At 41.0% G+C, this 230,137-nt stretch overlaps 1 protein-coding gene across 2 annotated transcripts; it reads right to left on the bottom strand.

The window, feature by feature from the left end:
• Positions 1–43,418: 43,418 nt before the first annotated feature.
• On the bottom strand, positions 43,419–229,778 carry eml6 (EMAP like 6). Of its 2 annotated transcripts, XM_060940412.1 has the most exons (42): positions 229,582–229,778; positions 185,400–185,559; positions 185,123–185,221; positions 174,088–174,156; positions 173,491–173,676; positions 168,812–168,947; positions 162,650–162,851; positions 153,969–154,106; positions 148,987–149,249; positions 137,769–137,975; positions 137,496–137,663; positions 137,133–137,239; positions 136,771–136,871; positions 133,981–134,167; positions 133,753–133,858; positions 133,548–133,641; positions 133,296–133,396; positions 127,202–127,404; positions 126,986–127,097; positions 125,112–125,239; positions 123,564–123,705; positions 123,313–123,465; positions 121,810–121,941; positions 114,423–114,511; positions 112,595–112,762; positions 112,297–112,498; positions 110,512–110,638; positions 108,313–108,391; positions 102,771–102,900; positions 94,741–94,839; positions 94,499–94,519; positions 91,680–91,853; positions 84,129–84,337; positions 79,667–79,824; positions 79,297–79,411; positions 72,901–73,089; positions 72,640–72,812; positions 69,426–69,588; positions 64,686–64,789; positions 64,277–64,430; positions 51,734–51,834; positions 43,419–43,547 (listed from the first exon to the last, which is right to left on the bottom strand). In XM_060940412.1, exons 1-42 carry the CDS (start codon positions 229,776–229,778, stop codon positions 43,523–43,525), a joined length of 5,871 nt encoding a protein of 1,956 aa, XP_060796395.1. In that variant the 3' UTR covers positions 43,419–43,522. The 2 variants fall into 2 exon arrangements, with proteins under 2 accessions (XP_060796395.1, XP_060796396.1); XM_060940413.1 differs by lacking the exon at positions 94,499–94,519 and having other exon boundaries at positions 137,769–137,978; positions 148,993–149,249.
• Between the last annotated feature and the right edge of the window lie 359 nt (positions 229,779–230,137).

Here is a 230,137-nt window from a genome sequence, read left to right as displayed (position 1 = left end):
CCTTGAATTCCTACCATATCAGTAGGATGGTATGTGTTGACTTTTCTTTGGCCTTTCTTTTCATTGAGGTGCACACATGGATACTGTATATACATAAACATGTACACACACACACACACACACACACACACACACACACACGCAGTGGCGGCAACGTGGCGGCATATAATTACACAATATCACAAGAGCAAGAGTGCAGTTATACTGAATATTAACAAAGCTGTGATTTGACTGTAAGCAGAATATTCAGATATTCAGTAGAACAGCACAATTGTGTGATATTGCTACAATACAGTTTTATATATACAGTGTCCCCCACGATTGTTGTCCCTCCTTGTAAAGATTAGTAGAAAGGGTTAGAAAAAAATCCATCTTTTGGTGAAGTCGCTTCATCTCACACTAAAAAAATGAGAAAACTCCAATTACCATGAACTGAAACATGTTTCCCATTTAAATTGGACATGTTTGAGGTTATTGGAGGGTGTAGGAGCTTTCAAGCTGTAATGCGTGACTTCTTGCTTAACTGGGGAACAAATATGACGTGACACAGAAGCCAAATTCCCTCAATATCAACATGGGAAAGATAACAGAACATACAAACCAAAGGAAGGCGAAGTGTGTTGACCTTCATAAGTCAGGGAATGGTTATAAAAAAATAGCGACTCGCCTGAAAATGTCCATTTCTACTGTTAGGGCAAAAATAAAAAAGTGGACACCAACTGGAACCGTTACAAACTCACCTGGAACAGGAGCCAAGTTTATTTTTCCCCCCATGTACAGTAAGGAGGAGAGTAAGAGAGACAAAAAAATATATCCAAGGATTTTCAGTGTTGGTGAATTACAAGAAAAAGTAAAATCTTGGGGTTTCCGAGTCTCCAAAACCACCATCAGACTCCACCTCCATGCCAACAGGTTATTTGGAAGGTTCCAGAAAAAAGTCCTTTCTGTCAGTTAACCACAAACGTAAGTGCCTGAAGTTTGTGAAACACGACTACAACTTTGACTGGAACTATGTTCTGTGGTCTGATGGAACAAAAACGGAGCTTTATGGCAATAAACACTCACAGTGGGTTTGGTGTAAAAAGAAGGATGGCTATAATGACCAGAACCCAATCCCAACTGTAAAATATGATGGAAGTTCTGTGATGTTTTGGGGCTGTTTTTCCTCCAAAGGCCTGGAAACCTTGTTCAGATCCATGGCATCATGGACTCCATGAAACACCAGGACATTTTAAATCAGAATCTGGCTCCTCTGAGAGGAAACTAAAACTGGGTCGTCATTGGATCTTCCAGCAAGACAATGATCCGATGTCCAAATCAACACAAAAATGGTTCGCTGAGCACAGAATCAAGCTTCTGCCCTGGCCATCTCAGTCCCCTGACCTGAACCCCAGCGAAAACCTGAAGAGGAGAGAGCACAAGAAAGGGCCGAGGACCCTGGATAATGTGGAGAGATTGTGGAAAGAGGAATGGTCTCAGATACCCTGATCTGTATCTCCAACCTTATAAAATGTTATAGGAGAGACTCAGTGCTGTTTTACTGGCAAAGGGAGAGTGTACAAAGTGTTAAATGCAGGGATGTCAATAATAGTGACACATTTATTTTTATTGAAAATAATTATTTCTGGGCGGCACGGTGGTGTAGTGGTTAGCGCTGTCGCCTCACAGCAAGAAGGTCCTGGGTTCGAGCCCCGGGGCTGGCGAGGGCCTTTCTGTGCGGAGTTTGCATGTTCTCCCCGTGTCCGCGTGGGTTTCCTCCGGGTGCTCCGGTTTCCCCCACAGTCCAAAGACATGCAGGTTAGGTTAACTGGTGACTCTAAATTGACCGTAGGTGTGAATGTGAGTGTGAATGGTTGTCTGTGTCTATGTGTCAGCCCTGTGATGAACTGGCGACTTGTCCAGGGTGTACCCCGCCTTTCGCCCGTAGTCAGCTGGGATAGGCTCCAGCTTGCCTGCGACCCTGTAGAAGGATAAAGCGGCTAGAGATAATGAGATGAGATGAGATAATTATTTCTTGATGAGGGATTTGTTTTACTCTGAATGAAATGATTTCAATTAAAGGTAGGATTTTTTTTTTCATTCTTTCAGTGTGACATGAAGCGACTTCACCAAAAGGTGGATTTTTTTCTAACCCTATTTACTAATCTTTACGGGGGGATAATAATTGTCGAGGGCACTGTAAGAAAATCTCATCTCATCTCATTATCTCTAGCCGCTTTATCCTGTTCTACAGGGTCGCAGGCAAGCTGGAGCCTATCCCAGCTGACTACGGGCGAAAGGCGGGGTACACCCTGGACAAGTTGCCAGGTCATCACAGGGCTGACACATAGACACAGACAACCATTCACACTCACATTCACACCTACGGTCAATTTAGAGTCACCAGTTAACCTAACCTGCATGTCTTTGGACTGTGGGGGAAACCGGAGCACCCGGAGGAAACCCATGCGGACATGGGGAGAACATGCAAACTCCACACAGAAAGGCCCTCGCCGGCCCCGGGGCTCGAACCCGGACCTTCTTGCTGTGAGGCGACAGCGCTAACCACTACACCACCGTGCCACCCACTGTAAGAAAATATTAACAGATATTTGAACATACAGTGGTGCTTGAAAGTTTGTGAACCCTTTAGAATTTTCTATATTTTTGTATAAATATGACCTAAAACATCATCAGATTTTCACACAAGTCCTAAAAGTAGATAAAGAGAACCCAGTTAAACAAATGAGACAAAAAATATTATACTTGGTCATTTATTTATTGAGGAAAATGATCCAATATTACATATCTGTGAGTAGCAAAAGTATGTGAACCTTTGCTTTCAGTATCTGGTGTGACCCCCTTGTGCAGCAATAACTGCAACTCAATGTTTCCAGTAACTGTTGATCAGTCCTGCGCACCGGCTTGGAGGAATTTTAGCCCATTCCTCCATACAGAACAGCTTCAACTCTGGGATGTTGGTAGGTTTCCTCACATGAACTGCTCGCTTCAGGTCCTTCCACAACATTTGGATTGGATTAAGGTCAGGACTTTGACTTGGCCATTCCAAAACATTAACTTTATTCTTCTTTAACCATTCTTTGGTAGACCAACTTGTGTGCTTAGGGTTGTTGTCTTGCTGCATGACCCACCTTCTCTTGAGATTCAGTTCATGGACAGATGTCCTGACATTTTCCTTTAGAATTCTCTGGCATAATTCAGAATTCATTGTTCCATCAATGATGGCAAGCCGTCCTGGCCCAGATGCAGCAAAACAGGCCCAAACCATGACACTACCACCACCATGTTTCACAGATGGGATAAGGTTCTTATGCTGGAATGCAGTGTTTTCCTTTCTCCAAACATAACGCTTCTCATTTAAACCAAAAAGTTATATTTTGGTCTCATCCATCCACAAAATATTTTTCCAATAGCCTTCTGGCTTGTCCACGTGATCTTTAGCAAACTGCAGATGAGCAGCAATGTTCTTTTTGGAGAGCAGTGGCTTTCTCCTTGCAACCCTGCCATGCACACCATTGTTGTTCAGTGTTCTCCTGATGGTGGCCTCATGAACATTAGCCAATGTGAGAGAGGCCTTCAGTTGCTTAGAAGTTACCCTGGGATTCTTTGTGACTTCGCCGACTATTACACGCCTTGCTCTTGGAGTGATCTTTGTTGGTCGACCACTCTTGGGGAGGGTAACAATAGTCTTGAATTTCCTCCATTTGTACACAATCTGTCTGACTGTGGATTGGTGGAGTCCAAACTCATCAACAACACTTTTTCTGAGGTCCTCAGAAATCTCATTTGTTCGTGCCATGATACACTTCCACAAACGTGTTGTGAAGATCAGACTTTGATAGATCCCTGTTCTTTAAATAAAACAGGGTGCCCACTCACACCTGATTGTCATCCCATTGATTGAAAACACCTGACTCTAATTTCACCTTCAAATTAACTGCTAATCCTAGAGGTTCACATACTTTTGCCACTCAGTAATATTGGATCATTTTCCTCAATAAATAAATGACCACATATAATATTTTTGTCTCATTTGTTTAACTGGGTTCTCTTTATCTACTTTTAGGACTTGTTGTATAATTATGTACAGGACATGGTTGCATCTGTAGAAAGAAAAATAAATAAATAGATAAATAAATTAACATTACACAGAAATTAAGAATTTAAAGGTCAAGAAAGAAAGACTGCGGCCACTCTTTTTCACCATTTCTTTCATTTTACGTGATTTTCTTCACAGCACATTTATTTTACACATTATTTATTTATTTTTCATATGATTCAACCTATGGTCCTTATTTATATGATGGCATGTGTGTGCTTTTTTAAAATATAAATTTATATGTGTAATCAAAATGTATAAATACACTTTCATGTGTGATCATATAGGCATTCTTACTCAAATATGCACAAGTAATATCACATACTGTATGATCACATGAGACACGTATGTGATTTTTCCATAAGGGATGCTTATCAGATTTATTGGAATTGGAATTTACAAACATATTTTGATTATGCAATTCCAGATGTTACGGTATGTGGCATGGCTGGGTTGCAGGATACCGTACATCTCTAGGATGCACTGGGATGCATCATCAGGGATGGTCCTGTGGTCATCAGGAGTTTCGGGTCTTTCAACATCAAACCTTCTCACTCAGGTGACCCGACTGGGCTTGATCAGATTCTGGCTTGCACCAATCCAGCAGCACCAATTCACAGGCTTGCCCTCTTCATCCAAAGCCACCTGGTGGCTTTCTCTGTGGCTTCAGTGATTGCTTGTATGGCCTTCTTCTTTGCAGCTCCAGTTACTCCAAGCCCTTCCAGAGCTTTGCAGGTTGAGCATCCAGCAAGCCCCCGGCAGTCCACTTCAATCGGCTCACAAAGAGCCCGCCAGCCTCGGCTTCTGCATTGCTCCACCAGCTCCTGATATCTGGCATGAAGCTTATCAGACTAATTTAAGTCACAGACACAAACACGCATAATGAGGTGATACTGAGAATAAGACAAGATTGTTTCTTTTGTATAAATGGGGCGTTCAGGCTACACAAGTCTTAACTAAACTACCTACCTCAGTCACACGGATTATATGTATGATCTACCATGCAAACAACCACATAGTTTCACTCAGTGCCTACAGGGTTTCGTTCCACCTACTTCTTGTAATACATTCCTGAGAAGGGTTTAATAGAGTAGCATGTACTATATATTAAAAAAAAACAAAAACAAAACAGCACTATAGTTTAGGAATGGCAACACACTGAAGCAGAACAACTCATTCTTCTGTTTACCCCTCTCGTCCTGGCTCTGTACACAATCAAATACATTGTTTTTATTATTTTTATATGAGCCATCAATTAAACCTTATTCAATTTTATTTAAACAGTGCATTTAAAATTAAGCCTTGTCACAAAGCAGCTTTACAGACATCCAGATGTAGATTTCGAGTCCGAATGAACAAGATTCCTAATAAGGTGACAGTGGTGAAGAAAAACTCCCCGAGACGACATGAGAAAGAAACCTGTAGAGGAACCAGAGTCAAAACCCATGAATATAAAAAACATGGATGGTGAGGGTCCATGCCTTTTTATTTCGAAAGAAGTGAAACCAAAATTCCTGCCAAATTTGGAATCAGAGTCTGCGCAGAGTCTAGAGATGAGACTCGAATTCAGGTACTCATTTGGTAGGCCCGCCCCCTTCTCCCCCTTCTCCCAATACCAAGGTCCAGTGTGTAACCGAGACTGTCAATCACTTCATTGCCAAGTATATCCATGCTTTATTTGGCTGTGTAGTGGTTCTCAAAGTACCAGATGGCTTGCTGGAAGTTCTTGATGCCTATAGCAATGACCAGCTAGTCCTAGCCTTCTTAACAGGAGTTAATGGTCCCTGGAGGAGTACCATTTTACTGGTGGCCTTCATGGCATACTCCATGGCATCTTCCAATACCCAGGATCATGTGAAGCGTAACCTATGGTCACTCAAGAGCTGACCACCCCAGACTCTCCATGGTGAAGACCATTTGTTGTACCACCCACCATTTTTACCATCATGGTGGAATGGCATTGAGGCCTTGCAACCCTGCTGCTTATCATTTGTTGTTTAGCATTGCAAAATTATACAGCATGGATAGTACAATGACAGATATACACTCACTGGTCACTTTAATAGGAACTTGTTGTTGATTCTAAGATTCCTGTTCTTGGCTGGCAGGAGTGGAACCCAATGTGGTCTTCTGCTGTTGCATGCTGAGATGTTTTTCTGCTCACCACGGTTGTAAAGAGTTGCTATGAGTTGCTATATCCTTCCTGGCAGCTCGAACCAATCTGGCCATTTTCCTCTGCCCTCTCTTATGAACAAGGTGTTTGTTTCCACCCACTGAACTGTCGCCCACTCACTCAATGTTTTTTGGTTTTCACACCATTCTGTGTAGAGACTGTTGTGTGAGAAAACCCCAAGAGATCAGCCATTTCTGAAATACTCAAACCAGTCTATCTGGCTCAAACCAACACCCATGCCACAGTGAAAGAAAGTCACACGTTGAGATCACAGTTTTTCCCCTTCTGATGTTTGAAGTGAACATTAACTGAAGATTTGTATCTGCATGATTTTATGCATCGTGCTGCTGCCAAGGGATCGGCTGATTAGTCTAAGTCAAGTTTGTTTGTATAGCGCTTTTAACAATAGACATTGTCCCAAAGCAGCTTTACAGAATCTGAATGACCCAAGACATAGAAAACTGCATCAAACAGCAGGTGGACGTATGGGTGTTTCTAATAAAGTGACAGGTGAGTGTAATTGTTTATATGGTAAATTGTATTGGAAGGACGCATTTATTTAACATTTATGAAAGATGAAAGGCGTCTCCAGTTTCAGACCACATCATACACCATAGTTGATATTTTCCTATAACAGCACACCCTGAGTGTTTGGGTTTAAGAAGAGCATGGAACCTTCTTTTTTTTTTCTTAGATTGGGATGCATCCATTGGCACTGTGCAGGAAAAGTGGATTAATAATAAATAGCCACAAGAGGAAATGACTAAATAAAAGTTTAAAAAGTACTTGTGTTGGATGAATAATTTAAACCTGATCTTCGCAGATATGCTGCGTGACGACCCACAGCCTCGACCCCCCCTGCGGACCATCAGACCATCAGACTAATTAGATCACTGGGTTCAGGTAACAGGGTTCAACTACAGGGAAACAGGGCAGAAAAGCCCCATACTCATCCTCTCTCTCTCTCTCTCTCTCTCTGTACAGGGAATTGTTTCAGCCCCTTGTTCATTTTGAAGCAGATCTGTTTCACAGCCACTTTTTCAGACAAAAGGACAGAAAGTTCCAGATCAGCGTTTCTCCACTCACATCCGATATCCCGAAAGGACCCGTGTTTTGTATGATATGATTCTACAGGAATCTAAAACTAAAACCTTTTCGTTACCATTAGTGGTGGCACGGTGGTGTAGTAGTTAGTGCTGTCGCCTCACAGCAAGAAGGTCCGGGTTCGAGCCCCGTGGCCGGCGAGGGCCTTTCTGTGTGGAGTTTGCATGTTCTCCCCGTGTCCGCGTGGGTTTCCTCCGGGTGCTCCGGTTTCCCCCACAGTCCAAAGACATGTAGGTTAGGTTAACTCATTCATCTCATTATCTCTAGCCGCTTTATCCTTCTACAGGGTCGCAGGCAAGCTGGAGCCTATCCCAGCTGAATACGGGCGAAAGGCGGGGTACACCCTGGACAAGTCGCCAGGTCATCACAGGGCTGACACATAGACACAGACAACCATTCACACTCACATTCACACCTACGCTCAATTTAGAGTCACCAGTTAACCTAACCTGCATGTCTTTGGACTGTGGGGGAAACCGGAGCACCCGGAGGAAACCCACGCGGACACGGGGAGAACATGCAAACTCCACACAGAAAGGCCCTCGCCGGCCCCGGGGCTCGAACCCAGGACCTTCTTGCTGTGAGGCGACAGCGCTAACCACTACACCACCGTGCCGCCCAGTTAGGTTAACTGGTGACTCTAAATTGACCGTAGGTGTGAATGTGAGTGTGAATGGTTGTCTGTGTCTATGTGTCAGCCCTGTGATGACCTGGCAACTTGTCCAGGGTGTACCCCGCCTTTCGCCCGTAGTCAGCTGGGATAGGCTCCAGCTTGCCTGCGACCCTGTAGAAGGATAAAGCAGCTAGAGATAATGAGATGAGAATGAGATAAGAATAAATAAATATTCTAAGGAAATTTATTGAAAGAACTTATCAAAACCTAATAAAAGTAAACTGTAAGTGCTAATGAAGGCAACTGGACTCGCTTGAAATTCTTGAATATGTTTCATCTCTCATCTGAAAGACTTCTTCAGTTCTGTCTGACTAGTGGGGAGTTCCAGGTATTTATCCTCTAGTGGACCAAAAGCAACCCTAAGGAGAGTCATTGAGGTCACATAGGTCATGGACCCTCTTGGTTATCCTGTAGGTTGTCAACCTGGAACCCTGCTTGACCTCTGCCTGACCACCACCTATTTCCAGTTCAACAAATGTCTCTACAGACAGAAGCATGGATGCGCCATGGGCTCACCAATGTCCCCTATAGTGGCCAATCTATACATGGAGGAAGTGGAAAACAAAGCCTTGACCACTTTTTCAGGAGTCGGTCCCAGCCACTGGTTCAGGTATGTGGATGACACCTGGGTAAAAATCAAAACCCATGAGGTGGAAGCCTTCACTAAGGAGGATGTCAGTGGAAACAACCTAGCCTTTTTGGACTACAACATGCACATCAAACAAGACAAAACCTTTAGCTCTTTAGAGATCTACCAGGACCCCACACTCACAGACCAGTACCTACTGTTTGACTCTCACCACCCACTGGAACACAAATTGGGGGTCATTAGGACCTTACTGTACATCATAGGGCTTAGAACATTCCTACAATGGTAGAAGGAAAAGATAAGGAGCAAAAACACATCAAAAAAGCACTTCAAAAGTGTGGGTATCCCAACTGTGCTTTCGTCAACACCAGAAAAAGAAACACAACGGGCAGGGAAGAAAACAGCAACAAATGCAAGAATATTGTCATTCCCTACATTTCTGGACTATCTGAGAAACTCAGGAGGATCTTCTACAACACAACATACCTGTACACTTCAGACCCAGTAATGTTCTGAGGCAGAAATTGGTCCACCCTAAGGACAGAATACCCAGACACAAACAGGATAACATAGTGTATGCAATTCAATGCAGGGAGGAATGCACAAACTGGTACATTGCGGAAATGAAACAACCGCTTCACAAGTGCATGGCTCAACACAGGAGAACCAGTTCCTCAGGCTAGGACTCTGCAGTCTATCTTCATCTCAATAACAAATGACACTCATTTCAGGACTACAATGTACACATTTTAGCCAGAGAGGACCAGTGGTTTGAAAGAGGAGTAAAAGAAGTCATGTTCATCAACCTGGAATGACCATCACTGAACAGAGGAGGTGGTCTGAGACACCACTTATCAGCCATCTACAATATAGTCCTTGGCACACTTCCCAGAAAACTGAATATACATCCACACCAAGACTCAGCTGACTTCAATGTCACATGATGGCAGAGAGAACTAATGACCCACAGATCACCCTACTGACCCTCTAGGCTGCTAACACCATTCACACCCAGCCTCCAGTGACCCTAACACCTACAGGATGACTGAGAAGAAGAAACCTTTATTTGTCACATGCACACTTCAAGCACAGTGAAATTCATCCTCTGCATTTAACCCATCTGAAGCAGTGAACACACGCACACACTCAGAGCAGTGGACAGCCACACCAGAGCGCCCGGGGAGCAGTCAGGGGTCAAGTACCTTTCTCAAGGGCAACTCAGCCCAAGGCCACCCCACGTCAACCTAACTGCATGTCTTTGGATTGTGGGGGAAACTGAAGCAGACACGGGGAGAACATGCAAATTCCACAAAGAAAGGCCCTCAATGGCCGCTAGGTTCGAACCCGGAACCTTCTTGTTGTGAGGCGACCGTGCTAACCACTACACCACCGTGCCGCCCGTGAGAGGGTCAATGACCCACATGTCCTTAATGAATCTCCTTAGGTTTGCTTTTGGTCCACTAGAGGATAAATACCTGAAACTCCCCACTTGTCAGACTGAACTGAAGAAGCCTTTCAGATGAGAGGTGAAATATCTTCAAAGAATTCAAGCAAGTTCAGTTGCTTTCTTTAGCACCGACAGTTTATGATGACCTGGATGACTGAGAACCTTCACAGAGCAATAAGAGTACTATTTACAAATGTTATCATCAAACTTATCAGAACTAGGTGTACAACCACCTCTCAAAATAATGCAACTTTAAGTTATGTTTAAAAATGGATACTGACACAGACTTGGAAATTGCCTCAGGGAGTGAATTCCAGACAGAAACCCGTCTATAAAGAGAAGAGTTCTGTGCCTTGGCAGGGAAAAGAGAAGGAACAAAAACACATCAAAAAAACACTTCAGAAGTGCGAGTATCCCAACTGGGCTTTCCTCAAGACCAGAAAAAGAAACAACGGACAGGGAAGAAAACAGCAACAAATGCAAGAATATTGTCATTCCCTGTACACAGCAAGAAGGTTCTTGGTTTGAACCCAGTGGCTGACCGGGGCCTTTCTGTGTGGAGTTTGCATTTTCTCCCCATGTCTGCATGGGTTTCCTCTGGATTCTCTGGTTTCCCCCACAGTCCAAAGACATGCAGGTTAGGGTTAATTGGTGGCTCTAAATTGACTGTAGCTGTGAATGTGTGTGTGAATGGTTGTTTGTCTCTATGTGTCAGACCTGCGATGATCTGGCGACTTGTCCAGGGTGTACCCCACCTCTCACCCATAGTCAGCTGGGACAGGCTCCAGCTCACCTGCACAGGATAAGCGGTTACAGATAATGGATGGATAATGGGTGGGTGGATGGATGATTGTAAAGAGTGTCTATTGATCAAAAAGGTGACAAATCCTACTTATCATTACTAGTTTGCTTATTAGATGTGTAGCTAGAGTTCTGATATGGTCATTGAATGACGAGTTCTTATCGACTATAATGCTGAGGTCTCTAACTGAGTGAACGATGGGTAGCTCCTTCCCCAGGAACGTAATAGATGGAATAAGTATCTGACTAAGCATCTTGCTTGATCCAAGCACACAGAACTTGGTTTTGTCAGGATTAATCAGCAAACTCTTCTCACAACACCAAGCAGCCACCCACAGTAGATCTTGCTTGAGGTCATTAAGCCCTCTGTTGATCTCTTTGTTGGTAAAGCTTGATATCATCAACATATGACTCAACATTACATGTCTTGCAAACTGATGGTAGATCATTAATATACAGGTTAGGTCCATATATATTTGGACACTGACACAAATTTTGTTTTTTTACCTGTTTACTGAAACATATTCAAGTTATAGTTATATAATGGACATGGACATAAAGTCTAGACTTTCAGCTTTCATTTGAGGGTATCCACATTAAAATTGGATGAAGGGTTTAGGAGTTTCAGCTCCTTAACATGTGCCACCCTGTTTTTAAAGGGACCAAAAGTAATTGGACAATTAACTCCAAGGCTATTTCATGGGCAGGTGTGGGCAATTCCTTCGTTATGTCATTCTCAATTAAGCAGATTAAAGGCCTGGAGTTGATTTGAGGTGTGGTGCTTGCATTTGGAAGATTTTGCTGTGAAGAAAACATGCGGTCAAAGGAGCTCTCCATGCAGATGAAACAAGCCATCCTTAAGCTGCGAAAACAGAAAAAACCCATCCGAGAAATTGCTACAATATTAAGAGTGGCAAAATCTACAGTTTGGTACATCCTGAGAAAGAAAGAAAGCACTGGTGAACTCATCAATGCAAAAAGACCTAGACACCCACAGAAGACAACAGTGGTGGATGATCGCAGAATAATTTCCATGGTAAAGAGAAACCTCTTCACAACAGCCAACCAAGTGAACAACACTCTCCAGGAGGTAGGCGTATCAATATCCAAATCTACCATAAAGAGAAGACTGCATGAAAGTAAATACAGAGGGTTCACTGCATGGCGCAAGCCACTCATAAGCCTCAAGAATAAAAAGTCTAGATTGGACTTTGCTAAAAAACATCTAAAAAAGCCAGCACAGTTCTGAAAGAACATTTTTTGGACAGATGAAACCAAGATCAACCTCTACCAGAATGATGGAAAGAAAAAAGTATGGTGAAGGCGTGGTACAGCTCATGATCCAAAGCATACCACATCATCTGTAAAACACGGTGGAGGCAGTGTGATGGCTTGGGCATGCATGGCTGCCAGTGGCACTGGGTCACTAGTGTTTATTGATGATGTGTCACAGGACAGAAGCAGCCAGATGAATTCTGAGGTATTCAGAGACATACTGTGTGCTCAAATCTAGCCAAATGCAGCCAAACTGATTGGTCGGCGTTTCATAATACAGATGGACAATGACCCAAAACATAAAGCCAAAGCAACCCAGAAGTTTATTAAAGCAAAGAAGTGGAATATTCTTGAATGACTAAGTCAGTCACCTGATCTCAACCCAATTGAGCATGCATTTCACTTGTTAAAGACTAAACTTCAGACAGAAAGGCCCACAAACAAACAACAACTGAAAACCGGTGCAGTAAAGGCCTGGCAGAGCATTAAAAATGAGGAAACACAGCATCTGGTGATGTCCATGAGTTCAAGACTTCAGGCAGTCATTGCCAACAAAGGGTTTTCAACCAAGTATTAGAAATGAACATCTCATCTCATCTCATCTCATCTCATCTCATCTCATCTCATCTCATTATCTCTAGCTGCTTTATCCTGTTCTACAGGGTTGCAGGCAAGCTGGAGCCTATCCCAGCTGACTACGGGCGAAAGGCGGGGTACACCCTGGACAAGTCGCCAGGTCATCACAGGGCTGACACATAGACACAGACAACCAGTCACACTCACATTCACAACTACGGTCAATTTAGAGTCACCAATTAACCTAACCTGCATGTCTTTGGACTGTGGGGGAAACTGGAGCACCCGGAGGAAACCCACGCAGAAATGAACATTTTATTTACAATTATTTAATTTGTCCAATTACTTTTGAGCCCCTGAAATGAAGGGATTGTGTTTAAAAATGCTTTAGTTCCTCACATTTTTATGCAATCATTTTGTTCAACCCACTGAATTAAAGCTGAAAGTCTGAACTTCAACTGCATCTGAATTGTTTTGTTCAAAATTCATTGTGGTAATGTACAGAACCAAAATTAGAAAAATGTTGTCTCTGTCCAAATATTTATGGACCTAACTGTACAGGTTGAAGAACAAGGGACCGAGAACGGACCCTTGCGGAACACCCTGCTTTAGACCCACGGGACTTGAGAGGGAACTATTTATGTATACTTGTTAGTTCATCCGGCGATGAACTTATATCATCGTGTGTTGTCTGTCAGATGGATATCTGGTGTCGTCCACATTTCACGAAAATTGCTTCTTCTCTCTCAATTCTTCACTGATTTTGATTCTTTTTGGCAAGAAAGTAGGTCTGCCTGGGGTGCATATAGCTTCTACTCAAATTTGCATAATTGCAATTAATAATGAAGATATAGAGTAATTAAGCCCTAATGAGCAGTTTCCACACAAATCATTTCTTCTCCGTCAATTCTTCACCGATTTCGATTCTTTCTGGCATGAAGGTAGGGGTAACTAGGGTGCATATAAAGTCTACCCAGATTTGCTTAATTACAATTATTAATGAAGCTATGGGCTAATTAATCCTTAATGAGCAGTTCAACAAAAATCACTTCTTCTTGGTTAATTCCTCGCCGTTTTGGATTCTTTCTGGCAAATAGGTTGGTATTCCTAGGGTGGATATAGCTTCTATATATAGCTTGTATATAGTGTATATAGCTTGCAACGTTTATGGCACAAGGTGGCCCACTTTAGATCGTTCCTTCTGGACTAGACGGCGCCGGAGTAAGCTACACCATCATTGATGGTCTCATTGCTTCCGACTCATCAAAGTCCATGTTTCTGTCATATTGTGCATAATTTATCTGTAAATTCCTGTTTTATTTTCTCATAATATAATGCATTGACATGATAGTTAATGTCAGAAAAATGTTATCTATGATTTTGAATTTTTTTGAACATGACCAAGTCAAGTCCCTCTCACGCAAGAATCTGATCTTCCCAGGCAGTCTCCTGTCCCGGTCCTAACCAACTCTTTAAGGCATATGGGTGCAGCGCCCATCTCCGTTTCGATAGCTCTCGGCTATACAGCTAGGGTTACAGTGGGGGACACTAGTCCTCTGTTAACCATAAGAGTTTGACTTCCCAACTCGCATCTGTATTGCAGTGTGCCTTGCCAGATGGTAGTAGGTACCATTTTTATGATGGTCTTTGGTATGACCTGACTGCAAGTAGAACTCACGATCTCCTGGTCGAGAGGTGGACACGCTAACCACTAGGCCAACTTGTGGTCAAACATGACCATGTATGTCACGAAAAGTTTTTAAATACTTCGCAAAACATTTGAGTCTTGTATTGAGATGAAGAGGAATTGTAGCTTATTTTTCACCAGTGAAGTAACTAATGAAGTTCTACTGCAATAAATAAAGTTCACTTGAATAAAGTTGAATCACTAGACCACCTGAATACAGCATTATAATCTTATTTCACCAAATACATCTGGGTGCAAGGTTGCAAGGTTCATTATTCATGAATTGCAAAAGAAAGCCACATCAGCACTAGATAATAAAACCCCACAGCAGCTACATGGTGATATGGAGCCAGAAAATGGAGTTAGCTTTAATGCTAGTGGTTGCTGATTACAGTTTGAACAGGTGTTCTACAGCCACATATTTATTTGAGGAGCTGTCTGGCTGTGTTATGGGCTTTTCTCAGGTCTGTAGAATGCGAGCATGCTGCGAGGACGTGAGGAGAACGCATTATGTGGTAGCAATTTCATGACACTGGAGGCTGTGGTAATCTCACTGCAGATCTGAGGCCATATGTCCCATCACTCCAGGCAGAGGTTTTAATCAAAGGACCACTAAGCCATGATGAGAGCTGGACATGAGAGAGGAGTGTGTGAGGAGTATGAGGAATGAAAAAGAAGTAAAGAAAGAGAAGAAGGACTGTTTTTTTTTTAAATTAAAGCAAGCCAGAACTGGCTAACAAGAACATATTCAAAATGTACTAGATGAAAAAAATATGATTTGTCATTTTTGCAACCTGTAGAGTCATGACTCACAAAGGAAAGCATAGTTAAGTTGGTGGTTATCTTCTAATTTTGTTGCAGTGGCGGAAATTACACCTAAATCTGGAACTATCTAAAACAATTAACATGAAAAAAAGAAAAGAAAACCCCCTCAAAGAACAACATGGCTTCATGGACCAAAACAACAATAGACCAACACGTTCAATGAAACTTGCCAGTTAATGATTTAAGAAACACCAACAAACAACAAGATTGGAACCTGATGCGGTCTTTTTGTGTTGTAGCCCATCCTCCTCAAGATCGTGAGATGCTTTTCTGCTCACCATGGTTGTAAACAGTGGTTATTTGAGTTACCATAACCTTTCTGTGGGTGGTGTAGTGGTTAGCACTGTTGCCTCACAGCAAGAAGGTTTTGGGTTCAAGCCCAGTGGCCGACGGGGGCCTTTTTGTGTGAAGTTTGCATGTTCTCCCCATGTCTGCGTGGGTTTCTGCCACAGTCCAAAGACATGCAGTTAGGCTAACTGGCTATTCTAAATTGTCCATTGATCAAGCTTGGAGAAGGATGGATTCTGCTAAGTTTAAATGCCCTAGACACACCAATGATGGACTGTTAAAATGTCATCAGTGGTGCCCCTGCTAGGCTTGCTGGCTATGGGATGAAGAAAAATAACCTTTCTGTCATTTTGAGCCAATTTTCTGACCGCTCTCATCAAGAAGGATGTTTTTTGTTTTTTGCACCATTCTGGGTAAACTCTAGGCGGGCTTGTGCATGAAAATTCCATGTGGTCAGCAGTTTCTGAAATACTCAAACCAGCCTGTCTGGTACGTTCAAAGCCACAGAGATCACATTTCCCCCCATTCTGACATTTGATGTGAATATTAATGACTCCTTATTAACTTTGCTTGCTCAGTCTTTACGGCTCGGTACGTACTGTCAAGACCTCGGGCTGATATTTTCCCATAAAGACTGAGCAAGTGAGGTTAATAAGGAGTTTATTATATTGCTTTTTTATTTCTAAGATGAGAATAAATGGTCATTATAACAAGGCGTGATCCTGCTTTCAGTCACGTCATATTTGTAACGTAGTTGAATCATGCATGCAGAATAAATGGCTAGTGGTTTCAAAACTGAATTTTTGTTAGTGGTTTCTGAATGCTCATTGTTGCTCATTTCTTGAATAACTTGTTTGTCTTTTGTGTTTGGGTTGTTTTTGATTCTGTTTTGATTTCCAGTTAATCTTTTGTTTTGTTTTTATTTGTTTTTTTGCAACATTGAAAGCCGGTACCTTGGAAAGAAAGTCTGTAATTGCCCATGGACATTACGGGAAAATACTGCCTGCCAAGGAACCAATCAGAGTGCATGATTTTATCGGAACTAGCTCGTTCCATCGGTGGTGTAGTGGTGAGCACTGTTGCCTCACAGCAAGAAGGTCCGGGTTCAAGCCCAGTGGCCGACGGGGGTCTTTCTGTGTGGAGTTTGCATGTTCTCCCCGTGTCTGCATGGGTTTCCTCCGGGTGCTCCGGTTTCCCCCACAGTCCAAAGACATGCAGGTTGGGCTAATTGGTGGCTCTAAATTGACCGTAGGTGTGAATGTGAAGGTGTGTGAATGGTTGTTTGTCTCTGTGTCAGTCCTGCAATGATTTAGCGACTTGTCCAAGGTGTACCCCGCCTCTCGCCCATAGTCAGCTGGGATAGGCTCCAGCTTGCCCGTGACCCTGCACAGGATAAGTGGTTACGGATAATGGATGGAGCTCGTGCCATATAATAACTGAAGGTACTGACCAGGATCTGCGTGAGTTTATGTACAGTGGTGCTTGTAAGTTTGTGAACCCTTTATAATGTTCTATATTTCTGCATAAATATGACCTAAAACATCATCAGATTTTCACACAAGTCCTAAAAGTAGATAAAGAGAACCCAGTTAAACAAATGAGACAAAAATATTATACTTGGTCATTTATTTATTGAGGAAAATGATCCAATATTACATATCTGCGAGTGGCAAAAGTATGTGAACCTTTGCTTTCAGTATCTGGTGTGACCCCCTTGTGCAGCAATAACTGCAACTAAACGTTTCCGGTAACTGTTGATCAGTCCTGCACACCGGCTTAAAGGAATTTTAGCCCATTCCTCCATGCAGAACAGCTTCAACTCTGGGATGTTGGTGGGTTTCCTCACATGAACTGCTCGCTTCAGGCCCTTCCACAACATTTCGATTGGATTAAGGTCAGGACTTTGACTTGGTCATTCCAAAACATTAACTTTGTTCTTCTTTAACCATTCTTTGGTAGAATTACTTGTGTGCTTAGGGTCATTGTCTTGCTGCATGACCCACCTTCTCTTGAGATTCAGTTCATGGACAGATGTCCTGACATTTTCCTTTAGAATTCGCTGGTATAATTCAGAATTCATTGTTCCATCGATGATGGCAAGCTGTCCTGGCCCAGATGCAGCAAAACAGGCCCAAACCATGATACTATCACCACCATGTTTCACAGATGGGATAAGGTTCTTATGCTGGAATGCAGTGTTTTCCTTTCTCCAAACATAACACTTCTCATTTAAACCAAAAAGTTCTATTGTGGTCTCATCTGTCCACAAAACATTTTTCCAATAGCCCTCTGGCTTGTCCATGTGATCTTTAGCAAACTGCAGATGAGCAGCAATGTTCTTTTTGGAGAGCAGTGGCTTTCTCCTTGCAACCGTGCCATGCACACCATTGTTGTTCAGTGGTCTCCTGATGATGGGCTCATGAACATTAACCTTAGCCGTTGTGAGAGAGGCCTTCAGTTGCTTAGAAGTTACCCTGGGCTCCTTTGTGACCTCACCGACTATTACACGCCTTGCTCTTGGAGTGATCTTTGTTGGTCGACTACTCCTGGGGAGGGTAACAGTGGTCTTGAATTCCCTCCATTTGTACACAATCCGTCTGACTGTGGATTGGTGGAGTCCAAACTCTTTAGAGATGGTTTTGTAACCTTTTCCAGCCTGATGAGCATCGACAACGCTTTTTCTGAGGTCCTCAGAAATCTCCTTTGTTCGTGCCATTATACACTTCCACAAACATTTGTTGTGAAGATCAGACTTTGATAGATCCCTGTTCTTTAAATAAAACAGGGTGCCCACTCACACCTGATTGTCATCCCATTGATTGAAAACACCTGACTCTAATTTCACCTTCAAATTAACTGCTAATCCTAGAGGTTCACATACTTTTGCCACTCACAGATATGTAATATTGGATCATTTTCCTCAATAAATAAATGACCAAGTCTAATATTTTTGTCTCATTTGTTTAGCTGGGTTCTCTTTATCTACTTTTAGGACTTGTGTGAAAATCTGATGATGTTTTAGGTCATATTTATGCAGAAATATAGAAAATTCTAAAGGGTTCACAAACTTTCAAGCACCACTGTATTGTGCTGCTGGCACGATTGGCTGATAGGATATTTGCAGGGAAACTCCTGTCTCCAAGTAATGCTCATTCCTTGGGATCCAAGAATATAGCTCTAAAAAACATGCATCAAACATTCACCATCACAGTTTTAATAAATACTTCATAGGAAAAAAACCATGACACACTCACTCCCTCACAGACAATTCAAACTTTTCTTTTCCCTACTTTTTCCTTTTTTCCAATATTTTCAGACACAGCTGTTCATTTTGTGCATTGACAATCACCACAGCAGAGATTTCTGTTTGCTGAATAAATATCTCACAACTCTTTCATGCATCTAAAGCAGGTCGAGACAGGTGGGAGAGAAGCACTCGAGCACCCTGTCCTTGGAAACCATGTTCCAGATACCTCGCTCAGCATTTTCGCTTTGACTGGCCAGATGGGACTTGAGCTCAAAGCACAGGGTTAAGGATAGGATGGAGTTAATTAAGCTTTTATTTTCATAAATAATGCTGTGTTATTTTGGTGCAGTCTTCCTCTTGTTGTTAAAATAGCCAACATACGGGCATAAAGTTGCTCCGTTAAAGGAAAGGTCCACACTTAAACACATTAACTATGGTTCCATTGAAATTCTGGTGATTCTGATGTTAATTTGTTGGTTTTCCATGAGAAATTAGCAGTTGTGCGCTGCATTGATGGCACGTGAGGATTTTGTTATTGCCAGCACTATTAGCATGGCATTTAATAGGAGAAAAACAGTAAACAATCTCAAAAATAAGGGACGGCAATCAGGTTTAGCATTCATGTTAGCTCCTAGAAGAGCAAGAGTCTTTAATCACTCACCATTTTCCAGCAAAGTTTAACATAATATTGGTGAGAAATTTAAAGTGATATTGCAACGTAGCACATCCAATTTCACTGAGGCTGAAAATGACCCTAAAAACATTTTCATTGAAATTTTTCATAAATACCTGCCCAATCCTGAATTATGCCCCTAGCAATGACCTTAGCAAACAAGATGCAAATCTTCGGCAACCTCCAGTAATCTTCGGTCATGGCATCATTTCAAGAACCATCTTTGTAATCAAGAGCCATTGTGTGTAAATGAAGCTGATTATCGCTATTATCCTGTTCATCTAGCATTCATTTCACATTTAAAAGATGCCACATCATTGAGTCGAGATGGTTTGTTTGCATTCAGCACAACAAATATTCTTGGGTTTCACGTGACGTCACATCCGCCTCATTAGTTATTCAGAACATTAGCTGGTGGTCTACCAAAGCTCAGTTGACAAAGCGTTTGTACGGAGAAGGTGCATTGCTCGCATGAAAAATGCCTTACGCTAGTGTTGTTTTAGGTTGTTCGAATCGATCAAACCGTGAAACTGATAAAAGTTTCTTCAGGGTTCCCCGTGAACTAATAAAAAAGGGTGAACGAACACAGGATTTCACAAAAAGACGTCGAGAAAGGTGGCTTTTGAACCTCTCAGTGAAATCGAAGGGAGTCGAGTCGAAGCATGCTCGAGTTTGCAGTGATCACTTGGTGAAAGGTTTGTATTTCCCTCTCAGCTATGGCCTTAGTGTTTTCCAAGTACTTTTCTTGCTATGTGTCATTATTTTACGGTAATTTTTTTAGTCACGAAGCGCTAAAGTCCCCAGCTGTTTCTTTGTTTACTCCTCACTCCTCACAAAGTCCATATGCATGAAGGTCATGACAAAATTCTTACCCAGCCGTACAGTTACAATGCGCCGTGATCACTTCTCCGTCTTGTGTAACTAAGATCCAGGTCTTTAAAGGGGTTTCTGATGATCTTTGTGAATGATTTACCTGAGCGATAAGAGCCAACACAAGCCAACTGTTGTTTGTTTACACTTCAACTTGCAGCACTTCGTTGTAAAGACACAAACGAAAAGCTTAAAAAAACCCAAACATACTTACATGGGCAAAAACAATCCAGGATTCATTGGGCAGCGACTTGATACCGAGGTCCTTTACCCAGCCACATACAGAAAAGTTGTAAGCCTCCATACTCTTTCACGCTTTCATCTGTTTTGCGGTGTAGAAGGACGTCTGCAACACCAGATAGTTCGAGATGTTGGGGAACTCGACTGAAGGGTAGTTTTCGAGATCGTATGACAAATCCTTCTTTCCCAGATTGTAGGGGTCGATTCCATTGCATATAGCAATCTTCTGAATATACAGTGCCTTGAAAAAGTATTCATACCCCTTGAACTTTTTCACATTTTTCCACCTTACAACCACGAACTTAAAAGGTTTTTATTGAGATTTTATGTGATAGACCAACACAGAGTTGGTCTATCTATTGGTCATAATTGTGAAGTGAAACGAAAATTATAAATGGTCTTCAAAATTTTAAACAAATTAAAATCTGAAAAATGTGGTGTGCGTTAGTATTCAGCCCCCTGTCCTCTGATACCTCTAAATACAATCCAGTGCAATCAATTGCCTTCAGAAGTCATCTAATTAGTTAGAGTCCTACTGTGTGTAATTTACTCTCAGCATAAATACACTTGTTCTGTGAAGGCCTCAGTGGTTTGTTAGAGAACAATGAAGAACAAACAGCATCATGAAGACCAAAGAACTCACCAGACAGGTCAGGGATAAAGTTCTGGAGAAGTTTAAAGCAGGGTTAGGTTATAAAAAAAATATCCCAAGCTCTGAACATCTCAAGAAGCACTGTTCAATCCATCATTCAAAAATGGAAAAAGTATGGCACAACTGCAAACCTACCAAGACATGGCCGTCCACCTAAACTGACAGAGCGAGCAAGGAGAGCACTGGTCGGAGAAGCAGCCAAGAGGCCCATGATCACTCTGGAGGAGCTGCAGAAATCCACAGCTCAGGTGGGAGAATCTGTGCACAGGACAACTATAAGTCGTACACTCCACAAATCTGGCCTTTTTGGAAGAGTGGCAAGAAGAAAGCCATTGTTGAAAGACAGGCATAAGAAGCCATGTAGGGGACACAGCAAACATGTGGAAGAAGGTGCTTTGGTGAGATGAGACCAAAGTTGAGCTTTTTGGCCTAAATGCAAAGCGCTATGTGTGGTGGAAAACTAACACTGCTCATCACCTTGCACACACCATCCCCACTGTGAAACATGGTGGTGGCAGCATCATGCTATGGGGATGCTTTTCTTCAGCAGGGACAGGGAAGCTGGTCAGAGTTGATGGGAAGATGGATGGAGCTAAATACAGGGCAATCCTGGAAGAAAACCTGTTGGAGGCTGCAAAAGACTTGAGACTGGGAAGGAGATTCACCTTCCAGCAAGACAATGACCCTAAACATACAGCCAGAGCTACAATGGAATGGTTTAGATCAAAGAATATTCATGTGTTAGAATGGCCCAGTCAAAGTCCAGACCTAAATCCCATTGAGCATCTGTGGCGAGACTTGAAAATTGCTGTTCACAGACGCTCTCCATCCAATCTGGCTGAGCTTGAGCTATTTGGCAAAGAAGAATGGGCAAAAATTTCAGTGTCTAGATGTGCAAAGCTGGTAGAGACATACCACAAAAGACTTGCAGCTGTAATTGCAGCAAAAGGTGGCTCTACAAAGTATTGACGCGGGGGGGCTGAATACTAATGCACACCACATTTTTCAGATTTTTATTTGTTTAAAATTTTGAAGACCATTTATCATTTTCGTTTCACTTCACAATTATGTGCTACTCTGTGTTGGTCTACCACATAAAATCTCGATAAAAACCTTTTAAGTTCTGGGTTGTAAGGTGGAAAAATGTGAAAAAGTTCAAGGGGTATGAATATTTTTTCAAGGCACTGTATCTAAAGCCAGCAGTGGCTTCTAGATTACGAGCATACTCTGATAAGTTATCGCTAGTTGTTTGCACTATGACAGCCGTTTTGGTTTGCTTGACCATCAGCAGTTTTACCGGAAGTGAAATCGCTAAGAAAAGTCACATGACTAAAACCCAAGAATTTTAATGGGCCAAAGACCGAAATTGAGAATGAAAATGGACAAGTTTTGTTTGAGCTAAATGAGCCCATTTCAACCCCATTAGGACTTGTGTACTATGTTTCAAGCACTTTATGATTGCTTTGCCGGTTGGATGGCATATGACAGTGGATTTGCAATGAGTCATGTCTAATTTACACAATATAAAGTAACCATTTTTATTCTATCCACATTCACTGGATATGATCAATCGTGCACTCTGATTGGCTACTCTACTACTAGGATATCAGCTCATATACCGTGAGTGGAGAAAAACAAAATGGTGGAGCGAGTTCCTGAACCAACCGAGGACGAAATAAAAACTCGACTTGAAAAGAAAACCAGAAAAAATGCAAAAAAAAGTGGAAAGAAACCTGGAATGAAAGTATTTGATGGTAAGAATGTCTCTTTTTTATTTTTCAATAATTATTATTATAGCATTTTTCACAAATTGCTCCTGTCATTTCGCCGGTTTGTTTAGATTCTAAGCGGAAATGATTTTGTCGGACATTTTGTATAAAGTTTTTATTTATCGAATTTGCAAAAAATAAAAATGTTCTCTTTCTCAAAATGGTGGCATGGCGGTGTAGTGGTTAGCACTGTTGCCTTACAGCAAGAAGATTCTGGGTTCAAGCCCAGTGGCTGATGGGGGCCTTTCTGTGTGGAGTTTGCATGTTCTCTATGTATCTGCATGGGTTTCCTCCGGGTGCTCCGGTTTCTCCCACAGTCCAAAGACATGCAGGTTAGGCTAATTGATGGCTCTAAATTGACCATAGGTGTGAATGTGAGTGTGAATGGTTGTTTGTCTCTGTGTTAGCCCTGAGATGATCTGGTGACTTGTCCAGGGTGTACCCCGCCTCTTGCCCATAGTCAGCTGGGATAGGCTCCAGCTTGCCCGCGACCCTGTACAGGATAAGCGGTTACGGATAATGGATGGATGGATGTTTCTCAAAATCCAGTGAATGTCAATAGAATAAAACAGCTATTTCACTCAGTCTCATCGTACATGGATTATAGCCAACTCAGTGCTACGCGCCTCGTCGGCGATCAGCTCATGTACGACTTGATTTCGTGGAAAGACTGTTAAATATCTTAAATCCGATGTCAACCTATTGGGTTGAAGAATAAAGTCAAGAAATGGGTTTGCAATTGACCCTGAGGCTGATTATTGGCTATCGTTTTTTTATTATACCATTTTTGTAGAGTGAGTGCCATACATAGCCGAATACATATGTATTATAATGACTTTATGTGATTGACCTTAATCATTGATTCGTTGTATGTATTATGATGTAAGCTATTCTTAATTATGCACATACGCTTCACTAGATCCAACAGTTAATTTGCTGTACTGGTGGATTTGCATTGGTTTTCTTAAAGTCTTAAAGGCTTAAAGTCTTAAAGTCTGACTGAGAGGGAGACTGGCCTGTCTGTATTGGTGTCGTGGGCTTTGAAAATCAAACACATGCATGCCTGCACTATTCACCCATATAGTCATGATACTGAACATGGATCCAGGGATATAGATGAGAGCTAAAGACAGTATGGGCCGACCATTTGCCTAATCTCAATGGGTTATTTCGCTATTCTATATCCAGCTGTTCAGGCACCACATTTTTGGTCTCTTTTTGCATCTGGCTCATACATATACAGTCCTGTGCAAAAGTCTGAGGCACATGTAAAGAAATGCTGTCAATCAAAAATGGCTTAAAAATAATGAAATGAAATGTTTTTAAGCCATTTTTGATTGACAGCATTTCTTTACATGTGCCTCATGGCCCGTGGCCGACGAGGGCCTTTCTGTGTGGAGTTTGCATGTTCTCCCCGTGTCCGCGTGGGTTTCCTCCGGGTGCTCCGGTTTCCCCCAAAGTCCAAAGACATGCAGGTTAGGTTAACTGGTGACTCTAAATTGACCGTAGGTGTGAATGTGAGTGTGAATGGTTGTCTGTGTCTATGTGTCAGCCCTGTGATGACCTGGCGACTTGTCCAGGGTGTACCCCGCCTTTCGCCCGTAGTCAGCTGGGATAGGCTCCAGCTTGCCTGCAACCCTGTAGAACAGGATAAAGTGGCTGGAGATGATGAGATGAGACTATAAACAGCAGTAAGCCGTAATAAATCAATATAACAAAGTCAATATTTGGTGTGAGACGACCCTTTGGTTTTTAAAAAAAGTAATCTCAGGTCCAATGAGTGCAGTTTGATAAGGAACTGAGCTGTAGGTTTTACTGAGCATCTTACAGAACCAGCCACAGTTCTTCTGGACACTTTGACTGCCACACTCGCGTCTTCATTTTGCACCAAAACCCAGCAGCCTTCATTATGTTTTCTTTTTTAATCTGAAAAGTGCTCTTTTTAACAATTATTCCACGAAATCGAATCGTACGTCAAGTCAAGTTTATTTGTATCGCGCTTTTAACAATAAACATTGTCACAAAGCAGCTTTACAGAATTTGAACGACTTAAAACATGAGCTAATTTTGTCCCTAATCTATCCCCAATGAGCAAGCCTGTGGCGATGGTGGCAAGGAAAAACTCCCTCAGACGACATGAGGAAGAAACCTCGAGAGGAACCAGACTCAAAAGGGAACCCATCCTCATCTGGGCAACAACAGACAGCATGACTATAACATTAACAGTTTTAACATGAAGTCAGTTTCGTTGATGTTATAAACTCTTCATTGATGGAAACTTGAGTGCAAAATTGTTCATGACAACTGCAGTCCTAAAGTTAGCACGTGTAGGTACGTGAGCTGATAGCCGATGAGGCACGTAGCACCAACTTGGCTATAAGCCATGGGTGATGAGATTGAGTGGAATAACTGTTTTATTCTATCGACATTCACTGGATTTTGAGAAACAGAGCATTTTTATTTTTATTTTTTGCAAATTTGATAATTAAAAACTTTATACAAAACGTATGACAAAATCATTTCTGTTTAGCCAGACTTCTTAAAAACCTATCAATCGTTGCACGAATTGACTTTAGTGTTGTTGTTTTTTTTTTGTAGAAAGTGCCGTCTTGCTGTTGTGCCGAGGTATAGAATAGCTTTAGATATTTATTTAATTCTTCCTTGGACATTTCAGTTTTGTAATTTTCAAACTTCTTTGAGCTTTTGAACCAGTCTAAAAAAATTCATAAAATTTTAATGCTTAAAGGTGAAGAATATAAACAAACCAACGAAATGACAGGAGCAATTTGTGAAAAATGTGATAATAATAATTCTTGAAAAATAAAAAAAGATACGTTCTTACCATCAAATAGTTTCATTCCATATTTTGTTGCTTTTTTGTATTTTTTGGGGTTTTGTTTTTGAGTAGAATTTTTATTTTGTCCTTGGTTGGTTCAGCATCATGCTCCGCCATTTTGTTTTTCTCTACTCACTGTATATGAGCTGATATCCTAGTAGTAGTGTAACCAATCAGAGCACGTGATTGCTCATATCCAGTGAATGTGGATAGAATAATATGTAATACGCTGCTCTGATACATTTTTTTTCCTGTAGCATTTAATTTTGCGCTGGAAAATGATGTTTGGAACTCTAAAATGTTTTTGTACTGACTCGATAATGTACAAGTCACAAAATAGAAATCTATAACAAAGCTTGTATTAAAAAAAAATACACCAAAACAAAACACAATGTCTAAGACTTTTGCATGGTTCTGTAGGGGTCAACATAAAGGACCTCATCAATCGCTTTCTGCTCTTCTAAGTCCTTAATCACTTGTACCAATTATTCTTTAAATAGTGTTCTCTATCACATCCATTGTTGTTCATGAGATGACATCACACTTCCAAGCAGGCATACCAGATGCTCGCCGGCTGCGCTGTGGAAATTGTCCATGCAGACGCTTATCCAAGTTTCCAAATCTGTCATTGTTCAACTCTTGAATACTTTCTATCATGAATATCTCATCTCATCTCATTATCTCTAGCCGCTTTATCCTTCTACAGGGTCGCAGGCAAGCTGGAGCCTATCCCAGCTGACTACGGGCGAAAGGCGGGGTACACCCTGGACAAGTCGCCAGGTCATCACAGGGCTGACACATAGACACAGACAACCATTCACACTCACATTCACACCTACGCTCAATTTAGAGTCACCAGTTAACCTAACCTGCATGTCTTTGGACTGTGGGGGAAACCGGAGCACCCGGAGGAAACCCACGCGGACACGGGGAGAACATGCAAACTCCACACAGAAAGGCCCTCGCCGGCCCCGGGGCTCGAACCCAGGACCTTCTTGCTGTGAGGCGACAGCGCTAACCACTACACCACCGTGCCGCCCTCTATCATGAATATGATCATTAAAAAGCTTGTAATTTCTGCTTTCCAAAGAAATGTATCTGGTTAAGATCTGTTCAGTACTTTGGGAGTAACGGCAGGTTGAAGTCGGTACAACAGAGTAAAAATTCTGCTCACGTGATGTTGGCAAACTGCCAGTGATTTTCTTTGTGAGTCACGGGAAAGCAGTCAGGCTCTCTCTCTCTCTCTCTCTCTCTCTCTCTCCCCTGATCGGTTTCCGACTGGATTACTCATCAATATCAATCAGATAACTTTTATAGTGATGTTCTCTCGCTCTCACTGTTTCTGATGAAGGATTCAGCAAAATTTTCCGTCTGCTAGTTTTGATGTTCTGATTCACAGGAGACTTTGAAGTGAGTTTTCATAGCTTTACCTACTTATTTTTTCAAATCAAACTGATTCATGAAAGTAATTAACTATTTTAGAATATAACTGGAGTTGTTGTGACGAAAAATATTGAGATCTTAGTGGTCAGAATGATATTAAAAAAAACAGAAGTCAGAAACGCGAGTGTCAATTTCAGTTGAGTTAATGTGAATTGTTTATTGGATGTGGATCAGGCAATTTTTTCGAGGTTCGCCTTGAAAGCTGTGATTATTAATCAAAATAATCATTTATATTCTTTCATATAAACACTAGTAGGCCCTACTTTTGACAAATGCAAAGGCCTACAGAGCACAACGAGGGGAATATCGATTAGGTTAACCTAATTATCATAATTAATACTAATTAAATACTAATTTGCATCATTGTTTTTACAAATTTTTCAAACTTTGTGTTCAGTATACAACCATCTATTTGCTGCCAATTTCCATGTAAAATATCTTGAAAAATAGAAAAGTTATTAATAAAAAACATTTGATCTCATTGGTTAATGAGGCCCATTTTGGACCATGTGACCTTCATACAGAATATTACGGCAGTTTAATAAAAATTAAGCTGTTTTTTTCAATCTTTGATTTGCAATATCTCAAGAACGGATAAACATATTTTAATTCTGTAAAAAGTATTTTGTTCTGCATTCAATTCTCAATTCAGTGAGAGCAGTTTCAAGCGATTTGGATTGAATTTGAATTGAATTTGAATTTTTTCCAGGTTCACAGATTTTCACAGGAAAATATGACAAATATTGAAGAATTCTTTTTCATTTTCTCTTTGATATACTATTGTTAAACTGATTGGTTATTTTTATTTGAAATGAAGAAGATTAAACCAGAAGCATGGAGTGTAAGCAGTTAAAGAAAACCCTAATTAGTGACGGCACTGTAAGCAACCATGAGCGGGTATTACAGCAGGTCCTGTCACAACTGCGCTTGTTTACACAGGGAAACAGAACCTGCTCAGCCTGTTGCAGCCTTGGCTCTAGAGCTGCCATAACTCTGCCATAACGCCTGTCTTGTTTCCCATCAGATCGTGCCAAATTGGCTGATGTTATTTTTGGTTCACAGGCTGGGTACTTGCCTGGGTCACTCTTCTCCCATTCTTGGCAAGTTAGCCCAACTTATTTCTTCTGTGGTTTGTACTCACAGGCATCCCGTCCTGTTAAGGGGACAGTTGGGTTGGCCTTGTATCACTAGAGGTAGCTCACTGGGTAGAGTTCCTGCTTCTGATCCCTGGAGACTATGGCCCAAACCCCTCATGGGGTAGCCTTCCATTACAATCTCAAAGTCCCAGAATGATGATGGTGTTGACCATGGATGGTATTTGCATAAAAGTTTGCATGAAAGGGCAACATGATGGTGTAGTGGTTAGCACTGTTGCTTCACAGCAAGAAGGTTCTGGGTTCGAGCCCAGCAGCCGACAGGGGCCTTTCTGTGTGGAGTTTGCATGTTGTCTGTGTGGGTTTCCTCCGGGTGCTCTGGTTTCCCCTACAGTCCAAAGTCATATGGTTAGGTTAACATGGGGTGGCCTTAGGCTGAGGTGCCCTTGAGCAAGGCACCTAACCCCTAACTGCTCCCCGGGCACTGTAGTGCGGCTGCCCACTGCTCTGGGCATGTGTGTGTGTTCACTGCTTCAGATGGGTTAAATGCAGAGAGGAATTTCACAAGTGTACATGTGATGAATAAAGTTCTTCTTCTTCTTCTAAAAGTTGAAGTTTTACAGGCAGATCTGTTTGAGCAGAGTGTACAAATGAAGAGGCGAGATAGTTTGACAGGCTTAAGTGCTGCTGCGATGCTCTCTTTAGGTTAAGATGAAGTAGAACAACTTTCACCAAAGTATCTGTCGAGTTACATGTCAATCCTGACACACTAGTAATGCGGACCTCTTCTGCTCTTCAGACCTGCCTGATCCATCCTGATGCCCTACTTCTGGTTGGAGTCTCATTACTTTGCTCCTATGGAGGACGATCTCATATGGAGGACAGTCAACAGTCGGACTTGGAAGACGGCTTGGACACTTACAGTTTTGCTATGATGGCTAAGGACTACAATTACCACGATAACTTTAGGACTGCAGTTCTCATGAACAGTTTTGCTCTCAAGTCTCCATCAATTCTTATTTATCTCCATCAGTTCTTATTTACTTAACAGGAAACAAAGTGTACTTACTGGCAATACTCATTCCACTTATCAAAACTGTAATATAGGAGTGCCACAGGGATCAGTGTTGGGACCTATCTTGTTTAGTCTGTACATTAATGATCTGCCATCAGTATGTCCATCTGTCAACATACAGATGTATGCTGATGACACAGTTCTTTATGTACATGCAAAAAACAAACAACAAGCTGCAAGCAAGTTAACTGCAGCCTTGGTTCATGTTTCTGAGTGGTTAAGAAACTCATGCTTACATTTAAACATAAATAAAACAGTTTGTATGTTCTTTTCACAGAAACATGTTAAGACACATCAACCCGATGTTTTAATTGGTGGAGAAAAGCTCGTGGTTGTATCTGATTTTAAATATCTTGGAATCATTTTAGACTCTAACCTAACATTCAAAAAGCATGTTAAAAAGCTGATCAACACCATTAAATTCAACCTGGCAAATTTTTAGACACATACGACCATATTTAACAATAGAGGCAGCTAACCTCTTTATGCATGCCATGATCTTTTCTTACATTTCATATTGTTTCATAAGTTGGTCTCAAGCTAATAAGACAACTTTGAAACCAATAAAGGTCCTATATAAGCAAACTTTAAAAGTTCTTGACAAAAAAACAATCAGCTATCACCACTGTCATATTGTTAAGAAGTACAATTTATTTAATTTTGATAGTTTTTTACATTTTTTTAGATGCTTGCCTAATTTTTAAGATATTACATGGGCTTGCACCTCCCCCATTGAGTGAATTTGTGAAGCAGATGGATGGTAGTGGCAGGGTAACTAGGGCAACCACCCGAGGAGGCAGAAGAACGAAGAACAACAGACTCAGGAAGAAGACCTCCAGAAGACTTTTTTCCTTTTTTATCTTTAGTTTCCTGATGGGTTCGGTGGTCCTGTTTTCACAGCTTTGATTCTTAGAAGATTAGGTCTCATTGTATTTAGTATGGAGGATACGCACCAGGTCCTAGGGCCCGTGATTAGTTGACCGGAGTACCTAATCTGCTTTTTGTTGCTACAGTAATGCTTTTATGGCTGAGGACTACAGTTGACTTGCTAACTTTAGGACTGCACTCAAGTTTCCATCAATGAAACTGTCTTCATGTTAAACTGTTAATGTTATAATCATGCTGTCTGTTGTTGCCCAGATGAGGATGGGTTCCCTTTTGAGTCTGGTTCCTCTCGAGGTTTCTTCCTCATGTCGTCTGAGGGAGTTTTTCCTTGCCACCGTCGCCACAGGCTTGCTCATTGGGGATAGATTAGGGATAAAATTAGCTCATGTTTTAAAGGACATGGGACATGAAACATGAATGCACGCTATATCAGTTTCTTTCCATTAAAAATATGAAATAATTGCATCAACAAATACAAAATTATCTATTAAATTCAGCAAAATCGTTACATTCGTGATGATTATATGGCATTTCTGCTCGAGCTCCGATATGCATATTTTACAACCGGAAGAGCCGCTGTCACGTGATCATACGTCACAAAAACTTTCGGGTACAGCACAAGCGGGTAGATGAATATGGAGAAGTGTGAATCGTGATGATGACGAATGCGACAAAATAGTTTTTGTGTCTTGGATGACAAGAAAATTGTTTCGTTTTTAGAGTGTTTAACGTACATTGAACATCATGGTGTACTGCGACCTCCCAGTCAGTCAGACGTGCTGTTACTCCTGTTAGCAATATAGCTAGGCTCAGCATGGCCAATGGTATTTTTTGGGGCTGTAGTTAGATGCGACCAAACTCTTCCGCGTTTTTCCTGTTTACATAGGTTTATATGACCAGTGACATGAAACAAAGTTCAGTTACACAAATTGAAACGTGGCGATTTTCTATGCTATGGAAAGTCCGCACTATAATGACAGGCGTACTAACACCTTCTGCGCGCTTCGACAGCGCATTGATACCTTCACTCGGAGTTGTACCATTATTTTTTAGACAGGGTGGACGGACCAGGGCATTCGCCCGCCTGGCCGTGCCCGACGAGGAGCGCTCTCGGCCGGCTTGGGAGGCAGATGGCAGCCCCTCCTGGAAGTGTGGTTTTACCATGGGCCTCATGCGGTAAGGATTAGTATTATAATTTTGGGTGTATCAATCAGGGCTTTGAACCAGAATTTTTTTCCTATTGGTTCGTTCCGAACAGAAACAGAATTTTAACGTTTCCGGTTTTGGGTTCCACCATTAAATAGACATTCCTGAACCGGTTAGAACAAAAAAAATTTCGTTCCTGGAACGGTTAATTACGTTCCCTGTCAGCTGTTTAACAAATGGCTATAAAATTATGTCTCTGTCTCATCCAGCTTAAGCCAAATGTAGGCTAATTCTATTACAACCTTCATTAAATAAGACAAGAAATAATTCAAAACAATTATTATTTCAAATGTTGGCGATTTGGATTCTCAGTATGTCTTCCCATCTACACAAACAGAAAAATTGCCAAAAATGAAAGATAATTCGTTTAGTGTGTTACCAAAGGCTAGTCAGGCCCTATACATTGATAGGCTAACAGAGGTTAACGTCATTTAATGTTCGCAAGCCTCTCATTAACGTGGACAAATATATTGATATCATGTTTGAAATTGATGTTTTTGAATAATGATAGACTGCAATATTTACCTCTTATTTAAGATGTGGAGACGTGATAGTAGTCCACCCTCCCGCTCTCTCCATTCAGTCAGCGAACGTCACACAGGAAGTGAACCCCAGCGGGTCATAGACACTTGCGCAGGAGAAGAATGACTTTTATTTGTAGGCTACGGAAACTTTGAGGAACGAAATAAAAACCGGTATTAACCGGTTACCATTATTTTTAATAAGCGTTTCTGTTCCGGAACATAAAAAATAATAAAGTTTCTGGTTTCGTTTCTGTTCCATGTGAAATAGAAAAAGTTCCCGGTTTTCGTTTTCATTCCTTGAACCGGTTCAAAGCCCTGGTATCAATTATTGATTATCATAATTCTGACTCGTTTCGCCATTTTGAATGTTTTCATCTCGGACTCTGGAAGCATTGTATCTCAATCAATCTCGAAAAATATCAGCAAAAAAAACTAGCTTGCAACGGACTTTAGCTAGATCTATGATGAACTTTCAATGTCTCATCTCATCTCATTATCTCTAGCCGCTTTATCCTTCTACAGGGTCGCAGGCAAGCTGGAGCCTATCCCAGCTGACTACGGGCGAAAGGCGGGGTACACCCTGGACAAGTCGCCAGGTCATCACAGGGCTGACACATAGACACAGACAACCATTCACACTCACATTCACACCCACGGTCAATTTAGAGTCACCAGTTAACCTAACCTGCATGTCTTTGGACTGTGGGGGAAACCGGAGCACCCGGAGGAAACCCACGCGGACACGGGGAGAACATGCAAACTCCGCACAGAAAGGCCCTCGCCGGCCCCAGGGCTCGAACCCAGGACCTTCTTGCTGTGAGGCGACAGCGCTAACCACTACACCACCGTGCCGCCCAACTTTCAATGTATGATACAAAAATAATACTTCTTTCAACAGATCATTAGCCTTTGAGCAGAATTGTTTTTAACTTACCAGGATGTGTTCTCGAGCCGACCGCTTTCAGTTTCATGGGGACTGAATGAACTCTCACTCTCAGAATCATCTGACCCGTCAGAGTAAAGACAAGATCCATGTTCATGTGAATTTCCAGCTATCGGTTCGAATTGATAGGGTCTAACTTCACATCTCTGTGAAACATCGGGAATGTCACTGTCGATGGTGTCCATTTCGGTAACCTGTTTACATTAGATTCCCAAGCGCTGGCTCCTTGAAAAGTTTTTGTGACATCACGGGTCACCAGTGTTGGGGAGTAACGAATTACATGTAACGACGTTACGTAATTTAATTACAAAAAAATTGTAACTGTAATTCGTTACAGTTACAACAGGAAAATATGTAATTCAGTTACAGTTACTTATGGAAATATTGAGAATTACAATTTTAGTTACATTTGAAAAACAAAAACCTTTGCGACATGAGCAAGGATATTTTTATTGCTTTGCGCATAATTTTGCCGTTTCCCACCACGGCTCCTTGTCTGTCCTGGGTTTTCCTATCATGTTTGCCAACAGCAGCGCCACTCTGTTTCTGTGCTTGAGCACTAGAGCAGCAAGAAGCGCGCGGTTCGGTTCAGTTCAGCTCAAGCAGCAGTCATGTCAGACGCCTTCAAGCATTGGAAATTTAAGAAGCATTTCATCTACATCACTGAAAATGGCTAAAATTTAACTGTCCAATGCAAGCAGTGTTTGCCGGCCATCAAGAAGTTGTCCACGTCGAAGCAGTCTATGTCAAACCTAAGCAGTGGCGGAACAAGTCAGAGCCGGGCCGGGGGCGGGGCAAATGACCGGGCCCTTTATTAAAGCTTATCATAACATCATTTTAGGCTACAAAATATCCGCAACTGCGGTGTTTACCAATTTCAACACTACCGGGTGCAACTATGTTATTTAGTACATCAAGTCCTTCAAACGAACATGTAACTCAGAAACAAAAAACATTAGGATACTGTACATGGCTCATAATAAAACATCAATAGCCTATACTGCGCACATTATTTGAAGGGCATACGAATGAGCGCTCAGAGGTTGCAACGGTGACAGGAAGAGTCAGAAATAAAAGGAGGGCGGTGCATGTTTTCAGCAAAATTGGCCTGATCAGTCGGAAAACACTCTAGAGGAGGGTTTTCACCATCCACAGTCTGCGTATCAGCTGTAGTGTGAGGAGACCGGCTGCTTTCATTTCCAGTGTCCAGCGCGGGTCGGGTGGGGAGGGAGGCTGTCAAGCACCAGGTCTGGCTCTACCCTGGAGCAGCTCGCAACTGCTGAGTCCCTAACATCACTATACAGCGGAGAGAGAAAAAAGTGGATGAATGTAGCAACTCGTCTAATATCAGGAAAGTAGCCTATATAATTCAGAAAGGAAAAATGGTGGCGTATAAGCTCTAAGGGGCTGGGCTAACCAGATTAAAGCCAACGTTATAAGCACATTAAAGCTAACATCTTCTGATTGTTTGAAATTCTAGGCTACCTGTCAGTCTGGCTCCCTGCTAGCAGTATTGGTGGGCCTGAATTGCTGCCAACATTGTCGGATTCATTTCCATGACCATGAGGACGAACTAAATATGTGTCCAGTTTAAGTAATTTAGCCTTTCCCTGCTCCCTTTTTTCCCTTTCTTTTCGCTTCGTCGCTCCACTTTTATGTTTATATGAACTCATGTTAACTATCGTAGTAAAAATGCTTGTAGCATAGCCAACTCTGTTGACAAGTGACTGATGACGTTGTGGAGAGTGATGACGATTTTACCCAAAATACACTTGGAGACAATATCTTATTAAATTTGCACGCTGTAAAGCAAAACGCGAGAGTGAAAAGCAGGACAGTTATACAAAACATTTTATTCTATATTTTACAGCTGTTAAATCTTGAGTTCAGTTTTTAGCAACTATGAGGCATAACTCACCCTGACTGTGTCAAGCTATAAGCCCTAACACAACCCCTGAGCTACGGCAACATACATTATCTTACAACATTATACACGCTCGCGCGCTCGACTATTTGCAACACATTGCAATGATTTTAAGGGGTGCATCAGATAACTTTCTGGGCCCTCACACAGGCCCGGGCATGAGCACGACGAATGTAATCTCGAAGGACTGAGTGTAAGCGATATATCGGGCTTATCTCCGGGCCCTCCCACGGGCCCGGGCCGGGGGCGGTTCGCCCCAGAACCTAAGGAAACATTTAGAGGTAAGTGCAACTCACTGGTTTATTTCCGATCAGAAGGCATTCATTTTGAGGTTGTAAGCACATTAACAGCAAGGTAGGCTATGCTGATGAAATATGTTGAACTACCAGCTCTAGAACAACTGACACCCACCTACATACCATCGTTGTTATTAATCCCAGTGGGCAACATAATATAATGATGTACGATTGATTCAATGTCATATATCACAACAACGGTTAAGCACACATGTCGTTTCCCTAGTTAGCTACGTGCTAGGCTACTACCATTCACTTGAAATTGTTTATTGTATTTTTTTGTAATCAACATTCCATTGACTCTTAAATGTTCAATGACTGACTACCCATCGTCAGTCTTAATTCTTGATGGACTGTATTGTGCCATGTTTCATTTTACAAGCAAAGAGAAAAACAAGAAAAATAAAATGTGATGTAAAAGTCTCACTTTGGTTATTTATTACTAGATTAAAGTAGAACACTTCATTGTCATTGCACATGTATGAAGTAATGAAATGCAGTTTGGCATCTAATCAAGTGCAACACGTGCAGACTGCACATAATGCAGTATTTAGAGACAAAATGCCGTTATTTACAGCTAGTGTAAGTAAAGATGGTTATATGTGCAGAGCATGTATGCGCAGAGTATGTACAATGTAGTTATGGCAGTACAATGCACAGGGCAATGAAAAATAGCATGGTATAAATAAATGTGATGAATACAGATGGAATCATTATACAGGTAATCCTATACCACTGTAGATAGGGCTATACAGATGTGAATTGAAGAGGAACACTATATGGATGGTAAGGTGTGGATAGAGGGGAACGAAAGACTGGTCTTTGGGAAGAGTTCAATAAGGTGACCGCTGTGGGAAAGAAGTGGTTTCTGAACCTGCTTGTGTAGTCTGCAAACTGTGAAAACGGTAGAGCCTAGGGGAGGAACAGAAGAGTATGGCCCCTATGACAGGAGTCTGAGAATCACATGCACGGTGCAAGCATCTCTTATGGACCTCCTGTGATTGCTTGTCAGCAATTCCCTCTCAGCTTAGTACTGCTTTAAGGTTCACACTGTCGGTTTTCAAAAATTAAATGGTGAACATGGGTCAATATTCATTAAAACCTTAAAGTAATTAAAAAGTAATCCAAAAGTAACTAGTTACATTACTTTTTAAAAGTAATTGAAAAAGTTACACTACAATTACATTTTAAACAAGGTAACTTGTAACTGTAACGAATTACATTTTTAAAGTAACTTACCCAACACTGCGGGTCACGTGACCGCTTAGCTAATTAATGAATCATTGTTTTACGCTGATGTATAAAAAAGTTGAATAATGTGATGATTTTCACATTTTTGACGCCCTGCAGTGATTTAGATGGCATTTCTTATGTCCTTTATACATAATCATACCCAGAAAAAAATCCATGTCCCATGTCCTTTAAGTCGTTCAAATTCTGTAAAGCTGCTTTGCGACAATGTTTGTTAAAAACGCTGTACAAATAGACTTGACTTGACTGTATGATACAACGCAGATATAGTAAACTTGGGCATACAGTCTTCTCAGTAAGGGCCTCTAAGTACTGGAATAGTCTTCCTTGTGAGGTAAGGGAAAGTTCAAATTATACAACTTTTAAAACCAGGCTTAAGAGATGGATCAGAATTAACCAGTCTTGTAACCATGAATAGCCCTCAGGCCACACATCACTCTTATACAAAATTACTCATTCTTGTGCTGGGCGCTTGTATTGTTTTTTGTTGTTGAGGTTGTTTTGTTGTTTTATGTTGCTGTACTGACCTGCCAAGGGACTACAGATGAAAATTAGCTAATTTGCTAACTCTGGCACATTTACATTTTTAATTCAGATAGAGATGTTGATTAATGTGCATTGTCCCTTTTAAATAAATGAAATAAACAGTCGATAACTTCAACAAAACAGATTTCATGTTAAAACTATAATGATTTTCCTGGTTACACAGTTGCACTTTGTGACGACTATATATAGGACACAGTTATAGAAGCGAGTTATTTATAATCACGCTTACTATCTGTTATCACCCAGATGAGGATGGGTTCCCTTTTGAGTCTGGTTCCTCTCAAGGTTTCTTCCTCATGTCTTCTCAAGGAGTTTTTCCTTGCCAGTGTCACCACAGGCTTGCTCATCATCTTTTATTTTAATAAAAATACATTTATTAGGGATAAAATTAGCTCACTTTTAAAGTCCTTAATTTTCTGTAAAACTGCTTTGCGAAAATGTGTGTTGTTAAAAGCGCTATACAAATAAACTGACTTGACTTGGCCAAAGTGAAAGTAGGCCAACATATTGCTGACAGAAGTTCATTGATCAAATATCAAGAAAAATATCACAGTTTGATTATAAAGATTTGCTATGCAAATTATCTGGAGTGATTTTTTTTTTTCATTAACACCACGAGAAAATGTGGAATGCCGGTGATCGAAAGTGTTTATGATTAATAATACAAAAAAATTTTTGAAAAGGAGCACACAAACACGCGTATTTGGGTGTGTATGGGATTATTGAGTGCGGTGTGGTGTGGCGTAATCCTCACTCTTTGTGTAGGTGAATATGATATGTCCTGAGAACAGTGTGTAACTCAAATGTGACTCATAGAGCTTGAACAGCAGCGAAGTGTCACGCAACGTTCAGGAGCTGCTTCTGTGAACTTTTACACTGCGCTAATGAGCTTTGGCCTTGAGCCACATACCAAGTCATGCCTTTAACAGCTTGAATTCATACTATTACCCTGTTTAACCCACAGTCGCTACATGCCACAATACACAGTCCTCCTCTGTCTTTTTTTCCTATAAGTTATGACACGGAAAAATCCCCAAAGCTGTAATTCATGAACAGCCCACTCCACATACAATCTGTCGGTCTCCGTTTGATCACAAAACAATAAAGGTTTATAAAAAAAATAATAATAATCAGTTCAATTGATATAGCACCTTTCTTACACCCAAGGTTGCTTTACAATTGAGGGAAAAAAAGAGGGTCAGGATGTAATTCCAATGGCGTAGCTAAAACAGTCCCACAAGGTGCACGAAGATAAGTCTCACACCAACTGTACAACCGCCGCGATGCTATCTTGGAACGCCATGCCATGGATCTACAAAGTGAGCACAGAAGCACTGCCACACAGAGCGCTGGTACGTCCCAAACCACCTGCACAGCCACTGCGACGCCACCGGGCAACATCGCTTGGGGCACTGCACCAAGCACAAAAGCACCACCACACAGAGCACTGGACAAACCCGATGTTAAAAAGAGCAGCGAGCTCACTGCAGTCCATAGCCAGGTGCACAGGCATCACCAATGGCACACCAAGGCCTGAAGGTAATCTGTGGTTGGTTGAAGAGAGCAACTGGACTTGCTTGACGATTCTTGAAAACGTTTCGCCTCTCCTCCGAAAGGCATCCTCAGTTCTGTCTGACTACTAGGGAGTATCCAGTATATATTCTCTCATGGATCATCATAGAATCCGAATCAGAATGCTGATGGCTGCATTGTGGGCGGCTGATAAGATGTCATAGACACCCACCTCTGTTCAATGATGGTCGTTCCAGGTTGACAAAAATGAACGATCCACTCTAGCTAAGATGTCTGCCAGTTTTCTGGAAGTCCTCTCATACTCCCGCACCAGTCGAAGGGAACTCATCCCAAAGTGCGTAGAAACATATCTGTGAAGAAACTCAGCCGTCCAGGTACATAGTAATCTGTGGTTGGTTGAGGGAGTATGAGAGGACTTCCAGAAAACTGGCAGACATCTTAGCCAGAGTGGATCGTTCATTTTTGTCAACCTGGAACGACCATCATTGAACAGAGGTGGGTGTCTATGACATCTTATCAGCCGCCCACAATGCAGCCATCAGCATTCTGATTTGGATTCTATGATGATGGGCGGCACGGTGGTGTAGTGGTTAGCGCTGTCGCCTCACAGCAAGAAGGTCCGGGTTCGAGCCCCGTGGCCAGCGAGGGCCTTTCTGTGCGGAGTTTGCATGTTCTCCCCGTGTCCGCGTGGGTTTCCTCCGGGTGCTCCGGTTTCCCCCACAGTCCAAAGACATGCAGGTTAGGTTAACTGGCGACTCTAAATTGACCGTAGGTGTGAATGTGAGTGTGAATGGTTGTCTGTGTCTATGTGTCAGCCCTGTGATGATCTGGCGACTTGTCCAGGGTGTACCCCGCCTCTCGCCCGTAGTCAGCTGGGATAGGCTCCAGCTTGCCCATGACCCTGCACAGGATAAGCGGTTATGGATAATGAATGAATGGATGGATGGATAATTTGTAGGAAAAGACGACCGAGGAGGATTGTGTATTGGGGCATGTAGTGATTGTGAGTTAACCTGTATGAAGTGGAAAACCTACTCCACTGATTTACAGGACGTCATGGGAGGTAGAATAGTGTAGTGGTTAGTACTGTCCAGTGTTGTAGTCGAGATACTAAACCTCGAGTCCAAGTCCAGTTTCGAGTCCCCAGTGTTCAAGTCCAAGTCATTAAAAAAATTGAGTCGAGTCTGAGTCGAGTCCACTATTGATCCAAGTCGGGTCCGAGAACAAGACTCCACCCACACCATTTGACGGTGGCTGTTTTAGCGCCATTAACATTAGTTTGTTCCTGAACAGGTGAATGTGCTTCTCTTTATCAGGGAGTGTGAAGTATTCTGTCAGAGATGGTTGGGAGATGGATGTAAGTGCAGAAGTTGTGTTTATTAATACAAGTGAAGACGGTAAACAATCCAGAATGGCAGGCAAAATCTTAAAACAGTGAAACAGGCAATAGGTCGAGCAAGGCACAAACAGGCTATCGTAGACTCAGCAGAATCAAAGACGAGAAACAGGAAATCAGGGATCAGGAACCCAAACAAGGAAATAAGGCTCGGTAATGTATCAGCAACGCAACTCAATACTTCGCAAAGTAAGTGCGTTTTCACAGTTTTTATATAGGCATGCTGATTGCACCTTAATTCTGTGCAGGTGCGAGTTGTGTACGGCCAGAGCGCACCCGAGAGTCTATCCAATGCACGCGCCAAGGCGTGCAGGTGTGAGACTCTTGCACGAAATTAGTACAAAAATTAATGTACACTACCGTTCAAAAGTTTGGGGTCACCCAGACAATTTTCTGTTTTCCATGAAAAGTCACACTTTTATTTCCCACCATAAGTTGTAAAATGAATAGAAAATATAGTCAAGACATTTTTCTGGCCATTTTGAGCATTTAATCGACCCCACAAATGTGATGCTCCAGAAACTCAATCTGCTCAAAGGAAGGTCAGTTTTATAGCTTCTCTAAAGAGTTAAACTGTTTTCAGCTGTGCTAACATGATTGTACAAGGGTTTTCTAATCATCCATTAGCCTTCTGAGGCAATGAGCAAACACATTGTACCATTAGAACACTGGAGTGAGAGTTGCTGGAAATGGGCCTCTATACACCTATGGAGATATTGCACCAAAAACCAGACATTTGCAGCTAGAATAGTCATTTACCACATTAGCAATGTATAGAGTGGATTTCTGATTAGTTTAAAGTGATCTTCATTGAAAAGAACAGTGCTTTTCTTTCAAAAATAAGGAAATTTCAAAGTGACCCCAAACTTTTGAACGGTAGTGTAGCTATAAATATCTTATGCCAAATTATTATGGCATGTTACAAAAAATAAAGAAAAAATCAGAGTCCTCGTCTCCAATTTACGAGTCTGAACGCAGTTAATGCACGAGTTTGAGTCCAAGTCCGAGTCATCAGTGCTCAAGTCCAAGTCGAGTCACGAGTCATTAAAATTAGGGCACGAGTCGGACTCAAATACTACAAGTCTGGTAAAGTCACTTCACAGCGAGAAGGTTCCGGGTTTGAACCTCATGGTCGACGGAAGCCTTTCTGTGTGGAGTTTGCATGTTCTCCGGGTGCTCCGGTTTCCTCCACCATCCACAGAGGTTAACTGGCTACTCTAACTTGCCCGTGTGTGCGTGAATGATTGGGTGGGAACTGCGCTACTTCCTTAACGTCCACCCTGAGTATCTCTCCTGAGCTAGCTGACAAATTTGCAGTAAAAGTAAAAACACTCAACTACGGCTGACATACAAGAAGAAGACAGAAAATAATCAAGATTTGGTTCTCACATGGGAGTTTGACACAACCCCTTGATTTATTTATTTATTTATTTATTTAATTCTTCCACATGATTTTTTTTAAACAAATGATTCATTTGATTTTTCATGTTAATTTTTCGTGTCTTTTTTTCCCCCCAGATGTTATTTTCTCAGACAAATAATTCATTTCCACATGATGCTGTGTGTCATTAGGGTATAACATAAAAAAAATAAGTGCACCTTGATGGTTTTTTGAACACAGGAGCACATATTCACAATCACATGGGTAAAAAACATAAACACACAAAACTGAAAGGGTGAAAAAAATCGGTTCTAATAACTAACTCCTAACAAGAGTCCAAGTCTTCATTTTCAATTCTAGTCAGTAAAGAACATAAGACAGGATGGAGTAAATTCTCCGAGTAAGTATAGCTTATAAAATGGAAACCTCAAGGGGAAGTCATCAAGGATGTGTTAAAAACAGAAATAAAATAAAACAGGCCCGAGAAAAATCCCAGTGATCAAATCGAGCTTTTTTTTATTTTTATACACCTCCATCTATAGGCAGCACACGGAGCTGCACATATCTGCCTTTTAGACTGGTTTCTAATGCAGTAAAATATGACACATTATGGGGTTTAGTAAATCTTATTCATTTAATTGTATAATAAATAAATATATAGTTTCCATTAATACCATTCACTCATCTATAACATTAGAACATGACACAATGTCAAAATCATGCATTTTATAGCTTTCCGGGACATTTAGCTCTATCTTGACATACAATACAAAAACAGACACATTACAGATATTATTTAGGATATCTGTACACAACAGACACGTTTGCCATCACACCATTGGCTACAAACTGTGCATCGCAAAACACACAACATTGTTACACCAATTTCCTACGACGTTTGGAGTTTTTTGCTTTTTTTTTTTTTGAGCTGACCAATCGAGTTGCATACTTCATACGTTAATACGTACACACGTAAAAATAAATCGGATCTTTTAACAAAAATAGCACACGTCGAAAAACATCTACAAATATTCCGTTACAGTGCTTATGCCATAACAGGCTCCTGAGTCCCGAGGTTTTTTTTTTTTTTCTCTTCTTTCTTTCTTTTTTTGGATTAATGTTACATAAGAGGAAGAGCTAGAGAGTGTAACTAGATACAGTAATGTACAAAATATAATGTAAAAAAAGAAATTAACAGTTTGCATAATGGGATGAAGTTTTACAGACTATTCAAAGCCCTAAAATTGAACATGTCCCATATAGCACCAGATATGCATCATTAAATCATGTGAGTGGGTGAAACTCAGCAACAGTGTGTTTAAGGCACTCAATGTTTAAAACAAACAAAAAAATTAATACATTTATCTATTTTAAATATTGGCATGATGTTTTTTTTTAAACTCCATGTTTATGAAAGGACATGAGCACGTAAACATTGCACTTTATTTACATACAGTATATATATATATCACACTCACTGGCCACTTTATTAGGAACACCCATACATCCACCCGCTGTTTGATGCGGTTCTCTAATCAGCCGATCGCTTGACAGCAGCACGATGCATCAAATCATGCGGGGACAAATCTTTAGTTAGTGTTCAAACATCAGAAAGGGAAAAATTGTGATCTCAGAGTGTGACTTTCTTTCTTTCACTGTGGCATGGGGGTTGGTTTGAGTATTTCAGAAACTGCTGATCTCCTGGGGTTTTCACACACAACAGTCTCTAGAGTTTACACAGAATGGTGCGAAAAACAAAAAACACTGAGTTCTGTCGGTGGAAACAAACGCCTTGTTGATAAGAGAGGGTCAGAGGAAAACGGCCAGATTGGTTCGAGCTGCCAGGAAGGAACTCATATAAATCACTCTTTACAACCGTGCTGAGCAGAAAAGCATCTCAGCATGCAACAGCAGAAGAACACATTGGGTTCCACCTCTGCAGCCAAGAACAGGAATCTTAGAATCAACAACAAGGTCCTATTAAAGTGATCAGTGAGAATGTGCATATATAAAAACACAGAATGGTGATGAAATGTTATTTCTGGTTCAGAATGACAGCAAAATCATCCAAAGTTCCAGTCCGAGTTCATAATCTTCATTGATCAGATGCAGCATTAGAAGGTGTGCAGCATTTAGTTACGAGAGGTACAGAAGAGGAGAAGCTCCGGAAAAGTTTCCCCTCTGCTGTTGGTCAGATCTCATCACAGGCATTGCCATACAAACACACTGAAAAGGAAAAAGACAGAGAGAGAGAGAGAGAGAGAGAGAATATCAGACCACATTTTAAGGTCCCACACACACCTGAATTAAAGACGTACACTACCGTTCAAAAGTTTGGGGTCACTTTGAAATGTCCTTATTTTTGAAAGAAAAGCACTGTTCTTTTCAATGAAGATCACTTTAAACTAATCAGAAATCCACTCTATACATTGCTAATGTGGTAAATGACTATTCTAGCTGCAAATGTCTGGTTTTTGGTGCAATATCTCCATAGGTGTATAGAGGCCCATTTCCAGCAACTCTCACTCCAGTGTTCTAATGGTACAATGTGTTTGCTCATTGCCTCAGAAGGCTAATGGATGATTAGAAAACCCTTGTACAATCATGTTAGCACAGCTGAAAACAGTTGAGCTCTTTAGAGAAGCTATAAAACTGACCTTCCTTTGAGCAGATTGAGTTTCTGGAGCATCACATTTGCGGGGTCGATTAAATGCTCAAAATGGCCAGAAAAAAGTCTTGACTATATTTTCTATTCATTTTACAACTTATGGTGGGAAATAAAAGTGTGACTTTTCATGGAAAACACAAAATTGTCTGGGTGACCCCAAACTTTTGAACGGTAGTGTACCTCTTTCAAAGCTCATGGTGGATTAATTAAGGAATGAAACACTAGGGGTGTGCTGTCAAATAGTAAAATAATCAAAAATGGGTTGTTTGAAGTGAAGCAGAGTTACTATCTTGACCATGAAGCTGATTAATCCAAAAACAAGTCCTAAACCACAACAATGTTTCAAATTATTGAAAAAAACAAAAACAAAACAAGATCAACTGTGAGCTCCTGCTCATTTACGTATCCCTCCGCTCTCGCTTATATCAGAATGCAAGCAATCGAAGGAATAGGACACTTATTATTATGAATATTGACTTCAACAAATAATTAACCCTGAAACAAGCAGTATTCTCCGCAGGGATTTCATATAGCATCCTGGTAAACTGAAATAGCATTTTGCTTTTTGAAAATAGCGCCAAAATCCACCCTATATGTTTCGTAAATACATTCAGTTGGTAAACAGGAAATTGATGTGAGACGGACCTGAAAACGGTATACACGGTATAGAACCCCAAGCTGAAACTTGGTACCAAATATCAAGCATGTGTGATTTGTAGTTGCTGAGAAAAATGTTACGAAAATTGTGTAAATCCACGCTATATATTCCGTAAATACATTCAGTCGGTAAACAGGAAGTCGATGTGGGACAGACCTGAAAACGGTATACATGGTATAGAACCCCAAGCTGAAGCTCAGTACCAAATATCAAGCATGTGTGATTTGTAGTTGCTGAGAAAAATGTTACGAAAATTTTGTAAATCCATGCTATATGTTTCGTAAATACATTCAGTCAGTAAACAGGAAGTCGATGTGTGACAGACCTGAAAATGGTATACATGGTATAGAACCCCAGGCTGAAGCTCAGTACCAAGTAGCACTGATTTGTGGTTGCTGAGAAAAAGGGTGTTTCGGACGGACGGAGATACGGACGGATGGACAGAGGTAAACAAGTATATGCCCCCCCCCCCCCCTCCCCCTCGGAGCTGGGGAATAAAAACCCACAACACATTATACTTTTAAAACATTTATAGTTACATATAATGTTGTGGAACATGCATGAAACAAGTTAGGTCCTGTTATAACTTGTTTTATAGCAGCTATAAACAGTGGTTCCGTCAGCAGAAAGACCTCCGACGTTAACAAGACAAAACTCACAGCTTGTCATGTTCAAAAGCAACCGAAAAGCAAGGCAGTGATTAGCTACAGCACTCATCCTACAGCCTTATGCTTACGTCTGAATCACAACCGTGCTGATATTCAGTACAACACCACTCCCTTTCGTGTGATCTTGCTTAATTATACAGTTTTCCTTTGTTCCACGTCAAGTCAGTTTATATGTATAATGCTTTTAACAACAGACATTGTGGGAAAAAAAAGATTTTAAAAGATAGACTGCCTTTCAGCTTCTTCGAATAGGTCATAAAAAGAATTTTCCCCGACACCCAATTATTTTTGCTTAGTGACCGAAAGCTACTGAATTCGAATCACAGACTTCCAATTTTATTAGTTTTTTAAATATAGAACAATTAATGAATTTAGGGCCAGGTGACCCTAAATTCTCCGTTATTTTTTTCCGCTTCACCCAATTCAAGATACTACGTCATGCATCGTGTGGTGGGCTTTCCCCGTTCACGCAAGGCATTGTGGGATACAATTGAAACAGGAGAGAAAAATGGAGGGCGTGAGTGTGTGAATGAAACGTGAAAGACCGACTACAGTAATGGAAAGCGAGAAGAAAAGACGTTATGTTATATAAAAGCAGGACCAAACTAATAAATATCGGCGCTCAGCGAGCACCTCGGTGTGATCAGCTGTTCGTTTAGCGACAGAATGATGTAAAGGTCAGTGCATGGTCAAAGGTAAACCTGCGCATGCACACACACACACGGATTTCCTCTGTCTGCTTGACTGCGCGAAGCGAGCGATTTCATTCACATTATTTGCTTTAATCCCCTCAAATTAAATAACTTCCCAGTCACAGAATGGCCTGATATGTTTGAGATATTACAGAAATAAATATATATCACAATGACCACATTTCAGAGGGAACTAAATTTCACCGGTTTCATGAAATCGAAAGGCCGTCTCACTTTCAACATATGAACTAATAATTTTATCCCTAATACATTTATTTATCCCTGATGATTAAGCCTGTGGCGACGGTGGCAAAGAAACACTCCCTCAGACAACATGAGGAAGAAATCTTGAGAAGAACCAGACTCAAAAGAGAACCCATCCTCATCTGGGTGATAACAGATAGCATGATTATAAATAACTCACTTCTATAACTGTGTCCTATATACAGTAGTCGCAAAGTACAATTGTGTAACCAGGAAATTCATTAAAGTTTTAGCATGAAGTCTATTTTGTTGAAGTTATCAACTGTTCATTGATGGAGACTTGAGAGCAAAACTGTTCATGAGAACTGCAGTCCTGAAGTTCATCTCATCTCATTATCTCTAGCCGCTTTATCCTGTTCTACAGGGTCGCAGGCAAGCTGGAGCCTATCCCAGCTGACTACGGGCGAAAGGCGGGGTACACCCTGGACAAGTCGCCAGGTCATCACAGGGCTGACACATAGACACAGACAACCATTCACACTCACATTCACACCTACGCTCAATTTCGAGTCACCAGTTAACCTAACCTGCATGTCTTTGGACTGTGGGGGAAACCGGAGCACCCGGAGGAAACCCACGCGGACACGGGGAGAACATGCAAACTCTACACAGAAAGGCCCTCGCCGACCACGGGGCTCGAACCCGGACCTTCTTGCTGTTAGGCGACAGCGCTAACCACTACACCACCATGCCGCCCGTCATGAAGTTATCACGGTGATTGTAGTCCAAAGTATCGTTGCAAAACTGTAAGTGTCCAGAGCCGTCTTCTAAGTGTATCTTTCGACTGTCCATATGGCGCCGTCCTCCACAGGAGCAATGTGATGAGACTCCAGCCAGAAGTAGGGAAGCAGGATGGATCAGGCAGGTACTTGCACAGTTACATAACTGCAAATTTTTACAATCCATTTCAGTTATTCCACAAAATCGAGTCGTACATGAGCTGATAGCTGACGAGGAGCGTAGCACCGAGTTGGCAATAAGCCATGTACGATGAGTTTGAGTGGAATAACGGTTTTATTCTCTCCACATTCACTGGATTTTGAAAAACGGAGCATTTTTATTTTTTGCAAATTCGATAAATAAAAACTTTATACAAAAACGTCTGACAAAATAATTTCTGCTTAGAATGTAAACAAACCAGCGAAATGACAGGAGCAATTTGTGAAAAATAATAATTCTTGGAAAAAAAAAGATATGCTCTTACCATCAAATACTTTAATTTAATATTTTCTTGCTATTTTTTTGTACTTTTTTGGGTTCGAGTAGAGTTTTTATTTCGTCCTCGGCTGGTTGAGCAACACATGCTGCCATTTTGTTTTTCTCTACTCATCCTTGACTTGATGTCAAAGCAAAATAGAAACCCGGATGTCGGCCATGTTGGTGGAGATACAAATGCCGGGTCAAGTGACATTCCATACAAAACAGACACGTGTGCGCAACTCTCTTTGTTTTTCTGTTGCGTTAAGCGTTCTTTTAGCTTGGCCGTATCTTTGTGCTGTATATGGTTGTGGTCACAACAGTACTCGTGACCGTGGCACGTTCCAATTTTTTAGAATTCCGTCTGTGATTTGGAAAGAGGGCGAGGAAACTCTGAGGCTTAGTCTGGAGAGGAGACGAGCACGGCTGAACAACATCAGCAGGGCTGATCTAACAGAGGCTAAAACCAAAACAGCTCGTGTTTGCAGTGATAATTTTATCTCAGGTGGGATTCAAACGCTTTCTCGATAATATCATGGAAGAATTTTATTCCGTGTTGCTAGAATTTTGCTATAAAATGAGCGTTCTCTTGTCGTGGTACACTCGTCATTGTTATAATTTTAACACGTGTATTAGCATTTCGCTTCTAGGAGCGCTAGCAAAATTATACAATAGAAACAATCCAGACTGGGCTCCCAGTCAGAAAATGGGCTACATTTCGTCCAAGGTCGAACTTGATTCTTTGGCAGCCGAACCAGATAGAATGCGATATATCTGGGTACTCGATGGTCGGTAGAAGCGTCTTATGTTCAGAAAAGTCTGACTTTTTTAAATAATATGGGTCAAAACCACACATATCTATCTTCTCTTTGTATCGAATCTTCGCTCGACCGTTCAAATCGTGGTAATACTGAGAAAATTCAGCGTTGTTTACAGACACGTTTTCAGCGGCTGCAGTCTTAGTTGCTTTGTATATCCACCATCATGGTGGATGCTCATGACATAGCGCATTTTGATCACGTGGTTGCAAGTCATCTATACAGTGGGGCAAAAAAGTATTTAGTCAGTCACCAATTGTGCAAGTTCTCCCACTTAAAAAGATGAGAGAGGCCTGTAATTTTCATCATAGGTACACTTCAACTATGAGAGACAGAATGAGAAAAAAAACAATCCAGAAAATCACATTGTCTGATTTTTAAAGAATTTATCTGCAAATTATGGTGGAAAATAAGTATTTGGTCAATAACAAAAGTTCATCTCAATACTTTGTTATATACCCTTTGTTGGCAATGACAGAGGTCAAACATTTTCTGTAAGTCTTCACAAGGTTTTCACACACTGTTGCTGGTATTTTGGCCCATTCCTCCATGCAGATCTCCTCTAGAGCAGTGATGTTTTGGGGCTGTCGCTGGGCAACACGGACTTTCAACTCCCTCCAAAGATTTTCTATGGGGTTGAGATCTGGAGACTGGCTAGGCCACTCCAGGACCTTGAAATGCTTCTTACGAAGCCACTCCTTCGTTGCCCGGGCGGTGTGTTTGGGATCATTGTCATGCTGAAAGACCCAGCCATGTTTCATCTTCAATGCCCTCGCTGATGGAAGGAGGTTTTCACTCAAAATCTCACGATACATGGCCCCATTCATTCTTTCCTTTACACGGATCAGTCGCCCTGGTCCCTTTGCAGAAAAACAGCCCCAAAGCATGATGTTTCCACCCCCATGCTTCACAGTAGGTATGGTGTTATTTGGATGCAATTCAGCATTCTTTCTCCTCCAAACACGACAAGTTGAGTTTTTACCAAAAAGTTCTATTTTGGTTTCATCTGACCATATGACATTCTCCCAATCCTCTTCTGGATCATCCAAATGCTCTCTAGCAAACTTCAGACGGGCCTGGACATGTACTGGCTTAAGCAGGGGGACACGTCTGGCACTGCAGGATTTGAGTCCCTGGCGGTGTAGTGTGTTACTGATGGTAGCCTTTGTCACTTTGGTCCCAGCTCTCTGCAGGTCATTCACTAGGTCCCCCCGTGTGGTTCTGGGATTTTTGCTCACCGTTCTTGTGATCATTTTGACCCCACGGGGTGAGATCTTGCATGGAGCCCCAGATCGAGGGAGATTATCAGTGGTCTTGTATGTCTTCCATTTTCTAATAATTGCTCCCACAGTTGATTTCTTCACACCAAGCTGCTTACCTATTGCAGATTCAGTCTTCCCAGCCTGGTGCAGGTCTACAATTTTGTTTCTGGTGTCCTTTGACAGCTCTTTGGTCTTGGCCACAGTGGAGTTTGGAGTGTGACTGTTTGAGGTTGTGGACAGGTGTCTTTTATACTGATAACGAGTTCAAACAGGTGCCATTAATACAGGTAATGAGTGGAGGACAGAGGAGCCTCTTAAAGAAGAAGTTACAGGTCTGTGAGAGCCAGAAATCTTGCTTGTTTGTAGGTGACCAAATACTTATTTTACTGAGGAATTTACCAATTAATTCATTAAAAATCCTACAATGTGATTTCCTGGAATCTTTCCCCCCATTCTGTCTCTCATAGTTGAAGTGTACCTATGATGAAAATTACAGGCCTCTCTCATCTTTTTAAGTGGGAGAACTTGCACAATTGGTGGCTGACTAAATACTTTTTTGCCCCACTGTATGAGCTGATATCCTGGCAATAGAGTAACCAGTCAGAGCGTGTGATTGCTTATATCCAGTGAATGTGGATGGAATAATTATGATTAGCCTTAGATTATGTGGAGTCCCTGTGAATGAGCTGCTACTGTAGAAAGTATAATATACTGTATTAAAATGAGCACATTAACATAAAGGAGATGCTGTTTGTACCCAGGGTGGATAGCTAATGTGACTATTTATACCCAGGTGTATATAGCTGCGACTGAGAGACAAGACAAGCATCCACTACATTTTTATCAAGCTCCTTGTTACTCGTTACTATGAAACAGCTTAGAAAGTGGATGTTTTTTTCTTTTCCTTTCTAAAACGTGATTGGTTTTTTCGCAGGTGACACTGAGAGCCTATCAGTAAATCATTAGGGTCACGTCACGTCCATAGACTGTACAAAATCAAGTTCAATGATTTCACTGCAGCATTATTTAAACATGATCAGTTGATGGCAGAATAGAAAGAGGCGGTTCTTCTGGCGAATGCACGCACTCATGGCCCATTAACCCATGTTTCAGTTTTCTATACGGATTAAAGATTCGTTTCGTTTTAAACGTTTGCTTTGATTGCCTAAAACGAACCACATCACAGCCTGCAAAAACTCGCCATCCAACCTGCGGAAGCATATTGAGGTGTATAAATGTTTTATTCCAAGAGAAAGCTTGTAATGAAGTTGTCTGTGCTTTTAGAGCTAGCGATAACGTTGCAATAGCTGTGCAGTCTGGTTAGTCAAATGACTTTCTATGGATTTGCCCACCAAGTTGCCGTAGCCTTGTCCACGGCTAATGTTAACACATAGCTAGTTAACTTGGACACTGTTAGTTAGCATGTAAAAACGGAGTTGCGCTAACACGAATAACATTTAACTTATCTGAAGTCCTTTCAGAAATATGTTTTAGCATAATCTTGCCAAATAAACAGAATGTAGAAATGTTTCTTTTCTAGTAGCGTTAGCTACCCAATATGATTCCGAGTTTGAAAAGAGTTTGCTAGCATGTCAGGTGGAGCTTCACTGACTAGCTAGCTTCACGTTAAACCACCATGATGGCCCAGCATGCGTTCATTTTGTAAATCCAGTCGGTTGCTTCAGGGGCATTCGGTACTGTAAGTGTTGTGGCAATAATACAACAATGCATTGACAGAAAATGTACTTTTAATACTTAAGTATTTTTAAAAGCAAGTACTTCAGTACTTTAACTTAAGTAAAAATTTGACTGTATCAGAGTAACATTTGACCAGTGGGATCTGTACTTTGACTTAAGTAATGACGTTGGGTACTTTGTCCACCTCTGATGTTCTCACCCGGGTGCAAATAGACACTCCCTTCACATAAACCTGTAGTTTGATTACGGTTAGGGCTGCTGTGTCGACTCACTTTTTTTTTTAGGAATTTAAAATTTTCTTTGTAAAATATTACAAGGTCCTTTTTATTGTAAACAAATCAGACTTTGTGAATACATTTCTTACCCAATCTCTCTATATCAGCTCCTTCACTCATATTTTACTTTATTAAATCATACACTAATAGCTTACTTATAATTTACTTGTTATAATTTACTTGAGACTCCAACTCGGATATCTTCAGCTCACCTGCAGTCGTTGCCTCCAACGCTTATCACGTATTTGTCGTCATAGGAGAAGCGAATGTTGGTCACGTGAGCCGAGTGGCCAAAGTAGCGTTTGTGTTTGGCCTGGGAATCAAAGACGGAAAAAAATCAACAGTAGTCTGTCAGTTCTTAGCTACACAGTGCTAACTTCATTTAACCTTCTTAATAAAACATACTTATTCACATGAATAAATTACAGGAGTAATAAATATAATTTATTATTGACTCATAATTAGATAAGCTGTGGAAGTGGATTAATGTAGAGAACACACAAAAATATATTTATACTCAATTACTATATTGAGACATGAGGATTTTATTATTTTTCCTGTTTTTAATGTACAGTTTGTATTATACAACCCCTGGCAAAAAAAAAAAAAAAAGGAATCGCTACTCTTGGAGAATGTTCATTCAGCTGTTTTACTTTGTCGAAAAACAAGAAGACAGAGTCGTCTATATCCCCCGCCCTATATACCAAGTTTCAAGATATTATTTGTCACATTTTTCAAGTTCTGCTGGAGGAAACCAACCCGACCTCTTTACACTGACCTCAGCAGCCCATGGCATAAACCCACCGGACCTTTGGTTCAGGTGAAATAAAAATTAAAAGTTCTCACATTTCTTAGTATCAAAAGGCACATATACATTACTTAACCCTTTGATGCAAAACATATGCACACCCCTTCTAATGCACAACATGGGTCAAAAATGACCCGCATTCATTTTCCAGGTTATTTCATGCTGACTGAGTTTTTCTTTGCTCGATTTTTTGAAATCAATTTATTTTATGATTGAATATTCCAAGTATTCTTTAAATATCTTGTTTTTAATTACCACAAATCATTAATTTAATTTTTTTCTTTCCTACTTTATGAACAAAAATACTTTTTATATTACTACACATGGGTCATCCAAGTGTGATTTAAAATTAAATGTCTTAATACTATAATAATAATTTGTTTCAAGTAATTACTTTAGCAGTGAATGGGGCCAGTTATTTATTTATTAACTATGTCGTTAGCTAAGCCAACTACAATAAAATTAGCTAACTAAAGTAGAATATGTCAACAGCTCGGTAGCTAATAGTAATTACTTGTAAATTTCTGACAAGTAATCGACTCACTCTCAAGGGAACCTAAACATAATCAATTTTTTTCTAAGGTAACGTTAGAACAATTGAAAAACATTACTTGCATGTATTAGATGGGCAAAGGGCGCTGTGCTGAGCTGTGAAATGTCTGACACAAGCACAATTCACAGTTCCCACCAAACGCTGGAGTAAATGCATGCGGGTCGGTTCTGACCCATGTGTGTAGACTTGATGTAGAATTACAAAAGCTGTGCTTGTTCATAACTTAAGAAAGGAAAAATAAAAATGATGATTTGTGCTAAACAAAAACAAGATATTTACTGCATATTTGGAAAAGTAAATGACAAAATGAATTTATTTCAAAAGTATATCATAGAAACACTCAGCCATACATGAAATAACCTGGAAAATGAATGCAGGTCGTTTTTGACCCATGTTGTGCATTAGAAGGGTAGTGATACAAAAAGGGTTTTTATTCAAAAAGTAAGAAAGGAAAAAATAAAATAAGGATGTATGATGATCAAAAACAAGTTAATTGAGGAATACCTTGAATACTGAATGATGGAATTAATTTATTGCAAAGATGTAGAAGATAAAAACTCAGCCGGGTCACTTTTGACCCATGTTTTGCATCAAAGGGTTTTAATCAACACATATACCAACTTTCAACACCATACCGCTCATAGTTTTCAAGTTCTGCTCCGGAAACAAAACCTACCCCCAAGACTAACCTGAGAGACTCATCTCATCTCATTATCTCTAGCCGCTTTATCCTTCTACAGGGTCGCAGGCAAGCTGGAGCCTATCCCAGCTGACTACGGGCGAAAGGCGGGGTACACCCTGGACAAGTTGCCAGGTCATCACAGGACTGACACATAGACACAGACAACCATTCACACTCACATTCACACCTACGGTCAATTTAGAGTCACCAGTTAACCTAACCTGCATGTCTTTGGACTGTGGGGGAAACCGGAGCACCCGGAGGAAACCCACGCGGACACGGGGAGAACATGCAAACTCCACACAGAAAGGCCCTCGCCGGCCATGGGGCTCGAACCCAGGACCTTCTTGCTGTGAGGCGACAGCGCTAACCACTACACCACCGTGCCGCCACCTGAGAGACTAAGTCTGAAATTGTTTCCATGGAAACATGAAAAATTAAAATTTCTCACATTTCTTAGTATGAAAAGGCACATCTACATCACCTTGTTAACAGGTATACCAAGTTTCAAATCCGTATCATGAAGAGTTTTGGATATATGCTCCGGAAACCAAAATTGCTCTTAGAAACTCAGTCAAAATCTATTTTTATGTTAAAATTTGAAAAATACTTTTTTTTTTTCAAAAATCCAAAATGGCAAAAGGCACCGGTGCACATGTTGCTTGCTTGATATGCATACAAAGTTTCATGAAGATATCTTTCGTAGTTTTAAAGATATGGCCTGGAAACGAAAACGTGACCAGATGTACAGCCGGACGGAGGGACGGATAAACAGAACCTGTTTCTACATCCCCCACCAAACTCCGTTTGGGCGGGGGATAAAAACAAATCACAGATACAGAGACACAATTATTTTATTTAACAGCTGAACATTCTGGCTTTGTAAAATATACCTCAAAAAATTTAATGAAATTGTTGTAATTAATGGCACTTTTTTTTAAGATCAAGTAGAGGAAAAAAAAAATTATGGAGTCATGAACCAAAAAAATCACAATGAGTACTCTGTTGGACCTCCTCAGGTTCTGATGACAGCTTGAATTCTTTGAGGTGTGGACTTCACTAATGAAGAACAATATTCTTTATCAGTCAGGTTCCAACTTTCTCGTATAGCAGTTGACAGATCAGCTTTGCATGATGGAGCCGCGTCACGGACCATTTTTTTCAATTCCCACCATAAATTTTCAACTGGACGGAGATCCGGACTGTTTGTTGGCCGTGTCATGGAGTTGCTGTGCCTTTCCTGAAAAGTTTTAATGCTCTTTGCTCTGTGGCAACATACGTTATCATCCTGAAAAATGACTTCATCATCACCAAAAGTACTTTCGACAGATGGAATGAGAAAAAAAAAATGTCCAAAATTTACTGTAGAGGTCATGACTGCCATCGCCTCAGGTCCTTTAGCTGACCTGCAACCCCATATCATCAGTGACTGTGGAAATTTGCTTGTTTTCTTCAGGCAGTCATCTTTATATGTTTCATTGGAACGGCACCAAACAAAAGATCCAGCATCATCTCCTCGGCCAATGCAGATTCATGATTCATCACTGAATATCACTTTCATCCGATCGTCCACAGTTCATGACGGCTTCTCTTTAGCCCACTGTAACCTTGTTTTCTTCCGTTTAGGTGTTAATCATGGTTTACGTTTGGCTTTTCTGTATGTAAATCCCAGGCTTGTAGTACTCGAGTCCAGGACTCGGACTCGAGCCCAACTCGTGCCCCAATTTTAAGGACTCGTGACTTGACTTGGGCTTGAGCACTGAGGACTTGTGCATTAACTGCATTCAGACTTGTAAATTGGAAACGAGGACTCGGATTTTTTCTTTATTTTTTGTAACATGCCATAATAATTTGACATATGATACACTACCGTTCAAAAGTTTGGGGTCACCCAGACAATTTTGTGTTTTGTATGAAAAGTCACACTTTTATTTACCACCATAAGTTGTAAAATGAATAGAAAATATAGTCAAGACGTTTTTCTGGCCATTTTGAGCATTTAATCGACCCCACAAATGTGATGCTCCAGAAACTCAATCTGCTCAAAGGAAGGTCAGTTTTATAGCTTCTCTAAAGAGCTAAACTGTTTTCAGCTGTGCTAACATGATTGTACAAGGGTTTTCTAATCATCCATTAGCCTTCTGAGGCAATGAGCAAACACATTGTACCATTAGAACACTGGAGTGAGAGTTGCTGGAAATGGGCCTCTATACACCTATGGAGATATTGCACCAAAAACCAGACATTTGCAGCTAGAATAGTCATTTACCACATTAGCAATGTATAGAGTGGATTTCTGATTAGTTTAAAGTGATCTTCATTGAAAAGAACAGTGCTTTTCTTTCAAAAATAAGGACATTTCAAAGTGACCCCAAACTTTTGAACGGTAGTGTATTTATAGTTACATTAATTTTTGTACTAATTTCATGCAAGAATGTTACACCTGCGCGCCTTGGCGCATGCATCAGACAGACTCTTGGGCGTGCTCCGGACAGCGCACAGCAAGCGGACTCTCACGTGTGCTGTAAACGACTCGCACCTGCACAGGATTAACGCACAATCAGCGTGCCTATATAAAACTGTGAAAACACACTTACTTTGCGAAGTACTGAGTTGCGTTGCTGATACATTTCCTTGTTTGGTTTCCTGATCCCTGATTTCCTGTTTCTCATCTTTGATTCTGCCGAGTCTACGATAGCCTGTTTGTGCCTCGCTTGACCTATTGCCTGCTTCACCGTTTTACGATTTTGCCTGCCGTTCTGGATTGTTTACCCGTCTTCACTTGTATTAATAAAAACACACCTTCTGCACTTACATCCGTCTCCCAACCATCTCTGACAGAATACTTCACACTCCCTGATAAAAAGAAGCACATTCACCTGTTCATACGTCATGTTCAGGAACAAACTAATGTTAATGGCACTGAAACAGCCACCGTCAAATGGTGCGGTTGGAGTGTTGGACTCGACTCGGACTTGACTCAGTTCAATAGTGGACTTGATTCAGACTCGACTCAAATTTTTTTTAAATGACTTGGACTTGTCTCAGACACTGGGGACTCGAGACTGGACTCGGACTTGAGGTTTAGTGACTCAACTACAACACTGGTAAATCCCATTTCCTTCAGCCAATTTCTTACATTTGGTCACAAACATGGACTCCTGTTTCTGCCCATTTGTTTTTCATTTCTTTTGTTGTGCATTTTCTATTTTCAAGGCATACTGCTTTGAGTTTTCTGTCCTGACGCTTTGATGTCTTCCTTGGTCTACATTTTACAACCTTCCCATATTGTTTGTACTTGCTCCAAACTTTAGACATAGCTGACTGGGAACAACCAACATCTTTTGCCATGCTCCGTGTTGAATTACCTTCTTGAAGGAGTTTTATAATCCTTTCCATTGTTTCAACTGACAGCTCTCTTGTTGGGGCCATGTTTCCTGTCAGTCAGCCAGGTGCAACAGCTCATTAAGGTCTACGAGCACTCTCTTTTAACTGCCGACTAATTTGCATATTTAGGCTTGTGCGGGTATTTGTTTTAGAAACGCAAGTTATAGGGTGATTCCATAATATTTTCCTTATCACTGAAGGATTCCATAATTTTTTTCCCTCTTACTTTACTTAGACTTAGTTCCTCCTGCTCCCAGTGGAGCACTGGGCAGCAATAGAAGTCCTAAATTTATCTCGGTCGCTTGCCAGGATCTTAGCCTCTGCCCAGCTGATTCCCATCCCCTCCAGGTCCCTCAGTACTGTGCTTCTCCAGGTGGTCACTAGTCTTCCTCTCTTCCTCTTTCTACCCACTGGCACCCACTCAAGTGGTGTCTTTGGATGCTGTCTCTCGTCAAGTCTGAGGACGTGCCCAAGCATCCTCAGGCAACGCTCCTTGACTGTGGCGCTGAGGGGTCTTTGGGTTGTTCGTTGGTAGACTTCAGCATTTGTTACCTTGTCTCGCCATGCAATGTCTAGAATCTTGTGAAGGCATCTTTGATGGAAGACATCCAGCTTCTTCGCAGTTCCCTTAGTCATTTTCCACGTTTCACTGGTGTAGGTGGCAACCGGAATGACCCAAGAGCTGTATAGAGTGGTCTTACTTTTGAGGCTGATGCGCTTTGATGACCAGATGTTGTGGAGTCTTCGGAAGACAGAGCTTGCCTTGCCTAGTCTGCTGTTTACATCCGGGTCTACATCTCCCTTGTTAGAGATGTTGCTTCCCAGGTAGGCGAAGGTAGATACTTCCTCCACTGGCTGCTGGTTGATTTTCACAGTGATTGGGTGATCTTCCTTAACTGACATCACTTTGGTCTTTCCTACATTAATCCTCAGGCCAACCGTGGCTGCATTGCTTGCTAGGTTGTCGGTCATTACCTGTAGTGTGTTTACTGTGTCTCCCAGGGTATCTGCACATTTTTCAAGTACAAATTTAAAGACTTTTAAGACCTTTTCAAGACCTCTAAATGGAAAAATTAAGACTGCACCATGGCAAAGAAAATGATAAATACGACAACTTAAAACTGTTTTCTGCAATAGATTTTTTTTTTTACTAACTTTAAGAAGAATGCACACAATTGGTGAACAACAGGGTGCATCAATGGCAACTGTTAGACATGCAAACAGCTGAAGCAAAGTCGTGTGTTTTGGGCCTGCAGAACTACTGTAGCAGCAAGGAGACGACTGGTGTTTACTGGAGAAAACACCATGAATCATTTCAAAAACGAAAACAATAAACGGCAAGTAGAACCAGCTGAACAACCTTAGCTGGCATTATTTCAATCCCCAAAGATTATCTTTGATGTGTGATTTTGTGTCCGACAGCAAAATCAGTCTGCGTGTCGTACAGTATACAGCTGGCTGAGGAAGTTCTCGAGTATCTTCTGCATTATAGCAGGTAACAGCATAAACCTGTTTATGCAGTCATACAATCATCAGAGCGTTACATTAAACACAGAAAAACAACTGTCACCTTTCATAACCATTATCAATATTAATCAATGTGTTGTAATAACTGTAAGCTAATTATCATCAGTGCAATTGTTATATCAATGTTCATTATTCAAAAATAATTATTAATTATTATCTATAATCCATGAATAATTGTTTGTATTACTACTACTACTACTACTACTACTAATAATAATAATAATAATAATAATAATAATAACAACTACTTTTTAAATAATAATTTTTAAAAAATTAACTCAATTTTATAACATTTTAATAATCACTACTTATTAGCTATATTAATTAATAGAGTAGCAATTATTATAATTCAGTATTATTAATTACTACTTAATTAATAAGCAGTGATTATCAAAATGTAATTTAATAATAAGTAGTTATCATCAACTACTAAATTATACAAATAAATAATAAGTAGTGATGATTAAAATGCTATAAAATTGAGTTATAAGATTAGTTAAAATTATTATTAAAAAAGTAGTTATTATTATTATTAGTAGTAGTAGTGATACAAACAATTATTCATGGATTATAGATAATTTGTTTTTAATAGTGAACATTGATATAACAATTGAACTGATAATAATAATAATAATAATAATAATAATAATAATAATAATAATAACAACAAGTATTACTAGTAGTATTATTGTTTATTATTATTAGTAGTAGTAGTACAGTTATTTTATATCAATGTTCACTATTTAAAAAAATTATCTATAATCCATGAGTATTTGTTTGTATTCTACCAATTGCTACTTTTTAATAATTATTTGTGATAATTTTTAATAACTTAATTTTATAACATTTAATAATCCCTAGTACTTATTAATCACTAATTCATAAGTAGTAATGATTAATGATCAATAATAATTACTATTACTACTAATTATTATTAGTGGTTGTTAATATTCTTCTTATTATATTAAAAACACTGTTGTAGACGATAAGTAATAAAACTAAAAAACTTTTTGTACAAATTATTTATATTGTACTATATTTAGAATTACTGTATTTTCTGGAGTTCTTTTTAATTGAGTTTTGAAATAAAGGCTGTTTATATATTTATATTAAACTTAATACAATAAACAATGTTAATTATGTAAAAAAAAAAAATGCCAATCATAAGTCCCATTTTCCACCTGACTCTTGTGCGCATGCGCGAACCCCCCTGCGTTTCACTCCGGAGCGCTTGACCTCTAACACGCACATGCGCGCGCGCCTCGTGTCCGTGAAAAACCAGTTTCCCAGTCCGCCGTGTCCCCAGCGCTACGTTACCGTCTTTAAACACATTTGTGCGATCCAGCGCTTTTTATCGCAAACAATTCTTCTCCTTATTTTGGGGGTATTTGTCATCCCCCAACCACTTGTCGTTAAACAGGCATCTTCCCATAATTATCAACGCTTTCTAGCGCCCACGTAAGCTACCTGCGTATCTCTCACTCCTCACAACCACCACACCACACCACACTTCCTCCAGTAGCCTCCTAGCGTTAGTTCTTGTTCTACGGAATGCACAGAACGCACAGAACCAATGCTGCCCCCAAAAGGTACGCTGGTCACTTTTAAAATTACGGTTAAAAAAAATACCCCAAACCAGATGGAGACATTTCACTCGTTCGGTCCAATATTAAATTTAATATCTCCCTTTCGAAAATTCCAGTCATTCCAAACAATTTTTTAGGCCTTGAAAACCGAAAGTTGTATTTAAGACTTTAAGGACCTGCAGGAGACTCTCCTAGCAGGGTCAGGTCGTCTGCAAAGTCTAGGTCACTAAGTCTGGTGTTATTCCATTTAATACCAAAGGATGAGTTGTGGGCGGCACGGTGGTGTAGTGGTTAGCGCTGTCGCCTCACAGCAAGAAGGTCCTGGGTTCAAGCCCTAGGGCCGGCGAGGGCCTTTCTGTGTGGAGTTTGCATGTTCTCCCCGTGTCCGCGTGGGTTTCCTCCGGGTGCTCCGGTTTCCCCCACAGTCCAAAGACATGCAGGTTAGGTTAACTGGCGACTCTAAATTGACCGTAGGTGTGAATGTGAGTGTGAATGGTTGTCTATGTGTCTATGTGTCAGCCCTGTGATGACCTGGCGACTTGTCCAGGGTGTACCCCGCCTTTCGCCCATAGTCAGCTGGGATAGGCTCCAGCTTGTCTGCGACCCTGTAGAAGGATAAAGCGGCTAGAGATGATGAGATGATGAGGATGAGTTGTTCATGCTTCTAGGCATGACAAAATCAATAGTCAAAAGGAAGAGTAGGGGTGATGGTATACAACCCTGGTGTACACCTGAAACAATGTTGAAAAAGTCTGTGTGGCTTGTTGTCATTCTGACACAGCTTGATGGGGGTTTAAGTCAGAGTGCTAACCTCCAAGTGGTATCCCTTGGGCAATGGCTACAGCAATGATCTTGGTTGCGATACCATTGTGAGCAAGGGGTGAGCTATCAGGGTCAGACCTGCAAAGATCCCCCTGCTCCTGGCAGGTTTAACCATGGTGGGACAGATTCCAGGGGAGCTGCTGCTGGCTAATAGCACCTGCACCGCCATGGTCCTCCTGGGCAGTAATATAAATGCATGAGGGGTTGGGCGAGGAGTCAGCGACCCCTCCCCGTAAAAACCTCTGCTACAGGAACAGCAACAGACGCAAAGGAAACAGATACTCGGCACGAGAGGACAGCACGCTCCTCGGAGTGCCAATGACAGAAGTTGATGAAACCCGAAAGGAAGTCAACTCCTCGAAATGCTCAATTCTCTCTGCCAAAGGAACTACTAAATTAGGCACTTGGAATGCAAGAACTTTATTTTATCCTCTACTTGATCTTAAAAAAAAGTGCCATTAATTACAACAATTTCATTTAATTTTTTGAGGTATATTTACAAAGCCGGAATGTTCCTCTGTTAAATAAAATAATTGTGTGTCATAGCTGTGATTTTTTTTTTTTCGCGACAAAATAAAATAGCTGAATGAACATCCTCCAAGAGTAGTGATTCCATATTTTTTTGCCAGGGGTTGTATACATTCAAATATTTCTGACTAATTTTTTACTGTCTTTTTTTTTTTAAATATTATTGTACTTGAGATTGTGATTTTTAATTTAAACAAATTGTATTTCCATGCTCATTGTCATTGATTTATGCTCTATTGAATCTTACCAAATTATTACTCTTTATTTACACATCTCATATCTCACATGAAATAAAAATGAGATCGTCTGCTCCAGTAGTGAATGTCCAAGTGAGCCAAGCCACATCTTACGATACAGTGCCCTCCACAATTATTGGCACCCCGTACAGATTAGTAAAAAAAAAAAAAGCCACCTTCTGGTGAACTGGTTTCATTTCCTACTGAAAAAAATGAGAAAAATCCTGAGTCTCTCCTATAACATTTTATAAGGTTGAAGATACAGAGCAGGGTATCTGAGACCATTCCTCTTTACACAGTTTCTCCAGATCATCCAGTGTCCTCGGCCCTCTTTTGTGCTCTCTCCTCTTCAGGTTTTCACTGGGGTTCAGGTCGGGGGACTGAGATGGCCAGGACAGAAGCTTGATTCTGTGCTCTCTGTGCTCAGTGAACTGTTTTTATGTTGATTTGGACATCGGATTACATTGGATGTCCTGTTGGAAGATCCTATAATGACCCAGTTTTAGTTTCCTCTCAGAGGAGCCAGATTCTGATTTGAAATGTCCTGGGATTTCATGGAGTCCATGATGCCATGGACCCTAACAAGGTTTCCAGGGACTTTGGAAGAAAAACAGCCACAAAACTAGCCTGGCAAGCCAGACTAAATGTGGATATTTAGTCTGGCCTCGATCCGTAGACATTTCCGACGGGGGTGGGAGGAACAAACCGCTGTCTTTCAAACTGTCTCTGTGCGTATAGGCCAACGCTCTGACCAATCAGCGCAACAGTGACTGTGACGTAGTCAGAGCGACAGAAAGCAGTGGGGGAGACCTTGAAATAAATAATTTTCCAAAATGCGTATTAATTAATAAACATGTTCTAGATATTAAGAAGTTTGGAGATAATGACCACAAGTTTGGAGTCTGTACCACATACTTAACATACACTTATTTTTTTCAAGTGTTTTTCAAGGGTTTGCTTAAACTGTTTTTGAGTTTTTATTTAGTGGTGTTTGGTGAAATAATTTCCCTTAAATTTAAAATAACGGGAAAATAAGAAACAATCAAAAAGTAATGTTTCAAAGCTGTTTATTAATTCTTCGTACTGCACAAACTAGCCCCATCCTTTTGGCTACGAGCGGAGCCAGCTGGTAGATCAGACTTTTGCCATAGCCGGTTGGCAAAACAGCGAAAACGTCCTTCTTGAAAAGGAATGAGCGGAGAGCCTCTTCCTGCTCATGTTTCAACGAAAACTCCAAGTCTAATTCTTCTAAAACTGATTCCAAAGCGGAGTCAAACGCGCGCTGTTCACTAGCCGTAGCCATCTTTCCTGCTGTGCTTTCTCCAGCGTCGCGCAGCTTTGTCGTCACTCCTGCAAAAGCCCGCCCAAAGAATCCAAACAAAAACCTTGCGTTGTGATTGGCGGGCACGATTTGATGCCCGGGGTGTTTTTGTTTATATGGTGCGAGGCTAGACCCACTCGCTAGGCAAAAATATTTTTGGCCGCTAGGCAGGTGGGTCTAGTTTACTAGGCTACCACAAAACATCACAGAACCTCCATCATATTTTACAGTTGGGATTGGGTTCTGGTCATTATAGCCATCCTGCTTTTTACACCAAACCCACTGTGAGTGTTTATTGCCATAAAGCTCCGTTTTTGTTCCATCAGACCAGAGAACACGGTTCCAGTCAAAGTTGCTGTAGCGTTTCGAAAACTTCAGCTGCTTGCATTTGTGGTTAACTGACAGAAAAGGCTTTTTTTTTTTTAACCTTCCAAATAACCTGTTGGCATGGAGGTGGAGTCTGATGGTGGTTTTGGAGACTTGGAAACCCCAAGGTTTTACTTTTTCTTGTAATTCACCAACACTGAAAATCCTTGGATATTTTTTGCCTCTCTCCTCACTGTACATGGGGGTAAAATAAACTTGGCTCCTCTTCCAGATGAGTTTGTAACCGTTCCAGTTGGTGTCCACTTTTTATTTTTGCCCTAACAGTAGAAATGGACATTTTCAGGCGAGTCGCTATATTTTATAACCATTCCCTGACTTATGAAGGTCAACACACTTTCCTCCTTCCTTTGGTTTGTGTGTCTCTTATCTTTCCCATGTTGATGTTGAGGGAATTTGGCTTCTGTGTCACGTCATATTTGTTCCCCGGTTAATCAGGAAGTCACGGATTACAGCTTGAAATTTCCTACACACTCCAATCAACTCAAACATGCACCATTTAAATAGGAAACATGCTTCAGTTCACTGTAATTGTGTTCACTGTCATTTCCAGGGGTGGTGATAATAGTGGCACATGTGTTTTTGGGGAAAATATATTTCTTGATGAGGGATTTGTTTTTCTCCGAATAAATTTTACAATTAATTAAACGGTTGGATTTTTTTCTTTAGTGTGAGATGACGTGACTTCACCAAAAGGGGGATTTGTTCTAACCCTTTTTAATCTTTACACAGAGGGACAATAATTGCAGAGGGGCACTGTTCCTGTAGACTTTTTTAAAATGACCAAGATATCAAGAAGTAACAACTTGTTGAAAATGGAAATTTTTTTAATATATATTGTTGATTTTTTTTAGTAAAAGAAATCAACAGGTCATTTTGATTTGAAAAGGACAAAAGGTTTGTATGTGCAACTGTACGTACAAATTTCTCAGAGCAGGGGAAGTCAAAGAGCTTGACGAGGCCGAAGTCGTCTCCGGTGACCACGTTGAGTCCAGCATGAGATACGCAGGCACAGTTCACGTCGGCCTTGTCAGCGTTCCGTGGCCAAACACCCAACACCTCATCACCGAGAACACTGAGGGACGGACACAGTGCAGATCAAACATCCGTTCATTTGGATATATTTAAATATAAGCAAACATGAGCAGGCATTCTTTTACACAAGTGTTGAGAAGCAAGTGCAAAGGTTTGTACCCCCATTGGTTTTTAAATGGGAAAAATGAACTTGTACCTCTATTTAACAATTCATCATTCATTCCCCAGTGAATATGATCTACACACACACACACACACACACACACACACAGTGTGTTTCTTTGAAGTGTATTACCTGGTCCAGGTGGCCCAGGTGATTCTGTCAGCAATGGCCAGCTGGGTTACTATTTTTCCACTGGGGACCTCATGTACTTGGCGCTTATAGCTTCCTGTAGAAACCTGGAGAACAGTGCATTTCAATCTTTTCAAACTCCACCATGCTGCATTACAACATCATACACTTGGAGGAAACCTTACACACCCCCACGATTGTCTAGTGTTGATATGAATGACAGGGGAGAGACAGTAATGCCATTCCTCTGAATCAGAGATAATGGCTCATGATAAGGTCCACAGAAAACTCAGGGTCATGCATCACTGGGATTTGAGCTTGCAATGATAGGGTGAACGCTTTTTGTTTTGTTGCACCACTCAGGGAGCTCATATTTTATTTGTTCAACTGCTTCCAACAAATTTAGATGATACGCAGCACTAGACAAATAAAGAATGCGTTAAAGCATGAAGAAATGCGATTAAACAGAACACTGACTAAGGCCACGTTTGAGTTGACTGAGACATACATTAAAAGCAGGTGTCTGGTGAAAAGCTGAAGGTTAATCTGCATCTCCAGAGAAATGGAGCAAGCAAAGAAAACAGAAAGTGGAGCCAAAGCATAAGATACAATGCGTGAAATGTGAAAGATGTTGATGTTGGCTCACTTGTCTGTCATGATGGGATAGCAACAGCAGAATATAATGTAACGTACCGAAACGACTCGCATTACTACGTGCCTCAAAACTTCAGCTTGCACCAGTACTACTGAGTGAAAAAGTTTTTGGATGAAAAATGAGGGAAAAACTCTTTTACAGTTTATCCATACATATATAGTGGTGCTTGAACGTTTGTGAACCCTTCAGAATTGTCTATATTTCTGCATAAATATGACCTAAAACATCATCAGATTTTCACACAAGTCCTAAAAGTAGATAAAGAGAACCCAGTTAAACAAATGAGACAAAAATATTAGACTTGGTCATTTATTTATTGAGGAAAATGATCCAATATTACATATCTGTGAGTGGCAAAAGTATGTGAACCTCTAGGATTAGCAGTTCATTTGAAGGTGAAATTAGAGTCAGGTGTTTTCAATCAATGGGATGACAATCAGGTGTGAGTGGGCACCCTGTTTTATTTAAAGAACAGGGATCTATCAAAGTCTGATCTTCACAACACATGTTTGTGGAAGTGTATCATGGCACGAACAAAGGAGATTTCTGAGGACCTCAGAAAAAGTGTTGTTGATGCTCATCAGGCTGGAAAAGGTTATAAAACCATCTCTAAAGAGTTTGGACTCCACCAATCCACAGTCAGACAGATTGTGTACAAATGGAGGAAATTCAAGACCATTGTTACCCTCCCCAGGAGTGGTCGACCAACAAAGATCACTCCAAGAGCAAGGCGTGTAATAGTCAACGAGGTCACAAAGGACCCCAGGGTAACTTCTAAGCAACTGAAGGCCTCTCTCACATTGGCTAATGTTCATGAGTCCACCATCAGGAGAACACTGAACAACAATGGTGTGCATGGCAGGGTTGCAAGGAGAAAGCCACTGCTCTCCATAAAGAACATTGCTGCTCGTTTGCAGTTTGCTAAAGATCACGTGGACAAGCCAGAAGGCTATTGGAAAAATGTTTTGTGGACGGATGAGACCAAAATAGAACTTTTTGGTTTAAATGAGAAGCGTTATGTTTGGAGAAAGGAAAACACTGCATTCCAGCATAAGAACCTTATCCCATCTGTGAAACATGGTGGTGGTAGTGTCATGGTTTGGGCCTGTTTTGCTGCAGGCCAGGACAGCTTGCCATCACTGATGGAACAATGAATTCTGAATTATACCAGCGAATTCTAAAGGAAAATGTCAGGGCATCTGTCCATGAACTGAATCTCAAGAGAAGGTGGGTCATGCAGCAAGACAACGACCCTAAGCACGCAAGTTGTTCTACCAAAGAATGGTTAAAGAAGAATAAAGTTAATGTTTTGGAATGGCCAAGTCAAAGTCCTGACCTTAATCCCATCGAAATGTTGTGGAAGGACCTGAAGCGAGCAGTTCATGTGAGGAAACCCACCAACATCCCAGAGTTGAAGCTGTTCTGTACGGAGGAACGGGCTAAAATTCCTCCAAGCCGGTGTGCAGGACTGATCAACAGTTACCGGAAACATTTAGTTGCAGTTATTGCTGCACAAGGGGGTCACACCAGATACTGAAAGCAAAGGTTCACATACTTTTGCCACTCACAGATATGTAATATTGGATCATTTTCCTCAATAAATAAATGACCAAGTATAATATTTTTGTCTTGTTTGTTTAACTGTGTTCTCTTTATCTACTTTTAGGACTTGTGTGAAAATCTGATGATGTTTTAGGTCATATTTATGCAGAAATATAGAAAATTCTAAAGGGTTCACAAACTTTCAAGCACCACTGTAAATATATACAGTACTGTGATCAATTTGGTGCCCAAATTTATGAAAACAATTCATCAATATCCTCACGAGTGAAATAGAGATTTATTCTACAGACATAAGTGCTTTACTGGGAAATACACCACTCGTATTTTTCATACGAGCTCCATCCAGGACATGGAGAACCAAAACTGTGACAAATCTCTAAATGTCACTCGTGAGGAAATCGATTAATTGTTTTTTGATAAATTTGGGTATTTTTTTTTTGTGAATGTGTCGATATAATAAAAAGAAAATCACACTTTGGCTTGAAGATATAAAGTTTATCTTCTCGTGTTGAAAAACTTGCATTTTTCATACGAAATACATTGCGGATCTGAGTGACATATTTAAATAATTTTGGCTGGTGTTGAATGGTATATCAGATATATTCCATTCAGCTAGCATGATACTGAACGAGTCAAAGACGAGTAGCTGAATGGAATATATCTGATATACCACGAAAAAAAGCCAGCCAATATTATTATTATACATACACACTCTCTTTTCCAGTTTTTCGATGTCCATTGGTTTGTTTGTCTCTTGTAAACAGAGAGGAACCGTCAGGGCCTTCTAGACCTTCAGAGAAGCCCCCAAACATATCAGCATTTCAAATGTTATATTTAATTTCTTTCATTATTTCATTATAATTATTCTCTTCTAATTTGGACTCATTTTCTATCAAATTTGCTTCAGAAACGAAAGGGTTACTGTACTGAAAACATTAAAATCGAGTTATCCAATGAGATTGTTCTGTTTGCTGTCTCTAGGCTGAGAAGAGTTTAGAGCTGCTCACTCATTGGTTAGGACTTCATTGCCGGGACAGAAGGCCATGGCAGTGTATGTTGATGTAGGAAGCGACAGATGAATTAACCAATCAGATTTTGATTTATAGTGGGAGAGACCAAAAATGTATCGCCCTTGGTCTTCTTGAAGGCCAACACGAGCTTAACCACGAGTTGGCGCCATCAGTGCAGCAGTGAAGTCACTTTCCAGCCAGCGTAGCGTTCATCAGTAGTGTTAGCGAATGCTAATAAAGCGCTCAAGCCAGTGCTATCGAGAGCAAGTAGTACAGGCTAACGACCGAGAAACTAAGATTTCTGTCTCCAGACTCTTCTTCCACGCTGCACGCTTGCTACAGTATTTTTCAATCAGACTTAAGTATTCATTTCCCTGTGTAATTTACTGAGTTACTTATAAAATCAACATCGACAGCTACACACAACGGAGCGGCCTGGCAGCCTGCCGCTAATCCCTTGCAAAATCCTTTGCCCTGTTGCTTTTCTGGTGTCTGGCTAAGTTTTGGCTGAGCTCAAGTCCCAGCTGTAATAGTAACGGTTCGGCACTGCTTGTAAATATGCGTGAAGAATATCTAATGAAGTTTTGGGAGCCTTTCAGGTGTTCACCGCGTCTTTCTCTTTCCTGGCGAGCAAAGAAATGCTTCTGGGCATGCGCAGTGGAAAACTCTCTCATTAGATATTCGCATCAGCTCTTACATGTGACATCATGTTGTCTTGACAACCATGCAATATCGTAAACCATATTCAACGCTCATTCTCCATCGGGTAGAGTGGCGTAATACACGTAGGATAAGCGATATGCTAACAATATTGCATGCTATCAAACCAAATGAATGAAACCCGCTAGAAGGGAATAGAACACGTTTTTATTCCATGGAAAAAGCGTCTTGTATGTATAATAATTCTCGATATTTCACTCTGATGACGTCACTCCCAGTGTTTTCCCGCTAACTGGATGCATGTTGTCAAAATGGTGAACCGGTTCAAAATTAAAATTCTTTTGATTAACTTGCGTATTTTTTTTTTTTTGTGTGTGGATCATATAAAGAACATTACACGGTGACGTGAAGATATAACAAATTGAAATGAAAGTATATCCTGTAACAAGGCAAACTGGCTCCCAGTATATAAAGGTGAAAGCCCCATTAAAATTACACGACATTCTGCAATTTAATCCCTTTTTTATTATTTTTTTTTAAATTCCAACTCCAACATTCTGGAAAAAAAGTTAAGACCTGCATTGCACCAGTGCTCTCAGTGGAGCTGTTGTTTTTTTGTGGGTTTTTTTTGCATTTGAGTTAAACCACTGATTCAGATTAAAAACCTTCATCCTTCATGCCCTAATCTCCCACAGGATTATCTAGGATCACAAAGTTATTTGACCTTTTCTCACTCCTCAGCACTACAGTGCTGTGTGCTCACAGAATTACATCCTGGATTTGTGTAAAGTAGGAAAGAAAGAGCAATTAGGAATTACTCGAAAGCTACATTATGCAAGTTACAGTGCCACGGACCGCTATGAACTTGCTGTCGGCGGAGAAGTCGAGCTGGATGATGAAGCCGGGAATGTCTTTGCAGTAGCCGATGCGGTTGAGGGCGGGGCCAAGGGTCAGGTCATAGAAATCTACAGTGCTCTCTACAGAGCCCACGGCCAAGAGCCGGTTATCAGGACTGAATCTGCAAACACACACAGGAGACAAGTTGGACACACACACAAAAAAAGAAAAGGACAAGAAAATGACTCATTATTTCCTTATAACAGCCTGGAGGATTTTATTTATTGTTATCCCACAGCAATCTGCCAATTCTATCAATTCCTTTTAGTTATTAAAGAATGACTTGTAGTTTTTATTCATTTACAGTTACATTTAACATTGTCTGTGAAACAAGTTAGTTTTTGTTATCACTTTATAGCAACTCTAAACAGCCGTTCTTCTCACCAGCCCCTCTTTTTCTCTCTCCTGAAGTTTATAAGACAAACAAGATGAACTGTGAGCTCTTGCTCACTTACGTATCCCCCCCGCTCTCGCTTATATCAGAATGCAAGCAATCGAAGGAATAGGACACTTATTATTAAGAATATTGACTTCAACAAATAATGAACCCTGAAACAAGTAAGTAAAGAGCAGTGTCTCTTCCCAGGGATTTCAAACAGCATCCTGGGAAACTGTCATTTTGAAATCGCATTTTGCTTCTTGAAATAGCGTTAAAATCCATGCTATATGTTTCGTAAATACATTCAGTCGGTAAACAGGAAGCTGATGTGGGACAGACTTGAAAATGGTATACATGGTATAGAACCCCAGGCTGAAGCTCTGTACCAAATATCAAGCAGGTGTGATTTGTAGTTGCTGAGAAAAATGTTATGAAAATTTTGTAAATCCATGCTACAGTATATGTTTCATAAATACATTGTCAGTAAACAGGAAGTCGATGTGCAACAGACCTGAAAATGGTATACATGGTATAGAACCCCAAGCTGAAGTTTGGTACCAAGTAACTAGTGGCTATTATTTGTAGTGGCTGAGAAAAGTCTCATCTCATCTCATTATCTGTAGCCGCTTTATCCTGTTCTACAGGGTCGCAGGCAAGCTGGAGCCTATCCCAGCTGACTACGGGCGAAAGGCGGGGTACACCCTGGACAAGTCGCCAGGTCATCACAGGGCTGACACATAGACACAGACAACCATTCACACTCACATTCACACCTACGGTCAATTTAGAGTCACCAGTTAACCTAACCTGCATGTCTTTGGACTGTGGAGGAAACCGGAGCACCCAGAGGAAACCCACGCGGACAACATGCAAACTCCACACAGAAAGGCCCTCGCCGGCCACGGGGCTCGAACCCAGGACCTTCTTGCTGTGAGGCGACAGCGCTAACCACTACACCACCGTGCCGCCCGCTGAGAAAAGTGTAATGAAAATTGTGTATATCCACTCTATGTTTCGTAAATACATTCAGTCGGTAAACAGGAAGTCGATGTGGGACAAACCTGAAAATGGTATACATGATATAGAACCCCAAGCTGAAGCTCGGTACCAAATGTCAAACGGTTGTGATTTGTAGTTCTCATCTCATCTCATTATCTGTAGCCGCTTTATCCTGTTCTACAGGGTCGCAGGCAAGCTGGAGCCTATCCCAGCTGACTACAGGCGAAAGGCGGGGTACACCCTGGACAAGTCGCCAGGTCATCACAGGGCTGACACATAGACACAGACAACCATTCACACTCACATTCACACCTACGGTCAATTTAGAGTCACCAGTTAACCTAACCTGCATGTCTTTGGACTGTGGGGGAAACCGGAGCACCCGGAGGAAACCCACACGGACACGGGGAGAACATGCAAAACTCCGCACAGAAAGGCCCTCGTCGGCCTCGGGGCTCGACCCCGGACCTTCTTGCTGTGAGGTGACAGCACTAACCACTACACCACTGTGCGGCATGCTACAGTATATGTTTCGTAAATACATTGTCAGTAAACAGGAAGTCAATGTGTGACAGACCTGAAAACGGTATACACGGTATAGAACCCCAAGCTGAAGTTTGGTACCAAGTGGCTATGATTTGTGGTTGCTGAGAAAAGGAGTGTTTTGGATGGACGGAGATACGGACAGAGGTAAATGAACCAGTGTATCATATCTAAAGGGGAAACATTTAACTTCTGATGTCATCTCAAACCTTTGCACACAGTGCAAAGAACCTAAGGGTCATGTTCGACGACAAACTCTTCTCCTCAGTGAACATCGCTGCAGTGACCTGGATGTGAAGGTTCCTCCTCTACAACATCCGAAGGATCTGCCCTTTTCTCACCACCTACTCTACTCAGCTCCTGGTCCAAGCACTGATCCTCTCCTGTTTGGACTACTGCAACTCTCTGCTTGCTGGCCTTCCTGCTTCTGCCATCAGACCCCTGCAGCTTATCCAGAATGCTGCAGCTTGTCTGGTCTACAACCTCCCTCGTTCTTCCCATGTCACACCCCTGCTTGCCGACCTGCACTGGCTACTTATTGCAGCTTGTATCAAATTTAAGACATTGGTGCAAGCTTACCAGGTTCTCAAGGGGTTCGGGCCAGCAAACCTCCAGAGACTGATCCGCCCCTGCATGCCAGCCAGATCCCTACACCTGGCCCCTCCTACTCCTTTCCTCTCTGCTCCTGCCCAGCCCACTCAAGACTGCTGTCTGTCCTGGTTCCCCGTTGGTGGACTGACCCTCCCACTGAGGTCAGAACTGCTGACTCCCTGACCACCTTCAAGTGCAGACTGAAGACTCACCTCTTCAGGCTGCACCTCTCCCCTTCTTCCCTGCCCACTGTGTAACTGCGTTTTGGTCTAGACCAACCCAACCTGTGTATGGTCTAGCCTGGGGTTAGCGGTTTTGAGTTCTCTATTTAGTTGTACTTTATATGGTTGGTTTGTTTCCTTGGCTGTTTGAGTATTGGTCCTTCAACAGAATATTACACTAAGTATTGCCATCACTTGTTTAGTTGGCACTAGAACTTTCTTGTCTAGAAGTTCAGTACTTCATGTACTTGACTTTTGCACTCATACATCACCCTGGATAAGAGCATCTGCTAAATGCCATGTAATGTAATGTAATGTAATGATTGATTGAAATTAATTTATGGGAATACAAACTGTCCCAAGTCTCCCCCCATGACAAGTCTCCCTGCTGTCCCCTACACACTTTAATTTGTGTATGCATGTGTGTCCATGTCCTAACCGTATGTCCTGAATGGCCACACTGCGGTCTCTTTTCTTGCCCCACACAGTCAGTGAGTTGACAAGCAGGACGATGAACTCTCCGTTCTCCATGCCAATGGACACCATCTCCCCGTTAGGACTGAACGCTGTGCACTTGGCCGGGTGACCCAAGCTCACCTTGTTCAGAAGTTTCTGGAAAAAAAGTGGTGTCAGAAGAAAAAAAAAACAAAAAAAACCCCAAAACAAAAACCAGTCTCATATGTTTCCTGAGCTGCATTACTTTATCTGCTAAATCCCAGATCCGGATGGTTCCATCATCGCTGGCTGAGATGAAGAGATCTTTGCAGGGGTGTGTAGCCAGACCCCAGATGCGCCCTTGTGTGTGTCCATTTATCAGTGTGTTGGATGCAGCGTTCTTCTCTCCCACCTCTATGATCTCTCCATCCTTTGTTCCGACCAAGATTTTGCCCTTTAAACAAAAATCTAAATCTTATTCTTTAACTTCTGGATGACAAACCTCACTTTTAGTACATCTCTAAATGAGAGATTTGAATGTTGGTAAAAAAAACCAAAAACTTAAGAACTTCTTTTTAATACTTAAAGGTAGACGGCCTTTCAGATTTTTCAAGTGTAGGTCATAAAAAGAATTTTCCCTGACACCCAATTATTTTTGTTTAGTGGACTGAAAGCTACTGAATTTGAATCACAGACTTCCAATTTTATTAGTTAAAAAAATAGAACAATTAATGAATTTATCTCCATGTGGCCCTAAATTCTCCGCTATTTTTTCCTGCTTCACCATGACCCAATTCAAGATACTACATCATGCATCACATGGTGGGCTTTCCCCGTTCGCGCAAGGCATTATGGGATACAAATTTGAAACAGGAGAGAAAAACGGAGGACGTGAGTGTGCGAATGAAACGTCAAAGACCGACTACAGTAACGGAAAGCGAGAAGAAACATATGTTATTTACCAGCTGGGAGGTCCGTATGGTGAAATACCGTGGCCGAGGTCTTGAAAGTACTGACGGAGGCCCTCTGGGTTGAGGTCAGTATTCAAGGCCGAGGTCACGGTATTTCACCATACGGACCGACCTTAAGCTGGTAAATAATATATTTACTTTTTTCTTTACCAAATTCTAACAGAAAACGAGAGCGCCCGAAAGGGAAAGCCGAGTCGAGCCGCCATTTTGAATCCTCATTCACGGCTGTAATGCAAATTGCTTCCTCCTCAGTATACAAGTGCACTTCCATGGCAGGAAAAAAACTACATTTTGCCGCCTATGTAGTCCCTTATTTATACAAATAGGAGTCATTCAGGATTCAGCCATGTTTTTGCTCGGTGTTAGCAAGTTACAGGTTTTTAGCTTTCTCCTGAAATGTTTTCTTTTATTTTGTCTTCCTCAGGGTAGTAAAACTCGCTTTCGCTGTGAACACTGTCGTTATCGCTATCCATGCTGTAAAATTAATGCTATTTTGAATCCTCATTCACGGCTGTAATGCAAATGGCTTCCTCCTCGGTATACAAGTGCACTTCCATGGCAAGAAAAAAAACTATATTTTGCCACCTATGTAGTCCCCTATTTATACAAAATTGAGTCATTCAGGATTCAGCCATGTTTTTGCTCAGCGTTAGCAAGTTACAGGTTTTTAGCTTTCTCCTGAAGTGTTTTCTTTTATTTCTTCTCCCTCAGGGTAGTAAAACTCGCTTTCGCTGTGAACACTGTCGTTATCGCTATCCATGCTGTAAAATTAATGCTATTCTCCTGAGAAATGCAAAAATAAATGTTGACAAAAAATCGTTACTATGTTTGTTGTTCTTGTGAACGAGCGAGTCGCCAGAGGTCCGTACCATAGGATACGGACCCGCTCGTCAGCCAATCAGAGCGCAGGATTTGATTGAAACCGGACCATGAAAAAAAAAAAAGACGTTATGTTATATACGAAGGAAAGGAAACGCAGGACCAAACTAATAAATATTGGCGCTCAGCGAGCACCTCGGTGTGATCAGCTGTACATTTAGTGACAGAATGATGGAACGATCAGTGCAGGGTCAAAGTAAACCTGCGCATGCGCACGCACACGGACTTCCTCTGTCTGCTTGACTGCACGAAGCGAGCGATTTCATGCACATTATTTGCTTTAATCACCGCAAATGAAATAACTTCCCAGCCACGGAATGGCTTAATATTTCTGAGATATTACAGAAATAAACACATCACAATGACCACATTTCAGAGGGAACTAAATTTCACAGATTTTATGAAATCGAAAGGGCGTCTAGCTTTAAAAAAAAAAAAAAAGCAAAATAAATAATGTCGTATGCAGAGTAGGTGGGAAAAACAAAATGCAGTTTAGTCGATATAAACTGTCTGTTAAATTTTCTCAATAGCACTGACAGGTTCAGATCGAAAATTTCTCCTGATGAATTTAACTTGAGACATTTTACTTGAACAAAAAAGACCTTACAGAAAGACTCATGAGGATGTTGATGTTTTAGAGACCAAAAAGGGCAATTGAGCAGCTTCGATGACAATAATCAGCAGATAATAAAATCCATCTATGACATTTATGATATTAGCTTACACTGCAAATAAAAGCCATCGCACTGATCTGAGACCACTTGGGAAAGAAATAATCTCTATTCTTTTTGGAGTATTAATTAATAAGCATATTTTTATGAATACAATTTAAGCTCCGCCCCTTCCAACCTGCCCATCAGGAAATGTTTATAGGTTTGTTCAATTACACGCAGTACAAGTTTTGCTATGATTTGGACAAATAGGCGTAAAAGTGCAAAAAAAAAAAAAGATAATGAGGAGGTATTTAGAAAAATGTGCCATTTTAGTAGCAAGTTTGTTTTCAAATGGTGGAAATAAGCTTCGACAAAATTAATACCTACTCTTCATTTGCATTCATTTTCACACACATCTTTGTTCCTGAAGTGAATTTCAGGCTGCAGGTCCTAAATTAATTTAAGTTTAACATAGAAACACCTCACAAAGCATATTCGTTAAGGAAAACACAGACGCAATTCTCCTGAGACTAGCCCTGTGTCTGAAATCGCGCACTCGTTCACTACTGCCTACTACCTATATAGGGAATTACTCTATAGAGGACTATATAGTGAGCTCATCTCATCTCATTATCTCTAGCCGCTTTATCCTGTTCTACAGGGTCGCAGGCAAGCTGGAGCCTATCCCAGCTGACTACGGGCGAAAGGCGGGGTACACCCTGGACAAGTCGCCAGGTCATCACAGGGCTGACACATAGACACAGACAACCATTCACACTCACATTCACACCTACGGTCAATTTAGAGTCACCAGTTAACCTAACCTGCATGTCTTTGGACTGTGAGGGAAACCGGAGCACCCGGAGGAAACCCACGCGGACACGGGGAGAACATGCAAACTCCGCACAGAAAGGCCCTCGCCGGCCACGGGGCTCGAACCCAGGACCTTCTTGCTGTGAGGCGACAGCGCTAACCACTACACCACTGTGCCGCCCTTATATAGTGAGCTCATTGATAAAATGAAAAAACGCTTTCGGACACGAGTCCATCGTGCTGATATTTACGTCATTACTGTCGCACAATTAAAACGTGCCAGATCAGTCGGCTGGTGGGTTTTCAAAATAATAAATACATGCAGGGGGCGGCACGGTGGTGTAGTGGTTAGCGCTGTCGCCTCACAGCAAGAAGGTCCTGGGTTCGAGCCCCGGGGCCGGCGAGGGCCTTTCTGTGCGGAGTTTGCATGTTCTCCCCGTGTCCGCGTGGGTTTCCTCCAGGTGCTCCGGTTTCCCCCACAGTCCAAAGACATGCAGGTTAGGTTAACTGGTGACTCTAAATTGAGCGTAGGTGTGAATGTGAGTGTGAATGGTTGTCTGTGTCTATGTGTCAGCCCTGTGATGACCTGGCGACTTGTCCAGGGTGTACCCCGCCTTTCGCCCGTAGTCAGCTGGGATAGGCTCCAGCTTGCCTGCGACCCTGTAGAAGGATAAAGCGGCTAGAGATAATGAGATGAGATGAGATAAATACATGCATGTGTTTTTGTGATAAATCCATATTATACTGAGCGTATTTCCTACATTAATAAATACAGAGTATCTGCATCTTTCAGTTCTTTTTAAATCAAGGCTGAATACTTTCTTCTTTGCTGCTGCCTTTTATTAAATCAACTTTGAGGCTTTTAATTTGATTTCTTTCAGCGCGATGGGATATATTGCTTTGGTTAGTGACCATCGTTGTCCACTACTTTTCGTGATGCATTGTAGGATACTTTGAGTGCACTATATAGGGTGTAAATAATCCTCACTAAGGTTTCGGACAGCACTACAAAGCGGTGTCCCCACTATATAGTGCCCTATATAGTGAGTAGGGAGCGATTTCGGACACAGGGCTGTTTTTTTTTAAACACATGCTAATATAGTATTAATAAATCAGTGTCAGGACAAAATCCTGGACACAGAGGTCCTAAAATGGGCTGGACTGGACTTCCGAGTGTTAACACTCTTCTGCAGAAAGCCCAAGCCACGTTGTCAGGATGCCAGACAGTCGACTGCCCAAACAGTTGTTGGATGGAGAGTTGTGCCAAGGCAAGTGTTCATCTGGGGGGGGGCAGAAGAAATGCTTCAAGGACAATCTCAAAGTGTCCCTCAAAACCCTAGAACTCGCTCTCAGCTCCTGGGAGTCGCTTGCTCAGGTTCGTCCAACATGATTAGCAAAGCTCACCAATGGCACACGTGCAGCAGAGATGAAACATATCGCCGAGGCCCAGAAGAAACGAGCTGCGCGGAAAGCTCGAACTATCATCACTCCCACGTGCCTGACATGTGGGCGTACGTTCAAAGCCCGGACTGGCCTCATTAGTCACCTCCGGACCTACAACCGCCACCCACCGAATTGAAGTCATGGTCATCTTTGGCCCCGAAGGACAAACACCATCAGTAAATCAGTGAATTAGGATATTACAGTGGTGCTTGAAAGTTTGTGAACCCTTTAGAATTTTCTATATTTCTGCATAAATATGACCTAAAACATCATCAGATTTTCACACAAGTCCTAAAAGTAGATAAAGAGAACCCAGTTAAACAAATGAGACAAAAAATTATACTTGGTCATTTATTTATTAAGGAAAATGATCTAATATTGCATATCTGTGAGTGGCAAAAGTATGTGAACCTCTAGGATTAGCAGTTAATTTGAAGGTGAAATTAGAGTCAGGTGTTTTCAATCAATGGGATGACAATCAGGTGTGAGTGGGCACCCTGTTTTATTTAAAGAACAGGGATCTATCAAAGTCTGATCTTCACAACACATGTTTGTGGAAGTGAATCATAGCACGAACAAAGGAGATTTCTGAGGACCTCAGAAAAAGCGTTGCTGATGCTCATCAGGCTGGAAAAGGTTACAAAACCATCTCTAAAGAGTTTGGACTCCACCAATCCACAGTCAGACAGATTGTGTACAAATGGAGGAAATTCAAGATCCCCAGGAGTGGTCGACCAACAAAGATCACTCCAAGAGCAAGGTGTGTAATAGTCGGCGAGGTCACAAAAGACCCCAGCATAAATTGTAAGCAACTGAAGGCCTCTCTCACATTGGCTAATGTTAATGTTCATGAGACCATCATCAGGAGAACACTGAACAACAATGGTGTGCATGGCAGGGTTGCAAGGAGAAAGCCACTGCTCTCCAAAAAGAACATTGCTGCTCATCTGCAGTTTGCTAAAGATCACGTGGACAAGCCAGAAGGCTATTGGAAAAATGTTTTGTGGATGGATGAGACCAAAATAGAATTTTTTGGTTTAAATGAAAAGTGTTATGTTTGGAGAAAGGAAAACACTGCATTCCAGCATAAGAACCTTATCCCATCTGTGAAACATGGTGGCAGTAGTATCATGGTTTGGGCCTGTTTTGCTGCATCTGGGCCAGGATGGCTTTCCATCATTGATGGAACAATGAATTTTGAATTATACCAGCGAATTCTAAAGGAAAATGTCAGGACATCTGTCCATGAACTGAATCTCAGGAGAAGGTGGGTCATGCAGCAAGACAACGACCCTAAGCACACAAATTGTTCTAACAAAAAATGGTTAAAGAAGAATAAAGTGAATGTTTTGGAATGGTCAAGTCAAAGTCCTGACCTTAATCCAATCGAAATGTTGTGGAAGGACCTGAAGCGAGCAGTTCATGTGAGGAAACCCACCAACATCCCAGAGTTGAAGCTGTTCTGTACGGAGGAATGGGCTAAAATTCCTCCAAGCCGGTGTGCAGGACTGATCAACAGTTACCGCAAACGTTTAGTTGCAGTTATTGCTGCACAAGGGGGTCACACCAGATACTGAAAGCAAAGGTTCACATACTTTTGCCACTCACAGATATGTAATATTGGATCATTTTCCTCAATAAATAAATGACCAAGTATAATATTTTTGTCTCATTTGTTTAACTGGGTTCTCTTTATCTACTTTTAGGCCTTGTGTGAAAATCTAAAGATGTTTTAGGTCATATTTATGCAGAAATATAGAAAATTCTAAAGGGTTCACAAACTTTCAAGCACCACTGTAAGAGCAGTAATGAAATGTGTTGGAAAAAAAGAAGAGTTTTTCCTTTCACCTGTTCCCAAGTGTTTGTTAATCTCGCTTTCTTTTTTTCCCCTCTTTCACTAACCTTTCCTCTGCAAACAGATCTGACGCTTTCGACAGGGAGACCCGTCTCCAGCTGAAACGCCCGACATCTCTTCATCTCCTGATCCCACAGCTTCACTGCTCCGCCCTCTTTAGTCCTGCCGAACACACACATCAAATCACACACCGAACAGCCATTAAATATTGATCTTGATTTATTTTGCAGTAAATGCTCCATTACGCTCCATTATGAAGTAAAGAAAACAAACAAACCCACCAGGTGTGTTACTGTGTTACAAATAATAGTTTTGCAAAATGACTGAAAATAAATGCACTCCTCCACTACTCCAAACTCAGTGAAATCGGATCTCGGCCCTGATATAAAAGCCACTCAGACACACAGCTGTACTCACGGTCTCTCTTTGCCCCCGGTGACTATAAGTCCGTCTCTGAGGGTGGTGTACATGGTGAAGACGGGTCCAGTGTGAGCTTTGGCCACTACACGGACAAGGAAGTGATCTCTCCAGACGTAGACGTCACCATTGATGGCACCGGTAAAGGTCAGGTTATTCTACATCACACACACACACAGTCTGTGTGTTAATTCAATAAATGTATCCGCATACATCTAAATTAGGAGCAAAAACTGATTCACTGCATCATCGTTCTTCAAATGGACCGAATCACCTCAGGCTGATGTCTGAAATCTTCTTCTTTACTTTTGCTCTAGCTACCCGTTTCATGTCGCAAACTTTTACTGAAATCTCATCGCCACTAATTAACAATTATTCTCTGAACGTGAAGTGAATATCGGTGAATAATAACTGAGATGAAGTCAAGGTTATTATTTAACAGTTATTCCACGAAATCGAGTCGTACAAGAGCTGATAGCTGACGAGGTGCGTAGCACCGAGTAGGCTATAAGCCGTGTACGATGAGATTGAATGGAATAACTGTTTTATTCTATCCACGTTCACTGGATTTTACGGACACCGCGAGAGGCCCTTCATATAATCTTTTTTTATTCACCTTGTTATCCCGAGATAACGACATAATTAATTCAGGATCTCGAGAAAACAACACAACTAATTCGAGATCTCGAGAAAACAAAACAATTATTTAATGATCTCAGCTGGATCACTGTATCTCCATCGGTAGAGACGAAGCCGGGCCAGTCTTCTGCGGAGGTGCCGCGGACTAATTTTGAAATTATCTCTTATTAAAAGACTTAATGCAATCTCTCCCTGTGTTAACCCCTGATCAAAATATTGCCTTATTAGGTGATCGATTATTCCAGACATTCTAATGACCAAAGTTGCGTCTATACAGAATGAGAAATAGCCCCAAAGTCAGCATATCACAAGTCTCTTGGCGCACCTGAATGAACCATTTCTCAGCTGTTTACTCGAGATCATGAAATAATTGTTTTGTTTTCTCGAGATCTCGGAATAACGGTTTTGTTTTCTCGAGATCTCGAATTAGTTGTGTTGTTTTCTCGATATCCTGAATGAATTATGTCGTTATGTCGGGATAACAAGGTGAATAAAAAAAAGATTATATGAAGGGCCTCTCGCGACTTCCGTAGGATTTTGAGAAATGGAGCATTTTTATTTTTTGCAATTTTGATAAATAAAAACTTTATACAAAACGTCTGACAAAACGTCCGCTTAGAATGTAAACAAACTGGCGAAATGACAGGAGCAATTTGTGAAAAATGCAATAATAATAATAATTATTGAAAAATAAACAAAAGATACGCTCTTACCATCAAACACTTTTCTTCAAATATTTTGTTGCTTTTTTGTAGTTTTGTTTTCGAGTAGAGTTTTTATTTCGTCCTCATTTGGTTCAGCAACATGCGCTGCCATTTTATTTTTCTCTACTAACGGTATATGAGCTGATAGCCTAGTAGTAGAGTAGCCAATCAGAGCGTGCGATTGCTCATATCCAGTGAATGTGGATAGAATAAATCACCGATATTCAGTGAGCCTGAGGCGGATAATTGTTTTAGTATAAATACAAAGCTGATTATTTCAAAAAATATAGATTGCATTAAAAAAAAATTAATTTCAAACTTCAAAAGCGGCATGCAAATGTCATAACTTTGCGGTGCAGACCTGTGTCACTTATCTATGCCGAGTCACAAAGTATTTTATTTTGAAATCGATAAAATAAATCACAATCCCACCTTACCTTTGAATAGTTTTAGACCAAACTTCGTAGCATCTTTTATGTATTAATTATTTTATCATTTATCTTTAATGTTGAAGAGTTACAACATCAACGAAACTGTCTTCATGTTAAACTGTTAATGTTATAGTCATGTTGTCTGTTGTTGCCCAAATGAGGATGGGTTCCCTTTTGAGTCTGGTTCCTCTCGAGGTTTCTTCCTCATGTCGTCTGAGGGAGTTTTTCCTTGCCACCGTCGCCACAGGCTTGCTCATTGGGGATAGATTAGGGATAAAATTAGCTCATGTTTTAAGTCGTTCAAATTCTGTAAAGCTGCTTTGCAACAATGTTTATTGTTAAAAGCGCTATACAAATAAACTTGACTTGACTTTTAGTGCTTTTAGGAACAGCATTTTCTTTCATCATTTCTAATTCTTCCTCACTTACGGTGACGAAGCGATCAGACGCCATTTTGCCGAGTCACTCGAGGTGATTATCGAGAAATAGTCCGAATCTCTTGACAAATCATCGTGTGCGATTTTCTATTATCACCTGCGTATTTACAGTGGTGCTTGAAAGTTTGTGAACCCTTGAGAATTTTCTATATTTCTGCATAAATATGGACTAAAACTTCATCAGTTTCACACAAGTCCTAAAAGTAGATAAAGAGAACACAGTTAAACAAATGAGACAAAAATATTACACTTGGTCATTTATTTATTGAGGAAAATTATCCAATATTACATATCTGTGAGTGGCAAAAGTATGTGAACCTTTGCTTTCAGTATCTGGTGTGACCCCCTTGTGCAGCAATAACTGCAACTAAATGTTTGCGGTAACTGTTGATCAGTCCTGAACACCGGCTTGGAGGAATTTTAGCCCATTCCTCCATACAGAACAGCTTCAACTCTGGGATGTTGGTGGGTTTCTTCACATGAACTGCTCGCTTCAGGTCCTTCCACAACATTTCCATTGGATTAAGGTCAGGACTTTGACTTGGCCATTCCAAAACATTAACTTTATTCTTCTTTAACCATTCTTTGGTAGAACGACTTGTGTGCTTAGGGTCGTTGTCTTGCTGCATGACCCACCTTCTCTTGAGATTCAGTTCATGGACAGATGTCCTGACATTTTCCTTTAGAATTCGCTGGTATAATTCAGAATTCATTGTTCCATCAATGATGGCAAGCCGTCCTGGCCCAGATGCAGCAAAACAGGCCCAAACCATGATACTACCACCACCATGCTTCACAGATGAGATAAGGTTCTTATGCTGGAATGCAGCGTTTTCCTTTCTCCAAACATAACGCTTCTCATTTAAACCAAAAAGTTCTATTTTGGTCTCATCCATCACAAAACATTTTTCCAATAGCCTTCTGGCTTGTCCACGTGATCTTTAGCAAACTGCAGACGAGCAGCAATGTTCTTTTTGGAGAGCAGTGGCTTTCTCCTTGCAACCCTGCCATGCACACCATTGTTGTTCAGTGTTCTCCTGATGATGGACTCATGAACATTAACATTAGCCAATGTGAGAGAGGCCTTCAGTTGCTTAGAAGTTCCCCTGGGGTCCTTTGTGACCTCGCCAACTATTACACACCTTGCTCTTGGAGTGATCTTTGTTGGTCAACCACTCCTGGGGAGGGTAACAATGGTCTTGAATTTCCTCCATTTGTACACAATCTGTCTGACTGTGGATTGGTGGAGTCCAAACTCTTTAGAGATGGTTTTGTAACCTTTTCCAGCCTGATGAGAATCAACAATGCTTTTTCTGAGGTCCTCAGAAATCTCCTTTGTTCGTGCCATGATACACTTCCACAAACATGTGTTGTGAAGATCAGACTTTGATAGATCCCTGTTCTTTAAATAAAACAGGGTGCCCACTCACACCTGATTGTCATCCCATTGATTGAAAACACCTGACTCTAATTTCACCTTCAAATTAACTGCTAATCCTAGAGGTTCACATACTTTTGCCACTCACAGATATGTAATATCAGATCATTTTTCTCAATAAATAAATGACCAAGTATAATATTTTTGTCTCATTTGTTTAACTGGGTTCTCTTTATCTACTTTTAGGACTTGTGTGAAAATCTGATGATGTTTTAGATCATATTTATGCAGAAATGTAGAAAATTCTAAAGGGTTCACAAACTTTCAAGCACCACTGTATAGTAAACATGGCATAGTATCTACACACATCTGTATCATGTGTGCATGATGAAAGCTGCAACTTTAAGTTTTCCGATATGGGGAAGTTTTCAGGACAGAGGAAGTGCTGGTTTTTGTTTTTTTTGGATTTTTTTTTTTGGGGGGAGAAAGCGAGGGTCGACAACAGGAACTAACTTGTATTATGGATGTTTCACAACATTAAATGTAACAATAAATGGATAAAACACATGACCTGCCATTTTTAATAAACCAAAAAATTGTAATTGTTGGTAAACTGCTGTAGGAGAAGACGAATAAAACACTTCAGGATGTGTGGTTTTTGGAAACTGATCAACTTTGGACTGGTAACAGTATCTCTGCTTCATCACAACAGACCGACATTGATTATTTTCCAATAACAGAACACCCTATTGTGCTTTACTCCTTACTTTATTGGTCAAATTCTTCCTTTAATGGTTATATAGTAACGTGTGCCGTAGACGTCTCCTTCACTGTGATTATTCTTCAGTAATACGAGTGTTGTGTGTCACTCACAGCACCGAAAGCCACAGACAGCATCGTCTGCATCCTGGCCTCCTCCACTGCTCCAATCACACCCTTCTTATACAGCAGCGAGCCTCCCACCAGCGTCCAGAACTTGATGTGTTTGATCCCGACAGACACAAACTGCGTGTCTGAATCTGGCCTGAACTCCACCACGAAGATTCGGTCCGAGTGTCCGACCTTACTGCTCACTTTAGTTCCTGCAGGATCAGCGGAAAACGCGCTCAGCAAATGCACAAATCAGCAAACACACAGAAGTCAGGAGTAAACACGGGATGTGATGTGATGTAAAGATAAGACAAGAAGCTGTCAGCTAAACCGATCTGAAATGCGATACAGAGATACTGAGTGTTTCGCCCTCATGGTAAAAATGAACCGTCACATTTTCTACTTTCCATCTTCCATCTTTTTATTTCAAAAATGTGAAAAAACTTCAACAATTATAAATACTCCTTTTACTAGGCATATCAGCTGAAAATTCAAATTCGACCCAAATTGCTTGAAATGGCTCTCATTGAATTCAGAATTGAATGCAGAACAACATCAGAATTAAAATATGTTTATCCGTTCTTAAGATATTACATATCAAAGATTGGAAAAACAGCTTAATTTTTTATTAAACTGCGGTAATATTCTGTCTGAGGATCACATGGTCCAAAATGGGCCTCATTAAACAATGAGATCAAATGTTTTTTTTCTTAATAACTTTTCTATTTTTCAAGATATTTACATGGAAATTAGCAGCACATAGATGGTTGATAATGAATACAAAGTCTGAAATATTAGTAAAAACAAATTAGCAATTAATTAGTATTTAATTATGCTAATTAGGTAAAAGCGTTAAATCGGTACACTTCATAAAGTAAGAAAAGATTATTTCTAATCCCCTCTTTGTGCTCTGTAGGCCTTTGTATTTGTTAAAAGTAGGGCCGACTCGTGTTTATATGAAAGAATATAAATGATTATTTCTATTAATATTAACAGCTTTCAAGGCGAACCTTGAAAAAATTGTCTGATCCACATCCAATAAACAATTCACATTCACTCAACTGAAATCGACACTCGTGTTTCTGACTTCTGGTTTTTAAAAATCTCATTCCGACCACTAAGATCTCAATATTTTTCATCACAACAACTCCAGTTATATTCTAAAACAGTTATTTATTTACAGGAATCAGTTTCATTTGAAAAAATAAGTAGGTAAAGCTATGAAAACTCACTTCAAAGTCTCCTGTGAATCAGAACATCAAAACTAGCAGACGGAAAATTTTGCTGAATCCTTCATCAGAAACAGTGAGAGCAAGAGAACATCACTATAAAAGTTATCTGATTGATATTGACGAGTAATCCAGTCGGAAACCGATCAGGAGAGAGAGAGAGAGAGAGAGCCTGACCGCTTTCCCGTGACTCAAAAAGAAAAGCACCGGCAGTTTCCCGACGTCATGCGAGCAGAGTTTTTACTCTGTTGTACCGACTTCAACCTGCCGTTACTCCCAAAGTACTGAACAGATCTTAATCAGATACATTTCTTTGGAAAGCAGAGATTATAAACTTTTTAATGATCGTATTCATGATAGAAAATATTCAAGAGTCGAGCAATGACTGATTTGGAAACTTAGATGAGCGTCTGCATGGACAATTTTCACAGCACGGCCAGCGAGTGTCTGATACGCCTACCTTTATACTTTTTTAAGGCCCAATTAAAAACAGTTGTTTTTAATTCTCTCCATCTTGAATTCGACATCAATCATCAGGAAACTTATGTCCTTTAATACGATTTTAAATGTCAAATAGTTTACATATAGACATTTCCTAATCTTAGATGATTAATGTTAAAATATTAAATGTCAGTGCAAATTAGTTGATGCAAGGAAATGAGAATTCCTCCTGAAACCGAAAGCAAATTTCAGGACGCACTGGGCTGTGTGTATTTTTAAAATTCACCTGAATAAAATTTAATAATACTCATTAAAAATTTTTAGATAAAAATGTGAGGAAAATTTAGGGAAAATTTTTAGGAAATTTAGGTGACAAAAACACTTAAGACAAAAATGAGCTGCTAATAAATAAATAAATAAATTTTAAAATAATTACACTATCAGAAATAGCGGTACAGTAGGAGTCCATTTCGGTCTCCCAAGGTACAATCAACACTAATGTACCCCCCACCTTAAAGGTACATACAGTTACCTTGGATTTTTTTGGGGCCAAAACGATGCATATATTTTCCTAAGCAGGATAATATATAGGGCGGCACGGTGCTGTAGTGGTTAGCGCTGTCGCCTCACAGCAAGAAGGTCCTGGGTTCGAGCCCTGGGGCCGGCGAGGGCCTTTCTGTGCGGAGTTTGCATGTTCTCCCCATGGGTTTCCTCCGGGTGCTCCGGTTTCCCCCACAGTCCAAAGACATGCAGGTTAGGTTAACTGGTGACTCTAAATTGACCGTAGGTGTGAATGTGAGTGTGAATGGTTGTCTGTGTCTATGTGTCAGCCCTGTGATGACCTGGCGACTTGTCCAGGGTGTACCCCGCCTTTCGCCCGTAGTCAGCTGGGATAGGCTCCAGCTTGCCTGCGACCCTGTAGAAGGATAAAGCGGCTAGAGATAATGAGATGAGATGAGATGAGGATAATATATACACAGTACTGTGCAAAAGTCTTAGCCCCTATTGTTTTTTTTTCATACAAACTTTGTTACAGATTTCTATTTTATGATTTCTATATTCATTATCGGGTCAGTACAAAAACATTTTAGAGTCCAAACGTTCATTTTCCAGCACAAAATTAAATGTTACAGAAAAAAAAGTTTGTATCTGAGCAGCATATTCCATAACTGAGCACTTTTCAGATTCAAAAAGAAAACATAATGAAGGCTGCTGGGTTTTGGTGCAAAATGAAGAAGTGAGTGTGACAGTCAAAGTGTCCAGAAGAACTGGGGCTGGTTCTGGAAGATGCTCAGTAAAACTTACAGCTCATTTCTGCATAAAACTGCACTCATTGCAGGCTTGTATTACTCGAGTCCAGGACTCGTGCCCTAATTTAAAGGACTCGTGACTCGACTTGGATTTGAGCACTGAGGACTCGTGCATTAACTGCATTCGGACTCGTAAATTGGAGACGAGGACTCTGATTTTTTTCTTTATTTTTTTTGTAACATGCCATAATAATTTGGCATAAGATATTTATATCTACATTAATTTTTGTGCTAATTTCGTGTAAGATTGTCACACCTGCACATCTTGGCGTGTGCATCAGATAGACTCTCGGGCGCGCTCCGGACAGCGTACGCGCCGTAAACGACTCACACCTGTACAGGATTAAGGCGCAATCAGTGCGGCGATATAAAAACTGTGAACACACACTTACTTTGCGAAGTATTGAGTTGCATTGCTGATACATTACCGAGCCTTATTTCCTTGTTTGGTTTCCTGATTTCCTGTTTCTCGGCTTTGATTCTGCCGAGTCTACGATAGCCTGTTTGTGCCTCGCTCGGCCTATCGCCTGTTTCACTGTTTTACGATTTTGCCTGCCATTCTGGATTGTTTACCATCTTCACTTGTATTAATAAACACACCTTCTGCACTTACATCCGTCTCCCAACCATCTCTGACAGAATACTTCACACTCCCTGACAAAGAGAAGCACATTCACCTGTTCAGGAACAAACTAATGTTAATGGCGCTAAAACAGCCACCGTCAAATGGTGCGGTTAGATTAGGGTGACCAGATTTCCCTAGTCTGAAACCGGGACACTTTTGCGCGCGACCATGCTCGTGCACGCACACCTTTTTTTTACGTAAACGTGACACTCAGAGAGGTGCTCTTATCATTTTGTTGAAGCTCACATTTATTAACATCTCACATGAAATAAAACAAACAGGCATTTTGTTATCTAGTAGCATAGTGGTATACAGATCAGTTAAATTATGGTCAGACAACAGATTTTGTAATGGCTGAGAATAGGCCAGGCTATGTCCATAGGCCAAATTTAAACTGATTTATTTCACCTGTTTGTGAGAACACTAAGAAGAATGCATATGCACATGTAGGCTATATCTCTAAAATTGTATGCACTATAGCATGAACTTAAAAAGTAGATATGTGACCTCAACATAGCCTAGGTCAGAATCAACCTTACTAACCATTCCCCACAACTGAATGAATAAAGCAAGAAGATGTGTACAAAAGTGAACACTTTAATGGGAGGTGCAACAAGCTGTTCAACACAGCAATCTGGCCAAACTGTCAGAATGGTATGTTAAACAGAAACAAAAAAGAGACGAGTGATTTGAGAATATATACTACGGAAGCCGAGAGAGGCCCTTCATATAATCCTTTTTTTTATTCACCTTGTTATCCCGAGATAACGACATAATTTATTCAGGATCTCGAGAAAACAACACAACTAATTCGATATCTCGAGAAAACAAAACCTTTATTCTGTGATCTCGAGAAAACAAAACAATTATTTCATGATCTCGAGTAAACAGCTGAGAAATGGTTCATTCAGGTGCGCCAAGAGACTTGTGATATGCTGGCTTTGGGGCTATTTCTCATTCTGTATAGACGCAACTTTGGTCATTAGAATGTCTGGAATAATCGATCACCTAATAAGGCAATATTTTGATCAGGGGTTGACACAGGGAGAGATTGCATTAAGTCTTTTAATAAGGGATCATTTCAAAATTAGTCCGCGGCACCTCCGCAGAAGACTGGCCCAGCTTCGTCTCTACCGACGGAGATACAGTGATCCAGCTGAGATCATGAAATAGTTGTTTTGTTTTCTCAAGATCACGGAATAACGGTTTTGTTTTCTCGAGATCTCGAATTAGTTGTGTTGTTTTCTCGAGATCCTGAATTAATTATGTCGTTATCTCAGGATAACAAGATGAATAAAAAAAGGAGCGCACAGCATTTGCAACACAGGCTACCCAACTCAGTACAAGAACAAAACACTTACAGTGTGTGCAGTAGGCTTCGTGCGCATTGTTCTGCACCTCTCGGAGGAAGGGGTAGGTGCCCTGTAAATCTTTGGAAAAGGTACATTTTCTTTTCGGCATAATTGCTGCGACATTACTGCTGCTAGCTGCTAGACAAAGAACATTCGTGCCAGTTTATGTTTATTTTATTGTTGCATGGCAACACGTTCTGTTGTCTGGAATAATGTGGCTAAATAAAGACCCATGCCACAGGGCCAGGGGGCGGTAACCAGGAAAGTTTGCGATTCCTGACAATTCATCAAAATAGTACAGTGGTGCTTGAAAGTTTGTGAACCCTTTAGAATTTTCTATATTTCTGCATAAATATGACCTAAAACATCATCAGATTTTCACACAAGTCCTAAAAGTAGATGAAGAGAACCCAGTTAAACAAATGAGACCAAAATATTATACTTGGTCATTTATTTATTGAGGGAAATGATCCAATATTACATATCTGTGAGTGGCAAAAGTATGTGAACCTCTAGGATTAGCAGTTAATTTGAAGGTGAAATTAGAGTCAGGTGTTTTCAATCAATGGGATGACAATCAGGTGTGAGTGGGCACCCTGTTTTATTTAAAGAACAGGGATCTATCAAAGTCTGATCTTCACAACACGTTTGTGGAAGTGTATCATGGCACGAACAAAGGAGATTTCTGAGGACCTCAGAAAAAGTGTTGTTGATGCTCATCAGGCTGGAAAAGGTTACAAAACCATCTCTAAAGAGTTTGGACTCCACCAATCCACAGTCAGACAGATTGTGTACAAATGGAGGAAATTCAAGACCATTGTTACCCTCCCCAGGAGTGGTGGACTGACAAAGATCACTCCAAGAGCAAGGTGTGTAATAGTCGGCGAGGTCACAAAGGACCCCAGGGTAACTTCTAAGCAACTGAAGGCCTCTCTCACATTGGCTAATGTTAATGTTTATGAGTCCACCATCAGGAGAACACTGAACAACAATGGTGTGCATGGCAGGGTTGCAAGGAGAAAGCCACTGCTGTCCAAAAAGAACATTGCTGCTCGTCTGCAGTTTGCTAAAGATCATGTGGACAAGGCAGAAGGCTATTGGAAAAATGTTTTGTGGATGGATGAGACCAAAATAGAACTTTTTGGTTTAAATGAGAAGTGTTATGTTTGGAGAAAGGAAAACGCTGCATTCCAGCATAAGAATCTTATCCCATCTGTGAAACATGGTGGTGGTAGTATCATGGTTTGGGCCTATTTTGCTGCATCTGGGCCAGGACGGCTTGCCATCATTGATGGAACAATGAATTCTGAATTATACCAGCGAATTCTAAAGGAAAATGTCAGGACATCTGTCCATGAACTGAATCTCAGGAGAAGGTGGGTCATGCAGCAAGACAACGACCCTAAGCACACAAGTCGTTCTACCAAAGAATGGTTAAAGAAGAATAAAGTTAATGTTTTGGAACGGCCAAGTCAAAGTCCTGACCTTAATCCAATCGAAATGTTGTGGAAGGACCTGAAGCGAGCAGTTCATGTGAGGAAACCCACCAACATCCCAGAGTTGAAGCTGTTCTGTACGGAGGAACGGGCTAAAATTCCTCCAAGCCGGTGTGCAGGACTGATCAACAGTTACCGCAAACGTTTAGTTGCAGTTATTGCTGCACAAGGGGGTCACACCAGATACTGAAAGCAAAGGTTCACATACTTTTGCCACTCACAGATATGTAATATTGGATCATTTTCCTCAATAAATAAATGACCAAGTATAATATTTTAGTCTCATTAGTTTAACTGGGTTCTCTTTATCTACTTTTAGGACTTGTGTGAAAATCTGATGATGTTTTAGGTCATATTTATGCAGAAATATAGAAAATTCTAAAGGGTTCACAAACTTTCAAGCACCACTGTAAATGCAGACATTTCTACGCTAACGATTCCCACGCTGCTCAGTCGCAAACGTCGCGAGTGGCGAAAACCGGGACATATCCGTGTCCTGACAGACTTTTGTCGGGACTCGGGACACACAACCCCAAATCGGGACTGTCCCGGTAAAATCGGGACGTCTGGTCACCCTAGGTTAGAGTCTTGGACTCAACTCGAAATTTTTTTTAATGACTCGGACTTGAACACTGGGGACTCGAGATTGGACTCGGACTCGAGGTTTAGTGTCTCAACTACAACACTGACTCATTGTACCTGAGACTACTATTTTTTTTTGGTCGTCTCACACCAAATATTGAGTTTGTTATATTGATTTATTATGGCTTACTGCTGTTTATAGGATTTTTTTTTAATGTTGAAACATTTCATTTCATTATGTTTTAAGCCATTTTTGGTCTCCAGCATTTCTTTACATGTGCCTAAGACTTTTGCACAGTACTGTAAATATATATTTTAATTTAAGTGCTTTTTAATTCATCTTGTTAGTCTTGATTTAAAAAAAATAATCTCTGTCTTGTAAAGATACGGTCACTTTTCAGGATTATTGTTTTATGCTTGTTAAATAAGTTAGCCTGAGCTAAGTTTCTGCTACAAAAAAAAAGTATTTTATTGTGTTGCTGTTTTATTCAATACCAGGCACTAAAATAATCCACACACCTTCCTGCCAGCGCCACACGGTGATGGTGTGGTCTGGATCCACTCCCAGAGACAGCAGCAGCTTGCCGGTGGCGCTGAAGTTGACATAGCCGACTCCTTTAACATGGGAGCAGCGGAGCACTGAAAGGGTCTGCTTACTCATTGCATCCCACACGTGGATGGAGGGGGCTAGACCTGCACACACAGGCACACACAGGAATACATCATTTTCTTACACCGGTACAACCCCAAGTGTTTGATTCCTTCAATACAGTCCCTGTGAATTTCATAACACTTCTTTGGATGTACCTCAATTAGGAGAATGAGCTGTAAAAACAACATACGAGTTACTCTGGAACGGATATATAGAGGATTTTACACGGTGACGTGAAGATATGAAGTTTATCTTCGAGTGGTGAATGTACAGATCACGAGAGAGAAGTTTTTCAACACGAGAAGATAAACTTCATATCTTTGTCCCACTGTGTAATGTTCTTTATATTATATCGACACAGCCACACACACAAAAAAGGTAACTTAATCATCTCATTATCTCTAGCTGCTTTATCCTGTTCTACAGGGTCGCAGGCAAGCTGGAGCCTATCCCAGCTGACTACGGGCGAAAGGCGGGGTACACCCTGGACAAGTCGCCAGGTCATCGCAGGGCTGACACATAGACACAGACAACCATTCACACTCACATTCACACCTACGGTCAATTTAGAGCCACCAGTTAACCTAACCTGCATGTCTTTGGACTGTGGGGGAAACCAGAGCACCCGGAGGAAACCCACGCGGACACGGGGAGAACATGCAAACTCCGCACAGAAAGGCCCTCGCCGGCCACGGGGCTCGAACCCGGATCTTCTTGCTGTGAGGCGGCAGCGCTCACCACTACACCACCGGGCCACCCCGCAACTTAATCAAAGAATTTAAATTTGGAACCGGTTCAGCATTTTGACAACGTACGTCTAGTCAGCGGGAAAATACTGGGAGTGACATCATCGGAGTGAAATATCAGGAATTATGATACATACAGGACACTTTTCGATGGAATAAAAACATGGATTCTATTCCCTTCTAGCGGGTTTATTGATAGCATGCAATATTGCTACAATATTGCACGTTGTCAAGACAACACGATGTCACACGTCGGAGACGTAAAACTTTTGCGTTAGTGAGCGACAGTGATAATTTGTAAACAAACATGGCCGCCAGGTTTGCTTCGTTAAAACCAGAAGATTTTGAGAGAACTTTGGCTGCCAGGTCACTCCGTTGTGTGTAGTTGTCAGTGTTGCTTTTAAAAGTAACTAAGTAAATTACTCAGGGAAAATAAATAAATAAATAAATAAATATTATTCGGCTTGACTGCGCTAGTGTTGGCCTTCGCTAACATTACACCAGCTAGAAGGTAATTAGACTGCCATGCAAACAGCACTGATTTGCGGGTAAGCTAGCACTGGCCTTCGCTAACGCTACTACTACACCAGGTGGAAACTAACTGGATTGCCACGCTAACAGCACTGAGTCATGGGTAAGCTAGCGTCGGCCTTCGCTAACGCTACTACTACACCAGGTGGAAACTAACTGGATTGCCACGCTAACAGCACTGAGTCATGGGTAAGCTAGCGTCGGCCTTCGCTAACGCTACTACTACACTAGGTGGAAACTAACTGGATTGCCACACTAACAGCACTGAGTCATGGGTAAGCTAGCGTCGGCCTTCGCTAATGCTACTGCTACACCAGGTGGAAACTAACTGGATTGCCACACTAACAGCACTGAGTCATGGGTAAGCTAGCACTGGACTTCACTAATGCTACTGCTACACCAGGTGGATGCTAACTGGACTGCTGCGCTAACAGCACCGAGTCATGGGTATGCTAGCATTGGCTTTCAAGAATGCGGACATGAATAATAATAATCTCATCTCATTATCTGTAGCCGCTTTATCCTGTTCTACAGGGTCGCAGGCAAGCTGGAGCCTATCCCAGCTGACTACGGGCGAAAGGCGGGGTACACCCTGGACAAGTCGCCAGGTCATCACAGGGCTGACACATAGACACAGACAACCATTCACACTCACATTCACACCTACGGTCAATTTAGAGTCACCAGTTAACCTAACCTGCAGGTCTTTGGACTGTGGGGGAAACCGGAGCACCCGGAGGAAACCCACGCGGACACAGGGAGAACATGCAAACTCTGCACAGAAAGGCCCTCGCCGGCCACGGGGCTCGAACCCGGACCTTCTTGCTGTGAGGCGACAGCGCTAACCACTACACCACCGTGCCACCTAATAATAATAATAATAATATTGGCTGGCTTTTTTTCATGAGATATCAGATATATTCCATTCAGCTACTCGTCTTCGACTCGTTCAGTATCATGCTAGCCGAATGGAATATATCTGATATATCACGAAAAAAAAAGCCAGCCAATATTATTTAAATATATCATGGTTTTGGATCTCCATGTCCCAGATGTAGCTCGAATGAAAAATACAAGTGGTGTATTTCCAGTAAAACACTCGTGTCCATATAACATAGACAGTTATGGCAGGTAAATATTGAGTTATAGTTATAAAACATGGAACACACCATGGATAAAAGGCAAGATGAAATAAACAGCCTGATATGAACAGCTGGAAGACACACAACCTTTGCTATGTTAAAGTTTAGAAATATTGGCTGAAGCCCAAGATTAGAGAACGGCTATTGCACAGATAGGATAGACAGACACGAAGCACAATGGTACACAAAGAAGCTTTTGTTGTTGTTGTTCAGATGAAGGACAGCAGGCTGTGGTGCATTATGGGAGCTGCAATTGCAGTGCCTTACCTGGCAGATCAGTGATCTCGCCTGAGTGGTGAGGTGTGGGTGAGCGAATGAGAATGCGGCCAAAGGAAAAAAAAAAAGCAAATGAGAAGGTGTTTCAGGGATGAAGCAGGTCAAGTGATTAAACAAAATTAGCAAAAAGTATAAAAAGCAAACTTCAACGAAAGTGAATGATAATGACTCGAACAGCAGCCATACATCCGTAAGTGAGATGTGTTTATTAATCTCATGAAGAGAAAACGTACCGATCTGGCCTGTGGCAATGACGTTTTGATATTTGGGGTGTTGATTGACAGTGAGGCACAGGATATCATCTGTGTGCTCGAGGTAAAAACTCTGCGTGCCTGTTGGAGAAGAACAGAGAATGCAACATGGGTTATTAATAAGGAGTTCATTCCTCAGGCTAACATCCTGTCGTGTACTTCCGTGCTGGGTGTAAAGCGTAGAGCGGAGGTCTTCAGTTTTACCCACGATGGTCCGATGTGGCTGCACATTCTCAGTTTTTATAGCCAGATAACTACAGAACCACAACTGTTTCCACCTGTTTAATTAAACACCTATTTGATGATTTAAAACTGGAAGCAAATGGTGCAGCATTCAAAAGAGTGCTCACAAGCGCCTTCTATTATGAACGCTTTGACCCATAATCCTTTGCAGAGCTGTTTCACAATAGTCCAAAAGTCAAACCTCAGATTTTTTGTGTTTCTCTGCTGCCAAAAATGACCTTTTGAGATGGAAATGAACTGCGCAGGATTTCAGAGCTACAGTACAGGTCATATACTGGGCGTGTTACTTGTGCTGAGATGACATTTTATACTAATGCATCTTAAAATATTGGAATATTGTGAAAAAGTTCGTTTTTTTTCCTGTAACTTAATTCAAAAAGGTAAACTTTCACATATTCTTTATTCATTACACGGAAAGTGAAATATTTCAAGACTTTCATAGTTCAGTCTAGTTCTTTCTCTTGTTAGCCCAAGTGCTCTTTTACTACGAATTACTGCATCAATGTGGCGTGGCACGGAGGCGATCAGCCTGTGGCACTGCTGAGGTGTTACTGAAGCCCAAGTTGCTTTGATAGCAGCCTTCAGCTCGTCTGTATCTTTGGGTTGGGTGCTTCTCATCTTCCTCTTGACAATAGCCCATATGGTAGATTCTCTCTGGGGTTCAGGTCAGGCGAGTTGGCTGACCAATCAAACACAGTGATATCATGGTCAGCAAACCATTCGGTAGTAGTTTTCGCACTGTGATCAGGTGCTAAGTCCTGCTGGAAAAGGAAATCGGCATCTCCATGAAGCTGGTCAGCAGATGGAACCATGAAGTGCTCTAAAATCTCCTGGTAGACGGCTGTGTTGACTTTGGATTTGATAAAACACAGTGGACCAACACCAGCAGATGACATGGTACCCCAAATCATCACAGACTGCGGAAACTTCACACTGGACTTCAAACACTTTGGATTCTCTGCTTCTCCACTCTTCCTCCAAATTCTAAGACCTCATCATCATCTCATCATCTCTAGCCGCTTTATCCTTCTACAGGGTCGCAGGCAAGCTGGAGCCTATCCCAGCTGACTACGGGCGAAAGGCGGGGTACACCCTGGACAAGTCGCCAGGTCATCACAGGGCTGACACATAGACACAGACAACCATTCACACTCACATTCACACCTACGGTCAATTTAGAGTCACCAGTTAACCTAACCTGCATGTCTTTGGACTGTGGGGGAAACCGGAGCACCCGGAGGAAACCCACGCGGACACGGGGAGAACATACAAACTCCACACAGAAAGGCCCTCGCCGGCCCCGGGGCTCGAACCCAGGACCTTCTTGCTGTGAGGCGACAGCGCTAACCACTACACCACCATGCCGCCCCATTCTAAGACCTTGATTTCCAAATGAAATGCAAAATTTACTTTCATTTGAAAAGAGGACTTCGGACCACTGAGCAACAGTCCAGTTCTTTCTCTCCTTAGCCCAGGTAAGACACTTCTGACATTGTCTCTGGTTCAAGAGGGGCTTGATATTAGGAATGCGACAGTTGTAGCCCCTTTCCTGAAGATGTCTGTGTATGGTGGCTCTTGATGCACTGACACCAATCTGTCCGAACCTCCATTCCTTTTGAAGCTCTCCCAAGTTCTTGAATCAACTTTTCTCGACAATCCTCTCAAGGCTACAGTCATCCCTGTTGCTTGTGCACCTTTTCCAGCCAGCCTTTTCAGCAACGACCTTCTGTGGCTTACCCTCCTTGTGGAAGGTATTGATGATCGTCTTCTGGATAAATGCCAAGTCAGCAGTCTTCCCCATGATTGTGTGTACTGAACTTGACCAAGAGATACACGGTATTTATCCTGGTTTACTCAAACTCGAAATGAAATATTCAAATATTTTGAGATACTGGATTTCTGACTTTCATGAGCTATAAGCCATAATCATCAAAATTAAAACAAAAAAATTAAAATATTTCACTTTACGTGTAATGAATATAGAATATATGAAAGTTTACTTTTTTGAATTAAATTATGAAAAAACTAACTTTTTCATGATATTCCAATATTTTGAGATGCACTAGTAGTGTATTTCTAAAACTGGCCACTTTTCTTATAGTCCACAAGAGTAAGGGATACAAAGTGAAAAACTGTTGAAATGGATGTCATGTGAAGTACAAATTTTCAACTACTGTGCAGCGATGTTTGTACACGGTGGGAACTGTAATAGCAACTGAAGTGGGGACTGACGATCCTTGTGGTTTTCCGGAGAGGACATTTTTTGACGGACTCGCATACATTTCAACCACATGTGAAGCTCCGCTGCAAGTGCGTCTCACATCTGTTTCAAGTCCTGTTTTTACTGTGCAACAACAGAGTCGTCTTCTTCAAAAGAGACAAATTTTTTTTCAAAAACCATTTACAACCTCATCATATCATATGGTGAGTGATTTAGGAGGAGGACATTTTTGACGGATAAAGGATCCTGTCAGAGGTGCTTAGTTTACAAAAAAAGTGACTTCTACTCAAATATCTTTCTGTTATGAATGAAAGTACTGTATACATCCCAAAGTAAAACGTAATTAGTGCTAAAAAAAATGTGATTCTGAATTTAACTGGTAAAAGTGTCTAAGTGTAATAATTAAAGTAGAATTAAATGAAACGACCACAAGGTCAAAACTGAGCCTGCGTTTGACTCTTAAAAACATATTTATAAGCACTTGTATAGAGACTTTAGTGCTGTCGGTGGGGCTGTAGATGTGTCCCTGTAAAATAAGGTAGAAGAAACTCCAGCATGTATATACTGGACCTAGTGGTAGGAGTTAGTCAGTGTTATACAAAAAGACAACCATGATTGTGGAGCAGCCCTGCAATACTGCCTAAGAAGAAGAAGCCTTTATTTGTCACATGTACACTCAAGCACAGACTTAAGCACACAGTGAAATGTTTGCTCTGCATTTAACCCATCTGAAGCAGTGAACACACACATGCGAGCAATGAGGACAAACATACAGTATACCCAGAGCAGTGGGCAGCTATGCTACAGTGCCCGGGGAGCAGTTGGGGGTTCGGTGCCGTGCTCAAAGGCACTTCAGTCCAACCTCAGGCCTAGGCTGCCCCATGTTAACATAACTGCATGTCTTCGAAACTGGAGGAAGCCCATGCAAAGTCCACACAGAAAGACCCCCATCAGCCACTGGGCTCGAACCCAGAACCTTCTTGCTGTGAGGCGACAGTGCTCGATCACAGGTGTGCCGATAGTATACAGCACCAACAATCCAAACATTCAAACAATTATTCTTATTTTGTCATTGATTAAACTTTGCTGAACAGCATTAGGGGCTCAGTCAGGGTTGGAAAAAAGACAGAAAAATACTTAAAGTGCCATTCCACCATTGGATGTATTCTTTGGCATAAAATACAATATATTTTATGACAACATGACTAGACAGAGAAATCTTTTAGCTTCAAAATGATATATCAAACATCATTTTTTGACAACGACAAGTATATTAATTTTGCGACCAAAGTCACCGACCCTTTTAATTTCCGCGCGGTAGTGAAACGTGATGTCATCGGCAGGTTCCCCTTCTTGTGTACCACGTGTCGGTCTATTTTTAGACCAGGAAACCCCCAAAGTGAGAGAGTCATTTCTCCTCGTATATGGGGGCCAAAAAAATTGCGAAAAATTTTGAGTTAATCTTTCAGTTAGCTAGATTTATTGGTATTAGCTAGATTTATTGGTGTCATTTTTATCGCGTTCTATCCGCTATTGCTGATAATATGTGCCACGTGACACGTCACGTGGTACACAAGAAGGGGAACCTGCCGATGACATCACGCGCGGAAATTAAAAGGGTAGGTGACTTTGGTCGCAAAATTAATATACTTGTCGTTGTCAAAAAATTATGTTTGATATATCATTTTGAAGCTAAAAGATTTCTCTATCTAGTGATACCATTTATATATGTTGTCAAAATATATTGTATTTTATGCCAAAGAATACATCCAATGGTGGAATGGCACTTTAAGTGAAGAAGTTTTACTCGGAGGAAGAGTTAACGTTAAAATACCTTGAGATGTAAAGGTATTTAACTGAAAGTAGATGTTTTCGAATGGTTTCTTCTCATTTTCAAAACAACAACAACAACAACGGAAAAACCCCACATTGTTCATCAATGAGATTAGTCGACTACACAGATATTCTTTGAGCAAACTAGTATAAATTTGAGTTAATGTTTTAATTGGCACGGTGGTGTAGTGGCTAGCACTGTCGCCTCACAGCAAGAAGGTTCTCGGTTCGAGCCCAGCCGCCGGTGGGGGCCTTTCTGTGTGGAGTTTGCATGTTCTCCCCGTGTTTTTATGGGTTTCCTCCGGGTGCTCCGGTTTCCCCCACAGTCCAAAGACATGCAGTTAGGTTAACATAGGGCGGCCTTGGGCTGAAGTGCCCTTGAGCAAGGTACCGAACCCCTGACTGCTCCCCGGGCGATGTGGTGTGGCTGCCCACTGCTCTGAGTGTGTGTGTGTTCACAGCTTCAGATGGGTTCAGATGAATCTCACTATGCTTGAAGTGTGCATGTGACAAATAAAGGTTTCTCTCCTCTCTAATTATAGCAACGAAATACAGATACACAGCTATGAAAAAGCTAAGTATTTTGGTTCTAAGTTTAGATTTGTTAAGGAATAGAAAGTGTAGCTTTCTTCTTCCATGGAAATACATTTTAGTAAGAGTACTTAGTTGAATAACTTAAAAAAAAAATCCTTTACTCAGGTAATGCACAAATGCACACTGTGATGACCTGGCGACTTGTCCAGGGTGTACCCCACCTTTCGCCCGTAGTCAGCTGGGATAGGCTCCAGCTTGCCTGCGACCCTGTAGAACAGGATAAAGCGGCTACAGATTATGAGATGAGATGAGATGAGATGTACAAATGCCCTGGATGTTACTTTAATAAGTGATCAGTAATAAAGTACACTTTACTTATGGATTTTCCACCGCTCGTCACGTTTTGTGAAACAAAAACCAGGGCACCTCTGTTTGTCATCTTCAATAAGATATGAATTTAAATTATGACCCAAGGGCCATAAATCGGTCCTGCACTTTCCTATAAATCCACCAGGGGTCAGTATGCGCCAGGGTTCATGAAAGCAGGCGTATATCTTCTCATATCATCTCTAGCCGCTTTATCCTGTTCTACAGGGTCACAGGCAAGCTGGAGCCTATCCCAGCTGACTACGGGTGAAAGGCGGGGTACACCCTGGACAAGTCGCCAGGTCATCACAGGGCTGACACATAGACACAGACAACCATTCACACTCACATTCACACCTACGCTCAATTTAGAGTCACCAGTTAACCTAACCTGCATGTCTTTGGACTGTGGGGGAAACCGGAGCACCCGGAGGAAACCCACACAGACACGGGGAGAACATGCAAACTCCGCACAGAAAGGCCCTCACCGGCCACGGGCCTCGAACCCGGACCTTCTTGCTGTGAGGCGACAGCGCTAACCACTACACCACTGTGCCGCCAGGCGTGTATCTCATTTTATATTTTACCAACTTTATTGGACTGTTACAAAATAAACATAAAAAAAAGAAATAAACATAAAAAATAAACATAATAAAGTAAGTCAGCCCAAGGGGAGAACGCGAACGGGCGACCCACGCAAGGCGTTTCCCCGAAGGTATGAAAGAGAAAAATCATACAATTAAAATTAGACTAAATTGATCTGTGGCAACCACAGTCACGGTACACAGACCAAGTACATGAAAAGTCCGTATTATAGGTGGAGGTCAGTAATTCAAAGTACAGCTCTAACAGGGATGATTTGAAAACAGGGAGGCTACGGAATTTATCTGGGGAAAAATATTTACATACATAGTTCCATGGTTTAACAATCCTATTGAAGAATAAGGCCTGATAAGTTGAAGTTCTGCAGTGAGTAGGTTTTAAAATTAATTTTGGATTTTGGGCCCTAGACCGGTCATGAGTTGCAAAAGACACGTAGAGGTTTATGTTCAAATCCCATCCAGAAGATAATAATCGAATGTGGTGAGTTGCTTTAGAGCTGTTATGATACATAATGTGATAAAGTATAACACAAACATGAAAAAAAAGAAGTGTTTGAGATACAGTGGGGCAAAAAAGTATTTAGTCAGTCACCAATTGTGCAAGTTCTCCCACTTAAAAAGATGAGAGAGGCCTGTAATTTTCATCATACAGTAGGTATACCTCAACTATGAGAGACAAAATGAGAAAAAAAAATCCAGAAAATCACATTGTCTGATTTTTAAAGAATTTATTTGCAAATTATGGTGGAAAATAAGTATTTGGTCAATAACAAAAGTTCATCTCAATACTTTGTTATATACCCTTTGTTGGCAATGACAGAGGTCAAACATTTTCTGTAAGTCTTCACAAGGTTTTCACACACTGTTGCTGGTATTTTGGCCCATTCCTCCATGCAGATCTCCTCTAGAGCAGTGATGTTTTGGGGCTGTCGCTGGGCAACACGGACTTTCAACTCCCTCCAAAGATTTTCTATGGGGTTGAGATCTGGAGACTGGCTAGGCCACTCCAGGACCTTGAAATGCTTCTTACGAAGCCACTCCTTTGTTGCCCGGGTGGTGTGTTTGGGATCATTGTCATGCTGAAAGACCCAGCCACGTTTCATCTTCAATGCCCTTGCTGATGGAAGGAGGTTTTCACTCAAAATCTCACAATACATGGCCCCATTCATTCTTTCCTTTACACGGATCAGTCGTCCTGGTCCCTTTGCAGAAAAACAGCCCCAAAGCATGATGTTTCCACCTCCATGCTTCACAGTAGGTATGGTGTTCTTTGGATGCAGCTCAGCATTCTTTCTCCTCCAAACATGACAAGTTGAGTTTTTACCAAAAAGTTCTATTTTGGTTTCATCTGACCATATGACATTCTCCCAGTCCTCTTCTGGATCATCCAAATGCTCTCTAGCAAACTTCAGACGGGCCTGGACATGTACTGGCTTAAGCAGGGGGACACATCTGGCACTGCAGGATTTGAGTCCCTGGCGGTGTAGTGTGTTACTGATGGTAGCCTTTGTTACTTTGGTCCCAGCTCTCTGCAGGTCATTCACTAGGTCCCCCCGTGTGGTTCTGGGATTTTTGCTCACCGTTCTTGTGATCATTTTGACCCCACGGGGTGAGATCTTGCGTGGGGCCCCAGATCGAGGGAGATTATCAGTGGTCTTGTATGTCTTCCATTTTCTAATAATTGCTCCCACAGTTGATTTCTTCACACCAAGCTGCTTACCTATTGCAGATTCAGTCTTCCCAGCCTGGTGCAGGTCTACAATTTTATTTCTGGTGTCCTTTGACAGCTCTTTGGTCTTGGCCACAGTGGAGTTTGGAGTGTGACTGTTTGAGGTTGTGGACAGGTGTCTTTTATACTGATAACGAGTTCAAACAGGTGCCATTAATACAGGTAACGAATGGAGGACAGAGGAGCCTCTTAAAGAAGAAGTTACAGGTCTGTGAGAGCCAGAAATCTTGCTTGTTTGTAGGTGACCAAATACTTATTTTACAGAGGAATTTACCAATTAATTCATTAAAAATCCTACAATGTGATTTCCTGGATTCTTTCCCCCATTCTGTCTCTCATAGTTGAAGTGTACCTATGATGAAAATTACAGGCCTCTCTCATCTTTTTAAGTGGGAGAACTTGCACAATTGGTGGCTGACTAAATACTTTTTTGCCCCACTGTATGTTATCAGTTTTCTGTTGGGGGAAAACAGTGGTCCAGTACCAGCAGAGAGGTTCTGGATCACAGCTGCAGCAGCTGTGTGGAAGATGATGTCAGCTCCATCGTTGAGGTAGTGTAGATTGTTACGACAGTCAAAGCCTCTATATCCAAAGACGTGGTCGAGTGCCAGCTCCTATATGTTCACACATAAATACGCAAAATAAAACATACTGAGATAGAAAGAATAAAATACTAGACATATGTGGACAAAAGATAACAGGATAGGATGCAATTTTACTCACACAATCTGTATTTGATCATGTAAGACAAAGCAAGAAGTGTTTGCTTTTTTATAATCTGCACTAGAGCTATGAAGTCAATTTAGCCAATAGTAAGCATTTAGAAAGCACAACTTTACTTTTAGACAGGAAGCCATGCTGGAGGAATTGCAGATTTGTTCTGAGCATAACACTAGTAAGTTTTTTGTAAGTTTATGTGTGTAACATAAACTAGCATAAAATAGAAGAGAACTTGGTCGAGTGTATACCTGCACCAAGCCACATATGATCAAAATCAAATCACTTGAAACTAGGATATACTAAAGCTGTCCACCAACTTTTATGAAAATCCATTCACTGCTTTTTGAGTTCCTTGGCCCATGATTCACCTTTCCTCCAAATTTCATCAAAATCCGTTCACTACTTTTTGAGTTACGTTGGGAACAGACAAAAAAACAACAAAAAACACCAACCAACCAACCAACCAAAAAACAAATCCTGGATTTGCATACATATCTGGATCCTGGATCTACGTACATATCTGGATTTGCATCAAAATCTAATCTATGGTTCCTTGGCCCATGGTTAATCTTTCCTCCACATTTCATCAAAATCTGTTCACTACATTTTGAGTAACGTTGGAACAGACAAATAAAAAAAAATCCTGGATCCACACACATCCAGATTTGCATCAAAATCTAACTAGTGGTTCCTCAGCCCATGGCTCACCTTTTCTCCAAATTTCATAAAAATCCGTATACGAATTTTTGAGTTATGTTGGAAAAAGCCAATAAATAAATAAATAAATAAAATCCTGGATCCGCATACATATCTGGATTTGCATCAAAATCTAATCAATGGTTCCTTGTTCCATGGTTCATCTTTCCTACAAATTTCATCAAAATCTGTTCATTACATTTTAAGTTATGTTGGGAACAAACAAACAAACAAACAAACAAACAAACCCAAATCTTGGATCCACATACATAATATGTATGTAATATCTAGATTTTGATGCAAATCTAGATATTATCTAGATTTGCATCAAAATCTAATCTCTTGTTCCCTGCCTCATGGCCCACCTTTCCTCCAAATTTCACCAAAATCTGTTCACTACTTTTTGAGTTACGTTGGGAACAGACAAACAAATGGAGGCGAAAACATCACCTCCTTCAAGAAAGATGGCGGAGGTAAACATTTGCTAAGGTTATATGTAAGCAACCTGGCAAAGTATCTTGCTCTAGCATTAGCAATGCCCTCAGAAATCCTGTCAGGGTGACTCCTGTTAGCCAGCTAGATAACACAGGTCATGAAAATTAGAAACATTTATGAAGATTTAAAAAAAAAATCTTGTCGATCTTCTCAGGTTCTCATTTTAGATAGCTGACTAAAGTTTGCACTAAATATTACTAACATTTATAACTGTTAACTCAATTAAGAATAGGAGTAAATCCTCTCAGAAATTGTGTCAGGTTCGCCAATGCTAATCAGCCTGCTAGCATTAGTAGTATTTATGAATACAACTCAAAATACATCCGAAATCCCATAAACATGGGTTATGTTAGTCAGCCTGCTAGTTTAAGCAGTAAAGATTATAAACATTTATGAATTCCTCTCAGAAATCCTGTCAGGTTAGCTGATATTAGTCAGATATCTAGCTTAACTGTGCAGATTATAAACAGGTGTGAATGACTTAAAAAGTGCATCAGAAATCCTTTAAGGTTAGCTGATGTTAGCCAGCTAGCCAGTCGTAGCATGAAGACATTAACATTGATAAATATTACTTAAATCCCCCAAGAGTTAGCTAAACTCAATTGTTCTATCTGATCTTGTCTAACATTAGCTGATGCTAATCAGCCTGTTAGCATTACCAATAAAGATTATACACATTTATGAATATGACTTTAAATTCCCCTCAGAAAATCTCTTCGGTTAGCTCATTTGAGGTAACTGGCTAGCATTAGCAGTGATGATTATACACATGAGTATGTACTTAAAATAAATTAAAAAATCATGTCAGGTTAGCTTACGCTAACCAATGAGCTAGCCTTAGCATTAAGAGGCCCTTCCTGCACTGTTCTCCGAATCGAAATTATGGATTTGATCAACTGGTCACTTCACGCAATTGACACAATCTTCTCGACTAGAAGTCTGGGTTCGGGGGAACCTGCCTGTCCTGCCGGAACGTTTGCAGCTGGATACACCATGGATGCCTGGGAGAAGTGGCATGTGGTGTGCTTGGCAATTCTTTCCGTGGAGGACATTGAGGATATTTACCTATTCGGAAACATGATCACAGGATTTTTGCTGATTGGACTTGGCATTGCCCTGGTGTATCGAGGAAATCAGTTAACGGTGGCAGCTGTTCAAAGCCCCACAAAGCTGCCCGACATGATTGAGGCGGTGGGCAGAGCTGTTAGCACTCAGACTGTGGCTATTCAGAACTTGAGTCGCAACATTGATAACATCATGGAGAAGTTGATGGCTTTAGAAAGAGAAATGGATCATTTTGGTGGCCAGAATGGACAAGCAGGTTAAGCGAAAAAGGACACGTCTACCCATCTTAAATCTAAACAAATTCCAATCTTATCTTGGCTCTCCCAGCCAGCACTGCCTTCAAGGCCGTCGCTGTAGAAACGCGATTCTCCCCCTGGAGTTCACTGCAGTGAGACTCTGTGTGTGAGTGTGGTTTTTTTTTCCTATACTTTCTTTCTGTCTGTACTATGAAAGCTAAGTCAAACCGGAGTCAAATTCCTTGTGTGTGTAACATACCTGGCAATAAAGTGCTTCTGATTCTGAAGATATAAGCCTTTTAGGTCAGCTTATGTTATTCTAACTAGCTACACTACCGTTCAAAAGTTTGGGGTCACTTTGAAATGTCCTTATTTTTGAAAGAAAAGCACTGTTCTTTTCAATGAAGATCACTTTAAACTAATCAGAAATCCACTCTATACATTGCTAATGTGGTAAATGACTATTCTAGCTGCAAATGTCTGGTTTTTGGTGCAATATCTCCATAGGTGTATAGAGGCCCATTTCCAGCAACTATCACTCCAGTGTTCTAATGGTACAATGTGTTTGCTCATTGCCTCAGAAGGCTAATGGATGATTAGAAAACCCTTGTACAATCATGTTAGCACAGCTGAAAACAGTTGAGCTCTTTAGAGAAGCTATAAAACTGACCTTCCTTTGAGCAGATTGAGTTTCTGGAGCATCACATTTGTGGGGTCGATTAAATGCTCAAAATGGCCAGAAAAATGTCTTGACTATATTTTCTATTCATTTTACAACTTATGGTGGTAAATAAAAGTGTGACTTTTCATGGAAAACACAAAATTGTCTGGGTGACCCCAAACTTTTGAACGGTAGTGTATATCATGTTAGCAGAAAAGATTATGAGCATTTATAATAAGACTTCAAGATCCTCTTAGAGGAATATGATTTATATTCATAATAAAATCCTTTCAGAAATTTTGTAGCTTCTTTGAGATAGCTGGGTAGCATTAGCAGACAATTCTATGCATAGGGGAGAGCGGGGTAAGATGAGCCAGGGGGTAAGATGAGCCACCCCCTGTTTCTAAGAAACAGTACACAAATGTGACCATGTGACCACATTCAAAGGGGGCCGGGACCATTTACTTACACTTGTGGAGAGGAGCACCACATGTCAAACTAGGTGAGGGAGATATTTATAAAAATGTGTTTTTGTGCTTTCTAAGTCAATTCCATGTTTGTCCACAGTGAAGATGATTTAGAGAAGACAAAAGTAGAATAATATTTAGACACATTAGGGTTAAGTTAGTGGCTTTCTAAGCTATGATATGAATGCTAATAAAAATAATTTTGATTAGCCTAATCCCCTTTATTAGCATTTTTCTACAAAATGGTGGCCACGGGGTAAGATGAGCCATTAGATGTGGGGCAAGTTGAGCCACTGGCTCAACTTACCCCATTGGTGGCTGAGCTTACCCAATATGGATGACACTTAAGTTTTCACATTTACTGGTCATATATGACACATATATGACATCAGATGAGGAAGACCAGTTGTTAGATGTGGGGGATTACGTTGTGGCAAAATTCACAGGGAAGAAGAAAGTGCATTTCTTCATTGGCCAGATAATCAAATTGGATGTCTTCGAAATAGAGGCAAGATTTCTCAAAAGAAGCCGGTCATGCCATGGCTCTGCAAGAAAGCCAACCTTTGTCTTCAAAGAGAAAGATGAGGCTGTCCTGTCAAGACAGGATATTGTGAAAAAATTGCCCCGCCCCTTTACTGTTGGGGGGACAGCACGGAGGGAGAGGCAAATGGTGTTCCCTTGCAATTTGAACGCTTGGAACATTGAATAATGATGAAATTATTATGGATGGAATGATTGCTGCATGTTTTAACCTACTGAAAGAAATAAGATTTTTTGGCACTGTTCTACTGTTTTAGTAATTTCTATAATATAGTATATCTCTCATTCCCTCTCTAACCATCCCTCTTTCTATCTATCTACGCATATCTCTCTCTCTATCCATCTGTCTATCCCTCCCTATCCCATCTCGTTCTATCACCTCTCTCTTCATCTCCCCTTCTCTATGCAACGGCCCTATCCCCCACTTGATTGACTTGACTTGATTCACTGATTGCATTTCTAATAATAAAAGTTGTTTACTTTGTTAACCTAACATGTTTTGTGTTGGCTCAATTTACCCTACACAGTGGCTCATCTTACCCCGTGCATGGGGTAAGTTGAGCCACTTGACATTTTTTTTTCAAGAGGTAATATCACTCTAACCATAAGAGCTTATCAATTATTTTTTGCTCAGATAGTAACAGTACACTTTGAAATTTGGTATGGTGTGTAGACTGGAAGCAAAAATGGCTTTAACATGTAGTTATGATGAAAAATGTAAAAAGTGGCTCATCTTACCCCGCTCTCCCCTATTTATGATTAAGACTTTAAAGTTCCCTTTGGAAATCCTGTCAGATTAGCTCACGTTAGCCAGCTAGCTGACATGAGAGTTTTTAAAGCTTTTTATGCAAACAGTACATCACGTGTGGTTAGTTATTCTGTGACTCTGGAGCCTACAGGCTGACATCATGGATAAGGAACGTTTTAGTTTTACTCAAAAAAAAAAAAAGTAGCTGTCTTTATAAAATATGGACATTCTATAAAATTGATTCATTTCCAAATATTTAAAAGGTCTGCAGGGGAAACTGAGCAAATTTGTACAGGAAAATGTCAGAAAGGCCTATTTTTTGACCTCAAGTCTTTAGGATTATCTCTCTTAATACAATAAATACATTTCTCCAAATCAGGTCATAAAATTTCACACACCTCCACGAGTTTCTTCTTCTTAGTGATGTTATTCTTTAGCAGTTTCTCAGGTAGCGGTGCTGCTCTGCTTACTGGCGGCCTACAGCACAGATATTAAGAGAGTCGTCAGCGGTTTACGGTTATTTAGCACAAAAGTCTTTTAGCACAAGATCCAAGAACACTTAATCTTTATTATGAATATTTACTGATCACGTTTAAAGATGTTTGATAGCATTGAACAACAACAAAAAAAAAGATATATTGAAATCAAATATAAACATGCTGCAACAAAGTGAATTTCCCTGTAAACTAGCCACAGCTTCAAGACTTGTCTTGATAATCAAACAACCCTTATATCTTAGCGTAATCTCTTCTTCTTGCTTCACGATTGCCATATTATAAACAATTGATATAATAATTTTGGTTGTTTTGTCATTCCTGAACGTTTATATTGCACTTTTATTTAATTGCCATTCGTTCTAGGATACTTCAGTGGAAGTTTCTTTCGTTTGTTTACATATCGCAACTGTTGGTTACTTCTTAGTTGGCAAAACATGTCAAGCAGGGCAAGAGACATAATCCCCCGGTTAATTAATTTAGCAAGCAAGTAATTATTGACAGTCCGTTGAATTTGTGATATGATCAGAAGTGTCTGAAGTTATCTATGAAGGTGCTTGGAGGTTCTCCTTGAGGATGTCCTTGAGGTGCTTGAGAGGTCTGGCTCGATGCCTGGCTCCCACCGGCAGTTCGCCATACGTGGCCAACTTGGGGAGGTGGGAGTCTTCCATGTGGACGACCTGACCCATCCAGCAGAGCTGGTGCCGGAAGATCATAGATTGAATGGTTGGAAGAAGAGCTTGCTCTAGGACGGAGATGTTGGTCCTATGCTCCTCCTACGAGATGTTCAGAATTTGGTGGAGCTTGCTTTGGTGGAACTGCTCGAGGATCTTGAGGTGTTGGTGGTACGTCGTCCAGGTTCCACAGGCGTAGAGGAGAGTGGAGATGACGACAGCGCAGTACACAGTGACCTTTGTCTTCTCTCGGAGATCCCTAAGCACTAAGTAAACATAATAAACTCCTTCCTATATCAAGATGAGTATTTTTTTCCGATTCCGGTCCACTAGTAGTAGTCTGGTCCACTCGGTAACGAGTATGGGGAGTCCTTCCCTTCACCGTCCTCTTCGGGTTCATCTTCCACCCCTGGTAGTGCCCAAGCATTGATGGCTCTGAGAATGGCTATAGAGCCCGAGTTGAGTTTGAAAGAGCCTGCGCAGTGAGGGCACGAGATGGACGAGGGCTGCTGCTTGTGAATCATTGCAAGACGCTTACGGCGCTCTCTCTGCTCTGCCACTTTCCGGCAGAGGGTGACCTCAAAGCGTGTGACTGCTGCTTTGGACGTTCCTCTCCATTGGTTCCTGTCCTTGGCCAGCACCTCGAAATTCTGAAGGGGGGACTTCGGCCGCTTGGAGGTTCTCCTTGAGGATGTCCTTGAGGTGCTTGAGAGGTCTGCCTCGATGCCTGGCTCCCACCGGCAGTTTGCCGTACATGACCAACTTGGGGAGGCGGGCGTCTTCCATGCGGACAAAGTGACCCATCCAGCGGATCTGGTGCTGGAAGATCATAGATTGAATGGATGGAAGAAGAGCTTGCTCTAGGACGGAGACGTTGGTCCTACGCTCCTCCCACGAGATGTTCAGAATTTGGTGGAGCTTGCTTTGGTGGAACTGCTCGAGGATCTTGAGGTGTTGGCAGTATGTCGTCCAGGTTTCACAGGCAAAGAGGAGAGTGGAGATGAGGACAGCGCGGTACACGGCAACCTTTGTCTTCGCTCGGAGATCCTATAAGCACTAAGCAAATATAATAAACCCCTTCCTATATCAAGATGAGTATTTTTGTCCCGATTATTGGGACCATAATCTAGAGTTGTGCTAAAGAACATAGAATTGTGCTAAGAGACTTTAGAACTTGTGCTCAAAGACTTTTGTGCTAAATAATTAATTTCCCTGAGGGAACCCGCCCAAAGGGATCAATAAAGTTTTATCTAATCTAATCTAATCTAATCTAATCTAATCTAATCTAATCTAATCTAATCTAATCTAATCTAATCTAATCTAATCTAATCTAACCGGATACCTCATCAGCTCATTCAGCCAAATTAAAGCTCGAATGGAGGTGATTGAAAAAAACGAGCTGAAAAAAATCCTTCTCTCTAAACATTACCTCTCATCCACTAGACTCTCTTTCTGCTGTTGGTGTGGCTTAACACCTGTCATCTCTCTGATGCTGATGGCGTAGATTTTTGTGGTGTAGTCCATGTTCTTTTCTCGGGCCACATCACTGTCATATCCTGTTCATACATGCAAAATCAGTTTAATATCTATAGACAAAAAACAAACAAATGTTAACATTTCGTGTTCGTATTTTTCTTTCCTTTTCTTAACAGTACCATTTTCGCCAATCTTTGTTACACAACCGGGGACGTTCTGATGCAATGTTACAAGCTACAGTCTGTAGTTAGCTTGTAGAAACTGCATCTTGTGTTATAATGTTAGTGTTTCTACTACAGTATTAAAGTGTTGTAGTATCAATTATTATACAGACGCTATTATATAGTGTTTTACTGGGAAATACGCCACTCGTATTTTTCATACGAACTACATCCAGGATATTGAGTAACATATTTTCCAATATCTTCACTCGTGAGGAAATCGATGAATTGTTTTGATAACTTTGGGTACTTTTAGTTTGTGAAGGTGAATATATAATAAAAAGAAAATCACACACTGGCTTGAAGATATGCAGTTTATCTTGTTGTATTGTAAAACTCGTATTTTTCATATGAAATACATCGCGGATCTGAGTGACATAGTTAAATAATATTGGCTGGCGTTGAGTGGTATATCAGGTATATTCCATTCAGCTAGCATGATACTCAATAAATCAAAGATGAGTAGCTGAATGGAATATATCTGATAGACCACGAAAAAAGCCATTATTATCTCATCTCATTATCTCTAGCTGCTTTTATCCTGTTCTACAGGGTTGCAGGCAAGCTGGAGCCTATCCCAGCTGACTACGGGCGAAAGGTGGGGTACACCCTGGACAAGTCGCCAGGTCATCACAGGGCTGACACATAGACACAGACAACCATTCACACTCACATTCACACCTACGCTCAATTTAGAGTTGCCAGTTAACCTAACCTGCATGTCTTTGGGGGAAACCGGAGCACCTGGAGGAAACCCACGCGGACAACATGCAAACTCCGCACAGAAAGGCCCTCGCCGGCCACAGGGCTCAAACCCGGACCTTCTTGCTGCGAGGCGACAGCGCTAACCACTACACCACCGTGCCGCCCAAAAAGCCACTATTATTATTATTATTATAATATTGTGTTCAACACATCTTTCTCTTTCAAAATTCTCTCAAAATCTTCTGTATTTAATGACGCAAACCTGGCGGCCATGTTTGTTTACAAATTGTCACAGTCACTCGCTGGCACAGAAGTTTTACATCTCCGACGTGTGACGTCATGTCGTCTTGACAACCATGCAATATCGTAAACCATATTCAACGCTCATTCTCCACTGGGTAGAGTGACGTAATACACATAGGATAAGCGATATGCTAACAATATTGCATGCTATTGAACCAAATGAATGAAACCTGCTAGAAGGGAATAGAACGCATGATTTTATTCCATCAAAAAAGTGTCCTATATGTATAATAATTCCCGACATTTCACTGTGATGACGTCACTCCCAGTGTTTTTCCGCTGACTAGGTGCCCATTGTCAAAATGGCAAACCGGTTCAACATAAAAATTCTTTTGATTAACTTGCGTTTTGTTTTTTTGTTTTTTTTGGGGGGGGGGTTGTGGATATATCCATATAATATAAAGAACATTACACGGTGGCATGAAGATATGAAGTTTATCTTCTTGTGTCGAAAAATATTTCATATGTTCACCACTCGAAGATAAATTTATATCTTCATGCAAACATACCTCCATCTTCCTCTGCGTCGTCATCAGATTCCTCGCTATCGACAACTTTGCTCTCACGTGGTCCAATCCCCTCTCTTGCCCAGATCATCAGCGCGGTGTCAGCCCCGCCCACTGAGAGCAGAGTAGTGTCATCATTTGACCACCGAACATTAGTTACGTTGGCACTGTGGCCTACATACTTTTTAAACTTCGCAAACTGGCCCTGAAGGAAAAGGAAACAGCAGTTTAGTGTCCACTGTACAGTCCTGCAATTTTACCACATATATTTGGACACCATGTTGAGACATTTATACTTTACCTTACAGGGAAAGCTGAACAGTTTGATGAAGCCAAAGTCGTCTCCTGTCGCCAGCAACTTCCTGTCTTTGGTTAATGAAGAGGCATTGACAAAGCTAAGTGTAGGCCAGATTCCCTCACATGTGGTGCCTAGAACAGATGTCCATGTGGCCCAATCCACCTTCTCAAACTACACAAACACACGCAGGTTGTACATCGGAGTGCATACCATTTTCCAAATCAAGATATTCAGTTGGATATAGAGTACCAGCCAAAAGTTTGTACACCCCACTCTACTCATTTATAGGTTTTTCTGTAGTTTGACTATTTTCTACAGTATATGAAACAAAATATGCTTCATATACACTACCGTTCAAAAGTTTGGGGTCACTTTGAAATGTCCTTATTTTTGAAAGAAAAGCACTGTTCTTTTCAATGAAGATCACTTTAAACTAATCAGAAATACACTCTATACATTGCTAATGTGGTAAATGACTATTCTAGCTGCAAATGTCTGGTTTTTGGTGCAATATCTCCATAGGTGTATAGAGGCCCATTTCCAGCAACTCTCACTCCAGTGTTCTAATGGTACAGTGTGTTTGCTCATTGCCTCAGAAGGCTAATGGATGATTAGAAAACCCTTGTACAATCATGTTAGCACAGCTGAAAACAGTTGAGCTCTTTAGAGAAGCTATAAAACTGACCTTCCTTTGAGTAGATTGAGTTTCTGGAGCATCACATTTGTGGGGTCGATTAAATGCTCAAAATGGCCAGAAAAATGTCTCGACTATATTTTCTATTCATTTTACAACTTATGGTGGGAAATAAAAGTGTGACTTTTCATGGAAAACACAAAATTGTCTGGGTGACCCCAAACTTTTGAACAGTAGTGTATTAGCTTCTTCAAAGTAGCCAGTGTTTACATTGATGACGCTTTGCACACTATTGGCATCATCTTTACCAGCTTCATGATGTAGTCACCTGGAATGCTTTTCAATTAACGGCTATGCTTCGTCAAAAGTTAATTAGTGGATGAGGTTCTTGCCTTCTTAATGCGTTTGAGCTCAAACAGTAAATAGTAAATAACAAGACCGTCAGTGACAGCGTAGCTCACTCCAGCCCTGTCTAGTCCCGAAGTGGGCCACCTTGCGCAATAAATGTTGCAAGCTATATAAACTATATACAAGCTATATACAGAAGCTAGGAATACCGACCTATTTGCCAAAAAGAATCCAAAACAGCAAGGAATTGGCCGAGAAGAAGCGATTTTTGTTGAACTGCTAATTAAGGCTTAATTAGTCCATAACTTCATGAATAATTGTAATGAAGCAAATCTGGGTAGAAGTTATATGCACCCTAGGTATCCCTACCTTCATGCCAGAAAGAATCAAAATCGGTGAAGAACTGAGGGAGAAGAAGCGATTTGTGTGGAAACTGCTTGTTAGGGCTTAATTACTCCATATCTTCATTATTAATTACCGTTATGCAAATTTGGGTAGAAGCTATACGCACCCCAGGTAGACCTACCTTCCTGCCAAAAAGAATTAAAATTGGTGAAGAAGCGATTTTCGTGAAGTGTGGACAACGCTGGACGGACAACGATCAACAGATGATGGCATAAACTCATCACCTGTCGGCTAGAGGAGCTAATAATAAAATAGCCCTATTCCACAACTGTAGTAATCCATATTATGTCAAGAACCGCTCAACTAAGTAAACAGAAACGACATCCATCATTACTTTCAGACACGAAGTGACATTTAATGAATAACAATAAGAAAAACCACTGAATTAGATAGAATGTGCGTCCAAACTTTTGACTGGTACTGTATATATATTTTTTTCTATACCTCAGCAGTGGAGATGTTCTGTCTCCGTCCACGAGGAGCTTCAAAAAATAACTGCTCTTTGGCACCAGTGTTTACTTGCAGCAATTTACCTGCAGTGAATTATAAAATAATTGATTTTGTTCATTTATTTTATACCACAATGCTGCTGATTTCTCAAATGTCATTGGTTGGAAGGGGTTGATTCATTTTCTGTCACAGCAGCTCTGAAAGTTGTGCCTAATGTAAGGCAAATCACAGGTTTCCAGTGTATTAATGCACTCATTCTAAAGTTTCTATACAACAAAAACAGCAAGTTTAATTGATATTGCGCCTTTCACCAACCCAAGGATGCTTTACAAAGTAATGGCACTACTAATTTTTCCCTCCGTGCTCTCACGGAAGGCGGTCGCATCTCTGCTCTCCTCTCCTCTCCTCTCCTTTTTTTCCTGCTTGTGCTCTTTGTTCGTCTCGTCTGCTTTTTTTTTTGAGAGGCTCTCTCCGCATTGAATAAACTAAAAAAGCATGGATTTGATAAACTGGTCTCCTGACGAAATTGATACAGTTTCTGGGTTCGGGGGAACCCACCTGTCCTGCCGGAACATCTGTGGAGGACATTGAAGATATCTACCTATTCGGAACCATGATTACAGGACTTTTGCTGATTGGATTAGGCATTGCCCTGGTATATCAAGGAAATCAGACAACGGTGACAGCTGTTCAAAGTCCTACAAAGCTGCCCGATATGATTGGAGTGGTGGGCAAAGCTGTTGGCACTTGGACTGTGGACATTCAGAACTTTAACTACAAAATGGTTGTTATCTTGGAGCAGCTTTCAGCTTTGCAAGGAATACGTATTTCGGAGACCAAATGGAATTGAATTGAACAGAAATGGACAGATATGGACAAGTGGTGTGGACGTGTAAAGACTGCGTCTGTTTGAAAGACAAACAATCTCTATCTTATCGACATTCGGCTCCCTGAACAGCACTGGCCTTGATCAAGGCTGTTGCTGGGGTTACATTCCCCCAGAAGGTCACTGCTGGGAGACACTCTTGCCCTTCCCCGATTTTCCGCGGTTGCCGTTTTTCACCCCCAGTGTGACAAGCGGGTGCGTGACCAGCGCCGTTTGCATGGCTGCAGGAGCGGACGGCTGCTTGCTTGCGCTGGGTTACCTCTACCTCCCCCCTCCCCTCCTACCCCCTCAAGTCCCATGTTTCAAAGTGTACTTGTGTTATTGTGTGCTTTTGCGGAGGTTTTTAAATGTTCCCACACCGTACTCCTGATACGAGCATAGTGGGGGGGGGTCTTTTTTCCTCATCTTTCCTTTTTTTTCTTTTCTTTTTCTTTTATCCCTGTCTTCCTGTCCTGTTCCCCCTCTGTAAGGACAGGTTGATGGTCAATTTCACTGGTAACAGTGACAATAAAGGGTTCATTCATACAGAAAAAGAAGCAAATCAGCCATGACAGATGGGAGACAACAGAAAACAAAATGACAATTCACATGAGCATAAAGATAACAGATGAGCTCAAAGCACTGTAAAAGACAATAGTCAGTGATCAGGAGAAGAAATATCAAGAGGCGGGATAGCAGAGAGAGAAGTGATCAGATTTGATATGATTTTCAACTTTGGGAAGAGTGAGATGTACAACCCCAAAGACACAGAGAGAGAAGTCCACAGCTTGGGGGCTGTGACCCTAAATGTCCTGGAACCCATGGTGGATAGTTTAAATTTGGGGATGGACTAAAGACCAGAAGATGAAGATCTGAGACTGCGAATGGGAGAGTATGGTTGAAGTAACTCCATTAGATATTGAGGAGCGTGGTCATGGAGTGCTTTAAATGTGGGCAGAATAAGCTTGTATTGAATGCAATATAGAACAGGGAGCCAGTGGAGATTCTGGAGGACAGGGGTGATGTGTACTGAGCATTTAGTGCAGGTGAGGACTCTGGTTGCAGGGTTTTGAATATATTGAAGCCAGGTTTGCAGTACTCGAATCCGACTCGTGCCCTAATTTTAAGGACTCGTGACTTGACTTGGACTTGAGCACTGAGGACTCGGACTCGTGCATTAACTGCATTCGGACTCGTAAATTGGAGACGAGGACTCAGATTTTTTCTTTATTTTTTGTAACGTGTAATGGAAACTTCTAATAAACACTTCAGAACGCTTAGCAGTTGTCTTTTCAGTTATTTATTATAGTAGATCATATAAAAGATATATAAAATAGGAAAGGAAAGAGAAGAATAGAAGAAGACACCACTTCAGTGATGCCGAGAGTACGCGCACTCTGAGTTGTGTTTTAGTGGCTGTTATCTATTATACTCTAAAGGCATTCGCTTACTGCTTGCATCTTCACGTGATTGGCTCAAGATTTTCTATGAAACTTTGTTAAAGCGTGCACCTGGCGTGCTCTGGTATGTGCAGGCGGATGCGTAGTTAGGGAGAACTCAGGCACCCTGCTTATCACCACCAAGGCCACAGAAAGGTGATTACAACATGGGAAAAACATCTTTCTCAGTAGACTAGGCCACTTGAGCTCAACACACAGAAACACAGAATAGGAATGTTCATCCACTAAATTTCCCCTCACACATGCCATAATAATTTGGCATAAGAGTAATTCCACGCTTATGGGTACTGAAATGGGGACATGAACTTATTTTTAAAAATTCACCTAAAACCATTTCTTTTTTTACCATCAGGTCACAAAACATGTAATCTTTAATGAATGATATGTTAAAAGATAACTTTAATTTTCTGAGATGTAATAAAAACATATTTATATGCCAAAGTCAGAACGTAACAGAAGTGTTGTGGACATATATATTCTCAATTTTAACAATGTAGAATTACTTTTTGAAACATAGGAAGGTGATGTTTTAGCAAATATAATTAATAAACATGTGTAGTAGAATAAACATACACATTCTTTCAATAAGATTAACATGGTATATAGCTAGATTGTAATTAATTTGTAACAGACGCGAGATGGACAATCGTAACAGAAGTAATGTAACAGACATCATTTTGGAACTCATAGGCTTGACTTTGGCATATAAATATGTTTTTATTACATCTCAGAAAATTAAAGTTATCTTTTAACATATCATTCATTAAAGATTACATGTTTTGTGACCTGATGGTAAAAAAAGAAATGTTTTAGGTGAATTTTTAAAAATAAGTTCATGTCCCCATTTCAGTACCCATAAGCGTGGAATCACTCATAAGATATTTACATCTACATTAATTTTTGTTCTAATTTTGTGCAACAGTGTTACACCTGTGTGCCTTGGTGCGGCATCAGATAGACTCTCGGGCACACTCCGGATAGCAAGTGTGCCAAGTGGACTCTTGGGCGCACCATAAACGACTTGCACTTGGACAGGATTAAGGCGCAATCAGCGCACTGATATAAAAACTGTGAAAATACACTTACTTTGCAAAGTATTGAGTTGTGTTGCTGATACATTACCGAGCCTTATTTCCTTGTTTGGTTTCCTGATCCCTGATTTCCTGTTTCTCAACTTTGATTCTGCCGAGTTTACGATAGCCTGTTTGTGCCTCGCTCGACCTGTTGCCTGTTTCATCGTTTTATGATTTTGCCTGCTGTTCTGGATTGTTTACCGTCTTCACTTTTATTAATAAACACACCTTCTGCACTTACATCCGTCTCCCAACCATCTCTGACAAAATACTTCACACTCCCTGACAAAGAGAAGGACATTCACCTGTTCATACGTCATGTTCAGGAACAAACTAATGTTAATGGCGCTAAAACAGCCACCGTCAAATGGTACGGTTGGAGTGTTGGACTCGGACTTGACTCAGATCAATAGTGAACTCGACTCGAAATTTTTTTTAATGACTTGGACTTGAACTCGAGACTGGACTCGGACTCGAGGTTTAGTGACTCGGCTACAACACTGATTGAAGCTGAGCAATGGACTTGGCTGGAAGACCAATGAACAAAGCATTACAATAATCTCATTGTGATGTAATAAAAGCATGGATGGGTGTTATACGGTACTATATTATAGCCTTCATCAAAAAATTCCTGTGCAGGGGTTTGCCAAGGATGGCTCATGCGACATAAAATAGTTCCACCACTGATTAAGCAATGTATCTCGTGATGTCAAAAAAAAAATGGATATGGTTCGAGTCAGTCATGGTGTATCCTGGATATACCATGAACTGAGGTCACAATTTCAAGCTATATGGCCGACTCGAGTCACAGCTGTGGCTCTGCGAGCGTTTCTATGTGTGTAGATCTACACAGGGTTTCTGCTGGCTTGAACAAGTTCAATTTAAGACTTTTTAAGATCTTTTTAAGACCATAACAGGTTAAATTTAAGACTTATGCCGCACAAAAAAAAAAATAAAGAAAATTGGGAGAGCCTGAATTACTTTCAAAATAAAATTTATTATCATTCACCAGTGAACTCATTACATCCCTAGGGTGCGCTCTTGCATTAATGAGGAACTAAGTTGCAGTGGAGCCAAAGACATCCCGCAAATCACTTGAGGATGAGGCATTCGATTCCGTACGGTTTGTGTGTTGTAATGTTACAGTTCGCATGGAGTTCGCTGATACACCGTCTCAAGATGTACTTGGACCCGACAACGGTGAACAAAATTGAGTGATGGCATGCGATTGTTGCAGACTTTTATGGGCAGCCTGGTGCTTCTCCGCTTTCGCGTGCGATTCCGGTGCCTTTACACCCAGGGTGCCGAGTTTGAGTGTTCTTTTGCACAATGTGCAGTACGCCTCAAACGGATTGTTTGGTACACGTTTTAGCCAGTCTACGAAATCATTGCGTTCAAGCGAGCAGTCGTTAAACTTGCATTTGCCCATTTTGCTACAAACCGTGACAATCTCCCTCGCTTCTTTTAGGGTCTACTGTCTAAATGCACGCGTACCATGCCCTGTGCATCACTATGCCAACCGGGCTAGATGCCGGATTCCACTGTGTCTCATTTGTAGTTTGCAGCGTAGCCTACTGATACTAAGTAGGCCTAGCCTATATGACTAATTATGAATATCACCAACGCATTTAACAAAAAAAAAAAGCGAATGGGGTAAATGGACGTAAGGATTTAAAACTTCACAAAATTACATTTAAGACCTACAATGCAAAATATGCTCGTATTTTAGACTTTTTAAGTCCTTAAATTAGGATTATCAAATTTTAGACTTTTTAAGACTTTTTAAGACTCCGCGGAAACCCTGTCTACAGATCACGATCATGCCTAGCGAGGCAGGCGATAGAGTGGTACATTGCATATGCGCAGGTCAAAGGTCGTGCTGTCATAAACAACAAACATGGCTGCTTCCAGTGAGTTTATGCTGAGATTCAAGCTTAACACTTCTGGTTTGGAATTTTTTGACGTGGAATATAAATCTAATACAAGTATACCATGCACTGACAGGCACCGGGAATTACGGATTCGCTTCAGTGACTGGTGTAGTACCATTTTCAGAGGGGCGTGGTCACATCAGAGAATCCAGAATTTCAACCAGAGCCTATCAGTGCATGGTATATTTGATTACTATGCTATAGAATACTATACTAACCACGGGCGATTGCTCTAAGACAACGAGGGAGGCTCAGCCTCCTCTAAAAATGACGAACATCGAATCATAGAAATATATGTGCTCAACCCAACTACAGTGCGAAATCATTCCGTTATAACTTTCCCCAGTTCGCCTAATGTGTGCGTGAGTTTTTCCCCCTCGTGACAGCGCGATGCAGCCCAGACTCAGTGCACTTCAATGGCATTGGGAGCTCTGCGCTTTCAATATCAAAATGCAAGACGGTTATTGGACAAATACTGCGAAAATGCCCGCCCACGGAGTCTTACGGACTCCCAGCCTCAGTGGACTTCAATGGCATTTGGGAGCTATGCGCTTTTCAATCTCAAAATGCAAGACGGTTATTGGACAAATACTGCGAAAATGCCCGCCCACGGACTCCGAGCCTCACATGGGAGGGACATGGCAAAGCTTTCCGCGAGGAGACTGGTGATTGGTGAAAGCGGCCGGATATTTTCTTTGATTGACAGCTCGTTTCAACTATAGACAAGCAGCGGTGAATCTCAGTTCAGTCCCATGCGGAATCGCGAGTGCTGTGCAGTGTTGCCAGATTGGGAGGATTTAAGTGCATTTTGGCGGGTTTTGAACATATTTTGGGATGGAAAACGTCAGCAGTATCTGGCAACACTGGGTGGTGTATTGTAAGAGATCAGCTTACATTTCGATTTCATTCATTACATACGGTTTCTACCAGCTTTTTTAGTTTGTATATATTTTCATTGTAAATAAAGTGTAAATATACCGGTAGTGTTGTCAAGTTTGCTATCTTAGTTCCAGAAATGTCGTTTATTTGAGTGACTGAACTTGAACTTGAGGGGGCTAGTCAGCTAGCAAGAAAGCTGCGCACGGATGCCAAGCATTGCTGATTTAATTTTGGCGAAGCCATTTGCCAGTCTTCCTTTCGAAGAAAAAATTAAAGAGCAGGGTAGACCAACGCCTCAAATTGACTTGGTGAAAAAGGTAGGGAATAATACTCGTTCCTTTCAGCTCTCCTGGTACGAGAAAGTGAATTGGCTAACAGCAAGTGACCCACATCAACAACAGTAAATAGGCTACTTTAGTAATATGTCATGGATGGACCAAAAATATAGAATCTATTTAAAATGTTTATGCTGAGTATATTATATTGGAATATATATTTTTCTGGATATGAATTGAACACAGCTACAATTTTGAAAACATTTTTAAACAAAAACACAGCCGAGAACATTTCACACTACAGACCTGGATTAAAAGTGAAGGGTTATCAAAATTGTCAATAAAACATTTCTCAGTCAAAATAAGTAAAATATAGGGAAAGTGTCATTGAATGCTGAGGTTCCTGACAAAGAGCTGCTTTCAATAATGATCACTTTTTAAACAACATGCCACAATTTTAAAATATCTCATCTCATCAAATGTTAAAATACACCCCCCCCCAATACCACCATCATGTATATTGGACAGTAGGCTAATGGGCCAAAAGAACCTGTTATTTCACAGTTTGTGACCCTGCCAACAATCAGCCAGATCAGAGGCAAGAGTATGGGCAAAACTGATGTGTTTTTTCTTTTTTCTTTTAAAATCTGGAAATATCGTAACCGACCAGCCTCCCCTGTTTGAAAGACTACCAGCCGCCACTGATACTAACAGCTTGCCAAATTTAAGGCTAAAAATATGTGAATGGATTTTAAAAACATGCCATATTTAACAAAGAAATATATACAATCTTCTATGTAGTGAAATTTTTCTCTGAGGAGACATTTATTTCACATTTATGAACCAGTGTCAGCGCTTTGTACCAGTAAATCTGAGAATGTTCTGAATGTTGCTTTACCACGAGTGTCCCAGTCGATGTGGGTGATGTAGCTGGTCGCTCCTTTACAGATACCCACTCGTTTACTGGTCAGCACATTGTAGATGTCTACAAATGAATCATGGGAGGCCACAGCGAGGTACTTTCCAGCATCTGTAAAGATGAAATTATATGTATTTAGGTTGCATGGACTGTCTTAATTAGGGCCCGAGCACCAGAGGTGCAAGGCTCTATTGTTTTCCTATGGATTCTTCCTCTTAGTATTCTTCTTCTTTTTCTTCAAGACTTGGCCATTTCTGAGGTGATTCCCATGGGCGAAAATTCATGAAATTTGGTACACACACATCAATCCTGGCCACTGCTACTCAGGGATAGATTCTTGGCCCCGGATGTGTCCAGGGGACTCCATAGTGCCCGCACGTCATTGAGACTTTTGCCCGGTATATAGTTTCACCCATCTGTGTCAAATTTCGTAGGTGAGTAGGGTGCTCCAACACGAACAAAATTGTAATGTATATTGTATCAGCTGGGCGGCACGGTGGTGTAGTGGTTAGCGCTGTCACCTCACAGCAAGAAGGTCCGGGTTTGAGCCCCGTGGCTGGCGAGGTCCTTTCTGTGTGGAGTTTGTATGTTCTCCCCGTGTCCGCGTGGGTTTCCTCCGGGTGCTCCGGTTTCCCCCACAGTCCAAAGACATGCAGGTTAGGTTAACTGGTGACTCTAAATTGACCATAGGTGTGAATGTGAGTGTGAATGGTTGTCTGTGTCTATGTGTCAGCCCTGTGATGACCTGGTGACTTGTCCAGGGTGTACCCCGCCTTTCGCCCGTAGTCAGCTGGGATAGGCTCCAGCTTGCCTGCGACCCTGTAGAACAGGATAAAATGGCTAGAGATAATGAGGTGAGATGAGATTGTATCAGCCATACTCAACAGGAAGTGAGTTATTTTTGGTTTTGACGTTCTCGTCCTAGCCAGTTTGTTGGATTCATGCCAGATTTGGTATACGGGAGGTGCTCAGGCCCTTCACTGTTGCTTGCAGCTCATCTCATCTCATTATCTCTAGCTGCTTTATCCTGTTCTACAGGGTCGCAGGCAAGCTGGAGCCTATCCCAGCTGACTACGGGCGAAAGGCGGGGTACACCCTGGACAAGTCACCAGGTCATCACAGGGCTGACACATAGACACAGACAACCATTCACACTCACATTCACACCTATGGTCAATTTAGAGTCACCAGTTAACCTAACCTACATGTCTTTGGACTGTGGGGGAAACCGGAGCACCCAGAGGAAACCCACGCGGACACGGGGAGAACATGCAAACTCCGCACAGAAAGGCCCTCGCCGGCCACGGGGCTCGAACCCGGACCTTCTTGCTGTGAGGCGACAGCGCTAACCACTACACCACCGTGCCGCCCGTTGCTTGCATCTATATCATTAATTTGGAATTTTATTTGATATTGCATTAATTAGGTTATGATGTAGCTAATCAAGTTCTCTAGTTTGACAGCTAGCAGTGCGGATGTTACCTTGAGAGAACTTGAGGTCAGAAATGATCTCCTTCCTGTGGTGAAAGGTCACCATGTCCTCCAGAGTGTCGGCATTCACTACCAGGAAGCTGCCATCATTCAGACCCACTGCTAAGGCTTTCCCATCCGGGGAGAAGGCACAGCATCTACCACCTGAGCACACAGTGAGTCATCAGAGCTGCGTGAAAGCTTCGATCCACTGAAATCTGTTCACGGAGATGATTAAAAGGTATAAGTGAAAAGTGACGCACCCTTTTTGAGTTTGCGGACCGCCACCATTCGATGGTTCGCAGAAAGCTCCCAGATGCGCAGTGTTTTGTCTTCACTCACAGTGGCACATATAGGTAGCAAGGGGTGAGCCGCGAGACCCCATACCTCACCCTCCATATGGCCCTATGTTTAATTACAACCATGAATTGAATATCAGTGAGCCTGTAATGTTTTCTTGCCACAAACAGAGCAAATATTAAAACTGTTGAAGGCAAAAAAAGCAAAGGAAACAAAGACAATAATAATTTAGTCGTTCCGTGTCCGAAATCGCTCACTCGTTCACTACTTCCTATTCACTATATAGGGAATTATTATATAGAGGACTATATAGTGAGCTCATTGGTAAAATGTAAAAAAAAAAACGCTTTCGGACACTAGTCCGTCGCGCTGTTATTTACGTCATTACTGTCGCGCAATTAAAATGTGCCAGATCAGTCAGCATAAATACATGCATGCATTTTTGTGATAAATCCATATCATACTGAGCGTATTTCCCACATTAATCAATACAAAGTACCTGCATCTTTCAGTTCTTTTAAATCAATGCTGAATACTTTCTTCTTTGCTTTTAATTTGATTTCTTTCAGCGCGACTGCAATGCATGATGGGATATATTGCTTGGTTAGTGACCATCGGTTGTACACTACTTTTCGTGATGCATTGTGGGATACTTTGAGTGCACTATATAGGATGTAATAATCCTCACTATCGTTTCGGACAGCACTACAAAATGGCGTCCGCATCTCATCTCATCTCATCTCATTATCTGTAGCCGCTTTATCCTGTTCTACAGGGTCGCAGGCAAGCTGGAGCCTATCCCAGCTGATTACGGGCGAAAGGCGGGGTACACCCTGGACAAGTCGCCAGGTCATCACAGGGCTGACACATAGACACAGACAACCATTCACACTCACATTCACACCTACGCTCAATTTAGAGTCACCTGTTAACCTAACCTGCATGTCTTTGGACTGTGGGGGAAACCGGAGCACCCGGAGGAAACCCACGCGGACACGGGGAGAACATGCAAACTCCACACAGAAAGGCCCTCGCCGGCCACGGGGCTCGAACCCGGATCTTCTTGCTGTGAGGCGACACCGCTAACCACTACACCACCGTGCCGCCCAAAATGGCGTCCTCACGACTGTATATAGTGAGTAGGGAGCGATTTCAGACACAGGGTTTGAGTCCATATATGAAAATGTGGGTGTGATTGAGTGACGTATGGAAACATGGCGGTGTCAATGTGGATGTGGAAAGACACGCCCACCAGCCTGTGGTCTGCAGAGTAACAAACCATGTACAGCATTTACCAGGCTAGTTTTGGTTCATAATCCATTTTCTTTAGTTTTGTCAAGGTTTCATCCTGGTCTATTTATGTTCGTGTTGTTGTTATTATTAATTATTGATCCTGTTCTTGTTTGACCCCAGCTATGACATTGTTCACAATTTTCACCCGAAGTCACCCTAATAGATTTTTTTTTGCCATTGAATATATAAATAAGTAAAACTTTGGTCCACTCTCCTACCTGAACCAGTAGAGTCATAGGGCCGCTCTTGTCGATCTCCAGGATCTCTCCGTTCTTGGTGCCCACCAGGATGTGGCCATGACCCAGCGTGATGGCTCGGATTGAGGGGTTATCCTCTAGCAGCAAGCCTGCACTCACACACACCAGCAACGCATCATTACCCCATTACGTACGGTTATTTCCCAGTCAGTCTCCAAACACCCTTATAAGGAGAACATTTTGAATTGGACAGAATGCCATGCAATGCAGTACAATTTAACCTTGCTATGAAATACTGAAGTGACTAAGAAAAGAAAAATGCTCTTTTCTTTGTGTTTCTTCAAAGGTCACTACTGACATGGTTAAAAAAAAAAAAAAAAGCATCCAGTCAGGAACAAATGGAAATTGCAATGGTCGACTTTTAATACAAAAGATTTTATTCTATCCACATTCACTGGATATGAGCAATTGCGCGCTCTGATTGGCTACTCTATGACTAGGATATCAGCTTATATACCGTGAGTAGAGAAAAACAAAATGGCAGAGCGCATTAAGTCAGATATATCACTTTGTTATCAAGTATTTAAAAGAAACAGAAATAGCTAGTTTTTTAACACTTTTGTCTCATCTCATCTCATTATCTCTAGCCGCTTTATCCTGTTCTACAGGGTCGCAGGCAAGCTGGAGCCTATCCCAGCTGACTACGGGCGAAAGGCGGGGTACACCCTGGACAAGTCGCCAGGTCATCACAGGGCCGACACACAGACACAGACAACCATTCACACTCACATTCACACCTACAGTCAATTTAGAGTCACCAGTTAACCTAACCTGCATGTCTTTGGACTGTGGGGGAAACCGGAGGAAACCCACGCGGACACGGGGAGAGCATGCAAACTCCACACAGAAAGGCCCTCGCCGGCCATGGGGCTCGAACCCGGACCTTTGTGCTGTGAGGCGACAGCGCTAACCACTATACCACCGTGCCGCCCTAACACTTTTGTTTACCACGTAATTCCATACATGTTCCATATGTTATTCCATAGTTTTGATGTCTTCAGTCTTGTTCTACAATGTAGAAAATACAAAATACAGAACTATATAAAGACTATGACTAAAGTCACAGTAATTTGCGCTAGCTGTTACAAACCGGGATGTCTGGTCACCGTACCCTATAGATCGGGAATGGTAAGAGATAGAGAATGATGCTTAGTGAGGAAAAGTTGTGCCCTGCCGCCCTGAACAAAGTAAAAAAAAAAAACTGATTGAAAAAAAATCATGAAAATTGACAGAGTTATAAGTGATTGAAAAAAAAAAATCCTGGTTTTCATGGACCATTCTGGATCAGTGATCCAGATCATCACCAAATATCATAGCAACGTAATTTAGCCCAGAGGTATTCTTCATGTGAAATTTGGTGATGATTGGTTGAAAATTGAGGGCGAAATAGTGTCCTAAAACATTAGGAGAATAATAATAATAAGAAGAAGAAGAAGAAGGAGGATAATAAAGCAGAACGATCCTGAGTGAGAGTAACAATTTGCACCAGTGCTGCTAGCGCGAATTAAAAACCTACAAATGTTTAACAAAATGACAAATGGTTTTGCAATTTTAAACAAAAACGCCACATTACCACTCCTACACACTGCTAACGGGTGCATAAATAAGACATATTTGGTATTTTAATGACCTGGCGACTTGTCCAGGGTGTACCCCACCTTTCGCCCGTAGTCAGCTGGGATAGGCTCCAGCTTGCCTGCGACCCTGTAGAACAGGATAAAGTGGCTAGAGATAATGAGATGAGAAAATGTGATTGCTAGGGATCCAAATGGACATCAACTGCAAAACAGAACACCCCATGGAGTGTAACTGGAGTGTATAGATACGAACAGGACCTTTAGACGACGGCGAGAGCGCGGCCCTCTTTATGGCATAGGTCTTCAGACACCTCTCAAACATATCATCCCAAAGCTCCACGATCCCGTCCTTCCCTCCTGTTACAAACCCCTTCAGAAAGAAACATAATCACTTAACTTTTAATGTCACTCGACCATGTAGTCCTTTCAGGAAAAATTACAATGTGTGTAATAGCAGTAAATATGGAGCTGTACCTTGTCCAGAGAGCACATGGCAAACACAGGGCCATCGTGAGCTTTCAGGGTTTTTATCAATGTCGTGTCTTTCCAGATGTAAACGTCGCCTGTGGTGGCCCCTGAAAACACCAGGTCCTCGGAGCGCCCGTAGCATGCTGACATCATGGTCTCCTGCTTGCCCAGGTTGCCAAATATTCCTCTCCTAAATGTCAGTCCACCACCTAGATAAAGGAAGTTGTCATTTATAAGATTCCATCCATATTAAAGATCAGTGTTACTGTCGAGTGCAATAAGATGTCATGATCAGCATTCGCAATAATATAAAATGAATCTCATTGCAATTTATTTACACATAAAACACGATTCTACTATAATGTATCACATCGCTGTGCAAGTTTCGGGTGCTTTCACACTTGCTGTGTTTTTCTCACCCACTAACAGCCACCTTTTTTAATCACAGCAGAACTTCTAAAGTTGCTAAGAGACTTTAGAAACCATAGACTGACTCAAGTATGATGCCACTCTGTTTATGATCTCCTGACCAATCAGGTTGCAATGTAGGAGCCAAGCAAGATCAACAAAAATGGCAGGCAAATGCTGGTGCTAAAATTCGTTTCCTTGTATAGTTAGCAAATATAAGGAGCTTTACAAAATATTTCATTGATAACATTCCAATATTTCAATATAACTGTTGATTTTTGGGACATTAACTGGCATGATACAGTATGTGATGTTCCACTTTATGTACTGCTGCATACCGTCAAGTCAGACAAGCGGCTTAAATTCACAGCCACGACAAACAAACATTATTTGGAGCTAGTTGCTTGTACGTAATTGTCTTTTTATTGCTTCATATGTAATTTGTATTGAATTTAGTAAGTAATATTGAAAGTACTTATAATTAGATGTCATTTCTATTACCATACACTTACTTGCTCAAATACTTGCTCTATTTTAACTAAAAAGGCACTTATAAGGTGTATACCGCCACCAAGCCACATATTATCAACATCAAAATCAAATTACTTGAACCTAGGGTAATACTAAAGCTGTACATCAAATTTCATCCAAATCCATTCATGACTTTTTGAGTTACGTTGGAAAAGCAAGGAAATCTTGGATCTACTGGATCCTGGATCTACATAATATATATATCCAGATTTGCATCAATCAATTATTTCTTGGCCCATGGACCACCTTTCCTCCAAACTTCATCCAAATCCATTCGTGACTTTTTGAGTTACGTTGGGAAAAGCAAGGACATCTTGGATCCGCATACATATCTGGATCCTGGATCTACATACATATCTGGAGTTGTATCAAAATCTAATCAATTGTTGCTTGACCCATGGCCCACCTTCCCTCCAAATTTCATCAAAATCCGTTCACTACTTTTTCAGTTACGTTGGGAAAAGTACAAAAAATCTTGGATCTGCATACATATCTGGATCCTGCATCCTGGATCCACATACATAACTAGATTTGCATGAAAATCTAATCAAAAGGTTCTTGGCCCATGGCCCACCTTTCCTCCAAATTTAATCCAAATCTGTTCACTACTTTTTGAGTTATGTTGGGAACAGACCAAAAAAAAAAATCTTGGATCCGCATACATATCCGGATTTGCATCAATCAATTGTTCCTTGGCCCATGGCCCACCTTTACTTCAAATTTCATCAAAACCTATTCACTACTTTGAGTTACATTGGGAACAGGCAAAAAAAAAAAAAAAATCTTGGTTCCACATACATAACTGAATCCTGGATCCACATACATATCTGGATTTGCATCAAACTCTAATCAATTGTTCCTTGGCTCATGGCTCATCTTTCCTCCAAATTTTATCAAAAGGCATTCACGACTTTTTGAGTTATGTTGCAAACAAACAAACAAAGTCGTGCAGAGCACGATACTTGCGAAAATCACAAGGAAACAGAAGTTATGGCCGATTAGGTGTTTTTACAAGATTTAACCTTGGTGACCTTGACCTTTGAGCTTGACCCACCAAAAACTAATGATGTCTTTGTATGACCCTAGTGAGTTGTCCTGTGCATTTTGGTGAAGATTGGTCAAGAAATGACGACGCTAGAGCACCAACAAACAAACGGACAGATCAACATAACCTCCACAGATCAAATCGGAGATTTTTGCAAGTAAACAAACAAACGGAGGTGAAAACATAACCTCCTTCAACAAAGTTGGTGGAGGTAATAAAAAGTGCCAGAAATTGTGGTCTGTCAAGTTTTATGAACATCTGTTTTATGAACATCTGTTCACTACTTTTTGATTTCCTTGGCCCATGGCCCACCTTTGCTCAAAATTTCATTAAAATCCCTTCACTACTTTTTTGAGTTATGTTGGGAACAGACAAAAAAAAACCATCCAACCAACCAACCAACCAACCAACCAACCAACCAAAAAATAAATCCTGGATTTGCATATATCTCTGGAGCCTGGATCTACATACATATTTCGATTTGCATCAAAATCTAACCAACTATTGCAATATAATGTGCAATACCTCTCCTGCTGGACTTTTTTCATATCTTTTTTTTTATATTTGTATATGTAAATACTTAATTTATCTAGAAGTTTTCTCTATTTTCTATTCTCTGTTTATCCTATAATGATGCTGCTGGAATTTTAATTTCCCTGAGGGAACCTTCCCAAAGGGATCAATAAAGTTTTATCTAATCTAATCTAATCTAATCTAATCTAATCTAATCTAATCTAATCTTGCCTCATGGCCCACCTTTCCTCCAAATTTCATCAAAATCTGTTCACTACTTTTTGAGTTATGTTGGGAACAGCAAAAAAAATCTTGGCTCTGCATACATATCTGGATCCTGGACCTACATACATATCTGGAGTTCCATCAAAATCTAATCAATTGTTCCTTAGCCCGTGGCTCAGCTTTCCTCCAAATTTCATCAAAATCTGTTTACTACTTTTTGAGTTATGTTGGGAACAGAGAAACAAACAAACAGAGGCGAAAACATAACCTCTCCAACAAAGGAGGTAATAAAAAGTGCCAGAAATGGTATATTTCAATTATGCAATATTGCGCAAGAATGCTATTTTACTAAATATCAGCTGTGATTCTGCTGTAGATAATCACAGGTAATCATGACCTCGCTGATATTCAGTGCAAGAGTGTCGTTAATTCCCCAAGAAGTCACAGCTGGATGGAGCGTTGTCTCTTGCCATGCAACACACACACACTGTCAGACAGTCCATTCTAAGTGTAGTAATGGTTTTAATGTAACAAAGTATTGCTAGTCGTCATTTCCAGTTCCACTGCTGTTGTACTAAATATCAGTATTATTGGAACGCTGATGAACTGAACACCGTCCAACCAAGTTAGTGGAACTGATTACTGTATAAATTTAACATTATGTGGTATATGAGCCTCATATTTACAGCTCTGAGGGGAAAAAGACTCGAGCACGTATAGACTTTACTCGTGAAAACATGACTGGATGTACAGTACTGTGCAAAAGTCTTAGGCACCATATTGCTTGCTTGTTTTTTTTTTTCCATACAAACTTTGTTATAGATTTCTATTTTATGACTTCGACATTATCGAGTCAGTACAAAAACATTTTAGAGTTCCAAACGTTCATTTTTTTTTCCAGCACAAAATTAAATGTTACAGGAAAAAAAAAAGTTTGTATCTAAGCAGCATATATACATGTTATTTACCAGCTGGGAGGTCCATATGGTGAAATACCGTGACCGAGGTCTTGAAAGTACTGAGCGAGGCCCTCTGGGCCGAGGTCAGTATTCAAGGCCGAGGTCACGGTATTTCACCATACGGACCGACCTTAAAGGAACAGTCCACTGTACTTCCATAATGAAATATGCTCTTATCTGAATTGAGACGAGCTGCTCCGTACCTGTCCGAGCTTTGCGCGACCTCCCAGTCAGTCAGACGCAGTCAGACGCGCTGTCACTCCTGTTAGCAATGTAGCTAGGCTCAGCATGGCCAATGGTATTTTTTGGGGCTGTAGTTAGATGCGACCAAACTCTTCCGCGTTTTTCCTGTTTACATAGGTTTATATGACCAGTGACATGAAACAAGTTCAGTTACACAAATTGAAACATAGCGATTTTCTATGCTATGGAAAAGTCCGCACTATAATGACAGGCGTACTAACACCTTCTGCGCGCTTCGGCAGCGCATTGATACCTGAGCTCCGTATCAATGCGGCGCAGAAGGTGTTAGTACGCCTGTCATTATGGTGCGGACTTTCCATAGCATAGAAAATCGCTACGTTTCAATTTGTGTAACTGAACTTGTTTCATATCACTGGTTATATAAACCTATGTAAACAGGAAAAATGTGGAAGAGTTTGGTCGCATCTAACTACAGCCCCAAAAAATACCATTGGCCATGCTGAGCCTAGCTACATTGCTAACAGGAGTGACAGCGCGTCGGACTGCGTCTGACTGACTGGGAGGTCGCGCAAAGCTCGGAGAGGTACGGAGCAGCTCGTCTCAATTCAGATAACAGCATATTTCATTATGGAAGTACGGTGGACTGTTCCTTTAAGCTGGTAAATTATTTATTTATTTTTTCTTTACCAAATTCTAACAGAAAACGAGAGCGCCCGAAAGGGAAAACCGAGCCGAGCCACCATTTTGAATCCTCATTCACGGCTGTAATGCAAATGGCTTCCTCCTCGGTATACAAGTGCACTTTCATGGCAGGAAAAAACTACATTTTGCCGCCTATATAGTCCCTTATTTATACAAACTTGAGTCATTCAGGATTCAGCCATGTTTTTGCTCGGCGTTAGCAAGTTACAGGTTTTTTGCTTTCTCCTGAAATGTTTTCTTTTATTTCTTCTTCCTCAGGGTAGTAAAACTCGCTTTCGCTGTGAACACTGTCGTTATCGCTATCCATGCTGTAAAATTAATGCTATTCTCCTGAGAAATGCTGGCAAAAATTTATAAGATTTTTGACAATCTTATAAATAAATCTTATTTAAAAAAAAAAGATAAATGTTGACAAAAAATGCTACTATGTTTGTTGTTGTTGTGAACGAGCGAGTCGCCAGAGGTCCGTAACCGGGGTCTGTAACTGGGGTCCGTACCGTAGGATACGGACCCACTCGCCAGCCAATCAGAGCGCAGGATTTGATGGAAACCGGACCGCAAAAAAAATAATTAACAATTATTCCATGAAATCGAGTCGTACATGAACTGATACCTGACGAGGCGCGTAACATCGAGTCGGCTATAAATGATTTACAACAAGATTGAGTGGAATAATTGTATTATATTCACATTCACTGGATTTTGATCAAACAGAGCATTTTTATTTTTGCAAATTCGATAAATAAAAACTTCATACAAAACGTCTGACAAAATCATTTCCGCTTAGAATGTAAACAAACTGGAGAAATGACAGGAGCAATTTGTGAAAAATGCGATAATAATAATTCTTGAAAAAAAAAGATATGTTCTTACCATCGAATACTTTCATTCCATTTTTTTTTGTATTTTTTGGGGTTTTGTTTTCGAGTAGAGTTTTTATTTCGTCCTCGGTTGGTTCAGCAACACGCTCCGCCATTTTGTTTTTCTCTACTCACGGTATATGAGCTGATATCCTAGTGGTAGAGTAGCCAATCAGAGTGCATGATTGCTCACATCCAGTGAATGAAGATAGAATAATACATAAGAGAGCACTTTTCAGGTTAAAAAAGAAAACGTAATGAAGGCTGCTGGGTTTTGGTGCAAAATGAAGAACTGAGTGTGACAGTCAGTCAAAGTGTCCAGAAGAACTGGAGCTGGTTCTGGAAGATGCTCAGTAAAACCTACAGCTCATTTCCTTCTAAAAGTGCACTCATTGGACCTCAGACTATTATTTTTTTTAAAGCAAAGGGTCGTCTCACACCAAATATTGACTTTGTTATATTGATTTATTACGGCTTACTGCTGTTTATAGGATTTTTTTAATATGAAAACATTTCATTTTATTATTTTTTAAGCCATTTTTGATTGACAACATTTCGTTACAGGTGCCTAAGACTTTTGCACAGGACTGTATATAAATGTATCAGAGGGAGGATGTCTTCCTTCAGCATGACCCTGGATAATCACTGTGTACCTGTGTGCTGCCAGAACTTTATATGCTTCACGCCGACTGTGACCAGCTTGTCCATACGGAACGGGTTCCCCTTCACTACAAAGATCTTGTCTTTATGTCCCCTACAGAAAAGTAACACACACACACACACACACACACACACACACACACACACACACACACACACACACAAACAAGGCATGGTGTTTCATTTTCCATCATTTTACATTGGCTTTATTTTATTAATATTAAAGAGTACTCCGTGGTTCCTACTTTGCCTTGGCCAGTTTCTCGCCCTTCTTCCAGTCCCATATCACGATGCAGTGGCTTTCATCGATGCCCACAGACACCAGGCTCTTTCCATCCGCTAAACTCGGGAAAGTAAAAACACACGATTCTCCAAGTATATAACATTCTCCATCACATCAAATCACATTAAATATTTTGTGTCGTGTGTACTGTGGGAGAGTTGCCTCACCTGTGAACTCCAGAGCACACACTCCTCTCTGGTGCTGCCCTCTCAACAAGGACAAACACTTCAGCGTCTGAACGTCCCAAACATGGACGGCTGGGTCTCGGCCCACCTGGGCAGGAACACAGACACATACACAACGTGGTTAGACCTTAATTTGAAGTGAATTAAAGTGAAACGTCTCTTGGAGCGGATCAGTCAGAAATGAGTGTGTTGTAGTCAGGCGAGATGTACCTGGCCTGTGGCTACATAATCCTTCAGTGGATGTGCGGTGAGGCTGAGGATGTCATCGTCATGACCGAGGTAAAAGCGTTGGCTGTGCTGCTGTCTGTTATAGACCACAGCGACAGCAGCTACGTGATACACTACCTCCCCGGCCTGCGTGTAGAACAGATTATTCCTGCAGTCGCAACCCCTATATCTGTACGAGAGAGAGAGAGAGATATTGAGATTGAGAGAAAGAAATTGAGAGAGACTGAGAGAGAGAAAGAGGTTGAGAGAGAGAGACAGAGAGATATTGAGAGAGAGATTGAGGTAGAGAGAGAGATTGACATTGAAAGAGAGTGTGACAGACATATTGAGAGAGAGAAAGAGATATTGAGAGAGAGAGATGACATTGAAAGAGACACACAGATATTGAGAGAGATAATGAGATTGAGACCCCGTCCACACGTAGCCGGGTATCTGCTAAATCGAAGATATTTTTCTACGTTTTGGCCTGTCATCCACATGAAAACACATCAAAAACGAATATTTTAAAAAACTCCGGGCAAAGTGAAGATTTTTGAAAACTCCGTGTATGCCTTTTCGTGTGGACAGAGATAACCGGAGGTTTGCGTTTTAGAACGTCACAATCTGCGCCCAAAAAAATGACAACAAATCTGCCCTGACGTCAAACGTGCGACCTTTGTTTACTGCAGAAGCCAGATTAAGCATGGACTTAAGCTAGCCGCACACTACGGCGATCCACGCGGTACCGAACCGACCCATTTCAGAGCCGACTCCCGACAGGGCACGCACATATCCCCCGACTGTTGACGAGTGCAGTCGCGATTGAAGCGACACGTGACAACTTAATAGCTTTGTGATTGGCTATTGGATATAGTTACTGTTAAATCCAACACTTGAAGATGCTACAGGCTGAATTACAAATGACACAACATGGAATATGTAGCGCACTATCTAGGCTGCATGAGCTATTATTTCCAACCTTAAATAGTGCACTTATATAGGGGAGTTAAAGCGATTTGGAATTCAGCCACACAACTTGAGCAGAGTGGCTTTCCAGCCCACTGTGTCTATGGATAAAGCTTCAGTCTATGGAATTACAGTATATACCTGCATTAGGTGCTACCAACACGTATTTCTCACGCTAGAAATTGTGTTTAATGATGTCACGTGTTATATGCGAAAGATATGATTGGCTATTGCTAGCGACTCTCGCCGATCAGTCTGGCTCCCGATTAGTTTTTCGAATCGGCTGTGAGATGAGTCGGTACCATCGAAAACTAGTCTTTACGCCTGACTCGCGACTTCAGTTGGCTCGGTACGCTGAAAATCGGCGTAGTGTGCGGCTAGCTAAAGAGTAATGGATCGGAGTAGTGCCTTGAAAGCGTTAATTATTGTGCAGGTGCTATTTACATGTTTAATTTTAGAAGCCCAACTACTGCTCCAAGAGCACAGGCGATGTGATTAGGGGGTAGGATTTGGGGAAATAATGCCATCTACAGGTTGGGAATGCTTATGAATGTGATTGAAAACGCAGATGTTCGGTTATGTGTGGAAGGGATTTTTTTTGAAGACGAGGTGGTGTGGATAAAACATTTTTATAAACGGAGGGGGGGAAATGTTCGGTTTTAAAAATACCCGGCTACGTGTGTACATGGCATGAGAGAGAGACAGAGAGAGAGATTGAGAGAGAGAGAGGTTGAGAGAGAGGCAGAGAGATATTGAGATTGAGAGAGATTGACATTGAGAGAGAGACAGAGACATTGAGAGAGACATTGAGAGAGATAGACATTGAGAGAGAGACAGAGAGAGAGATTGAGAGAGAGAGATAGACATTGAGATAGACATTGAGAGAGACATTGAGAGAGATAGACATTGAGAGAGACAGAGAGATATTGAGATATATATAGAGAGAGATTGACATTGAGTGAAAGACAGTGACAGACATATTGAGATTGAGAGAGAAAGATTGAGAGAGAGATATATTGAGAGAGAGAGAGAGATGACATTGAAAGAGACACACAGATATTGAGAGAGAGAATGAGACTGAGAGAGAGAGATTGACATTGAGAGAGAGAGATTGAGAGAGATAGACATTGAGAGAGACATTGAGAGAGACATTGAGAGAGAGACAGAGAGATTGAGAGAGACAGAGAGCGAGAGATTGTGTGTGTGTGAGAGAGAGAGTCAATAAGACACTCAATAAGAAAGTAATAAAACACTTCCAGACATGTTGTTAAAGGAAAATAATCAACAATGAGGTAGCATGTTGAAGCTGAGATAAAATTACCACCTCAAGTTCTTAAAAATCAGTTTGTTGTTCTTAGATTATGTAACATATCTGCCATACACAAGTCCCTATATGATCTGTTACTACAGAAACAATAATGTATTCAAATAATTCAAATAAAACCTTCTGAATTGATTTGAATTAAATCTGGCACTACTATCAGACCTGCTGTTATAGAAAGTTAAGCAACAACTCTTCAATTCATGAATTCACCAGCAACATGGTACAATTTATAAGTACAACACAACAATTCATAACCGCTTTCAGGCTCCTGATTCACCTGTTGCTTCGTGGTTTCCATGGTGACAAGCACCCTATCGGTGGTGTTCTTATTGGAGGGGCTTTTGCTCTAGTTCTGTCATTGGTTTGTTATCAGACTGTGTACCCCTGTTTTGTGTGAGTAACCAGGACATGTGCGGATCTCGAGTGAAGATGCAGTACTCAGATATTCATTATGCTCACGTTCCTTCCAAAAAAACCCCAAAACAAATTTGTGATAGTTTTACCCATGGACGAACTGCAGTCGCAGCCCTTCATCCGGAGCTTTCTGCCTTTTCAGAGAGCCCACCAGTTTCTTCTTAAGTTGAGGCAGATCCTCCTTATACACCTGAGGTGGAAGGAAAGACCGTCAGATTTACGTAAACACACACGTGTGCATAGCAAACAGAAGCGAACGGTGCAAAAGCATAAAGGGTAAGTGTGAGCTGGGGGACGATCAGGCAGTCAACTGTGAAAATAATGTTTGCTAAAGTCTTTAGACACTGAGGCATGAAACAGCCAGAAGCACTGAAGGGGGATAACATCATCGGTTACTCGTGCAAGGCTGTGTCAATGTGCAGTGCAGTGGAAAGGATGCTCGGAGTCTTACCTGACGTTCGTAGTTCATCTGAGCTTCCTGTTCGATGTCCGAGTCCAGCTCGGGAACATCGGAGAGGTCTGAGTCTGACTCACCGCTGTTGGAGTCGGCGTAGCCCTCTATCGAGAGACAAGACGCATGTAAAGCAGCAGCAGTGACAATTAGAACTTATTACCTGCTCACTCTCAGATTAACTGAAGCTCTTGATCTGTAAGATGTTATCTATTGCAATGCTGACACAGGATTGGCTGATTGAACGAGCAGCTGTTCCTATTAAAGTGGCCAGTCAGTGTATATCTATTTCCTGCCAGTTATCTCTATCAGAGAGACATCTGAAGCGGCTTGATCGAAGAACCGTCACGGTGACGTGTTCACCTTGTAGAAGTGGCTCCAGCACGCCGTTCATCACACCCTCGGGCAGAAACCTCCACTGGAACACGGAGTGGTCAGCTCCGCCCGTGCTCACCACCCATTGCAGGTCATGTGACCAGCGCACGTTGGTGACATGGGCGGAATGACCGATGTACTTCTTAAATTTGGCAGCTGCAAATTGACAGACAGTGTGCTCATGGGGTTTGGAACAATAATCACGCAAACAGCAATATTTTATAGATTATATTAAGATTAGGATTAACATCATTTCGACACCTTTTTTAAGACACGGGAATCGGAAGAGCTTGACAAGGCCGAAGTCGTCGCCGGTTACCAAGACGGCGTTGCTATAATTGGCATCCACAGAGTTGATATCGTTAACGTTGGAGTACTTGGGCCAAATCCCATTGACCTCTGGCCCTAAGACACTGGTCCAGGTCATCCAGTGAATCCCTTTGGCTTCTTCTTTAGGAAGGAATTTCCCTGCTATGGAGGTAAAAGAACAAAGAGACAGAAGACTTTTCAATAATAATAATACTCAACATGATTTCAAGCACTGTAGGGCTAAAGCATGGTCAGCCTTTTGGAAGCTCAAAAACATCTAGCAACCCAAAGCTCACATCAGTCTCAAACAGGGGCGATTTCTCAGAGACAACAAGGGAAGCCGAGCTTCCCCTAAAATTCTCTCCCCAAACTGCGGCGTCTACGACGTTGAATTCTCATTAAAACAATAACTTGCATAACATAATATATGCCCAAGATTGTATTTATGTTCATAACTATCCTGTAACTTATTTGAGTGATGTCTGACGAACTTGCAGTTCGCTACGAGAATCACCTTTGCTGCCAGGCTGTAACCTTTCTTATTTCAATGGGCTCTATGGACTGGCAGCAGTGTTGCCAGATTGGGCGGTTTTAAGTGCATTTGGGTGGGTTTTGAACATATTTTGGGATGGAAAACGTCAGCAGTATCTGGCAACACTGACTGGCAGCCGGGTATCCGTTGCAGTCTACGAGACGGCTCTGTACAGCCAATTTCGGCTAGTTGTTATTGGTTAAAATCAACAAAATCGTCACTTCCAGGGAAGCCGGGCTTCTCTGGGACTAAACGAGACAGTGGGAGGGACAAGAAGCCGGGCTGATAAAGGATTATTGTAGGTAGTGTTTGAAAGACATGAGGAGGGCGGTACTTCGGCGAGGAACACGGAAGTATGATCAGTCAGTCCCCAGCGGATGTCGAGAAAGTGTAGTCGTGTGCCAAAGTGCTGTCCGAATTTCTTTTCATATAAACGTTTCTTCTCATTGATGTCTCTGTACATTACTCTGTAAATAAATGTAAATATTACTCGTTGTGCTCCGTTAACTTTCATCCATTCTATCAGTTTGATCATTCGTGAATTCACTCGTTTATTTCATTTGTAGTTCAATCTGGTTGTAGGCTAGCTTGAGCCTTATTGGGATCTGCAGTGCTAGCTGCTAACAGAAATTGGTGAAGTCTCTGGAAAGCACAACCAGCTAGTATGACAGGGTCACAGACCATTTTCTGGAAAAGGAGCGGAGGGCAGAATTTGTGTATAAATAGTGTTCATGTTCATGAATCTGAAGTGTGTATATTGTTCAGTAATGTTAAGAGAATGGTGGGCTCTGTGTTATAGGTTATACCTGGGTATAATATTCAAGGTTCTGTGTGTTGCATAGCCTACCTGGTTATGAATTTCCAGACTGTGTTGCAGAAGATGTTCAAGGATGTGTTGCACAGCTGGGTGTTGTGTTAAAGACTCTGTGTTGCATATCAGGGTATGATGTTCAAGGCTCTTCGTTGAATAGCCAGTGATTTTTGGATGTTTGATATTTTTGATTAAGGATATGAGGCACTAGCCTGGCAAGCCAGACTATAACATGAAATGTACAAGCAAAAATACTTTCTGCCACTAGGTAGGGTTGTCTAGTTCACTATGCTAATGGGGCACACCTTTCTATGCTTTGATATCCGGCCTACAGGTTTCACGATGAATGCGTAAAATGGGCTTCCCCTGTTTTAAAAACCAGCAGCCGCCACTGGTCTCAAAGTAAAGCTCTTTAACGCTTCTGTTCTCAGTGTCCTCTGATACAATAAATCAATGAGTCTCTTGAGAAGAAGATCAACGTCTTCCAAACTCAATGTCTTCGAATAATTCTGAACATCAACAAAAGACATCACATCACTAACAACTATATACACGAGCAGACAGGAACGAGACCCCTGATAGAGATGGTAATTCATCGGCAGCTGTCTTTTATTGGTCACTCAGTCAGGAGGAATGAAAGCGATATCAGCCAACAGTACTGTCTGTATGTTCCATCTCACTGTCCCAGCCTCAATCAGCTCTCTGTTTTTCGGCGCAAAGTGTGGTGAATATTTTTAAACACTGGAAAGCCAAATCAAGTCCAGGCCCAGATAATATTGGCAGTTGTGTTCTTTCTTGTTGTGCAGAACAATTAGGCCCAATTTTTAGTTATATTTTTAATCAATCCATGTGCCAACAGAAGGTCCCTGACCTATGGAAACAGGCAACTATAGTCCCTGTTGCAAAGAATAGCTACCCTAAGACTTTAAATGACTACAGACCTATAGCCCTTACGTCACTTGTGATGAAGTCCTTTGAAAAGCTGATCAAAAGAGAACTGACATGGCTTTCTCGACCCACTACAGTTTGCATACAGACTCAAAAGAGGGGTTCAGGATGCAACTGTAACAGTACTTAACCTCATCCTTAACCTTCATCCTACCAAGTGGGGTCCATCTGGACCCCGCACCTATATGTTTGTTTGCCATTTTAAAAATATGTGACATACTGCCTCACCGTTTTATGAATTTGTCTGAATTTATGTCTTAATTAAAACACTAAAGCACCGGAAGATCAGCTTTTTGCATTGTGAAGGTATAATTAATTTGTTACTGGGGTCCAACCGGACCCCAGAGTAAAGTTTATCTGTCTTTCATTTTATAATTGAATAGCACACTGAAAGTTAACTTCTTTTATTTCTTTTATGTTCCATAATGAAACTACCAAGGCATTCCTTCTTGGGGTCCGTGTGGACCCCACTGCTGCAATAAGCACAGGCTGCAAAACAAAAGCCCTAAATTATTTTACAATTACTTTTTTGTTTTAAATTCTGTAAGAAAAGACCTAAGTTGTAATCCAGAATGTTTTACAGCTGCATGAGCTGCAAAAATCATGTATATAATGCCAGTTTTTTTTGTGGCGCTATAATTTGCTACATGTATGCTAGTTATTGCAATATTATTGCAATGTTATTGCATTTATAATACATCATTGATATTCAGCCATAGTGGATTTTGTTCTTCAATAAAGTTATGTCTGTTTGCTGCATTGAATTGGTTCTTACTGCATTGATTTCAAGGTATTCCCTCCTGGGGTCCATACGGACCCCGCCTGGTAGTTTGTGTATGTAAAATTGGCTGGTAGGATGAAGGTTAAGTGTGTTCTTTATGCCTTGGGCCCTTTAGTGTATTGCTGTTATTAATACAAGATGTTCTGAACAAAACTTATCTGGTGATTTTGTCTTTATAAGCTTTAATTTTAAAGAAAAGTATTGGGGTCCAAACGGACCCCACATGGTAAGATTAAGGTGTAAAATAGCATGGTAGGATGAGGGTTAAACATCTTAAGGGCAATAAAAATCATGCCAGATTACTGTTTGTGGACTTTTCGTCAGCCTTTAACACCATCCAGCCCCATCTGCTGGTTGAGAAGCTCTTGCATCAGTTCCAACTGAAGGCCAACCTTGTGGGCTGGATACTAGACTTCCTCACTAATAGATACCAGCGAGTGAGAGTCAATGGTCATCTTTCTGACTTGGCCTTCATATCAACTGGCTCTCCACAGGGGTGTGTTCTCTCCCCCCTCTTCATTTTGTACACCAATGACTGTCGCTCTGTGTTTGATGACCGATACATTGTGAAGTTTTCTGATGATACGGTTATTGTTAGCCTACTGAATAATGAGGAAACTTCACATGGTCCAGTCATTGACCATTTTATAATGTGGTGTCAGGAAGCCTTCCTGGAACTGAATGTCTCAAAGACTAAGGACATGTGTATAGACTTTAGGCGAAATGTCACTAACACTGAAAAGACTAGTATAAATGGTCAGGAAATAGAGGTTGTTAAAGAGTACAACTATTTAGGATCTATTATTGACGACAAGCTGTGTTTTGAGCCAAATACCAGTGTGCTTTGTAAGAAAGGCCAGCAGCGCCTGTACTGCTTTAGAAAGCTAGATAAGTTTAATGTGGACAAGACCCTGATGACCCTTTTCTATAGGTCCTTTGTTGAGTCAGTGGTTACCTTCTCCTTAAAGGGGAACAGAGGGCAATATATAGAGTAAATATAACAATAAAACACACATTAATGAACCTTATTCAAGACTTACAAAAGTTTTTTGTTCTAAGGTTGGAAAGTTATAGTGTTTTGAAAGTAGCTCGAGCAAACTATTTCCGCAGTTTGAACAGCCCGCCATGATATTAATTTTATCCAATCAGAATGCACGTTCATTTTCTCTGCGTAACACTCATGACGTATGTATGTGCCCAGTTGTGTTGGCTCATTGAGGTTGGGAATAGCACGTGTGAAATACCTGTTTCTGCCTCTTGCGACGATTTCGCAAGTCCACGGGTGGCGCCTATCTCATTGCAGCAAATAAATTCTGCTGGACTCGTGAGCAACTCATGAGCAACTCGAGTCCGACTCGTGCCCTAATTTTAAGGACTTGTGACTCGACTCGGACTTGAACGCTGATGACTCGGACTTGAACTCAGACTCGTGCGTTAACTGCATTCGGACTCGTAAATTGGAGACGAGGACTCGGATTTTTTCTTTATTTTTTGTAACATGCCATAATAATTCAGTGTAAGATATTTATATCTGCATTAATTTTGTACTAATTTCATGCAAGAGTGTCACACCTACGCGCCTTGGCGCGTGCATCAGATAGATTCTTGGGCGCACTCTGGAGAGTGCACGCGCCAAGTGGACTCTCGTGCACGCCGTAAACAACTCGCACCTAGACAGGATTAAGACACAATCAGTGCGCCGATATAAGAACTGGGAAAACACACTTACTTTGCGAAGTATTGAGTTGCATTGCTGATACATTACCGAGCCTTATTTCCTTCTTTGGTTTCCTGATTTCCTGTTTCTCGTCTTTGATTCTGCCGAGTCTACGATAGCCTGTTTGTGCCTCGCTCGACCTATCGCCTGTTTCACTGTTTTACGATTTTGCCTGCCGTTCTGGATTGTTTACCATCTTCACTTGTATTAATAAACACACCTTCTGCACTTACATCCGTCTCCCAACCATCTCTGGCAGAATACTTCACACTCCCTGATAAAAAGAAACACATTCACCTGTTCAGGAACAAACTAATGTTAATGGCGCTAAAACAGCCACTGTCAAATAGTGCGGTTAGAGTCTTGGACTCAACTCGAAATTTTTTTAATGACTCAGACTTGAACACTGGGGACTCGAGACTGGACTCGGACTCGAGGTTTAGTGACTCAACTACAACACTGACTCATTGTACCTGAGACTACTTTTTTTTTTTTTAAACCAAAGGGTCGTCTCACACCAAATATTGCCTTTGTTATATTGATTTATTACGGCTTACTGCTGTTTATAGGATTTTGTCACAGGGCTGACACATAGACACAGACAACCATTCACACTCACATTCACACCTACGGTCAATTTAGAGTCACCAGTTAACCTAACCTGCATGTCTTTGGACTGTGGGGGAAACCGGAGCACCCGGAGGAAACCCACGCGGACACGGGGAGAACATGCAAACTCCACACAGAAAGGCCCTCGCCGGCCACGGGGCTCGAACCCGGACCTTCTTGCTGTGAGGCGACAGCGCTAACCACTACACCACCGTGCCGCCCGTTATCTAAGCTATCAGGGAAAAATATTATTGCTAATGCTGTTTTTATTAAGATTGAAAAGATGACACTCCTTGATCAAACATGTTATCGGATGGTCACCCGCCCAGTGATTTTTATTTATTTATTTATTTATTTATTGTAAACCAGCCGTTGAGGTTATGGTCTGTGTCTTACTGAGTGGCTTTTTTTTTTTTAGTTTAGCCAGTAGCTTGTTAACGTCAAGGTTAGTAGGTGTGTTCCAGCCGCATTATTCCAGCAGCCAGGCTTCGCTATCCCTGCCCCTTTCTCCATTTATGGACTAGTCAGGAGTTAGGCGGAGTCAGGCGCTTCCAACATGGTGACACCCGTAGCCTCCTTCTTTGAGCTTCAAACCCACTGTTCAGAAATCCTGTACCCTCCACAGAGGCTTTGCTCGTCTATTTTTACAGTTTACGGACACACCTCATTCTTATTCATAGGTTTTTCTGTATTTTGACTCTTTTCTATATTGTAGAACGATACTGAAGACATCAAAACTATGGAAGAACATCTGGAGCATATATGGAATTATGTGATAAACAAAAAAAAAAAAAAAGCTTTAAAAACCCAAAATGTTTGATATTGTAGATTCTTGAAAGTATCCAGTGTTTACCTTGATGACGCTTTACAGACTATCGGCGTTATCTTAACCAGCTTCATGAGGTTGTCACCTGGAATGCTTTTCAATTAACATCTGTGCCTCGTCAAAAGTTAATTAGTGGATGAGTTTCTTACCTTCTTAATGCGTTTGAAATAATCAAACAGTAAATAGTAAATAATAACAATACAAATAATAAAATAGCCCTATGACAGAATCATTCATTTAAGACATGAAGTGTCTTTTAATTAATAATAAAAAACAAACAGTGAATTAGAAGGTGTGTCCAGATGTTTGACTCGTACTGTAAGTCCATAAAATATACTTTTCAGGTGTTATGCATTGGGACGAACCGGCTAGTGGCCTAGTGGTTAGCGTGTCCGCCTCTCGATCGCGAGTTCTACTCACGGTCGGGTCATACCAAAGACCATCATAAAAATGGTACCTACTGCCATCTGGCAAGGCACACTGCAATACAGATGCGAGTGGGGAGTCAAACTCTTGTGGTTATCAGAGGACCCGCCCCCCACTGTAACCCTAGCTATGTAATAGGCCGAGGGCTACGGAAACGGAGATCGGCGCCATCCTATGCGCCACATGGCGTGGGGAGGACTTTGATTTGATGTATTGGGATGCCATTTGGCTTTTTTTTTTATTGTTTATGTACAAATCAGTTTGTTATGGCAATGATCAGCCTGTTGTTCATGAGCGCATATCTAGAACATACCAGGATAATTTGGGCTGTTCGGGATATTACAGTGGATTGCTGGCTATGCCAAATTGTGCATGATGTACTGCCGCTCTTTTGAGTTCCGTCTGGAAAGTTCGGCGGACGAGATAAACACAGCGAAACGCAGAAAAGAGGGGAGCTGAGTTGACGTCTGCGGAGGTTCATGCCTTTGTGTTCAAGGTCGAGGGGAGGAGCTGGATGCCATCTTGCTTGTAGTTCCGCGTTGGTGTGTGAAAATTCAGAAGTCATCCCGATAGCCACATTTTTTTTTTGTTACATCCACAGACTCGAAACCTGTTGTCAACAGATTGCTTAAGGCAGGGGTTTTCAAAGTGTGGGAGAGTCAGCCCCCTCTCAGAGAGCAAATAAACAACAGCGCCCCCCCACCCACCCCTACAATTTTTGTTGTTGCTATACTTAATGTTCCATTCGTATTTAACAAAAAGGTTGTTGTACACTTTTTTCTTTTACACATTTTAAACATCTGTGCTTTTTTAAAACCTCTTTTTTACACATTTTAAACATCTGTGCTTTTTAAAACCTCTTTTTTACACATTTTAAACATCTGTGCTTTTTAAAGCCTCTTTTTTACACATTTTAAACATCTGTGCTTTTTTAAAACATCTTTTTACACATTTTAAACATCTGCGCTTTTTAAAACCTCTTTTTTACACATTTTAAACATCTGTGCTTTTTAAAACCTCTTTTTTACACATTTTAAACATCTGTGCTTTTTAAAACCTCTTTTTTACACATTTTAAACATCTGTGCTTTTTTAAAACATCTTTTTACACATTTTAAACATCTGCGCTTTTTAAAACCTCTTTTTTACACATTTTAAAACGTCTGTGCTTTTTTAAAACCTCTTTTTTACACATTTTAAACATCTGCGCTTTTTAAAACCTCTTTTTTACACATTTTAAAACGTCTGTGCTTTTTTAAAACCTCTTTTTTTACACATTTTAAACATCTGTGCTTTTTAAAACCTCTTTTTTTACACATTTTAAACATCTGTGCTATTTTAAAACCTCTTTTTTACACATTTTAAACATCTGTGCTTTTTAAAACCTCTTTTTTACACATTTTAAAACGTCTGTGCTTTTTTAAAACCTCTTTTTTTTAAACATTTTAAACATCTGTGCTCTTTAAAACCTCTTTTTACATACTTTAAAACGTCTGTGCTTTTTTAAAACCTCTTTTTTTACACATTTTAAACATCTGTGCTTTTTAAAATCTCTTTTTTACACATTTTAAACATCTGTGCTTTTTAAAACCTCTTTTTTTACACATTTTAAACATCTGTGCTTTTTACAACCTCTTTTTTTACACATTTTAAACATCTGTGCTTTTTAAAGACTCTTTTTTACACATTTTAAACATCTGTGCTTTTTAAAACCTCTTTTTTTACACATTTTAAACATCTGTGCTCTTTAAAACCTCTTTTTTACATACTTTAAAACATCTGTGCTTTTTTAAAACCTCTTTTTTACACATTTGTGCTTTTTAAAACCTCTTTTTTACACATTTTAAACATCTGTGCTTTTTAAAACCTCTTTTTTTACACATTTTAAACATCTGTGCTTTTTAAAACCTCTTTTTTACACATTTTAAACATCTGTGCTTTTTTAAAACCTCTATTTACACATTTTAAACATCTGTGCTTTTTAAAACCTCTTTTTTTACACATTTTAAACATCTGTGCTTTTTAAAACCTCTTTTTTTACACATTTTAAAACGTCTGTGCTTTTTTAAAACCTCTTTTTTTTTTACACATTTTAAACATCTGTGCTCTTTAAAACCTCTTTTTTACATACTTTAAAACGTCTGTGCTTTTTTAAAACCTCTTTTTTTTACACATTTTAAACATCTGTGCTTTTTAAAATCTCTTTTTTACACATTTTAAACATCTGTGCTTTTTAAAACCTCTTTTTTACACATTTTAAACATCTGTGCTTTTTAAAGACTCTTTTTTACACATTTTAAACATCTGTGCTTTTTAAAACCTCTTTTTTTTACACATTTTAAACATCTGTGCTTTTTTAAAACCTCTTTTTTACACATTTTAAACATCTGTGCTTTTTTAAAACCTCTTTTTTACACATTTTAAACATCTGTGCTTTTTAAAACCTCTTTTTTACACATTTTAAACATCTGTGCTTTTTAAAGCCTTTTTTTTACACATTTTAAACATCTGTGCTTTTTAAAGCCTCTTTTTTACACATTTTAAACATCTGTGCTTTTTAAAACCTCTTTTTTACACATTTTAAAATGTCTGTGCTTTTTTAAAACCTCTTTTTTTACACACTTTAAACATCTGTGTTTTTTTAAAACCTCTTTTACACATTTTAAACACCTGTGCTTTTTAAAACCTCTTTTTTACACATTTTAAAACGTCTGTGCTTTTTTAAAACCTCTTTTTTACACATTTTAAACATCTGTGCTTTTTAAAACCTCTTTTTTACACATTTTAAACATCTGTACTTTTTTAAAACCTTTTTTTTTACACATTTTAAACATCTGTGCTTTTTAAAACCTCTTTTTTTACACATTTTAAAATGTCTGTGCTTTTTTAAAACCTCTTTTTTGCACATTTTAAACATCTGTGCTTTTTAAAACCTCTTTTTTACACATTTTAAACATCTGTGCTTTTTAAAACAAATTTTTTACACATTTTAAACATCTGTGCTTTTTTAAAACATTTTTACAGATTTTAAACATCTGCTTTTTTTTAAACATCTTGTTTTACACATTTTAAACATCTGTGCTTTTTAAAACCTCTTTTTTTACACATTTTAAACATCTGTGCTTTTTAAAACCTCTTTTTTTTTACACATTTTAAACATCTGTGCTTTTTTAAAACATCTCTTTTTTTTACACATTTTAAACATCTGCACTTTTTTTTTTTAAAACATCTTGTTTTACACATTTTAAACATCTCATAGCATCGTTAGCTAGCACCTCTTGGCAGACAACACACTGTGGCAGTGGAGCATCTTCAGATCCAGTCCATGAAAATCCAAACTTTAAATAATCGTGGTCATACTTCCTTCTTTTTTTGCTTGGCCCAGACTGTTTCCTCACTCACTGTAGCTTTAGGTACTAAAAATCGATCCATTTTGTCTCTGGCAAAGGCTAGCTGAAGTTTGCTAAATGTCCGCAATAGTAACATTCTGGTTTATTTTTCCTCACGTTGCGCCCCCCCTGAAGAACTCTGGTGCCCCCTAGGGGAGGTGCACCCCACACTTTGAAAATCCCTTGCTTAAGGGATTATCACAGCAAGGGTTTCGGACAGACGAACTGCTTGGACTTGGAATTTGGCAACACATCAGGGATCATTTTTCGGATTCTTCGCTTCAGGATATTTCATGGACTCTGAACACAGGCCAGTGTATTTTTTGTAATGCTGTTGGAATGTTGTCTTTTGAGTGATATTTTCCTTTATTATTGTTGTTGTTTTTTTTAATGGAAACTTTATTTTTAAATAAATAAATCCACAAGCTGTATTCCGGTCTTTTCTGTTGCGTGTATATGAGCCAAAATACGTAACACAGGAGATACAAAGAGAGGGAGGTTTTGGACACTGCTATAAAAAGCCGGCAATAAAAGTTTAAATTAATCTGATTATTCATAACATGGTAGAAAGAAAGTATAAATTATAAAGAGCAACGGTAATTGTTTAGCTCTTGAACAGGCGAAAATGCTAGAATGTTATTTTGACAGCTGATTTGACGTTCGAGTATTGTACTGGAGCTTTAACGTTGTAAAATGCATCTCCAACCCCTGTCCCAATTATACTACATTAATTCCATGAACGTGTGACCATATCCATCACTCATATACGAAGAAGCCTTTTGTTTGTCACATGCACACTCAAGCACAGTGAAATTCATCCTCTACATTTAACCCATCTGAAGCAGTAAACACACATGTTCACACACCCAGAACAGTGGGCAGCCATAATACAGCGCCTGGGGAGCAGTTAGGGGTTCGGTACCTTGCTCAAGGGCACTTCAGCCCAAGGCTGCCCCGTGTGAACCTACTAACCGCATGTCTTTGGACTGTGGGGGAAACCAGAGCACCCGGAGGAAACCCACACAGACACGGGGAGAACATGCAAACTCCACACAGAAAGGCCCCCGTTGGCCACTGGGCTCGAACCCAGAACCTTCTTGCTGTAGTGCTAACCACTACACCACCATGCCACCCATACCTGGCATCCTGTAGAACAATCTCTCCCCTGCGCCATCGTTGGTCTGCAGAAAGCGGCTGTCTACGGACCAGTCCAGATGGGTGATGAAGCAAGAGGATTTGTTACACTCGCCCACTTTTTTATAACGCTGTGCGACGGCGTAGATGTCCACCAGGCCGTCGTTAGACCCCACAGCCAGGTAGGAGCCATCCGGAGAGAACTTCAGCTCGTGAATCACCTCCTTCCGGTCCTTGATGTGCACCACTTCTGTCATGTCCCTGAGAAAAAAACAAGGAGTAGGTGTGTGACAACATAAGCGGATATGAATTACTGAATAATTATTTGCAGCATGATTTCAAATGACAGATTTCAAATCATATTTTCATAAAACAACGTATATGAAATTCTAACTTGAGTTTGTTTTGCTCAGGAACAAAGAGGCTGAGTGAGCAGGAAAGAAGTCACTTTAGTTTCTATAACTGGGATAAATTACCAAATGGCTAATTTGGTTTGGTACTTTGCTAGGCGGGCTACCGTTCAAAAGTTTGGGGTCACCCAGACAATTTTGTGTTTTCCATGACAAGTCACACTTGGGGCGGCATGGTGGTGTAGTGGTTAGCGCTGTCGCCTCACAGCAAGAAGGTCCGGGTTCGAGCCCCGTAGCCAGCGAGGGCCTTTCTGTGTGGAGTTTGCATGTTCTCCCCGTGTCCGCGTGGGTTTCCTCCGGGTGCTCCGGTTTCCCCCACAGTCCAAAGACATGCAGGTTAGGTTAACTGGTGACTCTAAATTGACCGTAGGTGTGAATGTGAGTGTGAATGGTTGTCTATGTCTATGTGTCAGCCCTGTGATGACCTGGCGACTTGTCCAGGGTGTACCCCGCCTTTCGCCCGTAATCAGCTGGGATAGGCTCCAGCTTGCCTGCGACCCTGCAGAACAGGATAAAGCGGCTAGAGATAATGAGATGAGATGAGACTTTGGTATGCGTGGCGTCACCTTTAGTCCCATCCAACTCAAATCAATCAGTCAGATGGAAATGGCAGAAAAAAGATTCACAAATCAAAAATCTCTTAAGCAATATTGTTCTTTCTTCTGCAGTCTGTGCCAAATGAACCAACCAGAACGTCAAGGATGTAGTCGCTCATCTGGCCTGCCATCAAAACAACCACGACTACCAAAACATCAAACAGAACTGAAATGTGACGATGTGAGAGAGGACCAACCTCCACGACTAATTGTTTGCAACAGGAAAATCAACAAAGGACTAAATTTTGTTCCCCAAGCGAAGATCGACCCAAAACATCGGTCAGAACTGAATTCGCGTAATAAATGAGAGCGGAGATACAATTCTAGTCAGAATAAAATTCGTTAAGTCGACCTAATTACTAATTTGTTCGCAAAAAAAATCGACAACACAATGACCAAGTTTTGTGTAGAAGGTCTAGTTCTTTCAAATAAAACAATCAGAACTGAAATCCATTGAGAACTGAAGGAGGGAGGAGACATGATTTAACTGGAAATAAACAAAGTTGTAAACAAATTGTTTACAACAAGAACATCAACCAACAAACAACTACGTTTTGTTCCTCATGGGAAGATCAACCCAAAACAAACATCGATTAGAACTGAAACCAGGTGAGAACTGAGAAAGGAGATACAATTTTAATGTGAAGTCCCAAAACTCGTTAAGTTGACCTAATTAGCAGTTCGTTAGCAAAAATTTGACAATACAACGACCAAGTTTTCCGCCAAAGGTCTAGTTCTTTCAAACGAAACAATCAGAACTGAAATCCATTGAGAACTGAGGGGGGGAGGAGACATGATTTAACTGGAAATAAACCAAGTTGTAAACAAATTGTTTACAACAAGAACATCAACCAACAAACAACCAAGTTTTGTTCCTCAAGGGAAGATCGACCCAAAACATTGGCTGAGAAATGAGAGAGGAGATACAATTCTAGTGAGAGGCCTGGAAAATTTGTTAATTTGGCCTAATTATTAATTTGTTAGCAAAAAAACTGAAAACAACGATCGAGTTTTGTGCGGATTGATGAGTTCTTTCGAACAAAACAGTCGGAACAGAAATACGTGGAGAACTGACGGAGGAGATACGATTTAACTGAACTGTAGATGGACGACGGATGCCACGCCATGGGAACAGCTGATTGGCCTAATGACCAGATGAGCTAATAAATCTACAGCTAACAGTAAGAAGCTCATTATGAAAATAAGGTGAACGAGGCTTTAAGTCAAGGCTGGACATAAATATTACGCACAATCGTTCAACCAAACAACTGGAAACACTTTTGGGGTTCACCAAAATTTCTCATAAAGTCTTATTTCAAAATAGTCATTTCTATCCACTTGGAAGGTTGTAGAAAGACAAACAGGATCTATATCAAAATGGCATCATCACTTTCCACTTTTGAATAATAATGGGTTTCTATCTGGGAGTACCCCATTTAGATCTTCTCGGTGGGCAGAGTGCAACATCACAACTCTTGGAGATCTGTATGATGACAAAGGCTTGAGAACGTTTCAGGACCTAAAGTCGAAGTACAATATACCGGCCTTTACGTCTTTATGTTCTACTTATACTTACGCATCAGATCAGCTCTTAATGCTCTTGGTGTTCCTCTTGACCAGGGCCGGCTCTAGGTCTTTGGCTGCCCTAGGCGAGATTGAGTTTTGGCGCCCCCCCCCAAGAAAAAAACCCCTCTAATAACATCTAAATAACACTTTAATCTAATCACTCTATTCTATTACTATTAAACAATGTACGGTGCATGGACAATAAACAAGAAGTCATTTTTATCTTTTTCATTATTGTTATTATTGTTATCATTTTTCACATAAAGTGTCACAAAGTAAAATGACCACACAAATTCAATACATATCTCCTTATAATGGGCAAAAACTCTTCCGCACCCTGTTCAAAGTGTAGTGCATGGACAATAAACAAGAAATTATTTTTAGTTTCTTTTTTGCTATGAAAATTTAAGTCATCTCTGAAGAATTAACAAATTAAATGAATAAAAAATTCTACAATTCTAAATTGTGCAAACTTAAGCACCCTGTTAGGACATCAATGGGCTGTATTTTCAAACAAAAGTGCTATTATGGGTACTTTGTTATTGAAGTAACATTACAATGGGACTCGTCTATTCTTCCTAATGGCAAATTCCTTGATAATATCATCAAATGATATTTCTCGGTTGATGCTCATCAGAGCAAGCCCATTCAGACGTTCTTGACTCATTGTTGATCTTAAGTATGTCTTCAGCAGTTTTAATTTTGAAAAGCTTCTTTCAGCAGAAGTTACTGTCACAGGTAGTGTAACAGCAGAGGTAAGGAGCGCGTATTTCTACATCCCCAGCCGCATCAGAGGTGTTGTAGAAAAGGTTTTCAACCTTTCATGAGCCAGGGCGCACTTTTTTCAATGAAAAAATCTCAAGGCACATCACCAATAGAAAATGTTGACTGAAACTAAAACGCTGTTGCTAATATTTACAATATACAGTCATTCTATAATTTTCCACGGTACACTTGGTGATCTCTCACGGCACACTAGTGTTCCGCGGTACTAGAGTTCGGCAGCACAGTGGTTGAAAACACTGTACTGTAACATCTCCATTCAATAACTCCATCCCTCCTTTTTGGTGGGGTTTTGATAAAACCCTGATGGTAAAAAAAGAAATGGTTTTAGGTGAATTTTTAAAAATAAGTTCATGTCCCCATTTCAGTACCCATAAGCGTGGAATCACTCATATGATAGACATAAATTAATAATTTATTAATTTAGTAATTATAATTACTGATTACTGCAGTGTCCAGCTTTGTGGCTCCAAAGGAAGTCGGTTACTCTAAAGAGGAAACATCTATGTACTGATGGAATCTAAAACCTCATCTCATCTCATTATCTCTAGCCGCTTTATCCTGTTCTACAGGGTCGCAGGCAAGCTGGAGTCTATCCCAGCTGACTACGGGCGAAAGGCGGGGTACACCCTGGACAAGTCGCCAGGTCATCACAGGGCTGACACATAGACACAGACAACCATTCACACTCACATTCACACCTACGGTCAATTTAGAGTCACCAGTTAACCTAACCTGCATGTCTTTGGACTGTGGGGGAAACCGGAGCACCCGGAGGAAACCCACGCGGACACGGGGAGAACATGCAAACTCCACACAGAAAGGCCCTCGCCGGCCATGGGGCTCGAACCCGGACCTTCTTGCTGTGAGGCGACAGCGCTAACCACTACACCACCGTGCCGCCCGAATCTAAAACCTGATTGGTTGAAATTAATTTATGGGAATATAAAGTGTCCCAATTCTCCCTGCTCTCTTCTACATATTACATGATTGCAGGAAACAAAAGAGATCATGAAAAAAAAAAGTGTTCATGCTAGATTTCATTCAAAATTAATGAATAAAATGGTTGAGAATGACGAGCAGCTGTTTTCTTGTCAAGACCAGAAAATCCATAATGGAGGAGAATCAGAACAAAATACAGTAGTACCTTATTCCCTATCAAAGTGCATTATGGGTATTCTGTCAATTCTGTACTGCTGGATGAAGTGTATTGTGGTATTTCATGAGTGTTCCGTACACGTGGCTACAAAATGCCATAACATGGGGAAGCCATGGTCTAATGGTTAGAGAAGCAGCTTTGGGACCGAAAGGTTGCCGGTTTGATTCCCTGGATCAGCAGGAACTGCTGAAGCACCTTTAAGCAAGGCACCTAACCCCAGGCTGCTCTGTGTATGTTGTATGTCGCTCTGGATGAAAGTGTCTGCTAAATGCCTCTAATGTAATAACTGACTGTCGCACTGCACTATTTGGAGACTCGTGTTCAATTTTTTTGACACATGAATTAATCCCAGGTTGAAGCTTTTAAGCACTGATTCATTAGACCAAATTTGAAATGACTTCAATCAACAAATCCTTCATTGATGCTAAAATGTGTTTAATCTAATCCCTCTCATCAGAACGCTTACCTGACTCTCAGCACGGTGAACGAGCCGTCCTTCATGCCCAGAGCGAGCTGAGAGCCATCGTTGTTGAAGCACACACTGCGGACAGCTTCCTCCATGTTACAGCGTGCGATGAGGGTGTGATCAGCCAGGCTCCAAAGCCTACATCAGGGGCAGGGGTCAGAGCAGAAATGGTACACACACACTGGGACTTTAGACATCAAATTTAAATATTGTTTCGACGAGTGCTTTCACATCTGAATTGATGGATGCTGGTGTGTGTTTTTCCTCCACAGTGTGGTTCGTTTGGGCAGGAGAAAATCCAGTGATTGCTGTGAAGTGGTCTCTGTGCGAACTCGAGCACGCTATGATTGTAGCGAGAAAGACATTCGAGTTTGAGTCAAATTGACTGCAGGAAGCTAATCAAATAAAATGTGTGTTGGGATCCGAGCTGCTAAATTGAGCCAAAGGACAGAGGTTTAGTGCTGGAGAAATGGCATGTGTTCTGGATATACAGTAATAATAACTTTTTTAAAACACTATGATGAAAAAATAGTGTCTTTTACATTAAAATAAAACAACAAAAGTCAATAAATTACTAAAGTTCATATATAGTTCTATCCACATTCACTGGATATGAGCAATCGTGCGCTCTGATTGGCTACTCTACAACTAGGATATCAGCTCATATACCGTGAGAAGAGAAAAACAAAATGGCGGCGCGTTTTGCTGAACCAACCGAGGACGAAATAAAAACTCGACTTGAAAACAAAACCCCCAAAATTGTTATCAAGTAATTAAAAGAAACAGAAATAGCTAAAAGAATATAGTTTTCCGCCCTAATATCGCCTGTTCCGCACTCCAGCCCAGTCAGTGGCGGTAATGCACCTTTAAGTTGGTTTGCCAACCGCCAAAAAACACAAAAGAAGTAGAAGAAGACCCCAAAAAATACAAAAAAAGCAACAAAATATGGAATGAAAGTATTTGATGGTATGAAAGTATTTTTTTCCAAGAATTATTATTATTATTATTATTATTATTATTATAGCATTTTTCACAAATTGCTCCTGTCATTCACTGGTTTGTTTACGTTGTAAGTGGAAATGATTTTGTCGGACGTTTTGTATAAAGCAGGGGTTTTCAAAGTATGAGAGAGTCAGCCCCCCCTCAGAGAGCAAATAAACAACAGCGCCCCCCCCCCCCCATTTTTGTTGTTGCTATACTTAATGTTCCATTTGTATTTTTAAAAAATGGTTGTTGTACACATTTTTTTTTCTTTTTCACATTTTAAACATCTGTGCTTTTTAAAACATCTTGTTTTACACATTTTAAACATCTCATAGCATCGTTAGCTAGCACCTCTTGGCAGACAACACACTGTGGCAGTGGAGCATCTTCAGATCCAGTCCATGAAAATCCAAACTTTAAATAATCGTGGTCATACTTCCTTCTTTTTCCAGTCCCCCAGGATTCTGCGGGCCTTTTTTGTGATTGTTGCGGGCTAAAATGTCTGATGTTGCGGGGGGGTGTTCCAAAAAAATTGCGATGAAAGTTGCGGTGTTTTTTAGGTTTTTGTTGCGATTACATTGCGGGAGGAAGTGAAAGTTGCGAGAAATTGTTGCGATTTTCTCTTTCTGTGATTAAAATTGAGTGATATGTTAAATATTAAGTTATTACTGAAAAACTATTGATTAAAAAAAAACAGACACTGAGAAATGGTCCTATAAACAACTCCCAATATAAAAGATTACCAGGACTACAAAAATGCAGAAAAATAGGCTTTACTTATCCAAATGCACCTGTTGGTTCAAAAGTTAAAGTGCAGAGAACCTCACAGCACAACATGAAGTTACCTTCAAATATAATATAAATGCCTCAGCTTTCATGCAAGAAAAAAAACTTAATACTAGTACTGTGTGCAGGCAGTCTCTCCTGAAGACTAAATTAAACAATAATTATAAACTAATAAAATAAATGGCTCAGGCTTCATAGAAGAAAAAAAACAATTTGAACAGAATCTCACAGTATGATGCTGAAGCTGCCTAAACAATGGAAAATAAAATACCATTTTGGCAAAAATGTTGGCATCCATTACTTTCTTGTATTAAGTAAAAAAAATAAAGTGCACACAGTGCTTCACTGTAAACATAACACACTCGCACATCATGCAATGTTGCCAGATACTGCTGACGTTTTCCAGTCCAAAATATGTTCAAAACCCGCCAAAATGCACTTAAAACCAATCTGGCAACACTGCGCACATGCTGCTTCTCTTGAACTTAAACACAGAAGTAAGGCGGAAGGTAGTTTGTCGACGTCACCTCAAGACGACGCCAATGATTGGTCAAATTTGCGGGAAAGTTGCGATGATTGGATATAATTGTAACACCGCCCTGAATTCGCGGGGATTGGTTGAATTTGTGCTGAAGTTGCAAATCGCAACATCCTGGAGGCTCTGGGTTTTTTTGCTTGGCCCAAACTCTGTCTCCTCACTCACTGTAGCTTTAGGTACTAAAAAGCGATCCATTTTGTCTCTGGTAAAGGCTCCTCACGTTGCGCCCCCCCTGAAGAACTCTGGCGCCCCCCAGGGGGGGCGCGCCCCACACTTTGAAAAGCCCTGGTATAAAGTTTTTATTTGTCAAATTTGCAAAAACTAAGAATAAAAATGCTCTGTTTCTCAAAATCCAGTGAATGTGGATAGAATAAACAGTTATTCCACTCAATCTCATCGTACATGGCTTATAGACAACTCGGTGCTATGCCCCTTGTCAGCTATCAGCTCATGTACGACCCGATTTCATGGAAGAACTGTTAAAAATAAATAATATATATATATATATATATGGATGGCACAGTGGTGTAGTGGTTAGCACTGTTTCCTCACAGCAAGAAGGTTCTGGGTTTGAGCCCAGTGGTTGATGGGGGTTTTTCTGTGCGGAGTTTGCATGTTCTCCCCGTGTCCGTGTGGGTTTCCTCCGGGTGCTCCGGTTTCCCCCACAGTCCAAAGACATGCAGGTTAGGTTAACTGGTGACTCTAAATTGACCGTAGGTGTGAATGTGAGTGTGAATGGTTGTTTGTCTCTGTGTGTCAGCCATGCGATGATCTATAAAATCCATCCATCCATCATCTGTAGCTGCTTATCCTGTTCTACAGGGTCGCAGGCGAGCTGGAGCCTATCCCAGCTGACTACGGGCGAAAGGCGGGGTACACCCTGGACAAGTCTCCAGGTCATCACAGGGCTGACACATAGACACAGACAACCATTCACACTCACATTCACACCTACGGTCAATTTAGAGTCACCAGTTAACCTAACCTGCATGTCTTTGGACTGTGGGGGAAACCGGAGCACCCGGAGGAAACCCACGCAGACACGGGGAGAACATGCAAACTCCGCACAGAAAGGCTCTTGTCGGCCGCTGGGCTCGAACCCGGACCTTCTTGAAATATAAAATGTTAATGTTAAATATAATAGAATTGATAGCTCCTACAGCGCCGGTCTCAAAGCTCTAGCGATGAATGATTGCTGATGGCTCTTCATTCTTGAAAGCGGTGCTTGGTTACTTTCCCTGTTCCTTCGGCTGTCGTTGTGTACAGGTTCAGATTGTTGAAATAAGGAGTTACTCTCCATCATACGCTTTAGTTTGTGTCTTTTTCTTGAACCAGTGGTTCCAGGGTGTCCTTTGGAAGTCCAGGGATCCTCAGACAGCGGTCTTGCACTCTTTGTAGCTCCACAGAGAGATACTCAGGCAAACCACCCCAAACAGGACTGGCATAGTCTCGCAAGGGCTGGATCCTTGTTATGTACATGGTAAGGCCAACCTCAATAGGAAGACCAGCTTTCCTACATGCTCTCACGTAATAAATACGTTTGCTAGCTTTACTGATGATCCTCGATATGTGACAGTCCCACTTTAATTCATCCAGTACTACAACTCCAAGCAACTTGAACTCGGTGACTCTTTCAAGTTCCACATTGTTGATATGTAGAGGAGGTGGGGAGTTTGAGGGTTTTTTTTTTTTGAAAGAAATCCACATCTCTGTTGTATTCTTGGCACCGAGTTCCATTTTATTACTCACGGCCCAGGATTCCAAATAGTGCATGACATCCTGTGTACGAGTCTCTGAGTTTAAAGGTACTATCTGGTATAGATGACTTGCAACCACGTGATCAAAATGCGCTACGTCATGAGCGTCTGCCATGATGGTGGATATACAAAGCAACTAGGACGGCAGCCGCTGAAAGCGTCTGTAAACAATGCTGAATTTTCTCTTTATTACCACGATTTGAACGGTCAAGCGAAGATTCGATACAAAGAGAAGGTAGACGTGTGGTTTTGACCCATATTATTTAAAAAGTCAGACTTTTCTGAAGATAAGACGCTTCTACCGACCATCGAGTACGAATACAGGCCATTTCGTCCAATGCCTTTTTGTCCAATAGTGAAGACATTTCGTCCAAAACCTTTTTCATATGCACTATCTATTTTATATTTCAGGTATTTGTTTGTTTGCTTGAAAAAAGCAGGAATTCTCAATGGCATTTGACCGAAGCAAAACACATTTTTGTAAAGCAAATGAGTGCCATAGTACGTGCACTTCGATACTAAAGAGACTCATGGGGACTTCGTTCGTGAATCCCGGGCCGAGGTGCAGTCCTACCGACCTGAGACCATGCTATTTCAAAGAGGGAGGCTTAGAGGGAGGTGCCTGTCAAATTTGGCTTCGCTTTGAGCTCCGTTGGCCGAGTTATTAATTTTCAAAGCCAGCTGGATCATGTTAAATCTTCAGCCGCGGAGCTGCTCTCTCACGGGGGCTTCATTTGCGAACACCAGAATACCTGAAATATAAAATAACTGATAGTGCGTCTGAAAAAGACTTTGGACAAAATGTCTTAACTATTGGACGAAATGGTCATTGGATGATGTCCTGATTCCCTCGTCTCCTCTCTGTACTAAGCCTCAGAGTTTCCTCGCCCTCTTTCCGAATCATGGACAGAATTCTAAAAAATCGGAACGTGCCACGGTCACGAGTACTATTGTGACCACAACCATATACCGTACAGCACAAAGATATGGCATAGCTAAAAGAACGCTTAAAGCAGTGGAAAAACAAAGAGTTGAGCACGCGTGACTATGTTTTGTCTGGAATGTCACTTGACCCCGCATTTGTATCTCCACCAACATGGCTGACATCCGGGTTTCTATTTTGCTTTGACGTCACTTGCAAGTCAAGGATTGCGTGCAGTCGTTGGCGTATTTGCATGTTGTAACCAGGTCACTCGGAACGGCTTCCTTAATGTCATCAATATAAACATTGAAGAGTGTAGGAGATATAACTCCACCTTGTGGAACACCAGCAATTACTTGAGCTAATTTAGACAATGCTCCAGTATTCAGAACGACAAACAAACAGAGAAATTAAACAGTAAATATGACACACAAAAAGCTTTAAACTACGTATTTATATAATTTTCTACTAATTTACTGAGCACTAAGTCTGTGCTGTCTGTGCTTGGGTGATTTTTGTTATTTCTCAGCTTCCCTGGCATAGGTTTGTTTCCTTTTTGCCGTCGCCACATTCCTGACGTTTTTAAAAGTGTGTTTTTTTGTCCCTACACAGCCCTCAAGCAACATTTTGGTTTGATTTAATTCAGGATGGATGGTGTTACGATTTCTTGGCAAGATGACCAGCTGTGTTTTGTTGTCGTATTTACAACCCCGATTCCAAAAAAGTTGGGACAAAGTACAAATTGTAAATAAAAATGGAATGCAATAATGTGGAAGTTTCAAAATTCCATATTTTATTCAGAATAGAACATAGATGACATATCAAATGTTTAAACTGAGAAAATGTATCATTTAAAGAGAAAAATTAGGTGATTTTAAATTTCATGACAACACATCTCAAAAAAGTTGGGACAAGGCCATGTTTACCACTGTGAGACATCCCCTTTTCTCTTTACAACAGTCTGTAAACGTCTGGGGACTGAGGAGACAAGTTGCTCAAGTTTAGGGATAGGAATGTTAACCCATTCTTGTCTAATGTAGGATTCCAGTTGCTCAACTGTCTTAGGTCTTTTTTGTCGTATCTTCCATTTTATGATGCACCAAATGTTTTCTATGGGTGAAAGATCTGGACTGCAGGCTGGCCAGTTCAGTACCCGGACCCTTCTTCTACGCAGCCATGATGCTGTAATTGATGCAGTATGTGGTTTGGCATTGTCATGTTGGAAAATGCAAGGTCTTCCCTGAAAGAGACGTCGTCTGGATGGGAGCATATGTTGCTCTAGAACCTGGATATACCTTTCAGCATTGATGGTGTCTTTCCAGATGTGTAAGCTGCCCATGCCACACGCACTAATGCAACCCCATACCATCAGAGATGCAGGCTTCTGAACTGAGCGCCGATAACAACTTGGGTCGTCCTTCTCCTCTTTAGTCCGAATGACACGGCGTCCTTGATTTCCATAAAGAACTTCAAATTTTGATTCGTCTGACCACAGAACAGTTTTCCACTTTGCCACAGTCCATTTTAAATGAGCCTTGGCCCAGAGAAGACGTCTGCGCTTCTGGATCATGTTTAGATACGGCTTCTTCTTTGAACTATAGAGTTTTAGCTGGCAACAGCGGATGGCACGGTGAATTGTGTTCACAGATAATGTTCTCTGGAAATATTCCTGAGCCCATTTTGTGATTTCCAATACAGAAGCATGCCTGTATGTGATGCAGTGCCATCTAAGGGCCTGAAGATCACGGGCACCCAGTATGGTTTTCCGGCCTTGACCCTTAGCACAGAGATTCTTCCAGATTCTCTGAATCTTTTGATGATATTATGCACTGTAGATGATGATATGTTCAAACTCTTTGCAATTTTACACTGTCGAACTCCTTTCTGATATTGCTCCACTATTTGTCGGCGCAGAATTAGGGGGATTGGTGATCCTCTTCCCATCTTTACTTCTGAGAGCCGCTGCCACTCCAAGATGCTCTTTTTATACCCAGTCATGTTAATGACCTATTGCCAATTGACCTAATGAGTTGCAATTTGGTCCTCCAGCTGTTCCTTTTTTGTACCTTTAACTTTTCCAGCCTCTTATTGCCCCTGTCCCAACTTTTTTGAGATGTGTTGCTGTCATGAAATTTCAAATGAGCCAATATTTGGCAAGAAATTTCAAAATGTCTCACTTTCGACATTTGATATGTTGTCTATGTTCTATTGTGAATACAATATCAGTTTTTGAGATTTGTAAATTATTGCATTCCGTTTTTATTTACAATTTGTACTTTGTCCCAACTTTTTTGGAATTGCCTGTTGTACTTCAGGGGAGAGAAATAATATTGCTAGTGTGGGAGTGACTGTTTATAGCTGCTATAATGTAAGTGAGAACAGGAACTGACTTGTTTCACAGATGTTCCACAACTTAAAGCTAACTATTAAGGCTTCAAAAGTATAATGTGTTGCTCTTTTATAAAAAAAAAAAAGAATAGTTGGTAAATTGCTGTAGTGTAAAAAAAAACAATCAAACCTTTAAGAAGGTGCTGTTATACTGTCGGAAAATAATCAATACCGTAGTAGGAGCAACTCATCACACCACGTGGTCATTGTTTATTTAAATAATATTGGCTGGCGTTGAGTGGTATATATATTCCATTCAGCTAGCATGATACTGAACGAGTAGTGGAAAGGAATATATCTGATATACCATGAAAAAAAAGCCAGCCAATATTATACATACACACTCTCCTCATATCAACATACTCAAAGGCCAACGCTAGCTTACCCACGAGTTGGTGCTGTGAACACGGCAGTGAAGTCACCTTCCAGCCGGTGTAGCGTTCATCAGTGGTGCTAGCAAATGCTAATAAAGCAGTCAAGCTAGCGCTATCTATCGAGACCAAGCAGCACAGGCTAACGACTGAGAAACTACGATTTCTGTCTCCAGATTCTTCTTCCATGCTGCACACTCGCTACAGTATTTTTCATTCAGACTGAAGTATTCGTTTCTCTATGTAATTTACTTAATTACTTTTAAAATCAACATCGACAGCTACACACAACGGAGCGACCTGGCAGCCAAAATTCTCTCAAAATCTTATTTTGACAAAGCAAACCTGGTGGCCATGTTTGTTTACAAATTGTCACAGTCGCTCGCTAGCGTGGAAGTTTTACATCTCCGACGTGTCTCTTTTCCAGTTTTTCAATGTCCGTTTGCCTGTTTTTCTCTTGTAAATAAGCGTGAAGGATAATGAAGTCCTGGTAGCCTTTTGGGTGTTCAGCGCGTCTTTCTTTTTCCCGGCGAACACAGAAATGATTGTGCGCATGCACATGTGCAGCAGAAAACTCTCTCATTGGATATTCGCATCAGCTCTGACGTGTGACGTCATGTTGTCTTAACAACGTACGATATTGCATGCTCATTCTCCATTGGGTAGAGTGACGTAATACATGTATGATGAGCGGTATGCTAACAATCTTGCATGCTATCAAACCAAATAAATGAAGGGAATAGAACACGTTTTTATTCCATCGAAAAAGTGTCCTGTAGGTATGACAATTTCCTAGAATAGCACACACTAAGTGTTTTATTCCTTAGCTGATATAACACGACGAGGCAGAGAGAATACGTCTGAAATCTGAACAGTGTTATGGCATTGATTGCTTCCGAGGGAACATATTGACCAAAGGAAATGAAGACACTGACCGGACAGATCGATCGTCACTGCCTGTCACTGCGATCGGCTGTTTGGGATGAAGATCCAGAGCCCAGAGCTCGCCCTCGGAGTGACCCTGCATGACCAGAAGAGGTTTATCTCTGTCTCGCACCATCACTTCAAAAATCTCGCTGTCCTGCGTCCCGGCTAGGATCCGGTCAGCCTTCCAGCATACGCTCCGGATAGACAGACCTGTAAGAGATGGAGAAAGAAGATGAGTGTTCACTTGAGAAACTCCGGAGCATTAAAGGGCAGCGAAGCGTGAAACGACCATAACAACCTGGAGTGCGAATTATCAGCTTGGAAAGTGCAGTTTAAAAATGTGGCAGTGAGAGCACAGAACAGGGTACCCCCAGGATTGTTAAACCAAAATTTAAGACTTTTTAAGACTTTTTTAATGCCATTTCAAGTGAAATTTAATACCTTTGTCGCACTCATTAGGGAAGAATAAATCATATTGAGCACCAGATTAAAACTCAAATAATTACTATTTACGAGTGTTTGAAATAACAAAATTACATTTATTAAAATAATCAATCAGAATTCATTCTACTCACACCCCCTGGACACCATGCAGAGGAGAGCACCCCCACGTAAGTCCAGACAATCACCCCTCATACACACACACATGCGCCAGAGAAGCATTCAAAAGACAAAAAGAATAGTATAGCTATAATAGTATAGTATAGCTGCCTGCTTCTGAATTGTGGATGCAAACGAAATATGTTTACCACTTTTCATGTGAGAATCCAGAGCTGTAAGCCCCATTGTCCCTAGTTGAAAGGTTTTTTTACACAAAGTGCATAATGCCTCACGGTCATTATTTGGAACCCCCTTAACCCACGCGTATTTAGGCCCCGGTCACACCGCCCGAACTTTGCTGGAGCGTTCCTGGAGCGGTGAAAAAAATTCATCACCGCTCGTAACCATTCACCACCGTTTAACAAAAGTTGGCCCCCGTTAAAGCAACGCCGTATACGCTCGGCCACCGCTGATGTTTCTCGTGGGGCCCTCCTACCGCTCCGAAAGTTTTGAGCTGCACAAAATATTGCGAGCGGTGAGGAGGGGGCAATTTTCCGCCCTGGCAAAGTTCACCCCCGCTCCACCAACGCCCAGTCAAAGTTTGGCACCGCTAGACGCAAGTTCGTGGACGCTTGGGTCCGCTAGGCCAACGCAGAAATCTTGAACGCTGGACCACCGCTGCTTCACTAGCGTTGCCCGGGCGGCGATTAAACGTTGCACAAACTTCGGTGGAGCGGTTGTAAGCGTTTTACGAGCGGACACAGGGTTGCTGGAACGGTGTCGGGCGTTGAAGCAGCTATCCATGGCGGCGATGAACTTTGGTTTGGCGTTGGTATAGAGGTGTCGGAGCGGGACCAGAATTTGGCTATAAATACGGGAGAAATGGACCAGGAGCTCATTTGGAATCGAGCTGCCGTTGAGTTCAGACCTCATCTATATCGAATTTGCTCAAAGTTACAGTAAAACTGTATCACCATGGATGCTGAGAGACTTGCTATGATTGGTGCTAAACCAACTTTATACCCCCGCCGAGCCAAAGCCCGCATGCGCAGAACGCCGCTATACCAACGCTCGTGTCACCGCTAAACCAACGCTAAAGCAACGCCGGCTTCAGCGGTGCACCGCTAAGCCAACGCCCGTGTTTTTGATTTTTTTTCCCATTTTGTGCGCGGTGACGAGCGTTGTCGAAATTCGGCCCCCCCCTCCCTACCGTTCAAGGAACGCTCCAGCAAAGTTCGGGCGGTGTGACCGGGGCCTTAGGGTCGATCGGCCACTTCGGGTTGAATCTGCACTTCCCCATGCTCTCTCCCCCTCACCCTCTCTGCTCTATGTGCCTGCTGCTCTCGTTTCGTGTGAACCCTTTACGGCGCGATGTGAATTTCCCGCTGTTTGCGTGTGAACGCCAGGGCAGCGCAAAACATTTTAGATTTTGCTTCATTTTCACCACAGAGAATTTAATCTAGGTTACGCAACGATGTTAGACTTTCTTTGGAAAATTAAGACCTCCGTGGAAAAAATTAAGACTTTCAAGATGAAATTTAATACTTTTAAGGCCTTAGTTCTGGAAAATGAAATTCAATACTTTTTTAATACTTTTAAGACTCCGTGGGTACCCTGACAGAAACTACAGCATGCAAAAAGCAAATCTAAGTACGCATGAAAATCAGCTGCTCAATTTATACATATAAATTACTCACATCAGTGAGTCAATCACAGGATAAATTCATTCATTTACTAATGAAACACAGCTGGTGGAGCTGTGGGGCTTTTTTCAGCAATTCGTTTAAAGCTTTAAAGGTTAAAGTACTAGAGCGGCGGCTACAATCAATCATCGACAGTCCATAATTATCGACACCTTTTCAGATTTACCAATAAAAAACTATTTTACAAAAATGAGATTCAGTTACAGCAGTTATTATTGGTTAATTAATCAACCAGAAGACCCGCCTCGTCCTTTGACCTTGTCGTCTGATGACACAGCTCGTTACCTGAGACGGAATTTTTTTCAGCACGATCAGTAATTTGACATAAACTTGGACGTTATCATCGCAGGCAAGCATGGTGGAAAGATCATGGACATGTTTTTACTGATCAAATTCACCGATATTTCATGATCTCCTTGTCGTAACCTACTTTTTCTTACTCTTTCATTTGACAGTCGACATTTTGTATCTAAACGTGCATTTAAGAAGTCATGTGAGGTGTCGATAATAGTGACCACTTTTACCGGTGTCCACCATTATCGACACCCTGTGGAATTAAATGACATTTACAACTGTTATGGATCGATCTTTGTGTAACATTGTTGAAGTAGATGAAGAACTTAAAAAAAAATAAATAAAAGTGCTGTGATTTATAATCATTTTTTCTGATTCATAACAGAATGGAATGTTTATAGAGGATTTGGAATCCGACTGCAGTAAATAGAATTAGACCAGAATTAAATTCCTAGCATATAAAAAAATTGCTTGAAATATTCAGATTTTTCTGTTTCATTCAGAAAATATATATATTTTTGCAGTTTGTTGTAAATATCACATATCACATTATCTGTAGCCGCTTTATCCTTCTACAGGGTCGCAGGCAAGCTGGAGCCTATCCCAGCTGACTACAGGCAAAAGGCGGGGTACACCCTGGACAAGTTGCCAGGTCATCACAGGGCTGACACATAGACACAGACAACCATTCACACTCACATTCACACCTACGGTCAATTTAGAGTCACCAGTTAACCTAACCTGCATGTCTTTGGACTGTGGGGGAAACCGGAGCACCCGGAGGAAACCCACGCGGACACGGGGAGAACATGCAAACTCCACACAGAAAGGCCCTCGCCGGCCCCGGGGCTCGAACCCAGGACCTTCTTGCTGTGAAGCGACAGCGCTAACCACTACACCACCGTGCCGCCTGTTGTAAATATCGACCACATATTACAATATCAGTAGACATTTTATATTTTGGTTCAAGGAATGACATGTGACCTCTGACCTGGATTTTCCTGTGGTTATGCTGCGTTCATGTGCTATGGGAAGATGATATTTTCCAGTTGGGAAGTGGTATTTACCAGTGTGTTGTGTTCACATGCTTTTGTTGTTGTTGACAAATTAAAGATGGTGGACCAGATTCAGAATCAGGCCTGTTATTTGGCTAAAACAATTATAGATTGCCTTGTTCATCAGCTGCAGCAGGAATATGAGTTATCAAAAGTCAAAAGGTAAATAATGCTGAATATTTCCTGATCCTGACAAGTAGAGATTTTCTTAACACACTGAATGCCATGCAGTTTTTGGAAATTTGGCTGTAGCCACAATGAGTGTAGCCAGTATCTAGATCATTGTTGGCGTTCTTTGGACAGCCACAGAATATTTTGTATTAGGCTATAATATACATATTATAATAATATAATATACATAACATGACTCGTTTAAAAGGTGAGAGTCAGCTTTCCGTAGGTGAAAACCACTTCTTTCTTGGTTCATAAGCTAGTCTTGTACCGCTCGCCGCCATGTTGAAAAGGTTAAAGTTCATCTCATCTCGGCAACTCGTGTATCAAAATTTTCTACGAGTTGCCCAGTGGAAAATACCACAAGAGGGGGCGTTCATGTGTGCTTTCCATGTCGGCGTTTGGTATTTACCATAATTCCCATACCACATGAACGCACTATTACAATGTCAGTTGCCTGTTCACATTTATTGGTAAACTACAAAACTAGAAATTAATACAAACAACAACGAATAACTAACAAAATGTGATCTACGAAAATACTTAGAAAGCGAGTAGAAAGTGGAACAAAAAAGATTTTCTGATGCAAGTTAAACATTAACAGTTCATTTGTTTACAAACATTAGAATTACTTCCTCATTTACGTAAACACCAACATCCATATATTTATATAAAAGATATTTTGTACTAAATATAAGTCTACGTAAAACAAATTTTTAATAAAAACTAATGTTTTGTTAACTTAATACCACATATCAATTATTTTTTTAATAAATAATTATCTGGGTGTCGATAATTGTGGAAGAAAGTGTTGATAATTGTGGAACGGTGTTGATAACTGTGGACAAAGGTGTCGATAATTGTGGAACAGTGTCTAACTGTGGACGAAGGTGTTGATAATTGTAGAATGGTGTCGATAACTGTGGACGAAGGTGGTGATAATTGTGGAACAGTGTCGCTAACTGTGGACGAGGGTGTTGATAATTGTGGAACAGTGTCGCTAACTGTGGACGAGGGTGTTGATAATTGTGGAATGGTGTCGCTAACTGTGGACGAAGGTGTTGATAATTGTGGAACAGTGTCGATAACTGTGGACAAAGGTGTTGATAATTGTGGAACATTAACTGTGGACGAAGGTGTTGATAATCGTGGAATGGTGTTGATAACTGTGGATGAAGGTGTCACTAACTGTGGACGAAGGTGTCGATAATTGTGGAACGGTGTCGCTAACTGTGGACGAAGGTGTTGATAATTGTGCAATGGTGTCGATAACTATGGATGAAGGTGGTGATAATAGTGGAACAGTGTCGCTAACTGTGGACGAGGGTGTTGATAATTGTGGAACAGTGTCGCTAACTGTGGACGAAGGTGTTGATAATTGTGGAACGGTGTCGCTAACTGTGGACGAAGGTGTCGATAATTGTGGATGGAGGTGTCGATAATTGTGGAATGGTGTCGCCAACTGTGGACGAAGGTGTCGCCAACTGTGGACAACGGTGTCAATAATTGTGGAATGTTGTCACTGTGGATGAAGGTGTTGATAATTGTGGAATGGTGTTACTAACTGTGGACGAAGGTGTCGATAATTATGGACGAAGGTGTTGATAATTGTGGAACGGTGTTGATAACCGTGGACGAAGGTGTCAATAATTGTGGATGGAGGTGTCGATAATTGTGGAACGGTGTCGCTAACTGTGGACGAAGGTGTCGCTAACTGTGGACGAAGGTGTCGCCAACTGTGGACGAAGGTGTTGCCAACTGTGGACAACGGTGTCAATAATTGTGGAATGGTGTCGCTAACTGTGGACGAATGTGTCGATAATTATGGACAAAGGTGTTGATAATTGTGGAACGGTGTTGATAACTGTGGACGAAGGTGTCGATAATTGTGGAATGGTGTCGCTAACTGTGGACGAAGGTATCGCTAACTGTGGACGAAGGTGTCGCCAACTGTGGACGAAGGTATCGCTAACTGTGGACGAAGGTGTCGCTAACTGTGGACGAAGGTGTCGATAATCGTGGAATGGTGTCGCTAACTGTGGACAAAGGTGTCGATAACTGGACAAAGGTGTCGATAACTGTGGACAAAGGTGTCACGTGATTTGATACGCTAAGCAATCGGGAATTTAACTAGTTTTTTTCCAGTGGAAGTTTGAGTAATTATTCATGCACAGCTTAAGTATTGAAAGTCTTTTCAACTTTTGCAACAGCCAAAAGATCATTAAGGTGTTGATAATTGTAGCCGCCACTCTAGTAGGTAGCAGTACATCAATAGTCAGAACTATTACGAAAATGAAATGAAGTAGAAATGGGATAATAATAAAGTAGAAAGATCCTGAGTGAGGATAACAATTTGTGCTACCGTTGCTAGCACAAATTAACAGTGTGAAGCTAACACCAGATTTACCTTTATACCCCTGCTCAGCCTCCCTGAGGTCAATCTTGGTAATGGGTTTGAAGTCCACATCCCAGAGTCTCACGCAGCCGTCGCGTCCCCCGGTGGCAAAACCTTCCTCACACGAGTGCATGCTGAAAATCCCAGCCTGTGGAAAAACAATTTAAAAAAAAAACAGAAATCGTTTCTATTCCATATAGATATGGCAGCCATGCAGGCACAAAAATCACATTGTGCAAGAGCAAATCATGGAAGCATACGAGAAGTAATGCAGCTGTTGTATCTATTCCTAGCAATTACTCATATTAGTAGACATCTGGGTGCACATCGACAGTGACTTGATAATCACAGGCTCAAGCAAGTCATCGCTGCTCTTAAGATGCAATCAACACACTAACTGCATACGGCTGTGCTTAACATTCACAACAGGTCTTGGTTTATTCCGACGTCTGCGCTAATACTGTTGGGACTTTCAGCTGCTTTGGTGCAATTCAATTGGAGCTTTGAAGGATTAATGATATTAAAAGCACTGGGGAAGTGCAGAGGAAGCGTTCTGGGATTTCTGCTCTGAGCTGCTGGTCAGTAATATACTGAAAGGCTTTTGAATTTATTGGAGATATCTGGCAGACTGTGCTTTCGTTAAGTACTCTGCATGATGCTCTATGCTTAGATCTATGCAGTAAACACAACTGCAGTATAATTCCATTACATTCTATCCTCATTCACTGGATATGAGCAATCGCGCACTCTGATTGGCTACTCTACTACTCAGATACCAGCTCATTTAGACCCCTTTCACATGACGTCACCGCGCCGCGAGATTTTGTCAGGCGCCATATTGGAAGACCAAGTACATGCACTCACAATATAAAACAAAGTGTGAGCGAGAGTGAAGTGACACGATGGCTGATAATTCAGGTTATGTGAGTACATTACCAGCTGCAGAAAGGGCACGGTATGTGGAGAAACTGGCTGTGATTGATGGGTTTGACCCATATGATAAGACTCGCGGCAAGGGAGAATGGAAACATAAGGAGGACCTGACACCAATTCTGCCATCTGTTTGCTACCCAGACATTGTAAACTATTTGTTGTTTACACCCAGTGCCTACACTCAGTGTTCGAACTATGCCGATATTTTCGGGGGGTCCATTTTTTTCCCCTTGGGGCGCTTGCGCTTGTCTCGGAGCGCGGCTCTCCAAACACATGAGAAGCCTTGCGCTTGTCTCGGAGCGCGGATCTCCAAACACATGAGAAGCCTATCTTACGCACATATCACGCGGACTCCACACCTCCACACACGCATCGCGTCTGAAGTCATAACTCATCAGGGGAAATCGTGTCCGCATTGGCATGTTCAAAAAACAACCTCGCGTCAACAATGATACCACACGCAAGAACAAAAAAAAAAAACAGTCAGGCTACTCAACAACCAACCTGGCAGCAGCGAGCAAGCCCCAAACCATCCTAAATTATTATTATTATTAAATTGTAGAAGTCTGGGAGGCTTGCTCCTCATACAGTTATCAACTTGGGGCCAATTTAGCATGTTTTAAATCTGAATTTCTTGCGTTTGCTTACCTCAAAGTGTCCGCAGATCATGCACAAACTTATCCATTATATCCACAGTTTTTTGCCAAGTCTCACACAGGTTTCTTTCAAGTCTACTGTTGGGCCAATAAATCATAAGTAAAACAGCTCAGATTTGTTTGTTTAAGTCGTTTGCCACTCCATTTTATTCTCGTGGGTTCACATACCGCTGCCGTTATTTCCCCCTAATCACGAGTTTGTTGGTCTTCCAATATGGCGCAGGGTCTGTTTACTTCCGGTTTCGGGTGACGTCAGTGAAAGGGGTCTATACCGTGAGGAGAGAAAAACAAAATGGCGGAGCGCATCAAGTCAGATGTATCACTTTGTTATCAAGTATTTAAAAGAAACAGAAATAGTGAAAAGAATATAGGTTTTTTTTCCCGCCCAATATCTCCTGTTCCACACTCCGGCCCAGTTGGTGGTGGTAATGCACCTTTAAGTTGGTTTGCCAACCACCAAAAACACCCTAAAGAAGAAGAAGAAGAAGAAGAAAATGGCTGAACCAACCAGGGATGAAATAAAAAAAAACTACTTGAAAACAACCCCCCCCCCCCCCCAAAAAAAAAATGGAATAAAAGTATTTGATCGAATTTGCAAAAAAATTAAAATTAAAATGCTCTGTTTCTCAAAATCCAGTGAATGTGAATAGAATAAATAACAGTTATTCCACTCAATCTCACTGTACATGACTTATAGCCAACTCGGTGCTACGCGCCTCGTCAGCTATCAGCTCATGTACAACTCGATTTCGTGGAATAATTGTTATTTATTCTATCCACATTCACTGGATATGAGCAATCGCATGCTCTGATTGGCTACTTTACAGCTCATATACCGTGAGTAGAGAAAAACAAAATGGAGGAGCGTGTTGCTGAACCCACCGAGGACGAAATAAAAACTCCACTTGAAAACAAAACCCAAAAAAATACATAAAACCAGTGTTCTCCACTATCGTTAATGACTCGGCGGCCTGCCGAGTCATAACGGCTAGAAGAGCTATAACCGCCGACTCATACATGCGCCGTGAGCCTTAATTTTTGGCCGCCCAGTCAAAAAAAATTAAAGTTTACTTCAAAGAAAAGTAAAAAAACCACGCCAATACAAACACCAAATACAAACACCAAAGTAATTCTCTGATCACAGATCGTTGATGCGCTTTAGTTTACAATAGGTTCAACAGAGGCCCTTAACGCTTGCTTGCTCACTTGTCACTACACGTGTAGTGCGGCGACAGAGGAGTGCGTGTCAGTTAAGTGGCTCCGATTGCCTCAGACCTCCAAGAGGAGTACGGTGGAAAGAAAAGACACACACTGCACCTCAAATGAAAGGTAATTTTGTGTAGAATTCAACTAAAAACAAATATTCTATTCAATAAACATTTCGGTAACGGAGTGACAAAATAAATGTAAAGTCGGCTCCCAGTGTCAGAAGATTTTGCACAAAAGCAGCTACTTGCGAAATAAATAACATGCAACTTAGATGCCAGGAAATGGCATCTGAGGGGTTTCTTATTTCAAAATTTTCTGGTTCGAGGGGGGACACCCCCCTCGCGAACCCACCGGCGACGGCCGCTCAATACTACCGCCGAGCTATAACTTCAGGTAGTGGAGAACACTGAAAACACAACAAAATATGGAATGAAAGTATTTGATGGTAAGAACATATCTTTGTTTATTTTTTGAGAATTATTATTATTATTATAGCATTTTTCACAAATTTTTTCACAAATTTCCTGTCATTTCACCGGTTTGTTTACATTCTAAGCGGAAATTATTTTGTCGGACGTTTTGTATAAAGTTTTTATTTATCAAATTTGCTAAAAATAAAAATGCTCTGTTTCTCAAAATCCAGTGAATGTGGACAGAATGAAACAGTTATTCCACTCAATCTCATTGTACACGGCTTACAACCAACTCGGTGCTACGCGCCTCGTCAGCTATCAGCTCATGTACGACTCGATTTCATGGAATAACTGTAAATATACGTTTGTCTTTTCAAATAACATTAAAAATGTTTATTAGGTTGAAATTATGTATAACTTCTGATATCTAAGCCTTTGAAAATGAGCTGTTACTATGGAAACAATTATGTATTACAACCTTTTGACCAATCAGATTCAGGAATTTAGATGGGTATGTATTAGTCTGGTTAACACCAGACCATATCACAAGTGAAATATGGTATTGAATTTCTCGTAGGGGAGGTGTGGTTTACGATTGTCAACGGCCGTTTATTGGACATTGCGAATGTCTATCATTTGGCGTATACGTAGCCCATGGCCAATCATGGCAGTTGTACCCGGTGACGTAGTTAGAGCGACGAAGAAGACGAAGAGGCGAAGAAGAGAAGGAAAGAGAAAGAGAAGGCAAAACAAAAATAGGAAAACAATGGCACCGAACGATTACTGCTTAGCCACTAAGAGGGCTAGTTGGTAAATGAGACTTTTACCAAACCCTGTCGGGAGCAAGGCAAAGGCATCTGTCTTCGTGTCAACGAAAGACTGTAACGCCAAACGCTGTTCTTTTTTTAAAACAAACTTTCGCTCTAAACTATTCAGAACAGTGTCTAAAGCTTGATCGAAAGTTTGGTTCGTATCGCTCGCCGCCATGTTAAATGTGATCCGTAAACAGTCCCAAATAAACTACAAGCTTCCGTTTGTCGAGTAGTACGCGTCACCGTCTTTCCACCCCTCCCCACTCTCTGATTGGCTCCCTAACTTAGGCGAGCCTTTAGACCATAGTTTCCATGCTGTCTTTTCAGATCGGAACGATTGTGCAAAGCAGCATGGGATTTCCCAGGCTAGGTATGTATGGGGGTGAGGGAAGATTTGGAAAAACACTGGGAAAATAAACAACCCTAGATTTTTCCTGTAAGCTTTGTTGGGCACATCATTTGAATTTCAGCAGAATAAATAAATTAGTAAATAAATAAGTTACAGTTTGGGACTTAAGAGGGTGCATAAAAGGTTTGATGCCCTAGTTTTAACAAATGGAAAGATGTCTGCTAGTTTTTTTAAGCCCAGCATAATATTAAGGATGTAATTATTGAGTATTGTTCAACACAGAGTACCTTCAGAAACAGAAACCATGTAATCCACGCACCCCATGAGCTGCCTGCACGGTCCGCACCAGGTTCAGTCCCTTCCACACGTAGATGTCTCCGTTCAACGCGCCCGAGTACGTCACTTCGTCCTTTGCCGTCGCCAAACACAGGATCGTCTGCAGGTCTCCCGTCTTTCCAAAGATCCCTCTTTTGGGTGTCAGTGCGTTGCCACATAACGTCCAGAACTAGGACAAGAAAACCCGAGAACAAACAAATGTTTAACAGAAACTTCATTCAGAATTTCATTCAAATCCTATCAGGGCAAAAGTCAGATTTCACACACAGCTTGAAGTTATCAGCTCTGAAAAATGCGCTGTCAAACCTGGTGGTCTGATACTTTTACAAATCCTTATCTAAAGCGGACAGGAGTGACAATTCAATTAATTCGATTCGACTTTATCTGTCAGCTTTTCTCACCAGTAATTGCTTTCTCTTAGAGAGAGAGAACAAACACCAAGCCTGAGGTGGAGATGGGAATTATACAGAGGATGATATACGATTAGTACACATGAAGGCATGCTGAATTTCCTGCCTATGTGGTTTTTTCAAAGTTTTTTAGTGCATGTCAGGGGAAAAAGAGCACACAGTTCACTCACTTTAATGTGCTTCACTCCGCAGCTCACCAGCCTGTGCGGCAGGAAAGGATCCCAGGAAATATCGAAGATCTAGGGGAAAAAAAACCCACACAGGAAATGGTTTTGTTTAGACAGACTGTCACAGCAGACATCACCACAATCGTATCGGAGCTTTTCTGTAAAAGACCACACAGCACACAATCATATCAAATCTGATCTTTAGACTCCCATTTGAGAGAACCTAGTGCCTAGGGGACAAAGGCCCTGTCCACACGGCAACGGATTCAGGTGACTCTGATACAATTGTTTATCGTTTAGGCCTGGCGTCCACACGGCACCGGCGTTTTAGGTGCCCAAAACGCAATCTTTTTGAGAACGGGTTCCAGAGTGGAAAGATCTGGCAACGTTGCCGTTGTGAAGTCGTCTGGATGAGTAGAACGGATTTGTTTACGATGACGTCACAACCACATGACTGTGAGTGCTTCACGCCGGGTAGAAGTGTAACGAACTCGATGCGAGTTGTCAACAAATCCTATAACTTGGTTCATGAAACGCGCTTACAAAATATTTTCACTGTGAATATTTATTGTGTAATGGTGCAAAGTGAGAGAGAGAGAAAGAGAGAGAGAGAGAGAGACTCTGCCCTTAGGGCAGAGTCAATCCCGCCAGCAAAAATAGGGAAAAAAAGGAGCGATCTCACCTCTTCATATGTTGGTTTAAGTCCTACAATACATTCCTCAAAAAGGGCGTAGAAGAGCAAATTAATCCATCAACGTGTAGCATTCAATTTATTCCGGACCATTAAAGACGCCGCCTTCCGCGTAGAATCATACGTCATCCTCGCCGCCATATTGGATAGGTCAAAGCGGAGAATAAAGATTCATGTGCTGCGTTTAACTGTACCAACAGGTTTACCGTCCAAACGAGATCACATGGGATTACCTTTCACAGGTGAGAAACAACAAATTAATCCATCAACGTGTATCATTCAATTTATTCCGGACCATTAAAGACGCCGCCTTCCGCGTAGAATCGTACGTCATCCTCGCCGCCATATTGGATAGGTCAAAGCGGAGAATAAAGATTAGCTGCGTTTAACTCTACCAACAGGTTTGCCGTCCAAACGAGATCACATGGGATTACCTTTCACAGGTGAGACTGGAAAAATACTTTTCATTGTATTTGGTCATTATAATGTAATTTTACGAACAGATTTTCCTGACTTTGTGGCTAATATGAAGTCTCGCGCATAATAGTTTATGCGCATGCGTCCTTACTTCTTCTATTGTTCTGGTGTCTCCGAAGGGACCGTCTTACAGCGCCCCTAGAGGTGTGGCATGTGTATTGCATCGTTTTCAGCAAGCGTTGCGTTGCCATATGGACCTGATATTTTACTGATCGTTGCCCATTTGGACGCGATAAAAGATGTTTATCTGATCTGTTTTGGTGATAGGGCTTTCTTTTATAGAGTGCAAGTCAAAAGGCTGAGAAAAATACAATGAGAGAGAGAGAATATACATATATAGAGAGTGAGAGGGTGTGTTTACTATTTATTACAGAGGACATACTTTATCTCATCTACTTACAAAGAGAAAACCACTTATTCAAATGCTGTATCAATTCATGAATCCTTCAATGTTGCATTCTTGATCCTGATTGGTCAGAAGCTGTTTTTTAAAATATATTTTACATAGACAAGAATGTTTTACTGGGAATTATTATACACACAGGCCACTTTTTCCATAGCATAAAAACATGCATTCTTTTCCTTTCTAGCGGGTTTATTGATGCCATGCAATATTCTTATCATATCACTTATCCTCCATGTATTATGCCACTCTCCTCAATGGAGAATGAGTGTGCAATATTGTTATAATTTAGCTTTGGGACCAAAAGGTTGCTGGTTCGATTCCCTAGACTAGCAGGATTGGCTTAAGTGCCCTTGAGCAAGGCACCTAACCCCCAACCGCTCCAGCAAGAGTGGTGGCGTACCTTGTGTCTGATTAACCAAAGAAAAACTGATGATGTGATTATCAGTTCGGGCATTGAACCCGACCAACTGAACTGAACTGAACTGAATTGTTATAATGTTGCACGTTGTCAAGACAACACACCATCACACATCGGCGTTCACGTGAAGATCCAATGACAAAACTTTTCTGTTGCGCTGCACACAATCATTTCTTTGTCAGCCGGGAGAGAGAGAATACGAGGCTAATCCAGTACTCAGTTTAAGTACTAAATGAATAAACTGAAACTAAAGACGCACTGAACACCCGAAAGGTGACAAAAACTTCATTAGATATTCTTCACGCTTATTTACAAGAGAAAAACATACCAACGAACGGACATCGAAAAACTGGAAAAGAGACACGTCAGAGAGGTAAAACTTCCGCGCTTCGAGTGACTGTGACAATTTGTACACAAAAATGGTGGCGAGGTTTGCTTCATTAAAAGTGGAAGATTTACAGAGACACACGTGCTGAACACTTGAAAGGCTTCCAAAACTTCACTGGATATTCTTCACGCATATTTACAAGAGAAAAACATACCAACGGACATCGAAAAACTGGAAAGGCGAGCAATAGTGGAAATTTGTCAAAGTTCTACTTGGAGGTGAGGAAAAGTGACGGAGACTTTTACAAGAGGACTTCACTCGTGGACTTCACTCAGCAAAGCCCTTTTGTTTTGAACAACTGCAATGGAACAATTAACTACGACCAAAAGTAACTGTGAACTTGAACTGTGAAGCTGGATAGAGCTTGGATACAAGTTGGGTTGTTGTTCAGGCTTTTTGGACTCATACCATTTTTACTGTTAGGACTTTTGTACAGTACATTGGATTGACTCAACTCTCAACTCAACTCAACTTTATTTATATAGCACTTTAAAACAACCGTAGTTGAAAACAAGGTGCTGTACATAAAAGACATAAAACAATTAAAAGCAATGAAATAAATAAAAACAGTCAAACATTGTTTCATTGTTTTTAAAAGCAATTAGAAACAATAAAACAATAAATAAAAGCAAACCATAAAAACACTAAAACAAGAGCAGAGTCTCATGCGGAGTTAAAAGCCAAGGAGTAAAAATGGGTTTTAAGACTAGTTTTAAAAATGGACAGTGAGGACGCTTGCCTAATGTGCAATGGTAGCTCGTTCCATAATTTTGGAGCAGCAATGGAGAAAGCTATGTCCCCTCTGAGCTTCCGTTTGGACCTCGGTACCTCCAGGAGCAGCAAGTCAGCTGACCTGAGGCACCGAGCAGGAGCGTAGGGTTGAAGGAGCTCAGAGAGGTAAGGGGGGGGGCGAGACCATTTAAAGACTTAAAAACAAATAAAAGAATCTTAAAATGGACTCTAAAGTGCACAGGCAGCCAGTGGAGGGAGACCAGGATGGGAGTTATGTGCTCCCTCTTACGTGCTCCAGTTAGGAGGCGAGCGGCTGCATTTTGCACCAGCTGGAGACGTGCGAGGGAGGACTGGCTAACTCCAAAATAAAGTGCATTACAGTAATCCAGCCAAGATGTTATGAAGGCGTGGATTACTGTCTCAAAGTGTGTTTGTGCAAGGAAAGGCTTCAGCTTTGCCAGCTGCCTAATTTGAATGAAGCTAGACTTCACTACGGAACTAATTTGCCGATCCAATTTAAAATCACTGTCTATCTTAAAACCCAAGTTTGTGACTGTTGACTTTACATAGTCTGCCAAAGGGCCCAAATCAACGGGCAAGGGTTCACAAGAGCCGCTGGGGCCAAACACCATCACTTCTGTTTTATTTTCATTAAAATTTAAAAAGTTCAAGGCCATCCAGGCCTTGATGTCTTCGAGACAGAACATTGAATTACATTCGATCAGAATCAGCATTCAATATTGGTAAGTTACCGCCCTGTTCTTAACTTTTTGTAAATCTATAATTGTTCCATTGAATGTATTATAATAATAATAATAATAATAATAATGGCTGTCTTTTTTCATGGTATATCAGATATATTCCATTCAGCTACTTGTCTTTGACTTGTTCAGTATCATGCTAGCTGAATGGAATATATCTGATATGCCACTCAACACCAGCCAATATTATTTCAATATATCACTGGTATTTTTCATACGAGATCCATCTGGGACATTGAGAACCAAAACTGTGACATAAATCTCTATATGTCACTTGTGAGGAAATCAGCAAATAATTTTGATAAATTTGGGTACTTTTTGTTTGTGAATGTGTCTATATAATAAAAAGAAAATCACATGTTGGCTTGAAAATATGAAGTTTGTCTTCTCATGTTGAAAAGCTCACATTTTTCATACAAAATACATCTCGGATCTGAGTGACACATTTAAATAATATTGGCTGGCGTTGAGTGGTCTATCAGATATATTCCATTCAGCTAGCATGATACTGAATGAGTTGAAGACAAGTAGCTGAATGGAATATAGCTGATAGACCATGAAAAAAAACCCCAGCCAATATTATTATTATACATTGCTTTTGGGTGTTCAACGCGTCTTTCTCTTTCAAAATTCTCAAAATCTTCCGTATTTAATGAAGCAAACCTGGCGGCCATGTTTGTTTACAAATTGTCACAGTCGCTCGCTAGCGACAACCATGCAATATTGACAGCCATGCAATATCGTAAACCATATTCAACGCTCATTCTCCATTGGGCAGAGTGAAGTAATACACGTAGGATAAGCAATATGCTAAAAATATTGCATGCTATCAAACCAAACGAATGAAACACGCTAGAAGGGAATAGAACACGTGTTTTTATTCCATCAAAAAAGTGTCCTGTACGTATAACAATTCCTGATATTTCACTCCGATGATGTCACTCCCATTGTTTTCCCGCTGTCAAAATGGCGAACCGGTTCAAAGTTAAAATTCTTTTGATTAACTTGCGTATTTTTTGTAGATGTGTCCATATAATATAAAGAACATTACACGTTGGCTCAAAGATATGAAGTTTAACTTCTCGTGTTGAAAATATTTTCACTCATTCCACTTCGCTCACTCGTGAATATGTTCACCACTCGAAGATCAACTTCATATCTTCGCACCACCGTGTAATATCCTCTATATATGTATAAAAATAACTCCAGGTCTGAAAATAATTCTGGCTGCAATGCATTGGTTTATATGCACTAGTTCTAATACGTTTGTGTTTCTATAGTAATCGCTAATTCACATGAAATTGTATTGTGGATGCTTCACGTAATGTGGTGAATATGGTGAAGTATATCTTTCTTATATTTCTGCAAGGACATGCTTATTGGGCGGCACAGTGGTGTAGTGGTTAGCGCTGTCGCCTCACAGCAAGAAGGTCCGGTTTCGAGCCCCGGGGCCGGCGAGGGCCTTTCTGTGTGGAGTTTGCATGTTCTCCCCGTGTCCGCGTGGGTTTCCTCTGGGTGCTCCGGTTTTCCCCACAGTCCAAAGACATGCAGGTTAGGTTAACTGGTGACTCTAAATTGACCGTAGGTGTGAATGAGAGTGTGAATGGTTGTCTGTGTCTATGTGTCGGCCCTGTGATGACCTGGTGACTTGTCCAGGGTGTACCCCGCCTTTCACCCGTAGTCAGCTGGGATAGGCTCCAGCTTGCCTGCGACCCTGTAGAAGGATAAAGCGGCTAGAGATAATGAGATGAATGAGACATGCTTATTTAGCACTGAAGGAGTCTCCAGTGTCAGCGCTTTCTAACACACAGTATTATGTTTTCCTCTACAGGAAAGTCTTCAGGACAGAGGCCAGAGGAGTTTACGCTTTTATGACTTAACCACCTGCAACTCAATGTTGCAAAGACTAAGGAGTTGGTGGTGGACTTTAGGAAGCAAAGGACCAGTTTGAGCCCAGCCAACATCAAGAGAACAGAGGTGGACATTGTGGAGGAATACAGGTACCTGGACGTCCATATAAACAGTAAACTGGACTGGACAAAAAGCACGAATGCACTATACAAGAAAGGTCAGAGCTGCCTGTTTTTCCCCAGAAGACTCAGGTCTTTCATTGTCTGCAGAACCCTGCTGCAGATATTTTATCACTATGTGGTGACCAGCGTCATTTTCTACGCTGTGGTGTGCTGGTAGGCAGGGTGAAGGCAGCTGATGCCAACAGACTCAACAAGCTCATCAGGAAAACTGGGTTTGTCCTGGGACTGGAACTGGAGTCGTTGGTGGAGGTGTCAGAGAGGAGGATACTGAGGAAACTTCTCAGTATTATGGACAATTCCTCCCATCCCCTGCATGAGACTGAGGCCACCGAGGAGCAACACAGAACGCCACAGGAGGTCTTTTCTACCAGTGGCCATCAAACTCTATAACTCCTCCCCCTTTTGCAAGATGGACATTTGGTCAATCATGACAATAATACCTATATCATGTGCAATATTCTGAGTGGTCATGTACAGTAATGTTTTTCACAACACCATGTGCAATATTTTTCCCCCAACACATGTACAATATTTACTTTCACCATTAGGTTAGTTTCTTACATAACTCACCTTATTTCTACTGTTAGAATGCTAACCATTGAGGCACTGGTTTTTGCTTTTGCCATTCCCCTTATGTAACTTACAGCATTTCTATTGTTGTTCTATTAGGCACTGTTTTTAGGCATTTATTTCTTGCACAGTTCTTATTACATGTTGTCTTGCAAAAGTATTCATCCCCCTTGGTGTTTGTCCTGTTTTGTCGCATTATAAGGTGGAATTAAAATGGATTTTTGAAGGTTTCACACCATTTGATTTACACAACATGCCTACCACTTTAAAAGGTGGAAACTTTTGTTTTATTGTTATACAAACAATAATTAAGATGGAAAAACAGAAATCTGGAGTGTGCATAGGTATTCACCCCCTTTCATATGAAACCCCTAAATAAGAGCTGGTCCAACCAAGTCACTTCATAAGTCACATAATTAGTTGATTAAGATCCACCTCTGTGCAATCAAAGTGTCACATGATCCGTCACATGATGTCTGTGTAAATCAACCTGTTCTTGAAGGACCCTGACTCTGCTACACTACTAAGCAAGCAACATGAGAGCCAAGGAGCCTCCAAACAGGTCAGAGACAAAGTTGTGGAGAAGTATAGCTCAGGGTTGGGTTATAAAAAATATCCCAAACTTTGAATATTCCATGGAGCACCATTAAATCCATTATAGCAAAATGAAAAGAATATGGCACACTACAAACCTGACAAGAGAAGGCCGCCCATCAAAACTCACAGACCGGGCAAGGAGGGCATTAATCAGAGATGCAACAAAGACACCTAAGATAACACTGAAGGAGCTGCAAAGATCCACAGCGGAGATGGGAGTATCTGTCCATAGGACCACTTTAAGCCGTATGCTCCACAGAGAGAGGCTTTGTGGAAGCATGGCCAGAAAAAAAAAAGTCATTGTTTAAGAAAACACATTTGGAGTTTGCCCAATAACATGTGGCAGACTCCCCAAACACATGGAAGAAGATTCTCTGGCCAGATGAGACTAAAATTGATCTTTTTGGCCATCATGGGAAATGCCATGTGTGGCGCAAACCCAACACCCTGAGAACACCATTCCTACAGTGAAGCATGGTGGTGGCAGCATCATGCTGTGGGGATATTTTTCATCTGCAGGGACAGGAAAGCTGGTCAGGACTGAAGGAAAGATGGATGGAACTAAATACAGGGCAGTTCTGGAGGAAAACCTGTTTGAGTCAGCCAGAGGTTTGAGACTGGGATGAAGGTTCACATTCCAGCGAGACAATGACCCTAAACATACTGCTAAAGCTACACTGGAGTGGTTTATATGGAACCATTTAAATGTCTTGGAATGGCCTAGTCAAAGCCCAAACCTCAATCCAGTTGAGAATCTGTGGCATAACTTGAAGATTGCTGTAGACCAACGCAACCCATCTAACTTGAAGGAGTTGGAGCAGTTTTGCCTTGAGGAATGGGCAAAAATCCCAGTGGCTAGATGTGCTAGGTGAATAGAGACATACCTCAAGAGACTTGCAGCTGTAATTGCAGCAAAAGGTGGCTCTACAAAGTATTGACTTTGGGGATGAATACCTATGCACACTCCAGATTTCTGTTTTTTTCATCTTAATTATTGTTTGTGTCACAATAAAACAACAATTTGCACCTTTAAAGTGGTAGGCATGTTGTGTCAATAAAATGTGACTTACCCCCAACAAATCAATTTTAATTCCATGTTATAATGCGACAAAACAGGACAAACAGCAAGGGGGATGAATACTTTTGCAAAACACTGTACTTTTTTTTTTCCCTCTCCAGCTTGTATTGTTGTATTTTAACTTGTACTGTATGGTTATGGAGCGACTTCTGGCACAATAATTTCCCTCAGGATTAATAAAGTTTTATCTTGTATCTTATGATTATAGAATAGCAAGCTGTGTTTTTTTTGTGCGTGTTTTTTCTTATTAAATTGAAGAGAGAGTAAAAAGAGATGCTGGTGAGGGAGCAACTGTCCACAGTTGCTATAATATAAATAACTGGGACAAACTTGTTTCATGAACAGTCCATAATATTAAATGAATTTATAAATGGATAAAAAGTACAACCCCGATTCCAAAAAAGTTGGGACAAAGTACAAATTGTAAATAAAAACGGAATGCAATAATTTACAAATCTCAAAAACTGATATTGTATTCACAGTAGAACATAGACAACATATCAAATGTCGAAAATGAGACATTTTGAAATTTCATGCCAAATATTGGCTCATTTGAAATTTCATGACAGCAACACATCTCAAAAAAGTTGGGACAGGGGCAATAAGAGGCTGGAAAAGTTAAAGGTACAAAAAAGGAACAGCTGGAGGACCAAATTGCAACTCATTAGGTCAATTGGCAATAGGTCATTAACATGACTGGGTATAAAAAGAGCATCTTGGAGTGGCAGCGGCTCTCAGAAGTAAAGATGGGAAGAGGATCACCAATCCCCCTAATTCTGCGCCGACAAATAGTGGAGCAATATCAGAAAGGAGTTTGACAGTGTAAAATTGCAAAGAGTTTGAACGTATCATCATCTACAGTGCATAATATCATCAAAAGATTCAGAGAATCTGGAAGAATCTCTGTGCGTAAGGGTCAAGGCCAGAAAACCATACTGGGTGCCCGTGATCTTCGGGCCCTTAGACGGCACTGCATCACATACAGGCATGCTTCTGTATTGGAAATCACAAAATGGGCTCAGGGATATTTCCAGAGAACATTATCTGTGAACACTATTCACCGTGCCATCCGCCGTTGCCAGCTAAAACTCTATAGTTCAAAGAAGAAGCCGTATCTAAACATGATCCAGAAGCGCAGACGTCTTCTCTGGGCCAAGACTCATTTAAAATGGACTGTGGCAAAGTAGAAAACTGTTCTGTGGTCAGATGAATCAAAATGTGAAGTTCTTTATGGAAATCAGGGACGCCGTGTCATTCGGACTAAAGAGGAGAAGGACGACCCAAGTTGTTATCAGCGCTCAGTTCGGAAGCCTGCATCTCTGATGGTATGGGGTTGCATTAGTGCGTGTGGCATGGGCAGCTTACACATCTGGAAAGACACCATCAATGCTGAAAGGTATATCCAGGTTCTAGAGCAACATATGCTCCCATCCAGACGACGTCTCTTTCAGGGAAGACCTTGCATTTTCCAACATGACAATGCCAAACCACATACTGCATCAATTACAGCATCATGGTTGCGTAGAAGAAGGGTCCGGGTACTGAACTGGCCAGCCTGCAGTCCAGATCTTTCACCCATAGAAAACATTTGGCGCATCATAAAACGGAAGATACGACAAAAAAGACCTAAGACAGTTGAGCAACTAGAATCCTACATTAGACAAGAATGAGTTAACATTCCTATCCCTAAACTTGAGCAACTTGTCTCCTCAGTCCCCAGACGTTTACAGACTGTTGTAAAGAGAAAAGGGGATGTCTCATAGTGGTAAACATGGCCTTGTCCCAACTTTTTTGAGATGTGTTGTCATGAAATTTAAAAATCACCTAATTTTTCTCTTTAAATGATACATTTTCTCAGTTTAAACATTTGATATGTCATCTATGTTCTATTCTGAATAAAATATGGAATTTTGAAACTTCCACATCATTGCATTCCGTTTTTATTTACAATTTGTACTTTGTCCCAACTTTTTTGGAATCGGGGTTGTACACGTGTTATTCTTTAATGGATAAAAATTGTAACTATTGGAAAATTATGTTGGTATAAGAGGAAAGAGGAATAAACCACTTCTGTATCTGGAATGGCCTGTACACCACCCTGTCGTATTTTATTCCTAATCGATATTATAATTAAACACTATTTTTCAACACTTTCATCTTTTATATATTTAGTTAGAGATTTGGATATTTGGTCAATCTTACTGACGATACCTAGATTACTTAAGTTACAGGTCACTGTTGCACCTTTGAAGTTAGAGTACCAGTCAAAAATTTGGACACGCCGTCTATCTAAATCAATGTTTTTTCTTTATTTTTATTAATTAAAAGTCACTTCATGTCTTAAAGTCACGATTCTGTCGTTTCTCTTTACTTCGCTGAACAGTTCTTGATATAATATGGATTACTACAGTTGTGGATGGAATAGGACTATTTTATTATTTGTATTGTTATTATTTACTATTTACTGTTTGATGGGCTTTAACACATTATGAAAGCAAGAAACTAGTCCACTAATTAACTTTTGACGAGACAGACCTCTTAATTGAAAAGCATTCCAGGTGGCTACCTCATGAACCTGGTTAAGATAATGCCGATAGCATGTCAAGCGTCATCAAGGTAAACGCTGGATTCTTTGAAGAATCTAAAATATGAAACATATTTTGTTTTGTAACACTTTTTTATTTTACCGCATAATTCCATTTATGCTCCATATGTTATTTCATAGTTTTGATGTCTTCAGTATTGTTCTACAATATAGAAAAGAGTCAAAATACAGAAACACGTATGAATGAGTAGAGTAGGGGCGTACAAACTTTTGACTGGTACTGTACATGTACAATGTACAAAAAAAAAGTGCCCATTATCTTTCAGCTGATCATAGACTTACCCTATCAGAATGCCCCGTGGCGGTGGCCAGGACACGCCCTTTTTTCCAGTCCCATACGCACACTGTGTTTTTGGCATCAAGTCCAACAGACACCAAACGCTAGACACAAAAGGAAGACAGACAAGCCAAGCTGTTACAACAAAAGCTGAATTCATCCCAAGTACATTATTGAGCACTTGACCAGGCTTGAAACGATCGCCAGGATAAAAATAGACCAATATTTTGACACGAGCACCACGACAATCAGTCTATATCTCTAAAATCCCTGCATGCTCACCTGTCCATCAGCGTCAAAAGCCAAACAGGCAACACCATGTGTGTGGACGTCTCTCAGGATGGACACAGTGGTCAGCGTGTACGAGTCCCACACACAGACGTACGGATCTTTTCCGACCTGACCCGTGGCCACCTGGATCTTATCAGGGTGCAGAGCAAGACTGCAAAAAAAGGCGTAAAAAAACCCCAACAGTTTTTAGACACCGAGTTGTTTTTAGTGATGATATTTCGTGTCTGGCTAACAGGCTAGATTCAACAGGAATTCAAGGAGATCTTTTTTTTTTAATTGCTTATTAGGAACAAAATTGTTTTGGCTATAATGTGGACTCTTTACATTTGTTATTTTAGTTACCGTCGAGGTAAATGTTCTCCTGCTGTAGAGGTGTTATATTGAAGTGCTGCACACTTTTCATTGCTAATGCATTGTGTCAAAGTGAATACGATCACAAACTCGTACCTAACATAATAACCAGTGTTTAAACAGCAAATATGAGTTTTAAATCCTGGTAGATTGTAAATGTTTGATTACTCTGTGTTGTAATATTTGTTTATGTATGCAGTAATGAGGCTACAGTTTGCGTATCTGCCGGGGGAAAGCTCATAGTGTGAAATTACATTTTCAAAAAGCTTATTAAAGAGAGACTAAAAAAAAAATTTATAAAACAGTAATACTGCTGGTGTTGATGTTTTTATGCATACGTACAGTGTCTTGCAAAAGTCTTCATCTTTTTTGGTGTTTGTCCCGTTTTGTCGCATTACAAGATGGAATTAAAATGGATTGTTGGGGGTTAGTACCATTTGAGTTACACAACATGCCTACAACTTTAAAAGTGGAAACTGTTTCTTTATTGTGAGACTGGGATTTTTGCCCATTCCTCAAGGCAAAACTGCTCCAACTCCTTCAAGTTAGATGGGTTGCGTTGGTCTACAGCAATCTTCAAGTTAGGCCACAGATTCTCAACTGGATTGAGGTCTGGGCTTTGACTAGGCCATTCCAAGACATTTAAATGTTTCCATATAAACCACTCCAGTGTAGCTTTAGCAGTACAGTGGTGCTTGAAAGTTTGTGAACCCTTTAGAATTTTCTATATTTCTGCATAAATATGACCTAAAACATCATCAGGTTTTCACACAAGTCCTAAAAGTAGATAAAGAGAACCCAGTTAAACAAATGAGACAAAAATATTATACTTGGTCATTTATTTATTGAGGAAAATGATCCAGTATTACATATCTGTGAATGGCAAAAGTATGTGAACCTTTGCTTTCAGTATCTGGTCTGACCCCCTTGTGCAGCAATAACTGCAACTAAACGTTTGCGGTAACTGTTGATCAGTCCTGCACACCGGCTTGGAGGAATTTTAGCCCATTCCTCCGTACAGAACAGCTTCAACTCTGGGATGTTGGTGGGTTTCCTCACATGAACTGCTTGCTTCAGGTCCTTCCACAACATTGCCATTGGATTAAGGTCAGGACTTTGACTTGGCCATTCCAAAACATTCACTTTATTCTTCTTTAACCATTCTTTGGTAGAACGACTTGTGTGCTTAGGGTCGTTGTCTTGCTGCATGACCCACCTTCTCTTGAGATTCAGTTCATGGACAGATGTCCTGACATTTTCCTTTAGAATTTGCTGGTATGATTCAGAATTCATTGCTCCATCAATGATGACAAGCCGTCCTGGCCCAGATGCAGCAAAACAGGCCCAAACCATGATGCTACCACCACCATGTTATACAGATGGGATAAGGTTCTTATGCTGGAATGCAGTGTTTTCCTTTCTCCAAACATAACGCTTCTCATTTAAACCAGAAAGTTCTATTTTGGTCTCATCCATCCACAAAACATTTTCCAATAGCTTTCTGGCTTGTCCATGTGATCTTTAGCAAACTGTAGACGAGCAGCAATGTTCTTTTTGGAGAGCAGTGGCTTTCTCCTTGCAACCCTGCCATGCAGACCATTGTTGTTCAGTGTTCTCCTGATGGTGGACTCATGAACATTAACATTAGCCAATGTGAGAGAGGCCTTCGGTTGCTTAGAAGTTACCCTGGGGTCCTTTGTGACCTTGCTGACTATTACACACCTTGCTCTTGGAGTGATCTTTGATGGTCGACCACTCCTGGGGAGGGTAACAATGGTCTTGAATTTCCTCCATTTGTACACAATCTGTCTGACTGTGGATTGGTGGAGTCCAAACTCTTTAGAGATGGTTGTGTAACCTTTTCCAGCCTGATGAGCATCAACAACGCTTTTTCTGAGGTCCTCAGAAATCTGCTTTGTTCATGCCATGATACACTTCCACAAACATGTATTGTGAAGATTAGACTTTGATAGATCCCTGTTCTTTAAATAAAACAGGGTGCCCACTCACACCTGATTGTCATCCCATTGATTGAAAACACCTGACTCTAATTTCACCTTCAAATTAACTGCTTATCCTAGAGGTTCACATCCTTTTGCCACTCACAGATATGTAATATTGGATCATTTTCCTCAATAAATAAATGGACAAGTATAATATTTTTGTCTCATTTGTTTAACTACGTTCTCTTTATCTACTTTTAGGACTTGTGTGAAAATCTGATGATGTTTTAGGTCATATTTATGCAGAAATATAGAAAATTCTAAAGGGTTCACAAACTTTCAAGCACCACTGTATGTTTAGGGTCATTGTCCTGCTGGAACATGAACCTTTATCCCATTTTCAAACCTCTGGCTAACTCAAACAGGTCTTCCTCCCGAATTGCCCTGTATTCACTGTAGTTCCAGCCATCATTCCTTCAGTCCTGACCAGCTTTCCTGTCCCTGCAGATGAAAAATATCCCCACAGCATGATGCTGCCACCACCATGCTTCACTGTAGGAATGGTGTTGGGTTTGGACCACACATGGCGTTTCCCATGATGGCCAAAAAGTTCAATTTTAGTTTCATTTGACCAGAGAATCTTCTTCCATTTGTTTGGGGAGTCTGCCACATGCTGTTGGGCAAACTTCAAATGTGGGGGTAACTTTTCTTTAAGCAATAACTTCTTTTCTGGCCACTCTTCCATAAAACCCTGCTCTGTGGAGCATACGGCTTAAAGTGGTCCTATGGACAGATACTCCCATCTCCGCTGTGGATCTTTGCACCTCCTTCAGTGTTATCTTTGGTGTCTTTGTTGCATCTCTGATTAATGCCCTCCTTGCCCGGTCTGTGAGTTTTGGTGGCCAGCCTTCTCTTGTCAGGTTTGTAGTGGTGCCATATTCTTTCCATTTTGCTATAATGGATTTAATAGTGGGTGGCACGGTGGTGTAGTGGTTAGCACTGTCGCCTCACAGCAAGAAGGTCCTGGGTTTGAGCCCAGTGGCCGACGAGGGCCTTTCTGTGTGGAGTTCGCATGTTTTCTGCGTGAGTTTCCTCCAGGTGCTCCGGTTTTCCCCCACAGTCCAAAGATATGCGGGTTAGGTTAATTGGTGGCTCTAAATTGACTGTAGGTGTGAATGGTTGTTTGTCTCTTTGTATTAGCCCTGCGATGACCTGGCGACTTGTCCAGGGTGTACCCTGCCTCTAGCCCATAGTCAGCTGGGATAGGCTCCAGCTTGCCTGCGACGCTGTACAGGATAAGTGGTTACAGATAATGGATGGATGGACTCAATGGTGCCTTGTGGGATATTCAAAGTTTGGGATATTTTTTATAACCCAACCCTGAGCTCTACTTCTCCACAACTTGTTTGGAGTGCTCCTTGGTTTTCATGTTGCTTGCTTAGTAGGGTTGCAGAGTCAGGGTCCTTCCAGAACAGGATGATTTATACAGACATCATGTGACAGATCATGTGACACTTTGATTGCACACAGGTGGATCTTAATCAACTAATTATGTGACTTATGAAGTGAATTGGTTGGACCAGCTCTTATTTAGGGGTTTCATACGAAAGGGGGGAATACCTATGCACACTCCAGATTCCTGTTTTTTGATCTTAATTATTGTTTGTCACAATTTAAAAAAAAATTGTGCCTTTAAAGTTTTACGCATGTTGTGTAAATCAAATGGTGCTAACCCTCCAAAAATCCATTTTAATTCCAGTTTGGGCGGAACGGTGGTGTAGTGGTTAGCGCTGTCGCCTCACAGCAAGAAGGTCCTGGGTTCGAGCCCCGTGGCCGGCGAGGGCCTTTCTGTGCGGAGTTTGCATGTTCTCTCCGTGTCCACGTGGGTTTCCTCCGGGTGCTCCGGTTTCCCCCACAGTCCAAAGACATGCAGGTTAGGTTAACTGGTGACTCTAAATTGATCGTAGGTGTGAATGTGAGTGTGAATGGTTGTCTGTGTCTATGTGTCAGCCCTGTGATGACCTGGCGACTTGTCCAGGGTGTACCCCGACTCTCGCCCGTAGTCAGCTGGGATAGGCTCCAGCTTGCCTGCGACCCTGTAGAACAGGATAAAGCGGCTAGAGATAACGAGATGAGAGAATTCCAGTTTGTAATGCAACAAAACAGGAAAAACACCAAGGAGGATGAATATACATTGAAGTAATCTCACACACATACACTGATTTGTCTTATGCGGATTACGGTATATATTGATTCAAAGCCAAGTATGTTGATTTTCAGTAAAGAGTAAATGAAGTTGATTGTATTAAAAAATAATGAATTCATTTATGAATGATCATAATTACAGTAAATCAGTAAAATACAGTAAAGACATTGAGATTGCTTATACTGAAAGGTTGTTTGCTGCTAAATCACAGGCCTATTCAAAAAGTGTATTATTCTAATTCCAGCACCTGCAGTGTTATCATATACTGTAATGAGCTTACCAAGGCCATGCTGAACTAAGCAATTGTTCATTCTGAATCATGTGATTAATGTGCTGGAGTTTTATCAAGTCATTCTGAATCAGCTTTTATCATTTTATCAAGTTATTCTGAATCGGCTATTATTACAGCACAAGCTCTACCGCTCATATAATGAATCATTTTTTTATCCTCTGGTGTGGTAGCCTGACCAAGGCCAACCATTATTATACCCTCTCGAGTGTTGTGCTCATTTGCACCTGCAGCCTGTATCAATCTTTAAGCTGATTTGATTCCAGTCATTTTGAATCATGTATTGTACGCTCTGAATACCGTGTTGTTCACAACATATCACTTCTTATCATATGTTTTGATTATTCCTAAATTGACCATTCATACTGGAAAATTTGGCTCAGCTGATACAAAATATGAGAAGCGTGCGATGAACTACCCAATATAAAATGTTGAAGCAGTATGATGTGACATGTTTACTAATGAGATTATTTGCATAAACTGTGTTATTTTGAAACGGTATAAAATGAGAACATTATGATTTTGAGTCAGATCACTCTGCAGACTGACTAGGCTTTTTATTGATTTAATAAAATGTTAACTTTTCTGCAAACTCTGACTTCAGAGTCTTCTTGCTTGAGATTGTTTCCACGACACTGGCTGCACAGAACAAGAGTAAGCAAAACAAAAAGTGAACAGAAAGAAAGAAAGAAAGAAAGAAAGAAAGAAAGAAAGAAAGAACAAAACTGAACAGGAAAAGCAAGAGAAAAAAATATACCAAGTGAAAGCAACCCAACCGAAAGAAACCTAAACATAAACTAGCATTAAAAGCTAACCTAAAGAGAGAAAGCTAACCTTGCAAGGCAAAAATAATCTATTAAATATAAGCACACTAGCGAGCTAAAGCTATTCGGTAAAATATGCTAGCAAACAAAAGATCCAAAAAAGTAAAATCAAACTAAACAAAAAAAGCAAATTAACAAGCTAAAGCTATTATAGCAAGTAAAAGTAAACAAGCAAACAAAATACCTCAGTGAAAGTAAACAAAATAGTAAAATCAAACTGAAGAGAAATAGCAAGAGATATAACTAGTGAGAGAAAGATAACAAAGCTAGTGGTAAACTAGCAAGCAAAGGTAAACTGAAGAGAAATAGCAAATTGCTAACCTACAGAGAAAAAAAGCTAATACAGCTAGTGCTAGCTAACCTTGCGAGATGCAAACAAAATAGTAAAATCAAACTGAAGAGAAATAGCAAGAGATATAACTAGTGAGAGAAAGATAACAAAGCTAGTGGTAAACTAGCAAGCAAAGGTAAACTGAAGAGAAATAGCAAATTGCTAACCTACAGAGAAAAAAAGCTAATACAGCTAGTGCTAGCTAACCTTGCGAGATGCAAACAAAATAGTAAAATCAAACTGAAGAGAAATAGCAAGAGATATAACTAGTGAGAGAAAGATAACAAAGCTAGTGGTAAACTAGCAAGCAAAGGTAAACTGAAGAGAAATAGCAAATTGCTAACCTACAGAGAAAAAAAGCTAATACAGCTAGTGCTAGCTAACCTTGCGAGGGAAACTAACCTAGCAAATAAAAGCACATGAGCAAGCTTATGCTACCCTATTAGGTGAAAATAAACTAGCAAACCAAAGGCCTCGGAGAAAGTTTAAAAAAAAAAAACTAGAGGGAAAACGTAAACTACGAGTAAAAGTTCTCCTACAAAGAGAAAGCTAAGCCTGCAAGAGAAAAACTAATCCAGCAAATAAATCCGCAGTAGTGAGCTGAAGCTGTCCTAGTAGGTACAAATAAACTAGCAAACAAAAGATAATAGTAAAAGTATACAAAAATAAAAAAAACTGAAAAGAAAAGCAAATTAGCAAGAAAATCTACTGTAACAGGTAAAACTAAAGGCACAAACGACCTCAGTGAATGTAAGCAAAAAAATAAGTGAAAGCAAATAAGTAAATTAAAGCTAGCAGCTTATTAAAAGTAAACTATTGAACAAATGACCTCAAAGGAGGTAGTAAACTAGCAAGCAAATGCAAACTAGAGGGCAAAAGCAAACCAGCAAAGGAAAGCTAACTAGTTCTTTATCATCTTTGAATCAAAGTCAAAGTCCCTCCTGTGCCAGGGCCTGGTCTTCCCAGGCAGTCTCCCATCCCAGTACTAACCAGGCCCTTAATGCATATTGGATGGCGCCAATCTCTGTTTCTATAGCCCTCGGTCTCTCATCTGTTGCATCGCTAGGGTTACAGTGAGGGGGCTGGTCCTCTGGTAACCATGAGAGTTTGACATCCTACTCACATCTGTACTGCAGCCTTGCCAGATTGCAGTAGGTACCATATTTATGATGGTCTTTGGTACAACCCGACTTCAAGTAGAACTTGTGATCTCCCAGTTGAGAGGTGGATGTGCCAACCACAAGTCCAACTTGTGCTCATCTTTGAGTGACCACCTGAAAATGCTTTATCAGTGTTCAGCTTGTCCATCCATACATTCATTATCATCTATATTGTTTATCTATCAGGGTTGTGGGTGAAGCTGGAGCCCATCTCAACTGACTTCTGGCAAGAAGCAGGGTAAACCATGGGCAGGTCGCTAATCTATCACAGGGCTAACACAGAGCCAAATGTGTTCAGCTTGTCCCTGCGATGCAAAATATAACTTGTTCCCGGATTGTCCCCTCGATGCAAAATATAACTTGTCCCCGGATTGTCCCCTCGATGCAAAATATAACTTGTGCCCAGCTTGTCTCCTAGATGCAAAATGTAACTTGTCCCCAGCTTGTCCCCTCGATGCAAAATATAACTTGTCCCCAGATTGTCCCCTGGATGCAAAATATAACTTGCACCCAGCTTGTCTCCTAGATGCAAAATATAACTTGTCCCCAGATTTTTCCTCGATATAAAATATAACTTGTCCCCAGATGCAAAATATAACTTGTCCCCAGATTGTCTCCTCAAAGTAAAATATAACTTGTCCCCAGCTTGTCCCCTAGATGCAAAATATAACTTGTCCCCAGATTGTCCCTAGATGCAAAATATAACTTGTCCCCAGATTGTCCCTAGATGCAAAATATAACTTGTCCCCAGATTGTCCTCAGGTGCAAAATATAACTTGTCCCCAGATTGTCCCCAGATGCAAAATATAACTTGTCCCCAGATTGTCCTCAGGTGCAAAATATAACTTGTCCCCAGATGCAAAATATAACTTGTCCCCAGGTGCAAAATATAACTTGTCCCCAGATGCAAAATATAACTTGTCCCCAGATGCAAAATATAGCTTGTCCCCAGATGCAAAATATAGCTTGTCCCCAGATATTGTCCCCAGATACAAAATATAACTTGTCCCCAAATGCAAAATATAACTTGTCCCCAGATTGTCCCTTTGTTTTCCTGATGCAAAATATAACATTCAAGTATAATATTTTGCATAATATTTCCTTGGACTTTAAGAAACTTTTTCTTGCATTGAGAGCGAGAGAACACAATGTATAATTCAGAAAGGAAAGCAGGGAAACAAAGCCTAGTGAGTTGGCAGAAAGTCAGAAAAACAATGCTGTTGTTGTGATCAATTCAGGAAGCTGTGGCAGGCGAACTGTGGTGGATTGAGACGTAGCTTCTCTGTTTTCCCTGAGAGTGTGCTGTATTAAATCCTTTCATCATGCTGCATCTCTGTGGAGGTAGTTACTGAAAGCTTTATCAGCCTCCACACAACAGCCACTCTGCCATGGAGACATGCTGTGGAGGCTCGCTGCCCAAGGACAGCAGAGCTCAAACACTAACAAACCTCAACACACTGAAGACAACAACGCTCTGACTGTGTGGGTTCAAAATATGCACATCATTAGTCAAGGTCTCTCCAAAAAGTAATAACAGCTCCCAGCTGCCTTGTTTTAAAATGGCTGAGGTTACTGGAAATTGTGCTAAGTATGCAAATTAATTCCAACACCAAATCAGAAAAAGTTGGGAAGGTATAGAAAATGCAAAAAAACCCTACAGTGATTTCTGAATTTACTGTGACTTGTATTTCATTGCAGACAGAATGAACCAAAGATATTTCATGTTTTGTTGGTCAGCTTCATTTCATTTGTTAATATACATCCATTCCTGCATTTCAGACCTGCAAGACATTCCAAAAAAAGTTGGGATGGGGCAATTTAGGGCTAATGATGAAGTAAAACAATTAAATAATGATGTGATTTTAATCAGATGATGTCAACAGGTGATTGTAATCATGATTTGGTTCAAAATCAGTATCCAGGAAGGGCCTAGCCTTTGAGGAGCAAAGATGGGTTGAGGATCTCCAGTTTGTCGATAAATACATGAGAAAATTATTGAAATGTTTAAACACAATGTTGCTCAAAAAAAGATATGAAGGGATTTGGATATTTCACCCTTTACAGTGCATAATATCATTAAATAATTCAAGGAATCTGGATGAATTTCAGTGTGTAAAGGGCAAGGGCACAAGCTTAATCTGAACGCCCATGATCTCCGATCCCTCAGATGGCACTGCATCAAGAACCATCATTCATCTATAGCTGATAGAACCACATGGGCTCGAGATTATTTTGGCAAACCTTTGTCAAGCTACAATACGGAGTTACATCCACAAACACCAGTTAAAACTTTATTGTGTAAAAAAGAAGCTTTATGGTCACTGTGTCCAGAAACGCCGTAGACTCGTCTGGGCTTGGAGTCATCTGGGATGGACCATCACACAGTGGAAATGTGTATTGTGGTCAGATAAATCAGTATTCCAGGTCTTTTTTGGAAGAAATGGATGCTGTATGCGCTGGACCAAAGATGAAAAGGATCATCCAGAATGTTACCAGGGCTAGTAACAAGTTCAAAAGCCAGGGTGTGTCATGGTAATGGGGTTGTGTCAGTGCCTTTGGCAAAGGTAACTTACGCTTCTGCGATGGAGCATTAATGCAGAAAAGTACACTGAGATTCTGGAGCAACATATGTTGCCTTCAAGACGACATATTTTCTAGGGAAATTTCAACAAGACAATGCAAAACCACATTACAAAGGCATGGCTGTGGAAGAAGAGGGTGTGTCCCCTCTGTCCCCAATAGAGAATGCGTGGCGAATTCTGAAGTGAAAAATATAACATCGACCCCATACCGTTGCACACCTTAAGGCCTGTTTGCAAGAAGAATGGGACAAAATAACACCTGAAACACTTCATCAGTTGGTGTCTTCAGTCCCTAAGCATCTTTTAAATGTTGTGAGAAGGAACGGCAACATTATAAAGTAGTAAATGCTTTACCATCTAAATTTTTTTTAAATGTGTTGCAAGAATCAAAATTGAAATTAATGTTTATTTTGAAAAATTAACAACATTCGTGAGGTAAAACATCAAATAATGTGCTGTTGTATTGTTTCGAGTGCAATACAGGACAAAGGTTATTTACAGATCATTGTTTTCCATTTGTAATTTCAATTTCAACATACAGTCCCAACTTTTTCTGATTTGTGGTTGTACTAACTACTACATCTAGTCTGTCTTCAGAGAAAACCCCAATGCTAATCTTATTGTATGGGTGGTTAAAGCCATGCTGCTTCCTCTACTGGGTGGTTCTCCACTATAGTTGCAAATTGGGATATGGACCTTGAGCAAACTGATAAGTTCATAAGGCAGAATTCTGGTAGCCAATTTTGGAGTTTTATCAAAGTATCTTCTTATTGCTCGATATGGCAAAATTCAAGGTCAAAGGTCAAGGTCATTTCAAGGTCAAGGTTGCCCTTGTCTCTGTCAGCACACAAACAGGTCTCTGAAATGCCTAATAAATCCATAATCTCTGACCAAAATCAAAATGTAATTGACCCCAATTACAAATCTGGGCCTTATTATAAATAATTCTATTTGAAAATGTATATTTATCACAATAGAACAATAAATATATGTATTAAAAGGGTGCAGCGTTTGTGTACTGACATGTTCAAAAATAAGACAACGAAGTTGATTATTTGAGCAGAACAGTAAAGATCAATCATTCAACCAGGTAGTAAGTAGGGGAAGCTGGAAGTAAAATTAACAGTTTGTAAAAAGTGGGGGGGGGGGGGCAAATTCAAATTTTTAAGTCATTACACAGACACTCTCAGAAATTGACTAGGCCTAATCAGAAAACCTTTAAAGATATCCTGGTAGGATACATGTACTAGGTATAGGCCTATATACTAGTAGGTTGACAAAAGGGATCGAGAAACATCAGACTGTCATCCTATCAAATTGGTCAATACACTAACACAATAGTCAGTACACAAACAGACCCCGGTGTTAGTGTATGGACTGTTAGTGTATGGACAAATAGTTCATCATCTGGTCACCAGGGTGCAGATGTGTATATGATGCCTGTGCATTGTAGTCTAGTTGAAAGGTCTTCTAACTCACATTCATGGCACAAACATGTTTTCATGACAAAGCTGGGCCTACATCATTCTAGAAGTGTTAGTGTATTGACTGCTATTATAAATTCTGTTAAAAATTGCCATATAAACCTGAACAATGCTGGAAAACTACCACAATATGAAATTCAATGTTTCCCTCCCTTGAACTTGTGGGATTCCCACAATGCACTGCAGTCATCTCATTAGAATAGTTCTGTCCATTTTCCCCAGGTGTCTCTAGTAGTTAGTACTGTTAGTGTACTGACTTAATTACTTGGGACACCAAAAATCAATTTCTTGGCGGGAAAATTTCTGACTAGTATTGGAAATATTTTCAAAATGTGCTTTTCTTCATGCTGCATGGACAATATTGATCATATTTAAATGGGTGACACAAAATAATAACACCAATAAATATTTTTCAGCAAGGGTTTATTTTCCTTCTGGGATGTATGAGACACGCATTTTGGACCCCCTTGGGTACTTCCAATGAAAAATTCTACCAACACTATTATATTTGAGTGGATAAAATTTAATATCAATTAATTTTTATAATCAATAGGAAGGCATATGAACACAGACACCCTGATTTTATTTAAAAGCCTGGTCTCAGAATACTTGTTAAGTGAGGTGACACCAATTTGCAACTATAGTGGAGAACCACCCTACTGCGAAGTGTGATATCCATTCAGTAGGTACTTCACATTCAGCGCTGGAGCCAGCAGAAGCGAGTGACGCGTTGCGCCATATGCATTGTGTGCAGCGAGTGCGCAGCAGGAATTTCGTTAGGGTTAACCTCCAAAACTAAATTGCTCATAAAACTACAACCTTTTCTGGTTCTAACAGTACCAATCAGGGCCATGTAGACCCTTTCTATTTTGTGCTCTAACATTAGGTAGAGGTAGGGGCAGAGCATTTTTTAAGGATTTTCCACTAGGAGACCAACTGGTCTGGGCAATACAATCACAGGCCCCAGAGTCCATGCGGCTGCACCGCTGCGGCATATTCTGTGATGCAAAATGGTTCACCAATCACCATACAGACAAACACACTACAGTGACTACACAGCTATCAAGAGCAATTACCAAGCACAAATGTTATGTCAAAGACACTCAAAGTTACACAGTAATGACATCGGATTCTGACATCAGCCATCTCAGTAACCAAATTTTAGTTTTGTTTTTCTTAACCAACATGATCTTGTGTGTATATCTTATAACATAGATCTTCGTTTTCCTTGTTAAATGTATACTTACATGGTACTTGGTTAATTAATTGCAACTGATTGAACCAAATTATAAGACATAACTTGGTTTAAAATTTGGTCTCCCAGTGAAGCTGGTTTGGCATTGACTAGGAGACCAAATCTGGCCACTGGGAGACCATTTGGTCTCACAGTAACTATGTTAAAAAATGCTCTGGGTGGGGGGTGTCACTCACTATTTATTTTTACTAAAATCACCATATCTCTGCAACCGTGAAATAAATAAATAAATATATATATATATTTTTTTTTTTTCAAAATTCAAAAAGCTATGTTCTTCTTAGGGTGTCCTTTAACAGAAAGTATATTTTAAGGTGAATTGAACCTCTTTGAAATTTTAAGGTAAAAGTACCTACATTCAAGCTGCTACACAGATCCTTATTAATGTTTATTCACTAGATAGCAAACAGGCAAAAGCTAACAATCTAATGACCAAAAGCTAAACTGGAAAGTGAAAGCAACCTAACAAGCAACAGCAAACTAGTAGGCAAAAGCTAAACTAGTACATGAAAGCAAACTAGTGGGTGGAAGCTAAAGTAGCAAACTAAGGCAAACTAGTGAGTGAACACTAAACTAATAAGCCCAAGCAAGCTAGTCACCAAAAGCAAAGCTCAACTAGCAAATGAAGGCGATTTAACAAGCAGAAACAAACTAGTGAGTGAAACTAGCAATTGAGAGCAAACTAACAAAGCTTATGTAAACTTTTGGGCAAAACTTAAACTAGAATGAGAAAGCATATGAGTGGGTGAAAGCTAAACTAGCAAGTGAAAGCAAATTAATGAGCAAAACTTAAACTAGTAAGGGAAAACAAACTAGTGGGTGAAAGCTAAAGTAGCAAACAAAAGCAAACTAATGAACAAACACTAACCTAGCAATTGAAGGCAAACTAGTGGGTGAAAGCTAAACTAGCAAACAAAAGCAAACTAATGAGCGAAAACTAAGCTAGCATGTGAAAGCTAAACTAGCAAACAAAAGCAAACTAATGAGCGAAAACTAAGCTAGCACGTGAAAGCTAAACTAGCAAACAAAAGCAAACTAATGAGCGAAAACTAAGCTAGCACGTGAAAGCTAAACTAGCAAACAAAAGCAAACTAATGAGCGAAAACTAAGCTAGCACGTGAAAGCTAAACTAGCAAACAAAAGCAAACTAATGAGCGAAAACTAAGCTAGCACGTGAAAGCTAAACTAGCAAACAAAAGCAAACTAATGAGCGAAAACTAAGCTAGCACGTGAAAGCTAAACTAGCAAACAAAAGCAAACTAATGAGCGAAAACTAAGCTAGCACGTGAAAGCTAAACTAGCAAACAAAAGCAAACTAATGAGCGAAAACTAAGCTAGCACGTGAAAGCTAAACTAGCAAACAAAAGCAAACTAATGAGCGAAAACTAAGCTAGCACGTGAAAGCTAAACTAGCAAACAAAAGCAAACTAATGAGCGAAAACTAAGCTAGCACGTGAAAGCTAAACTAGCAAACAAAAGCAAACTAATGAGCGAAAACTAAGCTAGCACGTGAAAGCTAAACTAGCAAACAAAAGCAAACTAATGAGCGAAAACTAAGCTAGCACGTGAAAGCTAAACTAGCAAACAAAAGCAAACTAATGAGCGAAAACTAAGCTAGCACGTGAAAGCTAAACTAGCAAACAAAAGCAAACTAATGAGCGAAAACTAAGCTAGCACGTGAAAGCTAAACTAGCAAACAAAAGCAAACTAATGAGCGAAAACTAAGCTAGCACGTGAAAGCTAAACTAGCAAACAAAAGCAAACTAATGAGCGAAAACTAAGCTAGCACGTGAAAGCTAAACTAGCAAACAAAAGCAAACTAATGAGCGAAAACTAAGCTAGCACGTGAAAGCTAAACTAGCAAACAAAAGCAAACTAATGAGCGAAAACTAAGCTAGCACGTGAAAGCTAAACTAGCAAACAAAAGCAAACTAATGAGCGAAAACTAAGCTAGCACGTGAAAGCTAAACTAGCAAACAAAAGCAAACTAATGAGCGAAAACTAAGCTAGCACGTGAAAGCTAAACTAGCAAACAAAAGCAAACTAATGAGCGAAAACTAAGCTAGCACGTGAAAGCTAAACTAGCAAACAAAAGCAAACTAATGAGCGAAAACTAAGCTAGCACGTGAAAGCTAAACTAGCAAACAAAAGCAAACTAATGAGCGAAAACTAAGCTAGCACGTGAAAGCTAAACTAGCAAACAAAAGCAAACTAATGAGCGAAAACTAAGCTAGCACGTGAAAGCTAAACTAGCAAACAAAAGCAAACTAATGAGCGAAAACTACGCTAGCACGTGAAAGCTAAACTAGCAAACAAAAGCAAACTAATGAGCGAAAACTAAGCTAGCACGTGAAAGCTAAACTAGCAAACAAAAGCAAACTAATGAGCGAAAACTAAGCTAGCACGTGAAAGCTAAACTAGCAAACAAAAGCAAACTAATGAGCGAAAACTAAGCTAGCACGTGAAAGCTAAACTAGCAAACAAAAGCAAACTAATGAGCGAAAACTAAGCTAGCACGTGAAAGCTAAACTAGCAAACAAAAGCAAACTAATGAGCGAAAACTAAGCTAGCACGTGAAAGCTAAACTAGCAAACAAAAGCAAACTAATGAGCGAAAACTAAGCTAGCACGTGAAAGCTAAACTAGCAAACAAAAGCAAACTAATGAGCGAAAACTAAGCTAGCACGTGAAAGCTAAACTAGCAAACAAAAGCAAACTAATGAGCGAAAACTACGCTAGCACGTGAAAGCTAAACTAGCAAACAAAAGCAAACTAATGAGCGAAAACTAAGCTAGCACGTGAAAGCTAAACTAGCAAACAAAAGCAAACTAATGAGCGAAAACTAAGCTAGCACGTGAAAGCTAAACTAGCAAACAAAAGCAAACTAATGAGCGAAAACTAAGCTAGCACGTGAAAGCTAAACTAGCAAACAAAAGCAAACTAATGAGCGAAAACTAAGCTAGCACGTGAAAGCTAAACTAGCAAACAAAAGCAAACTAATGAGCGAAAACTAAGCTAGCACGTGAAAGCTAAACTAGCAAACAAAAGCAAACTAATGAGCGAAAACTACGCTAGCACGTGAAAGCTAAACTAGCAAACAAAAGCAAACTAATGAGCGAAAACTAAGCTAGCACGTGAAAGCTAAACTAGCAAACAAAAGCAAACTAATGAGCGAAAACTAAGCTAGCACGTGAAAGCTAAACTAGCAAACAAAAGCAAACTAATGAGCGAAAACTACGCTAGCACGTGAAAGCTAAACTAGCAAACAAAAGCAAACTAATGAGCGAAAACTAAGCTAGCACGTGAAAGCTAAACTAGCAAACAAAAGCAAACTAATGAGCGAAAACTAAGCTAGCACGTGAAAGCTAAACTAGCAAACAAAAGCAAACTAATGAGCGAAAACTAAGCTAGCACGTGAAAGCTAAACTAGCAAACAAAAGCAAACTAATGAGCGAAAACTAAGCTAGCACGTGAAAGCTAAACTAGCAAACAAAAGCAAACTAATGAGCGAAAACTAAGCTAGCACGTGAAAGCTAAACTAGCAAACAAAAGCAAACTAATGAGCGAAAACTAAGCTAGCACGTGAAAGCTAAACTAGCAAACAAAAGCAAACTAATGAGCGAAAACTAAGCTAGCACGTGAAAGCTAAACTAGCAAACAAAAGCAAACAAATGAGCGAAAACTAAGCTAGCACGTGAAAGCTAAACTAGCAAACAAAAGCAAACTAATGAGCGAAAACTAAGCTAGCATGTGAAAGCTAAACTAGCAAACAAAAGCAAACTAATGAGCGAAAACTAAGCTAGCACGTGAAAGCTAAACTAGCAAACAAAAGCAAACTAGTTATCAGAAACTAAACTGGAAAGTGAAAGTAAACTAACAAGTGGAAAAACTAGTTCAAAAACTGAGCTGGCATGTGAAAGCAAACTAGTGGGTGGAAGCTAAACTAGCAAATAAAAACAAACTTGTGATCAAAAACTAAGCTAGCAAGTGAAAGCTAAACTAGCAAACAAATGCAAACAAGTGAGCAGAAACTAAACTAGCAAGTGAAAGTTAACGAACAAGCAAAAACAAACTAGTCATCAAAAACTAAGCTAGCAAGTGAAGGCAAACTACTGAGTGAAAGCTAAACTAGCAAGCAAAAACAACCTCTTGGCAAAAAACTAGCCTAGCACGCATAACTCAACTAGCAAACAAAAGTATCACACCACAGCTTCATTGATTATTTTCCTTTAACAGCAAACCTCTCAAGTGTTTTATTCTTTACTTATTAACATGCATGAGGGGGGAGACTTAAAGTGAAGAACGAGAGAAAAATTAGAAATGAAGAACCCAAGAAAGAGAGAGAGAGATGTTGAGTTTGTAGAAATCAGATCACTGTGTCCACTAGACTGAAACCTAAGCGTACAGCTCTGGGGTATTGTGTCAATACAGATGTAAGACAACGGCTTCACCATGTAGAAATGTGTGTGTGTGGACATCAAATTACAACACCATGCGCCATGACAAGTGTTGATACAGCAGCCACTGGAGCTCTTTCACTTGTCTGCAGTTCACATCTGGTCTACTCTTTCACCACACACACACACACACACCTGTATGAGAAACTGCATTCATATTCATCTTGCACACATAGTCTGGGCCACCGTGCAGCAAATTCAGTGAGGATGTGCACATACGTGAGCAGAATGTCTGTGTCGACATTAATCAGGTAGAGTGTGTGTGTGTGTGTGTGTGTGTGTGTGTGTGTGTGTGTGTGTGTGTGTGTGTGTGGGCAGTTTACCCATGGTTCCTGTAGCTGTAGGCTTAACAGGGAGAGAGACGGTGAGAGAATGAGACAGTGAGACAGACAGAGAGAGAATGTAGCGACAGAGACAGAAACTGACAGCAAGACAGAAAGAGACAGACAGACAGAAGAAGCTGCGATTTCTGAGTGCTACAACCCTCAAAACACGAACACAAAATATACTTTGAGAAAATTTTAATCATATCCTCAACTCTGCCGTCTCTCCCAAATCTGACGAGCATCCTGCCTCCGTGAGAAATCAATTAAAATAATATTTTTTATTCAACATCCAAACTGCTGGATAGCAAAAGAGGGGACTATTTTTCTGAAACGTTCTCCTAAACTCGTTGAGCACACAACTGTGTGTGAACTTGTGACAACAGGAAATGGACCAGAAAGAAAGAGAGGAATAAGAGAACCTGGCTAAGAGAGATGAGGAGAAGGAGGAGAGGGAAAGCAGCAGTGTGCTGTTTTTAAAAAGCTCAAGGCGCTGTGCAATGAAGTGGGAATTTCCATGTCATGGCACAACTGCAGGGATCTGGCAAAAAAAAAAAAAAAAAAGTCTCGTTGTCTTCCAGGCGGTCTCACACAGCTCACAGGAAGGTTGACGCTGTGAACCGACAAGATGATAAATCATTGAAATTCTCATAATACAATTAATCGTGGGCGGCACGGTGGTGTAGTGGTTAGCGCTGTCGCCTCACAGCAAGAAGGTCCAGGTTCGAGCCCCGTGGCCGGCGAGGGCCTTTCTGTGCGGAGTATGCATGTTCTCCCCGTGTCCGCGTGGGTTTCCTCCGGGTGCTCCGGTTTCCCCCACAGTCCAAAGACATGCAGGTTAGGTTAACTGGTGACTCTAAATTGACCGTAGGTGTGTGAATGTGAGTGTGAATGGTTGTCTGTGTCTATGTGTCAGCCCTGTGATGACCTGGCGACTTGTCCAGGGTGTACCCCGCCTTTCACCCGTAGTCAGCTGGGATAGGCTCCAGCTTGCCTGCGACCCTGTAGAACAGGATAAAGCGGCTAGAGATAATGAGATGAGATGAGACAATTAATCGTCCAAGATATTGCAAAAGGGTGGCACGGTGGTGTAGTGGTTAGCGCTGCCGCCTCACAGCAAGAAGGTCCAGGTTCAAGCCCCGTGGCCAGCGAGGGCCTTTCTGTGCGGAGTTTGCATGTTCTCCCCGTGTCCGCGTAGGTTTCCTCCGGGTGCTCTGGTTTCCCCCACAGTCCAAAGACATGCAGGTTAGGTTAACTGGTGACTCTAAATTGACCGTAGATGTGAATGTGAGTGTGAATGGTTGTCTGTGTCTATGTGTCAGCCCTGTGATGACCTGGCAACTTGTCCAGGGTGTACCCCGACTTTCGCCCGTAGTCAGCTGGGATAGGCTCCAGCTTGCCTGCGACCCTGTAGAACAGGATAAAGCAGCTACAGATAATGAGATGAGATATTGCAAAAAACAAAAGTTGGACAAATCTCTATACTTTTACCCTCATTAAAAATGCAAGAAACTATTAATATACATGATCATGCATTTAAGACACACCCCATACACAGCGACAAAATAAATACTATTATTAGCTCATTTGGCTGACAGGTGATGAACTTATGCCATCATGTGTTGTCCGTCGTGTCCAGCATCATCCACTTTCACGAAAATCGCTTCTTCTCTCTCAATTCTTCACTGATTTTTATTCTTTTTGGCAGGAAGGTAGGTCTGCCTGGGACGCTTCTACCCAAATTTTCATAACTGCAATTAATAATGAAGATAGAGTAATTAATCAATCCTTAACGAGTGGTTTCCACACAAATCGCTTCTTCTCCTTCAATTCTTCACTGATTTTGATTCTTTCTGGCATGAAAGTAGGGATACCTAGGGTGCATATAACTTCTACCCAGATTTGCTTCATTGCCATTATTAATGAAGTTATGGACTAATTAAACCTTAATGAGTGAGCAGTTCAACAAAAATTGCTTCTTCTCGGTCAATTCCTTGCCGTTTTGGATTCTTTATGGCAAATAGGTCAGTATTCTTAGGGTGGATATAGCTTCTATATATAGATTGTATACAGTGTATATAGCTTGCAACATTTATTGCGCAAGGTGGCCCACTTTAGATCGTTCCTTCTCGACTAGACAGAGCCCGAGTGAACTACGCCGTCATTGATGGTCTCGTTATACAATACATGCAAGAATTACTACATCATTGATGTGGATGAATGAACAGGCTACTAATGTCATAGCTAATAGTAACATGTTAGCGTCTAACTCTCGCTACTAACTAGCTAGCTAGTGAATGATTAACTTTTTCCATTTCAATTACTGCAGCAAGCAAGTGGACAAATTGATTACATCCATTTAGTTAATTAATTTCTCACGTGTTTCGAGTCTGTTTCTTCACTTTCTACCCCAGTGAGATATGAACACTTCGTGATTGCCATTTCTTCATGATCCTCTGACATTATTAATATTAGCACCTTTAGTAACGTAACTTATATACTCCATTTCGCAGTTCTTTTCACGCCCTGCAACTGCCTCATGCAAACCTTTTTTTTTCTCCAAATAACAGCGAAGCAAAGCTTCATATGTAAGATAATATGGTAATGCATCGACTGGATTTTTGATGGCTTTTACGTTCATACAACATACGTACGTGTACCACTACAGGGAACCCGATCGTAAGTGCAAGGCGATGTATCTCTTGAACACTTGACCTCCAGACAACAAAATTTCGATCTTTATTTAAATAAGATGGGTTTTTATCCAGTGCTTATTTTTAACTTGCTTTTTAAAAAATAACATGGGAGCTTCACTTTTTTTTTTAAGGGAGTACAAAATAGATACACAAAAAAATCATGGGGCCCCCTAGTGGCCAGGATCCTTAAGCAACTGCTTCATACCACTTATGCCAACAAACAGCCCTGTATATACAACCCCGATTCCAAAAAAGTTGGGACAAAGTACAAATTGTAAATAAAAACGGAATGCAATAATTTACAAATCTCAAAAACTGATATTGTATTCACAATAGAACATAGACAACATATCAAATGTCGAAAGTGAGACATTTTGAAATTTCATGCCAAATATTGGCTCATTTGAAATTTCATGACAGCAACACATCTCAAAAAAGTTGGGACAGGGGCAATAAGAGGCTGGAAAAGTTAAAGGTACAAAAAAGGAACAGCTGGAGGACCAAATTGCAACTCATTAGGTCAATTGGCAATAGGTCATTAACATGACTGGGTATAAAAAGAGCATCTTGGAGTGGCAGCGGCTCTCAGAAGTAAAGATGGGAAGAGGATCACCAATCCCCCTAATTCTGCACCGACAAATAGTGGAGCAATATCAGAAAGGAGTTCGACAGTGTAAAATTGCAAAGAGTTTGAACATATCATCATCTACAGTGCATAATATCATCAAAATATTCAGAGAATCTGGAAGAATCTCTGTGCGTAAGGGTCAAGGCCGGAAAACCAGACTGGGTGCCCGTGATCTTCGGGCCCTTAGACGGCACTGCATCACATACAGGCATGCTTCTGTATTGGAAATCACAAAATGGGCTCAGGAATATTTCCAGAGAACATTATCTGTGAACACAATTCACTGTGCCATCTGCCGTTGCCAGCTAAAACTCTATAGTTCAAAGAAGAAGCCGTATCTAAACGTGATCCAGAAGCGCAGACGTCTTCTCTGGGCCAAGGCTCATTTAAAATGGACTATGGCAAAGTGGAAAACTGTTCTGTGGTCAGACGAATCAAAATTTGAAGTTCTTTATGGAAATCAGGGACGCCGTGTCATTTGGACTAAAGAGGAGAAGGACGACCCAAGTTGTTATCGGCGCTCAGTTCAGAAGCCTGCATCTCTGATGGTATGGGGTTGCATTAGTGCGTGTGGCATGGGCAGCTTACACATCTGGAAAGACACCATCAATGCTGAAAGGTATATCCAGGTTCTAGAGCAACATATGCTCCCATCCAGACGACGTCTCTTTCAGGGAAGACCTTGCATTTTCCAACATGACAATGCCAAACCACATACTGCATCAATTACAGCATCATGGCTGTGTAGAAGAAGGGTCCGGGTACTGAACTGGCCAGCCTGCAGTCCAGATCTTTCACCCATAGAAAACATTTGGCGCGTCATAAAACGGAAGATACGACAAAAAAGACCTAAGACAGTTGAGCAACTGGAATCCTACATTAGACAAGAATGGGTTAACATTCCTATCCCTAAACTTGAGCAACTTGTCTCCTCAGTCCCCAGACGTTTACAGACTGTTGTAAAGAGAAAAGGGGATGTCTCACAGTGGTAAACATGGCCTTGTCTCAACTTTTTTGAGATGTGTTGTTGTCATGAAATTTAAAATCACCTAATTTTTCTCTTTAAATGATGCATTTTCTCAGTTTAAACATTTGATATGTCATCTATGTTCTATTCTGAATAAAATAAGGAATTTTGAAACTTCCACATCATTGCATTCCGATTTTATTTACAATTTGTACTTTGTCCCAACTTTTTTGGAATCGGGGTTGTACATGGTGAAAATATGAGTGAGATAACAGCTGTATGTAACGCCTCTAAACCCCACTTTTTTTCCCTTGTACAAAGCAACAATCATTATGTTGATTGACCATGCGTTTTCGAACCATAGCTGATCCAAAAGGCCATAAATTGCTGGAAGATCAATAAGATTAGCCGATTTTCACGGAATCTGACAAGATTCATCCAGAAGATCCCGAAGGGGTGCGTGACGTCACACGCGTAACAATCCAGGTATCAGTTTTGTTCCTGTGTGCAGCAGTGATTAGACCGGTCTCGATATGGAATCATGTTTTGGAGAGAATTCTGATAGTGATTGGAATTCTTATATGTCGGATGAAGTGGCAGATGATTATCAAGGATATTCAGGAGTAAATGGTTATCTTTGAGACCCCAAGATGAGAAATTGCCAGTTCACGACCATCTTCCTCTGTAGCACGTGCGAGATAGAGAGATAGATAGATAGAGAGCAGGGATGTGATTTTTTCCGCGAATTCGCGGAATTCCGCTTTTTTCACCTCAAAACTTGAAAAAAAAAATGTTTCCGATTTTTCCCTCAAATCCACATTCGTATCCTATTCGTTCCAACTTTGAAAGATGGCAGCCTCAGATTTGCATCTTTATGCCTCGATCACGGAGGCTGCCATCTTTCAACTCTTTGTTTGAAGCGAGCGCGTTCATTGGTTGTTACAGAGCGATGGGCCAATCACGTACCTCGTTTCATCTCATTGACGTAATTACGTCATTTACGCAATTATGTCATTGAGATGAAACGAGGTACGTGATTGGCCTATCGCTCTGTAACAACCAATGAACGCACTTGTTAGCTGTACGTAAGCTCGCTTCGAACAAAGAGTTGAAAGATGGCAGCCTCCGTGATCGAGCGTAAAGATGCAAATTGAGTTAAAGAAATCGACAGAATAGTGAAAAACAAGTTCCGCTGGGAATGGTTGGAGAAAGAGGTTGCTACAGGCGTTGGACATAAGACTGTGAGACATTTGTTCAGCAATTTCGTTCTTTGGGGAGAGGGCAGAGGTCTCTGGCTGTCAAGTTTGGGGATACTGGGACCTCCCCTGCCCGAACTACGAGCGTCCAAAGTCGGGCTGGAGCCCGGGATAGAAACGAAACCTAAGCGGAGCGCCGTGGCTCGCCTCGGGGCGAATTACGTCCCGAGGCGCGGGGCTAGTGGGCCCTGCTCACGCTGGTTCTTTGGGGGGGGGGGGAGTGAGAGTGAGTGTGAGAGTGAGTGTGAGTGAGTGTGAGAGTGAGTGTGAGTGAGAGTGAGTGTGAGAGTGAGTGTGAGTGAGAGTGAGTGTGAGTGAGAGTGAGTGTGAGTGAGAGAGAGTGAGTGTGAGAGTGAGAGTGAGTGTGAGAGTGAGTGTGAGAGTGAGTGTGAGAGAGTGAGTGTGTGAGTGTGTGAGTGAGTGTGTGAGTGAGTGTGTGAGTGAGAGTGAGTGTGTGAGAGAGTGTGTGAGAGAGTGAGCGTGTGTGTCAGAGTTGCATGTTGACCATTAAATTGGCTTGAATTTGTTAATCATGACAAGTTTTTTCTTGTGTGTTTTGCTTGCCATTTTAGTACAATTTTTAAGTCAGAAAACCCCAAAACCCAGGAGCTTCGGGGGGCTTCCCCCCTTGTCCCCCCACCAGGGCGCTGCCCTGAACCAGCTGGGGGCCTGTGGCCCCCAGACCCCCGCCTAAAATTTTCAGATAATTTCACCAGCCCCAAATCACATCCCTGAGAGAGAGAGAGAGAGAGAGAGAGAGAGATGTGCAGAACGTGGTGGTTACCTTTCATCATGTTTTCCTGAACAAAACTAAAAACAAATCGAGGCTTGCAATATTGCAGTCTGAGAGCATTTAACACGTTTCAGTTAAAAATTAATGATGATTGCATGCGCACATTTTTCTTCCTGTTAAAGTGCGTCAGATATGATAAGATCAGATGTCGTGAGCGTGTAAATGTTGCTCATAATCCTGCGTCTGGTGCACTGTATGTGTGATAATAGGGAAATCGACGAACTGTCCAAATGTCAGATCAAATGTCATTTATTAAGTAAATGGGTTTCTTTTTTGCTCCAGTAATTCCCATGTGGTCGTTCTGGTGGTGATGAACACCTGATGAATCAGATTTATTAGTAGTAGGTGACACGAAATCTACCTGCTTCGTTTGCACAAACCTCACCCACTGTCGCTTTATATTAGGGTAATTTCACGGAAATTTGTGAACTGAATGTCCTGTTGTATAGGAATTTGAACGTCCAAACACAACTCAGTGCTTTAACATCGTTATTTTTGTAAAATTCCTACAACAATATCCAATCTCGGTGAGTAAACAAGCACGGAGTCAGATGAACCAAAATTACCCAGATAACCGGGGTTCCACATGTGATGTCATATGAGATTAGCCCTGAGGCAAGGCTGCCTTTTTCCGGGATCCGGACGCCGCGATTTATCGATAGTTTTGATAAAATAACAAATAATTTAGATTATTTCCCCCCCTGCTTTATTAATTAATTTTGGTCATTACTAATGATGTATAATCATTTTAATGCATTACAAAAAGGCATTACATACACTTTAAAGGAATACCTTTTCACGAAAATGTAATAAACTAGCTAATAATGCTCTAAAAAACATTAATAATTCATGATCTCTTTGGACTCACGAATCGTTCTGGGTTTCTTTTTTAATCATATTAAACAAAAAGTAGTTCAAATGGTGCTGTGGGTGCATTTATGATGGGTTTAACCTGTTTAGAGATTTAAAAAAACAAAAAATAAAAAAAATACTGTCGAGTGATGGAATATGAATTATTCATCAGGTCATTTCAGCTATGCTTGCATCTCCACCAGGACACCTGTGATATTCTGCTGCTAATGAGCACTGAGCTGTGTGTATATATGAGTCGACACTGGATAATGGTTGAATAATGGCTTTAAACTCCACAGTTCAGAACTGTGGACTAAAAACAGAGAAGAAGCAACACAAGGCTTGCTCTAGTGTCTGGAGATTGGAGGGCAGCTGTAAAGGTGAAGCTATTCATGTCTGTGGTTAAAGAACAGAAAGCAGACCCAGTCCTGCCCCCTGACAGCACTCAGATGCAGTCATGGATAATATCACAGGTTCCAGCTTTGGTTTCCTATTTCACTGACCCTCCAACTTGTCTTGTACCTTTTAAGCAATTTAAGACGATCTAAACATAGCCAAGTCTTATGTTCTGACCTTCACTCCTTTTAGCAAGAACTCAGAAAACACACCATCCTGTGGTGCCTACACTCTTATACAAAGGGTTCCGTAGTCCTGGGTATGAATTTAAACTGCAACCGGTGGTGAGTCTCAGGTCCAGGAGGACTTGGGTATTGGAGAAAGTGGAGTTACCCCTTAATCACCATTGCTCCCAGGTCTGCTCTGACTCAGAGTGGTAGCACCTGACTGGGTTCCAGCTATGGGTTAAATAGCACATCAGCAATAAGGCGCTGGCAGCAGGGTGCTTTTTGATCCAGTGTGGCAGATGAACCCAACAGGGTCAATGGCACACCACCAGATGGCATGAGGAAGAGCCACTCAAATCACCAATGGATGGCATTCCTCAGCAACTGTGGGGCAACTTCCATAACCGTCAGGTCTGTAGCATTTTTGTGCGCCACTCAGAATCAAGTCTGGAGGTCCAGAGAGACAACACAATGGGGGCACAACATTGTCTTAACTTACTGTGCAAGGCGCTTCATTAGGAGAGGAGAATAGTATCTGAGAGCTCACGAGGCCCGGCATTCCTGGCAGCTTGGCCAGGCCGTTCATGCCGCCGCTGCGGATGGCTCTGTCACTCTGGTGTGGGCCTCGTGGCCCACCTGCGTTTCTGAGCATCCTAATGAAGCAGTCATCATCACAAGCGATGGACAGCCATCACCGATGATGACAAAGGGTTCCTGAACGGTTCTTTGGATTGTTAAAGTTTTGCCTTTTGGGTAGTGAATGGGTTCTGCTTGCAACCTTTTCTAAAAGGGCATCCCTCTGTTTTTCTTTTAAATATTTTATTGCGGTTGAAATGACCTCATGAATTATTCATATCTAGGTGGTAACAACATAAATGGCATCTACAACGAACCATTTCTAAAAGATAAACCCCTTTGTTGTAGATTGCTAAATAGAACTGTTTTAACCTGTTTTCTATTACTGTAGAACATCTCTCACTGTTAACTCTCATTAGCTAATCATGAGATTAAGGGTTCCACAAAAGTTCTTTGGATAGTGAAGAGTCGTGTTCTCGTCAAGACCACTTAAACCGAGACCAAGTCATGCCCAAGACCAAAGTGTATCGAGACCAGGACTTTGAGGGGTTGAGATCAAGTCAAGACCAAGACCAAGGCAGGACGAGACCGAGTCGAGACCAGGACCAGATCAGTGTGTGTGAAGGGGTGGGGGAGGGGTGACAGCCATTAACCCTTTGATGCAAAACATATGCACACCCCTTCTAATGCACAACATGGGTCAAAAATGACCCGCATTCATTTTCCAGGTTATTTCATGCTGACTGAGTTTTTCTTTGCTTTATCTTTTGAAATCAATTTATTTTATGATTGAATATTCCAAGTATTCTTTAAATATCTTGTTTTTAATTACCACAAATCATTAATTTAATTTTTTCTTTCTTACTTTATGAACAAAAATACTTTTTATATTACTACACATGGGTCATCCAAGTGTGATTTAAAATTAAATGTCTTAATACTATAATAATAATAATTTGTTTCAAGTAATTACTTTAGCAGTGAATGGGGCCAGTTATTTATTTATTAACTATGTAGTTAGCTAAGCCAGCCCTGTGATGACCTGGCGACTTGTCCAGGGTGTACCTCGCCTTTCGCCCGTAGTCAGCTGGGATAGGCTCCAGCTTGCCTGCGACCCTGTAGAAGGATAAAGCGGCTAGAGATAATGAGATGAGATGAGTTAGCTAAGCCAACTACAATAAAATTAGCTAACTAAAGTAGAATATGTCACCAGCTCGGTAGCTAATCGTAATTACTTGTAACTTTCTGACAAGTAATCTACTCACTCTCAAGGGAACCTAAACATAATCAATTTTTTTCTAAGGTAACGTTAGAACAATTGAAAAACATTACTTGCATGTATTAGATGGGCAAAGGGCGCTGTGCTGAGCTGTGAAATGTCTGACACAAGCACAATTCACAGTTCCCACCAAACGCTGGAGTAAATGCATGTGGGTCGGTTCTGACCCATGTGTGTAAACTTGATGTAGAATTACAAAAGCTGTGCTTGTTCATAACTTAAGAAAGGAAAAATAAAAATGATGATTTGTGCGAAACAAAAACAAGATATTTACTGCATATTTGGAAAAGTAAATGACAAAATGAATTTATTTCAAAAGTATATCATAGAAACACTCAGCCATACATGAAATAACCTGGAAAATGAATGCAGGTCGTTTTTGACCCATGTTGTGCATTAGAAGGGTAGTGATACAAAAAGGGTTTTTATTCAAAAAGTAAGAAAGGAAAAAATAAAATAAGGATGTATGATGATCAAAAACAAGTTAATTGAGGAACACCTTGAATACTGAATGATGGAATTAATTTATTGCAAAGATATAGAAGATAAAAACTCAGCCGGGTCACGTTTGACCCATGTTTTGCATCAAAGGGTTAAGAGGAAGAAAACTTTCATATTAGCAATGAATCATGTTATTGGTCGCATTTAAAGCAGGAAATTTTACATCTAATTGCAGTAATGATGCTAACAAATAAATAATTACATTACAGGCATTTAGCAGACACTCTTATCCAGAGTGACATACAACAAGCGCGCGCGCGCACACACACACACACACACACACACACACACACACACACACACACACACACCCCACCTGGGGAGCAGTTAAGGCCGATTTATGCTGACAACCCAGTCCTCACAGAAGGCGTTGCAGATGGCGTCTGCGAAGCCCCCCCCCTTCGCAAACGCTCTGCGCGCACCTCCCAAAAATTGTGACCACCGCAGACAGCCTCGCAGACAAGAGGGTTCTGATTGGTCCACTCTACATCCGCTGTACACGCACTTCCGCTTCCCTACTTTCCTGGTTTGTTTTGTTTTCACGACCGCCATTTTTAAAAACACGAGCGAAGATGGAGCAGCACGAAGAGCGGTTGATCGAGGAAGTGAGGAAGTACGGACATCTATACGACTCCAGTTCTAGTCATTATAAGTAACCGGAGGATAAACACTCCACTAACCACACCCACCAACTACTCCTAGCGATTTCGTGACTTTGTGCCCCCTTGCGTTGTGGCGGTAAATAACATCGCGCACGCCTATTACTCCCCGCTCAACGATAAATTACAACTGTCTGCGAAAAGCTATCTGCAAAAGCCTTGTCGCAAGAGCATGCAGAGGCCCTTGCTCAAGGCACTTCAGCCATGGATTTTCCTGCTGGTCCTGGGAATCAAACCAACAACCCTTTGAGCCCAAGGCTGCTTCTCTAACCTTGGATGCCCTGGATGATGCATAAATCAGATGACGAATAGGCAATTTAGTGAAATCCCCGCAGTTGTGGTCTTGACCGGTCTTGAAATAAAATCCTGAGTCCTCTATGTCCGAGATCGAGACAAGACCGAGTAAAAATGTGGTCAATTCTGAGACAAGACTGAGACCTTCAAAAAGTGGTTTTGAGACAGATCTCAAGCACTATGACACTAGTGAAGAGTTCTGGCTTTAGGTAGATCTACTTGGAATCTTTTGTGAGAAGGAATTCCTCTGTTTTCCAGTTTTACTCATTACACTCTTTGAAGAAGGGTTCCTCAAGGGATCTGTGGATAGTTCTAGCTTTGGTTGGTTTAGTAGTTCTACTTGGGAACTTTTCTGAAAGTGCAAAACAAGTCTTTAGATTACCAACTGGAACTTGCTATAACCTGATAAGATAAACTATATCTCACTGCTAGCCCTCATTTACTAATCACAGTTCTGTCTTTCTACATGGGGTCTACTTGGAATCTTCTCTAAAAGAGAAAAACCTTCTGTTGTAAGAGGTCTACACAGCACGGTTAGAATTCTCTCAGAAGGACAAACTGAAGAAATTAAAAGTGCCAGAATGGAGCCTGAGTTTTTAAAATAACGTTGTACATACAGTAGTATTTCACTGCTAACCCTCATAAGATCAGATCAGATCAGATCAGATATTCCTTTATTGATCCCCATGAGGGGAAATTCAGGTGTTGCAGCAGCTCAAATACAGAGTAAAATATAGATACATGTAGGTTAAGTAATAAATAAATACAGGACATTTTTTTCAATGGAATAAAACCTGTTCTTTTCCCTTCTAGCGGGTTTCATTCATTTAGTTTGATAGCATGCAATATTGTTAGCATATCGCTTATCCTACATGTACTACGTCACTCTACTCAATGGAGAATGAGCGTTGAATATGGTTTACGATATTACATGGTTGTCAAGACAACATGACATCACACATCAGAGCTAATGCGAATATCCAATGAGAAAGTTTTCTGCTGCGCACGCGCAGAACCATTTCTTTGTTCGCGGGGAAAGAGAAAGATGTGTTGAACACCTGAAAGGCTCCCAAAACTTAATTAAATATTCTTCACACATATTTACAGGAGGAAAAACATACCAATGGACATCGAAAAACTGGAAAAGACACGTCGGAGACATAAAACTTCCGCGCTAGCAAGTGACTGTGACAATCTGTAAACAAACATGGCCGCCAGGTTTGCTTTATTAAAAGCGGAAGATTTTGAAAGAGAAAGACGTGTTGAACACCTGAAAGGAATGTGTATTAATAATAATAATAATAATAATAATAATAATAATAATAATGGCTGGGTTTTTTGTGGTATATCAGATATATTCCATTCAGCTACTCATCTTCGACTCGTTCAATATCCTGCTAGCTGAATGGAATATATCTGATATACCACTCAACGCCAGCCAATATTATTTAAATATAATATAGAATAGAACAAGTGTTGCCAGGCAAAACAAACCTCGCCTGGTAGCACTTATGATGAATATGAAGGAAGATATCGTGAAAAAAAATACGTACCCTATGGGTCCATGTGACTACTGCTTATAAATAAAATAGTTTTCTGATCCCATGTCCATACAGTAAATATAGCATATATATTTACTCTATGAGGCAGTAGCCACAAAAATGAACAATTTAAAAATCACAGAAGTAAAATATACCAAGAGTCTGTACTTTATATTATTCTACTCTTACCTCTTACAGTTTTCAAAACTGAAACCTCAGAACCGAGGCTGACACACACACGCTGTCGCCATGACCCAAACTCTTAGTTCCCAGAAATGGCCCGGCGCTAGAGCTCAGTGGAACGCACTCTCTCTTTGTAAAGTGATTTCTTTAGTCTAGTCCATTCATCATCTCATTATCTCTAGCCGCTTTATCCTGTTCTACAGGGTCGCAGGCAAGCTGGAGCCTATCCCAGCTGACTACGGGCGAAAGGCGGGGTACACCCTGGACAAGTCGCCAGGTCATCACAGGGCTGACACATAGACACAGACAACCATTCACACTCACATTCACACCTACGGTCAATTTAGAGTCACCAGTTAACCTAACCTGCATGTCTTTGGACTGTGGGGGAAACCGGAGCACCCGGAGGAAACCCACGTCGACACGGGGAGAACATGCAAACTCCGCACAGAAAGGCCCTCGCTGGCCACGGGGCTCGAACCCGGACCTTCTTGCTGTGAGGCGACAGTGCTAACCACGCCGCCGCCTAGTCTAGTCCATTTATTTATAATTTATATTTATAATAATAAATCAACAGAGTGGGGAAGTTTTTATCAATGGGGTTTAAAAGTGGGCGTGACCCAAACTCCTTCCTTTGCGTATGTAAACGAACCAAGAAACCATCTAATGATAGCCCAGTGTATGCAAATGAGCCAGGTAGTGATCCAATCAGCATGTTTGTGGGAGGAGTCTTTCCAAGGCAGCGCTCCTGCAGTCTTAGCTCAGAGCAATTTTTTTTTTTACCTTTTTAGTCACTGTGACCTTGACCGGATGACCCTCAAAATGTTGGAAGTTCTATTTGTGACCAATGCCCATCTATCCTGAAAGTTTCATGAAGATTGATCCAGCTGTTTTCCCATAGTATCGTTAACAAACAAACAAATCTGACTGAAAACAATACCTCGCCCCTGGTGGTCTCCGTCCCGGGTGACGTAATACAATAGAATTAGGGCAGAGCTAAATAAGGACAATTGCTTTCATTTACTAATTGTGATCATTCTAATGATTCTTTGGATATTTAAGGGTTCTGTACATGCAAGCTTTTTTTTTGTTGTTGAAAGGGCATAGCTTTGTTTTCTCTTCTACCTTTAAAGAAGCCTTTTTCATAATTCAAATGCAACCTTTAAAGTTTCTAGCTTCTGAATTAAGGTCTACTAGAGTGAAAAATTGAACCTGTTTTTTTTTCCCCCGATAATGGAGCACATAGCTCGAGTTAACGCTCATTTAATAATCATCTTCAGGGAAAAAAAAAAGACTCCAAAGGTTCCAAAAGATTCTTTCAATTACACTGGTCTACAGCCAAAATGCTTCCAAAATAAATACAGTCAAACTTTACTAATTCTACGAAAGGCGGGGTACACCCTGGACAAGTCGCCAGGTCATCACAGGGCTGACACATAGACACAGACAACCATTCACACCTACGGTCAATTTAGAGTCACCAGTTAACCTAACCTGCATGTCTTTGGACTGTGGGGGAAACCGGAGCACCCGGAGGAAACCCACGCGGACACGGGGAGAACATGCAAACTCCACACAGAAAGGCCCTCGCCGGCCACAGGGCTCGAACCCAGGACCTTCTTGCTGTGAGGCGACAGCGCTAACCACTACACCACCGTGCCGCCCGTGAACAAGAATGAAACTTAAAATTGTTCATTGGCTCTAGATTGTCCCTATGAATAAATCTATGATTGGGTTTGGATAGTGCTTACTTTTTTGGCAAAACAATAACCGATGCAATCTGAAGCTGGTATTGCATCATACATATCATGTTATTCCTAGAAGTCATTGATGATGCAATCATAAGTCAACTTACATCACTCTGCTAAACAAACTGCCCTATATCAGCTCAAAAAAAAAAAAAAACATATAGTGCTATGCACTCGAGATGAAGTCTTTGCTTGACAAGCAATGCTCCATTTCATGAATACAAGAGACAAGCTGCCAAAAAGCACTGAATACACACTGAATAAGGACTAAACCTATTCAGTACTTCTACATAATTGTTTTTTTGCCATTTGGTTCATAATACATTTTATTTATATAAACTTTCTACTGATTTTCTAGTGTTACATAAAGAGAACAGGTGAAATATCATGCAAACCAACCATAAACCCATGAAGAGACCTAGGTTACCTCACAGCAAGAAGGTCCGGGTTCGAGCCCCGGGGCCGGCGAGGGCCTTTCTGTGCGGAGTTTGCATGTTCTCCCCGTGTCCGCGTGGGTTTCCTCCGGGTGCTCCGGTTTCCCCCACAGTCCAAAGACATGCAGGTTAGGTTAACTGGTGACTCTAAATTGAGCGTAGGTGTGAATGTGAGTGTGAATGGTTGTCTGTGTCTATGTGTCAGCCCTGTGATGACCTGGCGACTTGTCCAGGGTGTACCCCGCCTTTCGCCCGTAGTCAGCTGGGATAGGCTCCAGCTTGCCTGCGACCCTGTAGAGCAGGATAAAGCGGCTAGAGATAATGAGATGAGATGAGATGAGATATTTGAATTCAACACACCAGATTTCATAACAAACAGCCAATTTCAGCTCTGAAACAGACAACTTCTGAAAAATTGTTCACCAGTGTTATTAATGGCAACGGCGTTTTAAAGGCACGCCACACATTTTCCACAGTGGTGGACGATGAACCTCTATCCTGCTGGCACCTTTTTGTGCCTTGTGGTACGGTTCTGCACAGATCTAAAAGGGTTCTTGCAGATGAAACCTTTAAGAGTGGTGGATGGAAGCTGGGTAGAATTTATCTGACTTAATCATCATGTATTAATCATTACATTGATGGCTTTTAGCAGATGCCATCAGATCCAGAGCGACATACAACATACCCAGAGCAGCCTGGGGAGCACTCGGGGGTTAGATGCTTTGCTCAAGGCATCTAACCCCCCAACTGTTCCCAGTTGATTCCCTGCTGGTCCAGGGAATCAAACCAGCAACCGAAGCAGGTTCTGCTTTGGAAACGTTTTACAGAAGGAAACTCTCATTTTAGGGTTCTATTCAGTTCCTACAGCTCCCCAAGAAGGATCTTTTGCTCGGCGTAACCTTTTTTTTTTTTTGCTTTGCAAGGAATGTACACCGGAAACACTTTTGACAATGGATATCAATTAATTTTATTAACAGCAATGCTGATTAAAAATTTATGCTAAAGCATCCAACGTACAGCATCTCACGGTCTTGTACACTTTACAGTTTTATTCGGTTCTAAAATCTGATTGTTCAAAGCTGCTGTAAAACCCACGCCATACACATACGCACTGGGTTTTAGACCCATTCTGTCTAGAGAATACGTTCATCTTTGTCTGTTATGTTGCTTAGCAATGAAATCTTACTGTTAACAGACTACATTTTGTGGTGGTTGAATTGTATTTTGGGAATATTATTCAAAATTAACGAAATCAATTATTAAACAGCCCTGTGATGACCTGGCGACTTGTCCAGGGTGTACCCCGCCTTTCGCCCGTAGTCAGCTGGGATAGGCTCCAGCTTGCCTGCGACCCTGTAGAACAGGATAAAGCAGCTAGAGATGAGATGAGATGAATTATTAAACAATGGATGGTTTTGTTTTTGTGGGCTTTTTAAAAAGCAATAAAAGCAACACGCCACCCGAGGGTGTGTTGTCCAGCGATTTTTTCACGTTCAAGAGCATTTTACTCCATTTTGTGTCGTCACGAACTACACCCTTATCTGTGATAAAATCACTGTAATGTGATTTTAACACGGGCGATTGCTCTAAGACAACGAGGGAGGCTCAGCCTCCTCTAAAAATGCCCTTATAACTTTAATGTGCGCGTGAGTTTTTCACTCTCGTGACAGCGCGATGCAGCGCAGCCTCAGTGGACTTCAATGGCATTTGGGAGCTCTGCACTTTTCAATCTCAAAATGCAAGACGATTATTGGACAAATACTGCGAAAATGCCCGCCTACGAAGTCCCACGGACTCCCAGCCTCAGTGGACTTCAACGGCATTTGGGAGCTATGCGCTTTTCAATATCTAAATGCAAGACGGTTATTGGACAAATACTGCGAAAATGCCCGCCTACGGACTCCGAGCTTCACATGGGAGGGACATGGCAGTTTCCGCGAGGAGACTGGTGATTGGTGAAAGCGGACGGATATTTTCTTTGATTGACAGCTTGTTTCAAATATAGACAGGCAGCGGTGAATCTCAGTTCAGTCCCATGCGGATTCGCAAGTGCTGTGGTGTATTGTAAGAGATCGGCTTACATTTCGATTTCATTCATTACATACGGTTTCTACCAGCTTTTTTAGTTTGTATATATTTTCATTGTAAATAAAGTGTAAATATAGTGTTGTCAAGTTTGCTATCTTAGTTCCAGAAATTTCGTTTATTTGCGTGACTGAACTTGAACTTGAGGGGGCTAGTCAGCTAGCAAGAAAGCTGCGCACGGATGCCAAGCATTGCTGATTTAATTTTGGCGAAGCCATTTGCCAGTCTTCCTTTCGAGGAAAAAATTAAAATTAAAGAGCAGGGTAGACCAACGCCTCAAATTGACTTGGTGAAAAAGGTAGGGAATAATACTCGTTCCTTTCAGCTCTCCTGGTACGAGAAAGTGAATTGGCTAACAGCAAGTGACCCACATCAACAACAGTAAATAGGCTACTTTAGTAATATGTCATGGATGGACCAAAAATATAGAATCTATTTAAAATGTTTATGCTGAGTATATTATATTGGAATATATATTTTTCTGGATATGAATTAAACACAGCTACAATTTGGAAAACATTTTTAAACAAAAACACAGCTGAGAACATTTCACACTACAGACCTGGATTAAAAGTGAAGGGTTATCAAAATTGTCAATAAAACATTTCTCAGTCAGAATAAGTAAAATATAGGGAAAGTGTCAGTGAATGAAATGTGTGGCACCCAGCTCTACTGCTGAGGTTTCTGACAAAGAGCTGCTTTCAATAATGATCAATTTTTGAACAACATGCCACAATTTTAAAATATAAAATGTTAAAATATACCCCCCCCAACACCACCATCATGTATATTGGACAGTAGGCTAATGGGCCAAAAGAACCTGTTATTTCACAGTTTGTGACCCTGCCAACAATCAGCCAGATCAGAGGCAAGAGTATGGGCAAAATTGATGTGTGTTTTCTTTTAAAATCTGGAAATATCGTAACCGACCAGCCTCCCCTGTTTGAAAGACTACCAGCCGCCACTGGATTTTAATCATTTAAAAGCAAATTAATAAATCTCTCAAACACAATGTGAGGAGAAGTAGAATATAAATGAAGTCAAATATACACTCAGCGGCTACTTTAATCGGAACTCGTTCTTAATTCTAAGATTCCTGTTCTTGGTTGCAGGAGTGAAACCCACTGCGTTCTTCTGCTGTTGCATGCTGAGATGCTTTTCTGCTCATCATGGTTGTAAAAAGTGATTATATGAGTTCCTTCTTGGCAGTTCGAACCAATCTGGCCATTTTCTTCTGACCTCTCTTATCAATAAGGCGTTTGTTTCCACCCACAGAACTGTCACTCACTCAATGTTTTTCGCACCATTCTGTCTGTGTAAACTCTAGCGACTGATGTGTGTGAAAACCCCAGGAGATCAGCAGTTTCTGAAATACTCAAACCAGTCCATCTGGCTCAAACCAACACCCATGCTACAGTGAAAGAGAGTCACACTTTGAGATCACAATTTTTCCCATTCTGACGTTTGAAGTGAACATTAACTGAAGATTTGTATCTGCATGATTTTATGCCTCGTGCTGCTGTCAAGGGATCGGCTGATTAGAGAACGGCATAAAACAGCAGGCGGATGCATGGGTGTTCCTAATAAAGTGGCCAGTGAGTGTATTTTAACACATATACAGTATGTTTTAACAAATATATTATTGTAATAACAGTTTGTGTATTACAGTAAAAAAGGGAGGTGTGTTAGAATTTTTTTTCCAACACATTTGCTTTGAATATTTACAGAATTCAAGATGGAAAAGCCGTTCTCATGCTTGGGGATCCTGGTGTGTGTGTGTGTGTGTGTGTGTGTGTGTGTGTGTGTGTGTGTAGGTGGGGAGAGTAAAAATATAGATGGAGGGAACGTGATACTGGTCAGATTGAACAAGTACAAAATTTGCTTTACTATTTTGTTTATATCATTTCTCTGAATATAACAGAGAGACTCTGCACGACAGAAATAGTTTTCATGTTCAAGACAGAAATTGAGACAAGTACATCCACTTTTTTATAAACTGGCCATATAAACTGGTATGGTCTGATTTTTTTTAGTTCATCCAGCGGTAGGTCAGATCGGATGAGCTTATGTGATCACGTGTCATTGTCCGTCCACAATTTACAAAAATCGCAACTCCTCCTACAGGATTGATCGGATTTCAATCAAACTCGCATACAATCTTCCCCAGGTGGGTGTGTGTAAAAGTTGTCAAGATGGCGGCGCCACCTTTCATAGCTACAATTTTATGGGTGTCTGAAATTTTGGGGTGACTCGTCACATTAAACGCTACTCTTCATAAACTGCTGGGATGTTTTCACTGAAATTCAGCCAGAAGACTCTAAAGACATGTTCCAACAAGAATTGTTCACCAGGTGCCGCCACCTGCCATGGATGCAGCTACACAGGGGTCATGTGCAATTTCACGAAAATCATTATTCTTCCTACGGGAGTGATCAGATTGTGATCAAACTCATATGGAATGTTCCCTAGGCGGGTGTGCATAAAACTTGTCAAGACAGTGGTGCCACCTGTCATATTTACGATTTTATAGGCATTTGAAATTTTTAGGAGACTCGTCACATTAAACGCTACTCTTTGTAAACTGCTAGGACGTTTTCACTGAAACTCACCCAGAAGACTCTAAAGACACATTCTAAAAAGAATTGTTCACCAGGCAGCACCACCTTCCATGGATGCAGCTACAGAGGGGTCATGTGCAATTTCACGAAAAATCACTCCTCCTCCGACAGGATTGATCGGATTTCAAACTCACACACACAACAACAGTGGCTGGTATGAGCTCCAGCCTCATGGAGGCTATTTTTTTTTTAAATAAACTCAAATAAGAAGACCGAAACAACATGAGCTGTTCTTCAGCATGGATGAAGTGTCTCTTCTTGGTTTCTCGTGCACTGAGCAACAGGCATTAATCATCGACACAACTTTTTAAAGGGACCTTAATAAATCTCACCTCGCCGCTAGCTACAGGATAAACTGGGTTAATACACTCTCTCCTGAGACTCCCAAAATATGTGTGTGTGTGTGTGTGTGTGTGTGTGTGTGTGTGTGCGCACGCACAAAGCAACACACCATCCTACACAATCCAGTCTGTATTATAATAATCATGACTGATGATTTACTATAAATATCTCAGAATAATTTTAACTGGTAGACATATTTAAATATCTGTAAATGGGCATTTTAGATATAACCTACATTAATAGAATAATGTTTACTGGATATGAGCAATCACGTGCTCTGATTGGGCACTCTACTACTAGGATATCAGCTCATATACCGTAAGTAGAGAAAACAAAATGGCGGAGCGTGTTGCTGAACCAACCGAGGACCAAATAAAAGCTCTACTCGAAAGCAAAACCCAAAAAAAAAAAAATATGGAATGAAAGTATTTGATGGTAAGAACATATTTAATTTTTCAAGAATTTTTATTACAACATTTTTCACAAATTGCTCCCGTCATTTCGCAGGTTTGTTTACATTCTAAGCGGAAATGATTTTGTCGGACGTTTTGTATAAAGTTTTTAATTTATCGAATTTGCAAAAAATAAAAATGGTCTGTTTCTCAAAATCCAATAAAACAGTTATTCCACGCAATCTCGTCGTACGTGGCTTATGGACAACTCAGTGCTACGCGCCTCGTCGGCTATCAGCTCATGTACAACTCGATTTCGTGGAATAACTGTTAAATAGAATCATTTGCATATCTGTGAGCATAAACTGCTAGTAAACTAACTTGCATTGGTTACAGGTCGAGTATTTATCAAAGAGTATTAATTAGTATTTAACAAACAGAAGCCAAAATGATTAATACAGCATAAAGCGTGGCGGCACGGTGGTGTAGTGGTTAGCGCTGTAGCCTCACAGCAAGAAGGTCCAGGTTCGAACCCCGTGGCCGGCGAGGGCCTTTCTGTGTGGAGTTTGCATGTTCTCCCCGTGTCCGCGTGGGTTTCCTCTGGGTGCTCCGGTTTCCCCCACAGTCCAAAGACATGCAGGTTAGGTTAACTGGTGACTCTAAATTGACCGTAGGTGTGAATGTGAGTGTGAATGGTTGTCTGTGTCTATGTGTCAGCCCTGTGATGACCTGGCGACTTGTCCAGGGTGTACCCCGCCTCCCGCCCATAGTCAGCTGGGATAGGCTCCAGCTTGCCTGCGACCCTGTAGAAGGATAAAGCGGCTAGAGATAACGAGACGAGACAATATTAGCTAGGCTCGCGACTCTTGGTTAGGACACAGATACAGTCCTACTGTGTAAGTCTTAAGTACATGTAAAGAAATGCTGTCAGCCAAAAATGGCTTAAAAATAATTAAATGAAATGTTTCAACATTAAAAAAATACTATAAACAGTAAGCCATAATAATTCCATCCATCCATTATCTGTAGCCGCTTTATCCTGTTCTACAGGGTCGCAGGCAAGCTGGAGCCTATCCCAGCTGACTACGGGCGAAAGGCGGGGTACACCCTGGACAAGTCGCCAGGTCATCACAGGGCTGACACATAGACACAGACAACCATTCACACTCACATTCACACCTACGGTCAATTTAGAGTCACCAGTTAACCTAACCTGCATGTCTTTGGACTGTGGGGGAAACCGGAGCACCCGGAGGAAACCCACGCGGACACGGGGAGAACATGCAAACTCCACACAGAAAGGCCCTCGCCAGCCGCTGGGCTCGAACCCGGACCTTCTTGCTGTGACGCGACAGCGCTAACCACTACACCACTGTGCCGCCCCACATAATAAATCAATATAACAAAGTCAGTATTTGGTGTGAGACGACCCTTTGCTTTAAAAAAAAAAAATAGTAGTCTCAGGTCCAATGAGTGCAGTTTGATAAGGAAATGAGCTGTAGGTTCTACTGAGCATCTTCCAGAACCAGCCCCAGTTCTTCTGGACACTTTGACTGTCACACTCGCTTCTTCATTTTACACCAAAACCCAGCAGCCTTCATTATGTTTTCTTTTTTTAATCTGAAACGTGCTCTCTTGTGGAATATTTTGCTCAAATACAAACTTCTTTTTCTGTAACATTTCATTTTGTGCTGGAAAATTACGAACGTTTGGACTCTAAAATATTTTTGTACTGTTTTGACTTGATAATGTAGAATAGAAATCTATAACAAAGTTTGTATGAAAAAAAAAACAATAGGCCCCCTATTTTTGCACAGTGCTGTATGCAGATAAAACAGTCATGCCATCCTCTGTGCTCGAACGTGATTGGTTCATAGATTTAGCGCTTAGTTAGTGACATCGTAAAATGATTTCACGTGTGAATTTTTGTAGAAGTGCATTAAGAAATTTGTCCAAAAGCTAATCTGCACTATATAAACAGAGATTTCAAGCCATTCAAGAGGAGTGAGCCATTTACATTTGATGTTTTTTTAATTTATTTTAAAATACAAACATTATATAAAGGTGTTTTTTTTTTACACACTCTGAGCATGTACCAAAGTGTCAAAGTACCAATTAATCAATTCCACTGAATGTGGATAGAATAACAGCGGATATGCAGATTCCTTGTACACAGTGTGCTAAGAACTGATGGCTCTTTCATTTGAGAAATTCAGCAGTTTTTGACGATGAGCATAAACACGAATGCTTATTTGAAAACGAAAAAAAGCTTTCCCAGTCGGGCGGCACGGTGGTGTAGTGGTTAGCGCTGTCGCCTCACAGCAAGAAGGTCCGGGGTCGAGCCCCGTGGCCGGCGAGGGCCTTTCTGTGTGGAGTTTGCATGTTCTCCCCGTGTCCGTGTGGGTTTCCTCCGGGTGCTCCGGTTTCCCCCACAGTCCAAAGACATGCAGGTTAGGTTAACTGGTGACTCTAAATTGACCGTAGGTGTGAATGTGAGTGTGAATGGTTGTCTGTGTCTATGTGTCAGCCCTGTGATGACCTGGCGACTTGTCCAGGGTGTACCCCGCCTTTCGCCCGTAGTCAGCTGGGATAGGCTCCAGCTTGCCTGCGACCCTGTAGAACAGGATAAAGCAGCTAGAGATAATGAGATGAGATGTCCCAGTCGTCTGTTCCTTCAAATTGACCTCAGACGGCAAGTCTGTCTGTGTTCATTCATAAATGCTATATTAAAGAGCATTCAGAGAAAAAGGAGGGCGGTGAAGTGCCAAAGTGAGAAAGGAGCTGCGAGAGAGATGAGGCGTCTGTGGATTAGGGTGTAATTCAGTCTATATATTAGTTACACAAATCTCAGACTGGACATCCTGCATGAACGTCGCTGTCAGGTCTTTTAGTAGCTCAAGATCATCTAGAGGTTAACATTGTGACAGTATTTCCTGCTTCTCTTCCTGATCTCATCATGTCAACTTAATGTTTCAGGCCAAACAAAATGATCTTTAAAAGAAAGGTGCTGAATGTTGCCAGCCAGGCTTGTAGCACTCGAGTCCAACTCGCGCCCTAATTTTAAAGTGCTATTCCACCATTGGATGTATTCTTTGGCATAAAATACAATATATTTTATGACAACATGACTAGACAGAGAAATCTTTTAGCTTCAAAATGATATATCAAACATCATTTTTTGACAACGACAAGTATATTAATTTTGCGACCAAAGTCACCTACGCTTTTAATTTCGGCGCGGTAGTGAAACGTGATGTCATCGGCAGGTTCCCCTTCTTGTGTACCACGTGTCGGTCTATTTTTAGACCAGGAAACCCCCAAAGTGAGAGAGTCATTTCTCCTCATATATGCGGGCCAAAAAAATTGCGAAAAATTTTGAGTTAATCTTTCAGTTAGCTAGATTTATTGGTATTAGCTAGATTTATTGGTATTATTTTTATCGCGTTCTATCCGCCATTGCTGATAATATGTGCCACGTCACACGTCACGTGGTACACAAGAAGGGGAACCTGCCAATGACATCACGCGCGGAAATTAAAAGGGTAGGTGACTTTGGTCGCAAAATTAATATACTTGTCGTTGTCAAAAAATTATGTTTGATATATCATTTTGAAGCTAAAAGATTTCTCTATCTAGCGATACCATTTATATATGTTGTCAAAATATATTGTATTTTATGCCAAAGAATACATCCAATGGTGGAATGGCACTTTAAGGACTCGTGACTTGACTTGGACTTGAGCACTGATGACTCGGACTCATGCATTAACTGCATTCGGATTCGTAAATTGGAGACGAGGAATCTGTTTTTTTTTCTTTATTTTTTGTAACATGCCATAATAATTTGGCATAAGATATTTATATCTACATTAATTTTGTACTAATTTCGTGTAAGAGTGTCACACCTGCCCGCCTTGGCTTGTGCATCAGATACACTGTCAGGCGCGCTCCGGACAGCACGCGTGCCAAGCGGACTCTCACGCGCCCCATAAATGACTCATACCTGCACAGGATTAAGGTGCAATCAGCACACCTATATAAAAACTATGAAAACACACTTACTTTGCGAAGTATTGAGTTGCGTTGCTGACACATTACCGAGCCTTATTTCCTTGTTTGGTTTCCTGATCCCTGATTTCCTGTTTCTCGTCTTTGAGTCTGCCGAGTCTACGATAGCCTGCTTGTGCCTCGCTCGACCTATTGCCCGTTTCACCATTTTACGATTTTCACTGCCATTCTGGATTGTTTACTGTCTTCACTTTTTAATGACTTGGACTTGACTCAGACTTGAACACTGGGGACTCGAGGTTTAGTGACTCGACTACAACACTGCTGCCAGCACATGCTGTCTGAAGCTCTGCTGATGTTATCTATTTGTGTTTCATTTGTTCATTCATATTCAATGGATATTTATAACTCCCGCCTCACCCGCAAAGCCATCAGGATTGCAGGTGACCCCACCCACCCATCTCACAGCCTCTTCAGCCTGCTGCCGTCGGGGAGGAGACTGCGGGGTCTCCGGGCCAAAACCAGCAGGCTCAAGAACAGTTTCTTTCACCAGGCAGTCAGGAGGCTCAACTCCCTCCCTGTTCTGCCCCTCCTCCCCCCTCTGCCCCCTGCCACAGATTCTGCTCGCACACCCCCCTGCCCCCCCTTCAGCATCTGACATGTCATCCTCACAGTCCCCCCCCAAACACATACACACACACACACACACACACACACACACACACACACACACACACACACATACATACATCTCATAGTTCATTAACACACTGAACTCAGGGACCGCACATCTCACTTTACCTCGCTCATTTGCACTATTCCGCACTACCTCATCTTAACAGCTGCTAGTTTGTTTATACTGCTTGTTTCATGTTTACCTGCTATACCTCAAGTGCCGTTGACTGTTTGTTTACGGTATTTGAACCAATTTATGTGTGTGTGTGTATGTGTGTATATATATGGATGTATATATGAGTGTTTAGTCTACGTCTAGTTCATATCTAGAGTGTTTATACTGTTTATATTGTCTGCTTGAGTGTTTAGTCTGTGTGTAGTTCTTATCTAGTGTTTACTCTGTTTATATTGTCTGAGTGTTTAGTCTATGTCTTGTTCTTATAGTGTTTATACTGTTTATTTATACTGTTTATATTGTTTGTCTGAGTGTTTAGTCTATGTCTAGTTCCTATCTAGAGAGTTTATACTGTTTATATTGTTCGTTTTTTTCAATTATTCTAATTTTATTTTTATTTACTGCATTGCCTGTTTGCACCGTGGGTCAGAGAGGACTGATATTTCATCTGTGCTGTATGTCGAGCATGTATAGCATATTTGACAATAAAGTTGACTTGACTTAACTTGACTTGACTTCAATAACTGGTTTATCTTGGTTTAGTGGATCCAGAGCCTATCCTGGGAATGCTAGAAGTATTCCGGGAATACAGTACATCCTAGATGGAATGCAAATCCATTGTATGGCATGTTTCACACACACATTCACAATTAGGGGTGATTTAGAGTAGCTAATAAGCTTGCTAGCAATTTTGGGAGGTGGGACAAAACCAGAGAATTTGGAGGACCCCAAGATCAACATCTGTTTCTCCTGAAACGTAACACGAAATGTTGAAAAGCCACAAGTGGTTCTTCAGCTTGTTTCTTAGACAGAACTCTTAAAGCCTTAAACTATCCAAAACTCTCAATGTTTTTTTTTCTACATTCATCGGCCACTTTAATAGGAACTTGTTCTTGATTCTAAGATCCCTGTTCTTGGCTGCAGGAGTGGAACCCAATGTGGCCTTCTATTTTTCTGTTGCATGCTGAGATGCTTTTCTGCTCACCACCGTTGTAATGAGTGATTATGAGTTACTATAGGAGTTCCTTCCTGGCAGCTTGGACCAGTCTGGCCATTTTCCTCTGACCTCTCTTATCAACAAGGCGTTTGTTTCCACCCACAGAACTGTCGCTCACTCACTCAGTGTTTGTTTTTCGCACCATTCTGTCTGTGTAAACTCTAGAGAATGTTGTTTGTGTTTGAAAACCCCAGGAGATCAGCAGTTTCTGAAATACTCAAACCAAACACCCATGCCACAGTGAAAGAAAGTCACACTTTGAGATCACAATTTTTCCCGTTCTGATGTCTGAAGTGAACATTGACAGAAGATTTGTATCTGCATGATTTGATGCATCGTGCTCCTGTCAAGCGATTGGCTGATTAGAGAACTGCACGAAACAGCAGGTGGATGGGTGGGTGTTCCTCATAAAGTGGCTAGTGAGTGTCAATAGATATCTTAATGAAAGCAGATACAGTCCACTTGTGCCAATATCTGAGGCGTGACATGGTATGAAGTACGAACACCACATCCTTGTCTGTTCTCAGGGTTCTCAAGTTCTCCTCCCACTCCTCAAAAAACATTCTGTTACACTAAAAGTACCTCTAGGTGTGAACGAGTGCGTACCTCATTCCTGGTGTCGTCTACTGTGACCCTGACCAGGATGACGTACTTATTGAAGATGAATCAATGGATGAATGTTCTTACACTTTAACCTGTGTCCTTACCTAATGATGTCATCATTGTGTCCCAGGTAAAACTTCTGCGTGTGCTCCCTGGTGTTGTACACCACACCGACCCCGGCCACGAAGTACACGATCTCCTTCCCCGCCGTGTAGTAGAGGTTGTTGCGGCACTGGTGGCCCCGGTAGCCGTGAACCCACTCAAGCCGGAGCTGGCAGCGTGGTGCGGTTTTATCGGCCATGCTTGCGCCCTCTTCAGCGCCACCGTCTGGCTCACACAGGCAGCATCAGGTTCAGTACAACTCCCTGTTCTCCTTAATGCCTAGAAGGGTGTCCAATCTCAGGGTTTATATATATATACACACACACACACACACACAGTATATACAGTATGTCTCTCTCTCTCTCTCTCTCTGTGTATATACCTGGAATATAAAATGTAGGGGGCGTGTAGCCTAAGGAAGAGCGGCGTCTTGGAAATATTTGGTTTCAGAAATCACAGCAGGATAAAAACGAGCACTTTAAGTAGAAACAGACTGACATTACAAATAAAGCATTGGATCAGAAACAGTAGAAATCTAATCTAGTGATAAAATGACTG

This window comes from Neoarius graeffei, chromosome 15 (assembly GCF_027579695.1).
Source record: "Neoarius graeffei isolate fNeoGra1 chromosome 15, fNeoGra1.pri, whole genome shotgun sequence".
Taxonomy (NCBI): Eukaryota; Metazoa; Chordata; class Actinopteri; order Siluriformes; family Ariidae; genus Neoarius; species Neoarius graeffei.
The sequence above is the reverse complement of the archived record's forward strand: the minus strand, read 5'-3'. Positions and strand labels throughout refer to the sequence as shown.

Excerpts from the sequence above, each read along its gene's own strand:
- eml6 (XM_060940412.1), bottom strand. The coding sequence starts at position 229,778 with ATGGCCGATAAAACCGCACCACGCTGCCAGCTCCGGCTTGAGTGGGTT. Across the intron at positions 133,642-133,752 it reads GTGTGCTCTGGAGTTCACAG|CGGATGGAAAGAGCCTGGTG; the intron begins GTGAGGCAACTC and ends TCCCGAGTTTAG. Across the intron at positions 108,392-110,511 it reads GAGAGTCTAGTGGATGAGAG|GCCGCCAGTAAGCAGAGCAG; the intron begins GTAATGTTTAGA and ends TCTGTGCTGTAG.